The 248990-nt window shown below is 37.0% G+C and overlaps 7 protein-coding genes across 11 annotated transcripts; 2 read left to right on the top strand and 5 right to left on the bottom strand.

The window, feature by feature from the left end:
* Nucleotides 1-17709: 17709 nt before the first annotated feature.
* On the top strand, nt 17710-72828 carry uxs1 (UDP-glucuronate decarboxylase 1). The gene is made up of 15 exons (XM_052565601.1): nt 17710-18402; nt 36451-36478; nt 37369-37417; nt 41599-41642; nt 43042-43102; nt 43666-43846; nt 47457-47561; nt 51615-51674; nt 54632-54753; nt 59683-59802; nt 60168-60211; nt 70548-70608; nt 71547-71604; nt 71688-71791; nt 72083-72828. The coding sequence occupies exons 1-15, from the start codon at nt 18315-18317 to the stop codon at nt 72212-72214; spliced, it is 1257 nt and encodes a 418-aa protein (XP_052421561.1). The 5' UTR covers nt 17710-18314; the 3' UTR covers nt 72215-72828.
* A 511-nt stretch (nt 72829-73339) lies between these two features.
* ecrg4a (ECRG4 augurin precursor a) lies at nt 73340-76280 on the bottom strand. Its single transcript, XM_052565602.1, has 4 exons — nt 76110-76280; nt 75095-75139; nt 74668-74831; nt 73340-74000 (listed from the first exon to the last, which is right to left on the bottom strand). The coding sequence occupies exons 1-4, from the start codon at nt 76177-76179 to the stop codon at nt 73851-73853; spliced, it is 429 nt and encodes a 142-aa protein (XP_052421562.1). The 5' UTR covers nt 76180-76280; the 3' UTR covers nt 73340-73850.
* Nucleotides 76281-84012: 7732 nt separating this feature from the next.
* On the bottom strand, nt 84013-141549 carry nck2a (NCK adaptor protein 2a). Of its 2 annotated transcripts, none has more exons than XM_052566205.1 (4): nt 141355-141549; nt 97578-97819; nt 86693-87483; nt 84013-85581 (listed from the first exon to the last, which is right to left on the bottom strand). In XM_052566205.1, exons 2-4 carry the CDS (start codon nt 97801-97803, stop codon nt 85387-85389), a joined length of 1212 nt encoding a protein of 403 aa, XP_052422165.1. In that variant the 5' UTR covers nt 97804-97819; nt 141355-141549; the 3' UTR covers nt 84013-85386. The 2 variants fall into 2 exon arrangements, with proteins under 2 accessions (XP_052422165.1, XP_052422166.1); XM_052566206.1 differs by lacking the exon at nt 141355-141549 and adding an exon at nt 103665-103750.
* A 12591-nt stretch (nt 141550-154140) lies between these two features.
* On the top strand, nt 154141-161138 carry fhl2a (four and a half LIM domains 2a). 2 transcript variants are annotated; one of them, XM_052566121.1, is made up of 6 exons: nt 154141-154276; nt 157763-157939; nt 158064-158238; nt 159124-159293; nt 159467-159653; nt 160553-161138. In XM_052566121.1, exons 2-6 carry the CDS (start codon nt 157784-157786, stop codon nt 160702-160704), a joined length of 840 nt encoding a protein of 279 aa, XP_052422081.1. In that variant the 5' UTR covers nt 154141-154276; nt 157763-157783; the 3' UTR covers nt 160705-161138. The 2 variants fall into 2 exon arrangements, with proteins under 2 accessions (XP_052422081.1, XP_052422080.1); XM_052566120.1 differs by lacking the exon at nt 154141-154276 and adding an exon at nt 156774-157043.
* Nucleotides 161139-161825: 687 nt separating this feature from the next.
* Nucleotides 161826-167821, bottom strand: cb9h2orf49 (chromosome B9 C2orf49 homolog). Of its 2 annotated transcripts, none has more exons than XM_052566123.1 (4): nt 167653-167821; nt 167296-167435; nt 162761-163112; nt 161826-162595 (listed from the first exon to the last, which is right to left on the bottom strand). In XM_052566123.1, exons 1-4 carry the CDS (start codon nt 167785-167787, stop codon nt 162542-162544), a joined length of 681 nt encoding a protein of 226 aa, XP_052422083.1. In that variant the 5' UTR covers nt 167788-167821; the 3' UTR covers nt 161826-162541. The 2 variants fall into 2 exon arrangements, with proteins under 2 accessions (XP_052422083.1, XP_052422082.1); XM_052566122.1 differs by having other exon boundaries at nt 161826-162598.
* Nucleotides 167822-168370: 549 nt separating this feature from the next.
* On the bottom strand, nt 168371-170373 carry LOC127965347 (high-affinity lysophosphatidic acid receptor-like). The gene has a single exon (XM_052566119.1). It carries the CDS (start codon nt 170254-170256, stop codon nt 169129-169131), a length of 1128 nt encoding a protein of 375 aa, XP_052422079.1. The 5' UTR covers nt 170257-170373; the 3' UTR covers nt 168371-169128.
* Nucleotides 170374-187490: 17117 nt separating this feature from the next.
* LOC127964477 (POU domain, class 3, transcription factor 3-A) lies at nt 187491-192468 on the bottom strand. Of its 2 annotated transcripts, none has more exons than XM_052564695.1 (2): nt 190591-192468; nt 187491-190377 (listed from the first exon to the last, which is right to left on the bottom strand). In XM_052564695.1, exons 1-2 carry the CDS (start codon nt 191821-191823, stop codon nt 190267-190269), a joined length of 1344 nt encoding a protein of 447 aa, XP_052420655.1. In that variant the 5' UTR covers nt 191824-192468; the 3' UTR covers nt 187491-190266. The 2 variants fall into 2 exon arrangements, with proteins under 2 accessions (XP_052420655.1, XP_052420656.1); XM_052564696.1 differs by having other exon boundaries at nt 190551-192468.
* Between the last annotated feature and the right edge of the window lie 56522 nt (nt 192469-248990).

Raw genomic sequence — 248990 nt, forward strand, 5'->3', positions numbered from 1 at the left:
TTTGTTATATATTCAAATTCAAAAGCATCGATGTTTTAACTATAGAATTGATTTAATTTATCAGGACTCAAAATTAATCTAAATACACTTATTACTATTTTATTTATTTATTTATTTTTAACGCTTATGAAAATAGCCTGCTTATTCAGTCGAGTCTGTTTCTGTTTATTAGCCACAGTAGCCGTCACATTTAGAATTAATGATAATATCTCTATTTTTATAAAAACTCCCGAACAAAAAACATTATTAGGCCATATTCTTTTATGATAGGCAACGTGAGAAAAACTCTCGAGACGAGGTTTGTGACAGATAATATAAGTTACTTAATAAATACACGACTGTGATAGAGAATAAGAAGCTGACGTCTGATTTCTTCAAGCGGTCATATTTTACCATGTTTACTATGGTAATGTGTTTAGCGTGCATATCTTTTTCATCGCTTATAAATATTTCTGCCTTGTATTGTGATTTTAATCCACATTGGATCAAGTTATTTCAAACACTCTCTGCTGACTGAAAGAGAGTTTTGAGCTCGACTTATTTAAAAAAGTGTTTAATGCTGGTGTTAAAGCTGTTATCTTTCTGAAATGATCCGCAGTGCAGTCTCGCTATTTTTATAAAAGCTCCCGAAAAAAATCATTACTAGGCTATATTTTGATGATATGCAACGTGAAGCTAAACTTTTGAAAGGAGACGACAGATAAAATGTTACTTAATAAATACACAATTGTGATAGAGAATAAGAAGCTGACGTCTGATTTCTCCAAGCAGTCATATTTAACATCTTTACTGTGTAACGTTAATGTTTAGCGTGCATAGTCTTTTACATCGCTTATAAATATTTCTGCCTTGTTTAGTGATTATAATCCACATCGGATCAAGTTATTTCAAACACTTGCTGCTAACTAAGAGTGAGTTTTGAGCTCAACTTATTTTAAAACGTCTTTAATGCTGCTGTTAAAGCTGTTATCTTTCTGAAATGATCCGCGCTGACGCTCTCTAGACACGGAGAAACTCCGCCTTTGTTCATAACCCCTCCTTTAGCCCCAGCTGGCCCGCTTTGGCCCAAGGTTTTCGTCGAGATGCTGTATCTAGGTGAAATCAAAAACACTTTATTTGGCCTTCTGAAAGTAGATGCATTAAGGAATCTTTAAGATTACTTACAACAGAATAGCAATGCATTTTATGGATGACCGTTTCATGAACCTAGGTGAGGAGGTAATTCAGACTTTGCTACGACAATCTGCCGATTCTGAATCAGCTACAGCAAGTATGTTTTGTTATTTGTTTAAGTATTTGCTATTGAAATCTATTTGTTCCAATGTGGAGTTTTGTGCATCACGTGTGTGTGGGCGTTTGTGAGAAAGAGATACAGGGTCACACAGTGGAGTCAGCTGTCTTAACGGTCTGTGGCTTGTGCGCTACAAACACATGCTAGCTTTATGACTGTGTCTGTCACGCCACTCTGTTCTCCTTTCAGGCTTGAACTGAGGTAAAACTAAGGACATTATAAACTGTCGTTACAAAGAACAAGCTTGTGATTATGGAAAGGGGCGTTAAATTTCTGACGAGTGCTTGCAGTGTTTGGCCAATTATAATGCACTGGGTAAGTTGGCCAATCAGAGCAGCCTGTGCTTGTCAGAATGAGGGACTACTGAAAATGACAATTTTAAGAGAGGTGGGGGTTAGTGACTGGCAAAAATTTGTTTTTTTTGTTTGTTATTTAAATACTTTAAAAATCATTTTAATGTTTGCTGATAGTGGTAATTTCAACACTCCCCAAAAGGTGAGAGAATTTCTACACCCGATATGTGCCCTGATAATATCTGTGGTGCACCTGCTAATATGGAAGATGCGTCTACCTCAATTACGCTGGTGGCAGAACCTGCGGTGCGCGTGCAGCAGAGTGAGGAAATCCACACAGCAAGCCCTGATTCTGGCGTCTGTGTATAGATCTGGGCTGTTGGAATAAAATAGACTATGATGCACGAGCATACTAGGCCAAAAATGGACCAGTATCTTGTCAAAATAAATATGTGGACATGTCAGCTTCAGAATGTGTGTATAAACAACAGAAACTGAAAGTTATTTCAGATGTGAACTTGGAAATGGAGAGTATCTGACCAGTCAATAGGTTTTGTATTCACCTTCCCAAGGAAAAATGTTTTGTTTTGTATGTAAAATTTTTGTAGATACAGCCAACATTTTTCACAAGTGGTTTCAGTGACTGGAAGCATGATAGAGCATGAGGGCACCGAGACTCACCAAAAAGCCATTCTAACTTATTTGCTGGAAAGTGCAGAAAAAGGACAGCTGGACTCTTGACTGCAGAAACAATTTGAAACTGAATATGAGTACTGGTCTGAAGTGTTAAGAAGGGTGGTAGCAGTTGTAAAATTCCTGGCAGAACGTGGCCTTCCTTGTAGGGGTAATTGTGCTGTTTTTGGTAATCCCAGCATTGGAAGCTATTTGGGAATCTTAGAATTAATTAGCCAGCTTAATCCGTTTTTAAAAGCGCACATCGAAAAATATGGGAATGCAGAGAAAGAAAAGCCTTCTTACCTTTCTCATGGGATCTGTGAATAATTCATTCAGCTGATGGGAGAGAAGGTTCTTTGTCATATTCTGAATGAAATTGAAATGAAATATTTCTCAATTAGTGTTGATTCTACCCCTGATGTGGCACACACTGATCAGCTCACAATTATTTTGCGATACCTTTCACGAAAGGGTTGCATTGAGGAGCGTTTCCTTAAGTTTTTGCCCATCATAAATCAAATGGGGTATTCTCTTTGCACATCTGTGCTGACTGCTTTAAAGGAGATGGGAATAAACTTCGACAATTGCAGAGGGAAATGTTATGATAATGCCAACAACACGTCCAGCTGTTATAAGGGCTTGCAGTTGTGTAGAGATAAACCCTTTAGTTGAATGGGTGCCATGTGCTGCCCATATGCTTAATTTGGTTGGGGTGAAAACTGGAACTGCTGTCTAGAAACAGAAGACTTTTTCTCTTTTATTCAGGCACTTTTTAATTTTTGCTTGAGGTCTCCAGCGCGATGTCGGACTATCACAGCTGGCTTGCAACCAAATGACAACAGTAGGATATAGACCTTGAAAACACTCTCAGATACAAGGTGGTCAGCACACTCCCAAGCCACTAAAGCTCTCTGTTTAAATTACACAAACATCTAGAAATCTTTGAGAAAGATAGCTGATGACAGTAACCAGCAGTTAACTACTCGTGATGAAGCCAGCCGACTAAGCAAGATAATGGATAAACTGGAAATCGCTTTTCTCTGTAACATGTAGAATACAATTCTTCAGCACAAGCACAATCATTAAAACCATTGATCTCGATTTGTCTGTTGCTGTATATTTGATACGATCACTGAGGGGATGATTTCATTGCAGAATTCAGAAATCAGTTCGACACTTTTGAAGCAACGGCAAAACAAATGTCTCCAGCAGTGTCTGCGGTTTACAAATCTGTTGCTCAATGCCAGAGAAAGCTCAAAAAGCGCAGTGACGAATCCACAGAGCTATACCAGCACTTGTCAGGCTGTGATCTGTTTTTATCTAGCGTGTTTGTAACAGTGATTGACAGACTGGTAACAGAGCTGGACCGCATATTTGGTTCCTATGACACTGTAAACAAGCACTTAGTTTTTTTTAAATAACATCCTCTTCTTGACCCCAGAAGAGCTGCGTTCGTCTGCAACAAAATTGCTAAATAAAGACTGCAGAGATTTGGAAATTGAGTTAGTAGATGAACTTCTACAATTTAAAGCACTCATCCAAAATGAAACCAACACCAAGGCAAGAACTTTCACCAAGATAATAAAATAATGGAAATTAGTCCCTGTATTTCCAAACATAGACATCGCTCTCCACTTATTTCTCACACTGCCTGTCATAAATGCCTCCGGCGAGTGTTCATTCTCAAGACTGGCCTTATTAAAAAAACGGGCTGCGATCTGTCATGGGCCAGGAGCATTTTTGTCATCTGACTCTAATGTCTCTTGAGAGCAACGTTCTACAGAAACTGGATTTTACCGAGTTTATAAAGACTTCTAAGAAAAAAAAAGAAAGAAAAAAAAAAGAATAACTTCTGAAGGTAGGATATTTGAAATTATTCGTACATGATCATCAATTGAAATGTTTATGTTTTGAGTAAATAGGGAAGGTGGTGGTGTGTGCTTGGGTGGGTGGGGGGTTTGGGGGGAGTACTGTAAAGATTTAGCTCAGCTGCCTTTACCAGACTTCCCTGTATTCATCAAATTTGATATTTTATGTAGTCTAAATCATTATTTTCTCATTTATTATGTTGATTAGGGGTGTTTATGTTAAGCCCATATCTTTATGTTACTTATTTAACATTTAAAGCATTATTCAGATGTACATCTTACTACGATGTAGTTGACTCGTGCACATTAACATTAGTCATTGTTCATGAAAAGAAAATATTTATTGGGATCCTATTATGCTCTTTTACAATGTCTTGATTTTGTTTCATTTTGGGGCTGTACTAGAACATGCTCTCATGCTTGGTGGTTAGAAAAACGCATTATTTTTCACATAATTTATATTTTTACAATACCTTTTTCCCCAGCAGCCTGGCACAAACGGCTCCATTAGTTGAAGGCCCACCTTCCAAAAATGAAATGTGTCTGATGAACTCAACCCACGACCTCTTGTCGTTTCGAACACTGGCTGGTTATGTACTTGCTCAAATATTGATTTTGGATCATTTTTAACCCAAAAAAGTTACGGACTGCAGCTTAAAATATAATAAGCATGTACATTAAACAGTTAACCAAGAGACAAAAAAAATGCAAGTCTACTAATGTGTAAATGTCTTTCCATGCATCAGTGTGTGTGCACATAATTGATTGATCATGTTTGACGCCTGAGGGAAATAAAGTAAAGCTGCACTGTTATATTGTATTGTTTTTGAACAGTTGTTTTACATCACGCTAATGGCAACAAAGTTTTGTTTCATAAAAGAAGATGGTTTGGGCTTTGTTTATTAAAATACTTAAAAAGGCAGTGGTTTTGATTGATTTAAATATATAAAGCTTTCTATTTTCTTTTTTGTTTTTGTTCTTTAAGTTTGCATCCCAACGTCCTTCTTCATCCATCCTCAATTTCATGTAATTTTTATATTTTTTTCTCTGTCATCAAATAGGCAGCATACTACTGTTTTCTCAGTAATGCTGGATATAATTTAGTTGTAATATTAATGGTACAGTAGCTCTAGGCACAATATGTGCTGTTGTCCTCCTCTATCTGTGCTTCAGTACATCATTTTCATAGAACCTTCCACCATTTTTAGAATAATTTCAACAATAGCAGGATCTCAAAGCTTGTTGTTTGGTCCATGTACTGTGAAAAAAAAGTAGACAGTAGGAAACTGATGTCTCTAAATCTGTTCACATCTTTCATCCTCTCAGGGAGCTTACAAATCGCCAGGGATCAGAATCACAATTATAAATGCTTAAAGCTGACTGCTGACTAAAGGCTACAAAGATTACTACCAGATGGATATGCTTTCACTTACTTATCCATTCAGCATTTTGCATAGCTTTCAGGGTAAAAAGGGATTGAGGATGAACCTCAGGTCATTTGTCTTAGTGATAGTGGTTGTTTTTCATTGCAGTATTGTTAGAGACTTTAAATTAAATATTCCTCTGTACGTAGAAGAATCAGATTTCGTTTCTGTTCTCTTTACAAAATGCATGTTTATGTTAATTGTTGCTGTCCCAATATTTAAACATGGGAACAACAGTCAGAGAAAATAAATAAGCACTGAATTAAATGCACTAGAATGCCATAGTTCAAATGATACAAGCTACAGAAAGAACATGTGAACATACAGATATCCAAAGCCAGAAATGTGATTAAACACAAATGAAAATGGTATTATTTTGGTTTCATCTTTTAATACCAAAACAGAAGGTACTGTTACTCTTACCAACTTCAAGCAACAAGCTGCTTGCCACGTTGCAGGGGCTATATACTGTGGTGAGGAAGATGGGTCTGGTGACGTATGAGCTTAACTACCCGGAAAAGAGGAAGACCCACCAGACCTATCACATCAACCTGCTGAAGGAGTGGAAGGAGGGAAACAGTAAGCATCAAAGACATGGTTTTGATGGTGAAAAAAGTAGAGGAAGAGGAAGACGAGCCTAGCCCAGATATACAACCGCAGAGAGATACTGCAATGTTGATGCTGGATCACCTTGATGAGCCACAGCGTGTATAACTGCAAGATCTCCTCTATCAGTTCCCGTCACTATTGCGGCCAAGGCCTGGATGGACCGAGCTCATCCAACACACCATACACCTCACTAATCAGACTCCTTCAAGACAGCAACCACAAAGAATGCCAGAATGATTACTAGCTCTCCTAAAGGCATAAATTGAGACATTGAAAGAGTTGGGTGTCATTGAACCCAACATTAGTAAGTGGAGCAGCCCATTAATCATTGTCCCAAAAATGATGGATCACTGCGTGTCTGTGTTGACTTTCATAAGCTGAATTCCCAGTCTAAGTTCGATACCTACCCTATGCCAAGGATTGACCTGTTGGAACGGATAGGGCAGGCCCGGTACATCACAACACTGGACCTCTGAAAGGGGTACTGGCAGGTGTCCCTTGATCCAAACTCCATGTAAGGTACAAGCAATCTGGGACAGTCTGAGACCTAGGACGAAGAAGGAAGTCCGTTCCTTCCTGGGTCTTGTGGGCTGGTACCGCCGGTTCATTTTCTGATTTTGCCTCAATCTCAGTACCTCTGACAGACTTACTACAAAAAGCAGCAAAGAACCCGGTGAAATGGACAGAGGCCTGCGAAAAAGCATTCAATTCCCTAAGAGGGAAAATGTCCTCCCCACCAGTGCTGCAGAATCCGGACTTCAACCGGCGGCTTCTGGTACAGGTGGATGCCTCTGACAAAGGGATTGAAGCAGCTGGCCCAAGAGGCTCTGGGGGCAGAGATGCCTGTGGTGTTTTTGAGCAGGAAGCTATTTCCCAGGGAGACTAGGCACTAAATGATCGAAAAGGAGTGCCTTGCAATAAAGTGGGCCCTAGAAGCTCTACGATATTACCTCCTGAGGCGGGCGTTTGACCTGGTGCGCGGCAGTCTAAGGACCCGGTGAAATCATGTTTGTTTGTATTGTGGGGTACCTGAATATTTCAATCTGTAAAGAGAAACAGATTGGTGACAACTAATATATGGTGGTTTTATATTATGGTTGCAAATGAGTGGTGATTTGTTTTAATACTTTACAAAGTTTTGTATAAATTTTAAAGTGGATGATTAAATAATAACTTACCTTTTAGTGGTTGTGCCTGAAAATGGGTGGAGTCTGGTCTTTCAGGGTGCTTTCACACTTGGTTCACTTGCCTGGTCCAAACCTGAGTTCGGTTGCTCCCCCCTCCCCCTGCCCCCGCTGGACTGTGTTCATATTATAATATTTGAGTCCGAACCGCGGTTCGCTTGCATCATCAAGCCAGCAGCTGTTTACCCCATTGCTTGGTAACGACAGCGCAGGAGAAGACGGCAAATGCATAACATAACCCTCTGCACTTTTATGTATTATGTTTTTGAACTGTTCATTTTGTTTATAAAGCTTCGGTACATAATGGCACTTGCGTCTGTCTTACGAATGTACTGAAAATGCACTAAAGAACGTTGAAGGTGAACATAAATGAGATGTACAGCTCTCTGCTTGCAGCGCATCAGTCACGCTCATCAGGAAAGTGAGTGAAACACACACACAAACACACAGTTTCATCAAATATTTTGTCATTAAAAACGGTTCACTTAAGCGATTTGGAACGATTGCGTTCACAAGAGTAGCGAACCGTACCAGAGTTCACATGAAACGTACCCCAGACCACCGTTTTTAAGTGGACTTGGTTCGCGGGTGCGCATCTGAGTACGGAAGACAGCGTTCACATCATTCAAACGAACCTAACTCTGACATCCATCAAACGGGCCTTGTTAACCAAGTCGAACAAACATGCTACTGAGGTGCCTCGAGCTAAAAAAAAACCTTTGTGTATTGGTAGATGCAAGTGGAAAATCTGTATATATTTATTATATAGTTGTTTGGTTTATTTTGTTACAGTGTTTTTATATATATTGGTTTGGACCGAGCACTTGTGAATATCTGCACTGCTGGGCTGTTGGATGTGTGCATAAAACAAGTTATACTGAAGAAAATTTGTAGGTTAAGTCATCTCTTTTGGTTTTGTTTATGTTTGTTTTTGGACATTAACATGTCCCGCAGGAGACCCATTCTCAGCCTATCAAAGTCTGCTCCATCACAAGTGCATAAAAGGGGAAGTCGTGGCCTAATGGTTAAAGGGTTGGACTCCCAATCGAAGGGTTGTGGGTTCTAGTCTCGGGCCGGACAGAATTGTGGGTGGGGGTAGTGCATGTACAGTTCTCTCTCCACCTTCAATACCACGACTTAGGTGCCCTTGTGCAAGGCATCGAACCCCCAACTGCTCCCCGGGCGTCGCAGCATAAATGTGTGCATTTCGGATGGGTTAAATGCAGAGCACAAATTCTGAGTATGGGTCACCATACTTGGCTGAATGTCACTTCACTCACTTATTAAATAGATGATGTTTATAACCAGTGTTGCAAGGTCATCTTTAGACTGCAGTTTCAAGAAAACTTGAGCCCTTACTATAAAGTTATGATTCTATCATTAGCAGTTGCTGCATGGTTCATTAACAAAGTGTTGTCCTCAAAGGCCTACAGAAGATGGGTTTTGGACTAAACAGTGATTAATGTCCTTAAGTGAGTGTTAATGGACCACTAAGAAATCCTATCCCTGTGGTATATGATTAGAGAGCTTGCTTTCATTCTACTGCAATGTATTATCTATTTCAAGCCTATATAGTCTGTATGTTCCTGATTAAAAGTAAAGTGTTCCAAAAAAATTATAAGCTGACACTGACATTTTTTCAGTTCAACACAATTTTGGAAACCCATGACTTGCCACTGCATCATATTCAGCTGCATATTTATATGTTTATTGCAAGCATGCTATTATATTGTAATTACATAGACACTATCAAAAAATAAATTGCATACCAAAATGGACACAACCAATGTTTCTTTAAATTCACAAGATTTTTATTTATTATTATTATGTGTTTATAGTTTTACAGTAACAAACCCGTGCGTTGGTCCCATAGCAGTATACACAGTCATCCATCATACAGTCCATCATACAGTTATACAATGATAGTTCAAGGGTTGAATGATGGGCAATAGCACCAGTCTAAACACAAATCAAGAAATAAAGACAATCAACATACTTTCACAAGGAAATTCCAAAGAGGGGACCAAACACGACAAGACTCATTAGACTTCCGGTGTAAATCACAGGTTAGTTTTTCTAAAGGTAGATATGTGGCAACTTGACTCAACCACATATTGACGGAAGGGAAATGATAAGTGGACCACAACAAAAGTATACATTTTCAAAAATGTAACACACATTCTTGGTCGTGGTTGAGATGTAATTCAGCTTTACAGTTCAAGAGATATTACTTGGGGTTAAAGCAAAATATTTACCAATAATCTTCTGAACAGCTTTATGTATCTCTTTCCAGTAAGTCTTGATCATATCACAGTCCCAAAACACATGCATGACCGTACCAATATTAGACTTGCATTTGAAACAAAGTTGGGAAGCATTAGGAAAGATCTTGTGGAAGCAAGATTAAAATAAGTCAATAAATAAGTCTGAACAGGCCGAAGCCCAATCCTCGTCACTGAGATTAGTTCCAAAATCTTTTTCCATTCTAGTTTCAAGGGCTCTAAGGAAGAGGAACCGACATTAGACGACATGGAGTAAAAACAGAGATCCTATTTTTAAGAGAAAATGAAGAGTACAGTTGTTTTTCTATGTCAAAGAGATCTAAGCGGATTCTCTTGTCCTTTAGAAGTGATTCCAGAAAATTTAGTAGTTGCAAAAATTTGAAGAAATCCTTATTAGGTAAATTAAATTCCTGTTTTAACAATTGAAGAGATTTGAGATGGGCCTTGTCAAATAGCTGGCCTAGCTCCAAAATTCCCCTCAATCTCCAAAAACGAAGACCAATGTTCTGGTTAGCATGGGGTAGATCAGGGTTGAAGGAAATAGGAGATTTTAAAGATGGGATGCTTGGAATATTCAAATACTTTAAAATATCTTTCCATGCTAGTGTTTGATACCGTAAAATATTAGATACTGATTCAATTTTATGTACATTGTAACTAAATTGTAGGGTACACAACAAATTTGGAAAACATCTCGAAGCCTCAATCCCTACCTACTGTGAGTCCATTATATTTAGAAACCAATTGATCATATTTTTAATCTGGGCAGACCAAAAATATAACTGGAAATTAGGGAGTCCCTCCTAATTCTCTGGGTTTCAGTAAAATAGAAAATTTTAGTCTAGGCTTTTTTTATTCCAGATAAATTTTGATATAATGGAATTTACATCTTTTAAAGAGCCAGTAAGATGAAAATTCTAAGTTTCCTATCACTGTTTATAAGTCCTGTACAACAGGTTTAAATCCATCCAAGGTTAAAAACATTGTCATTTTGTCAAAATATAATTTTAAAATTACCTCAATTCTCAGAGATCCCCAAACGGTTCGCGCGAAGCTGTTCAAAAGATTCAGTTTCCTTAAACCCCACCTTTCGGGGGTTGTGCCGCACACGGTACCAACTTCACGGTAAACAATGCCTTAGCATCTTTTTGGGGTGAATTATGTCTTATTCTTCTCATCGCAAAGCAAACAGTAAAATAAACTTGAACAGTCTCGCTGCTTTTTCTTCTGTGTGGGTGTATTCAAGCCGCGCGCTTCAGTTTGAATCTGAATAGCGCGTTCAGCGCGGGGGCGTGGTCACATTAGATATAATGAAGGGAGACGTGAAAAACGGACATCGCGTTGTTTTCATATGGATTACTTTAAGTGTTCCTAGTGACGTACATAGAGATGGGCAAAAGATTTGAAATCTATAACGACTCGTTTCAGCAATTCAGAGTCAACTCCTTACTTTAGAAGCCAATAACTTTATAAATCGTGTACTTTTTGGTTTTATTACTTTGCACATTGTTTACACTGATGGACAGCTACATCATACACTGTAATCCAGGTAATTTTTGATTTCCCATCTGTGTGGCTCTTTAAGAAACCAGTAGCTAAATAGCAGGGCAGATTTTGAAATAAAAAGTTTAACCTAGGTAAGATGTTTATCTTTATGTTGTTAATCTTGCCCAAAAAAGAAATAGGGAGGTTTGACCAGTTGGACAGGTCCTGACAAATTTTGGTAACTAATGGGGTGTAATTAGTTTAAAATAAATCACACAAATTGGGTGTAATGTTTATTCCTAAATATTGAAAACCTAAAGGATACATTTACAAGATTAAGCCACAACCAACAGTTGGCTCGAAAGCTCACAATTTGTTTGGCAGTCAAACAAATACCACAATGTAAATTCAGCTAAGATTATTTCTCAAGAGAAGAAAAACAGGAGCTTGTAAGGTAATATGTAATTATTCACACAATAGACCACAGACGAAGGGATTGATGGACAGATCGACAGATAGACCTCAAGTATTTGAAACTTCCTGAGTGATTTAGATGAACATTTTTATGATTTTGTTTGAGGAGCGACATAGGTTAGCCTTGTCCAGGTACATTATACTGACAGTTTCATGTGACTTTCATCTTCTGATCAATGCATGATACATGGGGTGTGCAAATTAGATTCCTGTAGTGGTGTAAAGAAATCCCATCTTGTTTTGACTTGTCCCACACTCTAGCAAAGCATTTGAAAATACTGGAATGCCATCTATCAAAAACATAGATATTAGAGATATTAAAAACTGTTTAAAAAGGAATTAGCCAGCCACCTGAAATGAAACAATTCAACTGAACATAAAGAGTGTTTGGAACCAGATGACTCATCATTAATAAAGCACTGCCTTTGAAATTAACATTTGACATCTAGTGAACCTTATTCAAATATCTACTAACCTTTCGTGCAATAGATTCACTTCATCCATATCTAATTTTAATTAATGTCATATTTCCCTGCAATTTATTTCCTGGAATTTCCTATTTTTTTAAGCTTGAACTTGAATTACATCCATGGCAGTTTATAAAAATGAAGTCTTTCTTTAACAGGCATGTATCTAAGCTGCAATGGAAGCCTCTAATGTCCCTTAAACACTGTCTGAAGGAAAATCTTTTCTTCCTTTCTTTTTCATATCACAGAATTCCATAGCATTCTCCTGAGCCGCAGTAGTATTATTAGTATTAGTATTAGTATTACAAAAAAAGTATTTTTTGTAACTTTCTTTCTGTGAGAACTTTGGCAAATTGCAAAAAAATCTTGTAAATGGCTTGCTTTAACTGTTTAAAAAAATACAAAAATAAAAAATAAAAAATTCAAAGAATTTCTATACTTTTGGCAAGTTATGGCTGCTCTGTGCCAGCTCAAACTTTAATAAGTGCTTCTGTACCACCAGTGAAGTGTTCATTTGGCATCTGAGAATATTTAGTTGAACGATAACCCATATCCATGACCAATGCTTATAGTAAAGAAAATGATGAATAAAAGAAGGATGAATTCTCCATGAATCCCTGCAAGTCAAGTGACAAATTGTTTAACAACAAAAAATGAACTAGTGAATTTGAATAGGCCTACAGCCAAACAAAGCAGCACAAAATAACCTACTTAATTAATCCATTTAATTCTTCATAGTTCTTGCATTGTTGACAATTATGTAACTTCTGAAAGAAATTGCTGATGGCAGTGTAAAATCTTTTCTTGCACGTCATCTGAAGTGACTTTTTTCCTGCCCTGCCATATTTAATTCCATTTCACTGACACTACAATTTCTAATGTAGTGGTGTATCTTACACGGAGCAACAGAAACATTGAACCTGAGGCGCAAAAAATGTAATAAATAAAAAATAAAACATTGAGATTCTGGTAACCCTGTAAAAAAAATGTTAGATATAAACGAATCAGCTTTCATAAACAGTTAAAAAGTTCATGAACATGTATATGATTTTAATGTGAAACTACAGACTTTCTAATGCAAAACAGTTCCTTCAGTTCAGAATGCATGCTCACAACAGTGTGCCTCCTACGCAATCTAAAATCAACACATCATATCTTCTTCTCAATTTCATCACTCATAATGATTTTGTGTTGCTTCAGGGAAATGTGGTGCATGTAGAGTGTTGTAAATTTGATTTATAGGTTTGCGAAAGAACCAAGCATTAACAGAAACATGAGTTTTAGATATAATTCTCTGTGAAATTTACAGATTTCAGTGGCATGTACGGTACAAATGCCAGTATTGACGCACATATTGGCTTGAAACAAAATAACAGATAAGGTTGGACAGGTGTGAGTTTGACATATGACTGAAAGATATTAGAATCAGAATAAATCAAATATAACATTTTATTTGTCAGGGAAAAAATTATATGTAAAATCAGTGTAAAAATAAGACAGACTGTGGTTAATTTGGATACATGCAGCCATTTCAGATACTGCCATTGTTTGAAATCTGTAATGCAAAGTAGATGTTGCACTTTCAAATGCTGTTTACTGTTGAAATCTGCTTTTGTGACTAATTTTAGGTTTTAGACAAGCTACTATTTAGTTTTTCTGAACCAGTCAAATGATTCACCTGTAAGTGTTTCATGACGGTTATATTTTACAAATGTCCCCTGAAAAAAAAAGTATTTGAGTTCATTCTTCTTGAAAGTCTTTTAGTCACACAGAAGTCCTGCTGAGTTGCTTTTCGCTGTGGATTTAAAGGACTGAATCACAATCATGTCAGAAACAGCTCTGCTTGGTTCCCTCCTTCACTGTGAGCGAGTGTGTGTGTTTGTGAGAGTGTATTTAACAGTGTATGCTTTCTATAAGCTGCCTGGGTGCCTTTCTCGGCCATTAGACAGAACAACATTTTCTAACACTAGAAGTGTATTATCTTCAATTCCAATGGTTTCTGCCTGTCATTCTATTGCTTTGAGGGGAATTGCTTGGCTTGCTGTCATGCTTATTTGCTCTGTTCATACTTTCTGGATAGGATTTTTTACGTCAATCCTGTGGTCAATGATTTGTCACTAACCTATTCTCCAGAAATTGTGCATGCTGCTTCAGTATATTATTACAGCCACTACAACAAATTAAACTACAGCAGAATAAAATGGACTTTACCACTGCATATAAATAAACATGCTATCCACCCATATAAAAATTATTATTATTATATTTTGTGCTGTGAAGATTTTGTGTATGTGTGTGTGTGTGTGTGTGAGCTTTATAGGTCACCCCAAAAATTTAAATTTGCTGAAAATGTATTCACCCTCAGGGTATCCAAGATGTAGATGAGTTTGTTTCTCCTTCGGAAGAGATTTGGAGAAATTTGGCATTACATAGCTTGCTCAACAATGGCTCCTCTGCAGTGAATGGGTGCCGTCACAATGACAGTCCAAACAGCTGTTAAGAACATCACAATAACCTACAAGTAATCCATATGGCTCCAGTCCATCAGTTAACATATTGTGAAGCAAAAAGTTGTGTGTTTGTAAGAAACATATCCATCATTAAGTCTTTTTAACTAAACTTATGATTCTGCCAAAAGATGAGTCTATAAATATAATCCATAATGATGCCTCCTCCAGTGAAAAGTCCAAAGTTTTAGTCTCAAATGTTTTGCACCTTGATCTTTTCTTATGTTTTTACTGATTTAGACGAAGCTACTTTTTTTGACAGGAGATTTTAGCCAGAAGCAAATGTTTAAACTGGAGTGGACTTTAGAGTCATGAATCCTTGTGGATTATTGTGATGTTTTTATCTGTTCATTCTGACAACATATCCTGTCTTCATTTTTTTTTTTTTTTTGTCTCATTAAGTATCATGTTTAATGTAATAATATGTAAAATTATATAAGTAAAATTACTCATAAACAGCAATTCAGCAGCAAGATGATATATACATAATGCAACACAGGTGTTTAGATGTATGTTTTGCTATTAAATCAGAAGGAATAATTTAGGGAATATTCCTCAGAGACATATAAACACGTCCAAAAGGAGCACGAGTGTGCATAAATAAATAAGTGACACTATCAACCCATCAGAAATTATAAACACCCCAGCGGTGGAAAACGGCATACGACATCAGAGGGAGCTGATGCTAGTGCATTAGTGAAAAATAAATCAGCATAGTCATACTGAAAGTTGCATATCACTAGGATATCTGATGTTCAAAGGATTTCCCGCAGTTAGAGGAGCTGTGTTTAATTAATTTAATATGATTATAACACAAATGTGCTTAACGAAACTAAGATTAACCAATGCACAAATGAATTTCATCCTTCATAAGCTCATAGACTTAATTAGTCACACTGTGTGCCCATGGATTTCTGAGAATACAGCGTAAACATGGTTATTTATAACCTGATTTAATGCCAATCTGTCATTTTATGCCTCAAATTCAGTTTTCAGAACCTGTTCAACTATGAATTTTTCAACCGGTTTTCATATTTAATTATCTAATACTTTCACGAATGAGAATTTAAATATATTTGTGAAAAAATATATTTATAAAGTAGTCAGTTTTAAAAGTCCGCCATCCATTTTTTATTACTATCTTTTTAATTTTTATTTTTTTTTATTTATTCATTTCTTTTCTTTTTTCAAATCAAATATATATTTAAATGAATGTCAGTACAGAATTCATTCCTGACAATGTTCTAGCTCTGGTGGGTAGTGCTATGATCTACCTTGTCTAAAGAGAAAAAAAAGGATATCCAAAATGATATTTCTAGCTGTCTGTTATTGCAACAAAGCATAAAGCCTTAGGGGCAAAGGTGTAGAGTGAATCATTGTCCTGACAAACTGTAAAGGATAGGATAAGGTGAGAGTTAGTTCTACTCACAGTCAGGATGCCGATTTATTGATTTCAAAATGTCAAAAACTAAGATTGGTAATTTTGAGCTTGGAGATCTTAAACTCTGTTCTGCACATGTGAAAAAGAATCCCTTCAGATTCTCTGTAGTAGTTGTTATCAAAATTTCTGACATTTAAATATTAAAACATGGCGCACAAATACACATTCATTAGAGAGATTTCAGGTGACTTGACAAACACTAAATCTTCTATGTGCAAAATGAGCAGTCACATCAGACACAGAAATGTTTGCCAACTTGAAGCACCACATGGTGTTGCGGAAACCTGACGTGAAATAACCTTAGGATAATCCATAAAATTGATGAACAGTTTGTGTATCCTCAAGTATTTCCATTAACTAAGCAATTTGTAAAGGTCATCAGAGGAAGACAACATATAGGCTATTCTATATAAAGTCTGGAATCAATTTGTAATGTTTTGGAAAGAATCTATCTATCTATCTATCTATCTATCTATCTATCTATCTATCTATCTATCTATCTATCTATCTATCTATCTATCTATCTATCTATCTATCTATCTATCTATCTATCTATCTATCTATCTATCTATCTATCTGTCTGTCTGTCTGTCTGTCTGTCTGTCTGTCTGTCTGTCTTTATAACCTCCTAACTTGCCAACATTTCCATAAATAATTTACATGTAGACAAGGCATCCACACGATTATCGCTTTTTTGTTGACAGAGCTTCTGTATGTTCTACTCATATGTATGTCTGTATTTACAACACTCTGCAAATATCGGAATATTAATGGTTGCCTCTGAGCATTGGATGTTCTCAGCTGGTTGATTGTGACCCTGAAATCAGCTCCATGTCTGCTCTGATATTGTTCATAAAAAAAAAAAAAAAAAAAAAAAAAAAAAAAAATAGAAAAAAAAGAGGCAAATTCTAAAGTCAAAGGCAAATAAAAGAGCTGTGTAAGTTTTACCTACCACTTGGAAATATTGTTAATACTAATTCATTTTTTAATCCAGTGTTTGTATATAATAATTGTGCATATTGCTGGGTCTGTACTTTTCATGGTAAATGCAATGCCTGTGTGTGTGTGTGCGTGTGTGTGTGTGTGTGTGTGTGTGTGTGTGTGTGTGTGTGTGTGTATGTATGTATGTGTATATATATATATATATATATATATATATATATATATATATATATATATATATATATAGTATTATTATTATTATTATTATTATTATTATTATTATTATTATTATTTTCTTTTCTTTTTTTTGGTACAAGAGACATTTTGTCCTTCAACAGAAGTTGCCATTTGAAAAACTACAACACATTGTGTAATGAATTAGTTAATATGTGAAATATGTTGCAAAATAAGAATGCTTTATCGAAGGAAATCATTATGCTGTTTTCCTCTTAGGGCTGTCCAAAGTCCAATAAATAGTCAAATGAAGCAGAGAGGTATGAGTCAACGTGGAAAATCACTGCACTTTAACGTTGCAGGCTCCTCACGTTATTCATGAATGGGCCACTGTTAGAATGGTGAATAATTCTGTGTTTGATTACTCTCCTCTGTCAACGCACAAGAAAATACACCGATAAAGCCTTTGCCTTTTTTAAATTCACATATACCATATATTAAGATATAAAAATGCTTACACGAGCTCGTCAGATGGTTCGCTTCTATTTTAGCAGAAAACAAAAGAGCTTTAATTTCTTGCTATCAGTGCAGGATGCTTAATCCATAACAGAAAGCATCGCTTATGCTATCCTGCTCAGAGTAGCGTTAAATGCTGTGGAGCCGCTTTATTGCTCTGTCACGGAACTCTTGATTAATAACATTGGATCATCGATCAACCGCGATCCTTGGACTAGACAGAGGATTCAAACAGACACCAGTGATACTGCGTCAAGTTAATTAGCATATCTAGCTAAAGACGCTAACGCTTCAGGGCTGACTGACCTCAGAAAATATAACAACTGCCAAACAAAATGCCGTTTTACTTTCTTTAACCGAATATCTGGATTCAACCGGATGCTTGCTGGACACAAAAACGCTGGACTATCTAAACTGTCAGATATTGTTTTGACGCAGAAATAGTTTTGAGAAGAAGTTAGCCTGGTTAGCTTTGGGCAGATTCACATACAGCAGCTGTTTATTCTGAAACTGTCGTATTTCATCTTATAATTCAGTTGTCGTGTATGTTTGGATACTAGTGCAGTGTTGTATCACTTGGAGCAGGCTACAGCAGTCATCATTTAGGCTGTGTGAGTGTGTGATAGATGCGAGTGAGATGCAGTGGTGTTGAGGAAGAGCTCAATGCCGTGTGTGCTGGAGGATGAAGCGGATGAGCTGGATGATCACAGTCATTAACAGAAGAATGATGAAGATCCTCATCGCCCTCGCGCTCATTGCCTACATCGCCTGTGAGTATATGACACTGACACATTCTCTGTCATCCCAAACAAAAGTACTGGCAGTAATCTAGTGCTGCTTGTGGTATCAGATGATAAAACCTGCATGGTGTCCCACTGTATGTGTTTACCATGTGTTTACATGTCACTTCAAAGTTTACTACGGTACATGTCTAAAGTGGCATGGTTTCTTAAGATACATACCCAAAGACCCATGATTCTATCCTAGAAATACCATGGTAGTACCGTGCAGGGGTTTCTACAGTCACACAAAAAAAATGAAATATCAGGATTTTTTTTTTTAAAGTGTCATCTTCAGGGCTTTAGAATTAATGTCCCTCTTTCATGAACAACAATTTTAGAAAATTACAATAATTTAATCAATTATTTTGAAATGGCCTTTTGTCAGTGTTGTGATATTTTGGTAGTTTATTGTATATTTTAATAGTTTTCATTATTTTTCATAATTTTATTTTTTGTATTTTCATTTTTATTTCATTTTCGTCTGTTTAATGAATTTTGCACATTATAATTTATAATGTTAATTGTTCAAGTAAATTAACACTATTTTATTGATTTTAACCTGGAATAATCATTCAAATTAATTGGTCAAAAAATTTAAAAATCTGATCATGGCACTTTTGTGTCAGCTCTCTCTCCTTCTCACTCTCTCTCTCTCTCTCTCTGTTTGACCCCCTGTGTCTTTGTTGGTAAACAAAGTTTATAACATTTTAGCAGCTGTTACTGTTTTGGCAGTGTGATAATTACATATTACTGTGCATAAGTGATATGTCTGCAGCTACTTTATGTCTGATATTCAAAATGTGATCCATTTACAGCTCACTCCTATTCTTGATCATTGAGGACACTGAACCCATTTAGTCAAGTCTTTTGATTTTATCTAAAATGTTTAGTTAATGTGTGTGCTGTTGTGTGCGCCTCTCTAGCTCCCTGAGAGTGGGAGAGTGTTGCTGTTATCCTATTTTTGGAACTGTAATGTGAAATGGTCAACTTTGTGTTATGTCGCAGCTCTAGGGCAAGAGCAGATAAGCTTGCCTGTTTCACAATGCCAATATTAATGCAATAAAAACATTTTCCAATTATTTCTATGACCTTAGTCTAGCAGACCCACTATTAAAAAATTAATCTGACAGTCTTTATTAGTTGAAATTGGAACATTTGAGCGTGTGAAGAGGTTTCTTTATGAATTAATTCAGATCTGATTAGAAAGAGCATTGTGTCCATCATTGGCTTGAATAAATGTGTTATTATGTGGTTCGATAACCAAAAAAGCCATGTTAGTGCACCTGTAGCTCCTCTTTTGTATGCTTACAAGACATACAACATGATTGTTAAATCATAAAAAAATTAGAGGTTAGTTTAGCTAAATAGACGGGTATAGATTAGGGCTGTCAAAAAGAAAAATGAGTTTTGAATATTCTTAGAATTTAACATAAAAATCCACATTCGAATGCAAAAACTTTGCAATCTAATTTTATGTGTGCGTTATCAGTGGCACACGAGATGCGATGATGATGTAAGTGTCATAGCAATTTAAGTTTTTATTTTTTAGCCTATTCAGTTGAAGCCACTAGATGCAGCGCTGCTATGTTGTTGATTACAAATATTGTGGGAAGAGTGCAGAGAAGATCTTGCACATTTTCTGGAGGGACATCTCTGAGAGAGGCATTCATGGATCGAAGGGGAGCATATGTTTTTGGTTTGTAAGAAGAGTTTGGCATAAATGCGATTCCTTCACTTAGTGAGCATAACTGTTTTTACAGCTCTGTGACACAACCCGTCAAAAGGCTTATATAAAAGCCACAGAATAAGCCTTAAGAGTTCTCAGAGGTGCAACCGCGCGTTCATACGTTTTCAATGCAGAGTGCAAATGGCTGTGCAGTTATTAGTGTTTTTATCCTGATGGGAGTGAAATGAAGCTGTGTGTGTAGTCCGTTTCCCTTGCATCAGTCTACATTTAGATTTGTCATTAACAATGCCTCATTCATTCATTCATTCATTCATTCATCCGTATCATTTGTTCATTAGACGCTCTTCTGTTGAAAAGACTTGTGAGAACAGATACTATGTGCTGTGTGTAGAAGGCTATTCATCACACTGTCAGTCAGTGAGATGCTAATAGATAGAGCAGATTATTGAGAGATTATCCCTTTAATTCTGATCTCTGAGTCTTGATTGAAAAAGCAAGCAGTTCTTTATATCGTGGTTCATGAGGGAACTGCAGGGAGTTTGTGAGTTGATGAAAACCAGATGATTAATTAAATAACATTAAAAAAAATATATTCTCTGCATGCCATGTGACATCTAACTGACATCAGAGAAACATTAACATGTGAACATGTTGTTAAATTCTTAAAAATTACTTATGTGGAAGTAAGCATTTCAGGTCAAAGTGGTTAGACTGAAAAAAAATATATAAAGTTGTATTTATGTTAGGTTTAGTTACATATAACCTCAATGAGTTTGTCATATATATATATATATATATATATATATATATATATATATATATATATATATATATATATATATATATATATATATATATATATATATATATATATATATATAAATAAATGAATGGTTGGCCACTAATGATTTGCATGTAAATCCTGGATAGGATTGGTGTCTGACAGAGGAGGAGACCAGTTAGCATCTGAGGTTTCCAGTAGGCTTTATGGGGGCAATGCTGTGAAGTGTTGGTTTATGTGTCTAAAGCCCCAGAGATGGAGATTAAAGCAGGAGATTACAGCGGATCAGTGAAAATCAATCGGCTAATGGTCAATGCTCCTGCCGTCTCTTAGTCAGACAGACAGCATGAGTGTGCAACACCAGGACATGTAGCTTCAAACATTATCCTACACCACAGAACACAGAACAGAGTCACCAAAAGGCCACAACAACTTTGTGTCTACAAGCATGAAGCCACCAAGACTTAGCTCTTTCACTAGACATAGGAGTGTTTTCTGTGCTGTGCGCAAAGATCTGGAGAGACATGAAAGAGACTTCATGCACTGCTATTTTTGGTAATGCTCGCACATTTTTACCTTTTTGAAAATTTTCTCTTCACCAATGCAATCCATTCATCTCTTCCATACTAAATGAACACTGATGACCGAACATTGCTATATTTAGCCCCTCCTTTGACTTCTAGAGTTTTCATCGACATCGATAACGCTCATTTGAACTGCCACTGGCCATATTGAAATTGCCACAAGAACCTGTAACCTAGTTTCCTACCCCTCTGGAGTCTAAGGGTATTTTTGGGGCTAAAGAAGTTTTGTCATGCCCTGACATTTGTGCTTTTTTCAGTTTCTTATAAACATCTAAATGGCTAAAGTCTAGTCTCACTGTAATCAGCACAAACTGGGCTATAATATTTTGTGAGCAGCATGTATGTACATGATTGTAGTTTTGAGAAAAAAAATGTATGCGTGGTTAGTGAAAAACTAAAAATGTTAAATCACTTGATTAAGGCCATAAAACACATACAGAACAATGGTTCCTGGGACTTTTGAGAGCTGGAGCTTGTAGCCTGGAATTTTTCTTTCTAAATTATGTGAAAATCATCTTGTTTAGTCACTCACAGAAAAAAATATATATATTTAAGTATTCTAAGACATTTTTTGTTGGTAAAAGGCAAATGCGAATAGGCGTCGACTATCATGAATATCATTGTGATTTACACCTGAGAAGACAAAGGCCTGCATAATGAGCCTCTCAGTCAGGCTTGTGTCACTGAAGCCCCTTTCACACTGCACATCAGACCCGGCATATTGCCGGAACATTGCTGGGTCATCTTCTGTGTGAAAGCAACGTCCCGGGATTGATTCCGGCATTGAACTCGGGATGGGGACCTAGTAACATTGCCGGGTTCAACCCGGGACGAGCGCTGTGTGAACAAAATCCAGATCTAATCTTGTGTCGAAGTGATGACACGCGTTACCGCGTGACTCTTTTACCAGCTGTTTTGAAGGAAGATCAACGTTCGCAACAAAAAATATATGTGCAAACTGTAATGAGGCAGAGATCGGTTAGTTCCTCACTTTCCGCGCTGACGGCGAGATCGTTCGCTTGATTCAGTGAAAGTATAACGTGCCTAATGTTTTCGATTCGTACATTTAGGGCTGGGTATTGTTCAAAATCTTTTCGATACCTCAGTTTTGATACCGGTTCCTAACCATACTTTTTCCGATACCATGTGTTTTAAAATCCATTTCAAAATCAACACAAATACATTAAACACAAAACTTTTATTTTTCATCTTAATTAAAACTAATTCTGGTAACACTTCACACTCACACTTCACACATCGTATCAATCCTAACTTGGCCAAAATTTACAAAAAAAGAGAAACCTTTTTGCCACAACATGAACATTTTATAAATAAATAATATTGTGTACATGCTAATATTGAACCAACTAAAATGCAAAGGAATGTAAAAAAAAAAAAACTTTTTAGTGCAAAATCAAACTGTATATGTGGGTTACCGCTCAGCAGTTTTTCTTCAGAAATATCAACATGTCGGCTGGATAGCATTGGCAGTGTGTCCTTCTTACTCCACCACCAAGTTGCTGGATTCACTGTAGAGAGTGTACACGGCAAACCTCTGTAGAGCTGTATCTCCTCCTGAATCTTCTCTGAGGTGCTGGTCATGCTCTTGGCTGTGACTTCTATCGCCATGTCTTCCTCTGCAAAAATCTCCTCAAGGCAGAAAGCTTTGCCCGCTTCTACAAACAGAAAAAAAACAACAACAAGAAAGAAACAGGATGTCCGTATATATTTACCTGTTGCTGTGTTGCCACTGGTGCTGCACAATCTTCATCAGATAAGTCATCATCACTTACTGCCTTTTCATTGTCTTCATCGGGCTGCTGGGCCTGGCTCATTTCACCTTTATTCTATATTTGGTGGAAACCCAGGTATCATTTTCCTTTGATTTAATTAACAATGGAAAAGGGTAGAGAAAGATTACCAGTAATAAGAAAATTAAACACACCTGATGATGTGTGGCCCTATTAATCAGCTCCTTCTCTACTATGTCCCACACTGCATCTGCCACTCTTGATTTAAATCTTGGGTCTAAGGCCAAAAACTGTCGAATGCACTCCTCCTGCAAGACAAGAACATAGTATAGAAGTAAGATTTCTGAGTATACCTTATGAAAACAATTGACAAATCAATAGGATTATGATACTTACTTGGTATCTTTTTGAAAGATCACCCCAGATTTTTTCTTTATGCACTTAGTAAATGTGGTGTCCTCTGCACTTATAGTGAAGTGGTTCTCAAGTTTCCCCAAGATGGGCAGAATCTGACCCAATGTTGGAATCCTTTCAGCGGACATGCAAAGTGTTGAAGTATACAGTAGCTTCATGACTTTAACAAACTCCTCAGCTTTTATGAAGTCATCATCAGTAACTCACTCCAGTCTGAAAATAATAATAATAATAATAATCATTTGTTACATTTATATAGTGCTTTTTCTGAGACCTCAAAGCACTTCACATATGAAAATGTCCACATACATGGTTTTATCAACAAGATTAAACTTCTTAACAAAAGATATTTAGCACTGTACTGATGATAGTAGAACAAGCCAATTCAAATACCTGTCCTTCTCCATTGACCTCTTTAACCGAGCGTCCATGGCAGCTGCCTGGATGGCAGGGAACTGCTCAAGGACATCTCCATCATTAGAAAGAGGCTATTCCACCTGTTCTTAACATCCAAGATGACTGCATGTTCTGGAAGGCCTACAGAGAGAAACCAATGGGTCAAACTGGTTATCCATTTGGGGTAACAGTTTAATAAACAATTTAATCAAGACAAGATAAGTTTAGCATATTTTGATTTCTACTAGGGCTGTGCAAAAAATCGAATGCGATTTTCGTGCGAATCTTATCAGTAAAGACGCTCCTGTAATTAGAAGTATATCTCCAGCACGTGCGTTCAAATCAGGGTTGCCAGGTTTTCGCAACAAATCCTGACCAGTTGTTTCTCAAAACTGGTCCAAAACTAGCCCAATCGCGTTTCCAGGAGGTTCCCCGATAAAAAAAATGCTTTCTGGGGTTAAAATGTAAGTTTTATGGCATGGTTGCCTTGGTACAATTCGCATTTTAGGGGCTAAATATCACGTTATTGGTATTGTCGCTTCGACCCGCGGACATGAAAAACAATCACAGACTTGGCCACACTGGTTGGCATTTACTACACAGAGCCGTAATTCACTGACAATCTACACAAAATCGATTTTAAAATCGTTGGCGATTCTTTGTCGATTTTGAAAGCGATTTTGTGTTAGTTGTCGGTAGACTACGGCTCTGTGTAGTAACTGACGCTCCACCCGAACCAGTGTTGCCAAGTCTGCGGTTGTTTTTCATGTCCACGGTTCAAAGCGACCCCAATACCAATAACGTGATATTTATCCCCTAAAATGCAAATTTTACCAAGACAAGCATGCCAAAAAAAAAAAAAAATCTTATATTTTAACCCTGGGAAGCAATTTTTTATCTGGGAACCTCCTGGAATCGCGATTAGTTTTGGGCTAGTTTTGAGAAGCAACAGGGCAGGATTTGTTGTGAAAACCTGGCAACCCTGATCTGAACACACATGCTTCTAATTAAAGGAGCGTCTTTACTGATGAGATGTGCATGAAAATCACATTCGATTTTTTGCACAGCCCTAATTTCTACTTACCGAGAAGTTTCTGCTTTTCCTTTAAGAAAGGTTTAGCCAGGCTAGACCTCTTCAACCAGACAACCATTGCATGGATCCTTCCTGCCCACCTTGAAACGGAGGACACATTGTACAGTTTTTGAGCAGCAATGTTTAGTGTGTCAGCAAAGCAGCCAATCTTTATAATGCTCATCTTTTTCACTGCCACATCCATGTTTGCTTTATTGTCTACAGTGATGGCTACATCTTTGTGCTTTATTTCAAATTAATCTAGAATTTCTCCTATTTCCTCTGCTATGACTTCCCCTGTCTGGGACGTGTAGACTGCCCTTGTGTGGAGTACATTCTCCATCATGGAACCTTCTTTCACACAGTGGACTGTAACGGTCAAATAGTGGTCTTAAGCCACACTGGTCCACCCATCAGCAGTCACCGCCACATCAGCCACAACTTGCAACTTTCTCTTCAGATTTCCTTTTTCTACTGCATACCATGCAGGAATAAGTGTATTTGACAACATGTCTCTGCTGGGGGACTGATACTGGGGGTTTAAGGTGCTTATCATCTCCCTAATTGACATCAGAGCACAAAACATTAACAATATAATGGTTTCGTTATTATTATTACAATTTTTACTGACAATAACAGTAATATGTCATCCAGGCTAAAAGAGGCTATACTGGCAAACTACCTTTAAAGAAAATAACTCTTTATATCGATAGCTTGCTCACCTCCACCATGGGGCCTCGGCTGTCAAAAAAAGGTAACAAACCTTTAACAATAAACCCTGTGACTGCTCTGTGGCACTCATCTCTTCTTTGTGTGGACATTTTCCCTCTTGCTGCCAGTGTGAAATTGTCGTATTGCCGGCTTTGGTTGCAATAAACTTGTTGCATATGTTGCACTTAGCTGACTCGGCATCCACTTTTATAAAGTGTAGCCACACTTTAGATCTCTTTGGCATTATAAAACGGGAACATTTGGAGAAAAAACAACTACACTTGTGTTGTGTGACTGCGAGTATCTTCAAATATCCCACCATCACGTCACGTGGTGGTGGACAGCCAATCATGGCGAATGTAGGTCCTTACATGCACGTATTCTACAAGCTCAAACAGACACAGCCGGCCGATTGGCTTTTGGAACCGAAATTTGGCACCGAAAGATAAATAATTTTTCGATACTCATAGTATCGAAGTTTTTCGTTGATACCATAAAGGCATCGAAGTTCGGTACCCAGCCCTACGTTCATTACACGTCACACCCTGATGTCACGTGTCGTTATGGGATCTTTACGGATTGTGTGTGAAAGCACGCACATATCCCGGGTAATCACCGGCAGTGTGAAAGTGCAAAATCTAGCAACCCGGGAACAATTGCCAGAACATTTTACCAGTGTATTTGCTGGAATGGCAGTGTGAAAGGGGCTTTAGAGGGATGAGTTACAAGAAAGAATGTGAGGACAAAATAAATGTATATAATTTTTATGTTTGTAGTTTATTTAGAATATATTTAATTATCCCACAACATAATTTAATATCCACTTGGGAGTGCAGTTAAACAGTTTATCAGAAACAATCAAAGCTGTCTTTCAAACTGATTGTTTTGCATCATTACTCCAGTCACAGAATCCTTCAGAAATCCCTTTTAACAATCTTGCGCGGTCACATTAGAGATAATGAAGAGAGACGTGAAAAACAGACATCGCGTTGTTTTCATATGGATTACTTTATCACAGAATATTTGTTTTTGGCAGCTCTTGTTTAGTTTAAAACATAAAGACATATCAGGACATATCAGGCTTTCTATAGATATCTCTCTCATGTCTCTTTGTTGAGTATTCACTGAGTTACAGTTAATTTTAATGATGCATTCGTAAATGAAGATCACTGCAGACAAATGCTGCAGACAGCACACCTTGTTTGTTATCTTTATTTTCTAAGTGCACAAAGTTTTGTTATTATGTCTGTATACAAAAAAAGTAAACCCTTTACAGATTCGATTTATGTATTGCTCTTATCTGTACGATCAAAACTGAAAGTGTAATTTAAGTTCTTTTCGGGGTTATCAGGAGAAAATGACTCATAACGCGTATACGCGTTAATCGACTTCAGAGGGTTAAAGGGATACTCCACCCCAAAATGAAAATTTTGTCATTAAACACTTATCCCCATGTTGTTGCAAACCTTTAAAAGCTGGATGAAAGCTTTGGATGAAAACTGGGAGGCCTGTGACTGTCCCATAGACTGCCAAGTAAATTACACTGTCAAAGTCCAGAAAAGTATATAAGATGTCGTCAGTAAAGTCCATCTGCCATCAGTCATTCAACCCTTACATTATGAAGCGACTAGAATACTTTTTTTTTTTGTACACTAAGAAAACAACAATAATGACTTTATTCAACAATTCATCTCCTCTGTTTCTCTCCATATCACCATAGCGCCATCTTGAAGATTATGAGTTGAACGCAGGCAGCGTACTCTCTTCTGTATCAGCGGCCCCACAAAGATAAGTTTTTTTACGTATATTTACACTTTGAAAAAAAAAAAACCTTGCGTCTCGGCTGACTCAGCATACGCTGCCTGCGTTCAACTCATAAACTCCAAAATGGCGCTATGGTGATGTGAACAGAAACTGAGGAGAGGAATTGTTGATTAAAGTCGTTATTTTTGTTTTCTTCATTTACAAAAAGTATTCTAGTCGCTCTATAATGTTGCAGTTGAATCACTGATGGCAGATGGACTATTCTGACGATGCTTTTCATTCTTTTCTGGACCTTGACAGTAGGTGCATTTACATGGACACTTTTTGCTTCCATCGGAAAGAATTTAGTCTGATTGACTAATCCGAACATAGTGTTTACATGAACAGTAAATAAAGTGATCGGGTTGATGTGCACACTTACATGTCACAAGCTTCTGATTGGATTTACTCTGTTGACATGCGCACACTGCATGAATATACAGAGTTTCCCGCTGCTGTTTAAAAAGCACATGTTATATTTATCTACTTTGGGTCCTAATTAGGCGACGACCAGCACATGAACTGTTGTGCTGCTTAACTTTAACGTTACTTTTGCAAAAAAAAATAAAAAAAAGAGTAAAAGTGCCCCTTCCCGCACTCAAAACTAGTCGTCTGTTGATGAGCGTCTTAAACGAGGAATGGTGGGACGTGGTCGTGTTCCACTTCACATATGCTGAGTGAAAGGGGAGATTTATAATGACAGGACACTTTATTCACCAGGAAGAACACCTCGTTCCGCACGTCATATGTCATTACGCTATTTCTACATCACTGCGCATGTGCAGTACTTTCAAGTTTCGTTTTTCAATCCGATCAAGTGTTTACATGGCCTCTCGCTCGGATTACAAAAGGGATAATCCACCCCTTACAATCTGATCGAAATTTTAGTCGGATCGAGCCAATTCAATCCGATTGACATGTTTACATGTGACTTTTTTTATTCTGATTGTGCTTCTAGTCCTATTACGATAGGATTAGAAGGGTCCATGTAAACGCAGCTAGTGTAACTTACTTGGCAGTTTATGTGACAGTAAAAAGCCTCCTGGTTTTCATCCAAAATATCTTAAATTGTGTTCCGAAGATGAACAAAGCTTTTACGGGTTCAGAACAACATGGGGGTATGTGATTATTGACAATTTTCTTTTTGGGGTGGAGTATCCCTTTAAGGAAAGCAGGTGATTTGATCTAGTTATGAAATAGCACTGGAAGCAGTTTGTTTCAGAAACTGTTTGTGTTATTAAAATTGCTTCAAAATGTTTTTTGGAGGATTTATGGCGATTTCCTGGTAAAGTCTCTTTCTTCAGGTCACTCTTATTTAGCCTCTGTCATATTGTATATTGTAGCACTGGTACATTGTTCAATCTGAATGTAGCATAAGGATGTTTTTATCCTTCTGAAATCCTGTCATTCAGAACATCAGATTTGCCCCTGAGGGCTATAGATGATTTCCTCTGGTACTCTACGTGATCATCTTTTTAGGAACATTCATTAAATCTTCTGTTTGACAGGAGGTCTTGTGTCTTTTCAGTTTTTCTGGCTGATTAGATACGATTTATGAATCTGCTGCAAGAAATGTTTGATTATTGTGTTAGATTTCTCTTTAGAACAAAATCAGTTTTGATGTTTTGGTCTGATTTTTTTTTTTATATTTAGTGTTTGATTTAGAAATATGATTTAGTGATGCATCTTCCATTATTTAGATCAGTTAGATCAGTGGTTCCCAACCTTTTTCAACCCGCGGCCCACACAACCAAACACATATGTTTGCGTGGCCCACTGCAACAAAATGAATCGACTCCGCTACTGTTGGGTTAATAACTCAGTACTCGGAAGCTAGATTGTCTTTATTGAATGAACTGGCAATGAACAGAAAAATAACTCAGGCTGGCACTGTTTGACAACTGCTGCTGTTCTGTAGCATATGCATCAAAAATATCTAAAAGCCATCGCTTTCTTAAATCCAATTAAATTGAAGGTAAATCTGGAAAGGAAATCTTTTCTTCCCAGTGTATTCACCTTACCCTCAAACTGGTACCATTTTGGCAAATATTTAACATTCTTTAGGGGGATTTTCATTATAAAATTAATTAATATAAATAAAATGGGCCATTTAGTAGTTCCTGAATGCATAGGCAGACGTTCCTCTTGTAGGCTTCTGATTTTTGCTCATACTATTAAGCTGCAACAGAATACTTTGTAAAAAGACACAGAATAAATATGTTTGAAATCAAAACTAGGAATAAATAAGAATCGGAATCGATAAGCAGAATCTGAATTTCAGAAACAAAATTCAAACAGTACCCAACCCAGAGAGTGATTAACATGTTAATTAATTCTTAATTAACCCCCCACCCAAAAAAAAAGAGAAGCAACTGATTCATCAGATCTTTCTATCTTACCAATACCATACCAATGTTTTTAAGCTCAATTTTTCCAATGCATTACTGCCACCTATCTCTCAAGTGGACCATTGACACTCCTAATTGAGACTGTAGATAGTGTCAGTGGTCCATTTAAGAGATAGGTGGTGGTAATGCACTTGTAAGACTGCGTTTCATCGTAAAGCAAGAAAACTACGCCTCACCTTTACAAATCAACATATTGTCTCGAGCCGCAGGGTTAAATTTGATTTTGTGTGTGTGTGCATTTAAATTTTTTTTATTGTATGTTTTACCCGTGATTCCCATTCACCTCCATTAAAAGACTGGAAAACTGCCATGGTTTAAAAATCTTCTTTTGTGTTCTACTGTAGAAACAAAGTCACCTACATCTTGGATTCCCTGGGGCAAGCAGATAAACATCACATTTTCAATTTGGGTTGAACTATCCCTTTTATGTATTTTTAATGTATTCCTGCCAAACTTCTGGAAACTGCTGTACATTATTTTATAATACCGTTTTCTTATCAAGCCTTTTTCAAAGGTGCACAATGTGTCCTTGCCTGTTATTTTATTAATATGAGCTTTGGTTAATACTCAGCCAAGACTCTAGAGACACAACTGCAACCACTTACACATATTGCACAGACTTGAGTTTTAAGTCACTGGAGACCCCATAACCAGGATGGAGAAATTCAGAAAGATGAATTTGGGTCATATGTAATGCTACTTTGAGAAGTGACTGCTCTAGTTCTTTTCAGTCCCCAGGCCTCAACGGAGTTGTTCACTAAGAGAGTGACCTTGACAAACCAGTCTGCCGTTGCCTCCCACCTGCCTCGAAACACATATTTCACGACCGGCAGCACTAAAAATAATTTAGCCACTACCACTGTGAGAACTTGACCAGATGTAACTGGGCATGTTTTCCTGTTCACTTCAGCTCTTTCCATAAGCTTTATTTCTTAAAGTGCCAGTTCTTCTGTGCTTTGCTCAGATCAAGCAAGAATTGATTTAACCAACTAAATTGCATTTCAAAAGGTCAAAATCTACATAGCCTTGTATGTGTGTCTTGGCCACTGCCGAAAGGGATAATTCCATGAAAATATGAAAATTCTTTCATCCTTTACTCACCCTCATGTCATTCCAAACCTATTTTACTTTTTCTTCTGTGGAAAATTAAAGATATTTTGTAGAGTGTTGGTAACACGTTTGGTGGTAATTGACTTCCAGTGGCCAATAAAAGCAGAGAGACATTCCTTAAAAATAATAATAAATTAAATCTTTATTCTGTTGGGCATCTGGTTCTGCCACCCTCAAATGGTTTGCATTAAATAGCTTCTCCTCTCATTTATGACATGGCATCAGGTGGCACACGCCAAGCTGGCCCATGGCCTTCTATGCTGTAAAACATGGGGCTCCCAGGAATTCGTGGCAACAGCAGAAAGGCCACTGGAAAAGAACTAGCCAGATTTATTACAGAGAGATTTGCATAATAGCCTCTCCAGTTGTCCTCTGGAGAGCAGGTTTTCCGGTTCACGCTCACCTTATGTCTTGGATTCTTCTTATGTCGTCTTCTTTTTTTGACGGTTTATCATTTATGGTGTAGATTTAATTCCTACTGATGTTTGATGCGTATTGGCAGGTCTGAGTTGTTTGGCTGCAACATGTAAGAGAGAGAAATTATATTTCACAACATCTTTATTATAGTGTAAAGGCAAGATGCTTGCATTATTAATGTTCATAATAATGATTTATATATGAAGGTTCAACCTTAGGTTCTCAAGACAGACTCATCTTTTCTACATATGTGGGCTTTGATCAGAAAATCAATTGATTGAAGACATACTTGATTTTGACCTCTTTTCATGACAAATATATTTTTGGGCCCCCTTCCCTATTAATATAATAGGCCTTATATTACCACCCAAGCAAACAAAAATATTTCGTAATCAGTGGAAATGGTTACAATGTTTTCTATCGCAATAAGCTTTTGCGTTCAGTCAACAAATATTGCATGTAGGTTCTTAATTTGTTTGAGAATTCAAACAATTTGCATTTCATTTCATTAATAGGCATGCGATGTGGCCAACTAACCACTTCGGGAATGCATTATTTCTCTGATAATTTTAATGGCCTGAAGTCCCAATCACACATCAATTGTTCAGATAATTTGTTTCAAGTCATTTGACATGTTTCTGTCCTAAAATCTCGTGGGTGTTGAACTAGCTAATTTTTATGCACTTCATCCCAAACCTTCTGTTGCAAATTCCAAAACGTCATTTGTAGAGCTAATAACAGAGGTGTGAGCCATTGATATGAAGGCTAACACCGTTATTAGAGATGAAGCAAAAGAGAGAGGGAGAGATCAAGTGTGTGTGAATACTTGCGTCTGTGCGTCTCTCTTGAGAAATGTAATGTAGCTTTTCAGCTGCGAAACTCTCTTATTGATAAATTTGCGAGCAGCCGCAGTGCTGATGACAAGTTTTTGTCTCCGCTTCTCCATGTGTGTGCGCGAGTATGTGTCTGTGTGCGCGAGTGTGAGAGAGAATGGGAGAAAGAAAGTTTTTCAGTACATAAAAAATCTTGAAGACATGGACATAATTTGTAAATTTTACCCTGTTGCTTGTTATTTGTTTGCTCAATGTCTTCTGGTTTTGGTTCTTTTACTGTTGTAGATATGCCATAGTATAACAAAAATATTATCTATATCTTCATTGTGTTTGGGCTCCCCCTGGACAAGCAAGTATAGGCACTTGCCTAGAATGCCTACGCATAAATCCGGCCCTGGATACAGTATTATTTTATCATTTTAATATTGTTTATAGACTAGATATTCAACTTTTATTCTTTCACATGTGTGAATGAGTGTGGTAATGTTGCCTTTGAGATAGAAGCAGTACTGTAGTATTAGTAAAATCACAGGCAAAAATCCAACGAGGGACTAACGCTCACCTTTCAGTTATGAGTTGTGTCTAAAGGTTTTTAATGGGTCTTGGAATGGGTATTGATTCACTTTAAGCTTCTTTAAACTATTTTCATCTTCAGACTTTAAAATCTTCTTCATGTGAGTTTATAGCCAGCTGTAACTCACCAGTGTCTCATAATTATTCATGAGATGTTGTATCGTCATACTATGAGAAGACGCTTCTCTTTATTCACACCAGTATGTGTAGCTTTCCTATGACAGCTGCTTCAAACTGTGAGAACATGTAGAGTAGCTGAGATTGTTCATGGATCACAAGTGAGTGTCTGTTTTTCACTTTGTAGTTTCTGCCTGGCATCTTTATAGCTCATTTATATATCCAATCAAACAGCTTATATAAACATTGCAAAAATAACACACACACACACACAAAAGTTACAAATGTAAATATTTGTGCATTTATATCATAGCTATGACAGGGTATGTGTCTGTTTGTTTAATGTTCTGTGCAGTGTTAATTTTGGCTGCAAATTTAGTTTTAGTCATAGTCTTTTGACTAAAATGCCATTTAGTTTTGGTCGTATTTTAGTCATCTGAATTGTTTTTAATTTTAGTTGACTAAATATCATAAGATTTTAGTCGACTAAATCTACAGTAAACTTAGTTGGCTAAAATCGAATGGGTTTACAGTGCATTTATTAACTATTTCTCTACAATTTCCAAACTCATTATATAGGTTTGATATTATGGTTTTATCATGATAGACAGATTTAACTGCAGTGACGCACAACATGCCTTTGTTAAAATTAAATAAAACCAATTCTCATAAAGAATAAGAACTTGATCTTCTTTTTAATGAAATACCAAAGGCTAATTATGCTTTCTTTATGCCAACTTGTTTACCATATTCTTCATTCTTTCAAGCAGACACATTTATTTCTATAAATACATTTAGATTAATCTTTAGCGCTACTTAAGTTTTTCAGTCAAGAGCAGTGAGTGACTTTCTGTTTTTCTTTTGTTGCTTGATTAACATCAATGACTCGGACAATAGCAACTAAATTAGGCTGCTGTCCCTTAAAAATCGAGTCCACAGCTGCAATGGATGCAAATTACTGATACACGTTCTCTCTACTGCTTAGGTTCACTTAAGACATAATAAAATGTGTTTGTAAAGACGCATCAAAACGGACAATTCAGCATCATTTTGTGTGTTATTCTCCGTTCATGCGACACGAAAGACTAATTGAATGGTAGCGTATGTCCCCCCGATTCATATGTACGCATCTAACCTTCGAACCACTCAGCAGATTTCGTTCTGAATTAATCTCTTCCCAAATCATCCCTCCCTAACCTTTTCGTCTCATTTATTTACATTTACAAAAATGTCAATAGATTTATGTCATAGTTTTTGTCATTCAAAAAGAGTTTGTTCGTTATCTCATTGTCATCAGTGAAAAAAATGTTGTTGACTAATATTATGACCAAAATTATTCATCAATGACATTAACAATGCTTTTAACTCCGTGAGAACGAAATAAACCTGAATGGCTTAGAAACTTTTGTCTCTCCTCTTCCTTCTGGACACCACAGCTTAAAGTCCTCATGAAAGCAAGATTGACTATTTAATTTAATAGCGCACATTGCTAGTCTTGATGTAAACAGTTAATCAGCTGAAAAATTTTTTTTTGGTCTTCCTAATCTTTAATTAAAATCTGGACATTAACTTCCGCTCTTGAATGGCATTCCTTTTCTGTTGATTTCAGTTTGACGTCTAGGGAAAAGTTCCTCTACACACCTCTCCAACCGATTAAATTGCTATGAGTGAAAGACAGAGACGAGGAGCACAAACATAAAACCATGTCCTCTATTCAGTATTCCGTTTAAGCTGGGAATACATCACAGCACTGAAATAAAGTCATTTAAAGCATTTTTCAAAACTGTGTTGAGAACTTAATGTGCTGAAATAAGGAGTTTCATGATTGGCGATTCCAGGATTTTTATTTACTGGGAGCTCAGGCCCCAATGAGGGTATAATATATAAATATCCCCATATTTAGTGTGTGTTAGGGGTGTAACGATACGCGTATTCGTATTGAACCGTTCGGTACGACGCTTTCGGTTCGGTACGCGGTACGCATTATGTATACCGAACGGTTCGTTGGAGTAATTAATTATATTTGAAAAAAAAAAAAAAAGAGAGAGAGAGAGAGAAATATAATGATATGCGTTCAACAAGGTAGCCCAATAACCCAAACAACGTAACAGGCAACGCCCCTGACACTCCCGAAGAAGAAAAAAACACCATCTTATATGTTTATGTTAGGCTACTCAGCAGGCGCTCGCTCACTCAGTACGCGCTGAAGGCTCGTTGCAAAATAGCCAATGCGTTGAACAGACTAGAAATGAGAAGATCCTCCAATAACCAACAGGTCTGGTGTTTGGGTGCACTTTGGATTCCCTTTAAGCTATAATGGTGATGGCAAGAGAGTGGTGGATAAAAAAACAACGGTATGTCGCATCTGCAACATGACAGGGTACACCAGCGGGAATACAAAAAAAAAAAAAAAACACCAGCGGGAATATCTGGGATATATGCGTCAGTACTATCTGGGAAAAGACGAAAAAAAGGAGAAACATGCACGCAGCAAACTATCCCTGCAGCATTTAGAAACTATAGCTTACAGGGAATCCAACCCAAACACCAGACCTGTTGGTTATTTTAGGATCTTATATTTCTGGTCTGTTAAAGGCATTCGACATTTTGCAACGAGCCTTCAGCGCGTGCTGAGTGAGCGAGCGCCTTAGGGGCCGTTCACATATCGTGCCTAAAAACGCATGGAAAACGCTAAGCGCGTCTTTCTCCTCCTTTCCAAAGCGCTTGGGCAGAAGCGCTCATGAGGCGTCTGTCTTTGCTAAGCAACAATGACGTGCTCTCTCCATGAGACGCGGAAATTTCAGCGAAGGATAAATGGATTTGCAGCTCTAAAAATCGCTTGCAGTAGCTCTGCTACTAAATTTATTTCAAAATTGCAATCCATATACAACTATGATCAGCTGATCCTTCATCTTGGCTGAGCTCTCAACGTTGTTACGGGAAAGGATGAAGCTGATTGGTTAGTTCTTGTCACATGACCCGCGGTGCGCTTGCGGCATTCTGAAAAGTTGAGATGTTTTTACATTTTGCTGTATCTAAAACGTATCGAACCGAACCGAACCGAACCGTGACATCAGTGTATCGTATCGAACCGAACCGTGAATTTTGTGAACCGTTACACCCCTAGTGTGTGTGTGTGTGTATTTATATTCAGCCTCCCAAAAAATGACAACGTACATCTTCCCTTTTCCACTGAACAGATATGTTAAGATCTTAAATGTCTAACAGCTTGTATCCTTTTTTTTTTGTTTCTTTTTCTTTTTTAATAATGATGTAGAATTGAATTGTAATGATGTAAAACTGTTTATTGAGAATTCATTTGCATTTTTCATGTGATATTTGGTTTGGTACTGATGTCTTCTCTTCTTTCTTCTTTTAGCTGTCTGGGGAACCTACGCAAATATTAGGTAATTATCATTTCTTTTTGTAGTTTGCCAGCTCAGTCTACTGTGAGGAAAAAAATAAAACAATAAACAAAAAACCTTTCCAGTAAATGTAGCAAAACCTAGATGATGTCAGATTTCTCAGATGGGGTTAAAGCTGCCATCTTGGGCTTTTAATAAACAATGCTATCAGTCAAATTTATAATTTATCCTTATTTTTATTTTTTTGGCCAACGAATAAATCTCAAAATATGACTGCTTTTGTATTACGATGTGCAATATAGACACCTACTATGCTGGAATGACAACCAGACTGATATTGTAGTAGAATGTGTAGTATTAACATTATATAAATATATATTGTGTTGGAAAGTTGGTGGAGGTCAGCAGAATAGGTTTAAGTATGGTAAAATGTGTAAACAGTCAACATGAAATAAAAATGGAACCAAGTTAAAAAGAATCAAGCCAATGATATTTAAAGCAATGCTCACTTTTGACAGATAAATCATTTCCAGATTCATAAAATCAAATCCTCTATTTTTGAATATCTTATTTCACTCAGATTTATCACATTACAACTGAGGTATGTGTATACTGTGGGGGATTTGTTTTTTACATTTTCTATGGTGTTCATTGATTCTGATCGGAGCCCTTGCTCACCCCTGTGTGACTGCTACACTGTGCGTTAATCAGAACCAGAGATTAGATTCACTCACTGGGCCGTGGAGACAAGCTTTGGTATAGATCAGCTGCTGTCATGTGGTTTTGTTGACTCTGAGCATCTTCATTGTGTCCAGACTGAGCTGAGGAAGAGTATTGTGTGCTTCAGTAAGCTCTGCTGTGCAAGTGTGAATCTTTGTGTACTTGTGGATCTCTGTGGCTGTGATAAAGCCGTCTGTTGTTGTCTTCCACAGGTCTCTACAGGAACACGGAGAAATGAAGGTTGAGCAGAGGATAGATGAGGTTTGTTTGTTATTTATTTTTTTCGTCTAATTTTAACATTTTTAATTCACTTTTTCACATTTCTTTTATTAGTGTCAGCACTTGCCTCATATTAACTGGAAACCATATGTACCTAACAGCTGATATCCTCATTTCAAACTCTCTGGAAACATTGTGCAGCTACCCAAGAGCGGCGTATAATTAAGATTTTAATTACTCATGCCTTTGATAGCAATTAAGTTTCCTAGTCAGGGGGCAGATAACAAGCAGTGCTCAACTGTTTTCTGTTCTGCTTGGAAACCTCAAACAATTTTCTCTATGCGTGATGCTGCCCTTGGCTACATGTGTGATGTTGTCCAGTCTCGAAGTGGAGTGCGTGTCTGAAAAGTGATGTGGTCTTAAAGATGTTCTGCGTCTAAATAAATGCAATTCTTGTCAAGTAATTTAGAGACTGAATCAGCAGTTGTGAGTAAGGTGGCCAACCCTAGCCACCGCTACTACGTTACCTGTGTTAAAGATTTTTAATGGCGTTACACTAGAAAAATTAAACCCTTGCGTTAACACGTTAATTTTGGCACTAAGTAATGTTTTGTATTTTTAGGGAATTTTATAGTAAATACTAGACAGTGTTCACCTCTAAATTATGTGCCATTTTTCTATATAGAATAATACAACATTTTTAAGTAAAATGCACTGCATGGAAGGCAGTTGAACCAGAAGATGCTTTTATAGCGCTATATACGTGACCCTGGACCACAAACCAGTCATTAGTAGCATGGGTATATTTATAGCAATAGAAAACAATACATTGTATGGGTCAAAATTATCGATTTTTCTTTTATGCCAGATATCATGAGGATATTAATAAAGATAATTTTCCATGAAGATATTTTGTAAATTTCCTACCATGAATACATCAAAACTAAATTGTTGATTAGTGATTTGCATTTCTAAGAATTTAATTTGGACAATTTAAAGGCAATTTTCTTAATATTTCTTTTGTTTTTTTCTTCACCCTCAGATTCCAGATTTTCAAATAGTTGTATCGCAGCCAAATATCGTCCTATCCTAACAACACCATATGTCAATGATTTCAGCTTTGAATCTTCTGAATCTTGATTTAAAAAAAAAAAAAAAAAAAACTGGTTTTGTGGTCCAGGGTCACATAAACGATTTGAAATGTTCCTATGTCCATAATTTAGCCTTTTCTAATCATGTCCACAATTCCAATGAAGTAAATAATAATAATAATAATAATAATAATAAAATCAGTCAAAAGCGACCAAAGACAACTATATAGTTTAAAAGAAATCATTGGTACACACGAAGGTTGTATAAGGATTTTCATCTAAATAAAATTGTTGTGCTTTTTTTGTATTGACGTCACCAAACTCCAATTTACCCCTTAGTGAATGACAAAACAACTTTCACTATCTAATTAGTTGCAGATGGAACAACATTATTTTTATTATGCTAATTCACTCAACAATACAGTGCAACTCTTCATGTTGCTTTTAAAAGTTTTAACACATAACTCAACCTGTTCCATGGTGCCATAGACAAGAATGATAAATCAAATTATATGGCTTGTTAAGGTTAAGTAACTTACATTTCTTAGCATTAAGATATACCAATTCCTCCTGATGGGTGAGTGAAAATATCAAATTGGTTTAAAATGTAGGTAAGAAGTAGAACCTAGAAACCAGAATATCAGTGTAGACTGCTATATTTTTTACTTGTCATATTTGATATTCCCATGTGCCATGTTTGAAAAAATGTACTTTGTTCCACAAGTTCACACACACACATGTCTTGTTTGAAACCCATTGAATTTAACATTTGCTGGTTTTGTGTACACATACATTCACATTAAAAGTCAGTGCTATAACTGTGATCTCTATCGTCTCCTTATAGATCCCAAATGTCTGCTTATCACCTTGCGAAAGCTCATTAGAAAACGTGTTTCCCCTATCTGCTTGACCTTTAGGTTCAAAGTCTGTCAACACCTACTAAGGCTTATTTGTGAGCATCTCTGATAGCTTTTAGAAACGCTGACATTTATTCCCCCCTGCCTGATGTTTGATATTTAATTTAAAGAGGTGTTACTGTTTGGAGGTGTTCTTTGACCCAGATCTCTTCTCAGGCAAATGTTTGAGTTACACTTTATTTTAAGGTGTCTTGTTAGAGTGTAATTATACATTTAAGTACTGAGTAGTATTAATTAACAACATGTGCTTACTGTAGGGTAAGGTTTAGGGTTTGGTTAAGGGTTATTGCATGTAATTATGCATAATTTCATACTAATATTATAGTAAGTGCATGTAAAAACAAGAACACCTTAAAATAGTTTTACCAATGTTTGTCATTTTAACTATCATTTGGCATGTTAATAAAGTTAGGCATACTTAATGAACTCATTACATGATAAGCGGATTGGTTAAACTAATCATAGTTAATTACATGTGTCAGTACTAGCTGAGAAAAGTCAAAAGCCAGCTGTTGTTGTTTTGTATTGGTTTTATTAAAGGATCACTCCACTTAAAAAAAAAGAAAAGAAAAAAAAAAAAGCTAATTTTAGATTAAATTCTAGAGTAAAAAAGTTTTTTGTAAAAAGTTGTAATGTTTTTTTTTTTAATCCATTCAGCCAATCTCCGGGTCTGGCAGTGGAACTTTTAGCTTAGCATAGATCATTGAATCTGATTAGACTGTTAGCATCTCACTTAAAAATGACCAAAGAGTTTCTGTATTTTTCCTATTTAAAACTTGACTCTTCTGTAGTTACATCGTGTACTAAGGTAGTTTTTCTAGTTCAGTATGGGTAGGAACTATACTCTCATTCCGGCGTAATAATCAAGGAACTTTGCTGCCATACCACGGCTGCAGCAGACACAGTGATATTACGCAGCACCTGAAAATAGTCCCCAGCTAGTTTGTGTAGTTGCAGCAATAGCAGAGTTGCTGGGGACTATTTTCAGTAGCTGCATAATATTATTGCGCCTGCTGCACCCATGGTACATGTGTGATCAAAAGTAACCGTAAAGACATTTACAAACAATTTCTGTTTCAAATAAATGCTATTCATCTATGAATTCTGAAAAAAAGTCTTACAGTTTCCACAAAAATATTAACACATAATAAACGTAGCGTTGATAATAAGAAGAAATGTTTCTTGAGCAAAGCATTTCTGAAGGATGGTGTGACACTGAAGACTGGAGTAATTCAGCTTTTCCATCACATCAATAAATTATATTAAAATAGAAATTAGGAAATTGTAATGATTATTCTATTATATTTTGCAGTATTACTGTTGTTGCTGTATTTCTGATCAAATAAATGCAGCCATTGTAATCACTTCTTACAAAAACATTAATTGTGTGAATGTGTAGTGTAAGCTATTTTATGTCTTATTCAAAAAAACTTTCATTCGACAGTTTTGCTTAAAATTCCAAATAATATGCAACATGTCAGTGTTATGGCTGTAGTCAGGCTTGCAGTTCTTTTGGTGACCCTACTTTCTGTTGATTAGTGGCTTAATTAAAGAATGAGTAAAGTTTCAAAGATTATTAAAACTACTCCGGGCCCTTTTTTTAATAATCTAAGCACATTGTCTATAGCACATTCCACAGGTGCACTCAGAGTGTGTACGAGTCCACTTTTGCTAGTTTGACGTCGAGAAATCGGGCGGCATGCATGTGCTAAATGGGTTGTCCCTAATTACTTAATGAGTAATGGGTGTTTTTTGGGCGTAGTGTGCAATAAACCAATCAATCAGTTGTGCTCGTGCTCTGACTGTTTTGCTATTTACACGGCGGAATTTGCAAGCGCAAAGACAGAACACTTGCGCCGCACTGTGCTGGGTGTATGATAGGGCCTTTCCTGTTCCCTCACCAAAAGCCATTTAATTTTGGTCTCCTTGTCACAAAACCCTGTTATATCGACTGTCCTCTGATTCATCCGTAAATCATTTTGAGGGCTGATAGTGCTTGATGACTGTGTCTCAGTCAGAGATAAATTTCTATCATTCTGTCAGTTCTGTTTTCTTTAGAAAACTTTAAATGCCCCCGTCTCTCCTGGGTAATTGATATAGTCCCCCTCACTCTCTATATTTTTCTCTGATTTCCTGTTCTCTTCGTTTCATATATATCTTTTCCTTGCCCGTCCTGTCCTGTTCTCATGGTGATATCTTACTCTGTTTCTTACAGGCAGTGGCACCTCTCAGGGAGAAGATACGAGAACTTGAGCTCAGGTATGTTTTTATTTTACACCCAGAATACCAACTTTGAGTCTTTTACAGATAATAAAATAATTTTGCATAGTAAAATTATTTCACAACACATAAATAACATGTAATCATTTGAGTAGGATCGAAGAGTTTTACACACAGGATATTTCTCATCCTAAATTTGCACTGTGTGTTTGCCTCGTAAAGTGGCATGTGCTGATAAGCTGGGCTGAATTCATGACAAAATGAAGCAGATCAACTGAAGCATAATGTGCAGCAGGCTTTGATTGACATGACAACAGGGGGACAGATTACTCTTCAGTCCCTAGTTTTTGTTTTTGATTTTGTTATTTTGTTTAATGAGATGAGAAGTCTCTACAGATGGTCTTTTTTCTTCACTTTGCCGCGTCTCAGCAAGGCACAAATGGGATTGCTTGATGCTCAGTGTAAATTACCTGTGTTAGAAGATTCATCAAACAAGCTGAAGTATCATTGCAGAAGCTATTTTTATTAAAGCTTACAGTTTGGCCAAAATAAAATAAAAAAATTGATAGTATTTTGACACTTTTTAACAAGGGACCACCAGCATTATCAGCATGGGCTGTGCTCCTAAAATAATATTTTTTTTTACTGCTTCTCTGGGTGGAAGGATTTATGATGTTCTTTCCCTAGTTAGGCAATGACATTTTTATATCCCTCATTTTTGTTTAGTTTTTTCCAAGTTCATGATATTAATTGTTGCGTCACTCAACCAAAACGCCAATTCACTGCTTTCCTGATAACCTGAGCCAAAGAATGAACCTTTGAGTTAACACCAATAAATATAATGCCCTACATGCAAGACATAAAACAAGTATAGCAATCAGCAACAGACTCTACAGACATGAAATAAAATGTGTATTTTTTTCAGAATGGCAGTGATACCGATTTATTCTGATGGGTGAATTGATATTGTTTGTTCTTATGAGGCTTCACTAGAGTGCACACAGAACCCATGAGTTCGGAGTTATGTAAAGAAAAGTGTCCTCTTTGGGACCAGTTCAACAGTAAATTATCAGTGATGGAGTTATCAGTGAAGTCAGGGGACTAGGAGAGTAGGGTTATCTGTATCTACAGATCCATTTGTCAGTATTGAGGAACTCGAGAATAATTGGATGAGAAAATCACAAGCACGGAATCATCCCACTGGATTCTGGAGATGTTATTGAGTTTCTGCGCTCAGACACTGACACTGATTTGTGCTGAACTATTTTTGAAAGAGAAGCAAGGAAAATGTAATGTGCTTAAAATCCAGTTCTCTTAAGAACCTTTTCCATCAGCATTGATTTCTTTGCACGTATGTCTCTGTATAGTGTGCTGTGGACATATAAAAGCTCATTAGTCTTGAATGGTGCTTATTTAAGGTTTTCTTTCATTTTTACAGCTTTACCCAGAAGTACCCACCTGTGAAATTCTTATCCGAGAAGGACCGGAAGAGGATTTTGGTGAGAAGTTATTTTCAGTCTTCTCCAGTGTCTAGAACTACCTAATACATTTACATTGGTCTGTCAGATATACATGGCATCCCTTGCCTTACTAAATTAAATTTGGTGGTCATAATTTATTGCCATTTCCTTGTTCATTTTCCACTCTTTGATAGATCAGCGGCATTTTTTCTTCCTCCAACTAAAACGTTATTCAATAAAATGTCCTGCGTTTCTAAAGTTACAGTGACAGATTGAAGCTTACCAATTTGACAGATATGTCACAGTGTAGTAAGTATAGTTATTTTAGAGGACGTTTTTTCAAAAGGCTGCGTTGCACCCAGATGATTGAGTCTGGAAGTATTTAGAAGCAGTGAGGAAACCAGAAACTGCAGGGAGTAAAAACACTTCTCAGTTTTTTCTTACTCACTGTGTCGATTTAACCCCATGTTGTGATTCAATCCCATATGACCGCTGCTTTATTATAATGTTTCTCAAACTTAAGTAAATAAAAAGTCTTCTATGACTATATGTACTTAAGAAAATGTTGGCATGTGACTGATAAATATTCTTTCCTCTGGTAGATCACCGGAGGGGCAGGATTCGTAGGCTCGCACCTCACTGATAAGCTGATGATGGATGGTCATGAAGTGACAGTGGTGGATAATTTCTTCACTGGCCGCAAGCGCAATGTAGAGCACTGGATCGGCCATGAGAACTTCGAGCTGATCAATCACGATGTGGTGGAGCCTCTCTATATTGAAGGTGGGTGCATTCACATAGTGAGGTGTCTTGCCAAAAAAACATTAGACATCTGTACTGTATGGTATCCAAGACTAGCTTTACAATTTATACCCCTTTTATCTGCACAAAATACCACAAAGGTACAAAGTAGAGCTAAACTATTATTTAAAAAAATGACATGAATGGAAACTAGAAGAAATCTCTTTACTACAGTGTGCACAGACTTGTTTGTCTGTGAAATGCATGTGTTGATTGCAAGGGTCTTTCTGTTTAGGGTGGGATTGTTCAAACAAGCTTTGAGGAAAATGATTTAGACTTTACGTTGTAAGTTTTAAAAGTTCAAGAGGTGGGGATGGAGAGAAACTTCCAGCATTGAAGGAAGACTGCTTTCGTAAGTTCAATCTGGTTTGAGGACAGTCACTGTCTGTGACTAGATGCAACAATGACTGCTTGAATAAAGCGATACAGTGCTTAGAGGAGCTTCAGGTCATTATTTTGGCTCAGGTGTGAGAAATACTTTTTGCCCCTCTTTGTCAGGAGGCATCACACCTCCCACCACTCCTGCTAATCAAAACAGGAAAAGTGAGAGGGCGGCTACTTAAAAAAAAATGTCAGCTATCTTTGGAATGGAAAATCTCAGCAGCTGGTGTCAACCCCTGATGAGTAAAGGGTGATACACTGTGACAATAGCCACATTCAAGAAGCCTCTTAAATTAAAGTCAAATTTCTGAATTTGTAACTTTTTTTACAAGGTGGCAATTTTGTATGAATTATCATACAAATTTGATTTGCACAAAATTGTACAAATTGTGTTTTTAGAAAAAAAGGTGCAGATGAAGCTCCAATCTGAAACCCAGCCTTGAACTTCACCATCATTGGGGCATAAACAGATGGTACAAAAACATACAAAAGGGATACCAATTGGCCAAAACAAAATAGTTATTAATAGTTTTTGAATGTTTTGACTGCAGAGTTCTTATATCAGAGCGGTCTAACCTTGTATATTCTCTAACCATTGATCTTACAGCTTTTCTTAACTTTTCTGGCAGTGATACAATTTCATAAGCTGGTTTAATGGGCCCGGCACATGCATGACCTCTAAACTGGAAAAATACTCTTGAAGGTTGTGCTAAAGCGCTTTTGTTTTCTGACAGATATTTTTATTTTGGGTGGTTGTCTGTGTTAACATACAGTAAAATGTTTATTGTAATAATGGTAACACGTGTGATAAAAAGTTTCACAAACTAAACATCTAGTGTTCTCTTTATTACTGTGTTGCTTTTTGACACAAATTGGAATCTGTCACAGACGTTGACATTTAAAGTAAGAAATTGAGCATGTTTATTTTCTTGTTCTTTTATTTTATCTGAGACAATTTACTCCAACATAAATATTAATCAGTAAATAGCCTTTTAGCAGTCATTTTGGATCTAGTCTCAGCCTCTGACAGTATGCCAAAGGACCGTCTGATACTTTGCCGTTGGCTTCCATGAGTCAGGATAAACAGGATTTTCTCAGCTTGTCAAAATTTGGTTTACAAGTTACCAGACTGCTACAGTGAGTCCTTCTGGGCAATTAGTTGCAGTGTTTGCCAATGAATATATGAAAAACATTCAAGTGTTTTCCTTCAGGCACTTAAAGGGATAGTTTACCCGAAAATGAAGCTTCTTTCATTAATTACTCACCCTCATGCGTTCCAAACCCATAAGTCCTTCATTCGTCTTAAGAACACAAATTAAGATATTTCTTTAAGAAATAGTATTTTTGTTTCATAAAATTACAGTTAAATCATTCATGTAACATGGGGCAGTCGTGGCCTAGTGTTTAGAAAGTCTTACTCATAAGTTAAATTCAATACAGCAAAAGAAAACTAGGGCCAGTTTTGCTAAACAGGGCAAATTAGCACGAGAATGCAATTCCAAAGCAGCACCGAAGGGAGGGGAAATTTCTAACAATGTGCAAATTAAAGAACACAGACACAACATCTTGTTTGCATATTGACCAACGCAATAAACCAAGCGCAGTGCAAATTAGCATAGTCGCAAAAAAAAATAATAAAGGCATAAAGAAGCCACAGTACATTGAAAAGAACTGGAGGCAAAAAAGGAAGGTTTGCTAGACGTTTTGATAGACCAGGTATTGCGTGACTCCTATTTGAGGGTTCCAAGTTGTATTTTATTTCCTGAAGCAAATGAAAAATAGCATGGCTTGGCAAACAATATGTTCAGATATTGTGTTCTTCTGGAGGAAAAAATCCTCTCCCTTCTACCACACACTCTCTGTTTCTCTGTGGTGCCTCCTCCTATCAGCAATAATTGCAGCCATTTAAAGCACAAAATAGTGTAAAATATACTTTTTTGGGGGCGTTAAATAATGGTGCAAATGGCAGTAATTTAACTGTGTCCATTCCTTTTCAACACTAATTCTTCACTACACTTCTTTAGGAAATCCTGACTGTGCTATTTTAACGCCAAAAGATGGGTATTTCTGGCACAAGCTGTTAGTAAAACTGGCCACTAAAGTTTTATTCATTTTAGTTTACAAGAAAATTACTCATTATTTATGATTTATTAAGTGTAAGCTATGCTTTAAAGCATATTAAATTAGGCAAAAACATTAATATTGTATGCATATTATGACAGGTTAAGCAAAAATGGCAACACTCAATGTCATACAGTATATAACAGGGTACCAATGTGTTTTGGCCTGAAAAAGTTGGAAGACTCCTGGGGTAGACTTTCCTTAAAGAATTCTTGCTTTGTTCCTCCATGCCAACTAAAGCACAGCACCAGCATGTCTCCACACTTTGATTTTTTATTCCTACTCAACCTCAATCAGCCACTCTTTTGACTCATCTCCTTCCTCGGCCCTCTTTAAATGATCCCTGCCCTTCACTGCATCTAGACTGGACAGGGTGAAAGAAAACTCGTCTTTTTATTGTTTTTTTCTGCATCCATTAGATTGACTCACCTATGCTTTGTCTGTCTGAGTCATATCCTCCTTTTACTAATATTCATCTTTCTGCACATCAGACTAGATATAGATAGAGCACTGAATAATGGTGATAAGAATGGCAGATATTGTCGAACATGACCTTTCTGCCATGTATGTGTGCTTTCCTTCCAAAATAATGATGTATTTTCATGCAGTTCGAGTTGTAATAAGCCTTCATATATCCATGGCATTGGTCTGTGGATGAATGCCAGTAGCATTTTGAGTGCTCAGAAGTTTTTTCTTGGAAGAACACAACATTTGAAAAACTTTGGTATCCAATTATATGTAGAATTATGGAATGATTAAGATCTTGCATTAACTGTCTTTAGCCATAATACCCCCCCAAAACAGTCATTTGCATTAACAAGACTGCTCATTTGGTTGGGCATATGAATGGGCAGATGGTTAGCATCTATTTAGGTTGTTGTTTTGGATTTGATTAAGGCCTAAATCAGTATTTGTAATCGTTGTGCAGTTGGATGGTGTTTATATGGGTATAAATGGATGTGTTTGTTTGATTTTTTTATCTGTCCAATCTGTCCTCTGGCTAGAGGATTGGTGCTGAATGGAAAATGGCTTAATAAACAGTTTCTCCACTCACTTATCATTTTCTGTTTTGTCCCCTCTCTTTTCTCAGTTGACCAGATATATCATTTGGCCTCGCCTGCGTCACCACCCAACTACATGTATAACCCTATCAAGACACTGAAAACTAATACTATTGGTACTCTGAACATGCTAGGTAAGTATCACACTTACATTTTAAAGTCTGTCCCTCCATTGAAAATCTGATCCACTAAAATTATGATTCTCCAACACGTCGCCCGTGAACAGTAGCTCGTGGCAAGATTAGAGGGAGCATGCCAATACATGCTTGACATATCAGCCTGGGGTTATTTTAATAATCCCATTTAATATTTTAACGATCATTAAACCCGTATTTATTATCATGATTTGAAAAACTCAAAGTAACTATTGTTCAGCTTTGATTAAAGTTATTAAAAGTCTCACGCAGGCGCAACACGCAGAGTAGTTTCATTTTGTGTGAAAACATGACTGAAGGAAGAGTGCTGAGGGAAAGAATGCATATGTATATGAAAGAATGTATGTTTTCATTATTTGTATGAATGCATAATAGGAAAACGCCTATCTTTAGAAAAGTTTTGATAAATTTGCTTTCCATCTTCCTTCCATGTAGTACATAATAAAGCAGTGTTTAGAAGCAGCACAGCTTTGTTTACAGAAGTTACCATTGAAACAGCTCTGTTCTGTTGTTCATAAGCACCACCTGTTGTCAAACAGAAAGAGCTTTTAAAACATGATCGAGTTATCCAGCTAAGAGTGACAACTAACCAACTAGCTTAAAAAAAATGCCTTTCTGACAGATTGATATGACAAACACTGTTAACCATTTGTACATTCTCTAACACGCATATTTTAGATTCAAAATTAATTTAAAAGCCTCTGCTGATAAAAGTTATAGGAGTATTAAATAGTTAATAAAGAAACTTAATTCTTAATGCTCATTATATTAGTGTTAGCTGTGCTTATGCAAACGATTAACTACGCTAACAGTGATTTATTTCAATCCGACATTTAAATTAAAATATGAAATAATATTCATAACAGAAGATCTAAATATAAAAAAATTACATTGACACTTACCTGGTTGAACTCCGGGTGTCGGTCTTTAAAGTTTTTTATTAGTTTGATGTGTTTCCTCCTTTTGTGGTCGTCACATCTCAGTGCTTTTATGAAGATAACGCATCTGCGCTCCCTTCGGATAGCACATCAAGAACTGGCCTGACCGGGTACTCTGCAAAAAAAAAAAAAAAACAACTAGTACCATAACGTTTTATTTTGTTTTTTAGTACCGAAGTACCGGGTCTTTTAACAATACTAGTTTAATGCGAAAATCGCACCAACTTTTTGTTGTAAATCTTAACCAGCTGATGGAAAATACATTGTTGTCAAAGGTTGAGATTTTTAGCATGCACATTAGTGTGTAGAACAGTTTTTATGGAGCATAGTTGTTATTTATTATTTATTATTATTATTAAGATTAAAATATTTAAAGGCTGAAATGTTGTAATTTTATTTTCAATTGGTTTGGAATAATATTTAAGAGATTTAAGTATTTTATAAACATAACATTTTACAAACATTTTTTGTATTTGTACAATTGTAGTAGTGTTGTGGCTTAATTGGTAGATTAATTCCCAGGGAACACATGTTAGGTAAAAATGTTAGTCTGAATGCACTGTAAGTCACTTTGGATAAAAGCATCTGCTAAATGTAACATGCTCTTAGGGGGCAGTCACACTAGACTTTCAACTTGCAAAATTTTTTCGAACACAGCTGCAAATATGGGCAGGAGATTACATCAAGCACCAACTTTTCCCATCAGTTATCACAGCATGGATTCCGATGTGCTTGTACTGTAGTTTGCATTGAAAGCATCTTATTATATTGTACTCCCTGTCTCTCTCTCTCTCTGTGTATGTAAATGTATACACACTAAACAATAAATGATGGAATGTGTCCTCATTCAAATGTACCATCTGTTGCTGTTTCCATTGACACTTCGAACCATGCAGCTTCTTTTTTTATTTTATTTTTTTAATCTTTTAAATATTTATTATGAGTATTAATAGGACGCTGTGCTAAGGCTAAAATTAGCGCTTCCTTAATTTTTTAATTTCTGTGCAGCGAGGTCACACAGTGACGTATCGATCTAATACTGGTCCCACGTATTCAAGTGATGTAATTTTGCAGGTTAGAGTTCACAAGTTCAGCTTGAACTTTGGAACGCAGCGAAATGCAAGCTTTTTCAAAAGAGCTTGCGTTTTTGGTCTGACACATCCTCATGCGTATGAATGGAAGTCAACGGAATGAAAAGTGCAGTGTGATTGCCCCTTTAGCAGCATTCATATTTAAAAAGTAGCCCCTGAATGAAATAAAGTTGGAGACCCCAGCTTTAGAAATTTCATGATCCGTATGATGCATATGAATTCAATCAAGTCTTCTGAAGAGATATGATCACTTTATATGAGAAGCAGATTTAAAGGAGTATTTCACTTCTAGAATGAAAAACCAAGAAGAGATCACAGAAAAAACCAAAATCTGGTGTTAACAATTTGTAAAAACCATGTTGTTTTGCTGCTTGTGATTAAACATAATCAGTTCAGACTGGAGCTAAAACTGTAATTATGAAAATATTTAAACTTGACAGACCAACTAACAAGGATTCCCAGTACTGTTTACCAGACAACAATCTGTAACTCAGACTATGACTTTGGTGAAGAAAATTGCAGCAGGTATAAACCATTGTTCAATTTAATCTTCTGTAAGTTTTGAAAAGGATAGTGTCTTTTTAATCATCTACATTGCACTCTCTTTGGAGTCCTCAATCAGATGTCCACTGTCTGTAAGTAACGCAGTAAAAGACCATAATGTTTTTTGTTGTTGTCGGTGATAGAGTTTTCTGAGTTGTCATTTCTGAGTTGACATGAAATAATCTGTTTTCCGTCTCATGCTTGCAATTAAATATAATTGCTTGTGCAGGTAATTCCCAGGTCTACATGGATTCTGTTCAACAGAATTTCAACACCTGTCAATTTAAAAATTCTTGTGTTTTTAATTAAATGTTTGGAATTTTCTTTCAGCTGCAAATTAAAGTGCAGTTGGGATGAGCGAACAGGCTCTTGAGACAGGGTGTTTATTTTAAACATGACATATCATATTAATAAACCAGCCAGCCGCAGTTTAAAAATACATTGTCAAGAAACCTGGACAAATAAAGTGGTGCACACATATTAAGCAAACCAGGCTGACTGAAAATAAGTGACTCTGAATATATTTCTGCAAAACTGCAAAAATGTACCTATGCATACATTTCACTGCAGTTTCCAGCTGCAACTTTTGTTGCTTTTTACACAAATTATTACAGGGCATATAATCAAATTGTAAAGACTTGTTTTTGCACAGTTCCTTGCAAAATACAATGTTATGACTTCAAAACACTTTTAATATGGCGCGTGACTTGAAAACGAACACATTTTGATGTTTGCATCTATAACCAACTCCATATATGTGGCTTTTCTGATGCAGTAAACTTGCTCTGTAGCTCACCCAGTACAGCATTGCACTTGCCTTGCTTGAATGCAAGTCTCTGGAAACACAAATCACGTAAATATGCTCAAAGGCCTGTAGAAGCAAGTTAAAATGAATGGCTCCTTCAGCAAATGCATTTTTATCTCAAGTTTGTTTCTTGCCTCACTATCGGTTAGTGTACTGTAAGTGGTATGTTATTTTCAAATGCAAAAGAGCATTAACTTTAGTGTAACTCTCCTGACATTTCATTTCCAAACTGTTGTGATATGTGCATTAGTTGATGTAATATTATGTTGTGTGTGTGTGTGTCAAGGAAACATAGGCTTAAAATCTCAATGCATCAGTGTATAGATAAAAATTTAAATTGTACATCCTGTGCATGTCCTGTTATAATAGTGACTATCTAAACATTTTTCCAGCCAGTCAAAACATTTAATGAAAATAATGATATTTTAGCACAAAAATCAAGCTGTGAAAGGTGGATTTTTTTTGTGACTTTTTTTTTTTCTTTGACTGATGTCCTGATCTTTGCTTCTTCCTTGCAGCCTGTTTCTGATTGATGTCTGGTTTAGGTTTTTCTGACTCATCCAATGGGAGTCACTTATTGATTGATGAGTCAGACTCTGTCTGGTAAGATACAATTTAACAACCGATTTGCTCGTGTCTCTCTCTCTGTTCACAGGATTGGCCAAGCGAGTCGGAGCTCGTTTGCTCCTCGCCTCCACTTCAGAAGTGTATGGAGGTAAGTGTACAAATGTCTCCATTTAATGCTGGCAGTGATGCAAAGGGGGCATTAGATAACGAGACATTTATTGGAAAGATAAACACACCTACACTTAAATTGCTGTGCTCCTATTGGTACTTCATTTTGAATTCATTAGAAGTAGTTACACTGCAGAACAGTGACCCTACATTTCCGACAAATCTAACAATGTGCACCTGGTTTTTGACAGTTTTTGATGTTTTAGCACTTTAACTATATGTCTGTACCAATGAGTGCTTCAGCCAGTGTGAGTGTGCATGAGCCTGGAATCTTCCAAGATTTTGGTAGAGGTTGAACTTTATAACTATTCTATGAAGTTATAAAGAACCTGATCCCAGTTGTGAAGAATGGTGGTGGAAGTGATGTTCTGTAGTGGAGGCTGCTTTGAGTTCATCTTGTATTACCACACAAATAATGTGGCCTAAAAGGAAATTAACTAATATGGCCAAATTGGCCATGTCGAAAACTGTAGTTTATACAGTTCGGAGGCAAATGGTAAAGCCAAGAATGTGTTTTCCAAGTCAGAAGTCTTGAGGCTAAGGGAATGTCCAGACAATTGTGTTTAAATTGTTTTTGATTGATTTTCAATAAGTCACAGAAAGAAAGATTGAACAATTCACCAGCACGTCTCTTTAATAAGCAATTATTACTCACTGCTGAGAGGTTGTGGTACCTGAAACGATTCAACAAGGCCCTTTCTGGTCAATCCAACATCCCTTTGAGATGTTAAGATATTTTTTTTCTTTTTGACCGAAAAAAAGCTTGCAATTGATTTTCTGCAGTTTGATGGTTGGATAATAAGCTCATTTGGGATTTGGGAATGAACACAGATCTCTGTCCATCAAGCGAGAAATGTAGCTTTTTATTTGTGTGGGGGGGGGGGGGGTTGTTATTTTATTTGCTTTTTAGTATCTTTAAGCCGGACTAATGGCATTCATTACATTGAAGAAAGAAAAAAAAATTATATCACTAGAAAATGACAGTTCCATCAATTTCGCTGTTAGGCCTTCAAACTTCATAAGAGCTATTTTCTTCTGCATGATGGTTGCTTTTAAGGATTGTCTGAGTGAACATAAAAAAAGCAATCCTACTTTCACACCAACTTCTGCTCCTGCTGTCAAAATCTGCCTTTTTACATTAATTGAATTGGATTGAAATCCAGTAAGCGTGTTTTTTTTTATGCTGTACGATATGTTTAAGGAAATAGACAAATATAAGGACTTGCATAAGCCCTGTGCTATATTTGATAAGTATTATTGAGGGGAATTAAATCAGTTGAATGTAAACTTCAACTTTATTCTCAAAATTGAAACGTGATAATGTCAATATATAATGTAATTTTTTTTTATTTATTTATAGGATATACAGCTATGTCACAATTATTTAACCCCTCTTACACATTGCTGTTTTAAAATCACTTATTTGTATTGTTTGTACCTTTGGAAACTCTATAGCTAAACTGAATTAAATTGGAACCGTTAACAATTAACTGTTAACAACACAACACTTTAGCCCATGCATTTGCTGAAATATAGTTACAAATGTGGCCTAGTCAAAAGAAAAGCTATAGAGAACAAATTGTTTAAATACATTAGAAAGTATATGGCTACATGAAGATTGCAATTTAACCTGATGAAAGGAGGAACAAAGGAGTAGAAGAACATGGTCAAATAGGGAGGTGGACTTTTTTATGGAAGTAACTGCTGTTTCAAGAACTGGAAATCTTGACTGTATGAAAGACCTCATTGATTTATATTAGTATGAGACCTTTGGCAGAAATTTTGATCTCTTTGGTGCATAGACTTTGATTATTGGACCTTCCAGCAGGCAACCATCACAAAATACCCATCCAAATGTACTGAAGACTGGTTATAGATTGTTCTTGAGTGGCATGTTCAATCTCATCAGAAATACTTGGAGAGATTTGAAGAGAGCAGTGGCAACATTACAATCAAAGATTATCTAGAAGCTTTTCCAAGTAGGGAATGAACCAGAATTGCAATAGAGAGGTGACAGAAGCTTGATAGCACCTGGTGGTTATAAAGAATGAATATGGCTTTTGGGGGTTGTATAATTTTTACATGAATTTTTGGAGCAAATTAGATTCATTTATTATATATATATATATATATTTCTTCATCATCTTCATTTTTCAACATACTCAGAAGGGTATTAAGAAAATTTCTATACTAGTGCTGCTGCCTTCGTCTAATTGTTTTCATAAAAATGTATTCATGGCAGAGGAATGTTTTGTAGGTCAAGGGGATTGAATAATTTTGATTGCAACTGAACCGTTTTGATTTCAGGAGTCATCCATACAGATTACAGAAATTAAATCCCTTCTACAGCTGCCTTTCATTTGTTCGGAATATAGTGTAGTTTGTTGATCTGGTGCAGCTATTATATGTAAGTGCTTATTGTCATCTCTTATGTCCAACAGGAAATCACACAACCACGATTTCATGTGTGACTGGAATTTTATGAATGGGGTGTGGATGGGGAAGATCCCTCAGAAATAACAGCTGTGTACAGCAGTCTAATCTAACACGCTGTTTCACAGCAATCCCCTCATGCATTAGTCTGACATAATCTCAGTAATTTTGACACCAGTGATTTTTAAAAGCTAAAGCAGAGGGAAGAGGAAGAGAAGGTCTTAGGTCCTCTAGAATCACTTGTGCTATCTAGCGGTTTCTTTATTTTTTTCAGTGAATCATCAGCATGAAATTTAATGTCAGATCAAATGTTATGAAACTTTGTGTGTATTTATGATTTATTACCAAGTCTTTTAAATCATGTATCTATTTATAGTTATGTGGCCATAGAAATGCACTGCACCATTTATATATATTTTTTTTGCATTTGGCTGACTTGACATTATATTGTATTTCTCCTTTGGGCATTGTATATCATAGTTGTGTGTTTGTGTCTTCAACCAGACCCAGAGGTGCACCCCCAGAATGAGGAATACTGGGGTCATGTGAACCCTATTGGCCCCCGGGCCTGTTATGATGAAGGGAAACGTGTTGCTGAGACAATGTGTTATGCCTACATGAAACAGGTATGAGTGAAATTAGATGGATTTCTGTATTTGATTTTTTTTTCATCCAGCCCTCGAGGTGTATTCATATTCTTTTTCCAGTCTACTCAATATTCTTTGCTGTCACTTTCTTATCCAAGCAACATAACATAAAAGAATACGTAATGTCTGAGAGCCAATTATAATTGGAGGAAGACTCTAAGAATATATGTAATGTAATGTAAAGTCACACACTGAACTTAGACCTCCAAAGCCATGGAGGATTGAAATAATGATGTAAGAATCTCTCACATTGTTTATACATCAAAGGGCTTAAATTTCTATGCTAGGAAGAGTCACAAATAATTGTATTTAAAAACAAGGCAGCTCGGCAACCAAAAGCGTGGATAGATGCACAGTTTTTGATGAGAAATTACATGTATAACTGAAATGGTGAGCCAAACCATTAGCAGAATTTTTAGATGGAAACAGTTTGGTCTTGTTCCCCAAGTATGCATGAATTTGTGTGTGAAATCTGCATACAAACATGTTTAATGGACAAATTATGATTCACCAATTACTTTCATACTAAAATCTAATGTGATGAATAGATTTACGTTCTCAGTTGTCATCAAACCATAATGTATTTTATGCAATATTAAAAACACAGTACCTAATTCTCATTTTTAGTGGCTAAATACATTTAGATGAAATAGATCTTGGGCTGTGTTTGGTTGACACACAGGAAAGATCACAATGATCATCTGGCTCTCTGGTTCGTTGTGACACGTTAATTTCCTGTCTGTGTCTTCTTGTTAAACACTGTGATCTGATTGATTGGCACCAGCCTTTGCTGCAGCTGATTTTATCCGTTTTTCTTCACTTTGTGTCAGTCTCAAATTTTCTTTATCATATTCATTGTCCCTTCAGTACATGCATTGTCTCCGTGTCACCACATGAGAAATGCTCCCTCACAAGTTTGATTTGAATATCATCAGTGACATATGGCATCTGGCATGTCCTTTTAAAACCAAATTCAGTGACATTTGAGAAGGATAAAAGCAGTTTGACAGTTATTTGAAATAACAGTCTGCCTTATGTTCAGAAGATTATTTGTTCCCTGTTTACCACCTTTTATGCAGGTTGAGGATAACATGCCAGTTTTGATTATTTTTGTTTTGCATAAAACACAGCCTAAAGGGATAGTCCACCCAAAAATGAAAATTTGGTCTTTCAGTCTGAGTCTTAATGTCAAAGTGTTTTGTTTTTGTTCATCCAATGAGAGTCAGTGGTCACCAAAATACTTCATTTATCAAAATTCCTCCAAATATCCTCTGGTGTTTTCCGCAGAAGATAACAAGTCAGTTTTCATTTTTGGAGGAGTTATCCCTATAAAGCTATGTGTATATTTCTGTTTGATGAAAGGCTGTATTTCCATTAATCCAACTTTAGATTAGTAATGAAAATCATCAAATCCAGAACTTAGATATGAACCGTTCTCTTTTCTGTCCAATGCCCTCCTTTTGATTTATTGTCATCTTGTTTATTTTTTTCCCCATTTCCTACACAAAGGGACTCTCCTTTTCATATTTATCAGTCCACCCATCCTAGCCTCTGTCTGAGACATGATCATGGGGCTGGTCGAGGTGCTTTATCAGTCCACTGCATTCATTTATCCTCAATTAGATTTAGTCTTCCATTCATGCACTTCCTTCCATTAATAGCAATTGACTTTCCTATGCATCTAATTTTGCTTTGCTTTCCGACTCTGGAAAGACTCTGTTCGCTTTTGACCTCACATTATTACTCCTTTGTGATTGATAGAGTTACATTTACAGATAAAATCTCCGCTTTTACAATGTCAAAAGCATACTTATTAAAGTATTGATATAGCTTACGTAGTTTAAGTGAATGAATAAAGCCGTTTAAATATTGATCTGGATACTACGTGAATGCTTAGAGTACATGTAGTACGGGAGCAGTACTTATTTATTTGCTATTTACTAGGAGTACACAATATTGAAGAAAAATATGATATGCCACAACCTGTTAAGAGGGGTGCATAAACTCAGCCTGAGATGAGATCAGGAAATGACTTGAGCTTGAACTTGGTTTGCGGTTGTGCTGTGCATGGCCCACTTGTCTTACCGGTAGAAAAATTGGTAACACACTGCCTTGTCATCGCAACTAAAATAGTGCTTGTGTTATCACACAATAGGCTTGCAATCAGGCTAGCACTTCTCCTTGTTAAAAAGTCTGCTTGAGTCGGCTGTCCTTGTTTTATCCTCGTTATGTGTAGTCTGGCGTTTTTGCAGCCCATCCTTCATTTATAATGCTATTCATGAGAGTTTTCATGTTTTTATTCAAGTCCACAGAGATAATTATAGAACTACTGGACCTAAAAATCCAAAGATTCCTGTTAAACTTCCAGGTTCTCTCTCATACGGTTTCAAGGCCAGTGTTTGATGCAGGCTCAAGTACAGGTTTTTTATGTAGCTCATATCATATGAAATATTATCCAGTTGTAAGCGGTATTATTTTCATGCCTCATATTAAAGCTGTTAATTCAGTTGAACGATAAATTATTTATAAAAAAAAACACATCAACATTCATAAAAAAATGTGAATTGTAAATTTTGATGTAATGGTCACTTCCATTAAAGTTTTTTTTTTAACTATGTTCTTGTAGTTTGTGCACAAGGGAACAGGGATAAGATTGACAAGGTAGCCTGTCATTACTTTTATTATTAACATCAACATGCATTAAAGCTATAGTTCACCCAAAAATCATTTACTCGTACTCGTGTTGTTCCAGACCTGTATGAATCTTTCCTCTGTGAACTGAAGTGAAGAAGATATTTTGAAGACTAAATTTATTTAGATTTATTTGTGTTGTGGTCTTCTGGATTAAAAACAGGCATGAGTCAGAGTAATTAAATGTGACTTGTAGTCCTCATGTACGTCAGCAGTCTCTTATAATAATTTTAGGATTCTATTGATAGCCTTATAAACAGAATCAAATAAAAGTTTGTTCGCATGAAATGGTCATAAGTCAAAGTTCATTACCAGGGCAACTGTTTACGTGTCCATGTTTGAATGTGTTTCTTGTGTATGACAAATATCAGTGCACACGACAGGTGGCAAAACTGCAAGAAAAGTATGACATGTACATAAACATCAACTTGTGTGTGTTTAATTACACATTATTTTGGGGTATTCTATTTTTGGGATATTTATATAGGCTCTGTTGTCATTTCATTTGTAATATTTCCCCTTTAAACCGGTATAGAATTTCATACTTTATATAATTTCACAGTATATTACGATCCCTCATAACCAGTCTTTTCTGTTTTATTTTACAATTTATTACTGCAATTTTTATAATCCTACTGTTAAAAATACCTGGGACTTTCCCAAAATTACCACTATATGGAGTCCGCTATATATTTTTGTTGTTGAATGTGGGCCTGTAGATGAGAGTGATGTAGTCATGTTCACTGTGTAGATATATCTGAGAGAAACCTGATTTGATCTGCTTTTCACCAGTAAGAAAAAAGTGTTTTAAAGCTTGTTGTTTTGCAGAACATTACAGTTATATATGACATGAGAATAAGGCCTGAAGTTAGGAAGAACATTTAAGGAAAATGTAATTATATTTATGATTTTTTTTTTTTCTAAAATCTGGTCTGTTGTGTAAAAACACCCCTGGCCAAATCCCCCCCAGGGGCATTTCTTCCCCCATTGATAATTACTGTAGTTACCATGATATATGACCTTATAGCAAAAAATTACCTCGACTTAGCACCAGCAAGCTTGTAAGCTATGCAGTTAGCATCAACTAACAATATTTATTATTTTCAGATTGGTTTATGAATAAACATTCATATCCGTCTACTCGGTTAATTAATCGAAACAATATAAAAAATTATAATGTTGATAATTATACTGTTGCATAGCATTTTAATAAAACCATTAACATTATGGCAGCAGGGAATATGAACGTGCTATTTTACGAGTTATTTTATTTAATAAAGTAGTGTTATTTTAAAGTGTTTTTTTTATTTTATTTTATTTTATTTTATTTTTTTACCTAAAACATAGAGACACTGATGTTGATGTGTCTGCATTCAAGCATTTCAGGAAGCTTAAATAGATCACCTTTTACAGCAGATTTAGTTCACAAACAACTGACAGCTTTGACCTAGATATGATTTTCAGTTACAATAGTTAAATCCTAAAATTCAACATGATTTTCAGTTACAATAGTTAAATCCTAAAATTCAACATTAGTAATTTACTTTTAGCAGCATCAGTCGCATGCAAAGCATTTGCATTTGCATGATGCAAATGCATGAAAGAGTTGCATATCTTCCTCTGTGATGCTGACAGAGCTACCGGCCCTCCATCAATGACCAACACCTCTGAAATATGTGTGGGCCACATGCTTCTTAATAAGAGAGTTTCTACCAATTGGACAGGTGGGCCAAGGAAATTTGATGATTAATGTCACATTGGCTTGAAATTAGATGTTGTCTGTCACTGTGATAATCACAAATGCCATCCATACTTGATGTGAGTGTGTTTACAGATCGGCCCACTTATATTTGTGTGCTACTGTCAATAAAGCAAAAGGGCAAACAGACCAAATACTACTACATTCTAAAAAATAATGCACATTTTCCAGTCCAATTGTTTTGCTGCTACAATGTTTTATTTTTATTTTTTTAGGAAGGAAATTAAGCATTTTTATATCTGACGCTAGACTACTAATGGCAATGTGAAGATATCAATATCATGATCTCATGTATGAATGCAGTATTTTCAAAATCAGTGTCACTCTAGTACATTTTGAGCTTCAGCTGCATATAATGCTGAAACCCATAAACCTATTGCTGCATGTTCTCTGAATAATTAACACTTGCAGATGAACTCATTGTGTTAATGAAGTTGGCATCTGTCTGTGTCACACAGGAAGGAGTAGAGGTGAGAGTGGCTCGCATCTTCAACACCTTTGGGTCTCGCATGCACATGAATGATGGGAGAGTGGTCAGTAATTTCATTCTGCAGGCTTTACAGGGAGAGCCACTGACGGTAAGACCCACTGACCTTGTTAAAATAATGAACCATATACAGTGATGATTACACCTCCTAACTCTAAATTACTGCTTCGACTCATTTCAGCTTCACACAGACACACAAATGGGGGTTACTTCAATATGTAGCCTTGTGAAAAAGTGGGGCATCCACACAGAATGCTGTCTTTTTTCTTACCTATCGAAAACTTTTTTATTATTATGTTGTTCAGATGGGCTTGAAAAAAAACTTTAATACATTTTGAATAAATTTTTTTTTTCCTATGGCTAATTTTAAATGAGCACAGATTTTTTTCTAATTTTTTGCATAACATCATGTGCTCTGATGTATGATTATAATTCTGTTTGTTTTACATTTTTCAGGTTTACGGTTCAGGTTCTCAGACAAGAGCTTTCCAGTATGTGAGGTAAGCACTGATAAAAAACGAAATACATCTGTGGGTGGCTTTTCATTTGTTTTGTATCTAGAGCACAGGAGGACACATGCAAAAGTAGACTGGTACTATGAAAATACAAAAACACCAAAATATGGAAGTATAATACAATGATTGGCTGATTTTTCTGCCATTTTGAACAGTGAATGTTCATACTGTCCACAAGTGGATTAAAACAAAATGATCTGTGAAAGATGTTTTTAAAGTTAGCACTTAAAGCATGGAAAATAATAAATTAGCTTGTTCTGTATTAATAGGCAGTGTTACAAATTTGAAAAGCAAAAACAAACTATACTTCCATTAACAAAGATTTATGTAACATCCATCTGTCCCTTTTTTCCCGTTTCCATCTGTTTTCAGGTCGCCTCTAGTTTTCGGTGTTATTCCTTCTAATGTCATTGTGCATTTGAATGATAAGAGAAAATAAAAAAGCCTTTTGATGGGATTACTAATGCTTTCTGGTAATTGCGTTGAAGGTATTTCAAAGGTAGAACTGTTTATATATATATATATATATATATATATATATAAGGCTGCAGAGTTGTGTACAGACTGATAATGTGATGGTGCTTTGGTGGAAGCAAACTTATGAGTTATTAAAGGGTTAGTTCGCCCAAAAATGAAAATTATGTCATTAATAACTTACCCTTATGCTGTTCCAAACATGTAAGGCCTCCTTTTATCTTCGGAACACAGTTTAAGATATTTTAGATTTAGTCCGAGAGCTCTCAGTCCTTCCATTGAAGCTGTGTGTACGATATACTGTCCATGTCCAGAAAGGTAAGAAAAACATCATCAAAGTAGTCCATGTGACATCAGAGGGTCCGTTGGAATTTTTTGAAGCATCGAAAATACATTTTGGTCCAAAAATAGCAAAAACGACGACTTTATTCAGCATTGTCTTCTCTTCCGTGTCTGTTTATGAGAGAGTTCAAATCAAAGCAGCTGGATTTCCGGTTCGCGAACGAATCATTCAGTTCACCAAATCGAACTGAATCGTTTTAAATGGTTCGCATCTCTAATACGCATTAATACACAAATTACTTAAGATGTTAACTTTTTAAATGTGGCTGACACTCCCTCTAAGTTCAAACAAACCAATATCCCGGAGTAATGCATGCACTCAAACAGTACACTGACTGAACTGCTGTGAAGATGAACCGAGCTGAGCCAGATAACGAATAATAGACTGACTCGTTCACGAGTGAATAACCGGTTGCATCGGTGTTCGGATCACCAGTAGTTCTTTCGGACAGTTCGATTCAATAAACCGGTTGAAGAAAACGGTTCACCGGTTCTTTTGCGCTTGACATAATGGCTTCATTGGCGATGATTGCCCGGATTCAAGCCTTCGGTTTACCCGTGCCCATAACAGACGCTCTGTGTGTCGGTCTGCTTCACGCTGAATCACACATGCGCAGTATCATCGGCTCCTAGGTTCACCAATCGGACGCGTCTGACAGAAACGGTTCTTGACTCGTGAACGAGTCAATGTTTTGTTCGTTATCTGTCTCGGCTCGGTGTTCATCTTCAGTTCTCTCTTCACAGCAGTTCAGTCAGTGTACTGTTTGAGTAAATGAATTACTCCGGGATATTGGTTTGTTTGAACTTAGAGGGAGTGTCAGCCACATTAAAAAAGTTAACAGCTTAAGTCATTTGTGGATTAATGCGTATTAGAGATGTGAACCGTTTAAAACGATTCAGTTCGATTTGGTGAACTGAATGATTCGTTCGCGAACCGGATATCCAGACTGCTTTGATTTGAACTCTTTCTCACACAGACACGGAAGAGAAGACAATGCTGAACAAAGTCGTCGTTTTTGCTATTTTTGGACCAAAATGTATTTTCGATGCTTCCAAAAATTCCAACTGACCCCTCGGATGTCACATGGACTACTTTGATGATGTTTTTCTTACCTTTCTGGACATGGACAGTATACCGTACACACAGCTTCAATGGAGGGACTGAGAGCTCTCGGACTAAATCTTAAATATCTTAAACTGTGTTCCGAAGATAAAAGGAGGCCTTACATGTTTGGAACAGCATAAGGGTGAGTTATTAATGACATAATTTTCATTTTTGGGCGAAATAACCCTTTAATGGGCTTTGGACCGATCTCCATGTAATATCCATGGAACTGTGGGATTCTTAGGGAAGTGAGACATACAAATGACCAGTGGATATAAATGTGTACATATCATTGTACATATACATTGCATTAAACTTTCACTGCATTCATACATTATATTTTTGTAAGTCTAATGTATACAGGTGCATCTAAAAAAATAATAATATCATGGAAAAGGTCTTTGTTTTTTGTAATTTAAATATAAATATATTACCTCTTGGGGTAGTTTAGAACATGCAACCACAAGTATTGGAAAGACTACTGAATTGACAGTTGTTCAAAAGACAATCATCAACACCCTCCACAAGGAGGGTAAGCCACAGAAGGTCATTCCTGAAAGGGCTGGCTGTTCACAGAGTGCTGTATCAAAATATATTCATAGAAAGTTGACTGGAAGGAAAAAGTGTGGTAGGAAAAGGTGCACAAGTAACAAGGATCACAACAGCCTTGGGAAGATTGTCAGGAAAAGCCGATTCAAAAACTTGGGAGAGTTTCACAAGGAGTGGACTAAAGCCGGAGTCAGTGCATCAAGAGTCTCCACACTCAGACCACTTCAGGAAAAGGGCTACAGCTGTCACATTACTAGAATCAAGCCACTCCTGAACCAGAAAAAAACGTCAGAAGCATTTCACCTGGGTAAGGAGAAAAAGAACTGGACTGTTGCTCAGTGGTCGACAGTCCTCTTTTCAGATGAAAGTAAATTTAGCATTTCATTTGGAAATCAATTTCTGGAGTCTGGAGGAAGACTGGAGAGGCACAGAATACACGGTCCAGTGTGAAATTTCTGAAGTCAAAGATGACTTGGGGTGTCGTGATGTTGCTCCATTGTGTTTTATCAAGTCCAAAGTCAATGCAGCCATCTACAGTACCTGGAGATTTTGGAGCACTTTATGCTTCCATCTGCTAACAAGCTTTATGAAGATGCTGATTTTCTTTTGCAGCTGGACTTTATCACCTGCCCACAGTGCCAAAACCACTTCCAAGTGGTATGCTGACCATGATATTACGGTGCTTGATTGGCCATCCAACATGCCTGACCTGAACCTTACAGAGAACATATGGGGTATTGTGAAGAAGAATATAAATAACATCTGACAATACAAAGGAGTTAAAGGCCACTGTCAAAACAACCTGGGCTTCAATAACGCCTTAGCAGTACCACAGGCTGATTGCCTCCATGCCACACCGCATTGAAGCAGTAAATTGTGCAAAAGGAGCCCCAACCAAGTACTGAGTGTGTAACTAAACCTGCTTTAGAGATCATTTCTGTTTTGTAAATCTTTTTTTTTTCTTTGAGAAAATATTCACATTTTTTGAGATGCTGAATTTAAAAATGTTCTAAGCTGTAAGTCATAACCATCAGAATTAAAGGAAAACTCTTGAAATATTTCAGTTTATGTGCAATGAATCTAGAATATAAGAACGTTTTCTTTTTTTAATTAAATTACAAAAAAAAAAGAACTTTTCCATGATATTCTAATTTTTTGAGATGCACCTGTATATATGTACTTGCATATAGCTATACACACCTTTAAAGTTTTAAATGTACTGCATTTCTAATTTTGTGTGGCCTTCATTTTTTTGTGTCAGGAATTTTGTAATTGCCTATTGGATTTGACCATCACATGAATTTAATAATTTGTCCACCTACAGGGAACAGGATGGCAGAAATATTCTCTAAATATATTATAGCGCTGTTTGTATGTGATATTTTGAGTATAATTTAATGAAGCCAGTTTCATCTAGAGGTATATGGCTGCTTTGGCTCCATCTTTAGAAGACCCAACACTCCTATGGGGTAAGAGATCAGAGCCATCATGGCTTATTTGATGTCTCAGTATCTCAGTAGAACAAACATTCTCCTGGTTGAGCAAAGTTCACTTAATTAGGAGGACTGTGTAATATAACACACGGGATTGACCACAGAATTTTCTACGGACCACAGTCTTAACTGACAGACATTGACTGAGTGTCTGAAGGCTCTGCTCAGCTTTTAACTATCTGTTCATAAATGAACTATTGGCCACCCCGCTGAAGGAAGTGTTTTTGGCATTGATAACACTGGGGAGTTCATTAAACTCCTAATTCGGGTACATTCAAACAGCATAATTCAGAGGGGAATGTAGGGTAAGTACATACTTGTAACTCCACAGGTACAGTTCATGGCTTTGCAACATTACCACTCAAAATAGGGTGCATTTGAAATTTAGAGGAAACTTTTCCTTTATACAACCTTTAAATATGTATACAAAAAATCAGGAGTCTTTTTAACAGTTGATGTGGTTTAAAGAGCCAGTGAGATGAAAATTCTAAGCTTCTTATCACGGTTTATAAATCCTGTACAACAGGTTTAAATCCATCCAAGGTTAAAAAACATTGTCATTTTGTCAAAATATCATTTTAAAATTACCTCAATTCTCAGAGATCCCCAAACGGTTCGCGCGAAGCTGTTCAAAAGATTCAGTTTCCTTAAACCCCACCTTTCGGTAGCATACTGTGTTCTGATTGGTCAATTGACATAGTCAGTTTTGATTGGTTGTTCTGCACACACCTCCACGGTAAACAATGCGTTAGCATCTGTTTGGGGTGAATTATGTCTTATTCCTCTCACCGCGAAGCAAACAGTAAAATAAAAAACTTGAACAGTCTCGCTGCTTTTTCTTCTGTGTGGGTGTATTCAAGCCACGCACTTCAGTTTGAATCTGAATAGGGGGTTCAGTGTGGGGGCGTGGTCACGAAGGGAGAAGTGAAAAACGGACATCGCGTTGTTTTCATATGGATTACTTTATGACAGAATATCTTCAGCACTTGTTTAGTTTTAAAGTAGACATGTCAAGCTTTCTATAGAAATTTCTCTCATGTCTCTTCGTTGAGTATTCACGGAGTTACACTTCATTTTAATGACGTGTTTGTAAATCAGCGCAGTCAAAGGCTGCAGACAGCACACATACAAAAGGGATTTGTTGTACTGCTCTGGTATTGTGGTAAAAATTAATTCTGTTCTTCTGATCTTCATTCTTTGGCAGTGAAAATAAAACAAACTTGCCTTTACAATTAAAAACACACTGTCTCCTCGACATGATGCTGTCACACCAACCAGAGCGTCTGTGTGGGGGGTGGGGCAGGTCAGAGTTCCGTTTCTCCCAAGACGGTAGGCGGAGATTATTATGCAAAGTGCTCCTAGTGACGTGCATAGAGATGGGCAAAAGATTTGAAATCTATAACGACTCGTTTCAGCGATTCAGAGTCGACTCCGTACTTTAGAAGCCAATAACTTTATAAATCGTGTACTTTTTGGTTTAATTACTTTGCACATTGTTTACACTGATGGACAGCTACATCATACACTGTAATCCAGGTAATTTTTGATTTCCCATCTGTGTGGCTCTTTAAGATTTTTTTTTTTTTTAGAAAAATTTTCCTGTAGTTAAACTAGCAGATCAACATGCACATTTCCATTACCCTTAATATGATCATTCCTCAATGTACTATAACCGCCAAGAAAATCCAAAATCCATTCAAATCCATTGCCATGTCTTATCCTAAGAGGAAAATTCCATTTCACAATACTTTTTTTTACTCGACATTTATGAAATATTGCCAAAGTTTTGCAGGTCAACATAAATGTCAACATTACACAGGGAACACCTACTACCAGGGACCCGTTTTTATAAAACAAGTTAACCAAATAAGCCAAGCTTATTTCAGTCTGACTTAATCATCAGTTGATCTGGTTCAAAATAAGTCTGACTAATTGAAATAAGCCCTCATCCTCATGTCGTTCCATACCCTTAAGACCTTTTAAGATATTTTAAAGAATCATTCGATGTAACCCGGATCTTCTTGAACCAGTTCACCAAATCGAACTGAATCGTTTAAAATGGTTCGCGTCTCCAATACGCATTTATCCACAAATGACTTAAGCTGTTAACTTGTTTAATGTGGCTGACACTAAACACTAAAACAAACCAATATCCCGGAGTAATTCATTTACTCAAACAGTACACTGACTGAACTGCTGTGAAGAGAGAACTGAAGATGAACACCGAGCCGAGCCAGATAACGGGCGAAAGATTGACTCGTTCTGATGCACTAATCTAAATAAATAAAGAAATCGTTTAACCTTGACTTTCAATTTTGAACTTTTAAATATTTGCCTTGGCAAATATTGATTCTGAATTTAAACAAATTGTCATTCAGATAATGTCTGACATTTTGCCTTTAAATTGTTTTTAGCATTGTATGCAGATAGGTCTTTCGGACAGCAGAACCTTGACCTTTAAAAGAAGAGCATAGTAAGATCAGAAGATGGAAGAGATCATGACGGGCAGTAGATAAGAGCAGGATTAGCCAAACAAACCAGATTAGAAAGTTGTTGTATCACATTTAAAACAAGACAGTAGCACCAAATTAACATACTGAAGGTGTCCCATACAAGCAGCATGTAGTGTCACTCACTGTCCACAAACATGGTACCCTAACCCCATACCATCTTGGCCATCTTATCTGTGATGTTTCTCACTTATCTAAGTCTTCTTAAAATCTGCTTTTTTCTCCTTTGTGGTTTAAGAGATTTCACTGCCTGTTTTATCAATTTTAATGGCATTATTGTCCATATGTAAAGAAAGAAAGATGCAGCCTGAGCTGCTCTTATATACTTACTAGTAAGGTTGTCACAATACCAAATTCCATTAGCTGACATCAATACCCGTGTAATTGCACAATTGTTGTTGCTAGTTTTAATATCAAAAGTTAACTATTTATATGCATATGGTCTGGAGGAAAAGACATCAGTCAAACATCACACGAAAGAAAGGATGAGATGATCATAGGTAAAGTGAACTCATACATAAACATGGCACTTGTTTGAAAACTTGATTTCCACAAGCCCTGATATCCCTCTCAGGGTCAGAGCCCACACCGCTCAAGGAGATAACACCGCAGCTCTGATCGGTTTCATCGTAAAGATATATACGGTGGCGTTATCTCAAATAAGCAGTGTACACTCAGTGAAGAGTAGATGGACCGGTATGATTGATCTCATGTTGTTATTAAAGGGAAAGAGACCAATTCTCATCTATCATTCCAGCTGTATTGACAGATTAAAGTCAACTCTTGTGGCTCATGTTTGGCGCACATCGAAAAGAAATAGTTCACCCCAAAAATGAAAACTCTGTTCTCATTTATTCCCTCATGTTATTCTAAACTGGTTGTTTGTTTGTTTTTAAACATGGAACACAAAAAGTTAATAATTATAATTATTGGGTGAACCATTCTTATGACTTTGAGTAAATTCTCTCTTTTTTTTAAGTGTTTGCCTTTCTATTATTAGCAATACAAAGACAGATGCTAAATACTTTGCCATATACCTTTATCATTCAGCAAACACACATCTATATCATCTCAACAAGTCTTGCATATCATTTTACAAACCTGGCAAACTTGGAGAATCCAGCTGTTAGATCTTCTGAAGTGTGAAACTGTAGTTTCTGCATTGGATGGGAACAGGAGAATCCCCATTTCAAACTTTGCTGCTCAAGCCCTTCTATTATTGTAAAACTGTGGGGATTTTTTTTTCACCCATTTTGTTATTTGCCAGTCTAAAATGTTGACACTGATGACTGAGAATAACAATACCTCGTCAGAAAACCTTTTCTTAATTAAGCCACAGGTCTAATTCATGTATGAAGCGCAAATGTGCAAGCAATGTTCACACTTTGAAAAACCACTAACCGCAAGTAAAAGTAATGGTGATATTTGACTTAACATGACTGTTTCTGTCAACCCCCTCCATGCTTCATGCAAGAGTGTAAAGCACACAGCTTGAGAAGAGACCTGATAAGAGAATGTTCTTTATGGAGCACAGTTTTATCTGCACATAATGCTATTCACATTATACTGCCCTATATAATAATAAATTAATAACTGCCTTGCACAATATGAATCTCTACGTGGCAGCACTCAGCTCTCTGCTCTCTTTTATAAATTCATGTCAGGCATTCACTTTTTTAGACCTTTATTAATTGTTAAACACACATGATGGAGAAAGATGTTAAGAAATATAAAGAAATATTTGAATATCATTTGATTGTAATGCTTTCCAATCAAATGTGATGATGTAATGTGATAACTGGCAATGAGTCTTTCACATCGCCGTGGAGGAATTTTGTCCCACTCTTCTTTGCAGAATTGTTTTAATTGAGCCACATTGGAGGGTTTTCGAGCATGAAAGGACTGTTTAAGGTCATGCCACAGCTTCTCAATCGGATTTAAGTCTGGACTTCAAAACCTTAATTGAGTTTTTCTTGACCTGTTCAGAGGTGGACTTGCTGTTGTGTTGGGGATCATTGTCCTGCTGCATAAAGTGCTCTTGAGCTTGAGGTCACAAACTGACAGCCAGACATTCTCCTTCAGGATTTTCTGAGAGAGTGAAGAAATCAAAAAGTTAAACTTAAGTTGCATCAGTCCACAGAATATATGCCCAAAGGTCTTGGGGATAATCCAGATATTTTTGGGCAAATGTAAGATTTTGTACTGGACTCTGCAGATCATAATCGTGTGCATCTATTGCCCACATACAAAACCGTTTCGAGGAGAGAAAAGGTGCAGATAAAGGACATTAAAGTCTGGGATGCAGACTCAGTGCTCTGCCTGCAGGAATGCTTTATTAGAACATGCTCCTACAATCCTGTTGATTCTAATCATTTTGCTGATGTAACATACTCATATATTTTGCTTTCTGTAGAAATATGATTATTCCCTGTAAACCTGTTAAGGTTTACCCTAATAAGAAGCCATGGGTTATCAAATCTGTTAATTTCAGCATACAGAAAAAGAAACCGGGAGTACCCTCTGATCTGCATATAGCCACTGAGGAACTTAAAATAGAAATTCAAAAAGCAAAACAGACTTACAAATCTGAATTGGAGAATATAATGGCAGCAAATAACCTTAGCTCAGTCTGGGCTAGTTTGAAAACTATAACAGGCCTTCAGAATATACAGATCAGCAGCCAGGTTGCACTGGAAGGGTTTAATTCACCAGTATATTGTATACCAGACAGTTACAGCGGATGACTAACTCAATTCTAAATGATGACTCTCATCCTTTGAACAATCCTTTTTTCCCTTAAATAATCATTTTAAAACTGCATTTGGTATTTACTTGCATAATATTTGTATAATATAAAAATTTGATTGATCTGAATCTTAAAAAAAAGAACTGGAAGGGGACAAAAATCTTTTCGCGGCACTGTACGTACACCACACATGCACGCACGCATGCATGCATGCATAAATATATATATATATATGTACACACACACACACGTATACATTGCCACTTGAAAGATTGTGAACCCCTTGCAGAATCTGAGAAAATGTAATTTTAACAAAATAAGAGATCTTACAAAAAGCATGTTATTTTTTTATTTAGTACTGTCCTGACTAAGATATTTTACATAAAGGATGTCTACATTTGGTCTAAAAGACAAAAAAAGAAAGGAAACAGCTGAAATTATTTAAATAATGTAGGAACGATTATAGATCGATCCAAAACTATTATTTGTAAGTAACTAGTTATTTTTACAACAAACCATTTGTCTACGCTGAACCATTACTGTGTCAAGCAGCAAAACTGTTTCACTTGACACAATAATGACTAATCAAAAGATTTTTGACAATCCATACAGTCACAACGAGTGGCATCTTGGATCAATGAAATTGCACAGTACTACAAGGTCAAGTGCTTAGTTTAAAAGCTCTTAAGCATCATGATTTACACTTGACCTGCACTGCATTAGACTGAATGGACTGGATGTGTGCTGAAAATCTTACATTGAATTGAAAATCTGATGTTGAATCTGAAGCTTTAAATGGCTGTGCTGGTGTGTTAGCGAGATCTCTGCTGCCCCGCTGTGTTCATGCCCACACACACTGAAGGAATTCACATATGTGTGTCTGAACCCCCTGAAGAGAAAATCAACTGTGACTCATTCATACAACCAGATTTGCAGATTGCCAAAAGCTTATATTGAATAATGAGTTTAAATAGTTTATCATTTTATTTCCATTTCATTAATTTGCTCGTCACTTCAGATAGTCATAACATCTGCATTGTTCTTTCCCTGTGCTTCGTCCTGATGTCACATACTCTGGTTTAGTTGTTTCTGTTTTCCCCAGTGATCTGGTGAATGGCCTGGTGTCCCTGATGAACAGTAACATCAGTAGTCCAGTGAACCTGGTGAGTTTAGCATTTGCCTTCAGAAACAATTCAGTAATTTGGGGTTTAGGCCTGGTTTTCAGTTTTACTTTAAGGTGGAATGTCTAGTTATCATTTTCTCCTTAGAAACTGAGAAGGAAAAACTTCCTAACTGAGGCATCAGTACAGGTTTATTGTAGTTAACATAACTTTCAAATAATTAACTTCAACTTCAGCTAGTTATAGCTATATATATATATATATATATATATATATATATATATAATTAGTTTTATATACAGTTTTTAATAGTGTTACTTCACAGCTATACTATTGACCGTTGTTATAGTAATTAATATTAAACAAAACGCACACACAGGCAATTTGGTCATTTGATTACATGAAAATATGTTTGTCATGTTTACACAAGTACATTTATGCTATATGAACTGGATAACTATTATAAATCTAAATCTCTCCTCTTTTCTCCTCTCTTCTCCTCTTTTCTCCTGTTCTCTTTTCTCCTCTCCTCTTTTCTCCTGTTCTCCTCTCCTTTCCTCTCCTCTCCTCTTTTCTCCTCTCCTCTCCTCTCCTCTTTTCTCCTCTCCTTCTCTTTTCTCCTCTCCTCTCCTCTTTTCTCCTCTCCTCTCCTCTTTTCTCCTCTCCTCTCCTCTTTTCTCCTCTTCTCTTTTCTCCTCTCCTCTCCTCTCCTCTTTTCTCCTCTCCTTCTCTTTTCTCCTCTTCTCTTTTCTCCTCTCCTCTCCTCTCTACTTCTCTTTTCTCCTCTTCTCTTTTCTCCTCTCCTCTCCTCTTTTCTCCTCTCCTTCTCTTTTCTCCTCTCCTCTCCACTTTTCTCCTCTTCTCTTTTCTTCTCTTTTCTCCTCTCCTCTCCTCTTTTCTCCTCTCCTTTCCTCTCCTCTTTTCTTCTCTTCTCTTTTCTCCTGTTCTCTTCTCTTCTCTTCTCTTCTCTCCTCTCCTAGGGCAATCCAGAGGAACACACTATACTAGAGTTTGCACAGCTTATTAAGAGTCTAGTTGGTAAGTAGAAACTTTATAAAATTGCAAATGAGGTTTAAGAATCTCTGAATAAATTAACAGCACGCCGCTGATTGTCTCCTCAGTGAGCCGCAGTCATATTCAGTTCCTTCCAGAAGCACAGGATGATCCACAGAGAAGACGGCCAGATATCCACAAGGCCAAAATGCTTCTGGGCTGGGAACCTGTGGTGAGCATCATGAATATTAGGACAGTTTTACCTAAAACTTTGTGTATGTAGATCTTTTTTAAAAGATTTACTTTTATTTACCACATTAAATTTGTTCCTAGTAGTAATATTAATAAGAATTATAGAATTTTTCTGAATATTATAAATGATTTATATTAATAATCAGGAATATTAATAGGTCTAACTGTAGGCACATTTACATAGTAAATGAGTACACTCAAATATGGTTGATCCGATCATATTTGTAGTCGGAGCAGTCGGTTTAATAAGATGTGATTTGTGTGTTTGCAGGTGCCACTGGAGGAAGGCTTGAACAAAACCATCCAGTACTTCAGCCGAGAGCTGGAGCATCAAGCCAACAATCAGTATATACCCAAACCCAAAGCTGCGCGGATGAAAAAAGGAAGACCCAGACACAACTGATGAATTGTGTTGATCTCAGGGATGCTGGGATACTGAAGGACCTTAGACGTCCAGCAGCCATTTTATGGCGTGGGTTTCCCGCCTCCCGCTTTCAGATCCATCTTTTTGAGAAGAAAAAAAAGAGGAATTTTTCTGATGTTTTTCCCAAATGTTTTGAAAAGCAGCTCAGGCAGAGAGCTGTCTCTAAAGAGTTTGTTTTTCAGTCAAATGTGCCTCAAAGATATCCGATTTACAGACTTTGCCTTGCACTTTGGTTTGTCAGTCGTCTGTCTGTTATTTAAAGCAAGCTTAGATCTTCGTGTGCATTTTTTGTTGTGTTTACATTCTGTGCCGTTTTAATTGATGTGATCTATTTTTTTATCGTCGTCAAAGCTAGCGTAGAAAATTATGGAAATTAGCGATTGCAAACTATTTAAAGATCTCGAATGTCTGGTCTGGAGCAGGAAATTTGAGTACACGGATGAAAAAAAAAAGCTTTGGAAAATGTTCTTTCTGCTTTAAACTTTGTGATGATTTTGGGCAAAATCTGCTGTTACCTTTGTGAAACTTCATACAGAACTTTGAACCTATAATTGACTTCAGGTGAAAATATTTTAATAAAATATTTACTGTGACTTTCACTGTATTCTGTTTTTAATCTCACTTTCTCTGCCCTTCTGCTTAATGAAAAGTTATTTAACATTTTAAGTGTATTTATCAAATTTTATTTTATCTATGTATTCCCATGTATATCTCTTTTCTCTGTTCACTACTGATTTTTGTCCGTGTTGTGTCGGCAGACATTTTTGGTTTGTTGACAGTGCATTTATTTGATAAAAATTTAAATTAAAACAATCATATTGTGCAATGTTAATACAATTTAAAATAACTGTTTAACTATTTGAACACATTTTAAAGTGTCATTTATTCCTGTGATGCGAAGCTGAATTTTCAGCATCACTCCTCAGTGTCACATGATCCTTCAGAAATCATTCTAACATGGAGATTTACTTCTCAACATTTCTTTTCGTTTTATAAATAGTTAAAAATATATTTCGTAGCATTGTAAATGTGACTTTTGATCAATTTAATGCGTCCTTGCTGAATAAAAGTATTAATTTCTTTCAAAAAACAAACAAACATGAATGATATGAAAATGTGATTTTTATTGTAACTCTTTCCAGCCTTTTGAAAACAGCACACAGACACCGAGTTCACCCAGAAATGATTCGCTGATCATTTACTCCGAACCCCTTAGGAATTCTTTTTTTTTTTTTTTTTTTTTTGAATAACATCATTCTTGTTCCTTTGCGTGTAATGAAATTTATATGAAAGAAGACTGGGGCTGTCGAGCTCAAAATATGATTTGACAAGATTATTGCTAATGACCTGAATTTCTAAAAGTCTTTTCTTCACAAAAAGGTATCATATGGTATATGACAGTGGTTTTCAACTCTATATGTTAATTTTATTATATTTTTCCATTATTTTTTGTCATTTTCAAATAAATGATGGCATTCTTCATTTATGTGTGAATTATTAAAATTGACTTTTTCCCTTCGTGATTTTCATTTACAAAAGGAAGCACACAGTACAGAAGGAAGAAGCAAGCTGGTGCCGCTGTGTGCTAAATCAGGGCGGTTTTGTCTTCGTTGTTTTAGTAGTAGTCGTAATTGACATTAGCCCCGTGTCTGTAAGAGCCGGCGCTGCGGGGCCCCATGGGAGAGTTTTCATCATAGTGATGCTGGCGACCCTGGTCACTGGAGCGGTAGTAGTCCATCCAGTAGGCCAGATCCGTTTCAAGTCTCTGAAGGAAATGAGAGGAAAACGGTTCAAACTGAAATATAAATCCCAGAAGTCTGAAACAAGATATCGCATCACTAAAACATTTACTGACACACCACAAACATCAAGAATCACGCAGGTGAAATGTACAGAGACAGTGTTGTATAAGCTATATCTTTATGGAAATTGGTTCAGCTGAACTTAAAATAGCATATTAGTTACATTTCAGTATATTAAATAGATATTAAATACTAAAAATATTAAAACCAGCCAAATTGAGTATCAAAAGTATTGAGTTATTCATCCTTATATTAAAAATGTACCTGTTTACATTATATGTCTCTATATTAGACAAACACAAATAAATGAATAGAAGCTGCGGTTCTGTAATGAAATAAGCTTGATATTTTTTGGGAGTACCATTATACAGAGATGGCATCAAATGGTAGTACCATGGTACCTATAGCATGATATTTACATTGTTCATGTTCAAAACACCACAGTACTTTTTGATACTTTGTTGAATGTGCCATATAGGCTATAATGTAAAGTGATATGACTGCTGGTAAATCAAATTTTGGAAACAGTAATAATATTAAAAAAATAATAATAATGTTGGTTACTACAGTAGGGCTCCCCCTGGTTCCCACCCTTGCAGGCGTTTTTAGGAAATGACAAGAAGCACTCACTGCTTCATCATAGCCCATGTACATGAACTGCTGGATCCACTGCTGAACATCAGGGCGGCTGCGGTCCCACAGGTTCCTTTTGGGTCTTTTAAGGGAGGCCAGGAACTGTTTGGCCCTGGAGGGAGTCACAGCCACAGCTGCAGCTGGCTTTACATCACCGTCCACTAGTGGGCGACAAAGACAACCACAGCAAGTAGGGCTCACGGAACATCCGGGTACACCAGGGGGATTTTTAGATTAGAGCGACGATTGGAAAACAAGTTTTCAGAAGATACTTAAACATACTTTTATGTTTTAAATTTACAAGATTTTGGCAGAATTAAACAAAAATGCATAATATATGCAGACATGTTTTCAAAACATTTATGCTAGATAGAAAAGTCTTCCATGTCCTTAAATTGGTGAATATTTTGACAAAAGAAATTACCCTTTTTCATCAAGAGTTTTTCCAGAGTGTTCTCACTTGCGACATCTAGAAAATATCAAAAACTGAATTAGAAGGATTTATATATTTTATACATTTTTAATGTAGGCCTATGTTTTTTTTTTTTTTTTTTTTTACAAATTACTACAATGAATTACCATATAATTTACAATGACATTATTGAAAAGAACATTCCCAAAATTATCTGCGTTGACACATCACATAAGATTATATTTTATACAAATATTATTATTGTTTTTTTTTTATTATTATTATTTTTTTTTTTTGTAAAGTGTTTTGTGATAGGCTACTGTATATTTTGGGTTGATTAGTTAATGTTTATTGCATTGCTTTTTAGCATCAGACATGTCATGCAGACCACAGAGAAATTCTGATTCAACATGGGGTTTTCTACTGTAATCACATTGTGTTTGTTTATTAGGCTCTCAGTGAACATATTTACTCAAAACCATAGAGAATACAAAGAAATATTTATCAAGATGTAAGAGAGGCAAGCACCTTCACAAAAGAATGTCCTTCGAGTTCATAACATTCAGCTATGTTTGGTATTTTCAAGACTTCATTCAAGAACTGAACAGTTTTCATGCATTCAATCTCTCTGTGGAAAGTTTGACTCAATCAGACGCTACCAGACGGGGGGGAAGGGAGCAGGATCATAAGCATATGTAAGCGATTTCAGAACTGTTTATTTTTCATACATTTTGCATCTGTCCTGCTTTTACAGCTCCGTTCACACATTTAACATGCTGCTTGATGATAAAAAAAAAAGAATAATTTGTCTTTAAAGTGCACATCCACAGACCAAACAATTATAGAAATGTCTGCCCACAGTACCTTTATTGACCTTTCCCACCTCTTCTGCTTACAATATGAGGTGAAGGCTTCAGACAAAACTAGACTGTGCAAGAAACTTTTAACATGCATTTTTGAAAGAAACAAAAAGTGAGCTGCTAAGTGCAAGAAAGGACGAGGAGGGTAAAAAGAGAGAAGAAATTACCCGAGAGTGCCAGTACTGTCAAAAGGGTCACGAAGGTGAGCAAGCGCAAGTAAAACTTTTCAGAAACCATGATTTCTTGTCTCCTCTGTCGATTTGCACAACACCGTTGATCTGCAAGCGAATACACAGAGAGGAGAGAGGAGGAGAGAGCCCGAGGGAAGCCCACGCAAACGTTCTCAACGGAAACTGCAGCTGGCAAATGACTGTAAACCAAGTCGACTAGCAGAAAGACCATGTCTCCTTGTACATATAAGTGCTTACACATGTGCAGCGTTAGTATTTTTCCACATTATGTGGGGTTTCAGCTTTTCATAGCCAAACTACTGGTCTGAATTCTTTAAACCTCCTCATGTTGAGTTATTTTACTGTACTTTAAAAACCGTTTACACTTGGAAATTGCTAGAAAATGTCACCCCAAAAACTTACAAAGAAATGACAAGCAAGAATTAAATATGAAAGTAGAAAGAGTGAAACTGCATTTTCTTGAAAAACATCCTCCTGCATCATATTTGATAAATCGAACCCAAGTTTCTTACTAAGTTTGGGGTGCTTATTTCAAAAAATAGTGCATGTCTTCTGTGGCATGTCACACTTTCTCACAAAATGTGATGCTTTTTGTAGCATTTTTCTTTTGAAATGTTTTTTTCATCTCTTAATTATAACTTCCACTAAGAATGAGTCAGGTTATATGTTACACAGTATTTATGTAATCCTCAATTTTCACATGTATTAATAATTGTAATAATAACTCGTGCAAAAATCCTGATTGTTCAGTATCAGGAAAAAAAATGCATACGTGTCCCAGATGTTTTCTGGTACATCTGTTGGTGTTTTAAACAGTGCCAGAAAATTACAGATTTTGTGGGGTGTAAAGTTTAATTTGATTAAAAAAAAGATTAAATTGAGCATTTGGAATTATTTATACACTCCTTTGCAGACTGTAACTTAAATCATACATTTAGAATACTTCATTTTGTCATTTAAAACAAGCTACTTGATTCATTGATTATTTGTGTGTGTGTGTGTAATCTTTATTTACAACTTCAGAAAATCTTTTTTTTTTTGTTTTTTTTACAATACAAAATGAAATCAGATGAATGTGTTGGATTGAACGCCTTCTCAAGTTGTTGGAGCTCTTTGTTTCCGACTGTGGAGGTGAGGTTTTCCCCTTTTCGTCAAGCCGACCCGATGGGACATACTCCTGGAAACAGGCAACGGCTGTGTGTGGTCACAGGCTGAGCTAACAGGCCCAAAGGCTGAGGTTGGTAGAAGTGCGAGCACACACTAATTTGCTGCTCGACCAATTTGTTGGTTGTTAGCTGTGTCCGAGGTAATCCAGGAGAGCTAACAAGGGCTTGTTAGAGACTTTTTCTGACTACAGGATTATTTCAGCTTGCACGAGCAGAATTCATATCCCAGTCTGCTTTATTAAGTGTTTAGTGTTTCTCAGTTTTAGAAAATGGGCCTATCTTCACTTCTTCGTACAGATATTTTATTCAAATTTGAATTAAAGTTGAATCAAACGCTCATTCGTATTTTTTGGTTCTGAGACTTCAGTACTGGTGATTTGTCCTCTCCAAAGTTTGGATTGATGTGTTGTTGTACGTTATAAGATGCTCACAGGACCACAGAGACCACCGGTAGTGAAAGACACCAGCAAATCAGCAGACCCTGAGCTTCATCTGTTGTTTTGTTGAAGAAAAGGATGGCTCTGCTTTACTGATGTTTACCTTCCAGTTGATCAAAGGAGAGACAAGCATGATCGTGCAAACAGTTTCTTAGCATTATGATTCCTGATCATTTCAATGCAGTGAAGAGATTTTGTTCAGCACAGTGGATTGGTTGAATGAGAGTTGTGTTGCTGGATCTGTTTGTGTGCTTATGCTTGGATTTATATTGTCTATCTGATTAATCACTGTTAGTCATTTCCTCTCTATGCTTTTTTTTTATTAAAGATCAAATGGCTGAAGTTTTGGACTGTGGTAATAATCTGGAGTGTTATATTACTGCCTGTTTGATCATCATTTCCTTCTCCTCAAAGCTGTTGTCCTTCTTCTAGCACTCATGTGTTTTGAGGCCAGCCATCCAGTGCAGTTGGATAGTTCAGTTGCACTTTGAAATGATGATGTTTCATAAGAAATATTGTCATAGGGAGTATAATATTACAGGATTGTTACACTGTGGAAAATTATGGTAGAAATGTAATATCCAGCAACCGCAGTGTACTTTTTTGAGAAGAGCTGAGCAGAGCTGTTGCTTTAATGCATCATAAAGGACTTTATCAGGGCAAAGTAATGTAAAGTCTTAGATTGCCCAAATCAATCTCCAGATGTAAATCCGATTGAACATTAATTTTGCCAGCTGAAGAGGAGACAAAACAAGCAACAGTTGGAAAGCTATTATGCTCAAATCGTGGAAATAGTGTCATCATTTAATCCTCCTCATGTCCTTCTAAATCTCAGGAATATTTGATTTAAATGATTTAAATGGTGAGAAAGTGACTCAAAAGCCCTGTGAGCCGGATGTTCGTCACAGATAGCAGAGCCTGATGAGAAGAGATCAAACCTACAGACATGGAGCTGTATGAAGAAACATGAAACCAGTCAGCAGAACACACCATGTAACGCTAATGTCATTTAACTCCTCCACAGCCAAGCTCTCGCCTCAGCATGGGAGAAAATCACAATTTCAGACTACAGGCTTGACAATTTGGTAAAACAGCAGTAATGACAAATCATCTAAAGAAGTCTTAGCTCCTTTTGCCTTAAGTGCTGGGCGTTTGATGATTTAAACCTATTAGTATTATCTTCCAGTATTTCCTTGAAACACAGTAAGATTCAGCCAAAAATCTACAAAGCATAAAAGACGGAAATGGCGATTATTTTAAACAAGCATGTTTAAAGTCGTAATCATTCATTGTAATTTGTAAGTGCTGAAACGCAACTATTTTGAAAAAATATATAGGCTATATTATATATGACTGTGACCTCAACTGGGCCTCATTTTCTTGATTTGCACAAACAGCGAAGCTTTGGGTCGACGCTTACAGTTATCTTCTATTGTTAAATGATCACAATACTGTACATTAATAATGCAATTATGAAACAGCTTGAGCTCCTGAACTCTGGTCAAATAAATCCAAAAAAACATATTGTAAACTGCATTTATTGCTGTACTTACATTTAAAATCACAGATTTACAAAATGTGCTTGATGTTGTACTAACAATAAACATCTTCTGAATCATTTAGCGTGCAAGAATAAAAGAGTGAGCGGGAGAAAAATCAGCAAAAATGATTCACAGATGGGGGGGCACAAGATGATGCTCCATAAGGAAAAATACATGTACTGTAATAGATACCCAGGCAGCTAATGGAGGGGAAAGCTGTATATAGAAAAAGCCCAGTGGGAAAGACATTGCCATGTTATTTTAAGTCTTCAACTTCCAGCTCTGGATGATGGTCTTCTTGCCCTGGGGTGCTTCCATAACCTAGAAAACCAGCAATGGGAAAGTGAGCCCAATAGTTTCTCGCCAAGTCCAGCAGCGTGTCATATCCGCTCTGAGATCGCAACTCATCCACCCAGCCGTAGAAATCAGACGACCAGAGGTTCCAGTACGGGACACTTCTCTTTGCCCTGATCTCCCTGTGAGCTGGAACACCTTACAGACAAACAAACTGGAATACGTGTCATGACTTTAAAACACTAAAGCCATCAAACACTTGCAGACTGTGTGAATGGTTATAGAGATAATGGAAATATAAATGAGGATCAGTTACTCAAGTTGTTCCGAACACAAACTCATGCATGTGCCTTTTTCTAGGAGACGTGGCAACTGAAAACAAAAGGTATTTTAAAATCGGCTCAAAATATCAAATATATTTGATCCCTGATGACTACATTTAGCTGTCTGAATCTCAAAGAAAAGTTCATTCAGCAACTAGTATTGACTCAAATGAATTATAAATTGGGGCAAACATCTGGGCAAAAATTAAGTACTGTTTTCAAGCTTTAAGATGATGAAACGATTTCAGGGAATAAGGGTATTTCTTCATCGATGGACACTATTTATATATTTATTTTTACTTTTCAAAATGTCTCCGTTCTAGATAGTCCATAATATATATATTTTTTTAAACCATGCTAATTTAATCACTGAGTGAAATAAACAATTGCATTATTTATTGTGTAAAACTTATTCATTTGGATTTTGCACAAATATGGTTATTCCACCATCCACGACAAATGCTTTTGGTTCCAAGCAATGATTTATTTATTTATTTATTATTTACGTCGAGTCCAAAGGGCCAAAAATTCCCACAACTGAAGAAACTTAAATATAAACCCTTAAATATTTAACTCAAATATATATTTATATATACTTGCTTTTTAGATCTCAAAACATAGATCATTTCTCATCAGTGAGAGAGTCTCAAATATTTAAGACCCTTGGCAAGCAAATCAAGTAATTCCACAGAAATATCATTAATCTGAAAGAAGATATCCCCCTCTTTCTCAACTACACAACTACTTTTTAATGCAGTGAAGAATGTGCTTTTATGACTGATACGGCTCTCTTACATAACATTCAATAAGTTCCAGTTCGTTTTTAAAGCCTTTACTGGCAAAAAGCCAGTGTAATTAAGAACAATAATAAAGCTACTAAGCCAGACTTGCTGGCCAAATGTTTGGACTGTTTAGTCCGGTGGTGTTAATGGATCTGGCTAAAGCTGAAACAGACCAACACACACGCTAAATAAGCAGCAGTGAAAGAAATACTTAAGAACATTTAATCACATCAACAGATGGGAGAACTGAGATCTTACCTGCTTCACAGAAACAAATCAGCAGGAAGGTGCAGAGAAGCACAAACATACGAATATGAGGCATAACGTCACCCTGTGTGCTGAGAAAGAACATGGGACAGAATTATTGCAAAAACTATATATCTTAATGTGATTGCTTAATGTGAAAGCACAACATATTCACATTTAAAGACTATAGCATTAATTAGAAACAGAAATGACTATAAACATATCTACTGTAATTTGAATACATTTTGCTGAATAAAAATCTCTGTTTTTGAAATGATGCTGTCAGATCCATGAGCGGTAACTTACTGTACCTAGAAGTTAGAAGCAGAGAAAAGCCTGTAAGAGTGAGTCTAAACTTGTCTGTCCTTCTCAAATAAGTGCTATTGACCAGTGAAATAGCATGAAGAGTGCTTTGCTTTTTTGCCAGAATTGATGCCATCACATTCTTTTTCTAAGCCAGACTCAACATGTCCATGTTACTTGAGTGGTGAAGGACCGTTTGGGATTGCACCGACAGAAGAAACAGCCAGGGACAAGCAGAAGTAGAAGAAAAACAGCTCAGTGGTAAAATAACCGGTCACAATGTCATTCTTGTTTATACAAGATTTTATTGACATGACAGATTTCAGGAGTGCGAGTGAAAACCATATGCCATTAGCAGACAGAGAGAAAAACACTGAACTTCTTCACATCCTCATTGCATTCATCAGCACAATGATCGTCCCTGTCTGAGAAAACACTCCGCCAATCACACATCTATACAAAAACAGTGCATGTGAATGAGGATTGCATTTTTTATATGGTGGAAACAATTGAAGGTTGATCCAAATTTAAAAGAACACAAAAGAACAAAGGTTCCTTTTTGCACTAAATTGTTTTGTTCAAAACTTATTTTGTCCTGAAAGAAAGTGGCAACCAGACAAAGTAGTAATCAGTTGCAAAGTTTGGACTACAGTTTGTTCAAAGTACAGATCATGTGAATGAAAACTCTAGACATCTATTAAAAAATAGAAGAGAAAAAACAAGCTATGCTACTTTGATGTTTTTCTTATTAAGGCTATAGCCTAATAATAACTATCTATCTACTGTAACTAGCTAAACTATAACAACAGCTTAACTATAGGCCTGTTAGCATCTACGCCACAGAATCCATAACAGTGTCTATCAGCTGGGAAATTTTTTTTGATTTGATGATTGAGTTGTGGTGATTGTTTTAGATCTTCGGTCATTTGTTGGAAATAGAGGAAAAGTGGCTTTAGACCTTATGGTTAGTTATTGTATTAGTTTTCATTCTTGGTCAAAATGTGCATTTACTCTTCTTCTAGACATTAGGGTAAATAGCATATTGAATTTTATGCTAATGAATAGCCTATTAAAAACGGTGAAGTATCCTGTGATTCAGGGGATTTTTCAGTTCTAGTGCTTTTAGATTTAACAGCTGCTTTTGAATACAGTTGACCATGTTGTTCTCATTGATCGATTAGAACATTGCGTTGGTTTAAGAGGTGAAGTTTTAATCTTATTTTGCAAGTATGAGTTTTTCAGTCAAGATGGGTGAGCATCTTGCTTCAATGCTTTTTTTTTTTGCCCTGTGGGGTTCCCCAGGGTTCTATTTAGGCTCCTTTGCTGTTTTTCCCTCTATATGCTTCCTCTTGGTTTGATTTTAAGAATCAACAGTCATTTCACTGTTATGCAGAAGATACTCAGGTTTATCTGCCTGATAAATTCTGTGGGCAGTGAATCTCTTATGGCTTGTTTGGTGGATGTGTAGGCCTGGCTTTCATTACATTTTTAAAATTATTTATGAAATGAAAACTGAAATTATTGTTTTTAGCCCGTCTGAACTTCCAGACTCCGCGAAATTGGATTTGGGTGGGATGTCATTGTCTCTGAAATCATGGGTAAAAAACCTGGGATTAGTTTCTGACATTGGCCTAAAGTTTGACCGTCAAATTAATACAGTTGTCAAAACTTGCTTTTTTTCAGCTGCGTTTGCTTTCTAAAGCAAAGCTTTTTCTTTCTTTTACCATCTGAACTTCCAGACTCCCCGAAATTGGATTTAAGTGGGATGTCATTGTCTCTGAAATCATGGGTAAAAAACCTGGGATTAGTTTTTTGACGATGGCCTAAAGTTTGACTGTCAAATTAATACAGTTGTCAAAACGTCATCACTTTATTGGTTTAATTTCCCAGAGTCCATTATTCCCCAAATACTACGGTTACCACACTTCAAGCAGGGTTGCCAGGTTCTCACAGCAAAACCCGCCCAATTACTACTCAAAACTAGCCAAAAACTAGTCGCTTTTCAGGGGCGATCCCCAGTAGAAATCACATTCAGGGGGGTAAATATCACGTTATTGTGGTCGCTTTAACCCGACTGACATAAAAACATCCCGTGTGAAAGTAGCGGGAATTCGCAACATCCTTGTTATTCCTGGAGCAACATTTCAGGAAATATCTGTTTTAGGCTTAAAATCAGGGTTAGGTGCTTCTACACTCTTGTTAATCAGCTATAGTTTCCCACTGATTCCCACAGAACGTTCGTCAGCCTATCAGATTCAAGCATTCAACGCCCCTTTAAAATACGATAAACAGCAGTCTACAGATAATAATTTAAATGTATCAACAATACCGATATAAAAAATTATAATAATGCAAAAGCTGATGTAATTATCACAGTATAATAATGGATGTTGCTAGGTTTAGATCAGATAAAAAGATTGCGCCTGGTTTTATGGTATGAAAAGCCTGGAAATGTTATTTTGTGTTTTACTATAATCTAGAGCTGTCTGATAGTGACATCCACCGGTGAACTGCACACATGAACTGCATTACATTTTTGTAAAAATATAACTAGTTCAACAGGGATGTCAAACTCAGTTCCTGTAGGGCCACAGCCTTTCACAGTTTAGATTCAACTAATTAAACACACACGCAGCTAATCAAGTCATTAAGCTTATTTGAAAACTACATGGTATGCGTGTTGGGACAGGGTTGGAACTACACTCTGCATGGCTTTAAAATGTTAACCTGCAGGTGATGTCAATAGTAATGAGAAATGAACAAAGAAAGCACAGGCAACACCAAAGGTCATTTTAAGTTATTTTGCAAAACTTTTATTGAACAAAAGTATTTCAATTCTCACCACACTGTCCTCAGTACAGTACCATAATCCTGGATCTAAACGATTCATATATGCACCATATCTGTTATTTAATATATATATATGTACATACAGTGGAAAGAGGAATTAAATAACATTGCTCAATAACATTCAGACAAATAGATAAAAAACAAAACAAACCCCGGAAAACCCCTTGACCAAACACGCTTATTGGTAAACAGACTTCGAGTAATAGACTAAAGCAAAGAAATAAAATGATATTTGTTTTATTACTCTTGAATTAGTGTTCACAATCAACTATCTGTTACTGAGAGCAGAGAAGACATGTTGGTGAGGTGCAATAAGACATCAATAGTAGCAGAACTGGAAGTGGGTGGCACATTTGGTTGAAAGGACACACATTCAAACTTTCTCCTTGTTTACAGAATCTACTCTCTCTTAATAGCAACACTCTTCTCTCTCTTTACATCCATCTCTTTTAAAGCCTGTCATAACTGCGGCATTTATTCTCCCTTTATGACGTACCCTGATTCTGAAGAAACCCTGATCCAAGAGAAATACCTGGAAAGCGGTGTATGTTCGCATTATAGGAGCAGAGAAGTCCAAACACTACCTTCATGTATATGGGATGGGACTGCAGATGCAAAAACAGTGGTTGTAAAGGCTCAGAGGATGGGACAGCACCACTTTATTTCAGGGTGAAATCTGACTGTCATCTCAATTATCAGTTTGGATTCAGATTAAGACAGACAGGCAGCTGCAGTGTGAACATACAGAGAAGATACACGGCCTTCGGATGAGCCCTATGAATGGAGACACCATCTGTTGGAAACCAAATCACACTCCTCATTCTTCATATGCTCACCTGCTTCGAAGGATCGAGGTTCACACATGCACATGAATCTATTCTCCTCTGCCAATTCAGTACAAGAAGTACACATTTACATACTGTGATGCTCTTTTGGGCAGAGAAATGTAAACCAATGTTATGTGGGTTGAGGATAATCCAGCAACAGGAAGAGCAGAGGAACAGCTGTCCAAAACCTGGGAGAGAGCTCTACAGATGTTGCTCAGTGAAATGCCGTTCTGTTTGTCCTTTACCAAAACCTCCGAAGTGACTGTAAATCATTAAAACAAAAACAAGAAACACGGCATGTATATCAAGGACGGACATCTGTTTAAAAGAATGATAAGTTGCTACTGCTCCCAACAGGACTGGAGGCAATGTTGGGCTTAGAAAAGTCAAATAGTCCTTGAAGTTGCTTCTGAAAGGGGCAAGAGACAAAATAAGGTAAGAAGGGAACGGAGATGCACAGGGGGAGAGGTAACGTCTGACAAATTCAGGCAAGGGGCTTGACGAGATAGAGTTTGTCTCCTTGCTCACTGGTGAAGATGGGTGCTTTCTTGTAGTGCTCTACAAGCTCATCCATACTGCTAAAACGCCGCTGACCGATGCAGTACACTCCGTCCTGCAGCTGCACCTTGAAGTGCTTGTTCTTCTCCACAGCCTTCAGAGAAATTGAGAAATCGCTGGGCTGAAAAAACAAAACAAAAAAACAGACACGTAGAGATAAATGAATGGGACGTTGTTGCTGCTGCTGCATTTCCATATCTAAACACCAGATGGCAGCATTGATTAAAATAAAATAAAGCTGACACCAAGTCACACAGCAGCTAAGAGAGGACAGCCTTGTGGGGCAGTAAAACTTCCTCCAAGATTTCTGTATTGAACTTAAGGCAAAAAAAATCAAGAATTGTTTGTTGCATTTCCAGGTTTTATTCTTCGATCTCTGATTGATTTCTTGTTATGATTCTTTATAGGGTTCTGCATGCTTTTTCATGTATCATATCTATCTTTCTTTTAACTCTAAATCTATCTTACAAAAAAAAAAAATTAAATAAATCACATTTGGAAGTACATATGTGACTACAGGACAAACCGAAACACAACCCCAGGGGTGAGTGATATGAGGGTATTTTGCGTGATTTTTAGAAATGTCAACCGCTGGAGAATCTACTTTACCATATTCCACGGCATGATTTAAAAACCCCACACTATTCAGAAAAACATGTCAAACATTAAAAACTGTGTTGCAGAAAAGCAGAGTTTACTGTCTGGTGAACATTACATATTCTGGCAAATATCAATTTGTATCTTATCTTCCAATTAAAACTTCCACAAAAAGTTTCAAAGAAAATAATTAATTCTTTAAGTATGTGACCACATTAATAGAATTATGTTAATATTAATTTATTTTTTTAATTAATTTCCTGACAAATTAGTAATATATAGCATACATATATTGCATTACCAAAAATATGTAATATCTGATAAAACATTACCTATGTAAGATTTTGGTCATAGCGCCCCATTCTAAACAGCACTATGGGAAGTCATATTCTCATTGCAATTCAAATAAATTTAGCAAGTTTCTTGGTTTATTCAACAGTGTACAAACTGATCCAACATCCAGTGGGTTGCACAAATAATTGGTTCACACTGTGCAGTTCAGTCGGCTAGTGCAGTTTCTACCCATTTGGGGTCCAATACAGTACATTACATTACACAATAAGGGCTGCATAACTATGTGGGCAGGTTGCTGCAATAGTTTGCATGCAGATGTGAGGAAATTCAGTCCAACTTACCGATGACTCACTGTCCCGTATCAGAAAGTCTCCTTCCACTCCTCTCTCATTAAGTGCACACTCAGCTTGGTGCCGTGTCACATTACCATAGTACCAATCCTTTCCAGCAAATTTGCCTGTACGTGAGGGAACTGTGTGACTGATGTGAGGGGAGCCATGACTTGACCCTAAACCCTTCGCTATTGGACCATCACTGAGCACTACCACATAGTTCTTGGGCACAAGACCGACCATGCCATGACTGTTTTTACACCTCCACCACTCTGGGTCATTCTCTGGCTTTTCCAAAACTTCCATCGTCTCCCCCTTCTCAAAGTTCAGTTCCTCCTCTGTGACAGAGCTGAAGGGGTACAGAGTCTGGACCATATGCAGAACGGAGCTCCCAGAGCCTCCCGGCCGGCCGTTGGCCATCGCCGCACCTTGCCCCAGTTTTAAGGACCGGAAGCCCCCCAAAGAGTCCCCAAAGACGCTATCATGGTCTGTGTATCCCACCTCCTCTTGGACGTAGTTGGACGGGAACCAACCGACGCGGCCGGCATGGCTACCCCTCCACCAGCCGTCGCTGCACTTCTCCATCACGACCACCCTCTCCCCTTTTATTAGGTTGAGTTCATCTTCACGCTCAGCTGCATAAGAAAACTTCACCAGTGCGGGAATGTTGAGGTCATAGATCCGCTCAGCCCCGCCCACTCCACCTCCTCCTGCGCTGCCATTGGACGGGTACTCTGCCTCTGTGCTGGGTGTGGGAGATGGATCACGAGCACTAGTCTTCCTTTTCATTTTTCCAAGGCCTAAGTGGAATAAAGAGAGACGCAAAACAGTAAGTAGAAATCTGGAAAAACAGAAATGACAACTGATTGATTGAGTCTTGACAGATCGACAGCTTTTACCAGTGCTTAAGAGTTGCTTAAATGAAATAGACTTTTTATTAAGTTACCCCAGGATCTCATGGATTCGAAGATTTCGGGGGGGTTGGCAACCTTGGGAATAATTATTCTATGACTCTGTTCATTTAATGGGGCTGCAATGATAAATCGATGCACAGTCGATTCGTGGATCGATTCTGAGTAGAGATGTCCATGATCTCTACTCTATCCTTCAGCGGTGAATGAATGAATCTATCCATTCAGCAGTCTCCGTGATGGGATATGTCAAACACAGTAAAATGATCCCAAATGTAACTGCAGCATGGTCTCTTCATTTTATCAAATGATCATAATCACATCTATCTATTATACAATCATGCTACTAGCCTTTTATTTAGACTAAAACCCCTTTTAGTTTGGTTGAGGAATCCTGTGTTTGAGTGGCATTTGCACATCCTGTCATGCTGTTTACTATATGCCACTGCAACAGATGCATTTTGCAGAATTAAGGTTAACGATTAATCATTTAATTGATTGTTAAATTAACAATCAATCATGGAAATAATCAAAAATTTATTTAGATGAATTCTGAGCTTAGATTTTAAGCAGATGGCGCTCTAATTTACTTTTTATCTACACACTCAAATGCTCACGAAAAAGAGTGCTGAAGAGCGCTTGTGCGTTCGGCTGAGTCATGTAATTTCACCTCTTTTATGACGCAAGATTAATGTAAACAGCCCATTGTGAACACACTTGTTATTTGTTTAAAGGGACAATAAGTAACTTTTTAGGTATTTTATTATCTAAAATCAATATTTTTATTCATAAATATGCCCTCAATGGTGTACAAATACCTATGCCAATGTTTAAACTAATCCTTGTAAATGAAGAATTTATTATCTTTATATACATGGGACGGGTAGGTCGACGGAGGCTTCCATGTAGTTCCGCCATCTTGCAAAACTATAATAGCAGAGAGGGACAAAAAGTACTAAGCCAACACGTTTCCACAGCGCGTTTTCGGTCAGAGCCAGAAACGCAGGTGCAGAGCAGTGAGAGGCGCTTGAAACTGCACAGGCAAGTTTAAAAGTCTGGATTGCATTCTTATTATGGACCATACATATGCCGCGCCACAGGAGAAGAAAACATAGTCGCCAAAACAGTAAAAAATAGAACGTAAAAGGAAACGTGACCGTAGATTACAGAAAACAAGAGTTAATGTCGGGGAAGCTTTTTCTAGGTGGAAAGAGCTAATGCTTTATAAAGATTTCAAAAGAGACGCTGAAGTGGCCAGTTTTCTTCTCGACAGGTAAGTCAGTGTTACAGTCTATATTATAATATTTTTTTTATATCTAACAATGCATATAATTCAGAAAATATAACGAATAAATTAGACATAACTACTAATTACAATATTTCATGTTTTCCACAGTCAGTAATTCATACTGTAACATTCGTTTGTTAGTTGTCATGTTGCAGTTTGTTTGAAATAACACACCTGTTCACCTGAAGGAAAACTCGACGAAGTGCTATTAGAAGACATCCTGTCAAAGCTTTTTGGTACATATCGCCTACCGTAGATGCATTTGAAAAAGCGAGGCGCTGGAGAGCAAAATTAGTTTGAATGCAAAATACAATTTCACCACTAGATGGGAGTAATTCCTGCTTAGTGTCCCTTTAACCTTTTCAAAAAGCAGAGTATTGCTGTTTCTAAAGCTTGCAGTGCCATCTACTGTTCAAAACTAGGCTCAGAACTGACTCGAGAAAGAACCGCGATGCATTTGGAAAATGTCAGAATCGATGCTGAATCGTTTCTCGATTCGCGATGCATTGATTTCTTTTCCTGGCCCTTTTAACATTTAACAGTTCATCTGTTCTTTAACATCTGCATTCTTCTGCCAGTGCATAGGCATAAAAATAACACTATACTCACTAAATCTAAAATCATAAAAACTTCATGACTATATTTTCAATACTAAATATAAAGTGCCACAGCACAACAGTGAAAAAATACACTGACAAGAAAAAGATGACATGCCTTTCTATTGAAATGTACTCACTGACTGCACATGCAACAACAAACATACAGTAGGATTTTTAAATTATGAATCGGTCAAAAAGACAGAAACAACATTTGTTGCTTTAATGCCGAAGAGGACACATTTGGTGATGTAAGTGGCAGGGAAATGGCACGCTTCTGCTTTAAATTCCTCATGATTTCCATTCCTATATTACTCTTTAATGTAACTGGAAAATTCCCTTTAGTTCAATGATGTCTTAAAGCATAACATTTTCTCCTACTATAGAAAATTGTTCCCACTTCTGGGCAAATAGAAGCTGATCTACTCGAGACTAGTGATGTGACAGAGTAGACTGTGTCAGAGGGCCAAAAAGTAAACACTTGAGTCCTGGAGGTGCACTGAAAACTAAGGAAGAAAAGAGAGATTAAGGATTGAAGACTTTAATATTCAGCTCTAAAGAGGGGTGGAATTACTCTGATATGATATATCTAACAAAGGAACAAGTAACCTAAGAAACAGACAATGGTTTGAGCACATACATTTCCACTTCAAACATACACAAACATATATGAACACCACTAGTTGGAATATGATTCTTTATGAGTGTCAAAAACTTGGTTTTCTTATACAGGGAACATGTCAAAAACATACTTTTAGTAAGTCAGATCAGTACACACATCCCATTGTCCATAACTCCAATTTTTCACTGCATGTAAATTAGGGCTAGGTAAAAAATACAGATATCTTATCTTATACAGATATTTTAATTGATTCTTATTTTTATGAAACAATATTGATTCTCAAATGCCAAGAATCGATTAGTCTAGCCCGTTTTCAGTTAATGGACAGAACATTTAAGGACACCTCCCATCCAATATATCGCAAAAAGTATTGTGCTTTGGTACTTTTAATATGAAACCAAGTCTCAGATTTCAAATTCTGTCCACTGTATGGCAATAAATGGCATTTTGGCACTGTTTATTGTGGAGTGACAGATCGCTGTAGCACCACAGTTAAATAAAAGTGGCAAAAAAAGGTGCATGTGAACTAATCATCTATTCCACACTTATATCAGTTTCAGCACAACAATAAACATGACTAAACCTCTGCAATTCTGTCTCATGTAATAGCTCAATCAGTGTATTCAGTGACCATAAACTCGTTAATTAGCTAGAAAAAGAAATTGTAGAGAGGGGCATTTTGCTAAATATATGCACCATATAATAAATTCATTATAATATTTTACTGTTTTTCAAAGTTAATTTTTTTTTTATGACAGTCACTATTAAAAACAAATTGAAGTTAAAATATATTGTAATTGTAATTGTTAAAAAAAAAAAAAAATTCCTTGAGAAAATTTGGCATGCGTACCTGATACATATCCAAAATAATCTATATCTAATCAAAACGCAACGTGAAATGTGTGTCAAATTCCAGCCCTAATGTAAACACCTCTGCCAGCATTCTGGCGGCCTCCATGTGTGCACCTCTTCTGCATGTTTCAAAATCGTGTTATTATAATGAGCAGATTTTTGACAGTTACCAGGATTTCAATGTACATGTAAACACATTCATTGTCTAAATGCCAGTGAAACAGACAGGTACCCCGTCGTATTCTGAGTAGGACCCCAGTTTGCATTTCAGTGTCTTGACAGGCAGCCAAAAATAAGCCCTCTCACTTGTTCCCAGGTAACAGAGGAGATCTGCCACTGCCAATGTTCCTGCCTCCTCTACTGATCCCATTTGGCCACATACAGCCCACAATCACACGCTTTATGTTCTCATATGCACGCTCGGTGTGCTGTCACTGTCACAGAGTACACAGAAATAGGGAGCTGTGGAAATTGGGCTGAGGACTGGTAACTCCTTGCAGACTCCAAACCCCAGCTCTCTGTGAGCAATTCAAATGCAATGGGCATCCCAGGCAACAGGGGCAGTATGCTTCATATTGATATGACTGGAAAATGTGCAAGGGGGAGGATGAGAAGAAACTCAATCTGACATGAGCTGACAGGAGAAAGAGAAGTCAATTTGGAAAGTAATGACACACAGAATAACAGAGCCGTGGGAAAGCAGGCGAACATTTGATGTCTGTCAAATTCTCACAATTCTCCAGGAGCCTATCAAATGATCTGCAAAGCTTTCTCACATGCATCCAGGCGTGCTTGCACACACAAGCATCTCTTGCACGCGAGCAGCATTCTTAGGCTCGAATAGATATGTGTGAAGACAAAAAAGAAGGCACACTTCAACTCCTGGGTCCTTGACCACTGAAGTACACTTAACAGGTACTTCCTCTAGGGATTGTCAGTCTCACACCACACTGCACATTAACCTGGAAATATCTCTACCAAAGGCTTTCTGGGGCGCAAACTAATCTGAAACCATTCCTGACTTCAGACTAAGATATCGACCCTTGCCTTGCAGTCCAGAAGGTAGGGATGGAAGAATTACTCAAAGTGACTCCAATGATCAATCACGATATAAAGCAAATGTGGGTGATTATGTATACTGTATGTTAGCATTAGTGCTCTACACATTGACTAGCTGTCTGAGTAGTAACAGCACTCAAAACTCTATGATGTGGGAGTGACCTGGATCGCAAACAAGAACAGTTAACACAAGTTCAAAGGTAGTTCAAAGGGAGCAGAAACTTTTCCTTATTCTGGAACTTAAGAGACTGCGTCGGCTGAGAGCGGTGTGCACTTCTGAGGCTCGGGCTGACAGGGAATGAACACTGCAACACAAACAGAACAAAGGCCTTCTGGGAAATCTAGAAATAGAAGCACGTCCCACCACCAGCGACAAATACGTGAGAGGAATGCCTGAGAAGGCTTAAAAAAGGAGACTCAAGATTGAAAAATCAATGAAAATCACATACAAGAAGTCTTTGAGATGACACAACGTGAAGCCTCTTTTCAGACGTCCCAGAGAGGGATGAAGCTGTTGACTTGAGCAGAGGAGATTTGATTCCGGCACAAAACATGGCACACCAAACTACTACAAGCAACACAATAACGGAAACTCCCTCATGGCCGTTCTGGCACATTAATTCCAATGCAGCCAGACACTCATTTTCATACATTCATTTCATTACAAGCTGGCAATATAACCGTTCATTAACCTGCGTTTCCAGAAAGCAATCACCCCTTTTCTCTTTAACCTTTACACTTACAGTTTACTTATGTCAAATATAAAACTGACTTGTTAACAGGCAAAATTGTCCAACCAACAAAGCTGCAATAATGGCGCTCCCCCATAATTATGCTGTCCATTAAGCTCCATACCATAATAATACCCAAATATCCCTTCATTCAATTAACTCCCCATCTATATGATTAGCTTGGAACGTAACCCACAGTAATGCTGCAGACTCCATTTGTCTTTCATTGAGCCTTGCCTCTATTAGGGAAATACGATGTTGCACATTCAGAAAGTTTTCAGACAGGGAGACTGTTTCTATCCTACACCTCATGGTCCACATATTGACACGCTTATATTTTAGACGGACACAGAACCCCCAACAGTATTGTTCAAAATAACAAGCTAAAATAAATATAGGAAAATAAAAAAGGCAAGACTTATACAATCAATAGGATAATTTTGTTCTTTAAAAAAAATCATGTTTGTGTGTGCATACTGTGAAGAGTGATCAAGCTATGTCATAATGTGAGTGTAAACGATCAAATGTATTTCTTGGTCAAAATGGCCTTTTTTAATGTGGTTCTAATGTAAATACAGTTGGTTGTACAAATGCTGAACTTTACTATTTGAAATCCATTTGACCATAAGGTGTCCCATTTGTCATAAAGCCAATCATGAAGAGCCTGTCTGAAGACCCTTTGCACCCCTGATACTAAAAGTCGATAATGAGAAACACTTTAACCCCCCTGTGGCTCCTCAGTGGGAATTAATTCCCAATGCAGAATTAACTTAGAAGGTCACTGACGCATATTCACGACCTTCCTCTTGTTATTCAAGTAAATGGCCCTCTTATCTTTGTTCCATAGATTATTAGGGAATAACTAGAACACCAAGTATTTTGACAAATGTAAAAAAATCAACACGCACAAAAAAGTAAACCAAACTGCGATGGATCTATTCCTAATAGGGCTGAGCGATTTGTGGAAGATATCTAATTGTGATTTTTTTTGACAGATATTGTGATTGTGATTTGATTTGCGATTTGAATTTTGCACAGTCAAGCTTCAGCTTAATATTGTCGATAGTGTGCAGCACAGTATGGGTATCGTTACCCTGCTGAAAAAATAAAAAACAATAGAAACCATCATAGAAATTCTTATGGTTTCCATTAAAACAATTACAAAATTACTTTTTGTAGTGTGTTTTGGGCACTATTCCCATAGGAATTACTGTTGTTCTATTGTTTCCCATTTGACAGATTACATCCCACCGATAGAATCTGTCAAATACCAGTAGACACCATTATAGTTCACATTAAAGCCTAATATAAAACCCATTATAACCCTTTAATCCATTACATTTTCTATTGTGTTTTGGGCGAGGTTCTATGTTTTTTTTTTTTAAGCAGGGAATATTGTAAATGTATAACAACTTTTAAAGAATTTACTTAATTATTGAATTTCACAGGAAAGATTTGTTTATTTTGTGTAAATAAAGAACTGTATTACTTTAGTAATTAAAGTACTACATAGGTTACGTAGGCTGATGTATTCAATTTTAAGTATTTGGGATTTTAAGAACAAGTGGAAAATGTGCTGAATGTTTCATTTCATCCAAGGGAAATTAGCAAAGCAGACTGAATTTACACTCGTTTTAAAAGCAGAGCCAGACAGGTTACATGCGTGCATCAGGTCTCATCCATATTGCCAGATGCGCTCGTGGAGACATGTGGAGCTGACCCGCACGAGTATAACCAAACATTTCAAGACAGGCTGCGTGTGTGCGCGAGTTTAACAACTCCTCCATGAGAAACGGCAGAGAGGAGTGAATATGAGAAGCATTCAGAGATACAGGCTGTGTGTGTGGTCTTCTGAATTGGGAATAGCGAACATGCATTATAAACTTTTATCAAATTAGAATCTGTTGGGGAGATAAAATGTGCAAGATAACGTACATGTATTAATAAAAACATATAAGAACATATATTTTATTATCCAGTAGTGAAAGCAGAAACAATAAGGGAGCTCCTGATATGTGTTGTGACAGCTCTTGTAAATTAATGTTAATGTCATTTCGAAGCCAAGTAATCTCATATTACATAAGTTTTTCTTTATTAACTTAGCCTAACTATCGACCCTGTAGATGCTATAATCACACACTCACACACACAGACACACACACACAGACACACACACACACACACACACTCTCGCTCTCTCTCTCCCACTTTCCCTTTTTATTTAATGGTGGGCGTTTATGCAGTTGGTAAGAGCAGTGCTGATTGGGGAGAATGGAGGTGTGCTCACTCTTTTGGTTAGTAAGACAGTCACTCAAGGCTGACAGTCAAGCATATGCCTTGGAATAGAAAAATATCACGTCCACATTGCAGGCTTTGGAATTACCAAAATCGCAATGTCTCAAATCGCGACTGCGATTCGGTTTTGATTAATCGCACAGCCCTAATTCCAACTGTTTATTATCACCAAAATCTGAAGGCTTTGCAATGGATGGACAGATTAAATTTGAATGAGGAATCTCATTTCAACACTTGTCTAACCTGCTTTAAAAATGCTCCACTTAACCTGCTTGGAATTCACACACATTCACTCACACACAATGGAACACAATGGAAAGGAAGCAGGTAAAATGTAACACTCTTTTCATGAAAGTCTACTCCAATTTCATTGGCTGTCTCAGGGACCTGCATGGGGAAAATGCTTTGCATTTAACAACTTCAGTAGCTATTAAACCTTTCCACGTCTTTACCTCCCGCAGCAGAAAAGACATTATCGATTCACTGCTTCCTGTTGTTCAGAGCTCATTAACAAAATAACAAAATGTTATTTAGAGCTCATTAACTCATGGTAATCACTTATGGGACAAATAAACACATAGACAGGGATAAGCATGCTCTCATTAAGGGATACTAATGATTTGGACAAATTTAAAAATACATAAAAAATACATTGGTTAGTGTGATGTGGTTAGTATCTTAGATTAAATAGAATCCAATGTAATTTTTGACTGACAATGCAAGAGCTTTTTAAGTTTTCCATATTCTCTTCCCAAACTTTCCAGGTTACATTCTCAACCAGTACCCACGGATTCTTTTTCTCTGTCTGCAGCACATGGAAATGGAAATGCTCTGGCCTAGAACTCAGGCATTTCATGAGAAGCGCAGAAATTGGGATGCAATGGAGCTAGAAATCCATTAATCCTCACACCTGTAGTGTCTTACCCATATGTAGGTCCCGAGACGGCCCATGGGAGAACTGATTGATACCTTGCACTTGTGGAAAATATTTGCCAGCTATGGCAAATTTGATTCTGCACCCTTTAAAGGATAAATAACTGTTTAGCAAGAGACCACAGAAAATATAAAAATTATCTCCAAATATTTCCAAAAAAGTACAACGTATCAATGTTTATTTTGAGGGCTAAACAGTATAGTGAGGATTATTGGTGGTTTTGCTAATGAACAGCAGGGAGTCCCAGCCTCTATGGCAGGGGTAGTCTCAGCCTCAGATGTCATGCCAACGGACCGTTGGCTAAACATCTGATGCATATGGGACACAAAAGTGGACATTTTTCAGGAGTGTCAAAGTCATCATCATATTAGTTGAATTCTACAGGATTTCTGGGAGATGTGTGTCTGGTTCTTTAATGTTCTGCCTGAAAACAAAAATGCTGTGCCGCCAAACTCCTCACGAAAGAAGAAAGCCATCGAGTTTACAACTGTGATGATGAGTGCTTATCAGGATCAACTAAATGCTGGATATTGAAAATTATGTGAAATATTTAAAGTTTCAGCCGTCAGTCTGAAGGTCTAGCTACAGTATGCGAGACAAGGGCAAGGGGTGGCAAACTCCAGCCCTGGAGAGCCACAGCCCTGCACAGTTCAGCTCCAACGCTAATTAAAACTCACCTGCCTGTAATTTTCAGACCTTAATTAGCTTGTTCATGTGTGTTTTGATTAGGGTTAAAGCAAAACTCTGCAAGGCTGCGGCTATCCAGGACTGACATTCTCCACCTCTGCCCTAGGGCCACACCAATCTTGAACATGAGATCCATTTTTGAACAGTCTCCATTTTCAATAAAAAAAAACTCCCACGAATGCTGTCCTAACAAAACAATGCCCTCACAAACTTATGTGTTCAGATGCTTCACCTGCTTTTAGTGTTGTGACAGATACTTTAACATTAAGATGTTTTATTGGAATGGATGAAGGAGGAGCCCTCAAGGTGACTTTAGATCAAAGTATCTCAACAATAAATTCAATCATTTTTTATGAAGCGTAACACATGCAATCAAAGGATCCCAGGGTTTTCTTGTGTTGTTGGCTTGTACATAACTCACTGCAAAAAATGACAGTCCCAAGAGTTTTCCTTAGTGCTTTGAGATGACAGATTGAGCGTTAAAAGGCATGAAGCTCCGGAGGCGTATGGGGGAAGTAGGGCATTGCAACTGCAAGGGCGTTTCATTCACGTCATCTCCTACTGAAGGAGTAAGAGGTCTAAACCTGTACAGACTCTTCAGTATGACATTTAGGTCAACACAGAACAATTTATCAAACAACCCAACTATTCTTAACCTTAAATTCTCACTGGCTTAGGCTTAGGCCATTAAAAGGCCTGTTGTCAAATTCACAATTGAACGAAAACAAAGGAGAGCAAGCATTCCAGTCACTGTCAGATTTAGATTTGGCATTTTATGGGCACTTAGCAGTTGAGCAGTTGCTTCTTGATGGTGTTGCCAAGATGCCTGCTAAATAAACCGACTTGCCTTTAAGGATTTTTCTAGTTTGGCAGGACTGTCAATTGGTGGAATGCTTCACTGAGCTGTGAGACGTCTTACCGAGAGTGTCTTTCAGGTTCTTCACTAGTGAGGTTTTCTTCAGACTGTTTTTGCGCTCAACATAATTAGAGGGGACGTAGCCGGTGCGGTTGGATGCGTTGCGGACTCTCCACCAGGTCTTGGAATCATCCAGCAACCACAGGCGCTCGTTCTTCCGGATGTCCAGTTCCTGGTCTTGCTGAGCTGTGTAGTCCCACTTGGCTATAACAATCACCTCCTCTGTCATCTTTCATCGAGTCCCACTGCCAAGAGAGAGAAAGAATTATATGAAATATTATTGGAAATCAGAATCTCCTGACTGACGAGAACCTAAATAGTTTCATTTAGACAATTTAGACAAACTGCCCAACTATAACATTCATTAAGTGCCAATCAGAGTCTAGAGATCAGATAAAAAATTTAAATGGTCTTCAATTTGTCCTTAAAAAAAGGTCTGGACTTTCTCCTATAATAAGACACTAAGTCAAGCCTCTATGACAAATGCAGGAGTCAGACGAGAGACAGACATGATTACATATGCTCTATTTAACACATCTTGATCAGCAGGTGAGCTCACACTCCCTCCACCCAACCCATTTACCAGAAGGAGGAAGAGAACAGCAGGAGAATGTGTGACAGACTGGAGGAGTCAAGAAACTAAAATTATTTTGGAGGATACAGTAATATTTCATTCAAGAGCTTAAAGGTGATAAATAGTAAGCCATTCACAGGTTCATTTCCCTTTAACACTTATCTCTGTAGTGATATCAAAACATTGCTGTTTGTATAAATAGGTGCATTCCCTGTACATTTATAGACTCACTTCTTAAATGTATCTGGAGAAATTTACTAGCTAACCACATCTGTTTCCTGAAACCACAGTAACAAAATTCTCTTCTCAAATGAAACTTGTATATATTTGCATATGTACTGAATGAAAGTTGTTGCATTCCAAATGATGCACTATACACTATGCACTTAATGCATTATGTCAGGGGTTCTCAACTCTGGTCCTCGAGGTTAACTTCCCTGCAGAGTTTAGCTACAACCCTAATCAAGTGAGTTTGATCAATGTTTCAGCGAAACTCTGCAGGAAAGTGGACCTTAACAGCTAGAGTTGAGAACCCCCTGCATTATGTACTCTTCTGTCAATCGTATGAAAATTAAAAGGTTATTTTGTCATCCGATATCACATTTTGATGGCCCTTTCTTTCTGCTACGTAAAGAAAGCCATGACAGTTCAGTGCATGAGATTGGAATAGAATTGACCCGAACACAAACATGTGAATTGGGACACACAGATTGTACTGAATGCTATTTTGCTTTTTAATCAAGAGCATGATCTATTTCGGTCTACATGTCATACTAACAAGAACCTAACCACAGGTTAACCACAGATAAAGAGCTATAGTTCCAACCACACAATACTGACATGCAGTTTGCGAATGTTCATTGGAACTATGATTTCAGGAAATGACAAATAGCTGAACTGTGTTGCTACTTATATAGCCTGCAACCATAGTTGACTAACAATGAAGCAAATTACATGAAGATGTTATTAAAATGAGATCGACTGATATGTTGCTTAGGACTACATTTGATAATATTTAGATCAGAGGACAATAATCTACTTGGAAATTTAGCTTTTCTAATTTTTAGTGTAATTTCTGAGTACAATTTGATTTGGTTACAACAATTTAATGTGTACATTATATCACATTATGACATTATATCAACCTGTTCTGTAGATCATCAGTCATGGCCATTAAAACCCATAATGGTTGAACACTAAAACTGATACGAGCATTCTCATTCCATTAAACAGTCAGACCGGATGTATCTAAATATAGCTGATGACAGCACTAACAAGCCTTAGAAACAAAGCAAACAGTGAATCTGAAGGTTTAGTAAGAGAATATTATAAGCAATAAAAAGCAAGTGAGGCAGAAAAGCATTTTCGCAATGGATAAGCCACTTAATCCATGGCTTTGGTCTTAATAAATAAACAGCTAAACCTTCTGACAGAGCCATTAAAAATGAGTGAGACTGTCAAAGGCTGAGTTTTCAAAATACATGGAACGCTCTTGTTCCTCCGAGCAAAATGACAGAAATGATAGTAGGCAATTGCTAAACCCATAAATGAGTAAGTAGGCGGGTTTATTGGCATGGCCGTTTTTAAACGCCTAGCCTGAGATGTGAGAGCGAGCTGTTGAAGGCTTAAATATGCACTGAATAGTAATGGACTGATTAAGTATTGATGGTGTTTCAGGCAAACGCACTTAAAGCTCTATGCTCCTGCTGAGAGAAGCTTTAGGCATGGCTACTAAGTCAAACGCACAGCCATTAGAAGAGAAGGGCAGACCTAGTGAGCCTAGTGAGTGATGGGCGCATGTGGGTGTGTATGAGCGAGCAACAGCTTTCATTTCACGCTTTGCCTACAACGCACATGTGATGCAGATCTCATATGCATAGCTTTCTGGATTCTGAAAGTTGTAGTGAGTCTGTTCATTAATACACTTTTATGTTTATGTATCTGTAGGTATGTTTCCATTACCCTGTTTTAATGCACAATTTTAAGAATTGTGTAAGAAACGAGTGATGGAAATAACATTTTTTTTTTTACATTTTTCATTTTAATTAGTGAAAACCTTTTTACACTCGCTTGAGGTGGTTTTTGTCTTTTGCGAAAAAGGGTTAATGCGAATAATTTTTTGCTGTATAAATTCCTCTATGCACATCAAAAAAAGTGTACTTGCACCTCATTTTTAGAAGACAAAGCTCGATAAATGCCATGATCATTGCTTTCGGAGGTGGATGCCTGCTGTTTGGGAACACATTAGATAATTTAAGAATTAATTTTCTGACATTTAAGAATGAGCATAACAACATTTCAGATGCTGTGCAACAACTCTACTGGTTAGTCGAGTTATGCCGACCCATCGCGTAAATCACATGACTTTTCTTATGCACATGGGGGAATTTATTCAGCAAATGCATTTCCATCTTCCATTATTCACATGAACCCTTCTTCGCATACGACAAAAAACACCTCAAGCAAGCCTAAAAGCTTTTTTGCTAATTTTGCAATTACTTTATATATGAAAATTATTATATTCAGTGGCTTCTTCCACTTTTCTTAGTGATATTTAGTGGCAGACTATCAGTAAATTACGTTTGTTTGTTGTTTTCCTCTTTGACTCGTTGGATGCAAACGGTGGTTATTTGCAAATTTTTTTATCCGTAATTCCAATCTTGCGGACTAGTTAAACTTTTAATGGAAATCCAGCTAATGTTATTCTCTTACTGGGCCTTAATGAAAGCAATAGTACACTATAGACTCAGCCTCAAGCAGTACACCAGCGGAACGTCCACTGTACGTCCACTGACCGTCTGATGGAAATTGCACAAAAAATTGGCAAGCTATATCAAAAACAAAACAAACTATGGTTCAAATGGTCACTTTCTATCTAAATAAGAGCTTCTTGGCCAATGCAGTGTGGAGGGTGGACCAGATCTTATGTTTAAATAAAACGCCTGGATACAAAAGACTAATCTGACATGTGAATTATGGGCTTTAAACTCAAATGCAGATAAACACACCATAAATTGATATAGAGAGGACAGAGCAGGCACATTTCAGCTACTTTTGCCTGCTTTATGTCTTTAAAGAAGTGACAATTCTAATATTAACATCCATCACACCGGAGCACACAACTCAAGAGATGCCTCCCACACACAATTACACCACGTAAAGATTTCATTAACTCTGGTGAGATGAGCATCCATGCTGGGCTGTATTTCATAAATGCAAATATGGGAGCTCAGAGGCAGAGTTTGTTTTCTTTAGAAGCGGTTGTTAAATGACAGTTCAATTAGGAAAGAGGCTGGCCAAGACAGCACAGCAGCTGGATCGAAATGTTCCTGTGCTTTAAATCAGTCATTCCACTCTGCTGGCTGTGAGTTCAGGTTCATTCATTACCTGAAGCGCGTGACCCCACTCACTGTGTTTCGGTACAGGGCGGGAAAGAGAGCAATGGAGAACAAGGAGCTGCTAAATGAGATTCTCTAAGGGATGAAAAGGTGGGGAGAGCAGGCCAAAGCTTGTCAGTGAACACTTTGTTGAAGAATGCAGAACGGCAAGAAAGGGAAAGATGGACGACATGACAATAGGGATGATCAATACTCAAATGTGTTATCTGGCATAGATACTAAATTGGCAACACATGCTATACATAAAACTAACAGTAGCAGTTAACTGATGAAAACAAACTCTGCTTGTCAATGGATCCAATAATTAGCCAACCAGACCAGTATTGTTTTGTGATGGCTGATGGGAATATCTTAAGAGAGCAAGGTGAACGATAACCGATACTAAAGCTGATATGGATGATGTCATACCGTTTCATTTAAATATGGTAAATAACACATGCATAACAATTGCTGCAACCATATGCATATTTTACATAACATTTACAAAAATAATTGTAAATAAATTGAAAATTAATGCATTTGAAAACAAAGGAAATTCATAAAACATAAAACTAACATTTATATTTAGATAACCTCTTAATTCTGTAATCATATTGCGATTTTCAAGAAGAAATAATAATAATAAAAATCACATATTCTTAAAAAAAAACATGCTGATAATGCCAAATATCAGCCGATATTTTGCCTTGGCTTCAGCAAACTTACAAAAAACTGTGTTGTTTGTATTATTTAAATAATACGAACTTATGGAGCATCTAAAAAGCTTTTTTAAATGCTAAAATCACAACATAAATCACAACGTAAACTGCATGTTTCATTTTTCCTCTCAAAAACTATTATTTTTATTGAATCTATTGAGTCTTAAATCCAACATAATCACATAAATGAATAGTTTATCTAATTTATCGACACTTCCAGTTTTTGTTAATAAAAACAGGCAGTATTGTCATAAATACAGCAGAAGAAAAATTGAATACGGTCTTGGAAAATGTGGCCTTTGAGCAAACATTTTAAGAACCACTGAATAAAGGGAGACACATTTTTGAAATTAAGATATTTAGTTTCTCATACAGTCTCCAGTCGTCTTTAAATAAAAAACAAACAAAAGAAAATGCTGTGGTCAGTGCTAATAGCCTCGTGGTTAGTGTGTCAACAGCGCAGCTGCGCTCACAGTGACCCTTCGCTGATCCCGCTTCCCTCTCTCCTCCCAGTAATTTCCGGTCATCTCTCTACTGTCCTATCTGAATAAAAAGGTCATAAGAGTCATAAAAACACTGTCTGTGAACATCCTAATTACACAGGTCTGTCTTTAGACTGATTAGACCACAGATTTTGTTAATCACCCAATCTGGATTTGATTTATATATAAATTATAACAAGTTATTTACCAAATTATCATTAAATATATGATTCTCCGACCGTTTTCAAGACTTTATGCATGAAAAGATTAAATTAAATTGCATTAAATATTCTACTACAGTAAGAAAAGATATCAGAACAACATTCTTCAACCATTTTCAAAATGGTACTGAAATGGAAAAATTAAGCACAGAGAAAGATAACTTGAGATGATGTATGGAATACCATCTGCTGAAATAAGATCAACAACTTTGAAAGAAGCTTGTTTGTAGAATTAATGGATGACAAAGGATATCATCTTCTGATATAATCGTAAATCTACTAATTAGGCACTGCACTGCTATCATCACTCATTGGTTCAGCGGATCAGGACAGAATCGTGGTCATTGTGTCAGAGGACGCTGTTAAAGGTCGCCTTCCATCTCCTTCCTCTCTGTCCTCTTCAGACAACCGAGGAGGTCTCTCCCAGCAGCGCTGTGATAGATGACACTCATTTCGCTAATCGGAGCCCCGCCCCCTGTAACATCCACACAGCTTAGCCCACCTCCTTAATAATCAAGGCTGTTAAGAAGACCGATGGCTCTGCCGCGGGAAAGCAGATCAATCCTCAAGGCTAAGCGTTCGCTCAGACGCCGGAAAGCTGCTTGGTAATGATCAATCTTACCCGGCTCACTGTCAGCTTACGCTCACTTACATGTGCGACGGGAGAAGCCTTTTAACCGAGAAGAGACAATTAGCCGGGTAATAAACATTTCTCACCACGTGAAGAAAAACAGTTGTACTCCACTTCGTATAAATGGTTCAGACTTGCAAACAGAGTCTGTCTTGCATCCGGCGGCCATGATGACTGGTTTTGCAATGTTTGTGAAGACAAGAATGGAAGGAAACCACTCTCTGACCTTGAATTGATCCATCCTCGGCCAAGATGTGTTCCCATAGTCCAGATGCACTTAGCACTCTGAGTCCTGCTCTCGAGGGACTAAAAACATTTAATACAACTAATACATCCGCTAGGCAAATGTCCAACTCACATTCGCTTAACCCAACTAAACAAGTCTTGCACGCAAAGCAGTGGCCAAATATCTGCTTAAATGTGCAGATTACATAATAAGTCATGTGTTATTTCAATGTAACTCCAGTCAAATTAAATAAAATGAATCCAAGATTTACATTATTTCATAATAATGATGAAGGGCTGGTTTAAAAGAAAACAGAATTGTACAAATTTTAGCAATTTACCAATTAGACCTGTGCTTGTAACTGCTATGTCCTACTTTATTAACTTTCTAAAAAAGTCAAGAGAAAAGTGGAAAAGACAAGTCCAAAAACACTTATAACAGCTGGATTTGGCAACACAGAGACTGCGTCTGCACCCTCACTAACAACTCTCTCTCAAACCTCGTTCACTCCACCAACGTCTCGCAGTGATCATATTCATACCTCGGACGCTAAACATTCTTGTAAAATCTGTCAAAATCTGTAACTTTGTCTGATACAGGCACAAACATAGGTTGGATGCCTAATCTTGCCATCGTTCAAGCCGGACAGTACAGTAATAGTAGTATATATTTATTTAATGCCATATCAGAATGGCAAAACATATTTTAAAATACAACAAATACAATAAAAACCAGCAAACACAAGTTGTTTTACCTAGACAGCAGAGATGTGATTGCTGTGTGAGCTACTTAAATGATCCGCACTGTGAAACAGCCAATCAAAGGAAAGCTCATTAATATTTATGACCCTTCCAAATAAGGTAATAGCAGGCCATTTCATTCTAGGGACAAATCCTAGGGTTGTAAATGGACATGTAAAACCATTTCTAAAAATGTGTGCCCTTACCTAAGCCATATACCTTCTATATCGATATCAGAGAACAATTTAAAATATTGTATCAAGGCATTACATGGCACCTTTAAAAGTAATTTATTTTTGTCTCTTTAATGTGATTTGCTAAAGTTTCCAGAAAGAAAAGAAGGAAGGAACAAGAGCAGTGTAGACAGCAATCACAAAAAAAAAATCAAAAAAGAGTGGCTTAAAGATGTACCCCTTGCTTTCCAGAAATGCATCTGGCCTGGCCTTCCCATGCCAAGTGGGAATTTTGAGTGGGACTTTAAGAAAGGCTTCAGTCCGGCTGCATCAGCACTATATAGAGCCTCTCTGGAGCTCTTTACACAGCACAAAAACACTGGGACGAGGCCAAAAGAGGGAGCACAAAGAAACAGAGAAAGGAATACAGAAGTCCCACCAGATTCTTCAATATAGAGGTTAAGAACAAATCTACCAGTCATCTCTTTCACGCTTTCCTGGCCTCTTTTGGTGGACTGCCACATTCATCTCCATTCAACAAACTTCTCCTGGCACTAAAACAGAAGCATTCAGAACCATTCAAATGGGCTTGAGAATTAAGCTAATGTGGTAGAGTGTGGAGCAGGGGGACAGAGTAAATTTGGCCCAATGTGAAAGCATTAGAGAAATCAGGTCAGGACCTTTAATAGGCAGGGACATGTACTTTCCCATTGCTGGTGTTAATGATTAGTCTGAACTAGCAGTGCACCCATCGCACACCTCCTCTGTGCTTCTCTCCCATGAATGAACTCTCATCCACTCCGACCATGCTGCTCTGATCTCAGAAACACAAGACATTACATCCTACAACAGTGAGAAATGGACGAGCAGCTTAAAATAGAAAGTGGCTAGAAGGAATCAAGTTGGAAAGTGACACGGCGAGACCAGTTTCAAACCAGTTATTTGTGAAAATGAGAGACTACGAAGATGATGATGAAATGTCGGTGGAGTGTCAACACAAGTTACACAAAAGGAGGACTTCACTTTACATGTGGACAAAGCAACTGCATGAATCTGGTTTCAAATGGCCTAAGAATAAAGGTGAAAATTTATAATATTTATGAGATTTACAGTAAATGCCGCCAAGAGCACAGCCACATGGTGCGCTATAGAAATTGTGCTTTCCATATATTATGAAACTCGGATATAATCATCAATGCAGTCCTGTTAAAATACACTATTTAAGATGCTAACTATCAGCTTAATTGTGCACGCTCACTAAATCTAAAAACAAATTTCAATTACTTGAAAATAAAAACAAAGCAAAAAATAAAATCTCATTAAAATAATTGTACAGTAAATCAATGATATTAAAATTATACTGGTCCCGGGAAACACCACTTATAAATTACGACATATTTTAGCTAAATAATTATGGTTAATAAATTTGCATAATAACATACCAATTTATGCTCTTTGTGCTGCTCACCAAAAGTAGCCTGAGACAAACAACTTTTATGAGAGTCATTCATCATGACTTGAGTATGTAACAGCAATAACAGTTTGACTTTGACACCAACACAACCTTCTCACAATGATTATAATGATTAGAACTTATTTGATATGACAATATCACAATGAAGAAGGCAAATAAGTCCTTGCAATGATCTCTCACTGTAAGATTTCTGGAGCTATTTATCCTGTTTTAGAGTGAAGCTGAACCCTCATACTGTTGACAAGTTCCAATTGGAGCACAACGATTATTGTCATAACAAAAGTACTGTTTTCTGCCAGTGTATTCCAATTCTAATATTTTACCAAATAGTTTTTTTTTCTGTAATTATAGGGTGTGCAGCATTTTGCTGTAACTTGCCAATAAAGATATGCAAGGGGCTCAGAACTCATCAGAAAACAATTATATGCTGCAATTTGCACAAAATATACATCTTTTAGAACAAAGCATGAAGGTCTAGCCATGACCCTAACTCTCAGTGGGGCATAAGAAGATTGTACAAAAATGTATATATTCACATGATCCAATTTTCCAAAATGTAAAACAGTTAAAAATTGGCATGTTGATGTGATCAATATAAGGTCTCACATTTCTTGGTGCCACACAATGACTCACCAGTTCTGTTAAAAATATGTCAGATTTATTGTATCAACTGATAGCCAAAGCAAACAATAGCGTCCTAAAGTCCAAACTGCAGTACAGTGGGCTGGGCTTGAGGTGACGCATCCTGTAATGTCTCTGATGAGGTTTTCAGTAAGCAATAAAAGAAAATTAATGACTGTTTGACTGCTTGGTGACGTCATCCAAGAAGCCTTCACGCAACTAGCATTAAATCTCATGATGAACAGATTTCCAGGTCCAGCTTTCCTCACAAACATTTGATCACAATGGAAAAAAGAACAATAAAATGAGTGACTGATTGAACCACATTACAGAGTAGACCTTTAAAAAGCTACAGCGCATGACTTTCGGCAAAAGTGATTGTGATTGCATGCAACATTTTTCTTACAAACAACAACCTTGTTTGTGTCAACCAAATCATGACTGTTTCTGTCATCGCTTTGCAACGATCTGAATTAAGACCTTCAGTGCAGTGAAAAAACACGGAGAGCTAGTTCGTCTTTGATGTCAGTCCTCAACGTTGTTCCAGCAGTGCTTTTCCACAAATCAATCCAGCATTGTTCAGCAAACAATATTTCCATTGTTCAACAAGCATCTCAGACCTCTGAGTAATAATCTAAAGAACCCCTGATCCTGAAATGACCCCTGAACCCTGACATATAAAGGAAAAAAACCCACACAAATATGCACCAGTCAAAAGAAAATATCCATTGTCATTTGAATACTACTAAAAAAAAAAAAAAAAAGGCAAAGACCATCTCATTTACATCTGTGAATAAATGCCAAGTTCTGTCATGAAACTCTAGATGGTGCAGACTGATGGGTCCTTAACATAAACTGAACATATTTTCAGCAACTTGGGAAATATGGGACTGGGATGATTGGTTCATATGCATACACAACCAATGAGCCTGGCTGAAATGGCTGGTAAGAATTCGCTAGATCATTTCTCATCACACTTTTCATCTTCTAAAACCCTCCACCTCCCCCAGCTCCACCTGTATAGATCTGCTATGGGTTAAATGTGTGTCTTAAATACTCTCAGCACTTTAATGCTTATGTATTGGCCGTATTTGCTTTCAGCAGCAGCAATAATCTACAACTACAGCAACAGAAAACAACAGCAGCAGTGTAGCAGATCTATTCCACCAAGACCACATACATTAACAATCATATCAATTACCATGCTGGAATCTTCTGAGAGATGTCATGATACAAATATTTATGCATTGGGTTTGCAAAATGACATGTTTTCAATCCCGACCAGCTGGTGGGTTTCCTGAATTACCACTATGTCCTAAATAAACAACATTTATGCTGGTTTTGGGTTCCCCTGACCCGACTGAAATGACCCAGAATTTTCACAATGCAATGGTCTAGATGAATTTTCATTCTAAATCAAAAATTTTCACTTGACATGGTATTTAAAATACACAATAAGCAATGCTAATTAAGGCCAAAAATCTCCAAAAATGTTTAAAACTAATCATCCTCATGAATCTACTACTCAGTTTTGGACAGCTAGTTGACCCTCTTGACCCATTCCCTATGAATTTATTTTAAAAAACTGGCTTTTTTGAAGAGACTAATATAATACGGCCAGACTAATATAATGATACTAACTACTTGCTTGTATGACCATGTGGCAAATGTAGGATTATGATACAAAGAGAAGGCTCAATGATATAAATGCTGAATTGGTGAAATTTCATGGGCAAAAAAGGTCCAGTGATCACTTTTAATAAGCAATGATTGAACCAGATCTCACACAGAAGTTTCTTCCAATACAAGCAGCTTTCTGTTGGTCAGTGTAACAAGTTTGTATAACCATCGGGAACCTGCTTCAAAATCTGCAGACAATTTCCAGACTGTGTGAATTCCTATTAAAATTACTGGATTCTGCCCACAAAAATACACTGAAAAACAGTAAAGGATTAAGACGACATTTAAACATCCGTCACTTGTTTCCTGAGAAACACATGAACACTTTGCCTTTATTACGTCACACAGGAATGTTGGTAACATCCATCTATGTCATAGGTCTGACAGTTCTCACACTCATCATCTCCCCAGAACAGATTACCACACAACACGGAACACCTTTCCTTCACTGAGTATTCTCCCTCAGCCTTTTCCTTTCTTTCTTCCCTCCTTCCTAAGAGTAAAGGCCATTGTTTGCCTGTTTCCATGGCTGCAGTGGCCAAACCCTCTCTGAGGCGAGGGACAGACAGGCAGACGGGTGTTCTGAGCTGAACAGAGAGAGGAGACTGAGCCTACACAAACCGAAACAAAAGGGTTTGGCATGCCCAGAACACCAGAGATGCACTGAACAGGTGGTCCAGAATGGCAAATCACATAGTTCGGAGTCCTTTTCCAAAAAGATTGCTCCATCTGTAAGAATTAGGAAAACTAATCATCATTTATTTTCTTATCTGAGCCTTGAAAAATTAAGCAATTTCATATGATATGAATAGCAAGTAATTTATGACAGTTTAAGTGAATTAAATGGAAAATATACTCCTGTTCAAAATGTTGGCGTCAGTGAGATTACATTTATTTGATCAAAAATACAGAAAAAAACTGCAAAACATTATTTCAATTTAAAATAACCATTTTCTATTTTAATATATGGTAAAATTTAATTTATTTCTGTGATGCAAAGCTGAATTTTCAGCATCATAACTCCCATCTTCAGTGTCATTTGATAAATAAGAAATCATTATAATATGCCAACTTGCTGCTCAAGAAACTTCTAATTATTTAAAACAGTTGTTGTGCTTAATAGAAATATTTTGTACCATTATACATGTCTGTCACTTTCTATCAATTGAATGTATCCATGCTAAATAAGTAAAAAAAAAAAAAAACTTGTATATAGGTTACCATGGATTAAAACAAGATTACACCCACTTCCACTTATGCTGCTTCTTGTCTCAATACGCTCTCTTGGTTTTGCTCTTCAGAGATTCCTGCACTTCCTTCAAACGACTCATAAATCTTTCTCATGCTGCTTGTTTGCTTGGATGCTCCTGAGAGTGAGGTTATTTCTTTTCTTTTCCTGTTTGTGAGCTCAGCGATATTCCCAATACACTAATAATGCAGAAAGCATTTATATACTGAGAACAAAAGCTTTGAAGTATAACCCAATTCTGATGTCTGCGTTCTCCCTAAAGAAACAGTGTTGTGTATCTGTATGTATGGTTTATTCACAGAAAATGTCACAAAGAGGTCAAAGCCCAGATTTGTGGGAACACTTGCTCTATGGCACGTTATCTCCTTCAGCTCCACTACTGGGGTCACATATCACACAACAGACCGGATATTGTCTAAGATCTACAAGCCCATTCTGTTCTACAACATGCTGACTGACAGTCTTTATCTATTATAAAATGTGGGTGAACTACAAAACAAATTAACATCATATAGTTTGGATACTTGCTACTGTCAGCTTTAACTGATCTAAAAAAACAACTGTGCTCAAGCTACATTAAACATGCTTTCAGTACAGCATTGGGTGTGTATTACAAATTCAGTTCAGAGATCCTTCCCTCCCTGTGGTGTTTATTTCTTCAGTAGTTTAAAGTCGCTAATCAAATCTCATACCGATGCATCGCCCCAGGGTGTTTTCCATGTGAATCTGAATGGAATCCATCAGTCGGAGTACAGCTGTTACCTCAGACAAAGACAAAGTTGAACACAGACATTTCACAAGGGTGAAAACAAACAAACAAAAAAAAAACTTTTTAAAATAATAATAGTTTGATGTACAAAGCTAAGAGTTTACACTGCATCAAAGAACACTGCGAATCCACTGATTTCAAAGGGGATGACGCATTACAAGGAAAAACTAAAATTTGTGAACATTCATGCATGCGACTAAATCTTGAAGAAATTCTAACTTGCTGCAACATGTAGAGACAAACAAATTAATTAAAACAAAAAGTGGCAGGTTTAACTTTAAGAATAAACTATAGGTTATTGACTATATCCATGATAAAAAGACAACACAAAATCTTTCAAAAATCTAGCTTAAACCATGTACGAATGTCTCAGAAAAAACATACTGTCTTTATTTAAATATTTATTTAAATTTAATGACACCAAAATGTGGTGTAACCAAGTAAAAACGCATCTTAATCATTTTCAAAAAACTTTTTTTATTTATCCTCGAAGCACCCTATGTGTATGTGACTTTCTTCTTTCAGAATAATCCAATCTAAGTCATTTATAAAAAAATTGTCCTTGCTCTTCCAAGCCTTTCAGTGCGGGTAAGTGGGTGTTTGTTGTCAACAGTTCAGAAGACGTGAAATAAAGTGCGCGCATCTGTAATAAATCATCCCTCACATGGCTCAGGGGGGGTGAATAAATGCCCCCTGTAGCGGATCCATGAATATCCAGATGTATATCCAGATTTCAAATGTAATAAACACTTTTTTGCACACTTCTGCTGACTGTGGGGAACCAGAAGAAGTGCAGCCGGATGTTGTTGTTCGTCAGCTCTGCGTGGTCAGTGACGAGCGTAGAGAGAAAACAAAACAAAACACTGAACGTATTAGAAGCACAAAACGAGGATTTGTAAAGGAAAACGTCTGAGGATTTCAAAATGAGCCAAGAGGAGACTGGAAATCCTATGCTAAAGTAAGGAAACTTTGTTTCCTTTGCCTCTTAATTTTCCAGAGGCGCTCACACGACACATACGTCTTCCATCTTCCTCCTGTACGTCTTCCAGTTCCCAACAGTCAGCAGATGTAAGGAAATTTTTTTTTTTGAAATCTGGATCCTTATCTCACAAACATACATGGATTCACAACAGGGGGCCTTTATTCACCCCCCCGGAGCCATGTGAGGGAAAATTTATTACAGATGCGCACGCTTTATTTCACGACTTCTGAACTGTCGACAACAAACACACACTTACACCCATTGCAAGAATTGCCACTAATTCGCGAAGCTATTTAAAAGCAAAGGAAAGCGAGGAAAAGAGGGAAATTTCAAACTCTTAACCTGCTTTATGCTGAATTGCTGCTATTTGAAAGTGAAAGTAAAATGCACACACAGCTTTTACAAACCATATAAAAGCAAAGGAAAGCAAGGCCAAGAGGGAACGCCCTCACCCCCACAGTGATACCGGTATAACCGGTGTTGTCACACGTTGATTAACTGGTGGGAAAATTTCCTCACCGTCACAACCCTGTATAGAACATGTTTATTTTATTTCCAATTTTTTTGCATTTCTACTACACAGTACACACACAGATCTTGAACTCCCTCTAAAGATACACTGACAAATTGTATGCAGGTTCAATAATGCTTTAAAAAAATCCTCCCTTTCTTTCCACAACAAATTACATTTTATACATTCCTTACCAGTCAAATCCGCCACAGGAGTTTTGTCTAGTGTGTAACTGCAGCACACAAGACTTGGGCTGATGGATTCTCTAAGAGAACGATCAAAATCCTTCAGCAGTCACAGTCGGGGAGGTCTTATGTTCATCATAGGCCTGCGGTAAATCACATCATACCAAACTGAATTGCAGCAAATATTTAAGAAACAATCTTCAAGTAAACCTGCTGTGATCAAAAGGATATGTGGGGCACCAAGCACACCAGCAATGCCCTACAGCAGGGCAAGCATAATAAACAGACACGTTGAACAGCGCATGTACTAATCATGCCGTTTACTCACACATACTTTCATCACAAAACAGGTACGGACAAAAATACAAAAGGCCCTTAAGCAAAGATGAAAGAAAGCCATTTACGGAAAGCGCAGGACGTCACAGGTTTCTGGTGTCTCATTACAGGCTCATCTCTCTTGTGCAGGGGTTTGACCTTGCCTCTGTTACAGGGCAGGCCTCTGACAAGCTCTCTTCATGACTTCCACAGTGCCAGAGGCAAACCGAGGCTGACCACCATTTGCTCTCAGCTACAGTTACGTATGGCTCTCAGCTACAGTTACACTGCACAAATGCAGCACTACAGAAGGGCTTCAACACCTGTCAAAACAAACATGCCCGACACACATGTCCGCTGAGTCAAACCAAAAGAGAGCTCAGTCAAGCAGCACAATAAATTCTTTTACGAGACTTTCAAGCCTGCCCACCAAATTAGGTCAATTTACTCCTCACAAATGCTCAGCTTAACTCTCCCTCTACCTGTTCGTGGTGTTCTGTGTGCAGTGGTGTACCATCAAATAATTTTTAGCTGAATGAGGACTTTAAGAAATGTGCGTTAAGTGCTAGGGAATTTTTCAAATGATTCTGTAATCAACAATTTTTTAATTATACATAAAATAAGAGTCAATGGTTGCCGGCAAGCTCAAAACTGACCAAAAAAATAAAATAAAATTAATAATAATAACGTGCTGCGTTAACGGGAGACTCCTATAGGGCGATTAAAAAAATATCGCTGTTAATCTATTCTCAAAATTGGGTTGAGAGCTGGGTCTATACTAGGCGAGCTATGAAGACTTTCTTTCACCTTGATATTTTAGCGCGGATGTATGCCTAACCGAATTACACTGTAGGGGGCGAGAACGAGTCTTCGAACCTGTGTGTATGCCTACTGTGAAATTATCACATCAAACGTGACGTGCTAACATGGATGCAGTTGAAGCCATCGGGTTTGCTTCAGGGAATTTTTTTTTTTTTTTAAAGAAGCTTCCCAATGGAATTTGCAACAGCTTTGAGTGAGGAATAGACTTGAGTTTCAGTTGTGAGTTGCCAAAACAACTTTGGATTTGAAATCTACAGTGGAGTACAGGATTTTTTTTATTATTATTATTTGGAAAAACGAGCCATAATAATTCATGACATAATTTCAAATAAATTGTTTTTTTCTTACATTTTTTTTTACACTTAAACAGTATGACAAACCTTATACAAAATATTTGCCATACTAAAGCAGAATATTACATAGTCTACAATCATCAATCATTGCAAATAATTCTGAAATCATAGTGATTAATCAATATTCTGCTTAATTTTAGATTATCAGCATTGGCAAATAAGTGTCAGAAGTGTTTTTTTATTATTATTATTCATATACATCTACTGATATATTAACGTTTTAGCAATTTTGTTTTGTCATTTTAAATATTAATTTATTCAATATCTATCTATCGATCTATCTTTGCACATCTAATGTAATGGAAATCAGCATCGGAAATGGATTGAAGCAATGTTTTTCTTTTAAGCTTTAGGAAGCCACCAATCCCAGAATCCCCTATGACCTTTGGCCCCAGACAGTAATGATCTTGGGATTACAAGTATAAGTTCCAAACTAAGACTTAGGCAGACACAAATGAGATGCTAATGAATCTAACTGTATGGCAGCCTTAACTAGACTGGCCCGAAAATATACTTCAGGCTCTCTCTCTGTGTGTGTGTGTGTGTGTGTGTGTGTCATCCAGCTGCTTCCACTGGGACAACTAATGACTCACTCTTTGCCCTGGCGGCGATGTATCTACTGCATGCTTACATCCAACTCTCACGGATACGCAGATAATATATGCTCCCACACACACTAAAACAAACATATATCTCTCACAGCTCTAAATCAGAACAGACATGTGTCTACCCACACTCACACTAAAAAGCTTGTGGTCTATTATACGCACCCGAGTACACAGAAAATAGGATACCTGCGGTCCAAACCCAGAGCAGGAACAAACATCCAAAGCAACACATGCCTACAGATCCCGTCTCATTTCTCTGTGTGCGTACGATACGAGCGGGGAGATGGCAGGTAAACAGACAGTCCTGATCAAACATGGGGCTTCAAATCGAGCGCAAGATTATGAGCACACACTCTGGGGATGGAGACGAACGAGAGCACACAGCTGCGAGAGCCGGAGAAGAATTCATTCTCGAAGATTGAAGGCATATCTCTCTCCAGCTGAGGTAATGAAAAAGTACTTGTGAACATGAGTCTTCTGGCTGGGAGAAAGGGGACTGTCAGGAATAAGAGAGGAGAGGATGTTTTCCAGAGCCTGGCACGATAATGGCAGAGCAGTAATAGGCCTAGAGCCATAAATCTCAATCTATATCTAACAGCAGCACTACATGCACACATACACGCACACAGATACATCTACATTACGCTACACTGTGAGTCTTGGGGAAGCAAGACATGGGTATACTGCAAATCGGCAAACCAATGAGCAGAGACATTATAAAAAGGAGAAAATAGACCACTTGTATTAAAATAAATGGGAGAAAGCAGAACACTTAACATGGCGGCTGTAGGAATGGAAGTATTGTACCATCCATTAGTAGAGCCAAACACCTGTTTACTCACTCATGAGCTGAACATAGCTGATTAGAACACATGAGCTGAACATAGCTGATATAGGATCAATATAGGATCTGAAAGCTCTCGGATTTTATCAAAAATATCTTAATTTGTGTTCCGAAGATGAATGAATGTCTTACGGGCTTGGAACAAAACAAGGTTGTGTAATTAATGACAATTTCCATTTTTGTGTGTACTAACCTTATAATTGAAATTTCAGCAATAATAACTATTGTAATATACACAGGGCTCGACATTAATGCTTGGTCCTGATTTTACTTGCCTGACCGGACAAGTAACCTGATCAAAATTTTAATAACAATAACTAGGGCAGCACCAAAACTTTGGCGAGAATGATTCTGATTTGATTTCTTTCGGTGTAAACTGTGACTAATAACGGATAATGTATTAACAGTATCAAGGTTGCATCAGTTGCGACTTGTGCAGCCGGTTTGACTCACGGAGAAATCAACACTATAAGCGCAACAGCATACAAAGAAACATGAACAAACATACTGCTGTAGAAACAAATATTAATATTCTATATAATATATGCAACATCACACGACTAGGCGTGATGTTTTCCCAACTTTCAGCTCGATTGCAAATGTGATATTGATTTTATACAACTTTAGTTAAATAAACAAGTAATATTAACTGACTTACATTTTAGACACATAATGGATCGTTTTTGCTCCATTTCGCTAACAAAAATTGTTCTGAGCAAAACCACAGCAGAACTCGCGCATCTCTGAGCTACAAACAACAGTTTTTCATAACTAAATGATTCATTTTTGAACGAGTCAATGATTAAGTGAGCCATTTATAAAAACAGTTACTTGTTTCATTTATTGAATGAATCAGCCATTTAAACGAATCGTTGAATCAATGATTCACTCATTAAGACAGTGACTTGCCACCACCTACTGGTGGTTTAATTTTTATATTTTAAAGTATCATTGCATTTTTCCAACAATTCATATTTGTTTGTCAAAAAAGTAAAACGAACGACGTGAGGGTGAGTTATTAATGACATAATTTAAATTTCTGGGTGAACTAAAAAGAGGGAGTGTCAGCCACATTAAAAAAGTTAACAGCTTAAGTCATTTGTGGATTAATGCGTATTGGAGATGCAAACCGTTTATTTGGTGAACTGGTTCAAAAAGATCCGGTTACATCGAATGATTCGTTCACGAACCGGATATCACAAACTGCTTTGTTTTGAACTCTCTCTCACAACAGACACGGAAGAGAAGACAATGCTGAATAAAGTCATAGTTTTTGCTATTTTTGGACCAAAATGTATTTTCGATGCTTCAAAAAATTCTAACTGACCCTCTGATGTAACATGGACTACTCTGATTATGTTTTTCATATCTTTCTGGACATGGACAGTATACCGTACACACAGTTTCAATGGAGGGACTGAGAGCTCTCGGACTAAATCTAAAATATCTTAAACTGAGTTCCGAAGATAAACAGACGTCTCACGGGTTTGGAAAGACATGAGGGTGAGTTATTAATGACATAATTATGACTTTTGGGTGAACTATCCCTTTAATCTAATAACCTTATTTATGCATTTGGACAGATGGAGTTTTTTGATACTGATTTCATTTGAATAGTAACAACCATATAGTGTCTTATTATTCTAACATTTGTGCCAAAAGAAAGAAAAAAAACTTTTTCAAACTCTGACAAATTAATGATTGATTTACTTTTTTACTACTATTTGTCAAAGCTTAATGTCGAGCCTTGATACAGGTGCATCTTAATAAATTGGAATGTCGTGGAAAGATTCTTTATTTCAGTAATTCAACTCAAATTGTGAAACTCGTGTATTAAATAAATTCAATGGACACAGACTGAAGTAGTTTAAGTCTTTGGTTTTTTATTTGTGATGTATTTTGGTAGGGGCTCCTTTTGTTTTAATTACTGCCTCAATTCGGTGTGGCATGGAGGTGATCGTTTTTTGGCACTGCTGAGGTGAAATGGAAGCCAAGGTTTCTTTGACAGTGGCCTTCAGCTCATCTGCATTTTATGGTCTCTTGTTTCTCATTTTCCTCTTGACAATACCCCATAGATTGTCTATGGGGTTCAGGTCTGGTGAGTTTGGTTTCCAGTCAAGCACACCAACACCATGGTCATTTAACCAAATTTTGGCAGGTGCCAAATCCTGCTGGAAAATGAAATCAGCATTTTCAAATTGCCGAAGGAACCATGAAGTGCTCCAAAATGGTTGTCTTCTGGACAACTATCAGATCAGCAGTCTTCCCTGTGATTGTGTAGCCTAGTGAATCAAACTGAGAGACCAGTTTGAAGGCTCAGGAAACCTTTTCAGGTGTTTTGAGTTGATTAGCTGACTGGAATGTCACCATATTCTAATTTGTTGGAATCCCTTCAGATCTACAATTTCCCCGATAAAGCACTCAGGCGTGAACTTTCTGATGATTTGTATGTGGTGCACCGCAGCTGTTCTGTTTGGCCACTGCCCAATTAAACCCCTGTGTGATATGATCAGTGGTACCATAAACCCCCTTGAACTGCTAGGTTTGGCTCCCTTCATCTTCGCTCCATATGCAGGTCTCTTATGGCACACAGTATGGACAGCATACATATCTGCCCAATTTCATTCCATCACCGTCCCTCTGAGACGTCCATATGGAGGGTCTCTCTCCATCTTCCTCTCTTCCTCATTACATGTACCGAACACCCCAGTTGGAGCGTGTCGGGCATAATCCCAGGCTGTAAGCAGACATGTGGGTAATTTCTTTAATAGGTTAGCCTGGGTTTTACACCTCCCTCCCTCTCACAGGGTAATCCAGAGAGAGCCACCACAATAACCACAATAACATCATCAGTATGCATAGAGACTGAACCAGAGGATGGCAAGAACGATGGAATATTCATGTTTTCCTAATAACCGGACGTGAAGAATTAATCAAATCACTCTATAATTTATTAATGCGATCACGTTAAGGCCGGATATTGTCTAGAAAAAAATGCATGTAATGTAAATGTATGCAATGTACAGTGTGTGTTCAACCACAGGGGCTTTCAGTACTCTCTGGTGGCTTTCTTGTTCATAAAATTATATTTCTGCTCATAAAACCCCTTCGATCTTATATTTTCTGCAAATAAAACTGGCTCTTTGTTACCAAGTCAATATTATATGTATGGGTCAAAGACAAGATGGCCAACTTCAGTCATACTATAAACATATAAAGCATATGCAAGTTCGAGTGAAGTAAAAAATGTCTGCTTTAATGATTCAAATAACTTTTTTGAAAATAAAATGTCAAAATATAGTGAAACAAAGTTCCACCATCATTCAGTGTACCCCCAAAAATCCACTGCATCCCAATATCATGTTCAGAAGGAAAATGAAGTGTACTACTGAACCCCTAAAGGGAACAAATACGAGATTGGAGGAGAATATATATTTCAATACTTTCTCTCGCAGTTATATTGTTGGGAAATTATACTTTTTATAAATTGTAGGCATGAGGGTGCCGCTTTTAATATTTGAGGCACTGAAACAGCTTTTGAATGCACGATTGCTATTTACTTTCACTTGCGAGATTCGCGATCACACATGCTCTGTGTATACTAGAGCAGCAGTACTTACCACACATTACACACAAGATTAGATGCTTGTCAGTGGTGCTTCAAGATCTACAAATCATTTGCCATTGTCCTCAGACATCATTCCTTACTCTGTTTATGTGGCAAGTGAAAATGTATGTACTGTAATGTAAAAGGCAATGTTAGTAACGGCTAACAATGTCTCCTTAGTGGCTCGCGTTATTTGTTAAAACACGTTATTTGTTTTCTGTGCCTTTCTGAATGTTGATTCATCCACCACCCTCAACCCCCAATGTCATTGCTGATCGCGTGGTTTCACTGTAGACATCGTCTGATGCCAATTTGGTAGATATCGCCCGAACCCTAATTCAGCGTAACAGATATATTTATCTAAACAATTAAACAAAATACTTATTCTGACCTATACTTATTAAAATATATGTATCTAAAAGAAATCTAATCATACAAATGTTATTATATTTTTTAACTATTAAAAACATCTTCCCAAAAAATGAGTTTTGGAGGCTGCAAAGTCTTTCAAAGTCATTTAATAATACTTGTTCTAAATATTCCTGACAATAATTTTTGGTATATGAACTATAGTTACGCTGAATTATATTTTAAGCCCGAGACACACCAACCCGAGGGTCGGACGTTGGTGAGCATCAGTCGGGTTAGTTTGTTTGGTGTGCTCCACTCATCGGCTCACATCAGTGGAAGTTTGCGTTGTTCATTTTCAGTACACAAATGGTGATATTTTTGATGAAATCCAAAAGCTTTCTGACCCTGCACAGACAGCAATACAACTACAACATTCAAGTAAGCTAGTGAAGACATCATTAAAATAGTCCATGAGACATCAGTAAGTTTAGAAAGCTACAAGAATACTTTTTGTTTGCGAAGAAAACTTAATAACTTTATTCAATGATTTCTTCTCTTCTGTGTCAGTCATGAACATGTATCAAAGACTGACACAGAGGAGAAGAAATTACTGAAAAAAGGTATTTTTGTTTTCTTTGTGCACAAAAATATTCCTATAGCTTCCTAAACTTACGGTTGAGCCACTGATGTCACATGGCCTACTTTAAAAACCTCCTTAACTGCATTTCTGGGCATTGAATGTGGTAGTTGGATTGATATCTATTACAGGACCAGAAAGCTCTCAGTTTCATCAAAAATATCTTAATTTGTGTTCTGACGCAGAACGAAAGTATTACAGGTTTGGAACGACATGAGTAATTAATTACAGAATTTTCACTTTTGGGTGAACTAACCCTTTAAATAAAGAAGGCTGACTGATAATGCTGAAAAAAAACCTTCACAGATGGATGATGTTAACATCTCAAAAAAGAAAACAGTAGATTATCACAAGACAGCTCTTGTAGAATGCAAAATAGTGTAAGGATCTTATAAACAATCACTACAGATGTGCATATGGAGCAGACCTGTCCGATAAGAACTGCTGTTTACTCTCACTGAATGTGTCCTTCACCTTCCCTTTGTACTATAGAGCTCCCTTTCTGTTCACTGCTGAATTATTCTCTTTGATGCAGTGTGTGCAGACCTGCCACAGGCCTCTCTTCCCTTTTCACGATTAGACCTCAGGGTCCTCATCTCTGAATCATGTGCTCACATCAGTAAATGAGCACATCACTTGACCATGATTGATGTTCACCAAGTCTTCAAGGCATTTACAGTTTCAATGTGTATTTTACATCAGTCTTGAGTTCATACTTCCTAAAAATCACAACAGGTTAGCAAATGGCTGTGGAAATGTGGTGATTTTGTAATGTTAAAAGGTAGGAGCGTGAATATTTAGGCTTGATCTACACGTTTTTAATTTGTGCATTTTTATTAAATTACTTATACTAGTACTATTAAATTCATAATAAATCAAAACTCTAGCGCATACAAAAGTCATTGTGTGTATGCCAATAAAAACTAAGCATTGAATCAATTCTGAGTTGTTGAAGAGAGAATTGTGATGCATTTCACAGGTTCCTTTTTTTATTCCCAACCCATTAAAGACACTTCACCCAAAAATGAAAATTTTGTAAGAATGTTTGTAACCAAGCCATTTTGGTGACTACTGACTTTTTCAAAGAAGACATGTCTCAAAATTCCTTCTTTTGTGTTCCGCAGTTGAAATAAAGGTTTGCAATGATAATGTAAAAAAAAAAATGTGTTGACCTGTCCCTTTACAATATTTTTCCCCAGTTTGATGCGCAGCGTCAACTAAAAATAAGCCATTCACAAGATTTAAAAAAAAAAAAAAAAAAATTGTAGATATTTTTAATCTTTTTTTTTTTTTTTTATATGTTTTTGACCAATGGCAGATGAGATGTATGTTCAGGAAAAACCATGTATATTTTTTAAACATATACTACAAAAAAATCGTATTGAATAATAAAACTAATATATTACATAATAATTTGAATTAATATGTAGGACTGACAGGTTCATGGCAAGTTCATTGTTCTTTTTTTTTTTGGTCAGTAACTTACCCTCATGTTTTTCAAAACAGTATGACTCTCTTTCCTTTGTGTGACAAGGTTAGAATCTGACAGTAGCGGTCAGCTCCACTTTCACTGCATCTTTTATCAGTATAATGAAAGTGAAAGATGACTAATGCTGTCATTTGTGCTAAACATCTCCTTTAATGCAACATGGAAGAAATAAAGTCATATGGGTATGGATAACATGAGGTTGAAGTAAATGAAGACAGAATTTTAGTTCAATCAAGTCCTTTTCACTTGACTCCATCAGGGCTCTACCACGCCTTTCAACAAAAGCAGCATTCAAATAGTTGCAAATAGTGTGATGAATGGATGATTCTTTCATGACAAGCTTTCGCCCATTGTGCTTTATAATGCTAATGATAATCATATTACGTAAAAGCAAATTGAAAGGAGTAGCAAATGTGACCTGCAAGTATGCAGTAGACACACAAAAAAGCTCAAAAGCAGCATAGAGTCATCACACAGAAGGCACATATTCTTCCATTTACAGCTATCAGCTGCATGACAGCTCCGCTCTGAACGGAATAGAGTTTTTCCCCTTCATTTTCCTTGATTGAGCAAATCACAGGGGAAGTAGGAAGAGACTCTGAAAACTCACTCACCCAGTTAAACCGCAAATTGTGAAAACATGACGCATTCACAAACCTTTTAAAAGCGAACCCCTCCTCACCTGCCCAGCATATCTCCTCTCCACTACCTTCACTACAATACGGCCCTAGTCCAAAAATAGAACACTGTGTTTTTAATAAGAACTAGGATGACGGCACGCTGCAACGGGAATGAGGCAATTAGATCTAAAACAAGAAAAGGTGCGCTTAAAAACGCAATTAAATACAAACCAAAGAGACACCAGTGAAAGAATGCAGAGGTATATTTAGATACTGAAGTACTGTGAAGATATCACAGAGATAAACAGTCTTAAATGAAATCTGTTTTCTAAGCTCCGCTGTGACAATGAAGATAGGACTTCGAAAAGCACAGCTGAGATATGTGCACTTGTCAGAAGCGAGATGCCGTTACGTGAATATCGCAGCACTTACCCCGTAGCCATCAGTGAGAAGCATTCACAGAGACAGATGCAGCGCGTATCTGTCCAAAAGTGTATATATAGACATCACTTGGTAAAGAGCCATAGTTCAGATGATAATGTGCATCTACAAAGAACTATGGCTGTAAGTAATTATCATACTATTCTGACAAGAATGTCTTCTAGAGATATTAATCAAGTATTTAACGCAAGGAATAATCCGCAGCTTTTAAAGCATCTTTTTCATCTAAAGCAGCATCACATATGCTCAGCAGAATACTGAGGAACCATCTCAGCCAGCAGATTAACTGGTTTCAGCAGACACCTGGGAGCAATAACAGCTGAAACTTCCTGATTAAAGAACAGTTTCTTCCCAACAGCTGTCCAGCTGCTCAATAAACATCCGTAGAGTAAGCATATTACTCCTCTGGTGCATTTTAAGGCCCATGTTTACATGCATATCAAGTATCATCACAGCCTATTTTGATTATTTTCACTAGTGCAAGAATTTCTGCTCTTTTGCAGATTGTATCATTTTAGAATATATATTATACTCATTTGCATAGAGCTACTGAGTTATTATTTTTGTTTGCACCTTTATCTAATAATTTTTTTTTACAGTGTATCATATTTATTGTATTTTATATCCAAATATTCAGCTTTTGCCTCAAGTTTAAGTTGTATAAGGCATGTGCTAGCTAAATAATACTAACTGAAACCAAATAACTTTTAATACCATTAACATAATTACATACATAAACTTAACCATTTTATAATAATTTTTTAAATGTTTAAACATATATTTGTAAATAAACTAAATCCTTGCAATTTGTGTTTAAAAAAAAAAAAAAAAAAAAAAACACGTGGTTGCCAGAGCTGTACTGTACAAAATACTGTGGCAACATTTTAGGTTTTACAAACTGAATTTAAAATATATCGACAGCCACCTTAAAACACAGTTTGTAAAGAAGAAAAATGTCCCATTTGATCCATTTTTTTTTTCATATGAAATAAAGGAACTTACTATTTACCATTTAAGGTTATTGCCCAAAGAATCATTCTTACGGTAAAAAAAATATTAAAATAGTAAGCTATAGCATGACTTCAGAAGAGTTTATTGTTTACACTGCCAGATATTAATTTTGACCCTACAGAGCACTACAGTTTCAGATCACAAGAGCTTGATGTTTCCAAAGTGCCATTTTTAGTAAATTAGTCCACCTTTCCATCTGCCATCTGAATATGAGCAGTCAGGAAAGTGAGGGGGCAGAGGGCAAAGGTTAATGATGTCGCCTAGCTGATGCTTGAAGGTCAATGCATTGGCAATGCAAGCTGGTGGGGGACTACCGCATCCCACAATGCAACAGTGCATTTGTGTGTCACTCTGGCCTCTGACCGACGGGGGACAAGCTTAAAGGGGAGGTGGTTCAGTTACGTAAGCCTTATGCTTTATCGTGACAGAGCAGGCGGTTCTGGAGAGCGAGGTTAGGGTCCAGAGGAAAGACAGGAAGCTTCTCACCAAGAGCAGCTCGTGTTCTGGGCTCCTAAAGGGCAGAGCCTGGCAGCATGTCCATGCACAGCATGTGTCACGGCGAGTCAAAACACAACTTACGGCTGAGACAGCAGAAAACACATCCTGCACCTCCCTCTGCCTCCACCTACCTATTCATCTACCTTTCCATCCATCACTCAATAACTCAACCAGAACAGAGCTGCAAACCAAAATAAATGGCTAGGAAGCCACCAACTTCTACAGTACAACATTTAGGAGCTAAAAAAAGATGTTCGGAAGTCCTTATTTAATCCTTTCAATATTAACAGACAATAATCAATTCCAGGACAGATTTTATAAAGTACACTGAGTATTTTTGTAGTGATTTAGTTTTCGGAACAATGTGTCGACATAATCAATGACACTGATTATGCAATAATACATACTTCTGCCTGGAATGTGTTACTGCGCTTCACCATTTACACCCATTCATGATTTTGGTGGCTGCATGTTAAAAATGAGATTTTAATCTCAAACATTTTATTTAATACATACGTGTTAATACAGTATACAAAACGGACACCTGTAAATTTTCAGGAATTACAGCCTTATTAAATAAAACACTGAAATGGAAAAAGTTATGGTTATTTAATCTGGTAATTAAAAATTGTGTCACCAATGTGTCCCTGAGCAAGACACTTAACCCCTAGTTGCTCCAGAGGCGTGTGACCTCTGACATATATAGCAATTGTAAGTCGCTTTGGATTAAAAGCGTCAGCTAAATGAATAAATGTAAATGTAATGTAATGTGAAGCAGATAACACAGGTGCATCTCAATAAATCAGAATGTCATGGAAAAGTTAATTTATTTTAGTAATTCAACTCAAATTGTGTAACTTGTTTATTTAATACATTTAGTGCACACAGACTTTTGTAGTTTAACTCTTTGGTACTTTTATTTGTGATGATTTTGGCTCACATTTAACAAAAACCCACCAATTGACTATCTCAACAAATTAGAATAATTCATAAGACCAATAAAAAATAAAATAAAAAAATAAATAAAAACCTTGTGTAGCAGGATCTATTCAACCAAGACTAAACACATTAACATTGTCATCTATGTTACCATGACGATCTCTCGGAGTTGTCATAATAGAAATAAAAAAAATAATAAAAAACATTGTTTTAAATCCTTTTGGTGAATTTAGGCCTCACATGAGAGTGTTAAGATGACAAAAGATAATCTAAATATAAAACGAGAGGAAAAGAGCATCTCTAACATCAAAATCTCTAACATCATTATTATAATTATAACATATATGATATTCTATCATATATCGCTAATAAGTGGCAACTAGATTTTAAACTGTTGTCACCATATTTTGGTGCTTATGCAACCTTTTTGTTGCAGTCTAGAGCCTCGCAAGAATATTCATCCGTCGCTCTTTCTGTCTATCAATATGTGCTACTGAGAGTCTGTCCTTGGCTTATGCTGGCTCTCCTTCTGGGTCGCAATTTCCATCTTTATCTCCCCGCAGATGATGTCATTGTAAAGCCATGTGCCAGCTAAACAAGGGCTGGCAAGGGAGAGGATTGTGGGATTTTGGAGCATGGAGCACTAACAAGTATTCACACATCCCTCTGTTCACTGTATGTCCTGTTCTGTTGACATCCACTCGGCACAGCCATGGCTTAGGCAATGAAACAGAACTTCAATTACACACTTATCTGGTTTAGCCCGAGAGGTTCTGGGGCTGGGAGGACACTCGCTCCATGATTGTTCACTGTGCCCCCCCTTCAACATTTCCTGCTCTGCTTGGGGGCGCATTGCAGCTGTCACAGGCCTCTATTCCCATTGCCTAATAAGCCAGTAATGCAAAAATCTCTATATAAAAAACCCTCTGCCAACCAAATGTCTGTGATGGGTGAGGGAGTCTTTTTATTAGAAGCAGCACCCCATAATTACCATTCCACTTCACTGAGTACCGGCCCAAGCAATTAATGTGTCATCTAATTAGCACACCAGGAGATCTGTAAAGAGTCCACCATTGTTAGCATGCAGATGACTCAAACCCAGGTGACGCTCAACATTTGCAAGCTTAGGTTTGCATACAACTTAATGTATACGTTACAGTTTAACAACTTAACACAAAACACTCATTTCAGGGTGCTTTCGATAAAAGTTAAAGAACCACCTCTTCAGTTTTAAAACACCATCATCAGCATCCAAATGTATTTTGCCTTGGAACAAGGTCATGAAGTGATATTTTGCATTTTTATTTGAATTATACACTACCATTCAAAAGTTTAGGGTCAGTACATTTTTCTTAAAATACCTACTTAAGATTCTTCAGGAAGTTCCATTAAATTGACAAAAAGTAGCCGTAAAACATTTATAATGTTTTTCAAAAAATACATTGCAATACAATTTTTCTTGAGCACAGAATCAGCATATCAGAATCATTTCTGAATCTGAAGAATCATGTGACACTAAAGACTGGAGTAAAGAATCCTTTGCATCACAGAAATGAATTACTTTTTAAAATATTTAAATAGAAAACAAACATTTCACATTTAAATGATATTTCATAATATTACTCTTTTTACTGTAAGTTGAAGATTTTTTTTTTTTACATTTCAAAAAATTCTTATAAACTCCAAGTGTTTGAATGGATGTATATTATTTTAATTATTTTTTGACAATATAATTATTTTTCCTTTTTTCTTCGTATATGTGTAAAAAATGTATTTCAGTGTATCATTGCATCATACATAAGCTTTATTGTGTTATAAATATTTATTTATTTATTGTGCTTCACATACAGTAGGGCTTTGACGGTGGCTTTTACCACTGCAGTGGTAGTGGATCAACTACCGTCGCTGGCACGGTGTGGATATCTATCTATCTATCTCTATATAAATAAAATAATATTTATTATATAATTTTTGTATAAAATTATATATCTCTATATATATCTCTATATCTATATATATATATATATCTATATATATATATATATATATATATAGATATATATATATATATATATATATATATATATATATATATATCCACAAATAAATAAATTATGCTTTATCATCGATTAACAAATTTGCATGTTTGCCTTAACACTTCCGTGAACACACAATCTGTAAAACGCTAAAATAAATATCAAAGAAATAATACAGTTAGATAAGAAGGTAGCCTAAATAAGAAAGTTACACCCTGTCTACCAGACGGAGTGATGTGACAAAATACTACAGAACTCATTATAATTAGTGATGCTGTCTACAATAGATGCGGCATGAAACGAAATGAATCCCCAACAGTAAACTACCTTGTCCCATTTATGATGTACTGACACAAAGCTTTCACTACACAGAGTCGTAGTTCACTGAAAAGCTAGGCAACATTTCCTAATTGTCAGTGAACTACAGCTCTGTGTAGTGAATGCCGCTCAATCTTAAAGCAGGTAATGGTGGTTTACTACTAATCACGGTACCGGCTTTACTCATGAAATGCGCATGACAATTGAATGCGATTAATTACACAGCCCTAATGTAAATTATGAATTATGTCACACTACCTAATAAAATAACTTGCAACTTTTTTTTTTCTCTGGCAAAGCATTAATGTGAATGTAATATTAAATTTTGGAGACTGACAACAGCATAATATAGGGCAAGAAAAGAGATTAAAGACCTGGGGAAATAATTACACCATACACTCACACTGCCAAATCCAGTACAGGAATGTGACATTCAAGCAAATCGACAAACACACTCTTGTACAGGAAATGGTCAGGTCAGAGTGCACATAATTTCCTTTGTAAACAGGGGGATGCATTTCAGCACTAGCTTACAGAATGTGATGGAGAGCCACTTGAAAAAGTAGGTTTGTGAATTGCAAAGGGAATTCTTTCTGGCAAACAAATCTAATGATGCAGCCTGGAAATCAGCTGAGTTTCTTTAGTCTACCATGTCTCCGAAGAAAATATTTCACCTTGGGGAACCAAACTGGCTCAATCTGCTTTATGAAATCTTTACTCATAATAAACAAAAGGTCAACAGTCTCCAAATCATAAGATGAAATACTGTAATGTTCTTGCAAACATTTCTTAATTGGTAGTTTATGTAAGTTTATGTTATACGCAGTTTGAAATTAATGGCACCATTGTGTGTTACTGCAGCCTCGAAAAAACTGCATCATGGAATTATTAAAGGGGTCATATGATGTGATTCAAGTTTTCCTTTCTCTTTGGAGTGCTACAAGCTGTTTGTGTATAGATAAGTTCCCAAAAGTTACAAAGACTAAAAACAAAACAAAAAAACAAAGAGATATTCTATTTTTAAAGTTAAAAAAAAAAATCTTTTAAACATGCCCCCACATTTTTACATCACTGTGTGGGAAGATTTGCACAACACCGTCCACATGTTCACGCTTTTATTCTTGCTGTAGTTTTGTTGTGGGGCTGCTCTGTGTTTCGTTGCAAAAGCGAAACTAACTGAACCTGGGAGAGCAACCTACAATGCTGGCTGTTCTGACTCACAGCCTGTAAGTATGTTTTCATATTTAAAGAATTTGACACGACTATTCAAACGTGAGTTTTGAGCAGTGTAGAGTAGTGCTTGTTGGTAGTCATTTCTCCGATTACAAAAGCAGATATTGTTTTTATGTTTGCACGGCACAATGCAATGCAACACGTAAAAAGACAGTATAAGTCATTAAAATCAGTAATTATGTCCCCACTGGATGCAACAAATGCCTCATTTGTAATGGGTTTTATTGGTTTTGAATCGTCGCACCAGTACACGGCATCACAATATGTTAAGGGGCGTAACATTTCTATCATATGCTTGAAGAATTTGACCAATCACAACAAACTGGATAGCTGGCCAATCAGCATACACCTTGCTTTTCAGAAAGAGGAGCTTTCAGAAAGGCGGAGCATATAGGACAGACAATAATGCACAGTATGTGGAAAATGTTTTTTAACCTTAAACCATATAAACACATTTCATTACACCAAATACACACAATAATGTTCCTTTTTAGTAATGTTATATGACCCATTTAATTATTTTGCCCACTGATTTGTACTAGAGATGGCTTTTTTCCTCTTCAGATCTCCTGTGCTCGTCCACACCCTTAACACACAAAGGAAGTAATTTGACTGAGTTTGCTTTGTTTAGCTTTTGTGAAGTTTGTGACTGTGTACGTGTGAGCGTGTGTACAAATAAATAGTACGGTAACATACCACATCGGTGAAACTGCAGTCAAACAAAACAACAGGAGATTTGGCAACAGCCCAAGACTCTGGTCTCCACAGTGCAGGTTCAGGTTAGGTCATTTCTGTCCCATTCATACTCATTTTTTCCATTCTCATTTATACGTACAGCACCAAGGCTCACAGAGATTTACCCCTCGGCTTCCAGTCTGTTACATCCATCAAAGCTGCGGCCCATACTCACATTCACAGCTGAGCAGTTCCAGGTTTGATGCTGTGCTGTTTAACCTCCAAGGCTAGAACCACAGAGCAAAGCTGTCTGAAAACACATCTAAAAACACCATAGGAAAACTTCTCATCATAAATCTATAAATAGCACTGATGCATGTATTTTTCCCCTTTCCCCTAGAATATCAAGGAAAATTCCCACCAACAATGACACAAGCTGGATTCTCCATTTGAGGCAGAAGGCCAAATGGAGACTAAATGTGAGTGTATAGATTAATTTTTTTTTTTTTTACTACTTATACTACTACAATATAAAGTAATTGTTTTAAAAATGTCATTTTCAATGTAATTTATTCCTGTGATGGCAAAGCCGAATTTACAGTTAGCCATTACTCCAGTAATCTAATTAAAAAAAAACATTATTCTTATCAAAGTTGAAAACAGTTGTGCTGCTTAGTATTTATGTGGTACATTACTTTGAGTAGAGATAAAAATACAGCATTTATTTGAAACTGAAATATTTTGAAAAAATAATACATTTCTTTACTGTCATTTTAATGTAATGGGTTCTTAATGTATTATTTCCTTATCTTTTTTTTTTACTGACCCCAAACTTTTGAACTATAGTGTACAGTATATTTGGAGTGTATATGGATATTATATGGAATAATCGGCTTTATGGTGCAAAAGAGGAAATATGTGGTTGACTATTGACTGGAAGACAACACCTTATCAATAACAAACTTTTTTTAAATAAACGTTATCAAAATGTTGTACTATAGTTCATATTTTTACATGGTAAACTGTATTTATGCACTATTTATACATTTGGAAATATAACATTTTTGGAGTCGCACCACATGATTTTGAACAACCTTAAACTGATCTTGCTTTGTCATAAAAACACAATCATGAGGGTCTACGGGCTTCATGTCTATCTCATTTCTTTGAATCCGTTACAAAAGTGGCCCTTTGATGGCTTTCAGAAAGGGTTTTATACCATGCTAACTGCCTAAAAGCTGAATTCTCTCAGGTGACTTTTATCCCCTTAGTCGTCTGGTTGATGGAGGACTAGTCAACTAGTCAAGCACATTCGTGGCATTAGCCCAACAAACACAAGCCTCAGCTTCATCAGCAAATATCTTCATGTGCTTCCACGAGAGAGTGCCGTGAGTGAGAAAGCGTGTGTGTTCTCTTTCTCTGTAGGACTCCTTTCCCTTCATGAATAAAGAAGAAGTGTTTTGCACACTCAGCCGACATGCAATACACATTGCAACACAAGCAGGGCAAGGCCAGTGAACACAGTAGAGAGAGAGTGCTGGGTACTTACACAAAGCAGTGGGCTGATGGGATCTACCACTGGGACATGGACAAAGGGGAGTCTTAACAGTTTAGCTAAGATCAGACACACACAATCTCCAGACATTCGAAGACGGCACACTTATGGACCACACGCAGTCTAGTAACTGGTGCATAGTGCACAAAATATAGCAATAGCTGTCTGAATTACTACAAACAATTTGGAAACTAAATCTCGTTTAGCAGAGCTTCTGAGAAAAAAAAAAATCTAAAATTTGCCAGGTTAAATCTTTAAAGGCCCCATAAGTCTCTAGTGCAGGTATAGGCAACATCGGTCCTGGAGTGCCGCTGTCCTGCAGAGTTTAGCTCTAACCCTAATCAAACACACCTGAACAAGCTAATCAAGGTCTTCAAGATTACTAAGGCCTCATCCACACTGAGGTTATGCTGTATTCGCATACATTTTGTATCGTATATGTGTTTCGTCCACATGAATCCAGAGTTTTGGGAGAGCGAAACCAATATTTTTTTTAAACCGGGTCCCAGAGTGGATAAATCTGAAAACCCCGCCCTTCCGTTTTCATGTGGACAGCAACAAAAACATGAACAAACACTGAATTAAACTTAAAATTAAAACACTGAATTTATTAATTAAAATTAACATAGATTAATAAATGTATTGTTCCATGTTCATTTTGTACGAAAATTTTAAACGAAAAAAAAATCCTGAAAAAAAAGGAATTTGCAAAAATAATTAAAACGGAATTTAGGAAAAAATACAACCGAATTTATAGGGCCCTATTTTATACTGTAAAGCAATCTATCACATGTATTACACTTACACATCATGATCACATGCTTTCTTAACCACTGTTTTCTCAACACGGTCATTTTTGTTGTTTAATTATTTTATTGAGAGAAAAGCCCTTCCATACATAAAGGACAAAAAAGAACTTTGTCATTAGTATATCAGGCCCTTAATCTGAGTTTGTGGGAAGTTTCTTTCACTGTCTATTGTGGCATCATTGATGAGCTGTGAACTTGGTTAAAGTGTAAATGGTTGGTCTGCAGAATAAGTTGCAAAGTGGACCAACCCTTATTCCAATAGTCAAAGTCTGAATACAAAGTTCATGCATGAGAGTTTTTGGATACATACTGGTAAGCTAGAAGCAGTCAAGTTAACTTTAGACTACATAATAAACATAGGTTCTGGAGCTAAAATCTGGAGCAAGTATATCTACAGTAAATTCTACTGCTGGGTCACAATGTTAAGCTTTAAAAAGTAGTTTCCAAGCACGAGTGACCTGCAGATTATGGCATGAATGAGGTTTGGTTAGAACATAGAGTTTTAAGACAGTCTCCCAAAAGGTAAAGAGGTACCAGAGGACAGAAAGAAAGAAAAAACCTTTGGGGAGAAGAAGTAAAAAGATAAACCAAGAGATAATGGTATTGTCTATCAGGCTCAGTCACAGTTTATAAGAAACTGGGTAAGAGTTCAAGCTGTTTTGTCTTTCGAAACAAAGGTGAAATTTATTAGAGGAGAAATTTCACGGAAACTGGTGGCACTGCTGAAGCGAATACAACCTCACCCATGTTTAAAGTTCATTTACGAGAGGGAACAGGTCCGGAGATGGAGAACATGTAGTATCACGTAACTCTCGATGTAAACACAGCTTAATGATAACTTATGCTGGGTCCTACAGTACATCCGTTCCCTGAAAAATTGAGATAAAGAAAGATTCCACGGTATCAAATTCATTTTCTCTGGCTTTCCAGAAGGGATTAAGGTATCCTCAGAAAGCTTGCTATGGTTTTCTCAATAAGCAAGAGTGTGTTTAGTTATATAGGGACCAGAGCTGAGGAGCATATTTATGATAATTATATATTCAATGTGAACTGATACAGTCAACTAAATTATAATGCACTTTTTATTTGCCCATTAGTGTGGATGGTTTCATATGTAAGGGCTTAGAAATAAATAAACCTCAACAGAAAAATCTTCACTAGAGCTGAGAAGCTTGATCATTTCCACCAATCAGTTTGTTTCAACTGTCCACTTCAGAGTATTAATAGAACAGCATTTTATGTTTTGTTTTAACAAAATTGTTTAGGCAACATTAGTTTTGCTTAAAATATATTTATTTTAGCAAAAACATACTCTGCTGTTCAAAAGTCTTGGTCAAATGTGTTTTTTTTTTTTTTTTAGCAATAGTTTATACAATCAGGACATACATTTATCAAAAGTAACATTTAAAGATGTTTATAAACCAAACTATATCTCAATGTAGTGTACATGGATTGATGTTTATTTCTATGTACTGTACAGAGCAGTTAATATTGGTGCATATACAAATGAGTAAATATCACGCAAAATGCTTTTTCCATTTTTGAAATGTCTTGGGCAACAATGTCTGTTTGGGCAAAATTCTACCATTTCAAACACCCAACAGAAATATAGAGAGCTTCTCAACTATTGTTAAAAGGTCCTCAGAAACACCCTTCATGCAAGCAGAAAACCAAGTTAATTAAATGAACTAAAGCAACAGCCATCAGCACCGCTCCAAACAAACCCTCTGACAAAACAAAGCAGCAAACACTTACTGCACCAACAGAATCAAACTTGACAGTGACAGCACACAAAGCTCAACTTCCTGCCTCTTGCTCTCCGTCCCTCTGGTACATCTTTGTTTGGTGTGTGAATCTCTCATGTGAACTCCTCCGTTCTTCCTCCTTTGCTTCTATCGCTCTCCCTCCCTCAAGCTCAATCTCCCGTCTCTTCTTCTATGCGGTTGACAGCACAAATCTGTGGTCATGACCTTTATTTCAGAGGCTGACTATGAGTGGTCAGGCCTTGGGCTGTGGAGCTCTGAAGCTATTCACACACAAACACACAGCCCCTGGTTACCTATTCATAGACAATTAACCTCCACTGTCTCCAACATGTGGCTATGGTCAACACATCCATTTCAATATCTATGTTCTAGCTTCTAAAACACTTGATATATAAAGATCAGTGTACTTATTTTTTAAATAAACATATCGATCATCATACAAAGTAATCATATCACTTCAGCAGATGTGGACTAAACCACTGAATTTGTATGGATTAGTGTAACGCTACTTTAATGTCGCTTGAAACTTTTGGACCCCATTGGCTTTCACTTTATGGACAAAAACAAGGTATTTGCTTTAAAAGATGCTACTTTGTGTTCCACTGAAGAAACAAAGTCATCATGGTTTGGAATGACATGAGAGTGAGTGAATGATGACAGAATTTATTTTTTTTTGTTCTAAGAATGCAGATATTATTATGCAACAGCCATTTTCATCAGATGGACAAAAACTTAAAGCTTCTAGCTACACCTGAGGACGCTTTCTGTTCTTCAGCATGGGCCTGTGTGAGCGAGGGGGAGGACAGGAGAAGGCTCTGAATCAACAGGGAAAGAGGCCGGCAGGACCCAAATCTGCTGCTCACTCCGAGCTGCATGAAGCACTTAGAGGTGGAGTTGAATTCACACCTGTCCCGCACCACCCAGTCCAGTTAAGAATGGCCATTTCTCTGAGGAAATTCAAAACTAGCCATGCAGTTAAGAGCCGGCGACCCTTAATTACAGCTCAAGAAGCCCTTCACAGGGTGTTTAAGACTGGACAATGAATTAATGATCAGTTCGGTGTAAATGGAAATAGGATGCTAAAAAGAAAGGCTAAACATTGTTGCTTCTGATTATGTTCTTTCCAAGCAGAAGGGATGCATCTGTGTACCTTTAAGAATGTGTGTGCAGAAAGTGCATATACAGTATATTTCACAGGGAGATGATGGAACCTTTTATAAGAAAGATTAGGACTGATATCTGCTAGTATGAGAAAACACAATCACCTTGCTAGACCAGTTTATGGAGAGACATGATAGAGGTTATAGACAGAACAAATAGACAAATAGTTTTCGGTGGCATGGTCACGGATTCGGTTCACTGGCCACCTGACGCATGTTGCTAAGAAAACTGGAAAGCACAAAGATGACAGGTTCCAATCAGATTGTACTAGAACTTCTGCAAGCCAGGATGTAGAAAGTTTTATCTGTCTGCCAGGAAACAAAAGAATGTCAAATAATATTTCATCATGATTTCTCAAGACAAAATCAATTCAATAGCTTTATTCAATATGTTTTATCTACCAAAAAGTAATTTGGTGCAACCGACAAACAAATGTAATTGAATATTTTTTTTAAGATGTAATTATGTTTATCAAATTATATAGGCCTTATAGAGAAAATAAAAGTTACAAATGAAAAAAAAAGGTGTCTAAGGTGCAAGACAAAAAAAGTCAAACTTAAGCAACGTTTTGACCATCAGGACTTCGTCATGTCAAAATTGTTCAGGTTGTAGTGTCATGAGGGAAAAAATATGAAGTTATTTTTGATTCAAAACAACTGAACACCTGTGGCAGTGCGATTTGTAGTTGTAAAGAAAAGCCACAGATGTGTATCAGTAAATTTTAAGTCACAGAGAGAAAAGTTTTAAGAGTTGCAAACCTGTAGACTTTTTTTCTCTCCCACAAACACAACACAACAGTTACACCTTCTCAAATTCTTCATTGCAGGTGTACAAATCCTATTCTACAAATCACACATTTAGAAACTCGTACGCTCACATTTTTGAAACTATTGCTGCAGTGAATGTGGTGCAAAACGCATTTACACACCCGCATCAAGAAATGTGAAGTCGTGGAGAAATGTTGAACATCCGCAAATCAATACGTGAATTCATCAAATGAGAGTTGCACACTTGTAAAATATTTTCTCAGAAATGTCTTGTATATTTTTCGAACACAAACACAAAGTACGTAACTACATCTGCTTGAATCTGCTGCGATGAATCTCAAACACCGTCTTTCGCTTTCAAGTGACAAGTTTCGCGCTCTCCCTTTTGCACCGAGATATTTGGTTCAAAAGTGATTTGTGCATCTGTAGAGGTAGTGGGCGGGACTGTTTAGAGATTACAGAATTTCAGCCACACAGAAGAGCTACTTTGGCTCGTTGCTGAGCATAGACTCATGGTGTCATATTCACATTGTTTTTAATGTCAAATATTTTATTATCTAAAATTAAAATTAATAAATCAATAAACAACTGCAAAACAGTGATTTGTCCTCTTATAGCCCCAGTCAGCAGAATAGTGTCTTCCTGTCTGTGGGGGTTTATAATTACCTGCAATACAAACCAAATTTTTTCATAGTTCTTGCTAGAGGAGGTCTGACAGTAAAAAGAGTGATCAGAGGATGAATGGAAGCAGCAGCCAGGGCTGCAATCCAGCAAAGACGAAACAAAGCCAGGAAGAGAAAGATGCTCTATACAGCTATATAAGTCTGTGATAGTCCCTGGAAAGCTTGTGAAAGAAAGAGGTTCAGCCAAGGGACAAAGTCTAGTTCAATTTCCCAGTGAGTTTTCACATGATGTAGAGCTCCTCTGTAAAAATCTCCTTAACTGCTAATAGTTACTCTTAAGAACATTCCCCATGGTCAACAAACCTTGCTCCCTTAATGAAAACACAATTAACAAAACAATGCCCTCGTTAAATAAATTGCCCTTTCTAAACGGATGCCACCACAATGGCACAGAACACCCAGATCGAAAACTAAATCTGCATGGAAAACATAGCTAAAGGAGGCTTCTGTACAAAATGGGAAAAAAGCCTGACTATGAGCTATAAACTTTGTCTTTTGTTGTGAATTTTGTCGTATTTAACATCTGGTCATCATCATAGTGTCATGTCTACAAGCCAGTAAACCATCGTCTTCTTCAGTTCACAGGTGGTAAAAATAAAATTATATGTTCATGCAACAATGAGCAAGTTTAATCCACAAACATATTAGACTTTGATGTTATACTCCGATTGGTCTGCGTAGTGCCACTTTGAAATCATCTAATTGTTCTAATTGTTCACTTTGAACACATCTAATTGTTCTGTAAGTTCTGTCACGAAATATCCGTCATTCAACCCAACCACATGGTTTGTGAACGTATGACTATGCCTGTAGGTTCGGTATCTTGAGGTTTGCTGTCAAAATTGCCAGTGTAAACGCAAAGTGGATCAAGACCAAATGTATAATATTCTTTTTTGGTCCTGACCAAACGAACCAAGAGAAGCAAACTACAAGTGTGAACGCACCCTTAAATTTCTAAAAATATAACACAACCTCACGGCAATTCAAAATTATTTTATGTTTTGAATAATTGGAGGCTTATTCATATGATTTTGTTTTCATATGAAAGGGTATTTCTAAAATTAGTTAATTTGCATACCATTACCATGTACAAATTCATGTGATATCTCCATCTCATAAAATAGTCATCTTTTTCCATAAGACTGCATTGAATTTTTGCCTATATGAGACTTTCATACAGTCATCTTTCCTAGTGGCTTTGCAGGCACTGAATATTCCATGAGGGAAAAAAAGCGTAGTTTTTTGCTGATCGAGAGGAACAGTCTCTGGAATAATGGACCATGATCGCTTTCACAGTCAAATCTCTTTAGTCTCCACATATGACCTATAAAAAACAGTGCTAAAGAGAAAAAAAAACATACGTGGCCTTTCAATCCCATCCAACCAGAGGAATAACACATTTCAGGAGCACCGCATTCTGCACAGGATAAATCCTCTTTCTCAGCAGAAGCACGTCAACCTATTCAGTTCCATCATTGCTAAAATCAGCTGTACGCATAAAAGCCGCTCCAGATTACAAATGATTATGGTAAAAATAACAAAACTCTGGCCTGACCTTTAACCATCATCTGTGTGCTCTATAAGCAGGGACGTCTGTCTCAGGGGCCGGCAATCTGGGCCTTCTCTTTCTATTATTTTGGGGAAAGATTACAATTTTCTGTAGGTCACCAAAAAAAAAAAAAAAGCTATTTCCAGCTAAAAGTCACAAACTCCACTGTGACATAATGTCACAGATGTGAGCCTTACTCTCCCCACATGATCTAAATTTACAGAACGATGATACGTGGTATTTTTGTTCATACCATCCAGATCCATTCTGTAGGTTTACATCAAGAGTTTAAAATAGAGTAATTTCACAAAAATGTGAGCACCATGAACATCAACTATACAAACTTCCAAACTTTTAGTGGACATCCACCCAGCGAGGGAAAACGCGTTGCTTTAACCACCAGTATGTGATAAATCAATACATTTACAAAATACTATACCACTAACTATCTGCGGTTACGCCGAATACTTGCATGACCCTGCCAAATCCATAAACACTATAATTACAGCCTTTTATAGAAAAGTTCAAGTACATTCAGGCCAGAGTTCCGAGGGAGCCAGTTGCGGAGATGTTGGCGTAAACCAGCTGAGAGACGCAGAAAACACTTGCCTTGCAAGATTTTTAAGCCGGACACAATTACCAACCAACGTGAACTATAATTTCAAACAAATCATGTCTGCAACTGCAAAACCAAACATGTCTCTAATTGACTGACTCATCTGTAAATCACCAAGTACCGCATTTCTGAACAAGGACTGACAGCACTAATAGATTTAAATCTCTTGCCTTTACAGACTGTAACTTAACATACAAAAAAAAAAAATCATAAATGATGGCAGATTCCGTCATTCGAAGACTGTGGACATACCAGTGAGCTAACTCTGAAAGTTTTAGCCATGTGCTAGAGATGGCAAAGCTCAAAATTGCCTCAAATTGAGAGGAACGGTTTGACTGAACAGTCTTTTGTTTGGGGACTGGTGGCTGGTACTGAGAGAGTAGCGTGTGCACAGCACATTCCAGAGGCCTGGTCCAGAAAACAGCACATTTGTAAATGAGATCAGTAACAGGAGCACCCGGGACATTTTTGGACTATTCTGGGACTATTTCAGGACTAAAGGAGAATTCAGATTCCTTTCTTATGCCACAGGGATACAAGGAGGAGCACACTGTAATGGCAGTGTTGTTTTCAAATTTAACCTAATAAGTGACACATTTCAAAACCTTTTACAACTGTTCTTAAATATGAATTGGGAAAAGATGCTTAAAGGGACAGTTAGCCCAAAAATAAAGATTCCGTGAGCACTTGATAATACCACTAGCAACTGCTCGGCCACCCTCTACATCACGAGTAAATCATTCGCAAATGTGACTAAATCTTCATGCTGGTTGCTAAATGATGTCTAATATTAGCCAATGGCTAATAAACTCTCAGATTTTACTCGCCAGTGTGTGAGTTTGAGGCTAAGTATAAGTTTAGCACATGTATATTTTCACTCGCCAAACACTCTGACTGAGCATTTCAGAGTTTCACTCTCAGTCAAGCGATTTGTACTGTTTTCCTGTTAAACTGATTGAATGTGCATCGCACCTGCATTTGACGTACCTTAAACTCTAGTGTGAAGGCGCACGACTCGGCGTCGCTTTGTCTCACACAAATGCATAGAAAGAGAGAGAGAGATAAAGAACTGACGCTCTGCATGTAAACTATATTCTTTGGTGTATTTTATTGGTGTAAAATAACAGCGTTCCCTTGGAATTCTTCAGCTTTTAAGAACTGCCGGGTTCTCCAGTAGTGGGCGGAGCTAATGCGCAAACAGCAATCTCATTGGCTGCAATCTCAGTCTCTGTTTTGATTTCAGCAAATCAGTTCAAGTGAACACACAAAACCTGATTAATATTCATGAATCCAGCAGCTTATTAATCCTTAGTAATACTTGGTGCATTTTATAGTTCTTATTAGTAGAATTCGTATCATTATTATCTTATCAGTATTTTTTTTTTTTTTTTACAGAAACACTGTATGACCAAAAAAGCACCACCCCGTCTAGTGATGTTCATTTAAAATGACTAATACGCATTTAAACATGGTTAACAAGTTTATTTCTAATTACTAAATTTATATTATTAAATAATACTTGATTATTATAATGCTTGACTGACTGATGTTAAAAGTTTGTTTTCAGATATTTAAAAGACCGTGCCATTTAATAAATGTATTTTTATATATATATGTGTGTGTGTGTGTGTGTGTGTCTGTCTGGCAAGTAAACAAAAACATGTACTAGCCACTGGGGATTAAATAGCCAAGGTGTGCATAAGAGGGTTGAATCTCATATGAGTTTGGAACAACTAATTAATGACAATTTCGGGTAAATGATTAAAAGTTGCACTGATAAAAAGCTTTTTATGTCTTTAGAAAAATCTAGAAAATATCCATAACATCTGCATCAAAATTCCCTGACGTTTCCAGGTTTTCCTTGCCAATGGGATCCTGTTTATGGCAGAATGTGCCTGGTGCATTACGTAAGCTCAGTTATGTTGTCTTTTGTTGCGCAATGACAGACACTACGTGACACTTACATATGAGTTTCATAATGTTCAGTCGTCATGACTCATGCCTAAGATTCCACTTACCTGTCAAAGCAAGGCAGAAACATTACAGATCACGACTCGTGAAAGAAACGTCAGTAATGGGTGTGATCAGAGTGAAACCTGAAATCAGTCGAAACTGAAAATTGACATATCGTACATTATAATCGATACATAACTCAAAAAGAAAAAATGCTGAAACACATAGGATTTGGGAGTTTTGTAAATGTGATAGGAATACAACACAAGTACCAGCGTTGCATAGAAAGTATAAGCAGGTTAGCTTTTCCAATCCTCTAAGGATGTTTCATGAGAAACTATAAAAATAGGATTATTGTCTTCATAGTAGCCTAGTATTTGAGCCACTTACAGCACATAAGCCGAGGAGGCGAAATCCTGATTCCTGACTGGTGTAAAATTCAATTATCATAATACTAGGAAGTATGCAAGTACCAAGAGTCTGTGAAGGGGAAATGGAAAGGAATAATATCAAGAACCTGACCATAAATGTAGAAAAACCACAACAACTGTAAATCACGAGAGACGCCATGTTTGCTTTGGGCATGAAAGAAACCATTTTAAAATAATAACAGCAATCAGACAGTGTATTAAATGCAATAAATCTTTCTCTGGATCCCAACTTTTCAAATGATCATCTTTAACTGCATTTAGCACATTCATTTGGCATCATTTAAGCAATGTCTTCATGTCATAAGGACAGCTTAAGGGTCCTGAAATATGCATTGAACATTAATCACATGTTTTACAATGTATGACTTAGTATAGGAATGTTTTTTTTTTTCTGTTTAGTGTCAATTCCAGTACAAAAAAAATTGTAAAGTAAAAGGGAAGCATATAAAATACAGCATGAGGTTTGAAGACCATTTAAGCCAATCTCACTTTACATCAAAATCCAAGTTTCATTCACTTCCAGTGAAGTAACGTTCACTTCTTGCCATGCTTATTCATTCATTACACTCTCACCTCAGTGTATAACATTTATATATAAACAATAAACTCCACTCCATCCAATCATCCCTCACGGCTCTGGATGTATATCAGGGAGAGCGGCTGTGGCTCCATGGCGCGGAATGACAATGGACATTCTCAGCAGCCATCATTTCATTCTCTCTCTAATAGGATGCATTAAAACAAAGACAAACCAAAAGAGGAATTTCAACTATATCGATCGACAGATGATCCTCACTGTTACACGAATCTGTGTCAAATCCAGCAACTTAAGGAGGCGGTTGAGATCTCTATTGTGGCAACAGAGCTGTTAAAGACAAAAGACGAGCGCGAGAGAGACAATCACTCAAAGTGCTTCTGTTTCTTTCTCATTTTGAAATGCACCATGTGAACAGATCCTCTCGATATAGAAACTAAATTAATACATAAGCGATAGGGATCACAGTTTTTGCTCGGAAAGCACACCAAGGCAACTTTAAGCGAGCCTTTATTACTCTATTTTAGTGTGTTCTTCTTCTTACCTTGCTGTAACTCCTGACAGATCGGGCTTTAGGAAAGCAGAAAAACACACTCTGTTTGCAGACTTGGATTGGTGGGACGATCCGTAGCGAATGTTAATCCTTTTCGGCGAGTTTTTGTCCGTGGGCCCAGGCTGCTGCTCTCTCTCTTACCCTCGGTCTGTTCAAGCTCTCGCTCTCTGCCAGCGCGAATCAATGCACGGGTGACGTCACCGCTGCCGAGAGAGCGAGGAGGGAGGCGCGCGCGAGAGCTCTGACGGTGATGTGGATGCAGGAGCTTCTCAGATATTAAATCACATTATAGTTTTTATAGTGAATGATATACTAATGAAGTATGGTAAAGATTCGAAAACGTGTAAGTTACTTCATGCACGAGAGCAGTGCACTTGTCTAATAAATTGCAGTAGCCTACATTTGATAGCCTTTTGGGCAGCAGGCAGACATGGGTGTCCCGAGTTCGAATCCACTCGTGGAAATTTTCTGATCTCTCTTCCACTTCGCTTGCTGTCAGTTCTGAATCTGATCAGTCCTATCTTAGTGGGGAAAATAAATATTTTGTAAAACTGTACTATAAATAATTATATGTTGCATTTTTTATATATTTTAATAATCTTAAAAAAAAATAGTAGGCTATTTGGTTAAAACAATTAACTGAATTAAAACGTTCTAAAGATTTAATTGTAATTTATTTTGGTTTAATTTTTAAATTAATAAAAAAATCAATCAATCAATGTAAATATATTATTAAGCAGTACTACAGTATACTTTATATACTGTATATGCAGCAGTAATCTATATTTATATTTATATTAAATTTTTGTATCTAAGCAAAATAGAAATCTCTAATTTATTGCTGTAGCATACATATGTGAACCTGGACCACAAAACCAGTCATAAGGGTGAGCCGAATAAATAAGTTTTCCATTGATGTATGGTTTATTAGAATAAGACAATATTTGGCTGAGATACAACTATTTGAAAATCTGGAAAATCTGGAATTTGTGCAGTTATATAACTTTTGCAGTTCACTCTACCAAAACAAAGAGTTAAGGATAGGGTAGTACACAGATGCTTCACAGGTTTTAAAAATCCTTCAGACACAAAATAGGGTCATGTGGTGATGCTGACAGGCCATGTCCTCCTTCTGATTTCTTTCAAGCTTTTAGTGAAAGCTGTAAATGTTTTCAGTAATGTATCACTGCACTGAACATTTTTATTCACTGGAACTATCATGTCTCCTGCCAAAACCTGACTGGAACTGCAGACTACACTGTAGTAGAATGTCATCCCGTCGTTGTCACATGAAAGAATGAGTCAGCCTGATTCACCGCTGAGATTTTTATAGTTTCAGGAGATGGAGGGAAAAACCCCACACATATTTATTGGATTTTGATGAAGGTTTCTCTCAGGCTGAAAAACAATGTTTTATTGGCTCAATAAGTGCCTGCAATGCAATGACCAAGAGTGCTGTCATCTGAATAGTTATCTACAGAGTACTGCGGCAATTTAATCATGCTTCTTCTCTTTAGTGGGATTAAATCATGTCTAAAACAAGTGATTGCTGTGAAAATGGGCTTAAGTAGGCAAAGTTCATCGCATTTTAAACAGCACTCTTAAAATAAAGGTTCCAGATAGAGGGGGTTCACAGCAATGCCATTAAACAACCATTTTGGGTCACCCAAAACAAAAACAAAAAAAACACTGTCAGGGAACAGCTATTAAAAGAGCCATGAATAACACTGTAATAATCTAAACAACCTTTTTTTCTGCTGTAAAGACAGAAACCACAGATGCCAACAGTTTAGAGAGTTTAGAGAACTGCCTAAAATGATAGCAGTGTCCAAGAACTAATACTAGAGTTACACAGTGTCACCTGTTTGGTGGATTGTGACCAAAAAATTGGTCAAAATGATATGCAACATTATCTGCCGCTTAGCAGAATCAAACTAGACAGATGCCATTATGGATTACACAACACAATATGGTCTATCTAAAGCAAATGTATTTACATACAGTATATCTGCATCTCAGCCAGCCTTCTGTGTTGTGCATTCTCACAGCCGGGCATCAGGCCTAATCCTGTGTTTGAGGAACAGCATTGTGATCCTCTGCATGTTACGGACTGAATACATGGATAATGGCTCGTTCCAATCATGGATTTGTGCCTGACACATTATAATTTCACATGGTAAAGCTAAACATAGTGTAACACAATATTTCAGATTATCGTTTAAGAGAGTCTATGGCAAAAATGGACACAACAAGACCTATTCTTTTTTAATCTGATCATTATAAATTGCAGAAATTATTACAAATCATTTGAGGCCTTGTGACAATGCCTGATTGAAACAACTGTTGTTGTTTTATAATACCTATTCTTTCACTTAGTGTTTAAGAAAGAAAGAAAAAAGTAGTATGCCGTATTCAGTAAGCATAAGATAATATTCCATTCTGAACACAGACTCAATATGCATATTACCCTGCTTCATCAGGACACAGCTGCATCAGAGCTACAACAGCCTTGCATGCCATATTTATTAAACTAGCCTGCATAAACAGGTTACTATGTATGCTGTTTCAGCAAACATGGGTGAGTCTAAGAAAACTGATGGCAATATTAATATAATAACTCCTTAAGATTTTCAGAGAATCCGCTAAGAAACAATAAAATGAAGGCCTTGTCATATCACACATGCTTGCATGATTGATTTTGCCTGCATGACCTAAGATCAAAATACAGTAACAATTACTGCCATGAAATGTCCTATTTTCCTATACATATATACAGTATATGTGATAGGGACCCGAGCGATCACAACTAAAGAGGATCGCATTGAGACGTAAACACAAGAGCAATGTTGGAATCCAAAAAGGTGTTCATTTTGAGCAGATGTGCAAAATGTACAAAATAATATGAGCAACAGTTAATTAATTTAATTTAATTTAACAGTCTAAAAACTGGAGCTAAAAACTGGAACTGCATGGAACTGAAAATAATACTAAAATAACAAGGCTGGCGTTTGCCGCACTTAAGCAGCATTACAACAACCCTGTACCCCCATGCTACTAGTGATAATCAGCCTCCATCATTCCTGCTCTTACTAACTGGAACATACCATTTTTAAAAATATAAAAACTCTTGCCTCACCTTGATTAAGTACATAAGAGTTTAGAACAAGACCTAGAGTTAAATATGTAAATAAAATACAAATGATGTATAAAACAAATAAATATGTGCACAAACCTTACCTAAAACCGCAAAAGCTAGAACTTTCCACAAGTTTGGGCACTATTAAAACAATGCACAACTCAGCTAACACAAGAAATAAACACCAGCAAAGCACACAAATATTATAAATTCATAAGAACTAAAATCAGTGATAGAAGACAACTGGTAAGTCTCTCTCTCTCTCTCTCTCTCTCTCTCTCTCTCTCTATGTCTGATGGCCATTTTAAAAATACTGTGACAGTTTCACTGCATTTTACCAACAAAGAATGACAATGGCTCGACCTCAAATTGAAAATCAATTTCAATAATAGAAGTGGTTTGGATGTTGTCGTTCCTCTAATGGGAAGACAACTAAGTAATTGAGGTCAATTACGCAGTGTTTTCTCTGTGTGATGAATTATTGGGCTGTGCACAGAAGCAAAGTAAATCAAGTGACAAAGTTAACTGACTAATGGGATCGTTCCAGGATTTGTAAAGAGAGCATTGCTCACAATTAAGAACCATTAAATGCAGCCATGATTAATAGTTTCAAATTAATTTGTAATGAACGTTTGGGCCAGTGGTTGTCTTGTTTGTTACCATATCTACAGGTGCTATAATGGTTTAAGCAGTTTATATGCGGAGGTGGAGGTCTTTTACAAAAGAACACAACATGGTGTGTTCATGGTATCAACAAGGTGATACCATTCGAACACGAATTTTCCCAATGTTCATAACGAGTGTTCCCATTAGTCACGGACTCGAGTGCATTGATAAGAGCTGCTCTCCTGCAGCAGGGGATTATGGAGACCGAGAATAATATTAAGTGAGGCCAGTCAACATTAACGGGGAAAAGTCAACAAGACAAACACAGACTAAAGATATTATTTGGTCGTTAAGCTATATATTTTACTTGATTATATAAGCATGGCAATTAATCAAATACAACTCGCTGAAAGAGTATTGATGTAATTAATATCAATATTTCTATTGACAAACCGTGGGCAATGTTTTATGATGCTTTAGCGCCCCCAAGTGATTGACAGTGTCATTACATCGTGCCATCGCGCCAATAGAGGGCACAGTTCTGACCACAAACTCTGATTTCCTTATGTGCACTCATTTGTGATTTATATGTGCAAATACATGATTTATTTCATTAGATTTTAAATAACTGATAGATACTTTATCTTTCTTGGATTCTGATGTGTGGGATTTAGATTGACCAGACTGACTGAAACAGAACTCCATTGACAGTAACCATTGAGAAAGACAGTGTTCCTATCCAGTTTTGACAAAGCCATATGATCAAATTATGCATATTGGAACATAACGGTGAAGAATTAAAGGCCAGAAATTAAATTCCAAATTGGCAATGTTTCTAATTCATGAACTCACATTGTTCTTGTTATCCCGGAGTAAAAGCTCAGTCTTAAAAAATGATTGATATGAAACCATTCACCTACTTTCTTTGTCCAGCCCATCAACTTTCAAGAAAAGAAGAAGAAGAAGAAGCACTTGAACAGTGATGCTATCAATAATTTTAAGTAAATGATGTTGAAACTCAACGTTTTTGTGTCTGGCCTTCTGAATGCCACAACACAGTTTTTCTTCAATTATACAGTATACTGTCTAAAGCCTGTTTTTGATGTTAGTTTGACTTGATTGTTTGGCCAAAAAAGGAGGAGGACTCTTTGCACCCTGGGAGACAGTGAATGGGGTTGTTCAGCAAAGCCCAGACACAGAGAAATGAAGTGAATGTCTGTCTCCATGACAGTCACTTTGTGAACACCGTTATTGTTTCAAGCTAGCTTATGCATAATTGCTTCAGTAAAAGTCTGACTGGCCTGTATAATCTTTCTGCACTGGAAAAAAGATTTTTTCTAAATAAAACAGATTATTTGAAGATACATTAGTTTAAAAATACTAAAATGGCATGTTCAGTTGAATGTTTTTTTTTTTTTTTTTTGTCTTGTTATTTCTTTGTAATTGTGAGGCAAAACTTGAGTGTGCCTAGCTAAAACTGAAAAGGGTTGTTTATATTCGGTGTCCATAGAATAAAGTTATTAAAATAGTGAGAGCAGATGTTGAAAAACATGGTAATCCCCATCTGTAATCATCCAACTTCTGTGAGACTGAAATATGAGATCAGTTACTCAGACACGAGTCAATCTATGCATTATAGCATAGCATCTGAAGGGAAAAAAAAACATGTACATTTAATATGAAGCCTCCTATGCAAATAAGCACACCTAATGCATCATTTTTATATTTGTAATAGTTGAAAGTTTGTCATATAATTAATAATGAAAAAAGAAAAATACCATTATTCCCTTGAGGTTTGTCTAATGGACTATATGCATGCAGTTAGATACTTCCTCAGGCCCATGTGGAAAGGCAGTGGTTTCATATTGTGTAGCAGTAATTATGATGCTGACGTTTGTGCTGATACTGTTGATAATGATATGATGGATGATGCATTTCCGAAACCTACAAGTCAGGGTGATTGCAAAGGGTAATTATGTCTGAAAAAATATATCTCCAGAATTAGAGCTTACTCCAAAGTCATTCCAAAGATGTAAACTGGTATGCTGAGTCTCCAATGGAGATTTAAAGAATTAAATACTCAAGTGCCAATACTAAAATCAATGTTTTATCAGCATTGTAAACAAGTGCCAATAAATCACTAAAATTCAGTGTTTTTTTTTTATTAATTAATTTTTATAATAATAATAATAACAATAAGGAAGAATGCCAATGAAGTCCAAAATAAATAAATAATAAAATAAATATGTGTTTTATCAACATTACAACAGTATTTAACAAAAGTTAGCATAATTTCTATTCAGTCATCTCTAAAAGTTTTTTTTTAATAGACTGATTAATTACATTTTTATAATAATAATTATAATCATAATATTTAAAATATAATTATACATAAGTATTTTTGAAATTCATATTCACAGTCATAATAGTAAATAATCTGAAAAAATAAGTGCATCAGCAAACACTAAGAGCAACTTTATACATTCTTGTTCTACAAAGTCAGCATTTTTGAATGGCGTCTAGCAGCTGCTAGTTTTAATGACGGAGCTGGTGGGTGAGTTTGACAGGAACGGCAGAGCAACGAATGATATCTGTGGCAGTTGGCTTTTCTCTTTCTCAGTTACTAATCATAGTGCAGGATTTTAAGGGGATCTGTGTCCATGGTCCGAACGCCTTTGTGTTTAAATGCTGAGTCCCAGCTGTCTCCACCTCAGCAGTGCTAGATTTGCTAGATAAACACTAGAGAGACAGACTAACCCCTGCACTATTAATAAAGAAGATCAAATCACTCCTGTGAGACTGGTGGAAAGAAGACAGCTCTGTTCCAAAACTGTCTACTGCATGAAGATGTGGCCTTCTAAGACAACATCCTAACTGGCCATTCATTGCTAATTTATGTCTTATATTAATGTTTGACTCTGGCTCCATTTTTAAATAACCTCAGGGGCATTGTTCATTTGACATAAAAACATCCTGGATGCTTGCATGGGTGATGCGAACTATGGAGAGCCTGGGGTGAAAGCAGTTTCTCCCTAAAATAACCACATCTGCTAGGATACAGGCAGCACAACCACGCAACAAATATCCACAGGGCTTTAGAGGCCTGGGCACAATGCATGGCCAAGAGACTCTAGATTTGACTGTTTTGGCTCGATGTCCAACTGAAGAAACACGAGCTTCTGCATGGTCACGCAAAGTCAACTGCAATCGACAAACTTTAGGAATCAAGTGCCCTGTTGAAACCCAGAGCTACATTGTTTGCAGCATTAATACGTACATTTAAAAATTCAATAACCAAAATAAAATCAAATCTGTAAAATGATTTTACAATATTAGGCTAATAAAGGACAGCAGCACCTCTGTAGAAAGCATATCAACCAAATTTAATTTGGATATTTGCAATATTTGAAAAGTGACAATTCCTTAATAACACAAAATATATGTCTATATATTTTCAATATGCATTAAATAATTTGATTGCTAATATATAAGAAAATGTTTTCTGTGCAATTCTTGCCATATTAATGATCATTTAGTTTATGAGGTAACACTAGGGTTTGTGGGTTAGCTGTTTTTCCCCCACAAGGGTATGCATTCCTATTAAAATTATCAATTTACATTTACATTTAGTCATTTAGCAGACATTTTTATTCAAAGCGACTTACAGATGAGGAAAAATGTTTACTTTTACTTTCCATTGCAGTAAAAGTATATATTTTTTGTTTCATTTTTCCTAAAAGTAAAAATATTTATACTTGAGTGAAAATTTAAGTTAAAAAATAAATAAATTCATTTTAAAAAAGTACTTAAGTAGGCTAAATAATATATTGTTTCACTACTATACATTTCTGGTATGGCAACACAATGTTTATACATGTCAGTACTGTGGAATATGAATAATATTAGAGGAAAATAGTACTAAAAAGCACACTAAATGCAGTTTCATTGGTGTTGATGTGCAATGACTCTTTCTGAATGTTACATCACAATGCCAGTAGGTGACAATCTTTCTGATTGAAAAGCCCCCTCTTCCTTTTATGGGTGAGTCTTTGACTCATTCACTCAACTGATTAATACCACAATACCACCACTGCACTGTGTGTAACTTTTTTGTTGTTTTATGTCATTAAAGTAGCCCTGTCACCAGCCTTGCTTTATTTATATTACATATTGTAGTTGCATATTGATTGACAAAGGATATGCTTCAATACAAGTCTGTTTGGTTTCAGGTTCCAATGGGCAACAGCTTCAAGATAAACTCTGAGTATGTGTAGCTGTCTAACTTGTTTGATTTTGCCCGCTTAAGTCTGTTTGTGCTGGCATACTGAGGAGAGGAGCAGTCTTTTGTAATGTAACCTCCAGGCTGGTAAGCCTCTCTTAACCCTGTCATGGAATGAGATGATATAAATAGACTCATCAGTGCTGGAGGCAAGGTTGGGAGATGAGTGTTGCCCCATCTGAAGGAGCCTCATTGGAAAGGGTTGTTGATCTCTTATTATTCGGAGGAGGTTTATATGAAAATGTGTTTGTTAGGACTGAAATGTATAAGGGGTTTGTCTAATGGAAAGAGACATCATTACTTGCATGGCTTGTTGATCCAGTGGCTCAGGAACGCTAGATTTAGGGATGCGGTCAGAAAGTCTTTGGATGAGATGATTAGGAATAGAAACAACAACCCAGTATGTTTTTCCTATAAGCCTACTATCTCCACTTGGTACAATCTCAAAGACAATACATTCTTTATGAACTGAACTGTAAGAACATGCAATTTATTTTTAACTTAAAGAGCTACTTCATCTTGATTTAATCAATAAAATATGCTTTTTTGGTTTAAATGAATGTATGTAGGTTCATATTGTTAATACTATTTAGATCGTATTTTTTGATTAGCACTGCTATACCATTTACTTTTGCATTCTGTTCTTAGAAATTTATTGAACTACCACGGAAGATTACAGGATATTTTTAACCATTTTATATTAAAAAAAAACAACATATATATATATATATATATATATATATATATATATATATATATATATATATATATATATATATATATATATATATATATATATATATATAAAACAGGTGATATCCAGGACAAAAGTACTCTGAAGGGTTAGTTTACCCATGAATGAAAATTAGGCTGCGTTTTACTCACCCCCAAGGCATCCTGTGTATATGGCTTTCTTATTTCAGACGAATCCAGTCAGAGTTATACAAATTGTCTTGGATCTTTCAAGCTTTATCGTTGCAGTTAGCGGGTGTTTCTTTGCTTAAGTCTAAAAGAAAACAGCCGTCTCACATGGCTCCAACAAAGCCCTTCTGTAGCGATATTTTTATAACAAAAACGCATCGATTTGCTACAGGAGGCCTTTGTTCAAACCCCCAGAGCTGTGTGGGACACTTTTTTATTTATGGAAGGGTGCTTTTTATTTAACTTTTTTTGGACTGAAGCAATGCAACACCCGCTAACTGCAACGGTAGAGCTTGAAAGACATCTATCCAAAGACATTGATCCAAAGACAGTTTTTAATATAACTCCGACTGGATTCGTCTGAAAGAAGAAAGTCATATAAACCTAGGATGCCTCCAGGGTGAGTAAAACGCAGCCTAATTTTCATTTTTAGTCTCAGCTCTGCACAACTACAAGGTGTTTTTGAACCATTGTTTCTTCAGGATAAAACTTGATTTGTGGGTTAAATACTCCTTTTTTTCTTTGAAGGAGGCTTTAGCATGGGAAGAATAAGGAAGGGTGAAGGGAAAATAAATTAAATCAGATGAACACAGGACTCACTCTCCCACTGAGTCTATGAAACATCTCAGTGAAGGGCCATATTAAGGACAAACATCTGACTTAAATTTCCTGATTTTTCCAAACAGTACACTGCTATCTGGTCACCCCACACAATATCTCCTCAGATGACATCTTTACTTCAATTTTTTAATCAATTATTTTATCTTTTGCTAAGCTCCACTCCAGAATGGCCCATAAGATTCAATGAATGTGAATACTGACATTTTCCATAAAAACTGCTCGTAAAGTGATATGAATAGATAAATGAATAAACTTTAGATTCAACATTGAATAACAAAAGTTACAATTATAAAATTAATTTGACATTATTACTAAATACACTTTTTAAGTGTGTTATAAAATATAATAATGAATCTTTTTCACAAGTGATATGCATTTGTAACGACATTAGGTGTAATAGTAATACAATTTCTTTTGTATTTCTTTTAACAACTAGACCATCCTAATATGCATTCTCCTGTTTAATTCACCATCTGAACATATCTGATGTAGTTTTGGGTCTCGGTTATGCCAGTATGGCAGCGACACACATCTAGTTATCTGAAAAAGCAAGTGTTAAAGGTTGATGGCAGTGAATATATCCACGCTGCATGTGAAACACAAGCTGGATGGCTGGTAATAGCGTAAGCTCTGAGATGACAGATGTTTTGGGTGTTTGCCGTCATTAGTCCATCTGTTGCAGTGATGAGAAGACTTCCCAAACTCCACACTTGCATCCTATTGAATATCATCCATAATCACTTTCTTTCTACAACACAGGGATCCCCCAATTGATTTATCAGAGTTAACTATCACAGCTACTGATAAATCAACACAACAGGGCTTCTTTGATGAAACAGACGTAGCCTGTAGATTTCTAAAGTCACATACTGTAGCAGATCTAGTGAGTACCATGGATCAGGATCTCTCCATAACTGAGAGAGAAAGATAAAGGGGGTGGGGAGGCTGTGATTAGAAAGGAGAGAGGTGAAGAGTGAGAGATGGAAAGGTGCAGAAAATAGCTCCACAATATTCTCAGAAACCAAACAGAGGGTCTGTTATCAGGACGTATGGAAAACATCTTTAACACAATTCCCCAGAGTGACAGAGAGGTGGAGAGGGACTGAGGGCAAGATTTAGGGTCAAAGTGTATGGTATTAAGTGGCCAGAGCGGGGGATACTTCTTGAAAGCCTTATAACCCTATACTTCCCATTTGTACACCAAAAAAACAAAAAAAAACAAACGAAAAACACTTAAAAGGAAAATTTCAGTGGAGTCTTCAAACAAATGATGCTGATTTCTCCACTTCTTTTTTGCTATCACATGTAACCATGCCAGCTGGAGTCAATGGAAGGTATGATGTTCTCCTGAAGTTTAGGTCCACAGGTGTAGTATATCACATCACTACGAACATGATCCACTAACGTCTCACAGCCAGAAAATGTCCAAATATGAATTTATTGTTTCGTAGGATCTTTTAAAGCTGTCATTATTTACTTGCCCTCATGCCATTCAAAATCCATATGACTTTCTTCTGTGGAACATAAAAATAATAAAAAAATATATTTTAAAAATATTTGTTTTTTTTTTTTGTCCATGCAGTTAAATTCAGTGGTAAACACAACTGTATTATTAGCGGTGTTTGTCGGAGGCAAAGCATCACTATTATTATATCACACACTTATTAATCTTACAGATCCGTACCAATTTCGGAACGTTACTTGCCCCACAGTTTTTGTCACAGACCAACAAAACATGCGTCAAATCGTGTGGCCTATACAGGAATGGTGTGCTATGACTTCTATAAGCGATTGGGCGTACGATGTTTGTACACCGGGCGAAATGTCGGGCGAAAAATCCAATAGACAATGCATTGCGGCCAACTTTGACGGATCGTAGCTCAGAGAGAGAATTTCGCAGAAACATGTTAATCACCACGTTTGGAGAGGCTATCAGGCTGTGCGAGAACATACCCTGCAGTGGGGTATAAGTTGTACCTCTGGGGCACAAGAGCCCCTTAAAATTGCCCCTTAGACATACTATGGTGAATGATCGCCCATGAAACAGTGTGTTTTTCCTACTATGGGAAATTACATAAAAAGTCATACAGGTTTGGAAAGACATGAGGGTGAACAAATGACAGGATTTTCATTTCTGGGTGAACTATGTCTTTAAGATTGACTTTTGTGTCCATACTTTTTGGGGCAACTGTTGTAGGCTATATGTGCAATTGTACATTTTACCATACAATTTAAGTGAAAAAAAAAGGAATTATTCATTTTTTTTTTTTTACATGGATTTCAGCCTTTCTTAGTAAATCCCTTTTTCTGAATGTCACGTGCACTCAAGCCACATGATCCATTATGTCCTAATATGATTTGAGAATTTCCCAAAGAGCATCTTGTGCTTCATTGTAAGCAAAACCCATAGTGTATAAATTAGTTTAAATGATCAGTGTCACAAATTGCTTGCACAAGAGACCATTTGTAAGGAAAATTAATTTAAAATAACTTATGTACTTACTTTTAGATGGACTTTAAACGTGAATAAACTTTTCTTCCGTCTTCATCTGTATCTGAACTAAAGAATCATATCTAAAGGCAACTGAAGTCAGATAAAAATGTGTTTTGTCACATTAAAATGGTTTCAATAATTAAAAAAAAAATGTCCATTGCAAGAGAGGAGGTCTGTAAACATTCCCCAAGTTGTTTGTTTGCTCTGGCTCGCTTCTCTCTCACAAACGCTTGAGGGGCAGAAATGAAGTGAGGGAATAATACGCATATGATGAAGACAAGAATTATTACTATGAAACAGAAAATCTTACATCTTATCTTATTTTAAGCTAAATAAAATTCTTATGCTTGGACTAAACATTTAATTCAAGATATATTCTCTGAAAATAAGTCTTAATATCATAACACAATTTTGCTTTTCAAGCATGTTTCAGGAATAGATACTCTTAGATATTTTCTTCTAGAAAACAAGACAAAACTATCATAAAAGCATGTGGTTTTTTTTAATTGTTGAAATAGATTACAATCTTATTATATTTATTTCAGAATAAATGTAATTATCACAAAACTGAATGAGACCTTAAAAGGACATGGGACTGAAGAGGTAAGGGGGTATGGATGTGTGTGTGTGTGTGTGGATAAGCAGATGGGCTTTATCTAGTGTGCTGGTACTTGTAGTGTTACTGTGTTGTATTTATAGCTCATCTTGATAGGAAAAGCCTGCCCAAACCCTACCACTCCAATTAGTCACCCCATAGGTGGAGTAATTTAATCAGGAGAGCATTCAACCCCAGCCGAGAGCCTCCACGCTCAGTCTGGCCAGACTCTTCACACAGACAGACAGCTCTTCTCCTGAGGTAAGAACCACAGGCGCTCGTGTCTTTACAGGTGGATTACTAACACCAGATCACACTCGTGAGCAATGATACAACTATACCATCCATCACTAAACCTGTGTTCTCTGTCAGAATTACTTGAATTTGTGCTAGTATCTGTCGATCACATCTGCTCCTTTATGGTTGTTCTTCAGTCATTCTGCATAATTGGGTGAGTCACTACTAGGTGAATATATCAAGAAGCATTAAAAATAAAAATCCAGTAAAAATTGTTTAAACGATTAATTTCTTTAAAACTGCAAAAAGTATTCATTTGAATCTAATGACTATGAATTGGTCTCATTTGTGTTAATGGGGTTGAAATGTATATGACACACTTAGGTCTATGACAGCTATAAGTCTCTCTTAAAACAGAAGATAAAAGACATTTATAGAGTCATGATGGGTGGTCAGAATCTTGTCTCACTCTCTCCATGGATCTGGATTGTGGGGGTGTGAAGTTTGTGTGTGGGGCGCAAACACAAGGTCTTAATCTCAGGAGGGTTAGTCTTCCATCCACCTGTCTGGCGTCTCTTTTTAGTGTCGACTAAAAGCTTTCCATTAATCTTTCAGACCTCTGCTATACTTTTAATAAGCATTGAGTGATATGTTTGTGGGATGACACTCTCAGATGTCTCCAAGCACAGCTGAGGATTATAAAAAAAGAGATTAGAGAAATACCAAGTCATGCCCGAGAGAGATCTTGTTAGAGGAAATCAGTTTAGATCAAGTGTGCTGGTGACCAAATTGGTGAATATGTTTAAAAGAGGGGTTTACAAACTGTCAAGAATTATTAATTTTGATATTTAAGCTTTAACAAACATCTTAATTCTTCAACTGAAGTATTACAGCTACCACCAAACTTGCTTGAATGAACGTAGTCTTGTCAAATTTTACAGGGTAGTTGCAGGCAATCACATAGTGAGGATTCTATGTATTTTCTGAACTGGACAATAAAGACAAATAAGATTAGAAAAAGATTTCCCTTGACAACATAAGCGGAATCAGAAGAATGAACTGCGGTAGATGAAAATAAACCCAAGGATAATTATTTCATTATAAAACGGATAGTTCCGGTTCTTGATTCTGATTGGTTGAGCTGCGTTTGAAGCTGTTGTAAATTGCGCTACAAACACACACCTTTGTTTACTTCTGTGTGTTGCTCTGCAATCACTTTGTTGGAACCACAAATGTTTCTGATGAACTACATTGTTTGGTGGAAGAATATTGTTTTAATTTATATCATTTGCACTTTATTTGCTCTGTTTTATTCCGTGAAACTTTATGGAACTATTTGATAAAAGCAGTAAGCCCTGTGAATCCGTGGTTTACAGTGAATTTATAACAGCTAAGGGGGTTTTAGGCACTTCGCTTCTATAAACTGTTATAAATTCCCTGTAAACCACATTTTCTTTGGGCTTATTGCTTTAATCTATTGCATGTGATTTCATAAATTATTTTTTTTCTTTCCTAACAGTGTGTTTATTTGCTTGCTTTAGCACATCAGTATCACTGCACATTAGATTATCATTCCAAATTCAAGATTTTTGCATCCTACATTGAGATATGTCTATAGCAAAGTGGTAAGTACTGTATGTTTCCAAAGAAGCCCTGGATTTTTGAAACTTACAGAACTGGTTCTCAACCAGAGGGCCTCATGATGACTTAAAATGATAATATACAGTAAGATGAAACAAACATAAAAATAAATTAAAACAACTATAAACCGAAGAAACAGTTTCTTTTGAAAAACCTGGATCTCACAGTTTTGGAAAAGCACTGGTTCACAGCAGACACAGATAAGAGTGATTGATTGATGAATCATAAACAACTTTGTTAGAGTTAATTTAGTAATTTTACTCTACCTAGGCAAGATTTTGTCAAGTTCAGTATGATGAAAGGAAAGGAAAAAAATGATCACACTTTATTTTAAGGTCAAATTCTCACTGTTAACAAACCATTTACTTTTGTCCTCAATAAACTCCTAAATGGAGTTTACTCCTCTTATTAATAGTTAGCAAGGTAGTTGTTAAGTTTAGGCAATGGGTAGGATTAGAGATGTAAAATATGGTCATGCAGAATGTGCTTTTTTATTCGTACTAACAAACAGCCAATATGTTAGTAATAGGGGATGCTAATAAGCAAGTTAATACTGAGAATTGGTCCCTATACTGTCGTTGGTCGTACTGTGTACAAAGTACCTAGTAAGTCATGGTCAGACTTGTACTTAGAGTCATGGACAAACTATTTCCACAAGAAAATATAGTTAGAATAACCTGCAGTATGCTATTTTGATAGTGTGAAAAGACGTAGAACCTAATGGAAAGAATTTAAATGGCTTGCCAATTGGATGGAGAAAGGGAGAAAGCCTGAAGAAGTGAGACAGCAGAAAAGGGCAAGACAAACAGGAAGCAGAGGAGGGGGGAGAGAAGGACTGACTGTGCAAGTCAAAGAATTTTCTTAGAAGGATTTTAAGCAAGAGAGCCGCTTCTCCTGGTTTCCATCTGCTGCCTTTTATGGTAAAACAGTAGAGGGGGATTTGGTGTAGTAGTGAAGCCCTGACCGGACGAGGGCTCAGTTAGACACACTCACAGCGGGACAGCAGGGGGCTGAGGAGCAGGGAGAGAGTGTGAACGGGACACTGGGGACCCCTGAGGCGGTGGCACAGAGTTAGGCGGCACTCAGCATCACAGGGCTCATGGGAACAATACACAGAGAGCCTTAACAGGTCCAGGACTCAGACAGCAGCGTGAGTAGATGTCATTCTGTTATTAAGAATAATTTAGAAGAAGTCACAATTTCTCTCTCAGTTAATTTCAAATAAGATACACATTGAACACCAACGTTTCTTTGAATGATCTGCTTTCGGATCAGCTTTAGAATCGGACCAGTGTGACAATATAATTATTTGGCTTATTACAGAATAGATGGATTATTCTCAGAAAAAAAGTCAGTTAATGATGATGTTTCTAGGTAATCGCATCCTTGCCAGCAGAGGCATATTTATATATGCACACTAACACATGCTGATACACAACATAATGGCTGACAGCTGGAGGTGAGATAACAGGCTGGTTACGATGCTATGATGTACTACACTGTGGAATTCCAGTGAGCTCCGTCCACTGGAAACTAAAAAAAACTCAAATGGCATATCAGAAATAATAAAATAACACTGCTCTAATGATGCATGAAATTCTCAAGCAAAATCTGATGATCATGTTCTCCAGCATGATTTGAGATGATCCAAAGAACGTCATTCCAACATCTGGAAATAATTTCACAGTCATTGTATAAGTGACCTAGAAATAGTGTAGAATATGTGTTTCTTAATAAAGGTATTGAAAACTATTCAGTTTATTGGTTTAGGTTACGAGACGGAATATCTCACAACTCAAAAGTTAATGAGCAAAGATTGCAATCATCTTCTCAGAGTTTCGATTATATTCACACATCTCTTCATCACAGGAGTGAAAGGCAGAAGTAAAGATGACCGAGCGTTATGACTGCCACTACTGCAAGGAGTCCCTGTTTGGGAAGAAGTATGTTCTTCGTGAGGAAAACCCTTACTGTGTGAAGTGCTACGAGAGCCTGTACTCCAACACCTGCGAGGAGTGCAAGAAACCCATCGGCTGCAACAGCAGGGTAACCGCACTTCAAATAACATGCTTTATGAAGTGGCGTAAAACGGGCCAATCAGATTAGAGCTTGCAGATCTGAAAAGTCTAGTTCAACCATTGTCTTGAAAGCACATCTTTTGTGGCTTTAGGATCTGTCCTACAAGGACCGTCACTGGCACGAGGACTGTTTCCACTGCTTCCAGTGCAAGCGCTCACTGGTGGACAAGCCTTTCTCCACCAAAGACGAGCAGCTGCTGTGCACCGAGTGCTATTCTAATGAGTACTCCTCCAAATGCCATGAGTGCAAGAAGACCATCATGCCTGGTAAGAGATCCTTCATTGTGGGAGGAACTTTTACCTCATTTCAGTAGATGTGTTTTTTATACTCATACACTGCCATAAAAATCATAATTATCCATTCGGCGACATTCTTCCATTAAAGCAAAAGAAAACAGCTTTCTTTCACACAGAGACAATCTTTTCCAAAGCAAGTGATCTGCTCAACTGGTAATATATATTCATTCATAACTCTACAAAAATAGGTCCTCATGACCATGTTAAAATGTCACACTCTTATTAACCCATTATGTTTTATGATCAACCACCCTTATTATAATATTCATCAATGGAAATGGATAGATGGCACCAAGTATAGATTTATTATATGCGTAGTAGCGGTTTTGGTTGTTTAATTGACGTGATTCAGTTTGAGGTCACAGTCCTGTGGAATGTTCCAGCTCTCACTGAGCAAAACTTAATATTTCAAATCTGGAGCACATGGATTTAAAAGATATGAGCCAGACATTTTAAAACAATGAAACTCTGTGCTGTCTCTGTTTACACCACTGCTGGCCGGTGCACCATGGCTGGTGTTTATTGGCCTTTCGTCTGGATGTGTTAAAACAGAATTATGCTCGGTCTACTTAACAGCTAAACTTTCCTGCTGTATTACAGATCAAATGGGGAGTCCTGTAAGCCTGATAACGGTTATGTGACTGATAAGACTATATACAAGCAATATTGTGTCCTGTAATGATTATTTATATAGATTTGGTTCTTATAGAATTTGGCATTAACTTTGTGAATTGTACATTTTTCATAATATGTATTTGTTGAATGTTATGGATCGCAGTATCGTTTTAACATGCTCCTCTTCATAAGAGGGATGTTGTTGTATTTGGGTTAAGATGGCTCTCTTCTCTCCCTCAGGCTCCAGGAAGATGGAGCATAAAGGAAACAGCTGGCATGAGACCTGCTTTACATGCAAGCGCTGCCAACAGCCAATTGGCACCAAGAGCTTCATCCCCAAAGACAACCATAACTACTGCGTGCCCTGCTACGAAAAGCAGTTTGCCATGCAGTGTGTTCACTGCAAGAAGGTAGTCACAGCTGAAGTAACCTACAAGCTACAACACAGGAGTTGAATATACAAGCTTCGAGTAGACACCAGTCCACTATGAGTGAAATATAGTTCATGCAGTCACAAAAGCATGCTATTCTGTTAATAAATAACAGGGATCCTATGTCTTCTTCTCCTTTCTTGTCTGTGTAGCCCATCACCACTGGCGGTGTGACGTATCATGACCAGCCGTGGCACAAGGACTGTTTCCTGTGCACTGGATGTAAGCAGCAGCTGTCTGGCCAGCGCTTCACCTCTCTTGATGACTTTGCCTACTGCCTCAACTGCTTCTGCAACTTGTATGCCAAGAAATGTGCCTCCTGCACCACCCCCATCAGCGGTATGCACAATCCAACAAATGAAACTACAAAAATAGAAATAGCTTCTATACGGTATCACCATAAATTCTCATCAAACCGATCATGCACGATGGTTTGGAATCAGAATTGTGTGCCATTCAGAATTAAATTGAGAATGTATTTAAATCACAAGCCCATTCTTGAATATAATTCAATGTTGTTTTTGTTAGCTAAAACTTAAATTATTACAAATATTTTTTTTGTGTTGTTAATTGCAATAAAGCTGAAATAAAAATAAAAAAACAATTATTCTAACTAATATTGCAACTAATTGAAATAAGTTTGAATGGAAGTATTTAAACAGAAATAAAAGTAAATGAAATCTAAACAGAGCTATTTATAAACATAAAAATAGAACAGCACATAAGAATTTTTTTTTTATTAAAATTAAAAAGAAAACTGAACAAACATAAAAGTCAATCCATAATATTAACACATGCTATGATAGTAATACTAAAATAACAAACAGGTTAAAAAAATTGTAATTTAAGTAGAACTTAAATGGAATTACATTTATTAAAATTTATAAAATATATAAAATGCGATTTTTTTATGGCAAATTTAGTTTTTCAGTCTAAATTATTTAAATACAAATAAACTATATATACTTTTAGTACTGTTATAGTCATTTATTTTAAACATTCTCATTATATTTAATGAATTAACTTTCATTTAATGGACCAGAATATTCCCTGAAGTTGCAAAACTCCAGTTTCATTATCCTGCAGCACATGGCCAATTCAAATTCCAGAACTGAAAGGGAGGAAACTCTTAAATTGTCAACCCTGTTTCAAATCTGCCAGCACCCACAAACTGTTATGCAATACAGCAACATCTCTTTGTTTGCCAGTGCTCATAACATGTTTGCAATCACCTATAGGACTTGGAGGAAGCAAGTACATCTCTTTTGAAGAGCGCCAGTGGCACAACGACTGTTTCAACTGCAAAAAGTGCTCAGTGTCTTTGGTGGGCAGAGGTTTCCTGACCGAGAGAGATGACATCCTGTGTCCTGAGTGTGGCAAAGACATGTGAAAGAAAGCAAGAAACAATTAGAGCATGCATGACATGCTTAAAATGTTAAAACCAAAGCATTGGCAAAGCATGAAACAGTGTGAACAATTAATACATTTAGGTACTCCATGGAAACATAGTTAACATTGTTGTAGCAAAGATTATAATAGTGTATGTAGCAAGAGGCAGATTTTCTATATTTCAGGAGAGTTCCAGCTTGCTTTAATATGAAGACTGAGGAAAGAATCGGTCTTAAAGATTAAACTGTAAAAGTGAGGATAATAACCATTAATATCTCTTTCAAATGTCTAACCAGCTCTCTGATGTGTTGCATAACCCATGTCTTAACTTTCAAAAAAAGTATTTTGGTCTTTACGTGTACCTAACAGTTGAGAACGAATTCTAAATCAAGTACATTTAATGCAATATCAATAAAGCTTATTAAAATAAATCAACTACATGTTTTTTGTTTCTCTTAATGAATGACATGAACTGAGCTATTGCACTAGCAAGAATTCAGTACAGCTCAAACAATAAATCAGGACAATAGAGCCCCCTAGCGTTGACAGTGACCATGCAAAACAATGTGCATCCTATTATCATATGCAAAATATATTGTCAAAAAACGTTATGCTTTAACCCTCTCAAGGCAGACGTTGCTGATTTGCAACAGTTAAAAACTAAAAACCTTATTACTCCAGATACATATTTTACGTATCTGGAGTACTAAAAATTTGACTAAAGGTTACTAAAGTTACTAAAACTTAATTTGAGCCTGAGAGGGTTAATGCTTGAAACGAGTTCTGAAGACTTATGTGAACTGTGTCTAGGTTTAAACATCTTGAGGATGGAGCACGCAGTGTAGGGAAAGCAGTCAAGTGTTTCACATCCATTTGTGACATTTTATAGATTTGATAACTTAGTTCTTATTACCATGTTTAACATTTTAGAATAGCCCGGGTTTGGTTCATATTGTAACAGGATTTGGTTATAGGAATTAAATTAACTTTTATTTTACGGATATTGACTCTAAATTTCACTGATCCATTATTAACTTAAGCATATTATACTTTTTATACATTTACAATAATCAGGGCGATCCCTGAATTAATAATAAAAAAAGAATCACAAACACCGTGACCAATGATATCAGCCATTTATTTTATCAGGCTTGTTGTCACTGAGGAACATTCCATGCAGGTCAATAAAAACTCAATTCATAATGTCTAGAAAAGACCACCACTAAAAGACATACATGTGAAACACCCTTCATATCATTTTCTTACTAAAACACATCAACGTATGATGCAATACACACAATTGTATTTTGGCCCTTTGGGGCTAGGAATACAAAAATGGTCGAGGGATTTACCTGATAATGGCTAAAGCACTTGCAAACATTTTATTGGAGAAATAAGAGATTTCTTCGAAATGCCACTCAGTACAAGCACATCCAGTTACTGGGAATACTTCTATACCAGTAAAACACTGCAGCCCAATGGAAAGCATGTCCATTCTCCATCTAAGTGGATTTGATTGACCAACATAATTCACTCACAACGGAAAATGTGTTCATTGCAAGAATTATATTGCTAAAAAAGAGTGAAAAACTGACCAGTCTAACATAAAACTGCTAGGAATGTCTCGGTTCCTTCACCACGCATCAAGTCAAAAGCAGAAGTGTTTCCTAGTGTGAAAAAACCAGAGGGTCACATTTCACGAGTCACCTTTCCTGAGGCTGGGAAGTAAAGATGTGTGACAAGAACCCATCTTTCAAATTCTGGGGTCTGTCTTTGCCTCAGAGACCCAGCAGACGACATCAGTGGCGTTGAATGTCCATCCCAGATGACTTCACAGATTATGGCCATGTGACATGTTGAATCTTTTTCTTTGCATCAGGTGACTTAATGTCCTTCTGCCACAAAAAAAAAAAAAAATATATATATATATATATATATAATAAAAATAAATCAGAGAATTACAATCAGAAAACCTTAAAGACTCACTCTTATCTACTCCACACAAAACCAGTCAAGTTAAATAAGCACTGTTTCCATTGAGTTAGTTTTATACTCACACTAGTGTTGGGTTCTCCATCACTGGGGGACGTGCGCTTCAGTTTAGACGTGGTGTTGTTTGAATGTGCTGAGGAGTTGGCAGTTTTGGAGTCATTACAGGGGCTCTTGGGACCGGCCCCTGGTGATGACACTGGGGTCTTGTTAGAGGAATTGGAGGAAGAGTTTGTAGAGGTCCCCGAGAGCTTGCGTATGGGGTTTGTGAGATTGATGCTGGACACTGGAGGCTTTAGTCGGTCTGTGGTGACGGGCGCTGGTGAAGGATCAGGTTTCTTCATCTTAACACTGCCAGTATTCGTAGAGCTGCCGTCAAACACAATCAACGGCCTCTTCCTGCCACTATCACTGCTTGAACTGAAGCCAAATAGAGAAAATACTTTGGGCATTTTCATTCAGGTACAGAACACTGCCATGAAAATATAAAATATTAGTTTATTTCTCACAATTACCTCTCAAACTTTTAATTCTGCACTTTTAGTTCAGTTAAGAAACATGCAATCAAGTTTTGTCATCAAACAAGCAACAGCAATGAGATTTCAAAGCTGTGTGGATGTATGCATAATAATATGCATAAACTATTATTCAGTAGTAGGGGTCGACCATCAGAATTAGCCGATGACCGATACGGGCCACCGATTTTCTTGAGCCGATATTTGGAGCCGATACTGCTTTTTCTCACTCAATTTACATCATAAAAATGACAAGATGATACCAAATGTTACAAGTATCAATTTAAAAAAGGAACATTTATTGAACTTAATATGGATGGGTGTACTGCATATGGTTAACTGTGCAAGGGTAAAAGGCTTTCATCAACATCTACAACACAGCCTTGATGATGCATTGCTTGCTGACGCATTATAATCAGGTCATCACAAAATGTCCTTACTGTCAACATTTAAATAATTTAAGAAATTAAAGCCTGTGGACGCCTGTCTGTAAATAATGCCGGAAAAAAAAAAAAAAAAAAAAAAAAAACTATCGGTGAGCGTAGAAGCCACGTATTGGTAGGGCTGGGTATCGATTCAGATGTTCCAGATCGATTCGATTTCGATTCTTGATTTGATTTTCTATACTCTATTCTCCTCAATCAATATAGATTTAATACAAATACTATATTTATAAAAAAGAACAGTGAACATAAGTTTACAAGTTGGTAATTAATAAAAAGAAATTAAGAGCCACAAACCTATATATTAATAAACTTTTATTGTAGGTACATTAAAACAGAACCCATCTCTAATTTTCAAATGCATACAATTGTGTTAAATAAATACAATACAATTTTGAAGCAAGATGAAAAATGTATGCTGAAAAAAGTCAGAACAGTCACATTCCTTGATCAAACAGGATCAAGTTATTTCATTTTTTTAAGATAAAATAATCATACAATTGTACAAAATTTGCTGTAACATTGAGGCTACAAGCCTATGAACAATGTAGGACAAATAATATTGGTTTATTGGTGATACTTCACCCAAAAATAAAAAAAATGTCATTTATGAATGTATTATTCATCATGTATAACAATTTCTTCTGCTGAAAAAAAAAAAAAAAAAAAAAAAAAAGATTTTTTGAAAAATATGGGGAACCAAACAGTTTTTGGTCTCAAAATGACTTTTTTTTCCTAATATTATGGAAGTCAACTTTTGTGTTCAACAGAAGAAATTCATACATGATTTGTAGTATTACTACAGCATTTCACCTCTGCATTACAAATCACGCAAACAGCTTTGTTCTTGTCCACAACACTATCGTCGTAGTCTTGCGAAATCTAAAATGCTTCCATACATCTGACTTTTTATGTGAAGGTGGCATCAACGTTGACAATGTACCCGAAACCGCCATTTTAAGCCCTGAATGAATGAATGACAGGTTCGCCTCTCGCACTCCCCCGAGTGCAAAGCAAATCTACTGGAGAAGACTAGTATTTATATTAACTTTAAACTTGCGTTCAATGTTTGCGCAAATAAATATGAATAAAAATAATTTTAAAAAATCGATTCCTGGCCTTTGAGAATCGATTTTGAATCGAACACATTTTTAAAAACGATTACAGTATTTTTCGGACTATAAGTCGCATTTATTTAGAGAACAAAGAACCAAGAGAAAACATTACCATCTAAAGCCACGAGAGGGCGCTATATGCTGCTTAGTGTAGGCTACAGGAGCACTGAGCAGCATAGAGCACCCTCTCGCGGCTGGAGACGGTAATGTTTTCTCTGTTCATTTCTCTCGATTCAAGTCAAATAAATTAAGGTGAGACACTGCAGGCAAAACACTGTTTTTTCAAGAACCTGAAAAATTTTGAGATTTTGGGCTTTTTGGTTTTTCATAAAGTGCTTTTTCAAACTAGTGGAAGGAAAACATCCAAAAGACACTGTTAAGTGTTTCTTTTATAGCACTTTATCTGTTTGTGTCAATAGATTTAAATTACAATACATATTTTTAAAGGCTGTTTTCTCAAAATGAGTTTTTTCTTCAACACTGAGCCATAAATCTCCACTTCAGTAGCACTTACACACACCAAACTTGACATTTTTATTCCCGTCTATATTCTGAAGGTTTTTACAGAGGGATTTGTTCATATATATTTTCCTTGATTATATACAACATTTTATTCCCCCCAAAATTGTGAAAATATATTGTTTTCTGGCTGTTCAAAGTATTTTCCGAATTATGGAGTGACAAAAAAGATAACCAGAATTCCCTCTGTAAAAACATTTGACTCTAATATGTCAAAAAAAAAAAATTTGAAACTGACTTCATCTAGTGTTCAGATTTTTGTACTAGACATTTATGCAAATTAGCACATATTTCATTAAATAATGCCTCATTTGCATATTTAAACATAACATTTTTGAAAACTTGTAATACAAAAAAGGTTTGCAATAATCAATGTAATCAATCAACTGGGTAAGGTGATAAGTATTAGTTTTTTTTTTGCCCTATTCACCTGCAGTGTCTCGCCTTAATTTTAATAAATAAGTCGCACCTGACTATAAGTCGCAGGACCAGCCAAACTATGAAAAAAAGTGCGACTTAAAGTCCGGAAAATACGATAATCGGAAAATCTATTTTTTTTTTACCCAGCCCTACGTATCGGCCGATACAGATACACGTAAAAAAACTCAAAAATCGGCCCGATATATCGTTCTACCCCTATTCAGTAGTTCAGATGAATAAAGTTTTTTTTTTTTTTACTATACATTTACTTTCTGCTCTCTTGTAAATTGCATTTTTGGACAAAACAAAATCTGGGTTCATAATCATGAAATTGTTATTAGTGACCGATGACTGTGCATAAACAATTCTTTACATGATACAAATGATGAGAATATTTTGTACATTTCATCCTGTAAATATACCAAAACTTAAGTTTTGATGAGTAATATGCAATGCTAAGAACTTCATTTGGACAACTTTAAAGGTGATTTTCTAAATTTTTCTTGAATTTTTGCACAATTAGATTCAAGGTTTTTAAATAGTTGCATCTCAGCCAAATATTGTCCGCTATCATCATTGATTACATTTAGCATATAGACGCTTTCTACGGAACGTAAACAACACTGATTACATTGATTACGTTCTGGGGTACTCTCCAAAATGTAAGATGGGGAATTGTTGAATAAATTGTTACTTTTGGTTTCTTTGCACACAAAGTGTATTCTCGCAGCCTTGTAAAATCAAGTGGATATAACTGCAGACCGGAGATCTCCAAAATGGGGCGTGAACTCCAAAATTGGGCAGAACCTCCATAATGGGGCAGGGTCTCCATGTAGCTTCAGCCAATTGTTACAGACTTACATTTCAAAATAAAACTTTATAAATTAAACATTGTTTCTAGTTCATCTAAAATAAAATATGCTATAAAAAGAGAGAGCAGAGGCCAAAGCTTGTGGCCAAGTGGCGTTTGGACCCAAGTTTGAACCTCTGCTTCATGATGTAAACGGGAATCACTCAGGAGTCGTCCCAGCAGAGGGGAAAGATTTTATTAGTTTTATCCCAAGCAACAGGGCCATCCCGGAACACGAAATTCACAGGCTAGGAGGGGGTAGTGAAGATGGGTGTGACTAAAAAGGTGCCATTGAGCGGTGAGTCTCATATTGCATAATCTCATTAACTGTTTATTTCCTGAACTGAAAATTTCTTTACCACGCTATTCAGCGCCAATCCCGCCATTCAGTCAATGTCACTGGTTAAGGTAAGGTGTGGGGTAGGTTTAGGGGTTAGCATTTTTTGTTGCTTAGTTTAGGAAACACTTTAACTGACAACCAAGAAAAACTTCAGAATGAGCTGTGGGGCGGAGTTTGCACTGACGTGGATTGGGGGAAAAATTGTGAATGCGCGTCATGCACCTGTCTCTCAATGGTAGGAAGCCACGCCCTATTTTGGAGCTCCAACCCCGTTTTGGAGTTCCCGCCCCAATTTGGAGATCTCCAGGCTGCAGTTATACTCTTCTCTGTAAAATTACGGGTGAACCCCTGATGTCACGTGTACTATTTTCCGATGTCCTAGCGAGTGTGCAGTAAGTTACCTCTGACGCGGTCGGCTCCGCTCCACGCGTCTCCCCCAGCGGCTGTTGGGCAGGTCCCTCTGCGGGAGAGGGATGACATGCCGCAGGTACAGATCTGTGAGCCGCTCGCGGTCCTCTTCATCACTCACTGCGATCTTCCTCTACAACACAACACAGCCACCGCTCGTTTGCTGCTATTCTGTGACTCACTCCTCGGACATCAGACATTTTTACTTGATCTTATTAAAATACACTTTACAAAAAATAGCCTGAGCTCGCCAAAAACAACTAAAATATGAGTATTCATATAAGAAACAAGCACGTTATGCGATGAAGCCTGCAGTAACCTGACAGATGTCACGTGGCTCTCAACCTCACCTCGTGTAACGTAAGCTGAATGAACTCCGGAGAAAGAAGCTCTGGGTGAAGGAGGAGGTCGAGTTTGGGAACATCTCCAGTGTTTGATGTGGCGCTTTTCGTTCTGTCTGTCCTGTGTGACGCCATGCTTCTCATCGGTTTCCGGTGAGCGCAGGAAGAAGCGCTTTTATTCTGCGCTTATGTGACCGACGTTTAACAGCGTATGACCATTACTGCCACCTGCAGTAACTTATGACAAAGTTATTTCAAATTTACACATATTTTCATATTTACATTTTTTTTTATATACATGGATGTACAACCCCAAAGAACTCCATGTTACAGATTGATGTAATTAATAGACAATTAATGAGCAAATATTTGTCCATTAACAACTAGCACTGGCTAATAACCAAATCAACTAAACGTTGTATTTATTTGTTGTGAATGTTGTGTATTTCACTTAATCAATTTTGTGTTGGCTACTTAGCTATTTGCTACCAGAATATGTCTTCTATAGATATTACATTTGCCATTCTCCAATCTGTTTTTTGACACTGGGATCAGCCTTTTGGAAAACACATATTCTACCCTTTTTTGTTCTTCAGTATTGACAGATTTCTATATTGACAGTATTTATATAGGCTTAAAAGTTACTGAAAAAAAAAAACTTTTAAAATGGACTTTACTGAAAATGCCACGCTTATGAAGATGATGCATTCCAAATATTTCAGGGATGGTGAACATGTCTATGATGATAGCTTTATGAATTTGCTTGAGCAAAATAATTCATTCAAAGTGGTAAATGACTGAAAACAGTAAGCAGAAATCATAATTATGTTGTAAAAATTAAGAAACATAAAGAATAATTTAGCTTTGACATTTATTATTATTATTATTTCTTTCTTTTTTTTCTAAAAGGAAAACAAATTTTGGACAAACAACCAGCCAGTCAGTCGTGCAGTATCACTTTGGGACTGGTGTTCAAGGCAAACTCAAGATGGTTAACATTACTGACAAGCACAGCTTGAATGTATACCATATATTTCAAATTGATATGTAAAAGGTCAAGGTTTTGTTACCCAGTGGGTTGCACAAACAGATAAAATGTACAGAATGAATGCACTGTTAAAGTTGCTTTGGTTAAAAATGTCAGTCAAATGCATAAAAAAAACTCACTTAACCATGACAAATTCTATGAAAAATGTCCAGTAAATCACCAGTTTATTTACTTTATTTGCCAATTTTGCATGTTTTACAAAACTGCAGAATCTGCAGAAGCCTTTCCGACAGAAAAATAAAGAAATTACCGTGTTCAGGAACATTTATGTGTATTGCTCTGATGAATTTCAGACAGCAGATGCTGTTTCCTTCATCACTGCAGATTATGGTGGGAGGAGTTATTTGTAAAGTCTTCAGTTCATAAATGTCCTTTATAAACATGATTTTAAATGTTTCATATCTTAACATTATCTTCATTATACTTTGGGGCAAACCCTAGACAGAAGACTGGGTCTCACTGCTGCACACATAGATGTTGCTGGGTCTTATACGCCTGCGACTTCGCCCGGGAATCTTGGGACAGAGATGACAGGTCTTGGGCATGAACTCCAGGCAGGCTTCACGAAACTTGCGGATTCTCCAGCAGTATATCACCGGGTTGAAGACTGCCTTGAGGTAACTCAACCACAGTGCCCCGATGCTGATGGGGTAAAAGGCCGGGCTGAGGTAGAAGCGTCTACTGAACACTGCCAGCAGACTCACCACCGTATGTGGCAGCCAACACACAGAGAAGCCAATGAACAGGATGAGGATAGTGGTGAAGGCCCTGGTTTTAAAACTCATATCCACATTGACTTGGGGTCGCTGCAGACCGGTTAAACCCAACTTGCTGACATGGTTAATAGCGACGCTGCCTTCGCTGGTGTGATTATGGATGCGCAGTGCATTGCGTCGAACTGTGTTGAGAATACATAAATAGGAATATGACATCACTCCGAAGGGCACAAAAAACACAGCAACAGCAAGCAGAACTGTGTAACCTCGGTCCGCCAGCGATTCACTGTATCCCAGAATGCATTGCGGTACTTGTGCCCCGATCGCTGCTGTCCTCCAGCCGAGCACTGATGGTAAGGACACACAAAGTGACAGAGCCCATGACGCGGCAATAAGAATTTTTGCCCGATGTGGTGTCAGCTTGTCCTGCCGTTGAACTATAATGAGGAACCGATCTACGCTGATGATCAGAAGTATAGACACACCTTCTAGAACAAACAGCCAGTAAAGCATGACAGATATGCGGCAGAATTCCACTCCGAAACTCCAGTCCGTAGTTGCGAGAGTGACAGCAGTGAATGGCATGCATAGCAGTGACAGCATGATGTCTGAAAAAGCCAGTGTGGCCAAGAGCAGATTAATCGCTGAACGCATGGCTGGCTTCTGATACACTATTAGACACACAATGGCATTGCCAAGAAAACCAATGGTGATCATGAAGATCATGATGGCAGCAAGTGCCACCCTGAGAGTGGTGGGCATTAGGGCAGTATCAGACTCTTGCATCTCAGTTTCTATTGGTTCAAGAAGACCACACCCCTCCAATGAGCTGCCATTACATGTAAACATGGCGGCTGCTACCAGGTATTATCCATCCAAGGCTGGAAAGTCATAGATAAATCTTTGCCATGGTCCTGTGAGCTCCCATTAAGTGAAACACTCTTCTGTAAAACATTACCTGTAACAGAAGAACATAAGTTTGAGGAATATTAATAACAACTAAAAACCATATTATTATTTACACTTCTGTCAAAAGTTTGGGGTCAGTGCGTACAAAAAAAAAAAAAGAAAAAAACCCCGGAAAAATTCCTATTATTCAGCGTGACAGTAAAGATTATTTAAATTGTTACAAAAATGTGTCAAAAAATGCTGTTCTTTGACCCTTCTATTCATAAAAGAATCCTGGAAAAAATGTATCATGGTTTCTACACATTTTTTTTTTTTAAATAGAACAGTCAACATTGTAATAAGAAATGTTTCTTGAGCAGCAAATCAGCATATTTAAATGATCGATCATATGACACTGAAGAAGTCCTTGACTGCTTGTGTCACCACAAAATGTCCACTATATAATCATCCATCTGCTTAATGCAACTATAAGGCATGATGATATTAAGAAATTATAAACATCAATATCAACAATTTAGAAAAGTGCTTCACAAATTTTTTTGACTTAACTTGATTTGAAAGGTTTTTCTAAACATCTTTTGTGTTCAGCTGAAGAATGAAAATTATACAGGTTTAAATGACATGAAGAGTGAGTAAGTAATGACAGAATTTTCATTTTTGGATGAACTATCCCTTTAAGAGCACAGAGGTGCAGTCTGTGATAGGATTTCAGTGAGTGACATTTTTATGACAGCACATCAGAATTGCATTATTCAGTAAAGACATATGGTGAAAACATTCTTGTAATATATTTTTTTTATTTTTATGCTTAAACATCTGTAAAGCAATCTGTGCAAAGCACAATATGAGCAATATGGTAAGCATATACGAACCACAATCATCATGTTTACTGACGAAAGAGAGAATGATGCTCCCTCAGAGGATGCTGCTGTTGCCATGGTTACACTGGGCTGTTCTTTGCTAAGGACAGTGCAGATATAAAGGAGAATGCAAATTCCAAGAATTCATCACACATCTCTGCATGTCACCCTCTGACACCTCCATTGTCTTAGAAAAGACCAGAATACCTGCAAAACACAGCAGGATAGTAACACATACTAATCTGAGGGCATACTTCTAGCCGTATTTCAAGTAGTGATCATGGCTTGGCCAATCAGATTTTCATGGTTTATGAAATATCCTTCCTGCTCTATGTCTCGTTTATCAAATTGAGAGGGACAGTGGACATTATGGTGCATATATTGAATTTTTCTCTCATTGATCTTCATACATATGGCTGTCAATCTATTTAGAAACTCACAGCATATGAAGTCTACAGTACAATACCATCCATTGGGGATTCATATGCAATTAACAGCATACATTATTAAGATTTTTGGGCATAAGGTGTGGATCAGACACTGGGGTACAGGTGATGACAAAAGGAGATATGACAAACAGAAGCATGAGAATCAGGTAACAGAATCAAAATATCCTGAGAAATGTGAAGAATGCTGTTATGCACCATAAAATATAAAATGTTTGAAACATAATAATGGAATAACAACAAGATAAGAATAAATATACAATGAAATATGTTATGAACAATTAAATATTTATTTTGTAATGTAGAACACAACGAAGTAAATATATTAATGTATACTGTACAGTGAGTAGCCTATAGAAATCAGTGTACAATAAGTTTAGCAACTAAAACACATCCACAAATCAATCTCACTGAGTCTTTGTCATGGCTGTTTCTAAGACATTGATGTATTAATCGACCCATTCAGCATCCATCTAGCATCCATGCCAGTTTTTAGACAGCCATTGGCTTAAGTGTAATTAAAAACTAGAGACCAATATAACTTTGTGAACAAAACCGATAACAGTTATTTGTATGTTTAAGTGTCCAGTTGACAACACGGAGAACAGATTTATTTTATTTATATTTTTTTGAACACAAGGATAAATAAAAGAATAAATACTAATAATATCAGCAATAACATCATGTATAAGACTACTGTATATTGTTAATAGCCGATTAGTATTATTATTTTGTTTAACCTGTTTAGTTGCAAATATGGCTGATGGTCCTGTAATTGTAGTTTACATTCATTGCAAACTATTGCCATTCAAATTCTTATTCAATCCTGTTATAATATATAATGTTACTTGCTATATGTCTAGCAGCATGTGAAACATATTTTAATTTAGGCACCAATGCTTATATGTGAATTAAAAATAACTAGGTGTTTCCTACTGAACACACAGTGGCCTTAATGTTACCGGGTGCTATTTTTAGACACTCACCAAAAATTCATCTTAGCAGCTTATACTACAGAACCCATAACCTAAGTCTAAACATCAATCTAACTAATCTTAAATAGAAAGACTAAAAACGAAGGAACACAACAATTCAGTCTTCAGCAGCTTGTTTTTCAGGAAGACATTCATTGGTTATTTAAATACAACAGCAGAACACAGTATTTGCAGTGAAATCTTAACTGTTTACAAATGCACGAAAACATTCAGAATTAAATGTTTATAGATGAAATGTATATATCACACGATAGGAAACGGATATATTCGAATTTTTAGAAAATGTCTAAGAGTGATACGCATAATAATTGTTTTTATTATCGCATTGTATATGCATTGATCACACGATACATGTCAACTGATGCAACATTTCAGTTCTCACGTGCGCTCGCGCGCTAGCCAGATGTGACGTGATAAACCCAGCCAGATTGTGCGGTGATTTTACCTCTTATCCTCTGAAGTCCGTGTATTTATTGGGCGGTGAGCCGTCAAAATCCAAAACAGGTTGAGGACAAGATGTTATAGCGGCTGCCGTTGTAGTTTGATTTCAGAGAATTGCCATTGTTTCCAATGATGCGATTTCTTGCTGCATGAAACCAGAGAAAGGACTTTGATGAAACACAACCGTCGGGGTGTGGAGCTCTGGAGGTGTGACAGTCAGTCCATCACAGCTGTAGTATGAGCTTCATCCTTGAGGATTTCAGAAACTGCATCGGGAGGTCACTCTTCTACATACAAAGCGCAAATGGTTCAAAGACTAAAGACGCTCTAATGTTTTGGCTGCAAGCTTTTTTGCTGTAGATAAAAATAAACTTTGCCAATGCAGGAATAAATAGATTGCTTTTTTATATTAAAATAATAAACGAATTGTAAACATACTTAAGCGTTACTGTTTTACTGTATTCATAAAAGACTTCTTAACAAAAAAAAAAAAAAAAAAAAAAAAAAAAAACCGTGACAAAATGTCCCCGCAATGTAGCATAAGCAAGTACTCTCTCTCTCTCTCTCTCTCTCTCTCTCTCATACACATTTTGGTGTCTGTAAGATTTTATTTTATTTTATTTTATTTAAAAAAGTCGACGAGTAAAAAAAGTTTTATGAGTAAAAAATACAGTAAAACAGTAATGCTGTGAAATATTTTATAATTGTTTGCTTATGTTTATCTCAAAGTGTAACAATGCAAACAGGATTTCTGTAAGGCAGGGATAGGCAACTCCGGTCCTGGAGGGCCACTATCCTGCAGAGTTTAGCTTCAGCCCTCATAAAAACTCACCTGCCTGTATCTATCTAGTAAAAAACACTGATTGCCTTGTTGTTCAGGTTTGTTTAATTAGGATTGGAGCTAAACTCTGCAGGGCAGTGGCCCTCCAGGACCGGACTTGCCTATCCCTGCTGTAAGGGGTAGATTTAGGGTTAGGGCCCCCTGCCTCAAATCTTACCCAGGAGGTCCAATGCACTGCAGAGTTTAGCTCCATCCCTAAATAAAATCACCTGTCTGCCATTTTTGAATGATCCCAAAGACATTGATTGACACTGATTAGCATGCTCAGGTGTGTTTGATTAGGGTTAGCGCTAAACTCTGTAGGAAAGTGGATCTCGAGGTCCAGATTTGAGGATCCCTGGGTTAGGGGATAAAAATATTGTTTAGTCAGTATAAAAGTAACAGAAGCCTATGGAAAGTTCCCACAGTTTACACAAACAAACGTGTGTGTGGGTGGTCTTGTATACAGCGGGTAAAACAAGTTTTGAACATGTCACCAATTTTCCCAGTAAATGTATTTCTAGATTCTACAGCATCTAACACTTCAGTTTCATCCATTGCACCCAACGATAAACTGCAATGCTTTACAACTAGGACAGGAAGAGCTAAATAAACTTATCACTGCATCTAAACCAACAACATGTTTATTAGATCCTGTACCCACTAAATTACTGAAAGAGTTGTTACCTGTAGCAGAAGAACCGCTTCTCAACATTATTAACTCATTGTTATCTTATTAATATGACATTGTCATAGATAGATTACAAAACTATACAGGAATTAAAGGGCAGGCTCTAAAATGGTTTAGACCATATCTGTCCGATTGCTTACACATTGTTAATTTAAATGGGGAGTCATCTCATTTATCACCAGTAAAATACAGAGTGCCCACAAGGATCTGTCCTATTTTCTATTAACACGTTGCCCCTTGGTAATATTTTTAGAAAATATGGGATTCGTTTACACTGTTATGATGAAGAATCTCAAATTGAGCGCAGCGTTAGTTCAGTCAGGCCACGGAGGCATAGGCTGCGACCAGCTGATGCGGTCATCTGTCAAATAGCTCCAATCACTACCATTCTCCAATGCACTCAAATGACTCGCAACCCTCCCTCCCTCCCTCCCATCATAAGCATGAGCATATTACCGTGCACCTTCTGGTTGTCGTCTCTTTGTTTCAGTTCACTAAGGCTTTCAAGTCCTGGTTGGCATGGACCTCAATGCTGAGAGACACTCATCTTCAGAACCGGGCTACAGGATAGACGTCCCACTGCTACATCTACATGATTATCACTGTTTGCTTTAAAGACATTATTAAGTGTCTTAATTGTCATGTATTTCCAAGCTGATGGTTCCGGGGGGTTAATGTTTAAGCTCTTGTATGTTCAATTAATTTGGCAGCAAGAAACCCCATAAGGAACCTTACAGCCAAAGATAAATTGTGTTCAATAAACTCCAGTAACTTGCCAAAGTGGTCTTTTCTGAACTATATATCTTAATGAGACCAGATGAAACTTCTAAATTATCTAAGTGTGCTAAAAAAGTAAAAGATAGGATGACCAATAATTTTGTCCCATTAAATTCAGCTGAGACAGAGATATTACTTATTGCCCCCCCCCCCCCCCCACAAAAAAAAAAACAGTTCACAGATTCTCGTAGATTACAATATGCAACTAGACCGACGTAGGCTACTGTTACTTCCTCTACAGTCAAAAATCTGGGTGTTATATAGGGGTGACCCCAAATAGTCGACGATTCGAGGAGCCTGATTCGACTACCAATCTCAAAGTCGAATATTCGCGGGCTGTTATGATTATGCCATTCTGACTATATGGGGAGCTCAAATGTCTGATTTCACGTAGAACGTGCGGTTTTCTCCCAATATGCAGCCTATTATGATAAAGCCGTGAATAAGAATGTGAAAAGAAAGGAGCTTCAAATTAATATTTTTAAATTGTGTGAATAAATCCAACCACCCCTATAGATTTATGTTTCACTTTCCATAATCCGTGACCAACAGAGGAGCATCTTGGGGGCAGGGATTTAAAACTTCACCAAGACTCAAACGGACACAGGCAGAGATTGGATTTTTTCGAACAGGTAGGGCACAAGTGATTTCAAAACATTTCAGCCAGTGTATATATATCGTGGATATATTATTTACCTGATATAAAATGTGTTTGGTTCAGTCAAGCGTTTCTATAGTATACTACTGTGATATCTCTTCAGTGTGACCAGGTCAAACTACAAAGCAGTAGGCTATATAACTATGACTGGGTAGCCTATGTCACACACATACCATTATAATGAAAACACCATTATAATAAAACGCTGTGAAATGTTAAGTTTAACTGCAGTGTTTCTGCACATTGTTTCTTGAAGAACGCGTCCACAAAAGGAGTTCGCATTAAGAGCCCAGCAGATATGTTCATGTTCATTCGGGCTCTTTTTGCAAATAACCTGTAAGTCCTAATATTAACGTTATGTTGTATAAATAACGAAGCGTATTATACATTAAATTATGAGTTGAATCCCATTGATTAAAAACTTGCTATCAATTACTCACTCTATGGTCATCTTCAGCGTGCGCAGCTCAAAACAGAAATGCAGAACATTAATAACTAGCCTACTGTGATAGGCTAACTTTATAATGAGAGCACTATTGTAAAAATTGTGAATTGTTAGGGTTTCGCTGACGGTTAGTTTTAACTATATTTTAAACAAAACATAAAAACATTATTTACCCCGTTTGTATCTGCGAGGCATTTGTTACACATTTCCCCTGTGTGTTAGCATTAGTAATTATGGCTGTCGAATGTCTGACTTGACTCAATGTATTTTGCTCCGCCCCCAAACATCTGATTCAACTATCAGTCAAATATCAGCAAGATTCAAATATTCCAATTCGACTATGAAAATCCTTGTTCGGGGACACCCCTAGTGTTATATTAGACAGTAACTTGTCTTTTGAAAACCATATTTCCCATGTTACAAAAACAGTATTCTTTACTTGTTTCTGATGAAGAAAAGCTTCATGCATTTATGACCTCTAGATTGGATGATTGTAATGCACTTCTAGGTGGTTGTCCTGCTTCTTCAATAAACAAGCTAGCGGTAGTCCAAAATGCAGCAGCTAGAGTCCTTACCAGGTCAAGAAAATATGATCATATTACTCCAATTTTACCGTCTCTGCACTGGCTACCTATTAAGTTCCGTATCAGTTAAAAAATGTTATTTCTTACCTGTAAGGCACTAAATAGTTTAGCACCTGCATACCTAACTAGCCTTATACTACGCTACAATCCATCACGCTCTCTATGGTCACAAAACGCAGGACTTTTGGTAGTTCCTAGGATAGCAAAGTCCACTCCTTTTCAAGTTCAATTTCAAGTCAACAGCACCTTTAAAAATATATTTTCTGGAAAAAATGGTGAAGTGTTCAATACTTATTTTACCCGTTGTATATAGTTTATGAGGACACAAATGTGTATAATGAGATGGGTACTGCAATGTAAACATGGTTTACGAGGACAAAAGGGTTAAAAACATAATACGTTTTTTTTTTTTTTTTTTTTATGAAATTAGAACATTTTAAGTAGTTTTCTAGGTGTAGGTTTGGGTGTGATAGAAAATACAGTTTGTACAGTATAAAAACCATTACGCCTATGGAGAGTCCCCATAAACCACAAATGCAAGTGTGTGTGTGTCTATTGTTTGCAAATGAGAATCTGTTTGCCCCAAGAACTATTATACTGTATCTATACACAATGATTTCACAATGATATAATATTTAAGGTAAGGATATTTGATGTGATTAACACACATAACCTGTTAATGTTAGATTTGCAAAAAAAACAAAAAAAAAAAACAAGCACAAATCATCTACTAAGTGTTGCGTTTAATTTTTCTAAATGTCACTATTATTACTTTTATTATATTTCAAGGACTATTTAAAATATTTGTTCTTTACAAGTGCAGTCAAACTTGTACGCATACAAACAAGCAGACGGTGATGATTTTTATGCAAAGGTGGTGAAATGTAGATCCAAATAACACAAAAACACAAATCCAAATGTTTCATCCCGCTGTACTGGATGATGCAGGAGTGAGAGTGACACTGTGACTGGCCTCTGAGATCTCAGGATGATTGTGTTGTGACTGTCACCAGGGCAACCTCTCCATTTCTGGTCTGTCAATAATGGAACACTGTGTGCTCTACAGACCCTCGCTCTGACTCTTTGATGCTCACTGAGACGTCACATCACAAAATCACAAGAAGCTCACATGAGGGTGACACACATGCTCTCTCTTTCTAATACCTGCAGCTAAATTAAATGTCTCAAAGGAACTCATTTTCATTTATTTGAAGTATTCCGATATAAACTGAGAACTGACATTAACATGACCTTCATCCATAACAGGTGCTGGTCTTGCCAGTGTTCGCTTTAAATAAAAGCAGTTTAGTCACGCTGAGTTAAGTTGTTGCTTTGTGAATCTGAAAATACCAGTGTCTGTACAATCTGAGAAAAATGCTCAACAACAATGCGTGTGAAATGAAATAGCAGATTATTAGTGACAAATGCACCAACCACTTCCACTAATTGATTCAAATAAAAGATGACAATGTGTTATGTTCTATCAATATTGATTAGTGGTGTGTTGTTTTTTTTTTTTTTTTTGACATCATTAATTGAAAATAATGGAAACAAATGACATGAAATATGCTGGCGGAATCATAATGCATGCAGTTCTGTGTAGACAGAAGATGGCAACATTGTCCAGCTGATAAGTGTACTATACTGTACATCAGTAGCTTCTCCTCCATCTGTATGATGAACAATGCAGTATATAACACATATTATAAGCAAAACATTGAATAATAATCATTAATTAATTATAGTATTATATAGTATTATAGTATATTTAAAGTATGTATCTTTTAATATAATTAAGCACAAGCACATGTGTACACACGCTTTTTAAATTAAAATTAGACACGCAAGAGCGTCTTGTCGAATATTATTAATAATACTGAATCTTGAAAACGTAATAAAGATTCAGTAAAGATTTATGACAGAATATTAAACATTTATAAATTACAGTCTTCTTGTCCAGAATGCCCAGGATGATTTTGGTGTGACTATTATAGGACTGGGACTAGAGATTAGTTCTTCCAAAAATGAAATTTATGTCATTATTTACTCACTTTCTTCGGTGGAACAAACAAGGATTTATTTATACCAGAATGCCTGAGGTGTTTTCGGTGAACAACAAATAAACGTTTTATTTGGTCCTCACAAAAAGCTATTGTTTGGTTTCAGAGGACTTGGAATATGCATGCATTATACTGACTATTTTATGAATTGGTGTTAGTTTCTTTTATAGAGCTTAGCAGTCTGTGGTCCCCATCCACTTTCACTGTGGAAAAGAGCAGCTCAGACATTCTGATAAACATATTTTTAACATGAATTATTATCAAGTCATTTCTTTAATGGTAAATTTAAAAGTTTTTTTTTCATATAGTGTGTAGAGTGTAAACAGCAATTCTAATATACACCTTTGCTTGTGTATGAGGTGAATAGGAGGCACACTTGTCTAAACTGGCATCACACCAGCAGTCTGATATGCCCATCAAGCGTTACAGAGTACACACCCTACATTCGGCGCTGGTGTACATGTATGCTGATCACGCAGACAGACTGACGCTGCGAGAGCTCATCTCCCTGTCAATTACCTCTCAGATGTTTGCTCGAATGCCATCTCAACAGAGCTGCTCTAATCCGCCAACCCACTCTCAAAAAAGCACGTTTGAGGAACGCAAGAGTTTTCCTCACTATAAATGGATACAGGTGAAGAGATGCAGACACTGAAGGATTGCTTTATGTATAACCGAATGACATGTCGTTTTTAATGGCAGTCAATGAATAGGGATACAATGTATTATGCTTGGCTCTTATTCAGGGTTCTGTTTATAATATTTTCAGTCCTTTCCCAAGGTTTTGTTCTTATAAGGCAGGTTTTTTTCTATCTGTAATATGCACAAAATAGCCTTAGAACAAGGATAGAGGAATAATGTTGCACTTTGAGAAATTGAAGGTGCCAAATCACAGTGTGAGGACTGTGCATTATTTATGTATTGATTGACTGATTGATCGTCTTAAAGATTTACAGGTCTGAAAATTCCTTGTAAATCTGGGAATTCAAGGTTTTTATATATTTTTATATTTAGTCATTTAGCAGAAGCTTTTATCCAAAGCCATTTACAATTCAGGGGAAAACAACAATTTAATTCAACGATTCACAATAAAGATGCAAATAATCGTAATTAATGCTTTATCTATCTATCTATCTATCTATCTATCTATCTATCTATCTATCTATCTATCTATCTATCTATCTATCTATCTATCTATCTATCTATCTATCTATCTATCTATCTATCTATCTATCTATCTATCTATCTATCTTTCAGAAGAAGAAGAAGAAGAAGAAGAAGAAGAAGAAGAAGAAGAAGATCCAAAACTATTAAATTAGAAAATGGTAAATGCAAAACAGGAGACTTTTAGACTCTACTGCACCTGCCCACGCATTTGTATTTATATGATGATATGAAAATATATGGGTAGCAGTACGCAGTAGGGAAATAGGTTGACAAATTGAGATGAGGCTAGATATCTTAGATTACCAGTAAGAGGATCCAAACTCCTACACTTACATCTGTCCCTCATCTGGTGCTCATTTAGCAGCTCTCTTCACAGCCCTCGTCAGAAGACAAACGTCTCTCTCAGGTGTGGGTGAAAATGAGGAGAGGTGCAGGTATTAGTCAGTGTTTTGCACCATCTAATCTATGATCGTCATCAGCACAGCCACAGCTCCCAAAGTCAGTCGCTGGCTGACAGCTGCGTCTCTATGACAACTGTCCCTCAAGAGTTTGACCGAAACCCAGCCACTTAACACTTCCACCCTCAGTGGGGCCTAATGGACAGGTGCCCACTCCCTCTCCGTCTCTCCAGCTCTGAGGTGCCATTACACCTCCTGCTGTTTTAACACTGTCCCTTTTCCCTGCCATCATACATCTGGCAGAGCTGTGCTTATAGAGTCACTTTCACTTAGACACGCCCCCTCCTAACGAGTCCATTCATTAGCAGCCAGCGGGTAAAGGGAGAAAACGACTTGAGGCGACGAGAAATCGAAACAAATCAGCGGGCCGTATCAATTAGGGACAATATTTCTGCTCTGTAATTGCAGATGTGATTAGAGGCAGAGTGCTGGCCGAGGAAGTGTAATTCACCGTTTAACAAACCATGACACCTGCCTGTTGTGGCTGCGGAGGTTAATCGTTCCTGCACTCTTGTAGCTTGTTTGCACAGTTAAAGGACATATGCAGACATCTTCGCCCTCAGCTGGAAACTCATTAATGACTTAACCTGTAGCATAGTCTCAAACAGAGGAACCATGACTGCATACATCCATGTGAAAACTTGACTTAAACACAAATTCTGCCATCAATCACTCACCCTCACGTCGTTCAAAACCTGTATGTCTTTTTTTTTTTCTCTTTTTGTAATATAATGTCAATGGAAAAAGTGCCTCTGTATCTATATTAACACCAAAAACATATGTATTCACTGCACAGAATAAACGCTGGTGTCAGTAGAATACCAACAACTTTTATTTTTATGAATTAAGGCAGAATTATCGATAAATAAATACTTATTTTCATGATTCCTTACCCGGTATGTTTTGACTTAAAGAGACTTTTAACAGTGCATGATTCAGCATAATCAGCTCTAAATGAAGGCCTATGGCTTTTCTGACATCGTAAAATTGCTTAGAAGCTCACCTGGTATGGCACTGCACTTGTATGAGGCAAGATATGAACTTAAAGACTTGTAGAAGCAAGCTAAAATAGCATGTTTTCTTCAGCAAGTGGGGTTTTATTCGTTTGCCTTTCTTTGTTAATGCTATCAGCTAGGTTTGGTGGTAGATTATTTTCAGAGCATTATTCTTTGACGCTGTTCATTGGACATTTAATTTCTGAACTGGTACATAGGCCTACATACAATTAACTAATGTAATCGAACCTTACCTGATTAACTTTCATCTGTTTATAAGAAAATGGAAGACATTTCACCTTGACACTGTCGTGAAATGTGCAATAAGTAATTCCAAAGATGGTTGTTAATTGGGATGTCGAGCACCATAAATTGAGCACCATAAGCATCGTCCATTTAATTTGTGCTATATTTTTAAAAAAATTAAGCCATATGGAATAAAAAAATGTGCGACTACTGCTTTCTTTGGAATTAAATTAAGTGATCCAAGTAGTTGTTGTAATGCTTAATGTAGCCTTAATCTATTAAATCCTATATTCTACATTTCTACAGTAGACTACAACAATTCCATGCTATAAAAATTAGGCACATTTGGATTCACAATCTTTTAGTATCAGTCCTCCTCTGTGTCCTGGTGGCTTGATACGAGTATTTATTCTCTTCACTGGGCATTGCTCTCATATTCTCTAACAGTTTAGGCAGCTCAAGTCATGGATTAGGCCTACAGATCGCTCTGAATATCACGCCTAAATGTAATTTATTTAGCATGGCCTCTCATACAAATCCCTGTGCAGATATTCTTACAGTTTGTGGCCTATAAGACCATGATTAACCGTTATGCTTTGTCGGGTTTCTACAAATCCAGTTTTGGACTCATACAGATGTTGAGATGGCTTTGATCAGATATCTGATCCTCAAAAGATTGTTGAAAGAATAATTGAATTATAACTAGGCCTGCTCTATGCAACATCCAAAGTTTATGTTAGATGTTCTCACTGAGGGAGGACATTAATTTGATTTGGCTGTAATTGAACTAGAGAGGTGCACCTTAAGGAAGTGTTAATCTTGATAAATCGTCTCAATGGTTTAGTAATATTCGACTCAATTTTAAAGCCAGTAGGGGGCAGTGAAGACCAGTGTGTGGAATTATCACTGTAGGCCCATATCAAAACAAATCAAACCAGGGACCTATTTTGCACATCAACGGTCAATATGATGAACTTCCGCTTCATTTGAAATGCCCGGCCCTATCAATAACACCACCTCTGCTCTATCTGGCCGTGTTCAGTCAAAAGCTATTTTGTTAAACGGAAGGAATTCATTGCTCAGAAAAACACAGAAAGATAAATACTCTCATATACACACATGTGGCAGACTTCAGATGCAGCAGGTGAAACATGAGCCCGTGAGACTCAGGAATGAGACAGGAAAGAGCCACATAGACTTCCTCTCCCCCTTCCCATGCAGCTAAAGTGCTGAGTCTGAATATAAAACAGTAGCACTGCCAGTCTGCTCCACAGCAGTCTGCATTCAGATGAACTGGAATTACAAAACAGTTCTTTCTTGTTTCATTGTCATAGCATTTGCATTTTAACAGTTTCAAACAATTTCCACTAAATTACTTAATAAATAAATGATTAATAATAATAATAATACAAAACCGAGGGGAACCTCCTGTTTAAATTCATAAAATTCATAAATTCATGTTTCATTCATATTTATTTATTTGATTATTTTTTTATATATAATGTATTGACAGCATCTGAATTTTCAAAGCCATTACTCCAGTCTTCATGTGACAAGATCCTTCTAATATAAAATTATTCTTATGATCATTTTCTGCTCAAACTTTTTTTTTTTTTTTTTTTTTTTTTTTTTCGTGTATGTGAAAATAATTATATTTTTGCAGGATACTTTGATGAATAGAAAGTTTGAAATTTATAAGTGTTTGCTGTCAATGTAATGCGCTGTTGATGATAATTTCTTTTTTTTTTCAAGATAAGCAAACAAACTGACAAACTTGACACAACAAACTTGACCCAAACTTTTAAATGGCAATGTAAATTAATACACACACACACACACACACACACACACACACACATGTGAGTTACACTGAAAAATTAGAAGTAATAGATTTTTTTCCTCCTCACTAAAATCTTGTTGACATATTGTTTATATCATATGGCTGAACTGTTGAAAAGCATTTTTAGCATTTATGAATTGGCCCCATTCACTTCCAATGTACGTGCCTCACTGTAACTAAAAGGGATGTTTAAAATTAAAATGAGTTTTGTTTTAGTGTTTTTCAACATTCAATTCAACATTATGTCACAAATGCTGTCGATTGAGTTTATTTCAAGAACACGAACACTTGCGATCACTTCAGATCTCGGATTACTTCAGATTATACGAACCCTAGACATCTTTTGAAGTATCTGCCACTGAACGGCCTCACAAGGCTCAGAGGGCAAGACTGCTGGGGTGAGAGGGTGGGAACAGTTCAGCAATCAACACACTTCAGCCGGACTGCAATTCTCAGCAGGCCCAATCACGTTAATCAGTGTTTGTTTCCTGTAGAGCTCTGAGTCTGGTGTTGCAATGTGGCAATAATTAACAGCAAACACAGGATAACAGAAACCCCACTGTTATAAATATGACACCTGAGAGAAAATTCGTACTGGAGCGCGTGACAGAAGAAAGTAGAGGACCATAAAAAGGTGGTATAAGTTTGTGTTTATTTCTGTTTAGGTGAACTTGAGGCTGCATGGGGTTACTAAGGAGGAATACGGCACTATATCGCATTATGTCACTAATATGCATGTACATTGTGTGTGTGTGTGCAGATGATATTTTTCCCCCTCTGCCACTCTTATCATGGTGCTTTGATACAGAAGCCCTAATGACTAAGCCAGAATAGTAGGATTAACACATGATGCATAATAACAGTCTTGTGTTCATCACTTCTGAACAAGGTTTGGAGAACAATTACCAGCAATTAAACCACCGCCAGTTATTCAAAGAGATAATTATGTCCTTGGTGTATTGCATCAATTAGCTACTTTTATTTCAGCCCGCAAACTCTCTTCTACGTTGTATGTGGCATGTTTGGAGAGGTTTGAACAACAGGAATTCCTGCACTTATCCCGCATAAGTACAGTGAAATATGAGCACAGAGAAAGTGAAAAGTATCCTCTCATCTATGAAAGGATTTTGTTGTTCTGCTGTTTTGCTGAACGTTCTACTAATAATGACGTGGTCCAAGGAGAAATGTCTCTAAAGTGACCGTTTAGATTTGACATCCCAACTGAATCCTTCGGAATGCTCGAAAACAGAAGATTAAAACCAAACAATCCTGAATTTGTATTGTGGATGATTTTCTTGAGCTACCAAATGGCTCGTCGTATAGGCCACTTGTGTATATTGAATTCAGTCTCGGTGCCGGGCCGAGGTGCATACTGTAATAGCATTTCAGGAGAGGCCTGTTCGATGCCGAGACCTTATTCGACAGGTTTAGGTCTACACTTTTTCCATTCTTTCCGAGGGAGATTGAGGCTCTGAGAGCTTAGCTGAAATTCAGATGTGCCCTTGAAGAGATATGGCTTTGTGCTTTTTGATGACCTCAATACAATTCTGACTCAATCCATTCAGACAAAGATTTGACCTTAACAAATTGTGCCGTGACTACAATGAGTTGAATTTAAAAGAGCTTATGCTTGAAAGGGCTCTTGATAATGTGTAAGTGTTCTTCAGGAACAGCAAAAACACGCTAATGCAAATATCCGCAGCCGCGTCGTGCACGTTTGGAAAGCACGAAACAACTATGCTAAACGAATATGTTTATTTTACAAAAACACAAAGGAGTTGGAGCGAGAAGCGGTGGCAGATTTGGTTGAAATGTGATGTTTCTTTTACCTTTTTGGGGGCCTCAAGGGTATAATGGCTAACTTCAAATACCTGTGTCCAATTGTAAGTAATCTATTAAACCACAGAGCCCACAGCTTATTTCCCCTCTGCTTCACATCCTCCAGTTAATGTGATAGCTACAACAAAAGCAGGAGCACCTTTCACCTCCTGTTCTCTACTTGCGTCTTTCTTTCTCTCGCACACACATTCATATCCACATTTAAGATTGTTGCCTATATCGAATCAACTGCTTTCATTCAAAGTGTTTCTTGAACGGTGGTGTCTGAGCTGGAAAGTGTGTAAGACTCACTTAGTAGATTTAATGATTTAGGCTCTGGCGCTCTGGCCCTTGCCTCGTGTGGAGTTGTTTGTTACTAAGCATTTGAATGTGTGCCTTCGGTCCCCCGCTTCCTCAAGTTCCAGGGGCCGGTCAGAGGCAGCGAGGCATTGGCCGTCAGCCCCCCGTACTCCTCAATGGACAGGCTCTGACATGCTGTCACCTTGGCAACTGCTGCCAGGGTGATGTGGCTGGCGGGCTAACTGACCTCAGCTGGCAGTGTGCCCTGGGCTTGCAGCAGGTGTGTGACAGTGAAGGTCCCCTGGTCGCTAATCCAGACGCCTTGTAGACTACAGCCTCGGACCACATCTATTGGCCAAAGGTCTGATGGGAATTGTGAGAAAGGAAAACGTTATGCTGTGCAGTGAGACATGGTTAGATCACTTGCTAGTCTGGGGAGAACAAAAAAACAGCTTGTAAGAAATTAGAAATAAACACATCACTAATGATATCTCTATAGCTCTACACTTGTGTACACTAGGTAAACATATGCAGTTTAATAGCTTTATAAGAGGCATTTAAAGGTTTATCTTAGGTGTGATTATTATCATTTATTTTTTTTCATGTTTTGTTTAATCCTATTCATTTTTATTTTATTAATATAATTGTGTACTTTTTTTAATAAATCATATATGTCTATCCAAAAAGGAAATTAAAAATTGTTTTCGGAGATCGTTGTCGTTTTCAGCACGCATTTTTCTTATTGTGATTGTAAATAATGTTGTATGAAAATATCATTCAGTATTGTTTTGTCGATAACATGGTTTGATATTGATACATGTATTCGTGCAGGAGGGAATTCCAAAAGATGGCGCTAAAGAAATATGAGAGGGTAAGATTCATTTTCAATGGACCAATGTTATTGGGTAGAGTTAACGTATATAAATATTATCTAAAAAAAGGAATGTTGAAAAAATGGTAAAAAATATATATTTAAATTCGACTTCATTTTAACTGTTAAATTTTAATTATCATAATTTTTAGATAGCCTACACACATTTGACTCGTGAAGAAAACTCTGAATTAAGAAATATTTTTCTTATTATGACTGCATATAGGCTAGTTTATACGTAACATACCCACACACAACAAAGCAAATAAATAAAAAGTGCTACATGTGGAAATAAAAAATAAAATTAGTTTGCGTACTAAGGTGTGCGTCTGTTTTACATGTTTATTTTTATTAATTTTTTTTTGGTAACAGATCTAAGAGACGATAAATAGGCGTACACGTGTAGGCTGTTTTCAAATGTAAAAAGATAGGAATTCTCTCAGTTTTATAGCCCTTTGTGCAATTCAGGGTCTAACACGTAAGAAAGAAGAAAATGAAAAAGAAGAAGAAGAACTAATTTTCGTCACATCACTCAGAATCATTATAGTTATCTTTGTGAGTAGGCTATAACTGAGGTTGTACAGCCGATTTTAATTTGAAGGTTGATTTAACTTTGGAAACTTTTCAAATACTACTTTAAAAAAAAAAAAACTTATTTTCGAATATATTGTAAAGCTCGAAATTAAAACGAGAGAACAGTAATATAATCAGCCTAACAAATCTCTTTATTTTCATTCATTTTATCACTGCGTATCATAAACTTTTCTTTAGACAGTTTTAGACAGAAACAGAAAGCTTTACATCTCCGTGATTCTGGGTGTGTGAGCGATGCTATTAACATCGAGTATATCGCATGAAGGGTGGGGCGCGCGCTTATAACCACAGGTTGAATTTCGTTGCCACGCAACGGATGTACGGTAAATCATCCGCGAAATTTAAATCTTCAAGAGAAGAACCGTGTGTTTGGCTGAATAGTCACTACCCCACAAAAGTTATCCAGAAAAGAAGAAGAAGAAAAAAATCAGCTGCACTCCCAAGTCTCATCAGAAACGTCGTTCGTTCAGCTGGAAGGCTTGTGTTGCGCCTGAGCTGAAAAGAGTGCAAAGCCAGCTATTTCAAACATAGCAGGAATGAATACAAATGGGGGAAATTGCCAAACTTGTCTTGATGAAAATTAAGGGCCAACAGTTGTGCTATTCCCCGCAGAAACGGTCGGTTTGCAGAAGAAAAGCAATTCAGTCACACAATCGTTTTTGCACGCTTTTACATTGCAATCTGATGGAAGGATCTAGGCCTTTTTGCATTCAGAGAGCTACGTGGCAAGCATACGAATTTCCATGCATACAAATTCACTCCTGCTTCAGAGCGTGCACGGAATGGATTCCAAATTACGTCACTCGAAGAGCTGGACGCTCGTGCTTGTTTTATTTTTTATCTTTTTATACACTTGAAAGTAAAAAAAAAAAGCGTTCCCAAAATGAAGCCAAATAAATAAATTGTTTGCTGAAGGCACGCTAACTGAATATAATGTAGCCTACTAATTGAATTACAATAAATGCAATTTTGCAGTTTGTTCTCTGCTAGGATATTGCAGTTGTTTTATTCAGTTCATCCAGTTCAGTTTACTGAAATGATCCGGCCTAAACCATAAAATAATGTCCTGAACCATTCTACAAAGAATGCGGTAAACGGGTTGTCTAAGGGCAATAATCACATCGCTGGTAACCATTATTTATGTGCCCATTTATTAAAACAAGGGGGGAAACACTAATAAACTTTTAAGACATTCTAGTGGTATTACAAAATATGAAAATTATTACCCTGGTTTAATAGGGACAAGAGTTTTGAAAAGAAAGAGTAGTAGTGCAATACTGAATAGTGCAACACATTTCTATGTCTCTTTGATCCTATAAAGATTATAATAGGCTATGATTAGACATTTCTTTGTCTTTTTTATTTATTTATTGGATAAGAAAAAATGCCTCCGAATGTTTTGATAATATATATTCAGTTGAGAGGAAAATAATCTAAATCAAAATAGTGCATGCCAGCTGGTATAAAGCATAATATATCGGCTATAATTGGTACAATACGAAAACAGTATAACTGACCAGGTTTGGGATGCCCCATAACCCCGCACTATTTGGAGTCTCAGAAAATCTTTAAGTCATTGACGGAGAAGTTTTATAATAAAATGAAAAAATGTATTGCATTATTTGTATTTACAACGACGACGTGAAGCTTATCTTTACTTGATATACGCCGTTAATAGGCTATAGCAGATAGACAGTATATAGACAAGTTACATGGTATAATTGTGTCTTTTGTTTAAAAAACACTAAAGCATATACAGAAACACATGCTAACAGAAAAAAAAGACAATACGGAAATATGACAATGCAAGGTGAAAACATTTGGGAAGTTCTCACACTTCCATATTTAGGCCAAGGGTCAGAAGTTCGAGGGGAAAAAGATACACTACTGAATTCCCTTTGTATACATTTCAGAAATTGTCTCAGTATTTGCCTAGACGAAACGTCAAACAAATACAAATGTGTTATAATTTAGAAAGTAGTTTTAATATTTAAACAAAATTGCGAAAGAAAGAAAGAAAGAAAGAAAGAAAGAAAGAAAGAAAGAAAGTTGCACTGAAGCATCTGAAAGCTATCAGATTTATTGTTCTCATTCATTTCTCGCTGAGTCAGTACTGAACTTAAATAACAACCACGGGGGACACGGTTTGACAACGGTTTGTTCCAACTTCGTCAATGTGTTTGTGTACAATATCTGTATATAATAACAAGTGTAATACTAACAGTATAAAATATAATCAATATTTAAAATGGCAGGGGGAAAGGCCTACAAGAGATGCTACTTGAAAGTCATCACTGCGCGCAACAAATCTGTCATTGCTCTTGGAAATATTTTTAAATTGATTTTAGTGAAAAATATAGAGCAAATCATTTGAGTCAACACAGAGAATTCATATAGCCAAATTTACACAGACATGTTATCAAAAACCCACCAAAAAATCTGCCTAGAAAAAGCAGTGAAGAGAGGGCAATATCCACGATTATTCAGCCAAACAACAACAGAAAGTGTTTACAAGGGGTCGGCTGAAACTGGAAAATAAGTGCAGCTTGAGAGTAATCAATCTTTTTTTTTTTTTTTTTTCTTAAGAGTTTTCTCTGTGTAAAAGCTATTCACAGAAGTGTGGTCCAAAAAAATACTATGAAATAGAAAAGGTGTAGTTTGTTGTACATAATGCAATTCCGTTTTGCACATAATGCAAAGCAATTCCGTTTTGTTAAAATAAGTCATATAATTCCTGTGCGTAAAACTGATACGTGTCCTGGGGTAAATTCTTCCACTGTTTAATATTTAATGTTTGTCTGCATTGATCCATGTCCTTGAGAGTACTTTTGTCATTTCAATCCATAAAGTCTATGTTGGCTTTGGGCTGGTTATGATTTCGGTGTCAGTGCACCAGAATCTCCTGGCCATAGGAGCTCGCAGATGTCACGTTGTGGTTGCTGTCCGGTTCATCTTTCAAACTTGCACCTTTTAAGTAATCTACCACAAAACTCCCCTGAAACACAGAGCAAACAGAGTCATTTATCGTTAGGGACATTGGAGGATAAAACGAAGAGCTTTTAAAGATTTTAGCTTCGGCTTCTCTCGTAATTTACATAGAATATTTGTGCTATCTTGCTGACTTGAAGTGTATATAAAATGATTTGTTCTACGTCTCAGTGAACATACGTTTGCAGTCCATGGACGGAGGCGGTGTGTCTGCACTCACGTTGCCGGGATGGCTGTACACGTCCTCGGGCGTCTGAGGGATCCCGGGCGGCGTCATCCTCTTCTCCTTCTGCCTTCGGTTGCAGAACCAGACCCGAACCACCTCCTTTTCCAGCTGGAGGTTGTCCGCCAGAGAGGATATCTCCTGCGCTGCCGGTTTGGGGCATTTCAAAAAATGGCTCTCCAAGGCTCCCTTCACGCTCACCTCGATGGAGGTGCGCTTCTTTCGTTTCCTGCCTTGAGCTGCTATTTTGTCGATGCTGGTGGGACTGCCCGTGGTCGAGTCGGCCTCCTCCAGCCACTTGTTCAGCAGCGGCTTGAGCTTGCACATGTTTTTGAAGCTCAGCTGGAGAGCCTCGAACCTGCAAATGGTGGTCTGCGAGAAAACGTTTCCGTAAAGGGTTCCCAGAGCCAGCCCGACATCGGCTTGAGTAAACCCCAGTTTGATCCGACGCTGCTTAAACTGTTTGGCGAACTGCTCCAGGTCGTCGGAGGTCGGCGTGTCCTCGTCTGAGTGCGAGTCGTGGCTGTTGACTCCCGCGTGGTGCTGCTGCTGGTGGTGGTGGTGGTGAGGGTGCTGCTGCTGCTGATGGTGGTGGTGATGATGGTGATCCATTTCTGGCGAGTCTCCTCGCATCAGCCCCGGGTGGACTAAACTCCCAGGAGGGTTCAGCATCCCGTTGACTGTGAAGCCACCCGGCTGGGAATAAATGAGAGACTGCTGGGCCTGCTGCTGTCCTCCGGTGATGGTGGGGATGTGGGAGGCTGTGGTGCCACCCCATGCGCTTTGGTGCGACTGGTGAGCCCCTAAATGCGAGGCTCTGTGGTGCAGCGCGGTGCTAGAGTGTAGGTCTTCTCTGTTTGAACTGTTCTTCACGTCTTGTTGCTGTGGGCTCCCGGCCATGCCAACTGGACTGGAGGACCAAGGGGAGCCGGCTTCTGCTGCTGCAGCGGCTGCGGCGGCGGCTGCTGCGGCGGCCGCATGTGGCAGTGAGGTAACCCACTGATGGGCATGGCTCAGCATGTGCCCCCCGTTACTGGCCGTCATGGCTCCTTGCATGAAGTCGCTCTGCACCATCTTGACCACGGGGTCTCCTCTGTAACCTCCCGACACCGATGTTACAGCACCGCTTCCCGGCTGCATGCCACCACCTCCGGACTCCGAGTGCACGATCGAGGCTGACGAGAGAATGCTATTGCTGGCCAGGTAAGGATTGGAAGCCGCTGTGGCCATCCCCCTCACCACTCTGAACAGTTCTACTTCTTATTCCCCCTCCCCGTATTGCCGTAACTTTTTTCCAAGCCTCGAAGGCACGCACTATTTCATGAATTATTCAAGCTGGAAAAGTATGCGTGGTATTTTGATTTGGTCCACCGGCGGCACGGAAAAATATGTCCAAAATATATCCGTTAAAACCTCCTTTTATCAGACGCAAAAGGAGAACGAAATACCTTCAGCGTAGAAATCCACATTATGCGTGGAAGTTGTTTTTACGATTGCATTCCCTTCTTAATGTCATTGTCTTAAAGGCTAATAACGTTTCCAAAAAGTCTTGTTTGTTCTTCTTCGCATTAACTTCTCGTGACGTTTACACAAATCCCTCACCGAACTTCATCGCGCGCTCTCTTGCCTTAATGTGGAGGCTTATCAGAAGAAGACGCTCCTTTGTAAACTTCTCTCTTGTCCCGCAACCCACAAGGCGTTTTCTTACCGAGTCTTGCTTCTCATATTTCTTCTTCTCACAGAGCCCATCTGACGTTAACCTTCAACACGTTCAGCTGCACACAACTCTGTCAAATGCCCGCGCAATGGAGAGCTTTCACTGTCCTCGCTCGCTCCGTTCCTCTCTCTGAGCGCGAGAGCACGCGAATGTTTACGTTCAGCCCCCGCGTGCGCACACCATCCACATCCTTCACCCAATTACCGCGAGGAAGTTTTTGCGAGATTGATGCTCATTGGATATCGTCCGGGAGAGTGACAGATTTTAGGGCACAGCTAAGAAATCACGTCAAGGCGTTGCAATTCGCTATGTCTAATTTCGATATGTCAACATACGAATAAAAGTGTCTAGACCTTCTATCCGAACAGGAAGCTTTAGTTGATATCATTTTAGTGCGCTACTGCATTATTGTCTTAACGATGCAGTCGATGTTTTGTTTTGGTTTCAGATTAAAATTGTTTGGCTTGTTTTCGTCTCAGCGTTTGTTTTATTTTACTTTATGTTGGCCTTTTGTCTGCAACGGGTATTTAAACGTTAAAATGAATTTCTGCAGTTGATCAATTATTATTGCGTATGATATTTTACCTATGGGCACGTGACAAACAAACAGGGAAATCAGAATAGATGGGAAACAGATAAAACAAAGCAAACAACAGACAGATAAAAACATTAATCATTTTAGATTTGGCTTAGGGGTACAGCATAGATTAGATTTTTATCTAGAACATGCATGTAATCTACTATTACCATCCATTAAATGACTGACAATTTAATTTAAAGTATGTTTCATAGTTTATTCAGATTTATTCCGAGAATAAAGCAGAGCCATTTTAAAGCACGAGCCGTGTTAACTTTTAAGATGATTTATTTATTTAATTTTTGAATTGTCTCCACTTCTCTGCCACAACGAGATTATATATATATATATATATATATATATATATATATATATATATATATATATATATATATATACACTATAAAATACAAATACAAAAGCAAAACACAAATAAACATACATTGTTGTAGCCTAATAAACACCAACTATTTCATATTGTTTATTTAAGTTTCAGTGGTACCTCTGGTACATGGATCTTGAGGATATCAGGCCTTTCAGAAAAAAAAGAGCCATCAGAGATGTTCGTCGCAATAACCCCATGAGTGCTGATTTATTATTATTATTATTGTTGTTTATTTGTAGACTGATCCACCCCTGGAATAACCTAGATGTAACCTATTGTATAGTGTAGAGGACAGGGACACTCGTGCACTGCGAGCGAGGAACAGTTAGTGCTGATTTTCATTTGCATAAATTTTCATATATTTAAGTGAAAATAATAGCGGAGCAGAGGAGAGCGGGATTCACTCGAGACGGAGCGAGAGAGAGAGGGAGCTGCGCTGGATTCATTCCTGCGGTAAGAGATATAGCCTACCTCTCTTTCTCACTCCCTCCGTCTGAATGTTTGTTTAAATCGCGAACAAACTGTCTATATTGAATTTAAGAGCCGTGTCGGATCGCACGCTCGTAAAATCTGCTGTAAAATGTATTTCTGTGCAGAGCTTGTTCTTCAGCGAGGGCCTTGCGCTTAGACTGTGATAGCCCACAAATTCTGAAAATCACTTTATTGCTATAAAATAAATGCGGTTTTGCTTGAGGGCCAATAATGGTAGCAAATGCATCATAGCACAAGAATGCAGAGGGTTAAATGACATCAGCTCTCCTTGACAATTTCATTAAGCTTCTTAGCTTCTTAGGCAAAGACTTCCAGGATTTTATATCATGGACTTAAGGTAGGCTTCTTATTTATTTATTTTTTGAAGTTCAGATATAACGAATTAGTCATTAAAAGTGCAGTTAATCGAGTTTGACTCTATCTGCAATTTGAAAAGAAATACTTTTTTTTAAAGACCAGGTGGACACGTAAGGCTTTTTTTTCACGAGCAGCCCAGTGGAATTTAAAACTCTTTAAAACTACGCGTGTTAATAACTTACAAGTCGATTCACTGACTGCCTGCAATTTTTATTGCTTGTTTAAAAATGTGCTAACTGAAACCAGTTTCCTAAAATATGAAATAAAACTGATCAATCAAAAAGCCATGTAAAGTGTCAAGTCGGGTTTTTGCCGTAAGAGCATTCTGAAATATGCACAGACTAACATGACCCTCCCTGAACCAGGTCATGCAATACGTTTATAACGGGAAATATGTAGTCTATCTGCTGGCATGGGTAGATGATCGATCAATCACTGTCCGACAAAGTCCTGTTTAACAATGGCTCAGTGTCTCATTTGTAAACCATATACTTTATTTCTTGTTACGCCTTAATTTTGCGCACTAATAGACGCATTATAAAGGTTGTTTTACTTGTTTTTTAAAGTCGAGTTTTGCATGAAAATAGTCATGAATTAGCGAGGATCTTTTACACCGACATGGCTGTGTTTCAAGATAACTCTTTAAAAAAGCTTTATATGTGATTTGCACTATATTGTAGCCTACGAACTTTGCACATGCTTTTTAATTAAATTCTTTAAAAGATCTGTCCGTTTAAACCCGTGACTTGTCAATGACAACTACAAACTACAAACTTTCCCCACAAAATATTGAATAAATTGTAATTTGTAATTTTTAACAAGCAGGACTATATTAAGCTGTCTTTAAGTTCTCAATAAATTGGTAATATGTGTAGCTAATATAATTAATGCCCTTCTCAAGTTAGACAAGTGCAAGGGACCTAAGAAAATAAAGAAATTAAAAATGTAAATCTTACTGGCATCATATCTAAATAAGGTAACCTTGTACTCCCAAAAACTCCCAAAGTTAATGCAGTATAATACTTGTTTAATGATATAAGTAATATAATGAAATAATGTTGCCTACTAATAATCATATAAACTTATTCGGACTTAGTGAGGTCTAAATAAAAGTTGTTGCATAAATGATGAGAATAAGTTTTCCCCAAATGATTCTATTGTCTGCCCTACACACACACACACACACACACACACACACACACACACCTATTTCCCCCAGTCCCTGTATTACATTAATCAAAGCACATATTTCCCAAGGGAATCCACTCATGGATCATAGTAAATCCTAGTGAAATTGAATCACACAGAGGCCTAACTCAGCAGCCCGGACGTTATTTTCCATACATATTTTTGAGTGATTTCTTCTAAGAGAAAACATGGGAAATGTTTACACCTATTGACATTCACTACTAAATAAGCTGCTATAAATGTGCTCCCTAGCTAGACAAGACATTGGCAGCCATATAACCAACCTCATGTTTCATCTTGAAAGCAGCAACAAAATTTCTAAATTATGTTGTTCTCTAGACCGAAGTGAATTTGGTGCTTATATTTTGTCGAGGTGCGTGATTAGAAATGTTAAACTATTTCAGATGCCTCACTGCCTCATTGAAATGACATCACAGAGACGTTGTGAACATTTCCAGCTCTACAGCGGTGAGACTGTTCAGTCTGAGGAAAGTTTCAAACGTGCTATACTTTCTCCTGCAAGTGACTGCAATTCAAATCTCTTTTCCCATTGCAGGTAAGAGCAAGTCCCTCTGATAAACACAAGACACACAAGGCCTTCTTTCAGTGAAAGCTCCTTTATGGGGTGGGATGGCTAGGATTATCTTTCCTTCTGTCCTCTTCTCTTCTCTCTGTCTCTCTCGTGCGCCATCTGAGTATTCCAGCAATGTATAGAAAGTTGTTTTGGACAGATGTTTACATTATATTCTGGATTGTGCACAGCTCTAAAATGTCAAAAGCGACCGGCTGACTCACTGAGAGATTTTAATAATTTCCTTCTAGAAAGAACACTACAGCACCTCTGAAAGGCTCCAGCAAAGGTGTTATTCGGCTATGTTTGAGGTTTTCTGTGGGCAAAGCTCAAACCAGCTGGAGCAAAAATCACAGAATTGTCCTCTCCTTCTTTTATTTCTCGTGTTAGGCATTTGCATTTTACTCAGCTTAGCAAGAGAAATAGCCTGCAGCGAGAAAACTCTATCCACTATGCATATAAGAAAGAAAGAGAGGGAGAACGAGAGAATAAAAGACGTGAAAAAGAACACAGACAGGCTGACTGAAAGGAAATGAGAGATAATCTCAACGCTACTGTCCATTTTTCCAATGTAGTCGCAAGCCATCATCCGTAATGGGAAAAATGCATCAGCATGCGCCGCTAGATGAAGTGCAATCCACACGTTCTTTTGTCACCTAACCATGGATATCTCCACTCTATGCTCTTAAATAGTCTTTTGATGGTATCTCGAGACCAATTTACAGATCTCCACCATTATTACCATAGAGCAGACACATTATGTTTGGGAAGGGGACATTCTCAGGGAAGAATCTTCGCATGTTACCTGAGGACACAGGCATGCTATCGTCCTCAGACCCTGCCAACTGTATGTGTCCCCATCTCTTCTGACAACTAAAGGGACCCATCACTGTTTCAGCCCACAGAGAATGACTCAAAGGGCCTTTAAAGTGAGTAAAACCCATTCTCTTTAATTCTGATTACACTCTGAAAGTGTCTTTAGCATGTGGCGGCTAAATTGGGCTATCAGCGCTAAGTAGCGGCGGGGAAGAAAAGAGCCAATTATGCCAGTCAAAGCCAGATGATGATTCTCATCTTCACTCTCTCTAACACACACTCACACACTTGCACACAAACAAAAGAGAGGAGAGGAATATGTGTCTTTTCTTCGAAAATATAGAACACATATCGCCTGACACACCTTTCATAGTACTGAGAGACACCTACGGATCCACGATTACACTCTCACTGACTTCATAATGAGTCTCTACATCTGTTTAATAGAAATAGCCAGAGGCAGTAAGGTATAAATTCATATCCATACCAATCATAAATCCTTATAGTTTAAAAATAAAGCAATACTTTCTAAATCAACTGTGTTATTTATTTATTTCATGCATGGTGGATGACTCAAACCCTATCAGATGTTTATTTGTGTGGGATAAAAGCAGAACCTGTGAGACCTTCAACAATGAGTAAGACTGAACTTAATTCAAGTGACTATATCCTGAGGGTAATTTGTGCCAAATCTGAGCTTCGCATGGCCTGCATGATTAATGTGCATAGAGGAGTTTATCCCTTCAAACACATTGGCTGTTTTGACAATCTAGTATTCTTAGAATAGTAAGGTGCTGTTTGACTCAAGCACAGTCCATTAACTCTACACTACTGATCTCCCACTGTTAATGCTGGATGTTATGGATGTGAGTTCATGTGCTTCCACGGTGAACTTGTATGGGCTAGAAAGGGATCAGATGCTTTGTGATCACAACATGGAGAAAATGGCCAGAAAAAGAGGACAGAAGTTTGTTCTTCATTCATCGATAAGCAGACTTGAAGGGAGAAGGATGTTGCTGGCACGCTGGATAAAAAAAAAAAAAAGATATAAAATGAAAATGTAATGTATATGGTAGCTTAATACTGATAATAAAAGCACATTACCTCACTGAAAAAAAGTGTTGCAGTTGTTACCTTATTGATCTATTTCTACTTGATGTAACCTATGACTTTTATGAGTGTAATCTAATTTTCAGGTCAACTGAGTCAGAATTAAATGTTTAGTGTGTGTGTAAAAAAGCTTGACTTTTTTATTTTATTTTTATAAAACAAGTAATTCTTCAATAAAGTTGGCGGTTACAATATCTTCAAAAGTTTAAACACTTGAACGTTTGACTGAAAGTATGTTTCCCTTGAACCTAAAGACCATTTAGTCTATACGTATATGCTTAAATAAACTAACGAATGCTATATATAAAAAAAGATGATTTCTGCATAAATATTTACAAACATCTACAAAATGAAAAACAAAAATGTTAATAGATGGAGGCATAGAAAAAGCTGCCAACAAGGGTGGCAAAAGTGTAAAGTAAGAGGTTGGAAAAGCATCTTAACAAGCTGGTTGAGGGAATGCCAAGAGTGAGCACTTTGAAGAGTCTGAATTATTATTTATTTAGTCATGGCATCCCTCTATTTGTGCTATTTCATATTTGTGATATAAATAATACGAAACAATGAGGGTTTTAGTACATTTGTACATATTGAAACCCTTTGCACATATTTAAAAAAAAAGTGTTGCTCAAATATTGTATGGCATGAATGCTTAAATGGCATTACATTAGTTCCCTGTGATATCATGTTTTTTGAGTCTAAATGTTTTTTTAAATATAATCATATTACATTTAGTTTTTTCTTTGTAAATGATGTGGTTTAACAGAATACCAGATGCAATAGAAGATGAATATTCCAATGCTTTCATCAGCCATGCTGAAAATATGCTTTCATAAATAAGAAGCACAATGACACATACTGGTTCAAAATGCATTTGAAAAAATCTGTCCATTGTGAACAGAATCATAACATCATAAGCAAAGAGCTTGTTAAATCATAATTTTATTTCAGTTTCATTTCTGATATATGTTTTTTTCTTATTGTCAGATACATGTACACGCACAAATAAAATGTATGCCTTGAGTAAGTTTCTTTGGATTAAAGGATCTGCCAAAAGCACAAATGTTAACTCCTTCCACACATAATTCCACAGAATGTCAATTCTGCTAACACGTGGAGGCAGATTCCCAATCAACCCGTCTCAGAGCCACAAAACTTCTCTGAAGATCAACTGCAGTCGTAAAGCTGAACTAAAAGAAGTTGAAATAAAGCTTTTCTTCTCTTTCTCTCACAAACTCCTTCTGTTCTGTGGTTTATTCCCCTCCCCGCACTTTTCTGGTCTTTCTTCACATCCCTTATCTCTTTCTCACAAGAGCTTCCACAGTCTGTGGTGCTCAACAGGCTGTCACTGCTCAAACACTGCTTCATAAAAGCACCAACATCACACAGAAACAAACATACACTAACACACACACACACACACACACACACACAGTACACCTCAGTAGGGAAACATATACACAGCAATACAGACACAAAAAAGGTCATAAGTATATACAGAGAGACAATCAGACACATATATATGAGTGTTATGTGATTCTTTTGTGTCTATTATTTTATCTCCCTGTCTGATGTTAAATATTTGTTACTCCACAACATAGTAATGGCACAATTTTTAGTGTATTTTATGGGTACATGTCATCCATGAACTTGAAAATTGGATACAACACCACAGTAAGTTACATATAATACTGTAGTTTGTCTTTGTTCAAAAGGTGATAAAACCAGAGTATAATCACGTCATCATTTGATTTAAAAAACTGTCAATATGCAGAGATATACTGTAGTCACATTTAATTCACACATAGTTGGTTCACAAGTCTGTATCATGATAAAAAAAACAAAAAAACAATTGTTTACACCTTAATTGTACAGTGCAAATGGTTGTTAGTGTGTAAAAAGAAGTGTTTTGCTTCATGTACACATACATATATATTCCTTTATGCAATATAATAATTTGGAGGCCTTATTCACGAAATAGAGTCAAGATGTTAATTTAAACGGGATTTACATAAAACAGTATGAAGTTTTCCTGACAATGTGATGGTTTTTGTAGTGCCTGATGATTCTTTTATTTTTATTTTTTTGCCAAAGGTTCTAATGACTGTAAATCTATATTTCCATCATTGGGGCCTGCTGTTGATTATCACAAAAAAAAAGTAATTCAAAAAGTTATTGAATGAAATGACCCACATTTCAAGTTATACCAAACACAAAATTTTCCAGAAAAAAAGGGCTATTTTGGCTTCGTTGAAGGAACCAGGAACGGACATGGAAGATTGGACTAAATTTCAGGTAAGTGAGAAAATAGTGCACAGCTGTAAACTTGTTGCTTACAATACATTCTGGACATTTCTATGGAGAAACGGTTCACTGCATTGGAACAGTTCCAGAAATAGAACTCCACAGGCAGCGTTGTTATTAATGAACAAGGAAGTGGACTGAGATGCACCCTTTAAACAGGACAAATATCAAATCAAATTATATACAAACTGTTTCCACAGGATTCCACTGTGTTTTCTGTAAACATATTTTATTTTCCCTTTCAAAAATAATGACCACACTGAAAGTATTTTATGTGTCAACTTATTAAACAGAATACGCCTTTAAGTGACTGGCTTCTAAACTGTAATTCATGATAATGATATAGTCATTGTTACAAATAAATGCTTGTGCAGATGGATGGATGGATGGATGGATGGATGAATGGATAGATAGATAGATAGATAGATAGATAGATAGATAGATAGATAGATAGATAGATAGATAGATAGATAGATAGATAGATAGATAGATAGAGTTTGTATGTGCACTTGCTCACTAGTGTGTATGTGTGCATTTGTGTTCACACTCCTGCTGCTCTCTCTTCTTTGCTCCCAGTGTGTATTAAAGTTTGATAACCTGTGGACACAGGATCTTCTTTCATCTCTCTCCCTCTCTTCCTGTAGTGCAGACTGTCTGACTAACAATCTTACCTGCAGTCACTGCATTAAAACGCTTATCCTTAAGTAGCATTTCAAGCCCATGAAAACTACCCAGCAGGCATCAGCAGCAGCAAACGCAATCAACACGGTTTAAGACACTAGGACTTTTCAGCACACCAGTTTTCACTGAATGAATCTGCCGATTCGCCGATATTTGGCAAACGCCGCTTGCCATTTGGTCAGAAACGATGTACGGTTTTTAAAAAGTTCTCGAACGCAGGACATCTGGTGTGCTAAACATCACCACTGCCTCGTCTTCACACGCTGCAATGGCACAGCATCTCGGCTGAAACAGATTTATGGCTTGCCAAGTGTTTTCCAGTAATCCCTGCTGTGTTCCACTGGATGCTGCAGAACAGGAAGTGCCAACCTCACCGAATATCTGGCATCACGAGGCCCACGAGAAATCCTACGTAGGAATGTTAATCTTTTCTAGTATGTGCACAACACGGACATATTCACAAGCAAACATTAAAATATTTGCACAAGCGAAATTATATAAAGTAACCGAAAATAAGTAAGAGCAACAGAAGACGTCCAAGCGAGCTTAAACACACAAAGCGGGTCTTTGAGCGCCAGTGTTTTCGTGGCGTATTTACAGCATTCATTTAGAGGGCACAGCTCACTCTGTGTGTGTGTTTCGCAGAAATTACCAGTAAAACCCCCTTGCCATGGCACTCAGCAGCCAGCTGGCCCTAGTAGCTCGTGTTGCCCAGGGACTGTGGGAAGCCGGGCTGGCAGAGGGAGGGCAGCTCTAGGGTAGAGAGGACTGGCAGATCCAGGCCTCCAGGGGGTACAGAGATGCTCGGAGTCCAGAGAGCAGTCACCCCGCGCTGGAGCAGGAGGACTCGGCCGGGCAGCCTGGCTCTACGGGGACTTCGCTGCTCTTGCCCCACCGCTGTCGTCTTGACCCGCTGACTCCCCATAGATACTGGCACGGTGCCAAGCCGTAATGGCAGACTGCACAAAGGCACTCTGCCAATGTCCTGCTGTGAGTTTGTGACTGGCAATGAATATAAATCAGCTATGCGTAAGTGTGTGTGTGTGTGTCTTTTTAAGCTGTTTGAGTCTCAGTCCTCTAATCCATTGAAACCCAATGTGTGTATCTTTATGAATGTCAGTGCGTATCACTATGTTCAGCAGTTTTAGGGGTTCACGGGTGAGAAGGTCTGAACACGTTCGCACACCATCACAACCTCAAATAATTAGAGATTCAAGACACACCTGTGTCCATGCAGATGTGTGTTTTCAAGATCTCACATATCTGAACCCAGCATCATGGTTCTAAACGTCATCTTTTATGATGTTCGGGGACTGGCGCTGAGAAAGCCAGCAGATCACCTGTTATTTCACCACTCATAATGATTCATTGTCATGATATGGTCTGTGATGATAAACATCAATAAAAACACCAACAGTAAACTCCAAAATCTAGGAAGCTGCTTTCTTTACTGCCTACATAAGCAGCTGCCCTTTAAAGGCATACCAATTGAGTTACATTTCATGACTGATAGCAACAACATACACATAGTTTGCCTTTATGAAAATTAACCATGGTTTTACTACAAAGACAACCAAAAAACCATGGTTTACCTATAGTAACTACAAAATAACCATGGTTTTTCTACACTAACCATAGTTTAATCATGATATTTGTTAGGGCTGCATTAAAATTTGCATGCCATTATCATGTGCATCTCGTCAGTAAAGCCAGTTCTTTGATTAGTAGTAAATCTCCATCACCTGCTTTCAAATGGTGTTGCGTTTAATACACAGAGCTGTAGATCACTGATAAGCTATGCAATATCACTTTCATATTCGCAGATGAATCACATTTGATTATGAATGCGATATTGTGTAGCTTGTCAGTGATCTAAGTGACCAAATATAATGGTTATACAAATAGTAATCAATATGCCAAAAAACACATTATTAACAAAGCTATTACACACTTATTATTATAAAATAAAACAGTGGTTTATTTTCATAATGGATGTCAACAGAGGAGACTTAAAATCGGCACAGTGTTAAGCTAAAATTTGATCATGTTAACATTGTGGAAACTGACGTTAGCATGTTGCTAATCTAATAACATGATACCTGAAATGTCAATGAATCAATAGGGCAATCAAATAAAGGATTAAACAATATATTTTAAGTTAGATTTTATTTTCTTTTTATTCAGCATTGTAACATTTCTCTCATTCTCTCAGATTTATTTTAAATTAGCTCGGAGTAATAAATGTAACATTGTTACATTGATATGCTGTATTGGGATTAACAGTGTTGTTATATAGTATACCATTGGTATTGATGATGACCACGACACTTAAAACTGAAATACTGATATCATGTTTATCTATAAATGTAATAATATTGTAAATAACCCAGTGCCAGCAGCTACAGTTTAGTTACCACTCAAACATAGTAGATGGCAGGAATACACCTTACTGCTGGTTGCCACCCATCATAAAACGGAAAAAGAAGACAATGACGCGGTGGGTAGTAACAACTGCCGCACAAAATCATGTCAGTGAAGATGAAAAATGGAAACATTTTTGGATTCTGTAAAAAAGGGGGAGTGTTAGACTACCCACTCTGCAGGAAGTGCCGATCAACAGCATGCTTTTGTAGAGCTATGGTTTTAACCTTCCTTCCGCCCCCATTCAATCGAACATTTGAGCTTGATTCAAAAAAGAAAACTCTAAATAAATTGAAAAATGCGTTTGACCTATGACTATTATTATTATTTAAAAATATTGTATGGGCTAGATATTTCCATCATATCATTATTGTGAATTCCTTTGGCCAAGTTATTCATGTAGTGGAAATATGATACCATGGCAGTCCTAATTAGAATTTGACCAAAATGCTGTATGTTGTTTTGCCAGTTTCCCTTTGGTATCATTCCTTTGATGCCTTCAAAAGTTAGAGAAAGTTAGAGAACTTTGAAACAAGGCACAAGTCTATGGGAGGATATCGTAGAGTAAATATAATAAAAGAGCTACACATGTAACAAAGAGTTTCATGGTAACACAATGCAAATACTAATACAATCTTTCCATACAAGAAGTCAAGTTTTTGCCATTTGGTCATGCTTATTATGCCTTAAAGGGCTGCTTACTGCGTAGGTTTTGCGACAAAGCGCAAGTACCAGGAGACCTGCTCTCTTTTGGACTTCTACCATTGCAAAGCCATGGTAGTGTTTGAAATACTCTGGAATACCATGAATTACAGTATGATACCATCATTTTTGTTAACGCTAGCTAACTTTAAGCCCGTCTTCCCGCTAAAGAAGCTGATTCCAGTTCAGGTAACAGTTCAGTGACTCAGGTGCATGAGTGCGTGCTCTTGGTGCGGTTTCTGGGAATCGCCTCGATTGAAAATGGAGTATGCGAATTTCAGCGTTCATAGCGTTTGGGTTTGAGTATGCGAGAGCCTGTGTGTTTGTGTGTGTTTGCCTGTGTACTCCTGGAGTGCTGGCCTGAGGCCAAATGCTGTGTCTCACTGATAAAGCCTCCAAACTTCTGAAAGCCACGCTGTGAGTGGGCCTTCTCTATCACCGTGGCAACCCCAGAACATTCCCGAGGTTTTTCTTTGCCACCTCTTTTGGGCTTTCATCATGGCATTGAAGAGATTGCCTACCCCATCCCCCCAACTCACACACACACACACAGACTGTCATTTCCTCTCTATTTTCCATCAAAACTCCTCAGTATGAAAATCAAGAAATGGTTTGCCCAATCCTAAGAAGGGAGAAAGAGAGGGAGCTTTTTAAAGTACAGCTTAACAACTCAGCATGACACAGAGCGCATGAGAGCACTCTCTCAGTTCAAATCAAGTGCTTTTAGATTATTTCTACTCCATTTCAACTCCACAGAGACTTCAAGACACTTTCGGCGAATTTCACTTCGAGCAATGGCACGCGTGTCCTCGCGCTTGTTTATTGTAAATTTCTGCTTAAAATGTACATTCTAAGCATAATGTTCAGGTGCAGTGAATCTCAAGTTTGAAAAAGTGTCTTCCCACCCGGACACGGTTACTAGGAGCAATGGAAGTAATTGCATTGTGTTTTCCAGAGCTCAGCTTAGCATTGTTTTTGTGCCTGCGCTCCCTGATCTTTTAACTTGTGGAGCTTTCTCCTCCGAACAAGTGTTCCCTTCTTTTCATGCGTGTGTGACCCCGTGCCCCTTCTCACACCCCCTTCCTCTAAACAATGATGTTCCATCCCACACTCGTAAAAACTCCAGCTCGGCTGTTTGTTTAGCACCATCATCTGCAGAGGATATTCCGAATTTGGACATCAGTGCACAAGCAGAGCTGGGTAGATTACGTTTTTGTCTAATTGTAGTCCGTTACTGATTCCAGACAAAAATAGTTGTTAGTAATGTAATCCATTACATTCCACATTTAAGGTAATCAGACCAACTTTTGATTATCTTGTACTATATTGATATAAAAATACAAAGAATAAGAAAATTGTGTAAGCAGGCGCAAGGTTGGGGGTTCGAATCCCAGGGAACACATGATATGTAAAAATTGATAGCTTGAGCAATGTAAGTCACTTTGGATAAAAGCGTCTGCTTAATGCAAAAAAAGAAAAAAAATTAATTAAATTTTAATTTAAACATTACATAACATAATTAAGGTTTCCCAAACCGCGGTTCATAAAGGAACTGCAGGGGGCTTGTGAGTTTAATTAATTAAATCTTTCAAAAATTCTTATTGCAATAACATATATATAAATATTATTTGTTTACCTGCATGTCATGCGACATTAAACAAACAAAGAACTGTGAACATGCGAATGTAATACTTAATCATAATAACAATAATAAAATTTAAATCTGAGGGTACTTCAAATTAATAAATTAGGGGAAAATGCATGTGCAGATGACCAAAAAGTTTGCGAATGCATTAAATGCAAATAAGAAATAATATGAATTTGTGCATTTCTAAATTTTGCATTTTTAGTTTGAATGTCCACAAAACTGGAAGACTTGATGAATGCATATAAGCAGAAAGGAACATTTAAAAGATGCAAAAGAGGAATTGGGGACAATCAATAATTGCTATTGTGTGAATAATATGTAATCATGTAATCAATAAAAAAGTTTTGGAAATTATTTAAAAATGTATTTTATTCTAATTACAAGTACTTAATTTTTGGAATCTGATTATGTAATCCAGATTACATGTAATCAGTTACCGCTCTGTGTACTATAGCATGACCTTCTGCTATACGTTCTCTGTCCGTCCCATTTCACCCCTCTCTTCCCAACCATTCCCACCTCTCTCGACGGGTTTTCACAATTCGTGAAGACTTCAGACAGAGTGACCTATTGTTTGGGGGCTGTGCCTTTGACCCAGTAGCTGAGCCGGGGCATTCTCCTCTTTGTCTGCTTGTTATAGCGAGTCCCTCTTAAAGCAGGGGCACTGCACTCCTGCGTTCCCACGGCAACCCATCCACCCTACCCCTGCACCGTGGTGAGAAGGAAGTATGAGGTAATGTTTACAGAGCAAACTATGATGCTTCTGACAGACCTGCCTCACTCACTAATTAAAAGATCCTCTAGTAGCTGCCAGCTGGAGTGACACACTAAGCCCCGTCTGATGTTCAAAGAAAAAGAGGGAGAAATACAGTAGAAACAGGCAAGGCTGAGGGATTAAGAGATAGAGAGGAAGAGTTACTTGAGAGAGGGGGAATATTGTAAGGAGAGAGATAAAAGAAGAAAAGCTCTGACATGTTTGGAGTTTTATTAGTGAGGAGACCGGAGTTAAAGAGCCAATGAAATTGCTGTTTTCTGTCCTGTGTCCACATGCTTCCCACTGAAACAGGAAGTGTGGGTGGGGCATAGTTGAACGGCCCCTGCATTTTATTAAACAGTCAATGCTTTTGTTACATCACAGATGTAAACTTGTTGGTTTTAGGGGGTGGGACATGTTTATTAGTGGTGCAGGATGAGTCAACAATATTTTTAATTCAGTTTCTTAGAAGATAAAGAATGTAAATTGAAAATGCTAATGTATGCAAAATGTAATTTTGTCAATATTTTAGGTAACACTTTTATTTTAAGGACCAATTCTTTCTGTTAACTAGTTGCCTATTAGCATGCATATTACTTGTGTATTAAATGTTTATTAGTACTTATAACGCACACATTAATGCCTTAATCTACATGACAATATTTTAGATCCTTTTATATTACACCATTCCTAAACTTAACAACTACATAACTATAGAAAAGCACATAATTTGGACTTTGTTCAAGGAAAACTACTCTTACTCGAGTGTCACCCAATTTTGAATCTTTCTTCATTTTATTTATTTATTATTTTAAATAATTTTATATATTTTGAAATTTTATACATTTTAAAATGCTGCTTAATAATCATGAGATTAGTAGCTTTTTTGTATTATTTTTACAGTTCCATTCGCATGAAAATGACTGAAACATTCAAAATGTGAATTTATTTGATAACATTCCCTGTCTCGTTTATACATCTAACATTACTAAGAGTGAAAAAATGTCAGTAAAGTAACTATTTTCAAAACAATATAATTTGCTATTATTTAATTATTTTGTAGTTTTATCACAGTCTTATTTTATTTTTTATTTCCTACTATTTATGGTTCTAAATCACATCTCATTTTTATAACCCTTTTAGATTTTTTTGTCCACTGAACAGTTTTTGTAAAGATATATTTTCGGTTTTGTCAGACCTATTGAATTATGTACCATGAGATCTCTTTTACTGTTTTCCCACTTGATACAACAGAAAAGATGAGAAGAAGCGAGGCAAACTGGCCTGGAAATGTAACACCATGGCTATTTGCTACTGCTAAACATACACTTACAGGTTTATTGTGACATTAAATGAAAGTTACACCTCCACATGCATATCACAGTGGTATGGCACTTGTTTTATCCATTGTCCACACACACAAACACACGCACTCACCCACCCACCCACACACACACAGTGCTCCCTGATGAAGACTGTGAGGAAGATGCAGTGAGAGTAAAGTGAAGCAGTGATGCTGCAAGACAGAAAAACGAGTGGAGCGACTGACACCGCTCTTCCCGTCAAGGCCTGCCAGGCCTATTTTTAAAATGTTGATGCCTGGAGCTCAGACACACTCTGTGCAGTTCATCTGGAGTTTCAGTAGGAAAACGCTCTGGAGTCTGAAGCAGCTTAACTGACAACTGAAAGAATACTGAGATGCTCCAAAACAAACACAGTCTTTTGCTACACTAAACTTGTGTGGCACACACACATCCGTCTCTGTCTCTTCGAAGAGTAGAAAAAACTGAAATAGGAAACTTAAATCTTTCTGGTGGGTAGTGGTTTTGGTGTTGATCTAGCTAATCTTTTTTGGTGAGACAGGCTGACTAAGTAAATCATGCTGATTAAGGAATATTCTTTGACCATCATGTTCTGAACACATATGACTGGCTTTCTTCCCCTTTAATAACACTTCTCCTTTATAAAGTCTGTATAGAGTATTTGGGGAGTGAACTATTTACTTTATTCACACTCAGGTCTTCAAAGATGTAGAAGAGTTTGTTTCTTCATCAGAACAGATTTGGAGAAATGTGGCATTACATCATTTGCTCACCAATGAATCCTCTTCAGTGAATGCTGATAAAAATATCACAAAAGATCCACAAGTAATCCACATGAGACCAGTTGTTTATAATAAATAAATCCATCAACAGGATGATTTTACCTTGAAACTTCAGCTTCCAGCTAAAATATGAGTCCTCTATCCTTTTTCTAATGAAAAATTAATCTTGTGAATATGCACATGAGAAATATGCACAGATCAATCATTGTTTACAAGCAAAAACAGTCGAAAACAGTTACAAATATGAAATACAAATATGTTGATTGTAATGTGAGAAGACAACAGGGGATGAACTTTTTAGAGATGAAAGCATTATTATAGATTATGGACCATCATATTTTGGCGATGGTTTAAAACATCTTAATAATGGATTTGATCTTTACAAATAAGTTAACAGATGGACTGGAGTGTTGTGGATTACTTGTGGATTATTGTGAGTATTGGACTCTCATTCTGATGGCACCCATTCACCGCAGAGGATCCACTGGTGAGCAAGCGATATAAAGCACAAATTTATCCACATAAAATTTTTATCCCAAATCTGTTCTTATGAAGAAGGGAAAATAAACATAAAAATTAGGCCCTTCAAATTTGATTTTGTTTTAACTGTAATTCTACACTTTCTCGTGCTCTATTTTTTCTCTTGTCATTCCTGTGAAGAGTGTGAATTAGAGGCAAAAATGCACACGTTTGTTGAAAATGGTTAGACACATACGGTATGGTAAGAGATAATGTATTATGACAGTAAGACATTGTGAACATGGAACAGACTAATTAATAGCAGCCTTATTAGTGTGGGGAAACTCATTATGCCATTCATTACAGAACAATTAGAGCAGTTGTTAAGTATCTTGTAGTAATATTGCCATCTTGCATGCATTTATTAAGCATCACTATCATACAAGATACACTACCAAAACCAAGGGCATTAAAGGGATAGTTCACCCCAAAATAAACATACTAGCATGATTTACTCACCAACATGTCATTCCAAACCTGAGTTTCTTTCTTCAGTGGAACCACAATTGTCTCTACAATGGAAGTTAGCGGAGTCCAATATTATTTTAATTAGCAAATAATAAAATAATTTTCATTATTGCAAAGAGCTTGTCATGTTTTTGCTGTTATAACAGCTTTTACCCTTTTGACTCATATATGTTGTTCTAGTTTGTCCCAAAGGTGTGGGAGGTCTGGGTTTTACGCAGGCCAGTCTTCTAAATAACTTCAGTAAACCATTTCTTTATGGACTTTGCTTTGTGCACTGGTGCTTTCGGCACAAAGGAGCTTTGGTACATCCCATTGTACTTTAAAGTTGCATTGAGTTAATTAAAACGTTTTACATAAAATGACTTAAACAGCATTTTTGAGAAATGTAATTTTAGTTATGGATATTCACATGAGATGAAGCCTCTAGGCATACCAGTTTTTTACAGAATGCTGTTTTATTCTACAATGCATTGAGCAGGTTGCCCTTCATGGGCACTAGCATGTTGACCATACAACTAAAGACTTTAGATATATCAAGACTCAATATGCACTATACATGTAAGGAAGTGAACTAAATAAAACTGAACAGTGGTAAAATTGGTAAAATGATCACCATTAGAAGCTCCAACAATGCGCACCTGTGCACATGCACACTGGCTGGATCAATGTGACACACAACAGGAACCATGACTATTACAATATACAAAATAAAAGACAAGACAGCTGGTTTGAAACATGTTATTTAAATGTGTGTTTAACAGGTACTTGTTGGGATTTAACGATTTGCCCATCAAAGAAGATGAGACTTGGATGCCCAAAATAGCTGCCTGGAGGTTTTGCAAATATTGCCACCAAGTGAACTGTTCTTGAAAGGGACAACTAATGGAAGTTACTAATGATCATAATAACATAACAACAGAACACAGCATGTCAAAACAATTAATCAAAACCAAGCTAATCAATATATTTACATACATATATATATACATTTCATACAGCTATTACAAATATGATGCAGGCAAACACACACCACAGATGCAGTTATGCCCTAAAATTCAAGATATTAAAATTGCTGGAGTGCTTTTTTTGAACGAATTGTGTGAACCAATGATTCAAAGGCTCATTCATAAAGAGTGAATCAGCCATTTGAACAAATCGGAAAAAAAAATTCAAATACTATACATTATTGTAGGTCATCTCTCTCCAACGTGTCATTTTCTACAAAGTCTCGCCTTCAGACAAGTGCAGTCTGCTCTGATTGGCCAACTGACCCAGTGCATTGCGATTAGCCGATCACTGCAAGCACTCGTCGGAAATGTAAAGCTCTTTTCCATAATTGCGAGCTTTTTTATAAATGTAAAGACAGTTAATAATGTCCTTAGATTTACCATCAGTTCAAGCATGAAAGAGGAACAGTGTGGTGTGACAGACACAATGATGAAGATCGTATGTGTTTGTATTTCCATTGCATAAACAAAACAAACCTGAGATGTTTTTCTAATTATTAATTTTTCATGTTTCATAGTTTACGTTGGGCCATTGTAGCCTAAACGTTTATGTGTAATACATTTTATGTTGAATCAAATAAAATATTTCTTTCTAAAGCCACTATTTGAAATGTCTATTAATACTTTCTTAAAAATACCATTAAATATTCTTTTGGGGACATTCTCACAGCCAAATCTAATTTGCCATTAATTAGATTAATGAATCAACACATAATTAAAAAAAAAAAAAAAAAAAAAAAAAAAAAATGTTGGTTTTCATGCTTCTGTTGTCATCATTTGTAAATTGCTTTAGATAAAAACATCTGCTGAAGGTACATACATACATGCATATATACATTCATACATATAATTCTGAGAAAATAAAATAGGAGAAATGGAGTAGCACTTAATAAGCATTATTCATGCATCCACGCCAGTAGGTGTCAGTATAAACGTCAACATCACTAAGAACTACTGAAAAATTTATAAAAATCTACATTAACACTTTGGGGACCAATTCTCAAAATTAACTAATTGCTTATTAGCATGGCTTTTATTAACATATTGGCTGTTTATTAGTACTTAAAGCACATAATCTGCATGGCCATATCCTACATCCCTAATTCTACCCAATACTCAAACTTAACTACCACCTTACTAACTATTAATAAGCAAATTACAGTTTATTGAGGCAAAATACCTAGTTCATGTTTTGTTAATAGCAAGAATTGTACCTTAAAAAAAGTTTGACCAAGCCTACTATGTGCACCTTAAAGGGAGACTGTATAGCAGCATATAAACATCAAGGATATTTAATGCAAGTTAGCTGTGGGTTCAGCTGAAATAGCCAAACTTGTTAGGGGTGTCTACAAAAATTTGCTAATCTCTAGCGTCTGTGTGAGAGATGATAGATTGAGGTTTCGTTGCATGAGCCTGCTCCTCTCCATAACCCCCATAGACTGTTTATAACAACCACCATAGAGGGAGACAACAGCAGCAGAGCATCAGAGGAGCAGGCAGAGATGGAGGTAGAGAGAGCAGAGAGGAGTAAAAAATGAGAAATCATCAAAGATTGATCCAAAACAACTTGGAATACAAGAATCTCTGGGAGAAGAGGTTGAGGGGGAATCAGCGGATGAGAAAACGGGAAGGATGCCGTCTCTGTCTCCCCCGTCTTCTGTGTACGGGTGTGTGCGAGCACATGGTAGGCGTATAGAGGGGGTGGCGGCGCTGCCTCCGGGGGCACATGGTTGTTTACTTCACCAGGAGATTTACCCATCTCACTCTTCAAACAGCTAACTCTTCCTGTTAGCAGAGCTTGTGTAATTATTGAGAGAACAATCGCTGTGCTCGGTTTTGATCTCACTCTATAGGGCTTTCTAAAAACTCAACAATGAACAGTTGAAAGTGAGCACGGCCGTCACGTACACAGACCAAAACGTGAGCTTAAATCTCAATAAGAGGGAATCCTTCACACTAGTGTTTGGTCAGTAGAGCAGCGGGAAGACCCATAAAGCAGAGACTGCCTAAAACTCATTGTACGAATTTCAAATACATTTCTCTTTTTTTAACTCACAGATGAGAGGTGAATATATACAGTACAAGTGTTTGTCAAACAGCTCTAATAGAAAATGATTCATAACATTGTATTGCAGGCAAGCGGTAAAGGGCAAGAGAAACATGTTATTGTGGATTAGCATGACAGCGACTGCTTACTTTGCTGTAGGTAGCAGCCACATAAAAATGTCAGAAATTTGAACAGGCAGTAAACAATTGGGAAGAAAAACTGTCTCGCACTGTCTGCTGACACAGTAGAAAAGGTGTTTGATAGAGCAGCTGCGCTGGCTAATTTCCCTCAGCCTCGTTCTTTCTTATCATGTCAGTGTGGCCTCTCAGCTAATAGCATGTTTTAATTAGCCCTTAGTCACCATGCTTCCACTGTCAGAGATATGAGCCGAGGCAATCCCTGTGGACATTACTCATATTACAGCACCGCCACACACATACAGTGACGTATGAAAACATACCTTTCTCATCCCCCCCCCCCCTCAGGTTGGAAACAAGTTGTAAATCCGTCCATTCATATGCTGTTGTATAAGGCTAGTGTGCCACAAATACAGTAAAGAGCATTTAACCCACACGCCTCACATTGCCATAATACTAGAGTTTCTTGAAAAATATTGATATTCAATACCATTTTTTAATACTATTTTTAATAGCATAGTAATAAATATTAAAATAATACTAAATAAATATATTTATTAATTTGGGTTACACTTTATTTTAAAGTGTCCTTGATACAGTGTAATTATACACTTAAGTACTGTTTAATATTTATTAACTACATGTGCTTACTATTGGGTTAGGGTTGGGATTAGGGTTTGTCTTGGGGTTACTTGCTTGTAATTATGCATAATTTATTGTTATTATAATAGTAATTACATGTAACTTGTGTAACAAGGACACCTTAAAATAAAGTGTTACCAAATTAAATAAAAAAAGTTTTTTTATTATTAATATTTCATAACTGTAGTACAGTTTCCATACTTACGGCTTAATTTCTCAACTTGCAAGAGGTAAAACTTAAAGCTTTTTTGGAGGGGTATGAGTCCCATAAAAAAGCCATAATAAAAGGCATCAAAAACTTGCTGTAGGAAGCTAAAATGGCATAGTTAGTTCTGTGTCTTATTTCAAATTTGTGGTTAGGGTTAGTGTAGAATTTGATTGTTATGTTATTTTCAAATCAAACCTTTTAATGTATATTTCAACAATGTCGAGACGTACAACAACCAATAAAATATAACAAAATGGAGCCACATTCAGAACCATTTATTTCTGAGAAAATTGTATGCTCTTTTAGCACCACCCAATTTTATTTAAGAGTAGTAAGTTCACAAGTACAGTTAAAACCTTAAACTGTAATTTTCACATTAAAGTGTCTGTGATTCAATTCAATTAAATTCAAGTTTATTTGTATAGCGCTTTTTTTACCATACAAATCGTTGCAAAGCAGCTTTACAGAAAATTTTAAGTTTCTACATTATATTTAGGAGTAGGGTTTTAGTGGTGACTATTGCAGAAACATACAGCTTACACGTAATCAAACAGACAGTGAAGACTATTAACTGCAATGATTTTACGTTGCAAAAAAAAAAAACTTTGCAATTGAAATAAAGCAAAAATTGGTAGTTTTATATGTTGTTCCAGGGTTAGCATCATCTGAGGTCTTCTGGGAGGGTTGGCATCATCTCTTCTTAGGTGTTTGTCATCTCAGATCTTTGTAAGGGCTGGATCCAGACTGAAGCTAATAAGCTGTGATGACAGGCTTACAAACGCTTGTCATTACAACATTACATCTGGTGAAATGCATGAAAGCATGTAATCTTGTAATTATCTGTCCAAAAAAAAAAAAATTATGCGAACCTTGAAAAAGCATAACAAATGCACATTAAACTCTGCATTTACTTTGAATTGAGCCACTTTGAGCTACTGAAAACACTGGATTGAGCAGTGCGCGTGTGAAATAGTGACGCCTTTCACTCTGAAACGCATAATGGATTATATTCTACTGAGGTGTGGTAGACCAATGTGCTGATTCCGATTTTTTTTAGTTGAAAAAATCAGTAGTTTTGACAACACTTCAGACTTTCCTGTTACCTAAATTTTCTTGCAGCAGTAACATCTAATCATATCAGAACACAAACCACCCAAATAGCACAGTTATTCAAGTTTCATGTTTGTCAACAAAACTAGCATATCCGGGGCAGCTGACCACTCCTGTCAAGTCCGTATGCCCAGATTCATGTGAAAATCACCCTAAATCTTTCATTTCATGGTTCAAACAAAGCAAACAAAGTAGAGAATTAAGGACTGAATGGATGGGTATAACCGAAAAAGGGGAGGTGGGGTGCGTGTAGGGGGGTGGAGTTCATTGATGTAGCCCATCTTTGTTCTGATGTGTCCAGAAACCAGATAAGATGACTAACCTGTTTATCGCTCTGATTGAAATTACACAAGCAGACACCATCCCCCCTACCGAGCCCTAAATGAACAGGTCTAAAGGACAGGGAGGGCGGTTAAACGGTACTGAGGGGGAGCCCATTATCTGTGAATGGGGGTGATTAATGTGCGAAAATGAGACTTGGCGGGATGCAACGAAAGGCCAGGGCTGCCTCTGACCCTCATTCACACCCAGGCATTCACCCAAGTGCTCCACAGGAGAGGAGGATTGCACGCACACACACACACACACAATGGTGTCTTTTTTACATCTGTTCTCAGTCCTGTGTGTGTGTGTGTGTGTGTGTGTGTGTGTAGAGTGTATATGTGTATATGTGTACATGGTTGTGTTTATAGTCCTAGTTAAAGGGGTTACATTATTCAGAGAAGAGAAGAGAAGAGAAGAGAAGAGAAGAGAAGAGAAGAGAAGTAAATTCAATGTTTCATTCCTATATTAACTTGTCTCACATTTCTCCTAAAATTCTCCAGAAGAAATCAACATAGAAACAAAATGAAATATTGAAATATACTGTTTAAATATTTATAACGAGTATAACAATAAAATTAATAGCACAGCTCAGACCAGTTGTTCTCTGAAGAACTGTATAAAAAATGTTTGCGTTTATACTGACATCCCTTTTTTGTTTGCTTTTTAGACATGTTTGAGATTTTAGTAACACTTTACTAAAGGTCTTTATGTATAATGCATTATAAAGTATTATCAGAGGATAATGCATTATAAATATTCACAATGTGTATAATAACATATAGCTTGTTGTTAATAATTATAACCACATTTAAAATGCATAGTGTAACAATTAATTGAAAGTGTTATAATGTATTAACTGTGGTTACAATTATTAATGAGACTGTACAATGCATTTTAAGGTCAATTACAAGGCTAATTAATGCATTAAAAGTACTTTTATAATGCATTATACATAAAGGCTTTAAATAATGCCATTCTGAGATTTCTTTTAGAATTTGTGAGATTGCTGGGATCTGAAAAGCAGGAATACATATAAAATCTAATGGTTCTTTATTAACATGATATGAATCCATAAAGACCCTTGAAAATCTATGAAAACTTTCCAATGCACAAATGGTTCCTAGCAATTGAAAACAGTTATTCTGATTATTAAAATGTTCTTCACTTTACATAAACAACAACAAAACATCAAAAATCATATTGGAATTTCACATTTTTGTTAACTTGATACAGTATATTGGGATATCTGAACAAAATTTGAGACACTGTTGAGATCTTTCCTGAAACTCTAGAGGAAACCTGTGAGGTTTCTCTCAGAAGAAACATCTTTGAAGCAGGAAAGGACAATATTTTTCTGTCCTGAGAAGAGAAGAGAAGAGAAGAGAAGAGAAGAGAAGAGAAGAGAAGAGAAGAGAAGAGAAGAGAAGAGAAGAGAAGAGAAGAGAAGAGAAGATCTATTTAACAGTATGCCTCACTAGGTAACTCTGCTCTACTCCAACAAATAAAAAAATAGCATAACGCCACCTATTGGCTGTTCTCCAGGAAACTATTTGAGCAACCAGTCCTAGAGGGATAGTCTATCTACAAACAAAACCACCTGCTTGGTGAACAGCTGTGCATCTTAAAAAATCAAATCACAACATTTAGCCTGAAAGCAGTTCCCGTCATCTGCGAGCTGTTAACCATACATTAGTTAGCATGCTGATGTGACCTGTATGGCGTAGCATTTGTGGTACATTCGGTACATGTGGGTTAAGGGCAATGGCGGGCTGAGCGGTAACTGGCTGTATAAATAGCAAAGAAGAGGTTAATCGGTGGTAGAGAGGAGAAGGAGGAAGCACTCGCAAGGTCAAAGGTCAAATGATGAGCCAACACAAAGCCATTACAAAGACGGCACTCAGCTGGGCTCTGTTTGTGTAGGCAGTGCCAGGGTCAAACACACATAGAGAGAGTGAGTCACTGACACGAACGTACACAAGGATGTGCGTCCTCTTCTTTCTTGAGTTATGAAGTGATGACCAATTGTTTTCGGATGTGGGCTGACCGAGAGCTGTTATGAAAACAGTATCAGTGTGCATGAATTTGCATAATAGCAGGTTCATGAGCCCTTGGTTTCTGCGGTAACTGAATATTGATTGACAGGGAGCCTGAAAGAGGAGCAAGTGTGGAGGAGGAAGCCCTTGACATACTCAGAAACAACCTCCTTCGAGCTGTGTGCAAATTTTCACACAGGAGCAGCAAGACCGACCCTCAAGTCCTGTTGGTTTTAACCACATATGGACAATGTTTGACACGGAGAAAAACAGTGATGTGGTCCAAAGTAATTATCGCTTCGCCGGGAATTGAACATGCTCATGCCTCTAAGCTACGTGCTACTTTCGGGCGATGTTTGATACGGCTTCAAAAATGAACGTGTTCTCTAAAAGTGTCAAAGTCACAGTGCAGCAATAAGTTCTCCCACTCTCAACGTGACCTCTGATTGTTGACTCTGGAGAGATGACTGACTAATCGTTAAATAATCAACAGCATTGTCAGACTGGTTTCCTACTGAGTCCGTGGCAACATGTCAGACACAACAGGCTAGCTGGAGTTCTTGGCACTGTTTCCAAAGGGCCATTTCCCCCATATCCAGAGGGCTTTGAAACAGCAAAACCATGAGTCTTTGGACTCCAGCCCACGTCTGTGCAGGCTAATCCGCTAAATAAGGGACCCCATGCCAGGGACGAGGGACCGAACATGGAGCCACATGACACTGTGGCACAATGTGCATGCACAGCACACGCAGCCAGAGACAGAAAGAGAAATAATGGCCGCTTACAAGGAATTAGAAAATGGATATTGGGAAATGTTAGCGCAGAGGTAGGATACTTAGTGGTAATTAAAAGTGCATATGAAAAAATCTCATGGCTTCTCAAAAACAGAGAGCTGATTGTTTGATTTAGCTGCGGCATACAATTCATATTGCCAGAACCTTTATATAGGCCTACTAAATTGACACGGGAAGAGGATTACAAACAAACTCTTACACATAAGCAGACATTTCATGAATCATGAATGAATATTCAATGAGATGTCATGGTGGGCAGGGCTAGCCTTAGAAACTGAATGCAACATTCACTTAAAAGTCTTTAAAGACCAACATTTTGAGCTACAATAATGTTAATCCATGGTTTATGCTTCTGACAATATTATTAGGGGTTCAAGCACGCAGTGCTGAAACCCTATTGTAATTGTTAGGATTTTTATTATTATTAGGGGTTCAAGCACGCAGTGCTGAAACCCTATTGTATTTGTTAGGATTTTTATTATTAGGGGTTCAAGCACGCAGTGCTGAAACCCTATTGTATCTGTTAGGATTTTTAGGGGTTCAAGCACGCAGTGCTGAAACCCTATTGTATTTGTTAGGATTTTTAGGGGTTCAAGCACGCAGTGCTGAAACCCTATTGTAATTGTTAGGATTTTTAGGGGTTCAAGCACGCAGTGCTGAAACCCTATTGTATTTGTTAGGATTTTTATTATTATTATTATTATTATTATTATTAGGGGTTCAAGCACGCAGTGCTGAAACCCTATTGTAATTGTTAGGATTTTTATTATTATTATTATTATTCTTCTGCCCTAGAACTGAACGTGCAGCCCAAACCGTAAGGCCTAGAGACTTGAAACTTGGTCAGATGATAGAGCTCAATTTGGGGAGAACCTATCAAAGTCTCAGCCCAATTGGCCAATAGGGGGCGCTACAGTGATCGAAAATGCGTTTTTGCTAATAGCTCCTAAACCGCTTGTGATAGAGCCAAACATTTTACATTTCTGGAATCCGTGGGTCATGCGAAATTAAAAACGGTCACTCTGAATTTGGGTCTAGGAGGCCTCGTTTTTTCGCAAACTTGACGTATGTCCAAAACCTACTTTTGCGAACTAGTCCTAGGTTTTTCGCCCAATCTGAACCAAACCACTGCAGAAATGTTCTCTGTCCAGTGAATATCAATAATTATCAAAAAAAAGTAGAAATTTCGACTCACTGTCGTAATGGGACGCCAAAATGTCCGAAAGTCGAGGACCAATTTTACGCAACAGGCTATAACTCATGAATGAAATGAGATATCTTAACCAAACTCGGTATACATATCTATGAGCTCAATCTTTGGTCAAATAAAAAAAATTGCACACCTCTGCCACTTGGGGGCGCTATTAAAAGAAAAAACACATAAATGGCTATAACTAGGCAACCGTTGACTCGATCGACTTGAAAATCGGTATGTAGTGTCTTGGTCTGAAGGGGCACAAGTACCTATGAGAACATTTGCATATCTCAAAAAACATGGCTGCCATTGGCCAAACAATTTTAAGCACCTATTTGAAAGGGTTAACGGATGTTGATCGGAACGAAACTCGCTGGGTACGTTCGACTCATGAACCTTAAGGTCTGTAAGAATTTTGAAAGAAATCGGCCACTAGTTGGTGCTAACGAGTTTTATGGCTCTGTAATCACGTGGTGTTTCACATATCAACACAATATGCATATCATTTGATAGATCTCCTCGTAATGCACAACTTTGCCTCAAGAACCATTGCTGTCAATCAAATCGTTCAATTGTTATTCACAAATATGTTAAAAACCTACTTTTGCGAACTAGTCCTAGGTTTTTTGCCCGATCGGAACCAAACCACTGCAGTAATATTCTGTGGACTCTCTAGATCAATAATTATTAAAAAAATGTTGAATTTTGTCCTTTGGTTAGCTGTAACGGGTTAATTTAGAAAAAGGGGTGTGGCCTAACATACCCCAAAGCCTATAAAACCTAAAGGAAAACTCAAAACTTTATGAAACTCAGTGAAATCATGTAACAGGTGACTCTTAACAAGCATGCAAAGTTTCATGGAGATCAGACCATAGGTGGCGCTATAACAGTAGAAAAGGTCTCAAAACACAAGATTTATATGTTAAATGGCCACAAATTGTTTGAAAATGTTCATATATTCACTCAAAAACACTAAATCTTCATATCATATGATAAATCTCCTCATTCTGAACAACTTTGCCTCTGGGACCAATGTTGTCAATAAAGCTGTTAATTAAATATTCAAGATTATTTAAAAAAGTTACTTTGGCATACTTGTGATAGGGTTTAAGATGAAAATCAATAAAACCACTGAAGTACAATTCTCTAGACTCTGAAGGTCAATAATTATCAAAAACATGTTGAACAATTGCATTTGGGCAACTATAAACCAATAATTTTATAATATGTTATTTGCATAGTGTACACAAAGGCCTATTTATACAAACAGAAAGCCCACAAATTATCAAAACTGTGTAAAATAATGCATGATTTCATTCTAAACAAGCATGCAAAATTTAAGAGAGATTGGGCAAAAAAAATAACACTATAACAGTTATGTTTAAAACCAGTGTTGTTTGAGTAAATGCAATTTATAACCACTAGATGGCAGCGGAAGACCACTAATGGGCTCATTCAGCTAAGTTGAACAGCACTGTTTTCATGAATTCTTGCCAAAACATGAATAAATTAACTGTTATAACATTTTAAATCTCACTGAATTGATGTTTTCCATTTTGTTCATACAGATGTATCAGTTTTTCCAATTTTGCCACATTATGATTACAGTTTAAACTGAAAATGACATCTAAACTCTAAAAAAGAGAAGACTTGCAATAAGTTTATTGTCACCTATCACTTATTTCAAATACCTATATCTGCAACAAAATGTGTGTGTGTGTGTGTGCATATGCTTATAGAGTATGCATATATTAGTCTAATCATTTACTTTCAGTGTGTGTGTTTGTCTGTTAGCCTGTTCTCCATTTTGGATGTGTTTAAATGTCATCCAAACATCCAGGTTGGCTCTGACCACCTCAGATGCCTTAAATGCTTGAACCCCGGTAAAATGCTGCTTGCAGCTTTAATTATTATTATTATTATTATTATTATTCTCCACTCAAACTGTTCGTGCAGCCCAAACCGTAAGGCCTAGAAAGCTGAAATTTGGTCAGAATGTAGTAGTCCGGCCTTCTTGTCAGATACCGAGTCTCGACCCAATCGGCCTAACGGGGGCGCTACAGCGCAAAAAACTAAAATTTTTGACATTTTTGGCCGTAAATCGTAAACCGTTAGCCGTAGACTCAAAAACATGGCATTGTTGCAATCCTTGGGTTAGCCCGAACAAAAGTGCACGGCGCCTTTTTGGGGTCTACGACGCACCGTTTTCTCGCAAAATCGAGCTATATCCGAAACCTACTTTTGCGAACTAGTCCTAGGATTTTCAACCAATCAGAACCAAACCAATTCATAAATATTCCCTGGACACTCAATATCAATAATTATCAAAAAAAAGTTGAAATTTCAATTCTTACGCGAAACAGTACATCAAAAAGCGTCTATGCTAACGTTAGCCAAATGCTATTTTGACTATAACTCTTGTACGGAATGAGATATCTTCACCAAACTCGGTACACATATGTATGAGCTCAATCTTTGGTCAAATCAAAAAAATGGCGCATCTCTGCCACTTGGGGGCGCTATAAGATAGAAAAAACACATAAATTGCTATAACTAGGCAACCGTTGGCTCGATCGACTTGAAAATCGGTATGTAGTGTCTTGGTCTGAAGGGGCACAAGTACCTATGAGGACATTTGCATATCTCAAAAAACATGGCCGCCATTGGCCAAACAATTTTAAGCACCTATTTGAAAGGGTTAACGGATGTTGATCGGAACGAAACTCGCTGGGTACGTTCGACTCATGAACCTTAAGGTCTGTAAGAATTTTGAAAGAAATCGGCCACTAGTTGGCGCTAACGAGTTTTATGGCTCTGTAATCACGTGGTGTTTCATATATCAACACAATATGCATATCATTTGATAGATCTCCTCGCAATGCACAACTTTGCCTCAAGAACCATTGCTGTCAATCAAATCGTTCAATTGTTATTCACAAATATGTTAAAAACCTACTTTTGCGAACTAGTCCTAGGTTTTTTGCACGATCGGAACCAAACCACTGCAGTAATATTCTGTGGACTCTCTAGATCAATAATTATTAAAAACATGTTGAATTTTGTCCTTTGGTTAGCTGCAACGGGGTAATTTAGAAAAAGGGGTGTGGCCAAACATACCACAAAGCCTATAAAACCTAAATGAAAACTCAAAACTTTATGAAACTCGGTGAGAACATGTAACAGGTGACTCTTAACAAGCATGCAAAGTTTCATGGAGATCGAAGCATAGGTGGCGCTATAACAGTACAACAGGTCTCAAAACACAAGATTTCTATGGTAAATGGCCTCAAATTGTTTGAAAATGCTCATATATTCACTCAAAAACACCAAATCTTCATATCATATGATATATCTCCTCATTCTGAACAAGTTTGCCTCTGGGACCAATGTTGTCAATAAAGCTGTTAATTAAATATTCAAGATTATTTAAAAAAGTTACTTTGGCATACTTGTGATACAGTTTAAGATGAAAATCAATAAAACCACTGAAGTACAATTCTCTAGACTCTGAAGGTCAATAATTATCAAAAACATGTTGAACAATTGCATTTGGGCAACTATAAACCAGTCATTTTATAATATGTTCTTTTCATAGTGCACACAAAGGCCTATTAATACAATCAGAAAGCCCACAAATTATCAAAACTGTGTAAAATAATGCATAATTTCATTCTAAACAAGCATGCAAAATTTAAGAGAGATTGGGCAAAAAAAAAATTACAACACTATAACAGTTATGTTTTAAAACACAGTGTTGTTTGAGTAAATGCAATTTATAACCACTAGATGGCAGCGGAAGACCACTAATGGGCTCATTCAGCTAGTTAAACAGTACTGTTTTCATGAATTCATGCCAAAACATTAATAAATTAACTGTTATAACATTTTAAATCTCACTGAATTGATGTTTTCCATTTTGTTTATACAGATGTATCAGTTTTTACAATTTTGCCACATTATGTTTACAGTTTAACCTGAAAATGACATCTAAACTCTGAAAAAGAGAAGACTTGCAATAATTTTATGTCACCTATCACTTATTTCAAATACCTATATCTGCAACAAAATGTTTGTGCATGTATATGTGTGTCTTTGTGTGTGTGTGTGTGCATATGCTTATAGAGTATACATATATTAGTCTAATCATTTACTTTCAGTGTGTGTGTCTGTCTGTCAACCTGTTTTCCATTTTGGATGTGTTTAAATGTCATCCAAACATCCAGGTTGGCTCTGACCACCTCAGATGCCTTAAATGCTTGAACCCCGGTAAAATGCTGCTTGCAGCTTTAATTAGGGGTTCAAGCACGCAGTGCTGAAACCCTCTTGTAATTGTTAGGATTTTTATTATTATTATTATTCTTCTGCCCTAGAACTGAACGTGCAGCCCAAACCGTAAGGCCTAGAGATCTGAAATTTGGACAGATCGTAGAGCTCATTTTGGGGAGAACTTATCAAAGTCTCAGCCCAATCGGCCTAACGGGGGCGCTACAGCGCAAAAAACAAAAATTTTGGACATTTTTGGCCGCAGATCGTAAACCGTTAGCCGTAGACTCAAAAACAAGGCATCGTTGCAATCCTTGGGTTAGTCCGAACAAAAGTGCACAGCTGCATTTTTTGCTCTACGACGCACCGTTTTCTCGCAAAATCGAGCTATGTCCGAAACCTACTTTTGCGAACTAGTCCTAGGATTTTCAACCAATCGGAACCACACCACTTCAGAAATATTCCCTGGACACTCAATATCAATAATTATCAAAAAAAAGTTGAAATTTCGATTCTTACGCGAAACAGTACGCCAAGAAGCGTCTATGCTAACGTTAGCCAAATGCTATTTTGACTATAACTCTTGAACGGAATGAGATATCTTCACCAAACTTGGTACACATATGTATGAGCTCAATCTTTGGTCAAACAAAAAAATATTGCGCATCTCTGCCACTTGGGGGCGCAATAAGATAGAAAAAACACATAAATGGATATAACTAGGCAACTGTTGGCTCGATCGACTTGAAAATTGGTATGCAGTGTCTTTGTCTGAAGGGGCACAAGTACCTATGAGGACATTTGCATATCTCAAAAAACATGGCCGCCATTGGCCAAACAAATTTAAGCACCTGTTTGAAAGGGTTAACGGATGTTGATCGGATCGAAACTCGCTGGGTACGTTCGACTCATGAACCTTAAGGTCTGTAAGAATTTTGAAAGAAATCGGCCACTAGTTGGCGCTAACGAGTTTTATGGCTCTGTAATCACGTGGTGTTTCACATATCAACACAATATGCATATCACTTGATAGATCTCCTCATAATGCACAACTTTGCCTCAAGAACCATTGCTGTCAATCAAATCGTTCAATTGCTATTCACAAATATGTTAAAAAGCTACTTTTGCAAACTAGTCCTAGGTTTTTTGCCTGATCGGAACCAAACGACTGCAGTAATATTCTGTGGACTCTCAAGATCAATAATTATCAAAAAAATGTTGAATTTTGTCCTTTGGTTAGCGTTAAATGGGTAATTTAGAAAAGGGGTGTGGCCAAACATACCCCAAAGCCTTTAAAACCTAAACGAAAACTCAAATCTTTATGAAACTCAGTGAAAACATGTAACACGTGACTCTTAACAAGCATGCAAAGTTTCATGGAGATCGGATCTTAGGTGGCGCTATAACAGTTGAAAAAGCCTCAAAAACGCACATTTTCAATAGAAAATGATCACAATTTGTAGGACATTTTCATACATTCACACAAACACTATATCTTCATATCATATGATAGATCTCCTCTTTGTGAACAACTTTGCCTCAAGGAGCGAAGATGTCAATCAAATCGTTCAATTGTTATTCACAAATATGTGAAAAACTTACTTTTGCGAACTAGTCCCAGGTTTTTTACCCGATCGAAACCAAACCACTGCAGTAATTTTCTCTGGACTCTCTAGATCAATAATTATCAAAAAAAAAATTGAATTTTATCCTTTGGTTAGCTATAACTGGCTAAATTAGAAAAGGGACGTGACCAAAATACCCAAAAGCATATAAAACCTAAACGAAAACTCAAAACTTTATGAAACTTGGTGAAAACATGTAACAGGTGACTCTTAACAAGCATGCAAATTTTCATGGAGATCGGATCATATGTGGCGCTATAACAGTAGAAAAGGTCTCAAAACATAAGATTTATATGGTAAATGGCCTCAAATTGTCTGAAAATGCTCATAAATTCACATAAACACTAGATCTTCATATCATATGATAGATCTCCTCATTCTGAACAACTTCTGGGACCAATGTTGTCAATAAAGCTGTTAATTAAATATTCAAGATTATTTAAAAAAGTTACTTAGGCAAAGTAGTTCAAGGCTTTAAGCTGAAAATCAATAAAACCACTGAAGTACAATTCTCTAGACTCTGAAGGACAATAATTATCAAAAACATGTTGAACAATTGCATTTGGACAACTATAAACCAGTGATTGTATAATATGTTCTTTTCACAGTGATCAAAACTGTGTAAAATAATGCCTAATTTCATTCTAAACAAGCATGCAAAATTTAAGAGAGTTCAGGCAAAAAACATAACACTATAACAGTTATGTTTAAACACAGTGCTGTTTGAGTAAATGCAATTTATAACCACTAGATGGCAGCGGAAGACCACTAATGGGCTCATTCAGCAAATTGAAACAGTACTTTTGAGAAGATTTATGAATTCATGCCTAAACAATAAAAAAAAAACACTGTTACAACATTTTAAATCTCACTGAGTTAAAGTTTTCCATTTTGTTCATACAGACTTACCAGTTTTTAAAATTTTGCCACATTATGATTACAATGAAACCTGAAAATGACATCCAAACTGTTAAAACTAGTTTAATCATTTAATTTCAGTGCGTGTGTCTGTCTGTCAGCCTATTCTCCGTTTTGGATGTGTTTAACTGTCATCCGTACATCCAGGTTGGCTCAGACCACATCAGAGGCCTTAATGTGCTTGAACCCCGTAAATGCTGCTTGCAGCTTTAATTAGGGGTTCAAGCACGCAGTGCTGAAACCCTATTGTATTTGTTAGGATTTTTATTATTATTAGGGGTTCAAGCACGCAGTGCTGAAACCCTATTGTAATTGTTAGGATTTTTATTAGGGGTTCAAGCACGCAGTGCTGAAACCCTATTGTATTTGTTAGGATTTTTATTATTATTATTATTAGGGGTTCAAGCACGCAGTGCTGAAACCCTATTGTAATTGTTAGGATTTTTATTAGGGGTTCAAGCACGCAGTGCTGAAACCCTATTGTATCTGTTAGGATTTTTATTATTATTATTATTATTATTCTCCACTCAAACTGATCGTGCAGGCCAAACCGTAAGGCCTAGAGAGCTGAAACTTGGTCAGATGGTAGAAGTCCGGCCTTCTTGTCAGATCCAAAGGCTCGCCCCAATCGGCCTAAAGGGGGCGCTACAGTGATCAAAAATGCGTTATTGCTAATAACTCCTAAACCGCTTATCATAGAGCCAAAAATTTTACATTTCCGGAATCCGTGGGTCATGCGAAATTAAAAACGGTCACTCTGATTTTGGGTCTAGGAGGCCTCGTTTTTTCGCAAATTTGACGTATGTCCAAAACCTACTTTTGCGAACTAGTCCTAGGTTTTTCGCCCAATCTGAACCAAACCACTGCAGAAATGTTCTCTGGCCAGGGATTATCAATAATTATCAAAAAAAAGTTGAAATTTCGACTCGCTGTCGTAATGGGATGCCAAAACGTTCGAAAGTCGAGGAGCAATTTTACGTAACAGGCTATAACTCGTGAAAGAAATAAGATATCTTAACCAAACTTGCTACACATTTGTAAGACCTAAAACTTTGGTCAAATAAAAAAAATTGCACACCTCTGCCATTTGGGGGCGCTATAAAAAGAAAAAACACATAAATGGCTATAACTAGGCTACCGTTGGCTCGATCGACCTAAAAATTGGTATGCAGTGTCTTTGTTTGAAGGGGCACAAGTACCTATGAGGACATTTGCATATCTCAAAAAACATGGCCGCCATTGGCCCAACAATTTTAAGCACCTATTTGAAAGGGTTAACGGATGTTGATCGGAACGAAACTCGCTGGGTGCGTTCGACTCATGAACCTTAAGGTCTGTAAGAATTTTGAAAGAAATCGGCCACTAGTTGGCGCTAACGAGTTTATTGGCTCTGTAATCACGTGGTGTTTCACTTATCAACACAATATGCATATCATTTGATAGATCTCCTCATAATGCACAACTTTGCCTCAAGAACCATTGCTGTCAATCAAATTGTTCAAATGTTATTCACAAATATGTTAAAAACCTACTTTTACGAACTAGTCCTAGGTTTTTTGTCCGATCGGAACCAAACCACTGCAGTAATATTCTGTGGACTCTCTAGATCAATAATTATCAAAAAAATGTTGAATTTTGTTCTTTGGTTAGCTGTAAAGGGGTAATTTAGTAAAAGGGGTGTGGCCAAACATACCCCAAAGCCTATAAGACCTAAACGAAAACTCAAAACTTTATGAAACTTAGTGGAATCATGTATCAGGTGAATCTTAACAAGCAGGCAAAGTTTCATGGAGATCGGATCATAGGTAGCGCTGTAACAGTTGAAAAAGCCTCAAAAACAAACATTTTCAATAGAAAATGATCACAATTTGTAGGACATGTTCATACATTCACACAAACACTAGATCTTCATATCATATGATAGATCTCCTCTTTGTGAACAACTTTGCCTCAAGGAGCGAAGATGTCAATCAAATCGTTCAATTGTTATTCACAAATATGTTAAAAACTTACTTTTGCGAACTAGTCCCAGATTTTTTACCCGATCGAAACCAAACCACTGCAGTAATTTTCTCTGGACTCTCTAGATCAATAATTATCAAAAAAATGTTGAATTTTGTCCTTTGGTTAGCTTTAACTGGCTAAATTAGAAAAGGGGCGTGACCAAAATACCCAAAAGCATATAAAACCTAAACGAAAACTCAAAACTTTATGAAACTTGGTGAAAACATGTAACGGGTGACTCTTAACAAGCATGCAAATTTTCATGGAGATCGGACCACAGGTGGCGCTATGACAGTAGAAAAGGTCTCAAAACATAAGATTGATATGGTAAATGGCCTCAAATTGTCTGAAAATGCTCATATATTCACATAAACACTAGATCTTCATATCATATGATAGATCTCCTCATTCTGAACAACTTTTGGGACCAATGTTGTCAATAAAGCTGTTAATTAAATATTGAAGATTATTTAAAAAAGTTACTTTGGCAAAGTAGTCCAAGGCTTTAAGCTGAAAATCAATAAAACCACTGAAGTACAATTCTCTAGACTCTGAAGGTCAATAATAATCAAAAACATGTTGAAAAATTGCATTTGGACAACTATAAACCAGTGATTGTATAATATGTTCTTCTCACAGTGTACACAAAGGCCTATTTATACAAACAGAAAGCCCACAAACTATCAAAACTGTGTAAAATAAAGCCTAATTTCATTCTAAACAAGCATGCAAAATTTAAGAGAGATTGGGCAAAAAACTTTACACTATAACAGTTATGTTTAAAAACAGTGTTGTTTGAGTAAATGCAACCACTAGATGGCAGCGGAAGACCACTAATGGGCTCATTCAGCAAATTGAAACAGTACTTTTGAGAAGATTTATGAATTCATGCCTAAACAATAAAAAAAAAAAAAACACTGTTACAACATTTTAAATCTCACTGAGTTAAAGTTTTCCATTTTGTTCATACAGACTTACCAATTTTTAAAATTTTGCCACATTATGATTACAGTGAAACCTGAAAATGACATCCAAACTCTTAAAACTAGTTTAATCATTTAATTTCAGTGCGTGTGTCTGTCTGTCAGCCTATTCTCCGTTTTGGATGTGTTTAACTGTCATCCGTACATCCAGGTTGGCTCAGACCACCTCAGAGGCCTTAATGTGCTTGAACCCCGTAAATGCTGCTTGCAGCTTTAATTATTATTATTATTATTATTCTTCCGCCTTAAAACTGAACGTGCAGCCCAAACCGTAAGGCCTAGAGAGCTGAAACTTGGTCAGATCGTAGTAGTCTTGCTCGCTACTCAGATACAAAGAACCGGCCCAATCGGCCTAACGGGGGCGCTACAGCGCAAAAAACTAAAATTTTGGACATTTTTGGCCGTAAATCGTATACCGTTAGCCATAAACTCAAAAACATGGCATTGTTGCAATCCTTGGGTTAGCCCGAACAAAAGTGCACGGCGCCTTTTTGGGGTCTACGACGCACCGTTTTCTCGCAAAATCGAGCTATATCCGAAACCTACTTTTGCGAACTAGTCCTAGGATTTTCAACCAATCAGAACCAAACCACTTCAGAAATATTCCCTGGACACTCAATATCAATAATTATTAAAAAAAAGTTGAAATTTCAATTCTTACGCGAAACAGTACACCAAAAAGCATCTATGCTAACGTTAGCCAAATGCTATTTTAACTATAACTCTTGAACGGAATGAGATATCTTCACCAAACTCGGTATACATATGTATGAGCTCATTCTTTGGTCAAATCAAAAAAATTGCGCAGCTCTGCCACTTGGGGGCGCAATAAGATTTAAAAAACACATAAATGGCTATAACTAGGCAACCGTTCGCTCGATCGACTTGAAAATTGGTATGCAGTGTCTTGGTCTGAAGGGGCACAAGTACCTATGAGGACATTTGCATATCTCAAAAAACATGGCCGCCATTGGCCAAACAATTTTAAGCACCTATTTGAAAGGGTTAACGGATGTTGATCGGAACGAAACTCGCTGGGTACGTTCGACTCATGAACCTTAAGGTCTGTAAGAATTTTGAAAGAAATCGGCCACTAGTTGGCGCTAACGAGTTTTATGGCTCTGTAATCACGTGGTGTTTCACATATCAACACAATATGCATATCATTTGATAGATCTCCTCATAATGCACAACTTTGCCTCAAGAACCATTGCTGTCAATCAAATCGTTCAATTGTTATTCACAAATATGTTAAAAACCTACTTTTGCGAACTAGTCCTAGGTTTTTTGCCCGATCGGAACCAAACCACTGCAGTAATATTCTGTGGGCTCTCTAGATCAATAATTATTAAAAAAATGTTGAATTTTGTCCTTTGGTTAGCTGTAAAGGGGTAATTTAGAAAAAGGGGTGTGGCCAAACATACCCCAAAGCCTATAAAACCTAAACGAAAACTCAAAACTTTATGAAACTCAGTGAAATCATGTAACAGGTTACTCTTAACAAGCATGCAAAGTTTCATGGAGATCAGACCATAGGTGGCGCTATAACAGTAGAAAAGGTCTCAAAACACAAGATTTCTATGGTAAATGGCCTCAAATTGTTTGAAAATGTTCATATATTCACTCAAAAACACTAAATCTTCATATCATATGATACAGCTCCTCATTCTGAACAACTTTGCCTCTGGGACCAATGTTGTCAATAAAGCTGTTAATTAAATATTCAAGATTATTTAAAAAAGTTACTTTGGCATACTTGTGATACGGTTTAAGATGAAAATCAATAAAACCACTGAAGTACAATTCTCTAGACTCTGAAGGTCAATAATTATCAAAAACATGTTGAACAATTGCATTTGGGCAACTATAAACCAATACTTTAATAATATGTTATTTGCATAGTATACACAAAGGCCTATTAATACAAACAGAAAGCCCACAAATTATCAAAACTGTGTAAAATAATGCATAATTTCATTCTAAACAAGCATGCAAAATTTAAGAGAGATTGGGCAAAAAAAAATTACAACACTATAACAGTTATGTTTAAAACCAGGGTTGTTTGAGTAAATGCAATTTATAACCACTAGATGGCAGCGGAAGACCACTAATGGGCTCATTCAGCTAAGTTGAACAGCTCTGTTTTCATGAATTCTTGCCAAAACATTAATAAATTAACTGTTATAACATTTTAAATCTTACTGAATCAATGTTTTACATTTTGTTCATACAGATGTATCAGTTTTTACAATTTTGCCACATTATGATTACAGTTTAACCTGAAAATGACATCTAAACTCTAAAAAAGAGAAGACTTGCAATAAGTTTATTGTCACCTATCACTTATTTCAAATACCTATATCTGCAACAAAATGTGTGTCCATGTATATGTGTGTCTTTGTGTGTGTGTGTGTGTGTGTGTGCATATGCTTATAGAGTATACATATATTAGTCTAATCATTTGCTGTCAGTGTGTGTGTCTGTCTGTTAGCCTGTTCTCCATTTTGGATGTGTTTAAATGTCATCCAAACATCCAGGTTGGCTCTGACCACCTCAGAGGCCTTAATGTGCTTGAACCCCGGTAAAATGCTGCTTGCAGCTTTAATTATTATTATTATTATTATTCTTCCGCCTTAAAACTGAACGGGCAGCCCAAACCGTAAGGCCTAGAGAGCTGAAACTTGGTCAAAAGGTAGTAGTCTTGCTCGCTACTCAGATACAAAGATCCGGCCCATTCGGCCAGTGGGGGGTGCTACAGCGATCAAAAATTCGTTTTTGCTAATAGCTCCTAAACCGCTTGTCGTAGACTCAAAAATTTAACATTTCTGGAATCCTTGGGTCAAGCGAAATTAAAAACGGTCACTCTGATTTGGAGTCTAGGAGGCCTCGTTTTTTCGCAAACTTGAAGTATGTCCAAAACCTACTTTTGCGAACTAGTCCTAGGTTTTTCACCCAATCTGAACCAAACCACTGCAGAAATGTTCTCTGTCCAGTGAATATCAATAATTATCAAAAAAAAGTAGAAATTTCGACTCACTGTCGTAATGGGATGCCAAAATGTTCGAAAGTCGAGGCCAAATTTTACGCAACAGGTTATAACTCATGAATGAAATGAGATAACTTAACCAAACTCGGTATACATATGTATGAGCTCAATCTTTGGTCAAATAAAAAAAAATTACACACATCTGCCACTTGGGGGCGCTATAAAAAGAAAAAACACATAAATGGCTATAACTAGGCAACCGTTGACTCGATCGACTTGAAAATTGGTATGCAGTGTCTTGGTCTGAAGGGGCACAAGTACCTATGAGGACATTTGCATATCTCAAAAAACATGGCTGCCATTGGCCAAACAATTTTGAGCACCTATTTGAAAGGGTTAACGGATGTTGATCGGAACAAAACTCGCTGGGTACGTTCGACTCATGAACCTTAAGGTCTGTAAGAATTTTGAAAGAAATCGGCCACTAGTTGGCGCTAACGAGTTTTATGGCTCTGTAATCACGTGGTGTTTCACATATCAACACAATATGCATATCATTTGATAGATCTCCTCATAATGCACAACTTTGCCTCAAGAACCATTGCTGTCAATAAAATCGTTCAATTGTTATTCACAAATATGTTAAAAACCTACTTTTGCGAACTAGTCCTAGGTTTTTTGTCCGATCGGAACCAAACCACTGCAGTAATATTCTGTGGACTCTCTAGATCAATAATTATTAAAAAAATGTTGAATTTTGTCCTTTGCTTAGCTGTAACGGGGTAATTTAGAAAAAGGGGTGTGGCCAAACATACCCCAAAGCCTATAAAACCTAAAGGAAAACTCAAAACTTTATGAAACTCAGTGAAATCATGTAACAGGTGACTCTTAACAAGCATGCAAAGTTTCATGGAGATCAGACCATAGGTGGCGCTATAACAGTAGAAAAGGTCTCAAAACACAAGATTTATTTGGTAAATGGCCTCAAATTGTTTGAAAATGCTCATATATTCACTCAAAAACACTAAATCTTCATATCATATGATAGATCTCCTCATTCTGAACAACTTTGCCTCTGGGACCAATGTTGTCAATAAAGCTGTTAATTAAATATTCAAGATTATTTTAAAAAGTTACTTTGGCATACTTGTGATACGGTTTAAGATGAAAATCAATAAAACCACTGAAGTACAATTCTGTAGACTCTGAAGGTCAATAATTATCAAAAACATGTTGAACAATTGCATTTGGACAACTATAAACCAGTAATTTTATAATATGTTCTTTTCATAGTGTACACAAAGGCCTATTAATACAAACAGAAAGCCCACATATTATCAAAACTGTGTAAAACAATGCATAATTTCATTCTAAACAAGCATGCAAAATTTAAGAGAGATTGGGCAAAAAAAAAAAAAACCCCACTATAACAGTTATGTTTAAAAACAGTGTTGCTTGAGTAAATGCAATTTTTTAACCTCTAGATGGCAGCGGAAGACCACTAATGGGCTCATTCAGTTAAGTTGAACAGTACTGTTGAAAGGATTCATGAATTCATCCCAAAACATTAAAAATTTAACTGTTGTAACATTTTAAATCTCATTGAGTCAATGTTTTCCATTTTGTTCTTACAGATATATCAGTTTTTACTATTTTGCCACATTGTGATTACAGTTTAACCTGAAAATGACATCTAAACTCTTAAAAAGAGAAGACTTGCAACAAGTTTATTGTCACCTATCACTTATTTCAAATACCTATATCTGCAACAAAATGTTTGTGCATGTATATGTGTGTCTTTCTGTGTGTGTGTGTGTGTGTGCATATGCTTATAGAGTATACATATATTAGTCTAATCATTTACTTTCAGTGTGTGTGTCTGTCTGTTAGCCTGTTCTCCATGTTGGATGTGTTTAAATGTCATCCATGCATCCAGGTTGGCTCAGACCACCTCAGAGGCCTTAATGTGCTTGAACCCCGGTAAATGCTGCTTGCAGCTTTAATTATTATTAGGGGTTCAAGCACGCAGTGCTGAAACCCTATTGTAATTGTTAGGATTTTTATTATTATTATTATTATTTTTCCGCCTTAAAACTGAACGGGCAGCCCAAACCGTAAGGCCTAGAGAGCTGAAACTTGGTCAAAAGGTAGTAGTCTTGCTCGCTACTCAGATACAAAGAACCGGCCCAATCGGCCTTTGGGGGGCGCTACAGCGATCAAAAATGCGTTTTTGCTAATAGCTCCTAAACCGCTTGTGATAGAGCCAAAAATTTAACATTTCTGGAATCCCTGGGTCATGCGAAATTAAAAACGGTCACTCTGATTTTGGGTCTAGGAGGCCTCGTTTTTTCGCAAATTTGACGTATGTCCAAAACCTACTTTTGCGAACTAGTCCTAGGTTTTTCGCCCAATCTGAACCAAACCACTGCAGAAATGTTCTCTGTCCAGTGAATATTAATAATTATCAAAAAAAAGTAGAAATTTCGACCCACTGTCGTAATGGGATGCCAAAATGTTCGAAAGTCGAGGACCAATTTTACACAACAGGCTATAACTCATGAATGAAATGAGATATCTTAACCAAACTCGCTGAACATTTGTATGAGCTAAAACTTTGGTCAAATAAAAAAAAATTGCACACCTCTGCCACTTGGGGGCGCTATAAAAAGAAAAAAACACATAAATGGCTATAACTAGGCAACCGTTGGCTTGATCGACTTGAAAATTGGTATGCAGTGTCTTGGTCTGAAGGGGCACAAATACCTATGAGGACATTTGCATAGCTCAAAAAACATGGCCGCCATTGGCCAAATAATTTTAAGCACCTATTTGAAAGTGTTAACGGATGTTGATCGGAACGAAACTCGCTGGGTACGTTCGACTCATGAACCTTAAGGTCTGTAAGAATTTTGAAAGAAATCGGACACTAGTTGGCGCTAACGAGTTTTATGGCTCTGTAATCACGTGGTGTTTCACATATCAACACAATATGCATATCATTTGATAGATCTCCTCATAATGCACAACTTTGCCTCAAGAACCATTGCTGTCAATCAAATTGTTCATTAATTATTCACAAATATGTTAAAAACCTACTTTTGCGAACTAGTCCTAGGTTTTTTGTCCGATCGGAACCAAACCACTGCAGTAATAATCTGTGGACTCTCTAGATCAACAATTATCAAAAAAATGTTGAATTTTGTACTTTGGTTAGCGTTAAAGGGGTAATTAAGAAAAGGGGTGTGGCCGAACATACCCCAAAGCCTATAAAACCTAAACGAAAACTCAAAACTTTATGAAACTAGGTAAAAACATGTACCAGGTGACTCTTAACAAGCATGCAATGTTTCATGGAGATCGGACCATAGGTGGCGCTATAACAGTTGAAAAAGCCTCAAAAACACACATTTTCAAATAGAAAATGATCACAATTTGTAGGACATGTTCATACATTCAAACAAACACTAGATCTTAATATCATATGATAGGTCTCCTCATAATGCACAACTTCGCCTCAAGAACCATTGCTGTCAATCAAATCGTTCAATTGTTATTCACAAATAGGTTAAAAACCTACTTTTGCGAACTAGTCCTAGGTTTTTTGTTCGATCGGAACCAAACCACTGCAGTAATATTCTGTGGACTGTCTAGATCAATAATTATCAAAAAAATGTTGAATTTTGTACTTTGGTTAGCGTTAAAGGGGTAATTAAGAAAAGGGGTGTGGCCGAACATACCCCAAAGTCTATAAAACCTAAACAAAAACTCTAAACTTTATGAAACTAGGTGAAATCATGGAAAAGGTGACTCTTAACAAGGCTGCAAAGTTTCATGGAGAACGGACCATAGGTGGCGCTATAACAGTAGAAAAGGTCTCAAAACACAAGATTTATATGGTTAATTGCCTCAAATTGTTTGAAAATGCTCATATATTCACTCAAAAACACTAGATCTTCATATCATATGATAGATCTCCTCATTCTGAACAACTTTGCCTCTGGGACCAATGTTGTCAATGAATCTGTTAATTAAATATTCAAGATTATTTTAAAAAGTTACTTTGGCAAAGTATTCCAAGGCTTTAAGCTAAAAATCAATAAAACCACTGAAGTACAATTCTGTAGACTCTGAAGGTCAATAATTATCAAAAACATGTTTAACAATTGCATTTGGACAACTATAAACCACTGATTTTATAATATGTTATTTGCATAGTGTACACAAAGGCCTATTAATACAAACAGAAAGCCCACAAATTATCAAAACTGTGTAAAATAATGCATAATTTCATTCTTAACAAGCATGCAAAATTTAAGAGAGATTGGGCAAAAAATAACACTATAACAGTTATGTTTAAAAACACTGTTGTTTGAGTAAATGCAATTTATAACCACTAGATGGCAGCGGAAGACCACTAATGGGCTCATTGAGTTAAGTTAAACAGTTCTGTTTTCATGAATTCAAGCTAAACATTAATAAATTAACTGTTATAACATTCTAAATCTAATTGATTTGATGTTTTCCATTTTGTTCATACAGATGTATCAGTTTTTAAAATTTTGCCACATTGTGATTACAGTTTAACCTGAAAATGACATCTAAACTCTTAAAAAGAGAAGACTTGCAATAAGTTTATTGTCACCTATCACTTATTTCAAATACCTATATCTGCAACAAAATGTTTGTGCATGTATATGTGTGTGTGTGTGTGTGTGTGTATAATGCTTATAGAGTATTAATATATTAGTTTAATCATTGAATTTCAGTGCGTGTGTCTGTCTGTCAGCCGATTCTCCAGTTTGGATGTGTTTAACTGTCATCCGTACATCCAGGTTGGCTCAGACCACCTCAGATGCCTTAAATGCTTGAACCCCGGTAAAATGCTGCTTGCAGCTTTAATTATTATTATTAGGGGTTCAAGCACGCAGTGCTGAAACCCTATTGTATTTGTTAGGATTTTTATTATTATTAGGGGTTCAAGCACGCAGTGCTGAAACCCTATTGTATTTGTTAGGATTTTTATTATTATTAGGGGTTCAAGCACGCAGTGCTGAAACCCTATTGTAATTGTTAAGATTTTTATTATTATTATTATTCTTCCGCCTTAAAACTGAACGTGCAGCCCAAACCGTAAGGCCTAGAGAGCTGAAACTTGGTCAGATGGTAGTAGTCCTGCTCGCTACTCAGATACAAAAAACCGGCCCAATCGGCCTAACGGGGGCGCTACTGCGCAAAAAACTAAAATTTTAGACATTTTTGGCCGCAGGTCGTAAACCGTTAGCCATAGACTCAAAAACATGGCATCGTTGCAATCCTTGGGTTAGCCCGAACAAAAGTGCACAGCTGCTTTTTTAGCTCTACGACGCACCGTTTTCGCGCAAAATCGAGCTATATCCGAAACCTACTTTTGAGAACTAGTCCTAGGATTTTCAACCAATCGGAACCAAACCACTGCAGAAATATTCCCTGGACACTCAATATCAATAATTATCAAAAAAAAGTTGAAATTTCGATTCTTACGCGAAACAGTACGTCAAAAAGCGTCTATGCTAACATTAGCCAAGTGTTATTTTGACTATAACTCTTGAACGGAATGAGATATCTTCACCAAACTTGGTACACGTATGTATGAGCTCAATCTTTGGTCAAATCAAAAAAATTGCACATCTTTGCCACTTGGGGGCGCTATAAGATAGAAAAAACACATAAATGGCTATAACTAGGCAATCGTTGGCTCGATTGACTTGAAAATTGGTATGCAATGTCTTGGTCTGAAGGGGCACAAGTACCTATGAGGACATTTGCATATCTCAAAAAACATGGCCGCCATTGGCCAAACAAATTTAAGCACCTATTTGAAAGGGTTAACGGAAGTTGATCGGAACGAAACTCACTGGGTACGTTCGACTCATGAACCTTAAGGGCTGTAAGAATTTTGAAAGAAATCGGCCACTAGTTGGCGCTAACGAGTTTTATGGCTCTGTAACCACGTGGTGTTTCACATATCAACACAATATGCATATCATTTGATAGATCTCCTCATAATGCACAACTTTGCCTCAAGAACCATTGCTGTCAATCAAATCGTTCAATTGTTATTCACAAATATGTTAAAAACCTACTTTTGCGAACTAGTCCTAGGTTTTTTGTCCGATCGGAACCAAACCACTGCAGTAATATTCTGTGGACTCTCTAGATCAATAATTATCAAAAAAATGTTGAATTTTGTACTTTGGTTAGCTTTAAATGGGTAATTTAGAAAAGGGGGATGGCCAAACATACCCCAAAGCCTATAAAACCTAAACGAAAACTCAAAACTTTATGAACCTTGGTGAAAACATGTAACACGTGACTCTTAACAAGCATGCAAAGTTTCATGGAGATCGGATCATAGGTGGCGCTTTAACAGTTGAAAAAGCCTCAATAACACACATTTTCAATAGAAAATGATCACAATTTGTAGAACATGTTCATACATTCACACAAACACTAGATCTTCATATCATATGATATATCTCCTCTTTGTGAACAACTTTGCCTCAAGGAGCGAAGATGTCAATCAAATCGTTCAATTGTTATTCACAAATATATTAAAAACTTACTTTTGCGAACTAGTCCTAGGTTTTTTACCTGATCGAAACCAAACCACTGCAGTAATTTTCTCTGGACACTCTAGATCAATAATTATCAAAAAAATATTGAATTTTGTCTTTTGGTTAGCTATAACTGGCTAAATTAGAAAAGGGGCGTGACCAAAATACCCAAGAGCATATAAAACCTAAACGAAAACTCAAAACTTTATGAAACTTGTTGAAAACATGTAACAGGTGACTCTTAACAAGCATGCAAAGTTTCATGGAGATCGGACCATAGGTGGCGCTATAACAGTAAAAAAGGTCTCAAAACATAAGATTTATATGGTAAATGGCTTCAAATTGTCTGAAAATGCTCATTTATTCACATAAACACTAGATCTTCATATCATATGATAGATCTCCTCATTCTGAACAACTTCTGGGACCAATGTTGTCAATAAAGCTGTTAATGAAATATTCAAGGTTATTTAAAAAAGTTACTTTGGCAAAGTAGTCCAAGGCTTTAAGCTGAAAATCAATAAAACCACTGAAGTACAATTCTCTAGACTCTGAAGGTCAATAATTATCAAAAACATGTTGAACAATTGCATTTGGACAACTATAAACCAGTGATGTATAGTATGTTCTTGTCACAGTGTACACAAAGGCCTATCAATACAAACAGAAAGCCCACAAATGATCAAAACTGTGTAAAATAATGCCTAATTTCATTCTAAACAAGCATGCAACATTTAAGAGGGATTAGGCAAAAAAACACTAAGAGTTATAAAGGATTAACACATTGATGTATGAGATATTGCCATTTATAACCACTTGATGGCAGCGGAAACCACTAATGGGCTCATTCAGCTAACTTAAACAGTACAGTTGAAAGGATGTATGAATTAATGCCTAAACAATAAAAAAACACTGTTACAACATTTCAAATCTCACCGAGTTAAAGTTTTCCATTTTGTTCATACAGACATATCAGTTTTTAAAATTTTACCACATTATGATTACAGTGAAACCTGAAAATGACATCTAAAATCTTAAAAACGAGTTTAATCATTTAATTTCAGTGTGTGTGTCTGTCTGTTAGCCTATTCTCCATTTTGGATGTCTTTAACGGTCATCCATACGTCCAGGTTGGCTCTGACCACCTAAGATGCCTTAAATGCTTGAACCCCGTAAATGCTGCTTGCAGCTTTAATTATTATTATTATTATTATTATTCTTCTGCCCTAGAACTGAACGTGCAGCCCAAACCGTAAGGCGTAGAGAGCTGAAATTTGGACAGATCGTAGAGCTCAATTTGGGGAGAACTTATCAAAGTCTCAGCCCAATCGGCCTAACGGGGGCGCTACAGCGCAAAAAACAAAAATTTTGGACATTTTTGGCCGTAAATCGTATACCGTTAGCCGTAGACTCAAAAACATGGCATTGTTGCAATCCTTGGGTTAGCCCGAACAAAAGTGCACGGCGCCTTTTTGGGGTCTACGACGCACCGTTTTCTCGCAAAATTGAGCTATATCCGAAACCTACTTTTGCGAACTAGTCCTAGGATTTTCAACCAATCAGAACCAAACCACTTCATAAATATTCCCTGGACACTCAATATCAATAATTATTAAAAAAAAGTTGAAATTTCAATTCTTATGCGAAACAGTACGCCAAAAAGCGTCTATGCTAACGTTAGCCAAATACTATTTTGACTATAACTCTTGAATGGAATGAGATATCTTCACCAAACTCGGTACACATATGTATGAGCTCAATCTTTGGTCAAATCAAAAAAAATTGCGCATCTCTGCCACTAGGGGGCGCTATAAGATAGAAAAAACACATAAATTGCTATAACTAGGCAACCGTTGGCTCGATCAACTTGAAAATCGGTATGCAGTGTCTTGGTCTGAAGGGGCACAAGTACTTATGAGGACATTTGCATATCTCAAAAAACATGGCCGTCATTGGCCAAACAAATTTAAGCACCTATTTGAAAGGGTTAACGGATGTTGATCGGAACGAAACTCGCTGGGTACGTTCGACTCATGAACCTTAAGGTCTGTAAGAATTTTGAAAGAAATCGGCCACTAGTTGGCGCTAACGAGTTTTATGGCTCTGTAATCACGTGGTGTTTCACATATCAACACAATATGCATATCATTTGATAGATCTCCTCATAATGCACAACTTTGCCTCAAGAACCATTGCTGTCAATCAAATCGTTCAATTGTTATTCACAAATATGTTAAAAACCTACTTTTGCGAACTAGTCCTAGGTGTTTTGCCCGATCGGAACCAAACCACTGCAGTAATATTCTGTGGACTCTCTAGATCAATAATTATTAAAAAAATGTTGAATTTTGTCCTTTGGTTAGCTGTAACCGGGTAATTTAGAAAAAGGGGTGTGGCCAAACATACCCCAAAGCCTATAAAACCTAAAGGAAAACTCAAAACTGTATGAAACTCAGTGAAATCATGTATCAGGTGACTCTTAACAAGCATGCAAAGTTTCATGGAGATCAGACCATAGGTGGCGCTATAACAGTAGAAAAGGTCTCAAAACACAAGATTTATATGGTAAATGGCCCCAAATTGTTTGAAAATGCTCATATATTCACTCAAAAACACTAAATCTTCATATCATATGATAGATCTCCTCATTCTGAACAACTTTGCCTCTGGGACCAATGTTGTCAATAAAGCTGTTAATTAAATATTCAAGATTATTTTAAAAAGTTACTTTGGCATACTTGTGATACGGTTTAAGATGAAAATCAATAAAACCACTGAAGTACAATTCTGTAGACTCTGAAGGTCAATAATTATCAAAAACATGTTGAACAATTGCATTTGGACAACTATAAACCAGTAATTTTATAATATGTTCTTTTCATAGTGTACACAAAGGCCTATTAATACAAACAGAAAGCCCACAAATTATCAAAACTGTGTAAAACAATGCATAATTTCATTCTAAACAAGCATGCAAAATTTAAGAGAGATTGGGCAAAAAAAAACACTATAACAGTTATGTTTAAAAACAGTGTTGCTTGAGTAAATGCAATTTATAACCTCTAGATGGCAGTGGAAGACCACTAATGGGCTCATTCAGTAAAGTTGAACAGTACTGTTGAAAGGATTCATGAATTCATCCCAAAACATTAAAAATGTAACTGTTATAACATTTTAAATCTCATTGAGTCAATGTTTTCCATTTTGTTCTTACAGATATATCAGTTTTTACTATTTTGCCACATTGTGATTACAGTTTAACCTGAAAATGACATCTAAACTCTTAAAAAGAGAAGACTTGCAATAAGTTTATTGTCACCTATCACTTATTTCAAATACCTATATCTGCAACAAAATGTTTGTGCATGTATATGTGTGTCTTTCTGTGTGTGTGTGTGTGTGTGTGTGCATATGCTTATAGAGTATACATATATTAGTCTAATCATTTACTTTCAGTGTGTGTGTCTGTCTGTTAGCCTGTTCTCCATTTTGGATGTGTTTAAATGTCATCCATGCATCCAGGTTGGCTCAGACCACCTCAGAGGCCTTAATGTGCTTGAACCCCGGTAAATGCTGCTTGCAGCTTTAATTATTAGGGGTTCAAGCACGCAGTGCTGAAACCCTATTGTATTTGTTAGGATTTTTATTATTATTATTATTATTATTATTATTATTATTATTATTCTTCTGCCCTAGAACTGAACGTGCAGCCCAAACCGTAAGGCGTAGAGAGCTGAAATTTGGACAGATCGTAGAGCTCAATTTGGGGAGAACTTATCAAAGTCTCAGCCCAATCGGCCTAACGGGGGCGCTACAGCGCAAAAAACAAAAATTTTGGACATTTTTGGCCGTAAATCGTATACCGTTAGCCGTAGACTCAAAAACATGGCATTGTTGCAATCCTTGGGTTAGCCCGAACAAAAGTGCACGGCGCCTTTTCGGGGTCTACGACGCACCGTTTTCTCGCAAAATCGAGCTATATCCGAAACCTACTTTTGCGAACTAGTCCTAGGATTTTCAACCAATCAGAACCAAACCACTTCATAAATATTCCCTGGACACTCAATATCAATAATTATCAAAAAAAAGTTGAAATTTCAATTCTTACGCGAAACAGTACACCAAAAAGCGTCTATGCTAATGTTAGCCAAATGCTATTTTGACTATAACTCTTGAACAGAATGAGATATCTCCAACAAACTCGGTACACATATGTATGAGCTCAATCCTTGGACAAATCAAAAAAATTGCGCATCTCTGCCACTTGGGGGCGCTATAAGATAGAAAAAACACATTAATTGCTATAACTAGGCAACCGTTGGCTCGATCGACTTGAAAATTGGTATGCAGTGTCTTGGTCTGAAGGGGCACAAGCACCTATGAGGACATTTGCATATCTCAAAAAACATGGCCGCCATTGGCCAAACAATTTTATGCACCTATTTGAAAGGGTTAACGGATGTTGATCGGAACGAAACTCGCTGGGTACGTTCGACTCATGAACCTTAAGGGCTGTAAGAATTTTGAAAGAAATCGGCCACTAGTTGGCGCTAACGAGTTTTATGGCTCTGTAATCACGTGGTGTTTCACATATCAACACAATATGCATATCATTTGATAGATCTCCGCGTAATGCACAACTTTGCCTCAAGAACCATTGCTGTCAATCAAATCGTTCAATTGTTATTCACAAATATGTTAAAAACCTACTTTTGCGAACTAGTCCTAGGTTTTTTGCCCGATCGGAACCAAACCACTGCAGAAATATTCTGAGGACTCTCTAGATCAATAATTATTAAAAAAATGTTGTATTTTGTCCTTTGGTTAGCTGTAACGAGGTAATTTTGAAAAAGGGGTGTGGCCAAACATACCCCAAAGCCTATAAAACCTAAAGGAAAACTCAAAACTTTATGAAACTCAGTGAAATCATGTACCAGGTGACTCTTAACAAGCATGCAAAGTTTCATGGAGATCAGACCATAGGTGGCGCTATAACAGTAGAAAAGGTCTCAAAACACAAGATTTATATGGTAAATGGCCTCAAATTGTTTGAAAATGTTCATATATTCACTCAAAAACACTAAATCTTCATATCATATGATAAATCTCCTCATTCTGAACAACTTTGCCTTTGGGACCAATGTTGTCAATAAAGCTGTTAATTAAATATTCAAGATTATTTAAAAAAGTTACTTTGGCATACTTGTGATACGGTTTAAGATGAAAATCAATAAAACCACTGAAGTACAATTCTCTAGACTCTGAAGGTCAACAATTATCAAAAACATGTTGAACAATTGCATTTGGACAACTATAAACCAGTAATTTTTTAATATGTTATATGCATAGTGTACACAAAGGCCTATTAATACAAACAGAAAGCCCACAAATGATCAAAACTGTGTAAAATAATGCATAATTTCATTCTAAACAAGCATGCAAAATTTAAGAGAGATTGGGCAAAAAAAAATTACAACACTATAACAGTTATGTTTTAAAACACAGTGTTGTTTGAGTAAATGCAATTTATAACCACTAGATGGCAGCGGAAGACCACTAATGGGCTCATTCAGCTAGTTAAACAGTACTGTTTTCATGAATTCATGCCAAAACATTAATAAATTAACTGTTATAACATTTTAAATCTCATTGAATTGATGTTTTCCATTTTGTTTATACAGATGTATCAGTTTTTACAATTTTGCCACATTATGTTTACAGTTTAACCTGAAAATGACATCTAAACTCTGAAAAAGAGAAGACTTGCAATAATTTTATGTCACCTATCACTTATTTCAAATACCTATATCTGCAACAAAATGTTTGTGCATGTATATGTGTGTCTTTGTGTGTGTGTGTGTGCATATGCTTATAGAGTATACATATATTAGTCTAATCATTTACTTTCAGTGTGTGTGTCTGTCTGTTAAACTGTTTTCCATTTTGGATGTGTTTAAATGTCATCCAAACATCCAGGTTGGCTCTGACCACCTAAGATGCCTTAAATGCTTGAACCCCGGTAAAATGCTGCTTGCAGCTTTAATTATTATTATTATTATTATTCTTCTGCCCTAGAACTGAACGTGCAGCCCAAACCGTAAGGCGTAGAGAGCTGAAATTTGGACAGATCGTAGAGCTCAATTTGGGGAGAACTTATCAAAGTCTCAGCCCAATCGGCCTAACGGGGGCGCTACAGCGCAAAAAACAAAAATTTTGGACATTTTTGGCCGTAAATCGTATACCGTTAGCCGTAGACTCAAAAACATGGCATTGTTGCAATCCTTGGGTTAGCCCGAACAAAAGTGCACGGCGCCTTTTTGGGGTCTACGACGCACCGTTTTCTCGCAAAATCGAGCTATATTCGAAACCTACTTTTGCGAACTAGTCCTAGGATTTTCAACCAATCAGAACCAAACCACTTCATAAATATTCCCTGGACACTCAATATCAATAATTATTAAAAAAAAGTTGAAATTTCAATTCTTACGCGAAACAGTACGCCAAAAAGCGTCTATGCTAACGTTAGCCAAATACTATTTTGACTATAACTCTTGAACGGAATGAGATATCTTCACCAAACTTGGTACACATATGTATGAGCTCAATCTTTGGTCAAATCAAAAAAATTGCGCATCTCTGCCACTTGGGGGCGCTATAAGATAGAAAAAACACATAAATTGCTATAACTAGGCAACCGTTGGCTCGATCAACTTGAAAATCGGTATGCAGTGTCTTGGTCTGAAGGGGCACAAGTACTTATGAGGACATTTGCATATCTTAAAAAACATGGCCGTCATTGGCCAAACAAATTTAAGCACCTATTTGAAAGGGTTAACGGATGTTGATCGGAACGAAACTCGCTGGGTACGTTCGACTCATGAACCTTAAGGTCTGTAAGAATTTTGAAAGAAATCGGCCACTAGTTGGCGCTAACGAGTTTTATGGCTCTGTAATCACGTGGTGTTTCACATATCAACACAATATGCATATCATTTGATAGATCTCCTCGTAATGCACAACTTTGCCTCAAGAACCATTGCTGTCAATCAAATCGTTCAATTGTTATTCACAAATATGTTAAAAACCTACTTTTGCGAACTAGTCCTAGGTTTTTTGCCCGATCGGAACCAAACCACTGCAGTAATATTCTGTGGACTCTCTAGATCAATAATTATTAAAAAAAATGTTGAATTTTGTCCTTTGGTTAGCTGTAACCGGGTAATTTAGAAAAAGGGGTGTGGCCAAACATACCCCAAAGCCTATAAAACCTAAAGGAAAACTCAAAACTGTATGAAACTCAGTGAAATCATGTATCAGGTGACTCTTAACAAGCATGCAAAGTTTCATGGAGATCAGACCATAGGTGGCGCTATAACAGTAGAAAAGGTCTCAAAACACAAGATTTATATGGTAAATGGCCCCAAATTGTTTGAAAATGCTCATATATTCACTCAAAAACACTAAATCTTCATATCATATGATAGATCTCCTCATTCTGAACAACTTTGCCTCTGGGACCAATGTTGTCAATAAAGCTGTTAATTAAATATTCAAGATTATTTTAAAAAGTTACTTTGGCATACTTGTGATACGGTTTAAGATGAAAATCAATAAAACCACTGAAGTACAATTCTGTAGACTCTGAAGGTCAATAATTATCAAAAACATGTTGAACAATTGCATTTGGACAACTATAAACCAGCAATTTTATAATATGTTCTTTTCATAGTGTACACAAAGGCCTATTAATACAAACAGAAAGCCCACACATTATCAAAACTGTGTAAAACAATGCATAATTTCATTCTAAACAAGCATGCAAAATTTAAGAGAGATTGGGCAAAAAAAATTACAACACTATAACAGTTATGTTTTAAAACACAGTGTTGTTTGAGTAAATGCAATTTATAACCACTAGATGGCAGCGGAAGACCACTAATGGGCTCATTCAGTTAAGTTGAACAGTACTGTTGAAAGGATTCATGAATTCATCCCAAAACATTAAAAATGTAACTGTTATAACATTTTAAATCTCATTGAGTCAATGTTTTCCATTTTGTTCTTACAGATATATCAGTTTTTACTATTTTGCCACATTGTGATTACAGTTTAACCTGAAAATGACATCTAAACTCTTAAAAAGAGAAGACTTGCAATAAGTTAATTGTCACCTATCACTTATTTCAAATACCTATATCTGCAACAAAATGTTTGTGCATGTATATGTGTGTCTTTCTGTGTGTGTGTGTGTGTGTGTGTGCATATGCTTATAGAGTATACATATATTAGTCTAATCATTTACTTTCAGTGTGTGTGTCTGTCTGTTAGCCTGTTCTCCATTTTGGATGTGTTTAAATGTCATCCATACGTCCAGGTTGGCTCTGACCACCTAAGATGCCTTAAGTGCTTGAACCCCGTAAATGCTGCTTGCAGCTTTAATTAGGGGTTCAAGCACGCAGTGCTGAAACCCTATTGTATTTGTTAGGATTTTTATTATTAGGGGTTCAAGCACGCAGTGCTGAAACCCTATTGTAATTGTTAGGATTTTTATTATTATTAGGGGTTCAAGCACGCAGTGCTGAAACCCTATTGTAATTGTTAAGATTTTTATTATTATTATTATTTTTCCGCCTTAAAACTGAACGTGCAGCCCAAACCGTAAGGCCTAGAGAGCTGAAACTTGGTCAGATGGTAGTAGTCTTGCTCGCTACTCAGATACAAAGAACCGGCCCAATCGGCCTAACGGGGGCGCTACAGCGCAAAAAACTAAAATTTTTGACATTTTTGGCCGCAGGTCGTAAACCATTAGCCGTAGACTCAAAAACAAGGCATCGTTGCAATCCTTGGGTTAGCCCGAACAAAAGTGTACAGCTGCATTTTTTGCTCTACGACGCACCGTTTTCTCGCAAAATCGAGCTATATCCGAAACCTACTTTTGCGAACTAGTCCTAGGATTTTCAACCAATCGGAACGAAACCACTGCAGAAATATTCCCTGGACACTCAATATAAATAATTATCAAAAAAAAGTTGAAATTTCGATTCTTACGCGAAACAGTACGCCAAAAAGCGTCTATGCTAACGTTAGCCAAATGTTATTTTGACTATAACTCTTGAACGGAATGAGATATCTTGACCAAACTTGGTACACATATGTATGAGCTCAATCTTTGGTCAAATAAAAACAAATTGCGCATCTCTGCCACTTGGGGGCGCAATAAGATTTAAAAAACACATAAATGGCTATAACTAGGCAACCGTTGGCTCGATCGACTTGAAAATTGGTATGCAGTGTCTTGGTCTGAAGGGGCACAAGTACCTATGAGGACATTTGCATATCTCAAAAAACATGGCTGCCATTGGCCAAACAATTTTAAGCACCTATTTGAAAGGGTTAACGGATGTTGTTCGGAACGAAACTCGCTGGGTACGTTCGACTCATGAACCTTAAGGTCTGTAAGAATTTTGAAAGAAATCGGCCACTAGTTGGCGCTAACGAGTTTTATGGCTCTGTAATCACGTGGTGTTTCACATATCAACACAATATGCATATCATTTGATAGATCTCCTCATAATGCACAACTTTGCCTCAAGAACCATTGCTGTCAATCAAATCGTTCAATTGTTATTCACAAATATGTTAAAAAACTACTTTTGCGAACTAGTCCTAGGTTCTTTGTCCGATCGGAACCAAACCACTGCAGTAATATTCTGTGGACTGTCTAGATCAATAATTATCAAAAAAATGTTAAATTTTGTACTTTGGTTAGCGTTAAATGGGTAATTAAGAAAAGGGGTGTGGCCAAACATACCCCAAAGCCTATAAAACCTAAACGAAAACTCAAAACTTTATGAAACGTGGTGAGAACATGTAACAGGTAACTCTTAACAAGCATGCAAAGTTTCATGGAGATCGGACCATAGGTGGCGCTATAACAGTTGAAAAAGCCTCAAAAACACACATTTTCAATAGAAAATGATCACAATTTGTAGAACATGTTCATACATTCACACAAACACTAGATCTTCATATCATATGATAGATCTCCTCTTTGTGAACAACTTTGCCTCAAGGAGCAAAGATGTCAATCAAATCGTTCAATTGTTATTCGCAAATATGTTAAAAACGTACTTTTGCGAACTAGTCCCAGGTTTTTTACCCGATCGAAACCAAACCACTGCAGTAATTTTCTCTGGACTCTCTAGATCAATAATTATCAAAAAAATGTTGAATTTTGTCCTTTGGTTAGCTTTAACTGGCTAAATTAGAAAAGGGGCGTGACCAAAATACCCAAAAGCATATAAAACCTAAACGAAAACTCAAAACTTTATGAAAATTGGTGAAATCATGTAACAGGTGACTCTTAACAAGCATGCAAAGTTTCATGGAGATCGGACCATAGGTGGCGCTATAACAGTAGAAAAGGTCTCAAAACACAAGATGTATATGGTAAATGGTCTCAAATTGATTGAAAATGCTCATATTTTCACTCAAAAACACTAGATCTTCATATCATATGATAGATCTCCTCATTCTGAACAACTTTGCCTCTGGGACCAATGTTGTCAATAAAGCTGTTAATTAAATATTCAAGATTATTGCAAAAAGTTACTTTGGCAAACTAGTGATAGGGTATAAGCTGAAAATCAATAAAACCACTGAAGTACAATTCTCTAGAATCTGAAGGTCAATAATTATCAAAAACATGTTGAAC

Source organism: Carassius gibelio, chromosome B9 (assembly GCF_023724105.1).
Source record: "Carassius gibelio isolate Cgi1373 ecotype wild population from Czech Republic chromosome B9, carGib1.2-hapl.c, whole genome shotgun sequence".
NCBI classification, from domain to species: domain Eukaryota; kingdom Metazoa; phylum Chordata; class Actinopteri; order Cypriniformes; family Cyprinidae; genus Carassius; species Carassius gibelio.

What these genes read in the sequence shown, in the direction of transcription:
- fhl2a (XM_052566121.1), top strand. Translation starts at nt 157,784, where the DNA reads ATGACCGAGCGTTATGACTGCCACTACTGCAAGGAGTCCCTGTTTGGG. An exon ending in AGTGTGTTCACTGCAAGAAG is followed by an intron (nt 159,294 to 159,466) that starts GTAGTCACAGCT and finishes TTGTCTGTGTAG; the next exon opens with CCCATCACCACTGGCGGTGT. An exon ending in CTGCACCACCCCCATCAGCG is followed by an intron (nt 159,654 to 160,552) that starts GTATGCACAATC and finishes AATCACCTATAG; the next exon opens with GACTTGGAGGAAGCAAGTAC.
- ecrg4a (XM_052565602.1), bottom strand. Translation starts at nt 76,179, where the DNA reads ATGGTTTCTGAAAAGTTTTACTTGCGCTTGCTCACCTTCGTGACCCTT. An exon ending in GACAGTACTGGCACTCTCGG is followed by an intron (nt 75,140 to 76,109) that starts GTAATTTCTTCT and finishes GATATTTTCTAG; the next exon opens with ATGTCGCAAGTGAGAACACT. An exon ending in ACATGGGCTATGATGAAGCA is followed by an intron (nt 74,001 to 74,667) that starts GTGAGTGCTTCT and finishes CATTTCCTTCAG; the next exon opens with AGACTTGAAACGGATCTGGC.
- uxs1 (XM_052565601.1), top strand. Translation starts at nt 18,315, where the DNA reads ATGAAGCGGATGAGCTGGATGATCACAGTCATTAACAGAAGAATGATG. An exon ending in TTGAGCAGAGGATAGATGAG is followed by an intron (nt 37,418 to 41,598) that starts GTTTGTTTGTTA and finishes TGTTTCTTACAG; the next exon opens with GCAGTGGCACCTCTCAGGGA. An exon ending in GCTTATTAAGAGTCTAGTTG is followed by an intron (nt 71,605 to 71,687) that starts GTAAGTAGAAAC and finishes TTGTCTCCTCAG; the next exon opens with TGAGCCGCAGTCATATTCAG.
- cb9h2orf49 (XM_052566122.1), bottom strand. Translation starts at nt 167,787, where the DNA reads ATGAGAAGCATGGCGTCACACAGGACAGACAGAACGAAAAGCGCCACA. An exon ending in CGGAGCCGACCGCGTCAGAG is followed by an intron (nt 163,113 to 167,295) that starts GTAACTTACTGC and finishes ATTTGGCTTCAG; the next exon opens with TTCAAGCAGTGATAGTGGCA. An exon ending in ATGGAGAACCCAACACTAGT is followed by an intron (nt 162,599 to 162,760) that starts GTGAGTATAAAA and finishes TTTTTGTGGCAG; the next exon opens with AAGGACATTAAGTCACCTGA.
- LOC127964477 (XM_052564695.1), bottom strand. Translation starts at nt 191,823, where the DNA reads ATGGCCACAGCGGCTTCCAATCCTTACCTGGCCAGCAATAGCATTCTC. An exon ending in TGTACAGCCATCCCGGCAAC is followed by an intron (nt 190,378 to 190,590) that starts GTGAGTGCAGAC and finishes TCTGTGTTTCAG; the next exon opens with GGGAGTTTTGTGGTAGATTA.
- LOC127965347 (XM_052566119.1), bottom strand. Translation starts at nt 170,256, where the DNA reads ATGTTTACATGTAATGGCAGCTCATTGGAGGGGTGTGGTCTTCTTGAA.
- nck2a (XM_052566205.1), bottom strand. Translation starts at nt 97,803, where the DNA reads ATGACAGAGGAGGTGATTGTTATAGCCAAGTGGGACTACACAGCTCAG. An exon ending in GAACCTGAAAGACACTCTCG is followed by an intron (nt 87,484 to 97,577) that starts GTAAGACGTCTC and finishes TATTCCACTTAG; the next exon opens with GCCTTGGAAAAATGAAAAGG. An exon ending in TACGGGACAGTGAGTCATCG is followed by an intron (nt 85,582 to 86,692) that starts GTAAGTTGGACT and finishes TTGTTTTTTCAG; the next exon opens with CCCAGCGATTTCTCAATTTC.